General features: G+C 37.0%; 2 protein-coding genes and 2 long non-coding RNA genes across 13 annotated transcripts; 2 read left to right on the plus strand and 2 right to left on the minus strand.

Moving 5' to 3' along the window:
• Nucleotides 1–74,357: 74,357 nt before the first annotated feature.
• Nucleotides 74,358–121,148, minus strand: GASK1B (golgi associated kinase 1B). Of its 2 annotated transcripts, none has more exons than XM_078445651.2 (5): nt 121,035–121,148; nt 118,631–119,769; nt 102,229–102,443; nt 77,996–78,222; nt 74,358–75,135 (listed from the first exon to the last, which is right to left on the minus strand). In XM_078445651.2, exons 2-5 carry the CDS (start codon nt 119,526–119,528, stop codon nt 74,928–74,930), a joined length of 1,548 nt encoding a protein of 515 aa, XP_078301777.2. In that variant the 5' UTR covers nt 119,529–119,769; nt 121,035–121,148; the 3' UTR covers nt 74,358–74,927. The 2 variants fall into 2 exon arrangements, with proteins under 2 accessions (XP_078301777.2, XP_060509884.3); XM_060653901.3 differs by lacking the exon at nt 121,035–121,148 and adding an exon at nt 120,504–120,725.
• A 39-nt stretch (nt 121,149–121,187) lies between these two features.
• LOC132691980 (uncharacterized) lies at nt 121,188–147,965 on the plus strand. Its single transcript, XR_009616117.2, has 3 exons — nt 121,188–121,271; nt 140,601–140,704; nt 147,001–147,965. It is a non-coding gene; the product is annotated as an uncharacterized LOC132691980 (long non-coding RNA).
• LOC132691981 (uncharacterized) lies at nt 136,934–149,106 on the minus strand. The gene is made up of 3 exons (XR_009616118.2): nt 148,847–149,106; nt 147,989–148,098; nt 136,934–137,121 (listed from the first exon to the last, which is right to left on the minus strand). It is a non-coding gene; the product is annotated as an uncharacterized LOC132691981 (long non-coding RNA).
• An 88-nt stretch (nt 149,107–149,194) lies between these two features.
• Nucleotides 149,195–213,257, plus strand: TMEM144 (transmembrane protein 144). 9 transcript variants are annotated; one of them, XR_013555112.2, is made up of 16 exons: nt 149,201–149,293; nt 160,596–160,729; nt 164,102–164,273; nt 166,641–166,763; nt 168,957–169,056; nt 170,989–171,069; nt 177,430–177,511; nt 179,455–179,531; nt 181,991–182,109; nt 184,666–184,785; nt 185,902–185,999; nt 189,319–189,372; nt 195,316–195,521; nt 212,050–212,126; nt 212,500–212,641; nt 212,973–213,257. XR_013555112.2 is itself a non-coding variant. In XM_078445653.2 (14 exons), exons 4-14 carry the CDS (start codon nt 164,165–164,167, stop codon nt 195,397–195,399), a joined length of 1,047 nt encoding a protein of 348 aa, XP_078301779.1. In that variant the 5' UTR covers nt 149,197–149,293; nt 159,763–159,913; nt 160,596–160,729; nt 164,102–164,164; the 3' UTR covers nt 195,400–195,578. The 9 variants fall into 9 exon arrangements, 7 of the variants coding, with proteins under 7 accessions (XP_078301784.1, XP_078301781.1, XP_078301779.1 ...); XM_078445653.2 differs by lacking the exons at nt 212,050–212,126; nt 212,500–212,641; nt 212,973–213,257 and adding an exon at nt 159,763–159,913 and having other exon boundaries at nt 149,197–149,293; nt 195,316–195,578; XR_013555113.2 differs by lacking the exons at nt 212,050–212,126; nt 212,500–212,641; nt 212,973–213,257 and adding an exon at nt 203,761–203,834.
• The last annotated feature ends 75,101 nt before the right edge of the window (nt 213,258–288,358 follow it).

Here is a 288,358-nt window from a genome sequence, read left to right on the forward strand (position 1 = left end):
AACCTTAGTATAAAAACTTTTCTCATATGCAGTCAGTAAAGAAACTGTGGAAAAACACTTAAAAACTAAAGAAAAAAATGGGGTGCCTGGGCGGCTCAGACGGTTGAGTGGCTGACTCTTTTTTGATTTCAGCTCAGGTCATGATCCCGAGGTTGTGGGATGGAGCCCCACATCAGGCTCTGCTCTGAGCATGGAGCCTGCTTAAGATTTTCTCTCCCTCTGCCCCGGTCCACTGCTTGTGCACTCTCTCTCTTTCTCTTAAATAAATAAACAAATAATTAATTAATTAAATTAATATAATCCTCTCATCTAGTAGCATTTACCTACTATTAACATGTTAGACTTTTACTTCTAATAATTTTTCTTTTTATGTGTGTTGTGTATTTACCCCTAAAAATGTATGTTTTGTGATTGTACATAAAGATAAATATTAGGGGCGCCTGGGTGGCTCAGTCGGTTGAGCATCCGACTTCGGCTCAGGTCATGATCTCACCATCTGTGGGTTTGAGCCCCGCATCAGGCTCTGTGCTGACAGCTCAGAGCCTGGACACTGCATCAGATTCTGTGTCTCCCTCTCTCTCTTTGCCCCTCCCCCCACCCCTTCCTGCTCGTGCTCTGTCTCTCTCTCTCTGTCAAAAACAAATAAACATTAAAATAAATATGCAAACGCAAGTATGCTGCTGCTTTTATTTTACTTAGTGCTACACTCTAATTTTCCATGCTGTTAAATTTTCTTCAAAAATACTAATTTTATGTAACTATATAATCTCCCATATTATCAATATGCTACAATTTATTTAACTTTTTTCCCTATTATTGAACATTAAGTTTGTGTCCAAGGAGAGGGTTGAATGTCTTTGTCATAAACAATATTTCAATGATCCTATACTGGCATATGAAGATTTGTACTCACCTCTAGGTATTTCCGTTGATATAAGAAGTACTTTTCTAGGTCTCAGTGTTTGCCATTGCACACTTATCCACATTTCTTCACAAACAGATTGCACCAATTTACAATCCCATTAGCAGTTCATCATAATGCCCTTTGCATCACACCCTTACTATCACTGAAATTGCCTTTTAAAGAACTTCTACAATATTATATAGGATCATGATACCATTTCAAAGTTATGTTAGATTTTACTATGATTCTAAGCCAGGTATATTTTCTTTCTTTGAATTATATCCCCATGTTCTTTCCATATTTTTGTATTGTGTTACTAAATACTTTTTAATTATTATTTATTTGTAGGAACACAGTTTTTAAAAACTTGTATTTTTAAGCACTGTGTTCACTTTCTAAAATCAAGCGAGTCTGCTTCAACTTCAGACTTCAACTAAGTGTCAGTAACTCTCCTATATTTCTAAATAAGCAAAAGATTAGACGTAGGAAAGAATACATCAAAAGAACATTTCTTGCTTTCTTCTTTCACAGTGACCTCTAGGCATATTTTTTGTATTTGCATCTTTAACTTGAGTAGAATACATACATTTTGTATGAGGTCAGGAGTCATCATTTTTCTCTGACATCCCCTTCATCTTTTCGAGACCTCATTGTGCATAATAGACGTGTCCACTTACACAAGCACAATGAAATTTGATAAATTGTAGAAAAGCATTCTTCTGTGGGGAAAGGGTGCCACACATGTCTTCGGAATGTAAGGAATTTAACCCTAAGCAGACAGAGTCACATTTTATATAAATAGTGCTCTGTGGCAGTAACTTGCATCAACTTAAACTATTATGTTCGCTTCAGAGGAATAATAAAAAAAATTGCTAGATTTTTCATAAACTTTCATCAGAAAGAAGGAGGATGTTCATGAAGTAAGAATTGGTATTGAAACTGCAAGTGCAACATTGTGTGAGGAATTCATGTCCAGAATCTGCCCTCTTGACAACAAGACAGCTTTTTGACCTTTGACTTTTAACAACTTGTGGTTAAGTTAAAACACTATCTGCAAATCCCCCGGTTAACATCTGCATTGCATTGCAACTATGCTAAAAAATAGGAAAGATACTGAAATGTGAAAATCATTTGATCAAAATTATTTTAATTTTGTTAAATGGCATGAGGTACTTATAAGAGACACTATTTTAAAAAATTCACCAGCCAATCAGAGACAGATTGCATGGATAAAAGCATACGTAAAAATAATGAAGGCCTAAACAATATATTTTTTAAAGTAGGTCTGATGCCTATATGCAAATATTTCCCTGAGAATAGGCACAAGGGCGGATGCCTTATGCATAAAAAAGATCATACAATAGGTCATAAATCTAGACTTCATAAATCTAAAAATATAGAACTAATACAAAAAGCATCCCCTGACCATAATATAGTGAATTCAGTAATTAATACAAAATAAGAAACAAAAGTCCTTCCATTTAGAAATCATTTTATTTGTTTAAATTTTAAAAATTAAAATCTTGTTTATAAATGTTGAGGACAAAGAACTGTAAACCAAAAATTCAAAATATCCAGAAAGTAATGATGATGGAAGATACTATATTTTTCATATATAAATCATAAAAAAGAAGAAGAAATGAACAAATATAGAAATAAAGGCAAAAATGAATGAGTTAAAATTTTTAAAAAATGATGGGAAAAAAGCAGATTAGAACTAATCAAAAATTAGTTTATGTATTAAAATAAGACAAAAAAAGTAACAAAAATCAAAAATAGATCAAAATCTTAGCTATTAGAATCTAGGGGGAAAAAAGCAGCAAAAATCTTATGTGCACAGAAAGATCACAAGAACATAATAACATAGAAATAGAATAATTTTATTATATTAAAAAACTTTCCTACCTCTAAACATAACAAATTTAAATCTCAGATGAAATAAGTATTTTCTGGGAATATATAACTTACCAAAGTTTACCATGGACTCTACATAAATCCTTAAAAAAAAAATCAAACTAAAAGTTACACATAAAAGAGATATTCCCCGAAATAATAAACACTAGGCCTTGACAGTTTCACAGAGCATTGTTCTAAACTTTAAAACAAATAAAAAATTCTAAATTACATTAAAAAATAAGATATCAAATTGCTCTAATAAAGTGTGAGTTATATTGATATTAAAACATTTTTAAAAAGATTGCAAACAAACAAATAAGCAAAAAAGATATACTGACCAATCTTCAATATTTAAGAAAATCTTAGATAAAATAGTAGCAAGCCCATCTAGCAACGTATTAAAATAACAGTGCATCAAGAACAAGTGTAATTTGGGGCGCCTGGGTGGCTCAGTCGGTTGAGCCTGCGACTTCCGCTCAGGTCATGATCTCACAGTTCATGAGTTCGAGCCCGCATTGGGCTCTGTGATGGCAGCTCAGAGCCTGGAGCCTGTTTCAGATTCTGTGTCTCCCTCTCTCTCTGACCCTCCCCCATTCATGTTCTGTCTGTCTCTGTCTCAAAAATAAATAAACGTTAAAAAAAAATTTTTTAAAACAACAAGTGAGATTTATTGCAGGCATAAAAAAAATGGGTGAATGTTAGAAAATCTTTTATTATATTTAATTCTCTTTTTTGGTCTAAGGTTAAAAAAAATGATTATTTTCCTGGTCACTGAAATGGCATTTGTTTAATTTTCTACTGATTTTTTATTTACAAAACAAAACAAAACAAAAAACTTCAGAAAATAAAAATCAGTCAAATTTTCACTAACACCTGGGTGTACACATATGCACACATACACGTATCAAGCCCTGAAACCAGCACACCAAATGGGGAAAGAACACTGGAGTCAGGAACAAGATGAAAATGCTCACCGTTAGAATGACTAATGAACAAGCTGCTAGAGGTATTAGCCATTGCAATTATGGCAGAAAATTTATTTTTTATTAGAAGTTTAAAAATGAAATGAAGTTAAATCAACACTCTTTGCAGATGATTTAATTGTACAGGTGGAAAATCCAAGGTAAGTTATAAAGGAAACAAAAACAATATAGCTACAAAGCATAAAGCCATGAGGTATTAAAGAAACATGGTTGTATTTTTTGATGAAAGAATAGAGAAGGAAGATCTTTCTAACCATGACGTAAAGTGAAGTCATTAAAGTGAGATTGATAAAATCATAAGTGAGATTTTTTAAATGCCACTATAAGAGAAATGAATCACAAAGACACCATAAGCAAAAAGAAAGACACTTTTCCTACCTAAAAATAAAAAGAACCTTTTTGTAGGCAATGTGTTATCTCCCAGATATGTGAATACCTAGAAATCAAGAAGGAGGAAGCCAATAGCTCAGTAGAAAAATAAGCGAAGACATGAACAATTTATTGAAAATTTAGTAAAAATATCCCCTGAGAAATAAAAATTATGCAACCTCATTCATTACAACTGAAATCTTCATTAAAGTATGATAACATTTTTTTACCTATCATATAGGTCAATATCCAAAATGTTTGACAAAACACTCTGTTGGGAGGTTATATGGAAAAAAGCATTTTCATTCATTCTTGGTAGGAGTACAAAATACCACAACCCCCGTGGAGAACAACTTGACAAAATTTAACAAAATTTAAAATACATGTATCTTTTATCCAGCAGTTTTTCTTACATGAAGATTTGGAGGAAGAGGGGGGGAAAGACCTTAGAAGATTCTATATCCTTGTATGGAAAACTTCCAGGATATATAGTTAAGTTTTAAAAAAATACTCAAGGGACTACCGCGTGGCTCAGTCGGTTTAGCATCCGACTCTTGATTTCAGTTCAGGTCATATTATGGTGGTGGGATCAAGCCCTGCATTGGGCTCTGTGCTGAGCATTGAGCCTGCTTGGGATTCTCTCTCCCTCTCTCTCTGCCCCTCACACACTCTCTCTCACTCTCTCTCAAAATAAATGAATACACATTTTAAAAAATTCAAGGTACACAACAGTGTCATATCTTTTGTTTGGAAAGTAATAACATATATTTACATGTGCCTATATTTCCACGGAGAAACATTGGAAGGTTACACAATGACATAATAAAACATAGTTCCCTAAGGGAGTTCAGTCAATACAGGGTGACCAAAGGCAGGGGTGGTAACTAAATGTCTAAATACATATCTTTGTATATATCACTTGGATTTTGAACTTTATGAAAGGACTGAAAACTCAAAATAAATATTTTTAATTAAAAAGGTATACAATATCTTCCCAAAGTACAGAATATTGTATAATAGAAAGGCTGCATTGCAAGTACTCAATGAGTATTTGTTGAGAGAATGAATACATAAGAATAACACTTGTCTCCTATACGAACAAATGGAAGGAAGGAAAGAGCAGAAGAACGTAAGGAGATAGAGACAAAGAAGGAGGGAGGGATAAATTCCACTTGACTTTCACGCTTTCCATTTTTATTTGAAGTTAATTTAAGTACAACATTTCCTATCGTATCAGTGAACATTTAATGTAAGTTTCTTTAAGTAATGCTGTTTCAAACCAAAATCATACATCCTCTTATGAATACATACTGGGTGATTATTGAGATACCGTGCAAATATACATATGCACTATGCATGCAAATATATTAAGTGTTTCATTTAAAAGAAAATTTGAGGTGGGTAGCACTATTACTTAACTTTGCCTTTTCAATCATAATAAAACCTGATTTAAATTTTTAAAATTAGTTACCAAGAACTGTATTTCCATTCCACTTCGCAACACGTTTGAAATGTATTTTAGCCTCATTTTTCCTATGATGCTTTAAGAGGTATTTGAAATGTGCTACAATCCATAGATTGGCACTGTGTATGTGTGTATGTAGAAATAAGAACGATTGTATTTTTCTTACTAATACTAAAAAGTTTTACCCACAATAGAGAAAGTAAATTTCAGGCTAAGTATAATGCATTTTGAGTAAAATACTCAAATAATTAAAAAAACTACACATTTTTGAGAAGATGGGGAATTCCATGGGTACATCATCCCAACCGTGTAGCTTTGTACAGGGTTGTCTTCAATAAATTGTTCCTGGCTGACCTTTAATCACATATATTCAATTAACTACTAAATGCATGTGGACATGTATGGGGAAGGCTGTAGGTGCAGAGGGGGTGGACATTTATTCTACAGATGGCACATGTTGTCCAAGGAGCACAGCAGTAAGTATGGCAAGCGGTTAACATTCAAACCACAAAACATGTGAGTGGAAGGAGTGGAAGAGTCCTTGATATGTTGCCCAGCAGAATTTTATCACTGTAGGGACAAGTTGGCTACGTGACTCCCATTTTCCCCTTCCCACAGATGTCTTTATCATGACCGTCCTGAAGCTGAGCAGTCATTGTATATTGAGCACATGTAAGGCAAATATCTTTTTATATTCATAAATCTCTGGATCAGGGGATGCCAGACCTGGACTTCATGGAGTGATCCCAGCACTATCCCTTGAGGTGGAGACTGCTGTGTAAAACTAGAGGCCTGGTCTTGATGCTGTGACGAGATCTGGCTTTTGGATTGTTTCCCTTACAGAAGTGCTATATATTTAATATTGATCTTTGTTCATCTTTTCCTGGATGCACAAATGATGTGGACTATGAGCCAGATTATCATTATTTACTTAAAAAGCAAATAATAACATTGTGGTCCCTCTTACCCTGATTCTTGCCTCAGGAGGGATACGAGGAAAGTCACATAAAATGTTCTACCCACACAAACCTCAACGTCTGTGTCTCCAAAAGAATGGAGAACAATGGATTTTCTTTGTTTATATCCAGCGAAGAGACAGCTGTCTGCCCCCCACCCCTCTTAAGAGGAGAAGAAGGAAAAACAAAAACAAAAAAGACACTTTTGCTCCTTTGGGAAAGGATGGAGAAGATCCCGGATTCTGACCCTAATCTTTGGGAATGTAAATACATCTTTCCAAGGGCCAGATAAAACACTGGATGTCTCCTGCTTTTGTGACCTAGAAATATCGCCAACCTCTGAACTTCATAGACTTGGGAATGTAAATACCTAGGAAGAGAGTTCTCCAGTTGCTCATGCATCTTGAAGCTTAACCCAGGGACCTAGTCTAAATGGGCACAGAAATAATTCTCATGATATGTGAAGAGTAAGATGCTTCCAGGAAAAGTGAAAGCAAACATTTCCTAACTTTGTGTTCTATTTCTCTCTCTCTCTCAAAAGGCTAGGGCTTTTTACAGGAACACTGAGAAATCCAGAGACGTTTATTTACCCACAAGAGGGAGAAAGTGTATTTGTTGTAGTATGTGGATTAATAAGCTCAACATTGGTGACCAGTATTCTAAGTGATCATAATCACTAGGATAGTTCATTAGTATTTTCATTACCATTTCTTGCTCTCTTTCAGTCTGTGGTAAAATTGTGCTTTGCTGTCCCTTGAAGTTAGACATAATCATGCGACTTGTATTGGTCAATAATATAGGAGTGAAAGTAATGTGTCATTTGCAGGTAGAAAGCTTGAAAAACCAGCACACTATGATCTTTCCCCTAAAGGGTAGACACTCTGACACCTGGAATTCCTGAGTGAGGATGAGGTGGCATATAGCCCAAAGCTAATCCTCGAAATACATATGGAATGAGCAGAAAACTAAACCTTTGGTTTTAAATTATTCAGACACTGTGGTTGCTTGTTATACAGCATACATGGAACTCTCCTTTCTGACATAAATACATATAAAGTAATTGAAAAAGTGCTATTGATCTAAAGTTCTAAAAGTTGATACACTTTGAGCTCTTTTCTCCTCTGAAACATGTCCGTCCCTTCCTCAAGTGACATGAAAGGCTCAAGAAATTAATTTTCCAGAGATTGCATCTCTGGTGTCAACGACAACCCATAGAGTCTGATCCATTTCTCATCAAAGGACATTTAATACTCAATTTAAGATTTGAATTCTGAGAGTGCCCTATGTCAACCAATTTCTATTCATATGTATAAATTCATTCAACCAATTTCTATTCCTATGTACATATAGAAATTGAACTCTTTGTAAGAAAGTTGCTTGGTTTAAGGAAATCAACCTTAGTTCATATACATGTGAAATTTGGCAACAAACATTATCTTTAGCTTCCTTAGATACAAATAGGAACTTATTTCAATGTATCAGACAGTAAATTTGAGGAGTCCTCAGAGTATTTCCTTGACTTTTTAATATTCTACAAACATGGTAAGAAGAGTCAGAAAATGTCCTTTAAAAAAGTTGTTTTCTTGTTTCCGATTCTGTGTCTCCCTCTCTCTCTGCCCCTCCCCCGTTCATGCTCTGTCTCTCTCTGTCCCAAAAATAAATAAAAAACGTTGAAAAAAAAAAATTGAAAAAAAAAAAAAAAAAAAGGGGCGCCTGGGTGGCGCAGTCGGTTAAGCCTCCGACTTCAGCCAGGTCACGATCTCACGGTCCGTGAGTTCGAGCCCCGCGTCAGGCTCTGGGCTGATGGCTCGGAGCCTGGAGCCTGTTTCCGATTCTGTGTCTCCCTCTCTCTCTGCCCCTCCCCCGTTCATGCTCTGTCTCTCTCTGTCCCAAAAATAAATAAAAAACGTTGAAAAAAAAATTAAAAAAAAAAAAGTTGTTTTCTAAATTTTATTGAGTCAAGACTATTTGTTTCCTATAGTTAACCCTTCTTCATTGAGTTTCTATTGCTGAGTTTTATTTACTCTCTTGTGATGTCCCATCGGTAATGAATCAAAAGAACCCTTTTAAATGCAGATCATATACCTACATTTCAAACATTGGACAGCTGATATCCATGGACTATTATGGCAATTCAAGCAATGCTCTGCATTAATAAATTGTGTTCATGACACTCTAACTGGAAGCCAGGACATAATTTACTAATAAATTAACTTCTCATTTTATAATCTCAGATTTTAAAATTGGTGTTTTTTCATTTAGAGAGACAGTTGTACTTCTGAAAATAAAAGATGATCGCCCATTATATATCTGAAATTCAGTGGGGACAAGCAAATAAATTACTGTCTTTAAAATTATTATTTATTGAAGGGTTTAAGATTAAACCTAAACACAAAGTAGGCAATTATTTATGCAATTCAACACAAAGATACTTCAATAGAAATGCCCAACTATTGAATTTGAGCCAGTAGTATTTGGGAAGACTCCATTTATAATTATCCCTATCTACCTTTGCTCTGTCTGGTTTTTTTTTTTTTTGTTTTTTTTTTTGTTTTTTTTTATGAGAGAAACAAGATCCTCTTCTTGATGGCATCAAATGAGTAAACAAGTTTTGTTACTTTTATCTCCATCCATGGAAAAAGTGGTCTTATTTGAGATCTTGTTTGGTGCAAGCTCTGATTAAATTAAGCTTTTTTTTTTCAAAATCATTATTTTTCCAAAATTATTTACTTTCTGAATATGTATGTAAACCCTAAAAGAATGACTTATTAAGAATTAATAAAACACACAAAGAATAAATTTGTTTCTACCTAAAATGACTTTTAATAAAGATCTCGACGTTTCCAAAGATACTCAAATCAACGGTTTGGGTCTGTTTTTGTTTTCTTGAAGCTGGTTTTTCTTATTAATGCATAGATAAATAAAAAATGAGGAAAATAAGACAAAAAACTAACTAAACCTGGTTGAAGACATATCTATTATCACAGATGCAAACTTGAGGATAAGTTTTACTTTCTCTGTATACTACCACAACTGTTTTAAACATTTATTTTAACGCATCAAGACCAATTTACCTTCACAGATATCCTTAGAGGTAAGTTACGATTTAAGAATGTTAACATATTACACTTTTTAGTGTTTACTTCCACTTTTATCTAATCACTAAATAATCCTGGATTAATGATGAACACTGAATGCCCTGGGTTAATTGAATAATTAAGTGACATTATTGAACTCTTTTGTTTCTGTCTAGATAAGTGCTCTCTTCACTCAGTGTTCTAAGACATTTTTATTCAGGTCTGATTAGACCGGCTTCAGGGCGACATATAGGCTAATCTGTTCATAAACAAGGTGCTATGAGTTGATGTTTTAAAAATAATAATGTATTAAATCACATAAATATTCTTTCATACACAAAAACAATTCATTGTGGGATAAACAAAGACACTCTAGATGTTAATATGAACCTCATCTTAAATTTTAACATAATCTAGCCCAGACCAAAAATATGAAAGAGGGAATTTGGTGTTTGCTGCCTAAAGACCATGAGTCTTTTATTCCAGGGACAACAAGAGAAGGAAAACAGAGATTCTAGCACCTTGCTGTTTCAGAAAAGGATGTAAAATCCCAGTTTCAGCATAAGGTTGAGAATGACAGAGGAAATGGATGTCATCCATGCTACAAAGCTGTTACAGGGTTGTCAAATTAAAAACAATAACAATAATAATAAGCCTTTAGATTCTAAAGAGTTAGAATGCAGTCAGCCAGATATGTAATTTAAAATAATTTAGTTAATGTCTTGGGACCTCTGTTACATTATCAGAGATTACACACCCAAACAATATAATATAAAGTCTCTAAGTAGGTGTTTGGACCAAATGATAAGTTTCTTCTTCATATTAGATCTTTGATTTTATACTGCCCAAGGAAGCAGAGGAGTTTGGATTTTTTTCTCCCCCTTTAATATCTCAGTTGTCTTTTTTTTTTTTTTTTTAAATCTCAGAAGAGTGAGTAAGAACAGACATAGAGTTGAGTCCCAGCTTTCCCAGTCCTGACTCCCACACTTTCTCTTGGGAAAGAGTTCCCTCCCTCATTGTGAGTGTTCAATGAATCAACTCCTCCAAGGGCCTTGGGATTCAAGTGGAAGTTTTACACTGATGCTCTGAGGTTTTGGCTCTGAGGAAGAAAGGAATTTTAAGAGTTTTGACATATTATGTATTATTTTGTCCCTGTTCTCTCATAAGTTTAAAAAAAAACTGTTGAGAGAAAATGTTTCCCAACTATCCTGGCACCAAAGGCAGCACAGAGACCTCATAAGGGATTTTAAAAGAATACCAATCCCTTTGCCCCATCCCTGACATGGTCTCGGGATACTTGCAGTAAAGAGCATTGGGAAGGGGGAGAACTTTAACGTAACCCAACACTTTTGCATTCCAGGCATCTGAGACTTGGAATGAGACCTCATTTCCTCACAACATTGCAAAACTGTACCTCCCAACCTTCTAAGGGACTTGGGATATTTTAAGTTATTTCTGTTGGCATCATATAGCACAGAATAGAAGGTCTATAATAAGAAAATAGAGTAATTCTGTCCTCTCTTCACCTCCTTTCCTCACTACTGCTCGACCAACAACAAATAAGGCTGGAGATATTTCAGAAAAGGAATGTGACAAGGCCTGTTTCATTTTAAAACAGTAGCTGTTGAAGATATTTCCTCTGACTTAAGCATCATGACGCCATGTTGCATTCCTTCCAAAGAAGAGGCTAATATTGTTTGTTTGCTCTTTGAACCTAGTAAGTTACATCTCTAAAGAGAATGTTTTGAAATCATGGATATGGAAATGTCTGGAATTGTGCCTGGCATTTAGAAGCCAGTTAATAAATGTGCATTTTATAAAAAATAACTGACACTATTGCATTTATATGTAAAACCAAATAGTCTTATTTAATAAATTTTATATACTTTAAAAACGTTGTGCTTCTCAAACCTGGATGTACATCAGAATTATCTGGAGACTTAAAAAATAGTATCATGTTTTGCTTAAAGCAAATGGCCTCTGCTCTCATCTTCAGGAAGAGTCAATTCCACTATCCACATGGGTCAGAGAACCATCTGTTGAGAATTCATATCATATGAATTTTACATCGACAAAAGAATATTAAAGTATGACATATTTGGCTGCTAATCTATATGGTAAAAGTATATAATACTTTTCTAAGAGTCATCTTCAAATCCTATAGGATATTAAACTTTTTAAAAATAAATGCTTGCCTATCACACTATTGCATCTTAAGTATAATTACAATAAATTAGATGTTGCTATTTCTAATAATTTTTCCAGGAACAAAATGTTTATGTAAGGGCCTCAGAAGGATCCAAGACTATTATAAACATGAATGCCTGAGTAATTCGCTCATATAATTGTGAAATCTAACCCTTGAGGATGAAGTAACATGAAGTATGAATTAAAGCATTATTCAATGAGGGATGAAAATATAGCTTACCTTGAGTTATATTTCGTTAATAGTTGACTGTTTATCAACGTTTACCATTTCACCAAGATAAATAACTATATAGATGGGGGACAAAGAACATACAATAAAATAGTTGGGGTACTGCACTTCTATGTCTCAGGATAGCACTGGTGACAAAGACTCCATGTGTTCCGTCAAAGCCCATCAGATGTCAGAGAGTGCTCTATGTGCTGACCGGTTTTAAGACAATAGGCAGTTATCTCTGATGTGATGGACGCATGGCAGGCAGGCCAACATGCCCTTCCTAACCCTCCATATGTGCTGACTGACTTCTGACGTTCCAGAATGCTCCAGGCACACGGGTGGTTCAGTTGGTTGGGCTTCCGACTTCGACTCAGGTCATGATCTCGAGGTTCATGAGTTCGAGCCCTGTGTTGGGCTCTGTGCTGACAGCTCAGCTTCTGGAGCCTGCTTCAGATTCTGTGTCTCCTTCTCTCGATGCCCCTCCCCTGCTCTTGCTCTATCTCTGTCTCTAAAAAATGAAGAAAAGTTAAAAAAAATTTCAAAATGCTTTATCCCTCAGATCAGAAGTTGTAAGGAGGTCTGCCTTCAGTGTTTTAAAATACTCTATTTCAAAATACAGATGTCCCGCCAGAATTGCTGAATCAGAATATTGGGGATTGGAAAAAATACGTGTGAAACTTTGATTTCTCATAAGAAACTTTGATCTCTCCCTATCCTATCCACACTTCTACTGGAGCTCTCACCTAAAGCTATTGGCAAACATTTGAATTTTAGTATGAATTCTCTGAATGCAGGTTTTGAAGAGGTAAAGAAAAGAAGAGTCCATCAGGATAACTGTGGAAAGGCCAAGGTAAAAATTTCAGAAAAATGTGGGCTTAATCTCACGTCTTACATCTAAGCAGAAACTTAGGATAATATTTTACAGGACTTAATATGAACGAGACTTCTGCTTCTTTCTTTTTCTTTTCCTTTCTTTTTTTTAAAAAAAACAATAAAACAGTAAATTTCTGTAGTAGTTTGAAAAGCTTTCAAAAATTTGCAAACTAGAGGAAAATTCGGCAGAAAAATTTAAATGGACAACAATTAATAACTAAATAATGTTTTATGGTGCTTATGGACATTTTCAAAGCAAATTTCCCATACTGAGCATCATTTAAGTAGCATAACAACCTTATTGTTCTGTAGAATTAAGTGTAAGTAGAGAGTGATTAATAGTATTTTAGAGATGAAGAAACTCAAGAAGTTTAGGTGGCTGTACCAAATCCCTGTTGCCAGGGCCTGAGAACCTGTGCTTGAATCTGTTTATCGAATGTTAACAGTCCCTCTACAAATCACGAAAATGTGATTTAAACTCCCTAGAAAATAAAAAAAATAATAAATGGGGCTTGAACATTTAAGATATGATTCCTGTCTTGGAATCTAATAATTAAAACATATGGGCAATGTCTTTCTCAAAGGAAAAATATTCCTCTTGTGTCCCTCATCCCCTAGAGAATCCTCTTGCTAACTGTTCCTTAGCTAGGTTCCAAACCTTTCTTAGTGGCCTGGAGAACGTTAGGATGCTCTTCTAAAATTCTTTGGCATTGCAGGAAGCTGGGGATTATGTCAGACCCTCTCTCTCTACTGCTTCTATGTCATTATGGCATAGGGAATATCTGTTTGACTAACATTACCTAGTATTTCATATAAAACGTGAGATACTAGTGACCTCCCATCTTCCAAATTTATCTTGGGAGTTCCACTCTCTGCAATCTACATCTGGCAGAGGTAAGATGAAGGTCAACATCTAATGTTGTTGTTGTGCAATAGCTTCTATCTCTCCCTCTTTTATTTTTATTAGTCCAGCAGAATATCTATTGACTGTGTTGATCTTTACAAAGAACTTTTAGTTTCATTGATTTTCCTCTAATGGTTTTCTCTTTTCTCTTACATTGATTTCCACTCTGATTTTATTATTTCCATCTTCCTCTTATTGGCACTGGGTTTGCTGCTCTTGTTTTCCTAGCTTCTTAAGGTGGAAGCTGAGATTATTGGTTTTAAATCTTTCTTCCTTTCCACCATAAGTGCTTAAAGTTACAAATTGTCCTCTAATCACAGACTTCTTTCTGTTGTCGATTTCCAATTTAATTCTGTTGTGGTTGGAGAATATATTTGACATGATTTCAATCCATTTGAAGTTATTGAAACTCATTTTATGTCCTAGCGTAGGGTTTATCTTGGACAATGGGTCATGTGCATTGAAGAGTATGTGCATTCTGCTGTTGTTGGGTGAGAAGTTCTCAATATTTCAGGTCAAGTTGGTGATAGTGTTACTCAAGTCCTCTGCAATCTTACTGCTTTTTTATTTTTTTCTAAAAGAAAGTTACTGCGAGAAGAGTATTGAAATAAACTATAATTATTGAGTTGTCTATTTCTGTTATAATTATGTAAGAAATTGCTTAATTTATTTAGGGACTCTGTTTAAGTGCATTTATTCACATTCAGTTGCTAAACCTTTTTAGTGTATTGGCCACTTTATTAATTAGAAAAGTCTATTTCTGCCTCTGGTAATATTTCTTGTCTTAAACTCTACTTTGATGTTAATATAACTACTTCAGGTTATTGAGAATTACTGTCTGAATGGCATATCTTTTTCTTTTCCTTTTTTTACTTCAACTATATTTCTTTGGATATAAATAAAATATTTCTCTCATAGAAAGCATAGGATTGGATCTTTTGTATTCAATTTGGCAAACACTGTCTTAGATTGGAGTTTATTTACATTAACATAATTATTGTTAGGGTTGGATTTACATTTTGCTGGGTTTTTTTTCCCATTTCTCATATCTTTGTCATTCTTTTACTGCCTTCCTTTGGAATAACATTTTTAGTTTACCGTATTACTTTCTCTGTCGATTTTTAGTTTTACATATAACATATAGTGCATATACACACACATATACACAAATATGATATTTAATTCTTCACTGATTTTATTTTTCCTCACCAATACTTGGCATGTGTCATTCCACACTGCCTTTTGGTCTCCATTGTTCCCAATAAGAAATCAGTTATTGGGGCACCTGGGTGGCTCAGTCGGTTGAGGGTCCAACTTCGGCTTAGGTCATGATCTTGCAGTCCGTGAGTTCGGGCCCCACGTTGGGCTCTGTGCTGACAGCTCAGAGCCTGCAGCCTGCTTCACATTCTGGGTCTCCCTCTTTCTCTGCCCCTCCCCTACTCATGCTCTGTCTGTCTCTCTCTCTCTCTCTCTCTCTCTCTGTCAAAAATAAACATTAAAAAAAATTTAAAAAGAAATCAGTTATTAATCATATTGTTGTAAATCATTTTTGTTTTGCTGCTTTCGAGATTTTCTTTTATGCCTTTGGCGTTCACAGTTTGACAATATGGATAGGTGTTGTTGTTTTTGTATTTATCTTTCTTAGAATTCAGCGAGTTTCTGGGATCCGGGGCATCATAGTTTTCATCAAATTTGGCAAATTTTTAGCCATTATTTCTTAAATATTTTTTTCTATTCCTTTCCCTCTCTCTCCTAGTTGAAGATAGGAGATAGATGGAATTCATGGTGCTTCTCACATTCATGGGGATTCTTTCTTCTACCACCTCAAAGCTATTATGGATCCCCCCATTGCAGTCATTGTAACTTGCAACTTTAGAATTTATTTCCTTTTGTGTAGTTTACATTTCTTTACTAACATTCTTTATTTACCAACTCATGGGCATCCTGATTTACTTTTATTCTTGGAACAGTGTTTCCTTTACTTCTGTGAATATATTTATAATGGCTGTATTTAAACCTCTGCTGCATCTGGCAGATGACCCCATACAGAGTCAATCTTTATTGACAGCTTCTGCTTCTGTAACTGAGTACGAGTCACACTTTATTATTTCTTTGTTTGTCTTTTTTTGTTTGTTTTTTTGGAAAGTGTTCATTTTTTTTTTTTTTTTCTGAGGCCTATTGGACTTTTTTAAAAGGTCCTTGTCTGGATTTAAACTGTAGAATCTGTCTGCTCCAGAATCACTGATGCCTCTGCTCAGGTTTTTCATTCTCATATTGATATTTTAGCCTGGCTTCCTAGTTATCACCTCCTGTATTTGTCTAAAGGGTTAACTAATGCTTTAGACAGAGGTTTTGCTAAAATACCTTGACCATGTAGTTTCCACCCCTTGCCAATGTTTTCAAGTCTCCCTAGGCTTTTTTCTTCATACTCTTCTTGTTTTTCCCCCCTGGGCCTTGTTAGACTTCTCATGCACATGCATAGGTTCCCAGTCAGCCAGTAGGCACATGGAAAGCTTATCTCAGCACTTTTATGGCTCTCTCATTTCCCCATGAAATGTCTGGCTAGAGGATTTTCCTGCCTATTCCCAATTGACTCCATCACCATTGTTAATCAGCCAAGTGGGGGGGTTTGACCCCTACCCTGAATTGAGTTAGTCTGTCCCCTTTGGCAACAAAGCCACATGTTTTTTCACCCAGCCACAACCTGTGAATCTAGCTCTTGTCTCCAAGCAGGGACTAGGGATGTGAGCAATCCCCGGGAAATGGCCAGAGATTCCTGCCATCCTAGCCCAAAGCTCTCACAGGTTTTTGGGAATTAAAAATTCTCAAATTGTGATCTGCTTTTGGTTAATTTTCAGTGCACTTCATGATTGTTTTTGACAACTTTGTCCAGTTTTATACACTTTTTGTGGACATGAGTTACTAAGCTATTCACACAACTATTATTTCATTGTTATGCCAATCTGCAAAAGGCAGAAATCATAGAGACAAAACATAGGTCAGTGGTTTCCAGGCACTTAGGATGGAAAGAAGTTCTAACGACTGAGGTACAAGAACCTGTTAAGATGATGGACATATTTGATATCTTCGTTTTCGTTTTGGTTTTAGGACTATATGTATTTCTCAAAACTCATAAAATTGTGCACTAGAAAAGGGTAAATTTTGCTATTGGCAACTGATAAGAAACCTGGCTTTACAAAAACAATAATACAGTTAGCTAACCTCAGTTTCTTATCCCATCATTGCCAATAAGTATGATAATTGCATTAGTTTCCCATTGTTGTTGGAACAAATTACCAGGAGCTTGGTGGCTTATCACAACACAAATGTGTTATCAGACAGCTCTGGAGTTCAGAAGTCCAACATGGACTTCACTGGGCTAAATTGAGCTGTCAGGAAGGGTATGTCCTTCCTGAGGCTCAAGGGGAGAAAATGGGAGAATATGTTTACTTGCCCTTCACAGCTTCTGAAAGCTGCCTGCCTTCCTCTATCTTCAAAGTATACACCAGATCTTTAAATCTCTCTCTGACTCTGACCTTCTGCCTCCCTCTTCCACATTTAAAGAATGCTTATGATTACATTGGGCTCACCTAGATATTCCAGGATAATCTCTCCATTTGAAGAGCTGAGAAATATCCTTCGTTCCATCTGAAGCCATTTCTCTTGTCACATAATATAATATGCAATATAACATATCTACAGATTCTGGAGATTAGGAACTGAACAACTTTGGGATGCTTACCACAATAATAGTACGTACTTCATGGGTTTGTTGTAAAGATTAAGTGAGCTATAAATATAAAACACTTAATACCAGGAAAGAACAAATAGTACATTAGCTCTATCACTATTAATCATTATTACTATGTAACTTCTCATATAGGGTTCAGGCATGGAGAAAAAAAGGGAGTGTGGGAAGAGGCGGGAAAAACATAAATCAACACAATCTTGCCGACTCGCAATGGAACTGAATGTGGAAATGCCAATTCAATAACTTTCACTCAAACAGTTATCATTCAGCCTTGTATCCCTCTGGCTTTCTGTGCTAATGTCAAGCCTACACATAACCAAATCACAGAAGAAGTTACCCAACTAATTTTGTGGGGTATAGAAAATCTAAAATCCTATCTAATTTCCAGATCCTCAGGCCATCACCAAGGTAAATAAAGTGACTGTGTATCGTGAAAAATGGGCTCATTCTAAGAATTCCCATAAAACTCAACTACTCTTTGTGAATCCATCCATAGACATACACAGCCTTCGGGCACTGTAAAGCTCTTTGTTATACCACAGCAGGATACGTCATTCTCAAGCTTGTGGTTACAAGTAAACTGGAACAAGAGCAAGCCAGTTGTATTTTTTAAATTTCTAAGACGTTGGTTAGAATAGAAGTCATTATTCTCAGTCTAGGATATGCAAACCAGCTAAGCAAAAGAGAACATTAATGACCGAGCCTTAGAACCTTCATTTATTCATTTTTTATTATTGCCAACCCATACAATAGAAATGCTTTATTCTTTCAGATGGAAAAAAAAAACCATATTTCCCACGTATGTACTTGATACCCTATCATTTTATTTAGATATATTTTTATTTAGTAATTATACAGAGCCACTCCAAAATAACTAAAGTACTTTAAGGTTCATTTGGCTCAGCAAAATCAAACATTAAAAGTGTATTTGGCATAAGGAAATAACTCCTGAAAGACATGCAAGTTCACACTGGAATAACAAACTTTGAACAAACATGCATAACAGAACTAAAACATTGTTCAGAGGAAAACCTGTAGTTTCAAATATCAAATTAATTCATAAAATAATAAAATTAATAAAATAATAAAATGAATGACTAAAACATTTATCTTGAGAAGTTATAAAACAAATAAACCTATGAAAAGTAAATAGAAGGGATTAAATATACAACCAGACTTTAATACATTAAAAATCATTAAATTAATAGAATAAAAATGAATCTAAGAATTGTTTTCTTTAAAATACAAAAAATATATAAACCATTAATAATCACATCAAGGACAAATGAGTAAAAGCACAACTACAAAATATAGAAATTTTTTGTGGAAATAATTATGAATAGAAAAGAAACAAAAAGAATGATAAGAGAATGTTTTGCTCATCATCCTGTGCAATGACAGTGAGAACTTATATGAAATAAATTATTTTCTGGGAACACATAAATTAAAATTAAATCCCCAAACAGTATACAATATTAACAAACAAGTTATTCTGGAGGATGTCACTATAAAGCTATTTCCAAAAATTAGAGGTTTAGTTTCACAGGGATTTCCACTGAACTTGTAAGGAAAAAATAACTACAATGCAATTTATACTGCTCAAAAACACAAAGAAAAGAATGGAAAGAACTCAAATACTCTTTAGAAAGTTATTCTAATATGGAGCTAGAACCCAAAAACAATAGCGTAAAAGCAAAGCAAAGTAAAAATCATCCTTATTGAATGATTATGAATGTAAAAACAAAAACAAAAAAAAAATAGCAAACAGAATCCAAGAGCACATTAAAATAATACAGTTTAAGAAGTTTATTTATTCCAAAAATGAAAAGATTGTTAAATCTTAGTTATGGTTAGATAAATAGATCTATTTCTATAAATTTACATATTAATTAAGGTACCAATGAAGAAAAATCATACAGTAATTTCCATACATAATGAAAAGTCATACAACTAAAAGCTAACATAATTATTAGTATTCTCAGTAATAGAAGGCATTTCACTTAGTTAATGCTTAATTGGGAAACATTAAGAACAGTTTAATTAAAATCAAGAATAAAAAAAAATTTCTTCTTTGGCACCATGATAATTAACATTGTTCTGAATATATTTGTGCAATTGGATCACAGAAAAAAATATAAAAATTGAAAATAAGGAAAGTTATATTATCATTATATTTAGATTACATGTTTGTTTTCTGGGGAAAAGAATAAGCTGAAAAAAAATTACAAGCAGTAAGAAGATTTATTGAAGTTGAGTGGAAAATTAAATATGTAGAAACCAATGATCTTCACATCAACAAATAACTGCCAGTTGGAAGACATAATCCACTTAAAATAACACAAGAATAACTAAAATATCTAGAAATAAATTTGAGAAGCGCACACAATGTACAGGAAGAGCAATTTAAATCCTACCAGAGGATGCAAAAAGAGGCTTGAAAAATTGTATGGCACAACTTACTGTTGAACAGGAAGGCTTCACATAATAAGATGGTAGTTCTCTTCAATTAACTTACAATTTTTTAATTACAATAAAAAACACAAGGTTGATTTATTTTTGGCACTAAACACACTGACCTTAAATTTCATAATAAAATTGAATAAGAATATAATGCAAAAGGCATAATCCATGAAGAAATATTTGATAGGCTGAACTCCATTAAAATTAAAAACTTCTGCCCTGTGAATGAAATGTCAAAAGAATGATGAGCCACAAACAGGAGAAAATGTTTGCAAAAGATACATCTGATAAAGGACTGTTATCTAAAATATACAACAAAGAACACAGCAATAAGAAAACAAATAGCCCATTAAAAATTGAGCCAGGCGCCCCTAGGTGGCTCAGTCGGTTGAAGTCAGGTCATGATCCCACGCTTCGTGATTTTGAACCCCACATCAGGCTTTGTGCCTACAGTGAGAAACCTGCTTGGAGTTCTCTCTCTCTTCCTCTCCCATTGCCCCTTTCTCTCTCTCTCTCTCTCTCTCTCTCTCTCAAAATAAACTTTTAATGATGTTTATTTAAAAACAATTGAGCCAAAGACCTTAATAGACACCTCACCAAAAAAGATATGCTGATAGCAAATAGGGATATGAAAAGATGTCCCATATCCTTTGGAAATGCAAATGAAAACAATGAGATGCCACTACACACCTGTTACAGTGTGCAAAAGCTAGAATACGAACAAAACAAATTCTGGCAAGGATGTGGAGCAACAGGAATTTTCATTTATTGCTGGTGGGAATGCAAAATACACTGCCAGTTTGGAAGGTACTTTGGCAGCTTTTGGTGTGTGTGTGTGTGTGTGCGTGTGTGTGTGTGTGTGTTTTAGAAAACTAAACATAATTTTTTCTATAAGACCTAACAATCATGCTCCTTGGTATTTACCCAAAGGATTTGAAAACTTAGATCCACAAACACATACACATGGATGTTTATAGCAGCTTTATTCATCATGGCCAAAACTTAGAAGCAACCAAGTTGCCCTTAATTGATGAAAGAATAATTAAACTGTGGTACATTGGATAATGGAATATTATTCAGTGCCAAAAAGGAATGAGCTATCAAACTATGAAAAGATATGGAGGAACACTTACATACATACTCCTAAGTGAAAAAAGCCAATCTGAAAAGGCAATATACTGTGTGGTTTCAATTATATTATTCTAGAAAGGCAAATCTGTGGAGATAACAAAAAAGGTCAGTGGTGGCCAGGGATTGGGGCAAAAGGGATAGATGAATAAGTGGAGCAGAGATTTTAGGGCAGTAAAAATAATCTGTATGATATTACAACGATGAATACATTTTACTATACATTCGTTCAAATCCAGAGTGTAAAAGAAAAAGAGCGATTCATAATGTAAACTATGAATTCTGGGTTATAATGATGAATCAATTATATCAATTATAATGATGTATCAATGAACCTATCAATGTAGGTTCAATAATTATAACAAATGCAGCACTCTGGCAAGGGATGTTGATAATGAGGAAGGCTATGCATGTGTACGGGTAAGAAGTATATGGCAAATCTCTGTGTCTTCCCCCCTCAGCTTTACTATAAATCTAAAACTATTCTAAAAAAATAAAATCTAAAAAGAAATCAATAAGAGGGTTTTTCTCAACCTAGGCAGTGGAGAGCTGAAAAGAAGTCTTCTCCCTCTAAAACAAGAAAAAGCCAGATCAACTGCAAAATCGTCAATTTTCTTGAACCTTTCAAAAAGCTGATGTCACAGAGCAACACCAAGTAACCTGCCAATCCAATAAGGGGCAAGCATCCATCAGAGAGAGCATAAGTGTGGACTGTCTCATCTATGATAGAACATAAGATGAAGACAGGATCATAAGACACGATGGTAAAAAGGGATCATCTGAAATTTTAATACATTCCTCAAGACTGAGGATGGGACAGCCTAATAGTACACACCTGCTAACAGACACAAAAGGAATTTGCATTTACTCACAAACTATTTTTACAAAACTTCCAGTGGGTAGTAAGTGAAAGACTGGGGACAGCAGCAGCGTAAAAGACTGAAGAGAACTTCTCCTGCCGGTAAAGACATAGAGGAGGAGGTTCACTGCCACTGCTGCAAAGGCAAAAATCACATTTCCCAGCCTGCTCCCCTATCTCCTAAGAAGCAAATGCCTTAGGTAGAAAAACTGACATGTGTCAAACCTGGGGAATAAGTAAAGATCCATTGAGGAATTCTTACAGCAGGCTCAGCAGTAGACTTGTCTTCGCAGACGAAAGGATCAGTGAACTTGAAGATACATCTGTAGAAATCACCAACACTTAAACACAAGGGGGAAAAAAAAAGAATGAACCAAACAGAACAGAGCATCAAAGAGCTGTGCGACAATATCAGATCATCTAAATATTTGTAACTGGAGTCCCAGAAGGAGAACAGAAAGAACACAAGACAGAAGAAATATTTGAAAAGATAATGGCCATACAGGTTCCCAAAATAATGAAAGACATCAAAACTGAAACTCAAGAGGTTAAGAGAACGGAAAGCAGTAGTTAAAAAAAGTACACATAGATATATCGCATTCAAACTGCTAAAAAATATAAAAAAGAAAGCTTGAAATCAGCCAAAGGGGGGAAAAAAAAAAGCCTATCACATACAGAGGAGCAAAGACAAAAATTGCAGCAGCCATTTCATCAGAAACCACACAAGCAAGAAGATAACGAGTAGTGTCATTAAATTTTGGAAGCAAATATGAAAATCTGTCATCCCATATCTATATCTAGAGAAAACATTTCTTAATGAAAGTTACATTCTTTTTCAGACACGCAAATGATTGCCTGAAGAATCCACTGAAGAATAGCTTCAGGGCACCTGGGTGGCTCAGTTGGTTGAGTGTTCAACTCTTGATTTAGGCTCAGGTCATGATCCCGGGGTCATGGGTTGGAGCCCCAGGTTGGTCTCCGTGCTGAGCGTGGAGTCTGCTTGAGATTTTCTCTCTCTCTGTCTCTGTCTCTCTCTCCCTATGCCCTCTCCCCTGCTTGCACATGCTTGCTCTTTCTTAAAAGAAAAGAAAAAAAAAAGAAAAAAGAAAAAGAATAGTTTCATTAGCATTAAATGTTTATGTCAGGACTGAAGAATGTCCCAAATCATTAATCTAAGCTTCTACCTTAAGAAACTAGAAAAAGAAAAGCAAATTAAAGCAAGCAGAAGGGAGAAAATAATAAAGAGCAGAACAAAAATCAATTACATTGAAAATAGACCAAAAAAAATAAAATCAGTGAAGCCAGAAACAAGAAAAGCTTGTTCTCTTAAAAAAGGAAATAATACAGCTGATAAACCTCTGGCAAGACTGATGAAGAAAAAGACAATGACACATAAAAACAATATGCAGATTTTGCTGATATTAAAGTGAAAAGGGAAATTGTGTAACTGGATTGTGAGATACAACATAGACATAACACAAAAATTGCGATATGAAAAGCAGTCAAATTGGGAAATAGAAAAAAGGGACCCTCAAAACCTGACATAGCTACATAGATCAAGAAGGTTGCATGTGGAACCACAAAGTAGTGAGCAAAGGAGTGATTATTTAAGAAATGGTGGAAAGAGAGCCAGATATTTATGGAGAAAAATAAATCTACACAAATGAAATTTTGATGTGTTAAGTATGAAAATGGGAAATGTAGTCCTCTAAAGTTAATGGTAAAAAGGATATCAGAAAGCACCAATCAGAAGGTGAAATATTGATAAGTACATCAAAATTAAGGATCTTTGCTTTTCAAAGTTTCGAGAGAACATCGGGGTGAAAACTGCAAAGAAAACAACCAAGACAATGTCATCTAGAATAGAAGAGTCTCTTACAAGATTGGAAAACACTTAATGCTCCAGTTATAACAAAGGGAAATCTATAAGAATAAGAAGTGAAGCTTCATAGATTGAAAAACACGCGAAGATATTTCAAATCTCCCTAATCATCGGAAAAATGCAAAGTTAGATAATTATTTATCACTTTATATCCAACCGATTAAAATATCTAGAAAGTTATATGCTACCGAATGCTGATGAAAGATGTGAAAACATAGGAAGCCCGTATGTCTTAGGTGGAAGCATGACCTGGCAAAGTACCCAACAAACATGAGTATGACCTAGCAATGCTATGATGCCCAGCAATGTTGGATATAGAAACATTCATGTATAGATCCCTATGGGGGTATGTATACATATGTTTGCTACAGCATTATTTGTGAACATGAAAGATGGAAGCACCCTACGTGTCCATGGCTGGCAAATTAATTTAAAAAAAAAATAACAGGCATATTAAAAAATATCATGCAACAGTTCAGAAGTAGTGACCATGAAGTATCAATAACACAATGCCATTAATGTAATTTTTAAATACAAAATACACACACACTAGCCAGTAGTTTGTAGCTTACAAAAATATATTCATATCTGAGAAAATACCACACCTTAGAGCAACGGCTGTGGTACAGGAGAAGTGAACAAATGCATTTGGTGATCAAGGGCAAAGGCAAGGGTAAAATGGAGCGACAGAGGAGACTTACAGAGTCCAACAGGATAGTAGGAGTGAGCTAAGCAATAGAGCTTCTGAGTCTGAGCCCTACAACACACACTCATACACACACACACCACACACACACTTACACAGGCACAGACACACAAAAAGGAAAACAGAAAGCCGGAAAAAACTCTGCTATGGGAGCTGCTCAAAAATATTAGAAAAAAACTCTGCTATGGGAGCTGCTCAAAAATATTATGTTTCATTCATCCAATGGAATATTTTGAAGCTGTTAAAAATAATGGAGTGCTGATAGGAAACCATCTCAAACATTAATATTAAGGTAAAATAACAGAGCCCTGGCCTGTATGAAGAACATGGTACTATTTGCATCATAAAAATTATACATATGAGTAAATGCTTGCGTATGTACAGATTAACTCTGGAAGGACACAGAAGAAAATGGTAGCCGTGAGTGCTCCCAGGAAAGATAACTAGAGAGTTGACACATGGCAGTGGGAAGAGACATTTACATTTTACAGCATATCATTTGTTTTCAATTGTGTACTCTTATTTGCATGACCACTTCAAACATTATTTGTTTGAAATGCATTGTTACAGAAAATGTAGGGGGGGAAGAGTTTTCCTTTCTTCCTTTCTAGGTTCTTTGGCTGTTCTTTTTTTTTTTAATGTTTATTTATTTTTGAGAGGGAGAGAGAGACAGAGTGTGAGCAGGGGAGGGACAGAGAGAGAGGGAGACACAGAATCCGAAGCAGGCTCCAGGCTCTGAGCTGTCAGCACACAGCCCCACACGAGGTTCGAACTCATAGACTGTGAGATCATGACCTGAGCCGAAGTCAGAGGCCCAACTGACTGAGCCACCCAGGAGCCCCTCTTTGGCTATTCTAATAATTAAATTGATATAAAACAGATGAACAGGAGAAAAATGCTTTAATTTTGCATGAATGGAAGCCCCATTAAAATATGAGACCCAAAGGGACTCAGGAACTGAGGCTTATATAAAATCCTAGGCCTGAGCTGTGGAAAGGGGTGGGGGGTCTGGAGATACAGCATTTGCTGTAGCTGGAGATACAAAGGAAAGGGAGGCTGCTTAGAAAGGTGAGAGGAGATGTTTGAAAAACAAAGCCTGGGGGCCCCTAGGTGACTGGGTAGTGGAGCATCTAACTCCTGATTTTGGTTAAGGTCATGATCCCAGGGCTCAAACCCCGTGTCCGGCTCCATGCTGAGCTCGGACGCTACTTGAGACTATCTGCCTCTCTCTCTCTCTCTCTCTATGTCTCTGTCTCTCTCTCTCTCTCCCTTTGCCCCTCTGCCCTGCTTGAGCGCACTCTCTCTCTGAAATATAAATAAATAAATAAATAAATAATTTAGAAAAGAAAAAAGAAAAACAAAGCCTGCCCTGTTACAGAGACAAGTTTCTTAGCTAAAAACGTATGTCCGATAACAACTGTCTTCCTGGTGCAGGCTGCCTTTCCAATGTAAATTTAGGCAGGTCAGGGGGAGGTAAAGAGCTCTTCCTGAATCTGCTGGGTTTTGATTACCTTTAGCTCAAAATAATCCTCATGCCAAAGTGTCATATTTTAGAGTCTCCTCTCCTTCTGCTCTCCTTCAAAAACTTACACACCAGTAAAATAATTGTCTACTTTGAAATTAACAATGAGATGATCATAGGCTAACTTACTGGCAAGAACTAAAAATTTAAATATTTGTGAGATTAAAAAAATGTTTTAATAGTTATTTATTTTTGAGAGAGAGAGAGGGAGGGAGACAAAGCATGAGCTGTGGAAGGGGCAGAGAGAGACGGAGATACAGAATCTGAAGCAGGCTCCAGGCTTTGAACTGTCAGCACAGAGCCCCACACAGGGCTTGAAGTCAGGAACCTGCAAGATCAAGATCTAAGCCGAATTGGACGCTTAACCTACTGAACCACCCAGGCACCCCTAAATATTTGTGCGATTTTGATTAAGGTAACAAATGGGAATACAGAAACAGGACTGCTGTGAGCTCGGAAAGTCTAAAGGGCCCAAGCTTTATTTAAAATGTATTTTATATCCAAACACAGCAGTTTTAATCCATACCTGCAACTCTCTGCTTTTGTAGTATTTACTATATCACATTTTTTACAGGTAAAGCTATACTTCTGATAAGTCAGAATATCATTTAGAATTCTGAATAATTAGTAGGATGGTAATAATCCCTTTAGGACATGCACCAGCATTTTCTATTTTAAACTGCCTAGGGTCTCTAGATCCTAAGGGCCTTAAAGAATTATCCATGACTAAGCTGAATGTATTGATCTGCAAATGTGCTGCAAAGCTTTCCTATGAAAGTATCTTACCAGCGTGAGGACTAATTCCAATTCCTGTCTCTTCTGGAGTACTTTCACTCAGATATTCAGCACAATTTCAAAGCCATTCACTTAAATTGTCCTTGACATGCTTACTCATCATGCTCTCGGGTACACTCTCAGAAGTCCATCAACCTGCACTCAAAAAGCTCTGATTCCTTAAAGTAGGGACAATATCTTTTCTAAGTCTCTCCATATACCTCTCATAACTGATAGGGGCCAATTCTATCTTTCAACCACCCTACGAAACTTCATCAGTACAGTCATTATTTCTAGAGCAGAAGACTACCTTGACTCAGGAATTGGGCATTGACTTATTTTGATCACAGCATGATCTTGTCAAAAACAATGATTTTGGCCACTGTGTTTATTCCTGCACAGGAATAGGAGAGAATAAGAAAAAACTTGAGAACAATTCTACTGCAGATTTATACTTCAGATTCTGGCTACCAGAGGATTAAAATTATTAGAAAGATTAAATATTCAGCTAAAAGAAATTAAGTTTAATTGATCTAAAAATGTTAGTAAAGATATTCCAACATTTCCTTACTTAATGATTCAGAAAGCAATTGCCAACGTGGATAATAACTAGTAATATGATTTGTATGGAATTTACAAAATTTAGGGAGGTATTCATTACCATTAACTTTGGTAATGTTTTCAAAAGGAAATACTGTCAAGGAAATACTCCCATATATTTACGTAGATAAATTGGAAACACGATGTTATTCTCAACTTTTGCACTTAATGAAAACAATAAAAATTAAAACACAGAGAAACAGAAAGGAATCAGTATTGGTTTTTCTTCAACATAGAAGGGAGATAACGTGAGTTGTTGCATTGTTTGACTTTTACCTGTAATTTATTTCAGGTATCAGCAGACTTTTTCTGTAAAAGGCCAGGTAGTAAGTACTTTAGGCTTTGTAGGACTCTGTCACAAGTACCCAACTCTGCCATTGTAGTGAAGCAGCTATAAACGGCAAGTAAATCGGCATTGTTGCGTTCCAGTAAAATTTTATTTATGAAAACAGAAGGCACGCTAGATTTGAGCAAGTTTATGATTGTTTGCTTCCATCTAGCCTATTTGTTAAAGATAAATGATTTATAAAGGTATGGTAAGGAGCAAATAATAATCCAAGGCCCCACATCTCATTAACTGTGTGCCTTTTGTGACTGAGCTGCCATGAATCCATAAATGTACTCATCTGATACAATTTGACATCATTTTAATCCACACATTAAACTTCCCCTCCCCTCAGATACACATTGGTTATCATTGGTAGCATTTATGGATTAATTTATTTCTTTTATTTCACAGTTTATTTTGTTTTGACCTATTGTGGATATTTCACAAAGAAATCTATATTGTCTTAGCAAATATTTCATAGAGTTCTAGTTCTGTTATCAGCATACTATAATGTGAGGAGTAAATATATGATAAAAGAGTTGAAGGAAATTTGAGGGAAGGGTAGAACTTTCAACATGATTAAAGGGATATGTGTTAAATAAATCACTGAATTGAATCTGACTCAATAAAATTCAATAAATTAAATTCCTAGCTGCTCTCTGTTTGTGTGAATAAATGAATGAGTATTCAAAGATGCCATGCATGTTGAAATTAAAAGAATTAATCATATCCGTAGGCAATGTAACACATTTTTTTTTGTTTTCCTCTCTTACAACTTCTCTGTTTCAGTTTTTTAGGGAAAAATAGTCATTAAATGTCATGAGTGGAAGAGAACCTTAAATCTATCCCTATTTTATTTTTCATTGCCCAAGAAAAATAACCAGTCACAAAAAAAGTCAAACAAATGAACAAAAGATCACTGTCCGCATTCCGTATTTTGAATTTTCTTCTTAATGCCTTTTAATTCTGTTCTCTCTTTTAAGCTTACGGGCAATACATGGAAACTGTCTAAGTAATAGGATTGTGAGTGACATGTAACAGACACGAATGCATGCTAGTTTTATTCTTCTCCTCCTATTTCTTCACCCTATACTTTCAGTCCCTATAACAAATCTCTGTGTTATAATTATGCAGTTACACAAATTTTCTCTATGCCCAGCGTGGCTAATGAACATATCTAGATGGTTAAGAGATACATTGAGAGAATTATAGAAAATTCATATATACATTAATATTTTGTGAGAAAAGATATTTTAAATATAGTAATAATTATATGGCCCACTTACATTGTATTAAGTCTGTATTCCAGACTGCTGCATAATAACTGATTGACAGTAGAAAGTTCAGTCGTATTTACACAATATTTCTAAATACTTTTCCCATTATTAACATGCTTTATTCTTTAAAATTCTCTGAAGCAGTCAAAGTAGGTACTAATATATTCATTTTGCAGAGCTTCCTGGGTAATTTAGTTGGTTGAGCGTCCACCTTTGGCTCAGGTCATGATCTCGTGGTTTGTGGGTTCGAACCCTGCATCAGGGTCTATACTCACAGTGCATAGCCTGCTTGGGATTATCTCTCTTTCTCCCTCTCTCTCTCTCTCTCTCTATCTCTCTCTCTCTCTCTCTCCCCCCCCCCCACCTTTCTCAAGAGTTATTTATTTATTTATTTACTTACTTAATTAATTAATTAATTTGCAGATACAAAGGTGGGCTCCCAGGGGCTAAATGATGCATACAAAATGAGAAAATCAGTTAATGATAGAACCTAAATTAGAGCCCAAATGTCCTTCCTTTCTTATTGGATGTATAGTCTATGAAACTCTGCTGCAATTAATAGTCTTGAGATGTGCGCACCATAATGTACAATGTAAATGTAGATCTAAACACAGAAAATTGAGGTATCTTTCAAGGGATGGGGGAAGAGGCTCAATTCAGAAAAGCTGGATTGGGGCACAAGTTTAAACACCAGGAACAGAAATGGTAGAAACATAGCCAAAGGAGAACTTTTAAAGGCAATTTATCAAATAACATTTTTAAGGAAAGAAGAAATAGGGTATGGTCTTTAAAAATAATGGCTGACAAGAATGAGACGGGTGCCAGGCAGTAGGTTGGGGACAAGAAGAGATCTGTTTCCTCTGCTTCTATGTACCCTGGAGTGAGTTGAGACAGCATTATGACTTCTCCACAGAGGCCTTCAGTGAGGCTGTCTTACCTATTCTTTCTGAAAAATATTATGCTTCTGTTTTCCAGTGACAGAAAAGTCAAACTTTATTTTCAGCTCATACTGCCTCTTGGACAAAGGAGCAATGACACTGATATGTACATGCTATGCAGGCTGTACTTGTTTAGTCTCAAGAAAAGGCAGGAAAGTTTGCCTTTGTGCAGAAATTTATTACTAACAATTAGAAGGGAGCTGGGATAGTGCCAAAAGAGAGTGTGTTGTTTATTAATGTCATTATCAGCCTTCCATGAAAAGGGTTTCCATTTTAAATAGTCTTATCTAGCATACACCCCAGTGCTTCTCAACCAAGGTATCACCCTAGTGTAAGGTCATTCCTCACCAACATGATAGTCCCATTTGATTGATTAATTTATGGACTTAGCAACTTTTTTAAAAGATCAGTCAACAAATAGTTTTGAGCAAACCTTTGGTCCAATTCTTCATCACTGTTTTAAATCTTTCGTATATATATTATCTCATTTAATTCTCATGACAACCTTAGAGTTACTAAGATTATGTTCATTTCACAGATGAGAAAACCAAAGCTTGATAGGGATTAAGAACCTTCAAGGTTTTCCAGCTATTAAGGAGAAGAGCAAGGATTCAAACCCAAGTCTGTTGACTCCAAAGCCCAAGGGTTTGGTCCTCATTCTACTGATGGCATTTATTTAGAAAGTCAAGATTTAGACATAGAGAAAGGAAACTAATCATGCAAACGAGTACAGTAGTCAAATAAATAGCACACACAGGAAGCAGTATACAATTTCTGAGTAAGAAAACATGATTGTGGTTTCATTTTATTTATTTTAATGTTTTTAAATTTTATTATTTACTTATTTAAATTTAAATTCAAGTTAGTTAATATATAGTGTAATAGTGATTTCAGGAATAGAATTTAGTGATTCATCACTTACACATAACACCCATTGTTCATCCCAACAAGTGCCGTCCTTAATGCCCATTGCCAATGCCCATTGCCCATTTAGCCTATCCCCCAACCCAACATCTCACCAGCAACCCTCAGTTTGTTCTCTGTATTTAAGAGGAAAAGATGACTGTGTGATTTTAAAAATGAAGAGAGTGGCGCCTGGGTGGTTCAGTCAGTTAAGCGTCTGACCCTTGATATTGGCTCAGGTCTTTATCTCAGGGTCATGAGTTCAAGCCCACATTGGACTCCACTCTGGGCATGAAGCCTACTTACAAAATAATAATAATAATTAAAATAATAATAATAATAATAATAATAATAATAAATAAAAAGGAGGACAAGGGGTTAAGACAAAATTTATATAAGTTAAATCTAGAAAGTTAAGAAATACACAAGTAGGTGGAGAGAGTTGGGGCATTAACCAGAGGGAAATGTGGGAAGAAATGAGGTGGCATAAAGACACTAAATGAAACCTACCTAAGAGGTAGGAAATGCCCAAATGCTCATTTTCAAGAACACACAATGGGCATGTCTGGTGGAAATAAAGTAATGAAACTGTGCAAACACAATACCAAAATTTATATGAACAAATATAATCACAGTTCCCGTACCACAGAAAAGATGCTGTGCCTTACTACGTAGGAAGCATCTGTTTCTCCTATTAGAGTCCAGAAAATAGCAAGTCCTTCTTAGGCAAGAACAAAAAAGAGAATTGACAGGTACAGCCTAGTGTGGAAGTTTCATATTGTATAAGAATTAAAACAAATATTATAATCATAATGAACTGTGTTGTGGCCTCACACCTTATGTCATCAACTGAGCTCAAGTCAAGCTGTAAGACGGGAGTTAAAAATGGCAAAGAGGTCATGCAGACAGAAGATCAGGACGAGAGTCAGAATTCCATAGTGGGCACAGGGCTCCTGGGACCTCTGCATTCTTAGCAACTTTACTCCTAGTGTTGACCAACGGGAGCATAGCAGGACTGTCACAGCAATGTGCCTGTCTTCATTAATACACCTAAAAGAGGGATTATCATTACCATTCCTACCGCAGTATCCTTCTTCCCTCTGACACATCTTGTGCTGGGATTCTTCTTATATATTCATGGCCTATTTAGGCCCTAACAAAGGACAGGTACTGTACTTGTGGAGGAGAGAGGGGAGAGCAGAGTCAGAGCATGGAGAATTCTTAGAAAAGCTGCTATCTCTCCCAGCTCTAGAGAGGATAAAATAGAGACTTGTTTCTCTTTCAAATGAGATTTTCCATTTTCTATGCATGACTGTTTACTAGAAACAAGAGAAAACATTTCCTCTCCATGTACAACAGGAAAATATATGTAGAGAAAAATAACATCCATTCTCCATGGAAAGAATTTTAACAACAATAGAAGTTTGACTTCTTTCCAAAAAACCATGCGTGTGTGCGTTTTTCCCATGAACAGGTGTGGGATTGGACATTGAATTGTGCTCACTTCCAAGAATATTCTCAGATCTCACTCAGATCTTACAAGGAGAATATGAAAAAGAATTCAATAGTCAGATCTCTTTACAGACACCAAATTGCATTATTACAAAATGTCTTTGGTAGAACATTGTCTTTATCAAGACTGCATTCTAACAGTTCATGCAACTATGTGGAATAAAAACAAGACCATGATGCTTCAGCCTTGCTTTCCAGTGTAACCATGAAGAAGCCTATCAGCATCACCACTTATTCACTGAAGGCCCACCTGGATAGGCTCAAAGGAAACAAGATGGCTTTGCATGAAAACAATAAAATGAAACTATACAGCAAACCATTCTCTTATACCCAGTCTATATAGCACCCATGTTTTTCTTATGTGGTTTTATGTTGTCACATCATGCCCTGGATCTCTCCAAGTGGATGGAATACTAATACCTCAAACTCATCAGGTTCACAACCATTCATCTTTTCTCCCACTTAAACTCTAGGCCCTCTCTGTTTCCCAATTCAGACAATGCTGGCACTATCTTCCAAGGCTATAGAACTCAGTACAATCTCTGCCTTCTTCATATTGTTCATTCTCCAAATTCAGAGGATGGTCATCCTCACCACTTTCTACCCCTTCAGCCATGACCCTAATTCAGACTTTCAACATCTCTTACCTGGAAAATCTCAGTAGTCTCCTAACTTAGCCTCCTCAACCTCTACTGTCTCCCCACTTTACTATCTCTTTCATGCAATGGCCACAATTGGATTGCTTCGTCTTAGATTTGATCATTTTAATTCTTTGTTTGGAACCTCTCATTGATTCCTTATTTAGTTGCAAAATTGGCTTTGGCTTGTGCCAAACAAGGGGGAAAGAAAGCAGGAAAGAAGCAAGGACAGAAGACATAGGAAGGAATAAAAATATTCCAAAATCTATACAAATAATTTTACTTCAAAATTGGCTTTGTAGTTTATTTGTTTATGCTTAATGGACTTATTATATAAACAATTCTATTTAGGTAAATGAGAAAATGTATACAAATCTGCTTTTTTCCCAAAAACTATCAAATAAAGAATAAATTAGATGCTAATGTAATTAGCTGTATACAAGAGGAAAATGTAGATTAGATTGAAATGTTAAATTTCCTAAATCTGTTAACTGCACTGTGCTTATAAGAAAATATTCTTGTTTCTAGGAAATACAGACTGTAACATTAACAGCTAAAGGATCTGAATGTGCAGCCTACTCTCAAATAGTTCAGAAAAATAAATAAATAATAATTGTGTGTATGTGTGAGAGAAGGACAAGACAGAGAGAGAGAGAATGGTAAAGCCAATTTTGCAAGATGTTAAAATTGCTCAGTCAAGGTGAATAAGTCATTTTTCCCCTGACATAACATCTATCATTTTTTTGCTGCTGAGGACCAAGTAGGAGACTTTTCCCCAGTCCAATATTTATTTCTAATCTCTAATGGACTTGGAACCCTGATAGTTTGCTAATAATTCTGTAGCAGAAAAGATTGGCAGGGTTTATTTGAAGTTCTTCATCTTTGACCATGGGTTTGTGGCATATGTTTAGCAAATAGCTATTTTTGTACATTTTTCCTTTGGTAGCTGTGTTGCAGATAGTTAATTGTTACTGTAATCTATTTTGAGGTTTATTGCCTGGTGTCTCAAGTTTGTTCTTGTGAAATGAGCATTTCTGGGCTTAAATGTCCTTGTCTGCAGAATAAGAACAGTTGAGTAATCACTACATTACATTTCTAAGGTCCTCTCTCTTCAAAAAAAATCTCTTTTGTGTTTTACTTCCTCCATGTTTTTCTTTAATGCAGAAGAAATTTAATTATCTCACCCATAGTATCTCTATATCACTAGGGAGGAAAAACCAATGCATTTGTGCTCATGATTGAGGTGAAGTAAGGTTTGTTGTCATGCTTGGTCCTTTCTACGCAATTCTAATTTCTTAATTGAGCCTAGAATCGAAAGAAGCTGATGATAACTAGGACTCTAAAAATACTAACTCATGCCTAAGATCACTTGCATTCTTACAAGTAAAAGAAAATTGTTGAAATAATTGATTTGTGGCCAGTCAAATGCTTTCGACTTCTGTTATTTCTCAGCACTGGCTTGTACAGTCACTGTTCCACAGCTTTGCTGCGGTGCTAATTTGGCATTTGCTAAAAATATTCAAAATCATGAAGCAATGATGTGCAGGACAAATGGCTTTGTAGTTGTCTACAATCTTTCCAATGGTAATCAATGTTTATTTGTTTTGGAAATCATCAGCAGCTAAATACTGTAAAAGGCAAATGGATTTCCTCTTCCTTTTTTCCCAAGGAGAATCTGAAAAGAAATGAATACAAATGCCACTGAGAAGCTGTGTGTGAAGTGGGGTTGTGACCTGTAACAGACAGTGGGTCCAGATGGACTTCTCAGGGTCTGAGAGATTAGGTGACGAAGGCTTACAGATCACATCTCCAGTAGCTGCAGACCTGCTGGAAAAATGCATAGATAAGCGTCTGAGTCCTCTTTTCAACAATAACCCTTACAGACATCCTTTGCCATAATAGGGGGTCTGCCTTAGGAAAAAAATTAATGTGTAAAAATTTAATAAGGAGAGTCAGAAGGAGGACCTGCTGTTTATCTTCTGGGCCCAAGTCTGCACCCCTTAAGAGCAAAGTGATCTAGGCCACCTGCAAGGATACCATCAAGAAGAAACGGATCGAGCAAATTCAGAGGCGTAGGTCAAGGACCACTGGTAGAGAAGCTGTGGGGACAGGGCCCTGCTCCCTGCAGAGCAAGCCTTCGTGGGTCTCTTTCCAGTCTACCTGCCTGGAGCATCTGGCAGCCCCAACCTGCCCACAGAGGTTGCAGGCTGACCTGACTGCCAGGGGGACTGAGAGGATGCCAGACTGAGGAAGGCAGTCCTTCACCCCAGTTGCCAAACCATCCCTCCTCTCCCTGGACTTTCCTCCTTCTGAAATCCCTGATGGTTTTGGTCTTTCCAAACCGCTTCTATTTATTTATTTTTTAAGTTTTTAAATGCTTATTTATGTATTTTGAGAGAGAGAGAGAGAGAGAGAGAGAGACACGGAGAGAGAGCATGCATAGGGGAGGGGCAGAGAGAATGGGAGAGAGAAAATCCTAGGCTCCCCACTGTCAGCACAGAGCCTCATGCAGGGGCTGGATCTCATGAACCCTGAGATCATGACCTGAGCTGAAATCAAGAGTCAGATGCTTAATCAACTAAGCCACCCAGGTGCCCAGCAAATGGCTTTTAACCTCCTGAATGTTCTTGGGCTGAAGCAGAGCAAGTCCCCCCTCCCACCCCCCAGGCATCCCAGCAGAGGGGGGGCGGGGGGAGAGGAGCTATATTTTTTAAGTATAAAATTATATTGATGCTAAATAAAATCAATATCTTATATGGGGCTAAAGTTGAACGGGATCTACATTAATGGTGGAAATCATTTTTTTTAAGTCAGTTAAAATTCACAAATTAAAAAAAAAGCTTTAATTCACTCACCAATAAACATACATTAAGCACTTACTTTCTTTATGTCAGGTTCTGTGGTCCACAAGACCAGGTTCTCTATTCTCAAGAAACTTATAGGTAAAAAACTTAAGAAAAATTTTGCCCTTCAAATATAAATCTTTAAAAGATAAAAATATATTAATCTGTAGTGGTTTAAATTTTTTATTGAGTGTTTTTATTGTGAAAGACAGATGAGTATAAACGATGAAATGCCAAGTATATAATTAAAAAATTACACATAAATGTTATTATGCTTCATGCTTAGAGACCCTTTGAGAATGGTCTCAGGAAATATATTAATGTTGCTTTCTTCTAAACCATTTTTTAATATTTTCTTTTTCTAATGTTTATTTTATTTATTTTTGAGAGAGAGAGAGAGAAGGAGAGCAGGGAAGGGACAGAGGAGAGGGCAACAGAGGATCCAAGGTGGGCTCCATGATGACAGCAGAGAACCCAATGCAGGGCTCAAACTCACAAACCCTGAAATCATGACCTGTGCCAAAGTCGGACACTTAACCAACTAAGCCACCCAGGAGCCCCTAGTATTTTCATATTTATTTTAATTAACCTTGCCACTCTACAAAGAGCTTGCATGTTAAAAACCAAAGGTATATTTCCAGGGATCTTCAGGATCAATATGCTAGAATGTTGATGTTCGGCAGAAAATATTTTTATTTGCTGCTATGAAATCCAGCCACCTTCAAGCGTTTAGGATTCAGACATGTAGCTCATGTTGACAACATTGTTAATCTTCCTACACAGACATTCAGGAGAACTTACCAAAGCAGGATAGGGAAAAGTTAGCGTCATTAAAAAAATAACTTCTACTCAAACAATATTGTCATTGTCTAGATGCCAAGGTCCTCTTGGAACTGTAAATGTTTTCATGATATCAAGCCCGACTGTTTATAAGCCAATAAGTAGTTCTTGCTTTCTTAAATGTTCTTGATGTGTTTCTTCCCAAGAAATGTTGTCTTTGAAGGAAAGATAAAATTATTTTAAAAGTACTGCTTAATGAAATAGTTTTGGTATAACTGATGTTTAAATAAAGTATAAAATTATATTGATATTTTAATGTGTTGATACTTTCATATAAAAACCAATGTTATATACTAGGCTTAAGTACAACAGGCTCTACCTTAAAGGTGGAAGTCATTCTTATTGTCTTTATACAGTCAATTAAAGCTCACCAATTAAAAAACAGCTTTAGGGAGTCTACCCTCATTAATTAAAATAATAAGTCAATAACCAACCATAAATTAACAACCCAATTAAATAGGCGTTTCTGAATAGGTATTTCTCCAAAGGAGATACACAATGATCAATAAACACATGAAAAGATGTCCACCTCATTAGCCAGAAGGGAAATACAAATCAAAACTGGGATAATCCATTCCACAGCCTTTACTAGGATGACTATAATCCAACATACAGACTACAGGAAGGATTGGCAAGGACGTGGAGAAATTGGTACTCTCACATATCTTTGGGGGATGTAAAATGGTGCAACAACTTTGGAAAACAGTCTAGGAGTTTCTTAGAGTTACCATGGGACCAGCAGTTCAACTCCTAGGATATACCCACAAGAAATGAAAACATGTCGACACAAAAACTTACACAGGAATTTTCTGGTTTTTTTTTTCTTTTCACTACTATATCAAATTTATTATTCCAATGGCACTAATACTGCTGGGGGTGCTCATAGTGACATCGCACAAAATTTTATGACTTTGAGCTTTTGTTGAAAGAAAAAGGGCTACCTGCTTGTTCCTTCCTCCATTCTGGGGCAAAATCCACTGCAGGCCATTTACCCAAATAAACCTCTTAATGCGTTAATTTTTTGTTATAGTGATAGAATTCTTCATAAGAACCAAAAGTGGCAATAACTCAAATGTCTAACAATTGATAAATGGATACATATGTGAAGTACAACCATATGATGGAATATAATTCAGCAATAAAAATGAGTGAAGTTTCTATACATGCTACAATATGGATAACTTTGAAAACGGTATGCTAAATGAAAGAAGCCTGTCAAAAAGATTATATATTGTGTATGAAAGTTCCAGAATAGGCATATCTTTACAAATAGAAATCAGTAACAGCCTAACTGTGCAGCTTGGAGTAGGGTAAAATAGTGAGTGATTGCTAATGGGCATTTTGGAGAAATGAAAAAGCTCTAAAGATCATTATAGTGGGGTGCCTGGGTGGCTCAGTCGGTAAAGCGTCGACTTCAGCTCAGGTCATGATCTCGCCGTTCATGGGTTCGGGCTCGCCTCAGGCTCAGTGCTGACAGCTCAGAGCCTGGAGCCTGTTTCAGATTCTGTCTGCCTCTCTCTCTGACCCTTCCCTGCTCGCGCTCTGTCTGTCTCTGAAAAATGAATAAACCTTAAAACATTTTCAAGATCATTATAGTGATGGCTACACAATTGTGAATATACTACAAGCCATTGCATTGCACACTTTATATAGGTGAACTTTGTGGTTTGTGAATTGTATGTCAATGAACCTATCAAAAATATCTTAATTGTAGAAAACACTCAAAAATTATAATTTCATTTTTCCCAGTACATACGTTATCTCAAAAAATAGGTGGGACAGAGTTACTAAATATAAATGACGTTGGAGCTGCTTGAAAATGTCTGAGATTCATTTACAACCAACATACTCATTGAAAAGAAGCTTTTTCTGTTGAAAATCCAAAAATGAAGTAATTTTATCCTTAAATAACAAATATTTCCTAAGTTGAGATTGTATACGATTAATTTTCATCTGTATTTTTTCTCAGAATAATTAAATAGTTATTAATTTAACTAAGCCAGATTTGGCATACATTTGGTATAGTATGACTATAGTTCTATAGGAATAGTTTTTTTTAATGTTTATTTGAGTATGAAATTGTTAGTGTACTTATTCTCTAATGTCAGTATTAAAGTGTTGCAATTAGCATACTATTACAAAAAATATTAGAATACATTCAGATTCCTGGGTAAAATTCCAAATATATACATATATACATATATATATGTATATGTATAATGATATCTCCTAAATTCAAAATATATATATATATACATATATATATATATATATATGTGTGTGTGTTCGTGTGTGTAATGATATACCCTAAAATATTTTAATAAAAATAGATAGTGTAAATTAGAGAAGTTAATGTTTTTTTAGTAGTTGACTGAAATGCTTTGGTTAGACCTTATAAATAAGAATGATTGCTGACTTAGCTTCATCAAAATTTTGCTATAGAGAAAATGGAAAGAAAATTAATTTCATTTCAAAAATTATTTAAGGGGCGCCTGGGTGGCTCAGTCGGTTAAGCGTCCGACTTCGGCTCAGGTCATGATCTCACTGTCCGTAAGTTCGAGCCCTGCGTCAGGCTCTGTGCTGACAGCTCAGAGCCTGGAGCCTGTTTCAGATTCGGTGTCTCCCTCTCTCTCTGCCCCTCCCCATGTTCTCTCTCTGTCTCAAAAATAAATAAACGTTAAAATTTTTTTTAATTATTTAAGAGATAGGGGAATATCTAAGCCAAATGTGATGTTGAAAGCATGTTCGTCTATATGCAACTCTGCACTGAATAAAATGTCAGATTGAGAATGGTCCTTCCTAGACAGGACACAACATCCACACACTACCACCACATAACTGATTTTTTTTTTTTTGCGGGTTGGGGGGGCTAAAATATTTTAATCTGCAAGAGACAAGATATTTTCATTTGTAAGGGTAGAGATAATTTTACATTCAATAGTAGTACTTCACAGCAAATGAAATACAGTATGTAATTAACTAAGCAGCATCTATAAGCTATTGGTCCCCCTTCAGAAGTTCCTGAAAGTCTTGAGTTTTCATGATGGCCCTGGATCCCTGCATATAACTTTATTTTACCCTATAGTCACTCAACACCTTCTGTTTTCCCGCATTTGTCCCTATTTCGTACTTTCATGATTTTTTAAAAACTAGAGGAAAATTAATAAGGAAAAATATTCACAATTACTTGGAGAACTGTATAGCTTTGAGTTTTGAGTGTGTAGGAAACAATTGGTTTACAACATCTGATGGATTTCATTTTCATTGCCATTTTAGAGTAACTGTATTTCTCCCCAAGAGGGAGAGATTCAACAAGTAAGTATTTAAAAAGAAGAAAAAGGAGGAGGAAGAGGAAGAGAAAAAGGAGAAAGAAGTTTTTGTTCTGTTCTTGTCTTTGTCTATTCTTGTTGTAGTTGGTTTTCCTTTTATTTTTATTTTTTTATAAATATAATGGCTAATATTTATTGAATGTTTTTTGAAAGATGAAGCAGAGGAATTTGCAAGAAGCACGTGTAGTAGTCAAAACAAAAATTAGAAGCACAGATAGCTAAACTAAAGAAACCTAAAACTAACAAAACTAAATTGTGCAATTACGGGAAAAAGTTTTGAAATTTTCACGAAGGGACTGATTTCATCAAAGTTTGCTTCATTCAACAAGCACAGATTATTCACAAACATTTAAGTCATGGATAGGTCCTGCGATGATACAGAAGGTCCAAAATGGAAAAAAAAATTGTATAGGGTCTTAACCCACATAATGGCCAAAATTGTCTAGAACTGTGGCTACAGCTCAAGATAGAGTGGCAACAAGTAAGTCCATAGAAAAGCAATTATATTAACAATAAAGAAATGATAAATCACAATATTCTAAAGCATCTGCCCACAAACACTGAAACATTCATGAATTTTTTTCTATACAAAATAATACTTCCTTGCTTCTTTAAGTGTAGTCTGTATCTATAAAATAGTTGAGTCTGGGGGCGCCTGGGTGGCGCAGTCGGTTAAGCGTCCGACTTCAGCCAGGTCACGATCTCGCGGTCCGTGAGTTCGAGCCCCGCGTCAGGCTCTGGGCTGATGGCTCGGAGCCTGGAGCCTGTTTCCGATTCTGTGTCTCCCTCTCTCTCTGACCCTCCCCCGTTCATGCTCTGTCTCTCTCTGTCCAAAAAAAAAAAAAAAAAAAAAAAAAAAAAAAAAAAAAAAAAAAAATAGTTGAGTCTGTTCCTTTCCTTCAACATGTTTAATATGACCCTCTGTGGTTGAATAAGACCAACATAGACTGTTGCTATGGTATTTATGTATCCAGTGCACATTCCCCACAAAATAGTTTATGATACTGAATGTATATGAAGGCATTTTTATTTACATGTTTGGCTATATACACAAGGAATCTAAGGTATTATTACAGGGCACTGAGGAAATGCTATTCGACTCTAGTCACTCTTAACTTGTAAAAAAAAAAAATAATCACTACCGCTCTTGAGAGTACCCTCCTCTTTCATTTAGTGGAAAGAAAATTGTTGGGCTATTTCATTTCACCGACACAGTCCTTCCTAGATGGGAGAATTGCTACAATTATTTTGTTTCATCTTTTGATTCCTCCAGTCTGTATCCCCTTTCTATATTGCAAAGAAAAAAAGGCAGAACATAAAGAATGGATTATTTGAGTTGACACATTGTGCAATTCTCTTTATTCCCCTTCCTACTCCTAATTCCCCTGTATAAATTAAGAGAACTAATTTTTTATATTTCCTCATAAGAATCCCAGTTACGCTACCTATGAGCAGATAGGATCTAGTTTATTTCACTGTTTCTTGCCTTAACCCAGAGTGAATAAAAACCAAAAACTTGAATTAGGAAATAGCTTACCTTTCCCCCGTCCTCATTTTATAGTGCAAAACATAATCAGGAAACTCTTTATCCCTAATTATTTTTATAATTTAAAAATACAGTGAGTTCAGTCCTTTTATTACTTCGTACATTTAAAATGCTAGGTTTCTTAATATAAAAGCTGATCAATCATGTAAAACATTTTAACAAGAGTTTATAGAAAGCAGGTACATTTTTTTAATCTGTTTTGTGACAAATTTCTTCATCCAAAAGGTATTTATTGGGTTGATTTTTTTAATGTTTATTTATTTTTGAGAGAGAGAGAGCACAAACGGAGGAGGGCTAGAGAAGAGAGGGAGAACAGAATCTGAAGCAGGCTCCAGGCTCTGAGCTGTCAGCACAGAGCCCGACGCTAGGCTGGAACTCAGGAACCACAAGATCATGACCTGAGCCAAAGTCAGAAGCTCAACCAATTGAGCCACCCAAGTGTCCCTATTGGTTGATTTTTTAAATCCAGGGACTATTACACTATCCATTATTTTCACTCACAAAGAAATCCAGTGATAGCAAGAAGTAGACTTCCACAACAGTAGGGCTGCATTTTTAGAATAAAAGTAAAAGGAGAAGTAAAATGAAAAAACTCATGAAAAAGAAAAAAAAGGATGAAAAACAAAATTGAGGGTGTGAAGAACAGTTCTAAGTATGAAAAATTGAGTAGAAAATCATAAAGGTCTGATACAGGAAATCACTTAATTCAGATTATTCATTAAATATTTAATAATTGCAAGTATTTACTTATTACATTTTTTAGAGCTTTTCTTGTATAAGTGCATTTAATCCTCACGGCTCATACTGAGTGATGTTATGTACATATTGGGAAGCCCATTTCCACAATCAAAATAATGTATACATCCATCACCCCCAAACTAGTCCTTTCTTTTTCCCTTTGCCCCAGTCAAGTAAACATTGACCTGTTTTATGTTACTGTAGACTAGTATAGATTATATTACTTAGATTAGCATTAGTTACTATAAATATAACTAGACTTACATGTAAATGGAATCATAAAATATATTCTCCTTTTCTGCCTGGCTCGTTTCCCTCAGAATAGTTATTTTGAAATTCATCTATCTTGATGCATATATAAATAATTGTTCACTACCTTTTATTGCTTAGTAATGCTCTAGTGTATGGATACAGCACCACTTGTTTATTCACATGCTGATACATATTTGGATTATTTCTAGTTTGTGGTTCTTACCAATCCAGCTGCTATGAACATTTGTATATAAGAGTTTTGGTGATTCTCTTGGGTAAAAGCCTAGGAATGACATGGCTAGATCATGTGACAATTGCATGTTTAACTTTTGAAGATATGGCCAAATGGTTTTCCGAGTGGTTGTATCATTTTACATTCCTGCCATGAAGAAGTGAGGGTTCCAGTTCCTCTATATCCTTTCCCACATCTGGCATGGATTTTTAAATCTTAATTTCAATCATTTTTACACTGTCTACAGTGGCATTGCATTATGGTTCTCATTGGCATTTGCCTAATAACTAATGAATAAACATCTTTTTGTATGCTTATCTGTCATCCACAAATCTTTTGTGAGATTTCACAAAAGAAATCTCTTCAGATCTCTTCAGATCTTTTGCTGATTTTTTATGGGTTGATTCTTTTTTAAAATTATTTCATTTTGAGAGTTCTTTATACTTTCCAGTCACGAGTCCTTGATTTTTCTTCTAGTATATGGCTTGTCTTTCCATTTTCATAAGAGTGTCTTTTGAAGAGAAGATTTTTAAAATTTTGATGAAATCCAATTTATCAATTTAGTCTTCTATGGATTATGCATTTGGAAATGTATATAAGATATCTTTGCTTAACACAAGGTCACAAAGGTTTTCCCCTATGTTTACATCTAGAATTATTACCATTTTAGGTTTGACATTTAGGTCTATAATACATTTTGGGTTAATTTTGTATACTCTGAGATAGTATAGATCAAAGTATTTTAATTTTATTATTTTTGCACATTCAGTTGTTCCAGCACAAGTTGTTGGAAAGACTATCCCTTTTCCATGAAACTACTCTTTCATCTTTGTTAAAAATCCATTTCCAAGTATGTGTGGGCCTGTTTCTGAATGCTTTTTTCTTTTCATTGATCTATCTGTCTATCTTCATAGCAGTACCACACTATATGATTACTGTAGTTTTATTGATGGTCTTGAAACCAGTTAGTACTAGTCCTTTAAACTGTTCTTTTTCCAAGTTGTTTTGTCTATTCTAAATTTTTTATACTTCTGAAAGAATTTTAGAACCAGTTTGTCAATTTTTACAAAACACCTGCTGGGATTTTGAATGGAATTTGTCCTTTGGCTGGAAATATGATTTACCTTGGTAAATATTCCATATGCAATTGAAAAAAGAGTATAGTATTTTGTCATTGGGTATTCTATAAATTTCAAATAGGTCAAGGTGGTTAATAGTGTTAAGTCTATAATATGCGTATTGATTTTCTTCCTACTTCTATCATTTACTGAGAGAAGAGTATTGATGTTTCTATCACTGAGAATATTTCCATTTTTCCTTGCAATTATACCTGTTTAGTTTCATGTATTTTGAAGTTCTGTTACTCGAGACATACATGTTTTTGATGAACTGATTCCTATCTGTGGAATAAGGTTTTCATCAAGTTTGGAAAAATTGTGGCCATTGTTTCTTCAAATATTTTTTTTTTTTCTGCCCTTCCACTTCTCTTCATCAGGAACTTGAATTACAAGTACATGAGACTGCTTGAAATTTCCCTACAACTCACTGATGCTTTACAATTTAAAAATTCTTTTCTCTCTGCTTTTCATTTTGTATAGTTTCTCTTATTATATCTTCAAGTTCACTAATGTTTTCCTCTGCAATGTTTAATCTATTCTTAATTCCATACATTTTTCATGTCATACATTGTAGCTTTCACCTCTAAAATTTTGAATTAAATATTTTTCTATCCCTACTGAACACATTGAACATATGGAATACAGTTACAATGGTTTCAACATCCTTTTTTGCTCATTCTAATACTGTGGCAGGTCTGGGTCAATTTTGATTTTCTGAATATTCTTTTCATTATGCATTAGGTTTTCCTACTTCTTTGCATTACTAGTAATCTTGTTTAATAACAAACATGATGAATTTTGCCTTGTTTGTTGTTTTATTCTGAGATGCAATTAAGGTACTTGGAAATAATTTAAGCTTTTTGGATCTTACCTTTCTTTTTTTTAGGCAGAAGAAGAGAGGTGCTCATTCTAATAATTTCCTAGTACTCGGGCAAGACCTTTCTTGAATTATGACTTTTTCCATTCTGGCTAGTAGAAATGGGAATCATTCCCAGGCCTGTGTGAGTGCCAGAAACTGTTCACTTAATCCTTTTGGTTGGTTGTTTTCTCAGTGTTGGATAGTTTCTTCTTCACATGCATGCACTGATTAGTGCTTTGTTGAATATTCATGGGGACTATCTTAACATCTCAAAGGATCTAATTCTGTGCAGCTCTCTCATCTCCAATGCTCTGTCCTAAGAATCTAGCCTCCTTGTTGTCTCCAGATTTCAACTCTCTCATATCCAACTTCTCAACTCAAGGAGTCCATTTGGTTCTGCCTGGGGGGCCCACCTTGTGCTACAACCTGGGGGCTTACTGTCCTCTAGGGATCACTATGTTGTGATGCCTGATATCCCCTGTTTTAACAACAGTTTTTATATACTGGTTTTATTTGTGTGTGTGTGTGTGTGTGTGTGTGTGTGTGTGTTTTGTTTCATAAACAAGAGGAAATTTTTGGTACCTGATACTTTTCCTTGTGCAGAAGGGGAACTTTTCCTCTTGTTAAAAAAAAAAGGAACAAAGGCAAAAACAGTAGATAAAGAGAGATCATGGAAGAATTCCTCTTCCTAGCTTGTGTGATTATGTATAGTAGTTGATGGGTTAGCTTTCCATTGCTGCTGTTACAAATTAGCACAAACTTCGTGACTTAAAACAATAAAAATTTATTACTTATAGTTTTTTAGGTCAAAAGCCTGACACAGGTTTCAGTGGTCTAAAATCAAGGAGTCAGCGGGGCTGAATTTCTTTCTGGGGGCTTTAAGAAACAATCCATTTCCCTACATTTTCTAGCTTCTAAAGACCACCCGTATTTCCCTGCTATGGCTTTCTTGTCCCATCTTCAAAACCAGGAACTTTGCATCCATCTGATTATTCTTCTGTAGTCATATCTTCCTCTGACTACCTCATGTGATTATATTATGTCCATTTAGATAATCCACTATACCGTCAGCCGCCTAGATTCTTAACTTAATCACCCCTGCAGAGTTACTTTTGCCACATAAGGTAAAACATTCACAGGATCCAAAGATTAGCATATGGATATCTTTAGGGGATGATTATTCTGCCTGTCACAGCTGGCATTTGGTGTCTTAAATTTTACTTTTTAATTTATTTTTAAGCAATGAGCATGGCAATCACAGAAATCTTTTGGAAAACATTCAATCAAATACAAAGTTTTAAGAAAAGAAATGTGCAAGTTTTTCTTGGAGTTGATGAAAAACCTAATAAAAATATTAATGCAGTTGGCGAAAAAATTAATTGGTCAGAGTTCTTCTTTACACAACTCACTTGCAAGCCCTCCTTTCTTCGTCTATGATACTGGTTCTCTATACCAAGATTAAAATAGTTAAGTCTAACATGCAATGAATTCTATCTGTTTCGGAGTTCAATTATGTTTCTTAGCATTTATTGCCAATAGTCTTTTCTAATTATTCTATATATATGGGGTTTTATATACTAAATGTAAAATTTTTATATATTATAGATATATGATTCAAGATTATATAGTCAATATAGTTTCTAAAACCAATTTCATAAATGATATTAATGACATAACAATAGGCAACATTTATTAAGCATTTGCTCTAAGCCAAGCACTTGATTTAACACAAATAACTCCTTTGGCATATAAAGTAGCTACCATCAAGGGTGCCTGGATGGCTTCGTCAGTAGAGCATGTGACCCTTGATCTTGGGGTTGTAAGTTTGAGTCCCACTTTGGGTGTAGAGATAATAAAATAAAATAAAATAAAATAAAATAAAATAAGTAGCTACTATCATTAACCTCATTTTATGAGTGAACAAATGAAGCAGAGGAAGGGTAATTTGATCAATGTCTTAGAGAGAGTATGAGTAGAAGTCAGTCAAAGCTAGGGCAGTCTCACTCCAGGGTCTGCACTCTTGGTCCTGTTTTCACTCCATTTCAAGTTCCTGGGAGGCAGGAACTCTGCCTTAATATTTTGTTTGAGGCGAGGTGAATTTGGAAGAGGGGACAGGGAACATAACATATACCTACCATTACATACTGGTAAATAGAAAAATGGTGTCATATTACTGCTACAAAAGCTAGTCAGCCATACTGGGAAGCCTCTTTATAGCTCATTGAGATTTGTTGTTATTTGCCTTCATGCACACACATATATGTATACCTGAATACTTGAATCTTGAATACTAGGCATGATTTTTAAATCTTGAAAGAGTTAAAGTCTGAAATCATTTTTACTAAAAGAAAGCAGGAGAGTCTTGCAGATTCACAAATTGTTGACATTGTGGGTCGTGGTGGGAACAACTTCTAAACACAGGAGGAAACAAAGGACCCCCCTCTCGAGGCATCAGTGAGAACATTTCGTTCAAGGTTACAATCCTCAGGTTTCTCACAACTCTTCCTCCGGGGCTTATTTCTATTACTTGGATGTATTTTAGGTCCATCATCCAACACAAAATGACTTGGAAGAAGTTGCCTACCTATACGAGTTTCTTAGAGCTGCCGTAACAAATTGTCATAAACTGGGCAGATTAAAACAAGAGAAATTGATTCTCTCACAGTTCTGGAGGCCAGAAGTTCTCAATCAAGGTATCGGCAGGGTTGGCTTCTTTTCAGGGATCTGAAGGAGAATCTGTTCCTCGCCTGTGTCCTACCATCTGATCACAGCCATCAGTCCGTGGTGGTCCTCAGCTTGCAGGTGCATCACTCCAAACTCTGCTTCTATCTTCACATGGCCTTTTCCATCTTCTGCATCTGTGTCCAAATCTCCCTCTTCTTGCAAGGACATCAGTCACATTGGATGAATGATCTCACCCTAACCTAATGAAACCTGCAAAGACTGCATTTCAAAATAGGGTCAAATTCACAGCTACTGGGAGTGAGGATTCCAACATATCTTTGGAGGGGGCAGAGACACACAATCATAACACTACCCTACCTATTGAAGAATTTAAAAGTTAAGTTAGGAACCACTTAAGCCAAGATTCCACTGAGGCCTGATTATCTGAACACTTTATAGAATTTAGCGGTTTGGTTTCACTCTGAAGACTATCACTTTAGGCATCAAAGCCCTGATAGAAATCAAGGAAAATGTTCAAGGCAGACACTGACCATTAAAATATAAATTTGTAATCCTTCTTTCCTCAATCTCATTTACGTATTATTTATCAATCATGTAAAACCTATATTCTTTTCCCGTCTGTGTTATCTGGTTACTGCCAGGTTCCCTGCATCTTATTTAACAGTCACTTAATTAGCAGCTATTTAATGGCTTCCTATGTGCTTAACACCATACTAAGAACTGAGGTACTGAAAATGCTCTAAAGGTGACACTAGAAGATCGAGCAATCCAGTCTTCCCATTGTGCTCAGAGAAGGAAACTAAGCCCCCACAAAGGTCAGTTGTTTCTTAAGCTAACCTTTTAGTGAGTAGCAGAGTCAGATATCCCTCAATTGTGTCGAACCGTCTGTTTTTTTGCTCAGTTGATCACTACACTGTAATGTCAGTATAACTCACAAAAATATATGTGGGGTAGTGGCATTTCAATTTTTCCTCTCCATTCCTGATTATGGCCAATGTGGAGGAGAGGGCTCCCAAGTTATCTCTGGGAAAGGAATCCTCCCCTCCACATTTCACTCCGAGGACCTAGAAGTACACTATAATATGCCAATATGGCAAACGTGTGTTATTGCCATTCTGTACTCTAATAAACAAACATCTGGGAAAAACCAAAGCGTCTTTCACATTCTATGCAGCTGCTTGCCTCTCTCAAAGTCTGTTTTCTGCACGCCAGGCTTCTAGTTCTCAGCATTTCAATTTTCCCAAGAAAGCACTGAAGGGTTTGCTTGGGCTGTTGTTAATGTCTAGTTCTGCATATAAAGAAGATAGTTACACATGGAACAGTCACATTCTTAATCAAACAATGATTTATGCCCTTCAAACTAGACAATAAAAATTCAGATTGACTTTTTGTAAGTTACACCTTCTTCACTGCAATTCCCTCATCCTTTCTCCAATTTTCATTTTCTGTACAATCAGGAATCTCGAGCACTATTGTGGCTTTATAGTTGCAGGAATGAATTTTAAAAGGGAGCATGATTAATTTTGTCTTGATCCCTTTTTTAAAATCAAAGAGGAAACGTTTCACAGTATGCGAGTATCTTTTTCAGCGCTAAATATGTTCATTTATTAATCTAGGTGTCCAGAGTCAAAGAAAAGGGAAGGATTGAGAACTATGCCAGAGGAGGGAAAATTTAGTCAAAAATAAAGGGGAAGAAATCCAGTTAAACGTATTTTAACTTAGTTCCTAAGCCAAATATTCATTAAGGATATTGTTAAACATAATTTTTATAATTATTATTTTTATTACACCAAAATAATTTTATTATATCAAAATAATTATTTGATAGACCAATAATTTGAACAATATGATCATATTGTCAATAATTATTCTACATAAAGTAGTTTGGAGCCCATAACTCACATCTTTAACAGAGAAATATGGTCGAGTTCTTTCTGGAAAAAGCCAGATTATTTTATTTTCAATCTACATAAATTCAACTAATTTCAATCTACAAAAATAACTCTGCAGAGACATAATGTGGCATAACATTCAAATCAAGACCTCTGAAGTTAGATTTCCTGGATTCAAGGCCAGAGATGACAAAGTACTAGCCATATGACCTTGGGCAAATGAATTGACCTTTCTAAGCCTTCCTCAATTTTCCTGTGTATAAAACAAAGATTATAAATAATGCTTGCCTCAAAGGTATGTTTGTGTAAATGTAATGCCACTACAAGTAGTGCAACTATAACTGATTATTTTTCTTTTTTCCCATTTTCCGAAAAAAATTAAATTCAGTTATACTGTTTAAAACAGAATATGATTTTATGAAAGTCATTAGAGCAAATGGATTACAGTGGAAAACTTTAAGTTACTGTTAATGTTTCTTTCTGTATGGAATCTTCCAATTTCTACCAATAAGCCTCTTCCCCTCAAAACAAATACTTCTTACCCCAAAATGAGGCTTTACTACAGTCTAAACCCCACAGGGCCTATGCAGGGACTCACTGCTTGGCACAGATTCAACCAACACTTCACAGTTAAAAGTTCTGTTTTAAAACATCCCAAGAATTAAAAACCCATGTTTTGCAAAAATTTAAGAAAAACAGAGCTGACTTATTTGTATAAGATATGGATTGGTTTTATATCAAATGCTGAATTTGCATTAAACATTTCCTTTAATATATGGTCCAAACTTGATCTTACTAAAATTAACTGCTATGGATTGACTATTATGTTAAGGAAGTGGGGAACATAGATATTCGTTTAATTTCAGGAATGGCTTTTTTGATATCAAGATTATTCATGTCAAGTTCAGTATCTGGAAATCTAAAAGAATACATGATTTTAGGTGGAGGAAAGGGAATAAAGTCTAGTCACTTATTCCTTAACAATAAGAAATGGAGAAGTGATTTAAGGAAGTTTACAAAAATATCTTTAGTAAGAAAACAAACGAAGCAACAAAACACTATATTCACACAAGAGAAACTTCTCTGGAAACAACTAGTAGACTTATGAATAACTCACTTTAAAAGTATTCAAAAGCCATTCCTAATGACCATATTAAAGCTGGTTATTTGATTTCTTATCTTATATGAATTTTGGAGCAATATTTTATAAAAAGGACAGAAAAGTTATGCATAAAGATAGGCAAGAGGTTTTTCATAACATTTCTTAATAAGGTTACAAAAGATGAGAATTTGGCCATGACCCATAAAATTTAATCTGAGTTCATTTCCATTTTTTTTTTTTCCTGGTAGTGTGTCTAAGAAAATGGCTCATTGCCTCCCCTGGAATTTAAAAGTGTAAAATATCAGCACATTGTTGGACTTAGCTTCTCTGGAGATGCATGAGTAGAGAAGATAATCCAGGAGAATACTAACAAACACAGTGTCACCCCTAACAACAATTTGTACAGGAGAAATTAGGTAAAAATAAGTGTCAAAGATATCATGAAGTGACAAATAAGTCATACATAAAACCTAACAATTTGCCAGGATTCTTTTCCCTTGCCCCAAGCTTCTTACAGTTTGTGAAAGACCCAAGAAGTAGCCGTAGATGCCTCTTAAAGATGATAAGTGGAGTTCTAAGCACTGGCTGTGCACACGTCTTTTTTTTTTTTTCCACCTACAGACAGGGGCCACCTCCTTATTTCTATCCCTGAAACACGTTATTCTCAATAGTACACACACCAGTACAAAGTATGAGTAACCCTGAAGGCACATGTGCTTGAGAGGTACATTAAAACGAAGAAGTTGGCTAAATGAAGTGCTATTTACTTCCTACAGAGATTTGTGAATACCAACCTAAGCAAGAAAGCACTATTGAAATATCATTGTTGAGGCTATCACTCTGAAATTTTTACAAGATCAAATGCAGACACCTCTGAGTAGGGAAGGTGAGATAGATTTTGTGCCCATCCAACAAGCAAAGGTATAATTTATAAGCATTTTTCTTCTCCGAAAATAGCATATTCTCCATTGTTTTTTAACTGCAAAATATTCCCATTCTGATGAAATCATTTTTTAAAGAATTTTTTTTATTAAAAAAGAAGAATTTTTTCTCACGGTGTGCCTGGGTGGCTCAGTCCGTAGAGCATGTGACCCTTGATCTCAGGGTCGTAAGTTCAAGCCCCATATTGGGTGTAGAGATGACTGAAATAAAATAAATATTTTTTAAAAAAGAGAGAATTTTTTATTTTCAATATGCTAAAAAAAAAAAACAAAAACAAAAAAACAAACAAACAAAAAAAAAAACCTGTGTTCTGTTCTTGGCAAATAACCTTGGTCAACTGCAGAAGCAGATGCTTGCCCACACTGTTATCCAGAAATAATAACAAAAACAAGGTCAGAGCTATCTGAAAAAATCCAGTAAATGAGAGACGAAGAAAATTACAGGAAAGGAGGGATAGACAAGAATGGCAGCTACCAGTAATTCCATGACTGAATTACACTGAATTCAGTAGTGCACGTTCATGACAGAAGGAAAGCAGACAGCCTCATAGCATTCATTATGCTTCATTCTTACTATGAGCTCGTCACCTGTAATTATAAAATAATAGCTAACAGCTTTGTAATTAGGTTCAAGTGATCACAATTCCAACTTTGCAAAAGTCATTTTCCCTACTCTTTGTTGAAATAAAATAATTAAAAAAAAAATTTTTTTTATGTTTATTTTTGATAGAGAGAGAGAGAGAGAGACAGAACGTGAGCAGGGGAGGAACAGAAAGGAAGGAGACACGGAATCTGAAGCAGGCTCCAGGCTCTGGGCTATCAGTACAGAGCCCGGTCGGCCCACGAACTGCGAGATCATGACCTGAGCCGAAGTTGGACGCTCTACCAACTGAGCCACCCAGGTGCCCCTGAAATAAGATAATTTTTAAAAATATTATTAAATATCAACTCCAATCTGCAAAACAGACTACGTACCCTGAGGAACAGTCAACAACAGAAATTCATGAATTGCTGGAATTAAATGGGATCCCTGTGCTGTTAGGACAGATATCTTTGAAAGGAACTATGAAATTTTTTCATAGCTTCACAATGGAAATGCCACACAAATGATGCTCATTTGCAAGTTTGTTTAGACATTTCTTCTATGTACCTGGGTTTAGGGAATGAGTTAATCCTCAGCAAAGGAAAAAAACATAATCTCAAGGTTATTTGAGAATCAAAGCTAAATTCTACCAAGTGATTAATTTGCTCTAATTAAAAGTAATTCTGCGGAAATATTTGGAAATCCAATGGTCTGTAAAAATGGTAAATAAATGCTCCCTGACCAACTGTTGCATAGGATTTCACTGTGATTTTGGCACTTACTAATGCTCTCTTATGCTTGTCTGATATTGCTTATGTCTGCTTGGTTATGAGTTTCCAGGTTAATTTCCAGGTTTCAGACACAGTCTCTGTGTTTAGAGATGGAGTAGAGAAAAGCATACATTAGGATCAAGTGAACATGTCGATTAGCTAGGAAAGAAGCACAATTTTTATCTTCTGATAGTAAGTTCAGGCAGGCAAATATCTTGACCCAGATTTGAGTTCCAGGAAGTGCTTATTACCATTGGTCCCTAAGCGAAACGTTCCAGTTTTTACAGCTGTCCTTGTTCCTTTACCTCTCCTCCAGGGAAATGGGGGCTGGAGAGTGCTAGAAGCACCTGGGCCCAGGGGCAGAAGTGGGAGGTGGTTATTGAAGCAATACCCATTCAGAGAAGCTTTTTTCCCCTCCATTATATGGCTGAGAAATGATGGGAAATATTCCTAAAATACTAAAGAAAATAAAATCTTTAATAAGGAAGCATTTCATAAAGAAAAATATTGACCCAAATTTAACTAATATTTGGTTCATACGATTATTTAACTCAGGTAATATCTACCCTCTGATTACTTTTACTCGGGAGCCACTTGATATTTTATGTCTGTTTCTTTTTCTCAGAGATACCACAAGGTACTCCTAAATTTTTTAAAGGTGGTGACTTCACTGTATTCATGTATTTAATCTCTTCCCTGTTTATCCAGCACAGCAACATAAACAAATGCCTGTTACTGTAATCAGATATCAGCACCATATTTCACTGATATTTTCTTACCTCTTATGATATGGAAAGTCATCGAGTGTACATAGTTTATTCCAATAGGTTCCATGCCCAAGACTTATTTTCTTTTAACTCCCCTCTCCACCCATTTGCTCCAGATCTATTTTGGGGGGGGGGGGTTGTTTTGCTTTTTGTCTTTTGTTGGCTTTTTGTCAATCCTACAGAGAAGATGCAGGCCTGGAAGGTCATCAACAAATACATGGCATTGGATCGATTGAAAGTCATCAGGAAAGGCAGAACAAGTAAAGTCAAAGAAGGTATTTCAGGAAGAAAAAGGTACATAAAACATAAACCAAAGTGGTGCTTCAGGGATGCTTGATCATCCACTAAACATAGAACAAGAATCTCTGATATAAAGCACAATAACCTAAAATTTACTGTACAATTTGGTCTTTATGTTCTGAGAGTCAGAACCTGTCAAATGTGTGTTATTTACAGACACTAGTTAGTGAGAAGGAGCAGCCTGACTCTCTGCTGGGACATTCATGAAAATATCCCCACCGACACTGGCGTAGCTTTCTCATTAAAGTCCCAGGAGCTTCTGTTTTTAAGACCAAAAATAAAAAAGGTTGCTTTTCAATTTTTACTCTTCTCTCTCCCAAATAAGGATATTCTTCCAGAGAACAGACTGGATGATCAGCATGTTAAGCTTTGTGACAAAAAATAACTTTAGAATCAAACATCAGGATAGGAAAATTATTTGTTTATATTTGAGTTGTTAATTGTAACTGCTCATAATATTAAAAGCCTATACCATAATGATAAGTATCTGAAAATGTGTAACTTATCTAATAGATCATTCCATAGAGTATGCTAAGAGAGACGAGTTTAAGGCACGCTTGACTTAATATCCTATTGGTTTGGTCACGTTGTGTGCAAATAAGTCTTTGGGGGTTAATTATTCTTTCTTGTCATATAGAGATCTTTCTCTAGGGTTGGGTTGATAGAGAAGAGTAAAAACATCATAGAGTATTGAAAATTCCAAAGAATAACATAAGAAAACTAGATTTTCCAGGGACTGTGAATTTCAAATTAATTTCTTACTACCTTAAACTATATTTCAGTTATACACTCACCATCTCCAATTTCTCTCCCTACATTTTTAATTTTTTTTTTATTTTTATTTTTTTACTCCCTACATTTTTTAAAACCACTCCACTTGGACTTTCACCACCACTATTCCAATGAAACTGTTTTTAAGGGCACTAATGAACTGTCAATTCTCAGTCTTCAGACTCAGTTTCTCATTCCTTTCTCTTTGCTATGTTTTGTTTTTATTTTTCTTGGTTCCAGGACACTAAAATAGCTTGGTTTTCCATCTATCTTGCTGGTCACTCCCTTTCAGGCTTCTCCATGCCTGATAAACACCACAATCTTAAAATTTACAAACGTGAACCTCTCTCCAACCCAATACCCATCCAACCTACAGTCTTCCTCATCTTGGTCGTCACTGATTCTTCTATATGTCTCATACCCACATGCAGGCTGCTAGCTCCACCATCAAAATGCATTCAGCATCTGACCACCTCCCTCCACTGCCACTGCTTTCACCATGGACCAAACCATCATCATGACCCACCTGGATCACAACAACCTCCTAACTGGCCTCTCTGCTTCTACTCTCACCCATGTAGTACATTCTTCACACATCAACTGAGCCTATCAAAAGGAAAGTTAGATGGTGTCACCCCTTAAATCCTTCAATCTGAATAAAAGCCAAAGTACTTACAATGGCATACAAGTCCTTACATGGCTCAACCCTTTGTTACTTCTCTGATACTATCCCTTGCAAGTCTTCCCATGGCTCCCTTTGCTCCAGTCATGCTAGCCCTCTTGTTCTTTCCAGAACACATGAGGCAGTTGTTACCTCAGTACCTTTGAATGAATGTTCCCTCAGTTTGAAATGCTTTTCCTGCAAATATATGTGTGCCTCAGTCCCTCCCTGCTTTCACAATGTCACCTCTTATGAAGGTCTTCTAATCACCCAGTTTAAAATTACAACCCTCACCTTGGCTCTCCTGATCTCCTTTAACTTGCTCTATTTTTTTTTCCATCCCATTTACAATCTTTCAACATTCTGCACCATTAATTCTTTTATCATCTGCCTTCTTCCTCCAGAATGTAAGCTCTAGGAGGGCAGGGATTTGTAAATTCTTATTTATAAATTAGACTCTCAAAAAATACTCAATTAATAAATGATTAATTTGCAACAATAACACACTGTTTTCTCATGAAAGATTAAGAGATAGTCCCCTATAATGGTCCTGATCTCTTTATATGTATTTCTTCTTTCATCCTCCCCAACTGTCTCCTTTTCTCCTTCCCAGTGAGTGCTGACAAGCCCTGCATCGGCAGTTTGCAAACTGCTGTTCTAAAAATCTAGCGTCAGACCCACCCCACCCAACAAAGCAGTCACCAGTCTCTACTCAAACATCCTCAGAAGCAGAAATTTATGAATAGCTTTGATTGTGAAAAAATGTCTTAAATTGGAATGAAATCGGGCTCCCTATAACTTCCAACCACAGGTTCTGTTTTTGTTTTTCAGGAAATCCCTGATTAATTATTTTTCCTCTTCCACATGAAATCTCTTCAGGCATTTAAATAGAAAAATATTTTCCTTTTGCTTCCAAAGTTTCTCCTTCTTTTGCAAAATAGCATCCATTCTTCCTATTACTTGAATGGTTCAAAATTTTAAGCCATAAAATTTATTCTAGAGCAATTTATGGCACTTACTCTACAGCAGGCACTGTATTAGTGGGCGTATCAAATGCAGTATCTCGTTCAATGCTCACAGCACCTCAGTCAGGTACTACTATTCTCACTTTACAGATGGAGAACCTGGGCTTCAGCGGAGCTTGGCAATTTGTCCAAGGACACAGAGCAAGAAAGTGGCCCAGCTGGAATTCAATGTCAGGCTTTGTCTAGCCCCGGTACTGGACTCTTATCTGCTGCACTTGATGTCTCTTACAAAATTACTACACAATTAAAACATCCAAGTTCCAAACATTTCCCAAGGGAACATTGTTCCGTAATCTTCCCAGTCAGACCTCAGCTTTTGGAATCTCTGGTTTACTGCTCACGCTCCTGTGCGCACCATACTGAAGCACTCTGGGTACTGTGCCCTTCATCTGTAAAACACGATAACGTGAAAGTTAGCTGAGTTAATATATGGGGAGGAAACCCGCAGTTAAGAGCACTAGCTCTGGAGTCCAGCACTCTGGGTTTAAATTCAACTCTGTTCCTTATGTGTTCTGATCTTGGGTGACCTGCCAATTTCTCTTAGGCTTCTCACCTGCAAGTCAGAGATAACGATAACACCTTCCTCACAGGTTGTTAGGAAACCTAAAAGAGAAAATCCTCACAAAGTATTTGTCACATAGAAAGTGCTAGATAAACTTAAGCCATTATTCATATTACATAAAAACATCTGGCAACTACAAATACTAATTATTAATATGTGTAAATAGAGCAAGTGTGCTTGGCACATGACAAAACAGAAATAAGTAACCTAAAGAAACCCAAAAATTGCAAAATTAAAGTTATACCAAGGGTAATGATCTTGACAATAACATAATATGACTAAAATTGACTTGTTTAAAAGCAGTCTATCAAATTGAAGTATAAATTTAGTGTGATGTTACTTACAGAGATACATCTAAAGTCAGATAATACAGAAACAAAAAATAAGAATATATTGGATATAAAAATAACATATTTATGTTACAAATACAAGGGCATAGAAAAATACATAAAATAAAGTCTATGTGAGATTAAAGAAAAATTCAACAGTAATATTAAAGAGGAAAATTCTAACTAAATGCTGTCAGCCTATAGTGGGAATCAAAACAAAAATTTTTAAAGTCATTGGGTATTTTTTTTAATTTTAAAGATGACATTAACAGAATCTACAAAATCTTCTATGATTCGGAGAATATATCCATTGCAATGAGTCATGCAATATTTACCAAATGTATTAAGATACAAAGAACATCTCAAATAAAAAATAAATAAATATAAAGGCTATATTTGATTATCATAATTCAATAAAACCAGAAAGTTATTTTTTTTCACACAACAGAGTTGATTCCTTACCACTTTAATAAAAGAAAAGGGAAATTAAAATTTAAGACTGTTTACAGTTCTGGGACACCTGGGTGGCTCGGTCAGTTAAGCATCTGACTCTTAATTTTGGTTCAGGTCATGATCTCACAGTTCATGACATTGAGACCCATATGGGGCTCTATGCTGACAGTGCAGGGCCTGCTTCGGATTCTCTCTCTCTCTCTCTCTCTCTCTCTCTCTCTCTCTCTCCCTCGCTCTCGCTCTGGCTCTTAAAAATACATAAATAAGCATTTTAAAAAAAAGACTGAAGTTAACACCAAGTGAAAGTTTGGGGCTGTGGTTGAGGACCTTTGATAGGTGTGTGTTGAAACAAGCAGAAGGTCCCAAGATCAAACTAATATATAAAGAAACAGAATAGTTTTAGTCCTTGAGGTATATATGTTGTCCATGTGCTCAGGAGGAAAAAGAAATATATAGGTAGATTGATTTTTTTTCCCTCTTTTTGCTTGTATATAGTGAGTAGCAAAACCACACAGGAGAAAACTTACTCAGATTAATCTCCAAAACATTCTCTTAAACTTGATTTGCCTTCTCTAATTTTTAAGGTTCCTCAGGAATTGTTGGTAAATCCTCTTCTCTTCTGTCTCTGTCCCCTTTACTTCGATGACCACTCTTTTTAAATACTTTGTATTTCATTTCACCAATCTGCAGTTTCCGACCCAGTACTTAAGCTGAATTTATAAGCATTGTTTTTTCAGTTCTTGCCATTTTTCTCTTTTTCCTATCCTAGCCTTTCAGAACTCCTAACAGATATGTGCTGGTCCATTTCATGCTATCTTCCATAAAGAAGTCATCTTTAAGCTCTTTGATTGTCATCACCTAGTATCTATAATCTGGGCTATTTCCTCAGCTCTATCTTCCATAGCTTAGGTTTCTGCAGAGCAAGAAGCTACTATCTAATTTCCATTGCATTTGTAATTTCACTTGTTATAATTGTCTTTTCGAGAATTCCATCTCCTCCTCTTTTTTCTGTCCTGGTGTCTCATTCTTCTTCTGTATTTGTTTTAATATTTTTAATTATTTTCCACATTACTGATTTATAGTCAGCTTTAGGTTATTTATTGTTTCAAGTGATTAGAGCAATAATTCTCCCGTGTACTATGCCTATAAATTTTGTTTCATGATAAATGGGTTCTTTATATTTTAATTTTTAATTCAGTACTCCTGGAAAGGGGCTTGGTTTTTGCTGGAGTCTTGTTGTTGACCAGTTGTGGGAATGATCCTCTGAGGAAGTTTTGCCTCACTTCTATTTACACAAAAGGTATCATAAAGACCACCTTTTAGGTTAATTTCTCAGCTGGATGATTCTGGCCTTCTCAGATACTCCAAAGTTAGACTCCAACCAAAATGGGACATAACTTTAGGCTTCTGATTGCTTGGAGTAGCCTTTTTCCCAGACACTAGACAAGTATCAGTTTCCTCATCAAATCCTGGGCCATGGGGCAGATATTTATGTCCACCTTTCACTGAAGTTTCAGCCTTCCATGGTTCAGACTTTGTGAAAGAGTATTTTTCACAAAGAGTTCTGAACCTTTGCCTTGCACAGTCCATATAGAAGAACTAAAACTCCAGTCCTGTGCTATTTCACAAGGAGTATGGAACCCCTCTAACTCCAGTATCAGGGCCACCACAGCATCAGTTCTATGTTTATTTACTTAAGTTTCATTCTTCTTTATTATTTATTATTATACTATTGCTTGGCTATTTTCTTTCTTTCTATGTTCTCAGTGTTAAATCTGTGATATCGTTCTATTTTATCAAGCATTTCAAACATGGTGGGAGAGTTTCTGCGTCTATTTGCTATACCAAAAGGTGGAACTTAAACTCCCTGGGTGATTTCTTCTACCTGAATGGATTTTAAATTCCCTCTATATTCCATTAATTCCCAAAGTATATTGCTAAATTTGTCATTCTGAATTAGTGGTGCTTTGACCCCCAAAGGACATTTGGCAATGTCTTGAGATATTTTGACTGCCATAACAAGAAGTCAGTGCTATTGGCATCTAGTGGGTAGAGGCCAGAGACGCTGCTGAATGTTCTGTAATTCCCAGGACCTTATCTCAGCCCAAATATCAGCAGTGCCAATGTAGAGAGACCCTTGCTGAGCCCATCCGTCCCATTTGTTCTTGACACCTCCACTCGCATGTACATTGACATGTATCCAACCAAGTATTCTTTTTCTTTTTATCCACAAATTTGTTTCTCACTGATCTTTTCCATTTCAGTTAAGGGCACCATAATGAACCCAATTATTTAAGTTAGAAATCCGGCGGCCATTCTTGAAACCTTTGTTGCCAATCTTGTTGACTATGCCCTCTAAGATGTACCTGACATCACCAGATTTTCATCTCCACTCGCCTCATCATAGTCTACGATCTCTCACTAGAGCTGCTAAATGGTCTTCTAATCTGTATCCCTTCCAAACTTGCCCATCTCTAGTTCTTTTCCACACAGGGTAATCTCATTGCACTCCTAGCAAAATTCAAAATCTTTAGCAGGGCCCTCAAGTCAGGGGTTCATGATCTGGGCCCTGCTGATCTCATTAACCACCTTTGTACTAGTCCCTGATTCATCACACTTTAGAGAACTTAGCTTTCTCTTTTTTCCTGGAGGATGACGCTTTTTTCACCTCCACAATTCTGCGCACTGTTCCTTCTACCTGGAATGCTTTTCCTCCAATTCTCAGGGTAAATGCTGCTCAATCTACAGATCTGTTTAAATACCTCTCCTCCAGAAGGCCTTAACTTGTGCCCCAAACTGTAACACATCTTCTCTATTATTTCTCACAACATTTATTCAACTTTCAATGTTACTGTTCATATTTTCCCCTAAATGTAAGTCTCATATAATCAAGAACCATGTCTGTTGAGTTCACTCTTTTTTATTGGGCCTGGAATAAGTATGGCAGGCATTCAGAAAATGTTTGTTGAAGGAATTAATGTATACCAGAAATTTAACAGGAATCATTACTTGGCTAACACCAGCTGTAGAGGTTCTGTGAGACTTGAATGTATAAGGACTTCAAGTTTTAGGTGTATGCCTGAATACAGACTACGTATGGACAGGGTATGTACAGCCGCTAAATCGTTAATGCATTATATAATATAGATACATATATGCATACAATATACATATATATATTATAAATGTCTGTATATATTATACGCATACATATATACATATGTGCATCTATGTATATAAGATGTATATATCTTACGGGTATATATGTCTATTAAATATATGCATGCACATATATAATATAGTATGCATAATATATAATAATATTTCTAATATAGTGCCTTAAATTCATATTAATATGTATTCTATAATGTAAATATGTCTTATATATTATAATTTGGTTCTAATCTTCAAAACCAATCCTGGAATTAATAAAACTTTTACATGGCTTTGACATCAGAGGCGTTTCTTTCCCATATCTTCGTAAATCTTTTACACTTTGATTGTCCTCGTCCCTAAGTGCCTTGCTCACTTTTTTCCTGTTTCATAAAGTCCTATATCCAATGCCAACATCTTCAAAATAATCATTTTATTTCCTAGTCTCTTTCTTTTCTATTTTCCAAAATTCAGGTTTTCATTGTCATTTGTATTTTTATAGCTTTAGGTATTTTGCTACTCCTACCTGGAAACTAGGTGCTCCAAATCCTTTTTAGAATGACATAGAGAAATACATTAATAAAAATAAGTCAATTACCATATAAATGAATGTCTTGATAGATAAAATATAGAGCTTTGTTTTCCAACAATAGCATTTTATAATGGGTTTATTAACTAGTTCTTTGGGAATGGCTTCTCTCTCTCATTTCCACATTATGGAAGTGAAATAGATTTGAGAGACTCTTTTGGCTTTATAAGAAAGAATATGGTATTCTAGGGGTGCCTGGGTGGCTCAGTTGGTTAGGTGTCCGACTTCAGCCCAGGTCATGATCTCACGGTTTGTGGGTTTGAGCCCCGTGTCGGGCTCTATGCTGACAGCTCAGAGCCTGGAGCCTGCTTCCGGTTCTGTGTCTCCCTCTCTCTCTGTTCCTCCCCCACTCTCACTTTGTCTCACTCTGTCTCTCAAAAATAAATAAACGTAATAAAAATGTTTTTTAAAAAAGAAAGAATATGGTTTTCTTAAAAAGCACCTCATAACCGCCCCACCCCCCCAAGAAACTGGACTGAAGCCATGAATTTCATATTGTTTTGTGTGTCACAATCTCAGATACCCTATTGACTATAAACTTTGAAGCTGCTTCACGCTCACGATGAGACAGCTGCATGGAGAGTCCCAATGTTCTTGAAAAACCATGCATGCCTATTTATAAAAGGACATGTTTATATTTTACCTCTCAATCTTCCACAATCCTCAATATAAAGTTCCAAAGCTTTATTTAAGCCAACCAAATAGATATTTAATTGTTGACCATATATGTTGAGGACTTATACCATTTTTAAGAGTGCTGTCACTCATACAACTGGAAACAAGAATGCAAAACAATGTTTCAATTGCAGTAGTGGTATAAGAGTTTATCAAGTATCACTGTTTGGTCATGGAAATAAGCTTTTTTATATGACTCTAAGTGAAAGTAAGAATTCTTTCCCAGCACAGAGCTGATTTTATAGGAGTTTAAATGTGTTCTTTATTTTTTTTTTCAATCTCTTGCTTTAAACACACTAACTAATCAGTTGACCAAAGCTCTAATGGCTATTATATCTACTTGCAAACTAGCAAATTCAATTTTCAACATAACAACACAAAGTAAAATGAAGTGGAATGCTGTGATTTTAAGGGGGCTTTGCCCTCCTTTGTTCTGTGAACTTTACTGGCTTTCACACCACAGCAGTCTCACAGCTCTTTGTTCAAACCCAACATCGAATGTAAAGAATGGCTTTACATTGTGATTTTCTTACCAGAGGAATCCAAATGCATCAAGAAAAATGCTCATCAAGGCTTGGAACAGAAAGAGGTATTTATTTTACATGTGTCCTAGTTCCGTGTAACTCAACATCATGACAAATGAATTGAGATGGCAATTGAGAGTTGAAATTCTCTTTGTCTCCTATGAATCATAAAGCCTCAACACATGGCCCAACATAACACTTCTAAATATTAGTTACTGATAGTGGGAAACATGAAGGATCACTATCTCACATACATAAGTAGGACCAGACATGTCTGAAATATTGCAAACTTGAGTGGCTTCTGCTTATCTCTATCAGATGTCTATTAGTCCATTTTTCCACTTAAACACCTGGCCATAGTTTCTGCAGTTCATCTCAATATGTATAAGAAAGACAAATTCTATCAGGGAGGTCAGTCACTGTGACAGAGGGGAGAGAGCACTGGATGGAATTGGGAAGGCAGTGTGGCCTAATCATAACAAGCATACGTGGTAAAGTCACGTAGATTTGGACATGAATTTCAGTTTGGTCCTCTTTGTTCCTGGACAAATTATTAACTCCATTCTTCTATTTCCTCATTTGTCAGATAGAGTCATGAGGACTAAATTGGATGGATAATATTTTTAAGTGCATCAAACCATGCCAATTTCATAGTAGGAACCTGTTATGGGTGGCTGTTGTTATTAAATTAGAAGAAATACCCTATTTCTTTCATGCCACAACTCTCTGGAACTCACATGTAATCATTTTCAAAATATAAATGAAAAATTTGTACCAAATAAGCCTAAATAACAACCAGATCTCCAACTGCGTCTATACAATCCAATATTTGCCTCTTGCTTTATCTCATGCTCTTTCAGTTGATTTAAATGGCATCTATACTTATATAAGAAATTTTAAAGTGTTAAAAGATAAGAAAAGCAAGAGTTTTGTAAAGTATTCAGTGAGAACAAAGCTAATTTAGCTGCCATTTGTCTAAGCAGCAGAAACAAAGCTATGAATTTTTAGAGAACAAAAACATAGAGGGGAAAAGTAGATAGGAGTGAGGAAACCATGAGAACAGAGAGAATTCCAAATTCTGCATCTCTGTGTCCTAGAGAAAGAGGGGGGAAATCAGCATTATTGAAAAAGAGAAAGAGTTACTGGATATTTTGCAAAAACGATATGGCTGTATATTGCAGAAAATTATTCCAATGGCCAGAAATTACATTGAAGAGGCTTCTAGAAAAGATAAGATAGAAGTGGCAATTCTGCCATGAACTTAAAAACAAAATGTAAAGACAGAAAAGAATACTGCTCACAATAGAGCAATGATCTGAAATGCTGAAGGCTCTTGAAAAGGATTATGTTGCAACAAAGGAAAGCAGGCTTAAGGAGGACAGCTTCTTGAACTATGCTGTCTGGTTCCCATTACTCTTACTCTTCAAAAAATGTCATCCATTTCTGTCAGAGGAGAACATTTGGCCAAATACGCTATTTAAATATTGATCGTAGAACATTTCCTTGATTTGAAAGTAGACTACCAAGATTGGCAAAAATCCAAACTCTCTTTCTGTAGTCTTTGTCATGATTGATACAGGTAGTTTTTCCTACCAAGACAAAATGGAAGAAGAGCAGAATGCAAACTGTGCAATACACACAATTCCTGATGATAAAATACATTGGCTGGAGGTATTGTGAATGATATTGGAGATATTACTCGAAAGATTCTGATTATGTACACAAATATATCTGAGCAATCATGCTTCTGTTTTTAACAGGAACATTCAAAAGCAGAAAGGAAAGGTTAAGGGAACCCTGTAAAATTAGTTCTTATGTATGCAAAACTTTGGCTGATGCCTTTGATTTCTGTTATACCACGTATACACAAATATCAACCATGCAGTTTAATTTTCAAAGATTTGAAGAAAGAGGGCTGCTAAAGATGCCGGTGCTCACTTATTTTTCTCTCCTGTATCTTAAGACCTAAAGCAGTGTTTGGCACCTACCTGGCACTCAACAAATATTTGTTACATGAATGAATAAATAAAGCCCTAGAGAAGTCAAATTAGCAAATAAACTCTGTAATCATCACCAACTGAGAGCTAATTAGGCCAGAACATCCTGAGATATAAATTTGATCTCATAGTTTGGGGCACCCCAACCTGAGTTCCGAGCCTCAATCCTGATAATAGTAAGTAGTTTGATTTATAATCAACTGAGAAGAGAAATCAGCTTGTTCATTATGAAAAAAGAAAAAGAAACAATCTAGCTCTTTATCTAGATGTATCGGTTCATGTATTTGGCCACATGTTCGTGTGTGTGTGTGTGTGTGTGTGTGTGTGTGTGTGTTGCTTCATCCATCCTTCTGAATGTTTCTGAATAATACAAACTCAAGTGACCTTCTCTAGTTTAGATAGGCCTCTTTAGATAATACTGGGGTGGTGACTATATTTGAAGAAAATACATCTAAAGCCCTAAGCAGCCTGTTTCATGTAGTGTTTCCAGAATATCTTTTCAAGTTGTCTCCAACAGCAATGACATTTTTTCTCAGAATTGTTAGTTAATTCACTTTGAATCTTAAAATATGCAATGGTCCACAATTATGTGTGAAAAATACTTCAAAATTAGACCCATCCTACCTCATCCCTTGATTATCTTATGCCTAAGTAATTTCTAAAACTTCCTAAATTATTTCTCCATGTCTTCCCAACCTTGTCCTCCCAACACACATGCCAATCAACTCTAAGAAACACTTTTATGACATGGCTTCCTTGCCTAAGAACTTATAATGGCCTCTCAGTAAAACATGGCAGGAGAAAAATGGGATAACGTTATTCTTAGGACCACTGAAATTAATACAGAAAACTAAAATATGGGAAAGAATAATATATCTTGTAGAAAGCTGTAAAACAACTACCACCAAACCAGAAAGCACTGTGTAGATTTCTTTGAAAATAAGCAATAGGGTTCTCAAAGACCTAATTAAAAGAAAATGGGATTATACCAGCAATGACATTGCCAATTTAGACTAAAAGGGACAAGAGAAAGCAGGACAGATGAGAGAAGGCTATCAGGCTGGCTGACTGCAGATCATGAGACTTCTCAACCTCCATTACTGCATGACCAACAAGATGAGACTATAAAGCTGTTGGGCTGTAAATGTGTCCTATTCTCAGAAAGAAAAGGGAAGAATGGTGCTGAAGGTGATTCAGAGATCACTGCTATTTTCACCACAGGCCCAGGGGGCAGAGCTGGTTTCTGCTGGTTTCAGCTGCCTCAGGGGAAGGCTGCCCTCCCAGAGAGTCAGGAGGGCAGGTCCCTTGCAGAGAGCCCTGGGGTGATGGCAAACTAAAGGAGCAAGACCAAGCCATGGACCTGTGAGAGTGATGTTGCCACCCCTATGGCCCTGGGAGGTGGGACATCAAGCCAAAGAGGATTGTTCTTGATGCTTAAAGGCCAGTGAAATTTGCCTTTGCTTTTTAATTTTTTTCATGTTTATTTATTTATTTTGAAAGAGAGACAGAGAACAAGCAGGGAGAGGGGCAGAGAGAGAGAGAGGGAGAGAGAGAACCCCAAGCAGGCTCTGTGCTATCAGCTCAGAGCCCAATGCAAGGCTTGATTTCATGAACAGCGAGGTCATGACCTGAGCTGAAATCAAGAGACAGATGCTTAACCAATTGAGCCATCCAGGTGTCCCTAAATTTGCCTTTCTACCTTTGGACTTACTTGGGACATGTCACCCCTTTCTTCTTTTCTATTTGTCTCTTCTGTAATGGGAATGTTTCTCCCATGCCTGTCCCACCTCTGTATTATGGAAGCATAATAACTTGTCTGGTTTCACACTCTGTATTATGGAAGCATAATAAACTTGTTTGGTTTCACACGTTCACAACTGGAGAAGAATTTTGCTTTAGGACAAATCATAGCTCAAGTCTCCCCTCTATGTGATTTAGATGATATTGAGATGAGACTTTCGACTTTAGATTTTAGAGTTGATGCTGGAAAAAGTTAAGACACTTTGGGCTCTTTGGTATAGAATTAATGTATTTTGTGTATGAGAAGGACATGAATTTGGAAGGGCTAGTCCTATGGACTGAAATGTGTCATCCTGAAATTCATACATTGAAGCCCTCGGTGTGATGGTATTTGGAAATGGGGACTTTTGAAGGTTCAGATGAGGTCATGAAGGTGGAACACTCATTGTGGGTTTAGTACTCATACAAGCAGAGACACCCAAGAATTTGCATTCTCTCTACCACCATACACCAAGGAAAGGCCATGTGAAGACACTATAAAAAGGTGGCCATCTACAACGTAAGCAGAGAGCCCTTTCCAGACACTGGCCCTGCTGGCATCTGGATCTTGAACTTCCACCATCCAGTATTGTGAAAAATATATTCCTGTTATTAAAGCCACCTAGTCTGTGGTGTTTTGTTAAGGCAACCCAAGATAACTAAGACAGAGACCAAAACCCTAACCTAGATATGCTGCCTGGCAGATAAGGTAAGGGAGAAGAATGGGGGGACCAAGCAACTCCTGCTGAAGACAGAAAATACAAACCCCACCACACAAGAAAATATACAGAGACCTGTGTTCTACAGCAACACCAGCCAACACACTTTTCTACAAAGTTGGAAACGTTCTACATCTGTGCTGATAATATGGTATCCATAAAGCACACATGGTTCCTGAACATCTGACATGTTGTTAGGATGACTGAGGGAATAAACTTTTTAGTTTAATTTAATTTTAATTTTAATAGTTTCAAAATCTATTCCCTACAGCCTCAAAGAATATTTTTAAAAGTTCTTTGAAAAACGAGTTCAAATAAAAAACATGAAAAATGAAAAGTCAATAAAGAGTTAATAAAGCAGCAAAAGATCAAAGCTGAGCTCTCCAAAAAGAAATTTGAAGATAATAAAATCATTAGGAGAAATTAAGACTAATGGGAAGCAGGAAGAAGTAGAGCAGATGGGGCTGAAATAAAGTCAGAGATAGAAAGGAAACACTTGAGAAAATAGTACATTTTGTTCAAAAAAATACAGAGGTAAGCAAAAAAGGAAAATACAGTTGATTCAGAGGCAGAGTCCATACACACATAATAAATCTCTTTACCTGAACACAGAACAAATAGAATAGAACCAAAAAATATTCAAATATATATTGCAAAAATCTTCCTAAAGTAAAAGAATATATAAATATGTTGATTCTGTGTTATGTTCCAGAAAAATGTGATGAAGAACGACTAACTTTAAGACACATTCTGAGAATTTATTAAAATTAAAGTTAAAAAAAAAAAAAAGAATTCAACATACATCAAAACCAGAAAAGCAAATCACCTGCTAGTTAGAGGAAAACACACACACACACACACACACACACACACACACACAGTCTGGCCTCTGAAATCTTATCTGCAATGTTTAATGCCAAGCGATAGTGTTATAATGTCTATAGACTTCCAAGGGTATTTTGTTTTGAAAAAAATAAAAAAATAAGTGTGGAATCCAAATTTTAAATTGCCAGGCTGTTGTTTACCTACATAAACAAAACAGAATGCTATACACAAATAAGCAAGGCTCACTGAATATGGAACTCAGGGGTAAGTCTGTAAAAATCATTTGATGACAAAGCCAGTCAGCAAAGAGATGAATGAAGAAAACAAACAAAAACCTCAAGAATGAAGAAGCTGTAATTGATGGTGGGCAGGAAATCCATTCAAAAATAGAATTAATTCAGCTGTGACAAAGTGAAAACCAGAAAGTAAATATTAAGAAGATTAACATGTAAGCATGATAAATATTTTAGAAGTTTTTTTGCGAAGGAAAGAAGTTGGTGGGGGGGGGGGGGAGTCAGCGAAATTAAGAGCATGAACATCTTTATCTGTCATAGGAAGAACTCATGATAAATTTCTGAAATTGATGTTAGAAAAAGACCTAATTACTTTAGAAACTAATTACAGATTTGCCATGCATTGCAATGATCACAAAAGCTATCCACCTAGATTAAGTTGAAGCAAAAAGGTGAATTAAGAAAGAACTTCAAGGAAACCAACAATTGGAAGGGACCTCCAGAGCAACTAACACAAAGGATTAAAAAGGCACCGGACCTCCCCATCTCATCTACCAGCCCCTCTGAGGGTTTCACTTGATCTGTCCTTTTCCTCTACAATTAATTTTCTCCACTCACATAGAGGAAAGTCTAAGATCTCCAGAACATGACCCATAATTGCTTTAGTCCTGGGTCTTGGTTTCTTTTTATCTTTTGCCATTCTAAAATTCTGAGGCAAGTTTTCTGATTGACCTACTTAGGTCAGGTGTTCAATTTTGAACCAATCGTGACAGAAAACAGTTGAATAGAGGGAGTGTGACTGGCCCAGCATTAAGTCACATGTACATCATTGAACTTATCAACTATGGCCTAAAAGCCCAAGCAGAGGTGAAGTTGGAGGGGGCAGGAAACAGGAGTGTCCCCAAAGAAGAGGGTTATTTGATAGACAATAATAGATTTAGGATATGTTTGCCTCCAATATAATCAGAACCACCACTGGAAGTTTTCACCATCCTCTGTAGTTACCAACGTTACTTATCAGACAGTTCAAATTTCCCTGCTCTCCAGACTGTTTTTGTCCAGTTAGCTGTGACAATGTGTAAAGCCCTTCAGAACTTTCTTTCACTCTGGTACAGAAGTGGAAACATCCAGGCTGCCTCATCAGGTTGGGTCTCTAGGTGTTTATGCAAAGCAAAGTTTCCTGCCAAGTTGTGGTGGACATAGGCTGTGAGAAATCCACACTTACTGCTTTAAGCCACTGAGATTTGATGGCATTTTGTTACTACAGCATTACTTAGTCTACCCTGTTGATATTCCATTCTTCTACTTCCCACTGTGATTCTTCACCGTCCATTGGCTACTGACTGTATCACAGTGGAACAATTCCACTCCAATGCACTTTGCTACTCTTCTTCCCATCCTGCTAATAAGGAAACACCCTCCATTTCCTTTGACACTCTGTCAGAGGAGGCTCCCACACAGCTGTCTGGGTCCTGATGAGAGTATGGCTTCTTTATATTCCAGGCATCTTCTCCAAGACTATAGATATGGGCCTCTGGAACAGAGGAAGGTAGAGCAGATTTTCAAACACTTCTGCCTCAACTACCATCCATTCCAAAAATTAAACCCCGATACTTAATTGTATTCTCCTAGATTTATTCTTCACCTAAAATTTTTATTTCAGAGCCCAATATGTCCCTTCCTCCTATTATACGGCTTCTTTTATTGATCTCTTTCTCCAAACCATAGGACCTCTCCTCTTAGGTTTCTGAGTGATGCCATGCAATGTGGCAATACAGTCTAATACAAGGAATTCGACAGAGAAAACCTTCATTAGCTGAATGCAAAAGGACAAAAAAATTAAAAGGTTTACCATTTGTGGAAGACTTTCTGTCAACGAATGTACTAAATCACGAAGAACAAATGGTTCTCAACCGCGGAATGGCGTTGCCTCCTCAGGGGACATTTTGCCATATCAGGAGATATTTTTGGCTGTCACCACTTGGAGGGCGTTACTGCCCAGGCTAATGTGAAGATTTAATTAGCAATTTATGTCTTTAATTAGGAATTTGCTACACCAGCCACTGCCATGTCACTCGTCTTTAAACCCAACATGCTATCTCCACTTGCAACCAATAATAAATAAGACAAAGGAAATGATACAATATGAGCAGCAAATAGTATTCTCACAATAGTCACCAAAACTCACGTCCTATATTGTAACTGGCACTTATTACCTGATTAAGAGTGGAAAACTGACACTTACGAGAGGCTATACATTATTCCATCATTCTCTTAAGAAAGGCCCGAATCTTGCAAGCTTAATGATAATGTATTTCACAAAGTTGGAGAGGATATCTAAATCAAAGTTTTTGTTTTATACAAAGTTACTATGAGGAAAAAAAATAAATGCTGACCTCAATTTTAACACCCCTGAGGGCCTGAAACAAGGATACAGAACAAGATCTCTTGTTCTAAACAGAAGTTGAGCCAATAAAATAGGGTACTTTATGAGCCAAATAATGCCTGGTGTCCTGGAGCTAAAGAAAATGTTGGCACATCTTGCAAAATCACAGCTGTTTCGGTCTCATTTAGTGACTGGTCCCACTCTTTGCAGCCCAGTTTGCCTTTTGAAATATAGCCCAGCTAGCTATTCTGCAGCATGTGATTAAAGCCACTGACAAGGGAGGTTTTATTTTTTAGCTCTTTGTCTCAAAAGCTTTAGAAATCTTGACAAGTACTGCTAAGAAATACAGATTACTTTTTTTAGAAAGGAGATGCATAGAGATTTCTTAATGTGCACATAATTGTGCATTTTTTTATCAGTAAACTAAATGCACTTTGGAATCACAATGGTAAAAAGGTAACTTTCTAAGATGGAAAAAAAAAATGGTTGAACTAAGTTAACCATATGCAATGTTGTTGTAAGAAAAGACTTCTGTGACTTCATTCACTTACCATGTGCATTTTTAGGTTGCAAAACAATCTGCCAGCAACCCCTCTGAGTCAGACCTTGAACTAGATAATCGGCTGATAATCTTTAAAAAATTAAAAGATTAAAGGAAAATAAGCTCAAAACGCTAATCACATGGTACCCTTCAGTTCTTAAAGTATATAACAATGTTTTGAAAGATTATTAAAATAACATTTTCAAAAATTTAAAATCATGACTATCAAGCAAACAGAATAGGACTCTGTAGTCAAAAGTTTATACAGGCAAAATTTTCAAAAGAATGAAACTGCAATCCTTATGCAAATATAAAATGAACATATGTCAAAGATTTTATTTAAACAATTAAATTAATGAGAAAACCAGTAAGATGGTAAAACCATTTCAAAGAGTATTTCAAAAGCCAAGTATCTACAGGCAATGTTAGGATAAGATTGTTGGACTAGATATAAAACTGGTCAATGTCCAACAGGGTAATAAACTGCAAAACCGTTAGGGTTGTCTTTTCCACCAGGCAGAAATTATTTGCATCTCTATGGGATAAAAATCTACAAGTTGACCTCTGCCCTACAACATTGTTAAATAGACAATTCAATACAAAAGCAAGCCCAGCATTGCACTGAAAGAACACTCAAAAATCTCTTCTGGCTATTTCAAAGTGTCAGATAACTTTTCTAAGAAGTCAAATTGTCTTTCATGAATAAAAGTTCTTAATTCTTGATGATACTAGTTTTTAGAGGAGGGTCTTTATCATCTTTATTTGACCCATGTGCAATTTCCATATCTTATTTTCAGACTAGTGCTCTAAATGTGCCCTACCTTGTTCTGCGCTGAGATAAACATTAGAATGTCATAAGACACTGTAGATAAATCTATATCCAGGTTATTTTAGTCATTAGATATAATGTAATGTATACATTGTTAAAAAGCAAAGGTGACTAAAATAAACCTGTGTTCCTGGACCTTTAATATTAAGCATGTCAGAATAAACAGGCTATTATACAGGCTCAGAGATCATAAATATTTTGAACATAAGTCTAAGACATTTTATATTTCAATAAATTCCCTGGGTACCTAATAAACTTAATAAATAAGAATGTTCTTTGGAAAACCTTAACTTTAATTCTAAGACTCACCCCCAGAAAAGAGAAACAAAAACTAACCTCTCACAGTTTGTGACATCTGTTAACTAATTTGCATACCACCTAAAACAATGTTGTATATGCACCAAGAGAAAGCATGATATCACTAGTAACAATACCAAATATATGCATACATAAACACAATCCAATAAAACTCTTAATGGTTCAATTGTTTCTTTCACCATGGGCAACGGTAGCAAACAGTCTTCTATACTTAACTTCTGAAGAAGAGTAATCTATCAAAAGAAAACCCATTTACAAAATAAAAAGCACACATCTTTAATTTCTAATATTTTTATTATAGATTTTTCAGATATGCATTTATTTGCATATTATCAGCTTAAAGAAAATAAATCACACAACAATCAGCTTTTGCATGTCTGCCAAGGTAAATTGTTTTATTTTAAATTTATCAAGTTATAAATAAACCACATAATATGCTTACGTGAACCAAACCACAGCATAATCTGAGTGCATTTGAAAGGCTCAGGGTACTCTCATTGTTTCAGTAAGAGAAAAGAGCATTACTTAAAATTAAAAGCCTGGCGCTGCAGCTATCCATTATTCAAAAATAATGCAGCATGAATTATTCACTGATTATAGCACAAAATCATTGTTAAAAAGCAAAGGTGACTAAAATAAACATGTGTTCCCGGACCTTTCATTTAATATTAAGCATGTCAGAATAACTGGAGGGAAATAAGGAAAGCTGGATCCACGTAAGAGTGAACCCGGCTGCCCAAAAGCAGTGTAGCTTGAGACACAAAATTAAAGCTCATTTCTGAGGATATGGGAATTCTCACCATTAATTTCACAAATTTAGATAAAGATGATATATTCCATAAAAAGCATATGAAAATGCAAACATGCCAGCTTGATAAGGCAAGGTATAAGGCAACCTCACAAAGAGTTATTTCAAGTCAATGGCTCAATATAAAACCTGGGTCGCCAAACTTTTGTTAGGCCAATTTTTTTTAGTAATATACTGATTAATGAGGGAAAGGGGGACTTAAAAAGCCCAAATACAACAGGTAAAAGAGGAGACTCAGGAGAGTCAGAGTTTGCTGAGTGTGTAGAATCAGAGGGAGGAACTCAGAGCTGTAGAGGGATAATGGAAGAAAAGAATGGTCTGAAGACCACTTCTCCAAAGGTCAGCCCAGCAAATAAGGATGCTAGAAAACAGTACATGAATGTGAGCCTAGAAAAGTTATAATTAGATAATCAAATGACCCCTCTCTCCTTGGCCTTACCAAGGTAACTACCTCTTGTAGTTACCATGTTGTTTTGACATTTTGCCTCGACACATTTGTATAAATTAGAATATATAGTTATATTTAAAAAAACAGTCTTCATTTTAATGCCTTTAGTAGTTCTAATTTATGGTGATATTAAGTTGCCCTTGATTAGGACACAGAAAATGCAATGGTATCTTGCCAAAACACAAAGACCCAACACATGAAAACTATATGTCCACGTCCCTAATGGGGGGGATTAAAATTAAATGAAGGTAGAGGGAGTTTGGGGAGAATTATTTGAGCCTGAATAGTATCCAAATTCACTGTTAGTTCTAGTCATCGAGGAGAATTGAAAAGAGTCAGGTTTTAATTTATTTTGTTCATATTTCTCATATTAGAATAAGCCAAACAATATATTTAAATACATTCGATATCTGGTTCTGTTGTCAATATCTGAGCAAGATCAATTAAATCAGTCTAAGTATAATTAGAACAAATCTGAAGAAATCCACTATTATTTATAAAATATACAAAAACTATAGTGTATCCACTGTAAAAATGACAAAATTTTTCAAAAGAGCATCCATTAAAAAAGGCATTCTAAAATAATATTTTCAAATAGGTAACTTGTACCTTAAAATTATTTAATTTCTAAGCCACTAGACATAAACTGGACTCAAACTGAGAAAGCAAAACTACCTAATATATAAACCGTCAGATTTGGATGATTTCTATATTGAAAACAAAATAAATTTACTTAAAAAATGGAAAATGTGATTCTTGCTGCTCAGAATCAGAGATGGCTGATCATTTATAGATAAAATAAAATAAAATATATACTGGTGCTTTTGCAAATAACCCACCATTTCTATGTAGAATTATCGCATACCCTGATGTTTTTTGCAGATGGCAGCCTCAGGTTTCCAATGTAGAATCGCCTCTGGGTCATATTGAGGCTGCCCTGTTTTAACAATCAGCAACCAAAGAATATCAAGAGCCATTCCTATCAGTACTCAGTCAGACCAGTTAATATGGCATAAAATATGCCTTGTTAAAGGAGTCCGCACCTCTGGTTTACGCTGTTCCGTTAAATGGCATGACAAAGCTAACTGGAATAATAATTGCGGCCACCTGTAACCAGATGTTGAGACTCCTATGATGTGATGTTAGAGAAAAATATAAACAAATATTTTTTGAACAGTATGTTTTTTAAAAGGTTTTAAGCCTGCTTATAGAGCTCAGATCCATCATATACACTTGGTCAAATTCATTTCTTTTATGTATTCCTCCACGCTGCCTCATTCCTAAAAGGACTTGAGGTTTGTGTACCTGATTTCAAAACAAAACAAAACAAAACAAAATGCATAAATATATCTAGTATTCTAGCCAGAAGATCCTTTCATTATTCATTCATAGGTAATACTTTGGCCCCATGTGCGTTGATGTAGGTGAGAAGGATTTTGGCTCTCTGTTCTATTACATCAATAAGCTTTTCAATTCCTTGTCTACCTCCTTGACTTTCCCAATAAACTTTATCAAGAAACAGGGACTGAAGGAGTTTCTGCCGCAAGTGCTGGCTCTTCAAAACAGAAACTGCAGATTCGGGAAACCTGAGAAGATAAAATGATATTTCATTCTTAGTAATTGCTTAGAAATATTATGCCTTACCCAATTGCTTTGCCCTTCATTAATCTGGCATAAATCACACTATCAAATGGTACCTGGAGAATGAAAACATTTTTGTCACTGTCAAACTGACATACTTCTCTTAATAATAATATACTAGAAGAATATGTTTCAAGGGAACTGAATTTTCTATGCTGAATTTTCCATTGAGAACTTGACATACTAATGTCTTACTTAAGGTCATTATCTGTAGGCAAAGAGAGGCACAGAATTAAAGAGTTCTGTTAGCTGGGCAAAAATACTTTCCTCCATCTTAAGCTCCATTTCACCCATGGAAACCTCTTCAATCTGTCAAGTAGAATAGTATCCTCATAAGTGTCAATGTGGGGTTTTATGCAAGAAAATGTGAGAAGCAAAATGCTGACAAATGCACGCCTGAATTTAATGTGAAATAATCCAAAATGTAGGTAGTAAAAAAAGAAAGAAATCATTACATAATGCCCAATTAAATGAAGAATTGCTTCTGATTCAGATTATACTTCAGGAATTCTGAGAATCTGGGAGCATGTCACTAAACTGGAATATTAAATTGTTTTCAAATAAATTTAGCAAAACTCAAGTTTTGGAGCCAAGGCATACCACAATGAACCATCCCTGGAAAACCTGAGGCCAATCCGGAAAGGTCCTTGCTGAACTATGTTAAGAGGGGCAATATGTCCTGCTGTTCTTTTAGAAAGTAAAAACAGAGGGTCTAGCACATACATTATTGGAAGAACTTTGTCAAGTTTCTGGTTCAAAATCTTAAGGAATGTTTGAATCCCCCATTGGCCCCATCCAGCTTTCATTCAAATACTGATGAACGCACAATAAAATCATGGGGTTTAACAGTAATTTTCAAGTAAACTTAGTTGCTCCTTAAAAACGAAAACAAGAATATACGCTTGTTTGAGATGTACAAATAGCCCAAAGTTTCAGGCCTCTGAAACACCTTTTCCAAATTTCAATGGAGTGAGCTAGGGGTGGCATTCAAGGGGCATGAGTGCTGCAGAAAGACCAAAGGCCACAATGCTGGATGTGCTTAATGAATCTGAGTAAGAATGGAATTAAATAATGCTGATAAGATGCTCTTAGCTCCCTAGAGACATGTACGATATAATTTAGTGGCCACAGTATTAATTAAGTAAGCATTTTCCTCTATGAAATATTAATAATCCATGATATATAAGTTCTATGACCCTTCAACTAATTTAGCTGTGTCAGAGTGTATGAGATGAAACTGTTAAAATCATGGATCTCGTTAGTGACTAATCCTTTTCATAAAGGAAAATCAAAAAAATTACCTGTCTGTGCATTATATTGATTAATAGGAATAGTCTATGCATAAATCTGGGCTAGCAAAGTCCTCATTTTTGCTTTGCAAAGTGTGATTTACCTATTCAAAGAAAATTTCACTTTAAACTCATTACTCCTCATATTGCATTTAATGTTAAATCTTCTTTGAAAGCATAAATAAAACAATATTCACATTAATATGAATGTATAGAATGGATGGACCATATTCTCCAGCACTCCTAATTCCTAAAGAAAATTTAGAGATTTAAGAAGATTCCATGACATCAACTCAGTAAGTGATGCATTTTGTAAATTTTTCTGCATATAAAATTTCCTTAGTTTAACACTTTAAAGAAAGAATCTGCTATATATTCACCTAAAATCCACAAAGAGATGTGAAAACGAGTATTAACAGGGTAATACATGGCAAAAACTCATGAAATTGGGGCTCATGAAACTCTCATAGGAACAGTATTACCTTTAGTCTTGAAAGTACATAAAATACACATTAGCTGATTCGGAGTGCTAGGAAGAACTAAAGAAATAGGCCTCAGTGTTATTAACAAGAATAAAAATAACAGCATGAACCACACAAGTTACTGAAAGAAAATTATTGGACTTGGATTTGAAAAACTGGAGTTCTACCCTCAGTTTTAGACTCATCCATGTGCTCTCTAGAAGTCACTTAGCTTCACACAGCTGGCTCAGTCTTCCACCAATGCACCCCCTTATTTTCAAGTCTCAAACATACCCCAGTGTCCCAGACACTCTGATTTCTGACTAAGGTAGGAAGACCAAGAAGAGTGGCTATGAGCTGGGGCCTGAAATTCAGCCTCAGTGGCTGCAGCCAAGGTTGAATAGCCCAGACTCTATAGGAGGGTTCCCGTTAGTTTCCTTTATTTCCAAAGAGATAAACTTAAGATACTTTTCCCCATAGTCTATGTCTACTGGAAAGATTTCTAAATGTTCCAAAACCTTTCTACCTGAATTAAATGGCCACTATCCTTTAATACTGTGTCCTAGTCAGCAGATTAGCTCTAATTTCCTACTGCATCCATAAGTCTCTTGAGTTTATTGTGCCTTTGGACATCCCGCCGTGTCAATATCTGCATGCCTGTTAGTTTCCCTGCCCCATGGCCTGATAATGGAGCTTCTGCCACATGCTCATCCATGCTCTGTCAATTCCTATTACAGAGGTCCCTGCATGCTTCCACCCTTACCCACATGGATTTCCACTGAGGGCCAAGCAACACGATAGATGTGAAATGTAGCAAGAGTTTTCTAGGTTGCATGGGTTGGTGATAGTGACGCCATGACTGTGATCTTGTTCGTTTTGGCTTAGGTCTGTTTCCCATTACGGGACCTCCATTCCCAGATTCCAGATGTACAATGCCATTCAAGGGTTAAATCAGGATTAAATAGGTTAAATAGGATTTAAGTTTTCTCAAAACCGTACTACTTATGTAACAGAAATGTGATGTCCTGCAGATGTTACTATAGCATAAAACTTACTCTTTGATGCCTTCTAACAATTTGAAGTTTAAGTTATCTTCGCTTCTGTCAAAGAAACCCTTGTTGTCTATAAAGACCAAATGCCTTGGGTCATGCTTTCGCTGGATAACGTGTGCTAGAGCCACAGAATCTTGGTTGTCACACTTTGGCCTCAGTCCATTCTGTACACAGGCATCTTCCTTTCGAGGTCTGAATCCACAGCAATTTATATCTAAGCGATTATAAATCTGAAAATGGAAAACGAAAACAATATCCAAGATGCTGAGCAAAAACAAAACTTGGAAGAGCTAGATTTCCAAAGAATTAGTGTTTTCTAAATAGCTGCCTTGCCAGAATCTAATAAGGTCAGGCTCACTTAATTAAAGGCAACTGTCAGAATAAGTCCAGGGTTCATATCCTTCTGACTCAGCCATGGTTAAAAGCATTTCCAGCTTCTAACAGTTCCAAAGTCAGATCATCCAAGTTAGACATCTCCACCCTTAGTATTAAAAATTCCCACTGACATCATATGTAGACACATGGCCAGAAGAATCTCTGACTGTATTCATGACAAAAGATGGAAACCACTGCACTTTCACATAGCTAAAGGCTGTATCTTGTTTTCTTCCTTGGGTTGGGTTATAGAAAACCTGAATTATCTCAGTGGCTCTAAAAGTTTACTGCATCCCCTAGTTTCTCTGGACTTTAGTATTATACTATCTAACCTGAAATAACATAGAACAAATCTTTGGAAAAGATGTGACATTCAATAATGATAACAGAAAAACACTACCTGCGTGGACACCACAATTAGATTCTAAATAAGTGAGCAGAATGAACAAAGCTATTGGGCCCAGTGGGGTTTATTACAGGGATAGGGATTCTACCCTACAGAAGAGGTAAATAGATTAATTAGAAAGGGAAAATTGTGTTATTTTCATTTCTTTGGGGCAGGAAAGAAATAATATTTATTAATCAGGGTAAATTAAAGCCTCAGCTTAGGGGCACCTGGGTGGCTCAGTTAAGCGTCTGACTCTTGATCTTGGCTCAGGTCTTGATCTCACAGGTCGTGAGTTTGAGCCCCACACTGGGCTCTGCACTGGGAGTGAAGTCTACTTCTGAGTAGAGGCTCAAAAAGCCTCAGTTTAGGAATTAGATAAATTTCAAGTCAAATCTCTGTTCTCACACTTAGCTATGCAATCTTGTGTAGATTCCTTTACGTCACTGACTCTCAACTTAATTACCTGTATGATGGGAATGATACTATTGTACTATACCTTTTACAGTCAGTAAGAAGATTAATTAAAATATGTATACACCCTCCAGCCCTGACGCAGGCACCCAGAAGATATTCAAAAAAAACCTGAAAACAGTTATAATTGTTGACACACACACACACACACACACACACACACACACACACACTATATGACATGATTTACCTCAAAACAAGCTTCGAAGACAAAAGGCAATTTCTCCACGCTAATGAAGAAAAACTGAGCCTCAGAGAGGTTAAATAATCTGCTCTTGGTAGAATATACGTAAGTAGCAAAGATTGACACACAACTATATTTGTCTCCAAAATTCCATGATTTACCCCCTAACACATCATGGTGAACAGTTTAAGGCTAGTCGAAGAAAGTACATATGCTCATGATTCAAAAAACAGCTGGACTGAACGCTGTCACTTTTATTCCTTTGGCAGTCATTCCCATCCTTTCTCTTCCCTTGTGTTTTTGCAGATCCTGTGGGGCTAGCCACTCGAGGAGGCCAATTGCTCAGGAAGGAATGCTGAGAGAGTAGTGCTAAAATTTAGCCTACTTTGAAATGGTCCCCACTCATTCACTCATTCATCCAACAAATGTTTATTGAACATCTTCTACCACCTGTCAGTGGGCTGGGCACCAAGGAAAAGAGTTGCCCATGGTCAGTACCTCCCCACCACCACTACTCCCAAAGGGAAATGAAGTGGTCATTTAATTTTGTCTCACTACCACAGCAAACTTTAAGAACTGGACGAATGACCTTCCTCTGTTTTCCGCACATAAGTGAACTTTGTACCAAATAGCAATATTTTGAGAAACAAGGATTATAAAAGAGGTCAGCCTAAGCCAATTTTCTATGACATTTGCATAAAACCAGTCACATGGGGCAGGGGTGGTCAGTGAGCCAAGAGGCATGTGGATAGCTCAGGGGGGTATACTGCTGATCCACAAGCAACCTACAGATAAAGGGAAGCCTCTGTCAGGATTGGCTCCAGGCAGCTGATCCATGGGGCTATAAGTCTCAGCAATGATTTCTCCAAAAGGTCACAGAGGCCGACTACAGAGAACAGTAAGTTCCCACTTCTGGTTAAAGTGTATTTGCCTGACATGAGGACAGGGGTTCCCCAAAGGTGAGCAAGAGTGCCCCAAGCAAATCACTATAGGTTAGATGAAAAAAAGCATAGATCAGAAACTATTAGAAAAATTTATTGTGCCCTTTCTCTTCACACAGTCTGATTAATTTTGTGTAGTAACTTGACTGCCTTTGAATATAAGAGAAACCAAGTGACATAAAGAGATTGTATCTGATTGGCAATTATTTAAGCTAAGATCAGGGAATCAGGGGGGACATGAAAAATAGGCTTTCTAGAAGCTGCTTCTCATCCAATCTCCCCTTTTTTTGCTACATTAACTATTAATTCTCCAAAACTCTCTATACCATTGTCCCCTCATCATCATATGTTTATATGCGGTCATAATGGCATACACGGGGAAAAACATAATACATGGAAAAAAATAAATCCTATTTACTTTTGACTACAACATCAAGGTCTGTTATGTTGGATAAATGGTTTAGAACTTAAGTTATAAGGACCAATCTATCAAACTCTTCACAAATGGTGTCCTGAACCCTGAGCTCTCTTCGTTTTTGATTTCACACCAGTGAAGAAAAGACTAAGACCTATAGCTACATTTCTGTCATTTCTACAACAAAGCCATGAGTATCAAATATATTAGTGTTAAATGATAAGCACTTTAGAGTTTAGACCCCAACTTTCGGTACTTCTATAAATATTATACTTTTCTATTTTTAAACTACAAGGAAGCATTAAAAGTTAGAGGTGGAAAAGACCAAGTTAGGTCATTTTTTTATTGCCTTCCCAGCATGAGATTGTTTCCTACAGTGTATTTTTAAAGTGCTTTATCTGATCTAATTTTGAATCACTCAACAGTCTGTGATGATTTCACCGCTTCCCCGACAGACTGTTGTGCCATTCAAGTCTAACAGACCTTATTATTAAAAACGGGTGTGTGTGTTCAACTCAACTCCTCTTCCATAAGATGTTTACCCCTCCTTTTATTCAGATTTACACTTGAAGTTGGTGGGTACAGTAACACGTGTTGAGTGTGTATATGTGTGTATGTGTTTGTGTGTACACCTACAGATACAGACCCAGTCTGTAAGGCCTAAATAATCTGGGTTTTACTTTGTCTTTCTTATCCTCTAACTATAGTAAATTATGTCTTTGTATTATTGCCCTTGTCTAGCAAGGGCTTACGTAGCTCTTAAATCTTGTTCCCTAGCTCTTCTCAGAATTTTGCTTATAGTCTTCCTTTTGAATTCACATTCAATATACCCAAAATAATTTGACCACAAAACCATCATCCACTCCCTTAAATTCAGTGCCATGTGCCTGGCATTTAATTTAGTTATATATTGAATATATATCTGCTTACTGCCAAGAGAGTGTACCTATTTTTAAAGCCTAATAAAGCATATCCTAGATAGCTACGAATCCATAATATGGTGCTAATATACTTTTTAGTGCACACATTAAAACAATCATTTCACTTAACTATCGCATAATTAAGCACTGTAGTTCACATGAACATGTCTGCATCCTTAGATAATTATCTTACAAAGAAGGCTCACTGGGGGTAAATTGTATCAGGTAAGCGACTATGAGTATTGATCATCATCTCTGCAACTTGTTCAAATTCACAACCTCTCACCCTTTAAACAAGGAAAATCTTTTACAAAATTGAACCTCTGAATCGGAAGATTACTGCCAACCATCATTTTCCATAAAATTACTCTGTCCTCTTTTAGGAAAATATATCTTTTCAATGTTTACCTAACTAAAATTATACTCAGAAAAATCCAGGTGTTCCAGCCAAATTTTTTTTTTTGGTTGGTCGTGGCAATATTTTTAGATATACTGCCTTCTCCTAAAGTTTCTTTTTTTAATTCCATTTTCCTTTTGGTGGTGTTACTTTTGCCTGCATGAAAACATCTCCTGAGTGACTCAGTTATGTTTACAGAGCCTAAACAAGGATGCCTGCACTGCACTGACTAGCTCTCCAGAGCCCCTTAGGAATCTACAGAAATCCAATGACTTTCCACCCTTTGCACACCACCCATTCTAGCTGTGCCTTCAAAATGTGGGTCTATCAAAGCAACTGAGGTACTTTCTTCACATTTTCTTTTTCCTCAAAATAATGGGATTAAATGACTAATTTCAGGCAATGCCTGAACAAAAGCAAGAAAAAAATATTCTAAAAGTGCTCCTCATATTAATGAAAAACATAACAGCAGTCATTTACTGAGTATTTACTCTGTGCCAGGAACTGTGTGCGGAATGCTTTACACGTGTTGCTTCATTTAATCCTCAGAGCAACCTGAAGATATGGGTGCTACCCACAGTCTCATCTGATAAGCAAAGACAGAGAGGCACAAGGAGGCTCGTTGACTGACCCAAGGTCCCTGTGCTCATAAATGACAGAACTCAGGATTCTAACCCAGATGTCTATGATCTCAAAGTCCATGCTCTTTCCCATCCTGGTTGTATCTCTCAGGTGTAGCCAAGGTGGCAGGCACTGCAAAAAAGCCAAGTGCCTTTGTATAGAATAGTAAATGTTACTGCATTCAGCAAATGCTGGTTATAAGCTTTCAGCAGAAGTACGAAGAACTGCAGTGTAGGAGTTTAGGTAAAAATGCATGAAGGAGAAGATATTACAGTTGTGTTTTGAGAGACAGGAAGTCTTAGCTAAAAAAAAAATAAGCAAAGGCGTGAAAGTAGGAAATCAAAAGACACCTTTAGAAAAACTGAGAGTACATTAGACCAGCGCTTCTCAGACTGTAGTGAAAGACCAAGCGGTTTTGATTTTTCTTTCCCTCAGCCCCACAATTCATGTGGGTTGTCGTTTGTTAAATAATAATAATAGGGGCACCTGGGTGGCTCAGTTGGTTAAGCACATCTGATTCTGGGTTTGGGCTCAGGTCGTGATCTCATGGTTGGTGGGATTGAGCTCTGAGCCCCACATCAGGACCTCGCTGACAGCATGAAGCCGGCCTGGGATTCTCTCTCTCTCCTTCTCTCTCTCTGCCCCTCCCCTGCTTGCACTTGTGCTCTCACTCTCTCTCAAAATAAATAAATAAACTTAAAAATAATAATTTATTACTAGAGAAAATTTTAGTTTTCTAAACTAAATGGGGCAGAGAGAGATGGAGAAACAGAGAGAGAGAGGAGAGAGAGAGAGAGAGAGAGAGTGAGAGAGAATCCCAAGCAGGCTCCATGCTCATGGCACAGGGCTCGATGGGCCTCAATCCCACACAAGATCATGTCCCGAGCTAAAGCCAAGAGTCAGATGCTTAACCGACTGTGCCACCCAGGCACCCTCAGAGAAATAAAATTTTTAAAAGTACAAAATACCAGCCAAATAGTTTGTGAGAATAAACAGATGAAATTACTTTACCAAACTGCTACTAAAGTTTCTAAGTGTTGACTTGCAATTTTTGTACTTGTCACAGACTAGTCAATCAGCAGGGTCCTTGAATCACACTTTGAGTGGCACGGTGCAAGACTACATTGTCGCTAAGGTGAAGGTGAAGGCAGGTAGCAGAGGAAAAGCTGAGGGAGAGGACTGTACCTATAAGGAAAGCCAAAAAAATCTGACGTGTCTTCACGTTTCACTATCATTTTCTCATGTAGAGCTGGAAGAAAGGTAAAAGGCAAGGGAACAGGGCATCGAGGGAAATGTTAAAACAACAAAAACTAAAGGGAACCCAGGCAAGCTGAAGAGAATAAAATGAAGATGTTCTTCCTAATCTAGATGAGAAATTCCTCTGATCCAGCTATTTTCCTCACTCAACTTTTTTAGTTAAATTACATAACCCTGTAAATTTTTTCCACCTCAGTTTTCGCATACCTCTTAAAGGGTCTCAGTGAGCATACGTGTGTATGTATGTGTGTTTCTGATTGGGAAGTCAATATCACCATCTCTTTTCAAGCTGTTTGCTTTTTTAACCACTTAAAAACAGAACCTTTATAAAGAAAACTGCATTTTTAGAGAAAGAGTTTAAGTAATACAATAAGACATGGAATAGATGGAATTTCACAATTTACCATAGTAACTCATCCAAGGCCTGGCACCTAGTAGGCACTGGATAAATGTCTGTTATGAAAAGAACTATTGAAAGTTGGCATTCACTTTGTTTTTATTTTTGTTTTTGATGTTTATTTATCTGTTTTGAGAGAGAGAGAGAAAGAGAGTGTGTGCATATATGGGCGAGGGAAGGGCAGAGAGAGAAGGAGAGATAGACTCACAAGCAGTCTCCACACTGTCAGTATGGAGCCCAATGTGGGGCCAAGAACCATGAGTCATGACCTGAGCTGAGATCAAGAGTCAAACACTTAACCGACTGAGCCACCCAGGTGCTCCTGAAATGCAAAAAGACAGTGAGAATTGCTACCATTAACAGCCCCACCCTAGGTACAGAGAAACACAAAAACATATAGACTTACTTATAAGCTATTAACTCACATTGGAAAATCCTTCTACATGAATTTGTCTTGATGTGAACTAGGGTATGATTGCCATGCTATCAGTGAAAAACTGGATGGATCCCTGTAGTCTAATGAATGTGTGAAGGTAGACCAGATCATAAAGAGGAACTTCAAACAAATCCTACAGTCCCCGTGGTAGGATAATACAGTCTTGTTAATACAGACTTAGTGTCTTACCTTGGGAACTACACACAAGCAAAATCAAAAGTGGTCTCACCAACCTACACCGGTATCACTTGGGAACTCTCACCTCATAAAATAATAGATTTCATTTGTGTTCTGTGCTGCCATGGCAACAGGTGCCTGTTAAATTACTACGCATGTAAACGTGACTAGCAGAACATTTGATGAACAATGAGAAAAGTAAAATGAGTTTGCAATACATACATCTAACAGTGGTCACAGGCTCTCTTTTGCCTCAGCCTCTAAATAGCAGTCATTGCTCTATACTACCTAATCTTAGAATTCCATAAAGATATCTATCAATATGAACCAAGTGAATGCAGAATCTCTAGTTTCTTCCATGTTACTGAATCATAAGCAAAGAAATAACAGTATTTACACACAAAAGCATTTTTTAAGGCTGCAATATATTTGGATCTATTTCTATGGATGCAATGTTTAGAATCCATATACTGTACCCCAGAAAAAGTACCTGAAGTCAAACATCATTCTGCCACATTAAGACTCTGGAGAGAGTCATCAAACAAGTGAAAATCTCCTTTTAGACAAAGAAAATTCCCTTTCTGTAATCTGCACAAGCAGGGCTGCAAGGAAGCAGCCTCTGCCAACGACACACCCACTTTCCTGTAAAGATTTATAAAGAACATTCAGACTAAGGAAAACAATAATTTTTATGTTTCATAAAGTTCTGATTTATGGAATGAGTTTATATTAAACAAATAAATGTAAACCAAAAACAAAGTAACCTTGGTATAAGTAAAATGTTTAAAAAGTGCTTTCTTTTGAGGAAATGAAACACCATTTTTAACAATTTAACATTAAATAGAGTTGTAAACAAGCTTAAGATTACGAACATTTACATCTGAGGAAACACTGTTACTGAAAACTTTTTGCTTGACTTGACTGTACTAGCTTTTAGTATTTTTACGGAATTTCTATCAATTTTAGTTTCCCCAATAATGTGGTATTTTATTATAAGGAGATTGGCAAAAACAAGATCATCTAAATGACTACGCGAAAACACAATTCTGATTACAGTGACAAAGATTCTTTGCTTGATGTAACTTTAGTTAGGCTCCTGAAACTTTCTCCCTGGCCTTCCATATCAAATCTAGTTTTAGCAAAACCCTGTAAATCAGTTTAACCAGAACCCCCCCACCACTGATACCTGATCACTCTCAATATCTCATCTTCCTCATCTTCCACTGACCCCAGGGCGATGTCTGATCACCCTGGTCTGTCTTCAGCAAGCATATGGTTAGGCCATTTAAACTAGAACTCCTCTTACCCCTGGTGTTTCCTCTTCATAATTTGCCATCCACTGACCCCTATCCTGCTCCTTGGCTACACATTCACACTTGACTATGCTGTATTCAGATTGGAGCCTTATCTGTCTCCCCCACTAGAAAATCCCATTGCAATGGTTCCTATCCCTACAAGGATCATCTTGAATCGTCTTCCTTACTATCTTTAACAAGTGTCACTGACTCTTTCTTTAACCATGATTAACACAAGCTAATATAGCATATCCCAAAGCTATTTAAACGCATATCTTTCGATGGAAATTGGTTCTTTTTATAAAAAGCTAATTAATTCTGACAGATGGATTATTCTCTGGTTATTGAAAAATAAGTACTGCTTGAATGTGGAGTGGTGGTTGCCAAGGGCTGGAAAGTGGGAAGATGAAAGGATGTTGGTCAAAGGGTACAAACTTTTAGCTGCAAGAGGGATAAGTTCTGAGGCTCAGACTATAGATAATAATACTATATTACATACTTGAAATTTGCTAAGTAGATTTTGAGCATTCTCTCTCATACACACACAAAAGGTAACTATGTGAAGTGATAAATGTTTAAGTTACCTTGATTGTGGTAAATATTTCACGATATAGGCAAACATCAAATCATTACATTGTACACTTTACAATTGTACAAACACAATTGTGTTTGTCAAGTATACTTCAATAGAGTTGGGAAAATAGTAAATAAATAAATTCTGCTTTCCTAAATTAAACTTTTTTCAAAGACTATTGCTACATGTACACACAGAAGTTCCTATTTGAAGATAGATTTGCTTTTATGCTCCTTGAGTTAGCAAATAGCTATAAAATAAAGCCCTTTATGCAACTTGGATACAAAATCCAAGTTTATATCATAAAGTCTTTATCAAAATAACCTAAAAGGATACATATCAGTTTTTCCCCACATTACAAGTAAGAAAAAAGCTGAGATCCTAAGTAACTTGTCCAAGGAGATACAACTAGTGTATGATGTGAATTTCTACCAATTTCTGCCTGACTCATCATACTGCCACCCGAGGTAGAAAAGACAAGTTTCTTGTTTTCATGGAGATTACAATCTGGATGCTTCTAAGTATGATTCACTGTGTATCCTCCACATCGATCAATATCACATCTTGCACCATGCACATACTCAATAACTGTTGAAAAAATGAAGGAATGATTGCCGGCTTCACTCAGCTCACCTATTAAAACCTATCTAATGCAGATAGCTAACTACCAAAAGACCTCTCCTTAGACAAGACCTTCATGTTTTCCTCTATCTATTTTCTTGTAAAAAGCTCAGAATCATAAAATCAAAATCACAGAATCTTAGAATCACAGAGCTGTAATACTTGTGAAGTTATAAGCTACTATACAAAGGGAAGTTTATTTCAGAAAAATGACCCTAGGCCACGCTTCTCAAAGTTTCTTTAAGAACCTTTGACACATACAGTCATTGAAGACACCAAAAGGGATTAATTTATGTGGGCTACTTACTATATAGAATTTAAACCTAAAAAACATTAACTACCTATGTATTAATTCATTTAAAAATAACACTGGGGGGGCACTTGTGATGAGCACTGTGATGAATCACTAAATTCTGCTCTTAAAACCAACATTACACTATATGTTAACTAACTAGAATTTAAATAAAAGCTTTAAAAATAACAAATAAATAATTTTTGAAAAAAATTAAAATTAAAAATAACACTGATACATCCACCAAATGTTAAACTGTTTGAAAGAAATCGCTACACTTTCCAACAAAATTAATAAGAGAAATGGAATTGTTTTATCAAGTTAAAATGATGTTTAATGAAAAAAGCAGCTAGTTCAGCTCACAATTCAAACAATTGCATAAGCAGTTTTCCTCAAGACAAACATTGCACTGTGGGAGGCATTACAAGTGCCTTAGGCATTCTTCCCATGTTACCACACAGAATTTTTAAAAGATGCATATTTACAGTAGAGATTTAAGAAAATCAATAGTTTCGTTGCTTCATCAAGGAAATTCTTAAGTGAATCAGGCATTTTTTTCCTGTATTTTTTCATGTGAGCACAGTGGCAATGAAGAGTAGGACAGCTGTTGGTACAATTTGGTGCCAGCTTTGATTCATGCTGAGGCACCAACAGATTCACCCACTACTGAGAATATCCACATAATGAAAAAAGCAAAAAACAGTCTCAACATTATTATGGAAATAGTGTTGACCTCACGGACCCCCTGAAATAGCCACAAGAAAGCCATTGCCCTAAACAATCCCATCTGGTACTAATTTTTTCAAGTTCCATTTATCTCTTAGTTATTTATGTCCATAAACAAACACTTGAATATGGTTGCCAAGGGCATGGAACTAACAGCATCTTTATGCACCAGCTCTCACTTAACCCTCTCTGAATCTACTTCATTGGGCAAAATTATTTTTTTTTTTGATATTTACTTATTTATTTTGAGAGACGAGAGAGAGAGAGAGACAGAGAGGGAGAGAGAATCTCAAGCAGGCTCTGCACTGACAGTCCAGAGCCCAATGTGGGGCTTGAACTCATGGACCGTGAGATCATGACCTGAGCTGAAATCACTTAACCAACTAAACCACCCAGGCACCCGTGGGCAAAATTGTTTTCAAAATAAATCTTTTAAAAATAATTACATCAAAAAACATTGAGCCAGGGGCGCCTGGGTGGCTCAGTCAGTTGAGCGTCCGACTTCGGCCCGGGTCATGATCTCGCGGTCTGTGGGTTCAAGCCCTGCATCGGGCTCTGTGCTGACAGCTCGAAGCCCGGAGCCTGTTTCGGATTCTGTGTCTCCCTCTCTCTCAGACCCTCCCCTGTTCATGCTCTGTCTCTCTCTGTCTCAAAAATAAATGAACATTAAAATCAGCTGAAGAGCTTTCAATATTAAAAAAAAAAAAAAAAAAAAAAAAAAAACATTGAGCCAGATGAACATCTGCCTGTCCTCTCAAGTGTTCCTATGAAAATACAATTTATATTGAGTTTTCCATGCTTTTCTTATTTGCTTCCTGGTGGCTTTATGCAGGTCCGATGTTTAGACCTCCTATTTTCCTGGAACACAGCAGTTAAGGTTGGTTTCAAATTGTCTGTGGTTCAATGGCATAGGATTAGTGGGGAAGCCAATCCCAAAGCTAGCTCAAATGATGCATTAAACAATCTTTGAATATTGAAAGGTTGTTATGGAATCACACAGGCTGCCTCAAATCATTGATCTCTCCAGCCCAGCTATGTATACAAGATTTAGGATTGAGACATAGTAATTATGCACTAATCAATTTCAGCCCAGTCTATAAATTCCATGGCAAGGGTTGAAATAAGTAAAAATGGCATATCATTAAATAACATATACTGTGCTTTTGATTAATAATTAAATTAGAATTGACCCCGGAATGCTCAGTTGGTTGTCACTTAGCAATATGAAGCTTATGAATATAACTTACCTGACCAGACATTTTCCCCTTTGATTCAGACTGATAAAAGAGCAGACTCTGTGAGCCAATTTCCTAGTCCACGTTTTATGCAAATTAGGCTTTAAGTATAATCAATGCCAGAAATCTCTGAGAATAAATGCTAGACAGTAGGCGGAAAGAATATATAAAATTCTAAAAGCTTTTAAGTTGGAAGCAGACATCTGAGGAACCCGTATGATCCTTAACAGGAGGGATATGCTTTGAAACACAGAGCAGTCTTAACACAGGAAGTGGACCAGGATCCAGAGAAATGCATTCTTGTTGTAAAGGCCAGGTAGCTAATAAGCCATGCTTCTGTGATAAACCAGGGTCAGTATGGCTAGACAACTGTTTCTCTTCAAAGTTGTCTCCATGAAGAATCAAAAAAATAGCTTAAATGCTGTGAAGTAAGAGAACACAGTTTCTAAAAGTCAGGCCTTCACTAGAACAATGATGTCAAAGCCCAAAACAGAGATTCACAGGCCGGTGCCTTTGTGTTTACTTTCTCAATCCTGTCATATTGCTGTAGAAAGTTTTTAGCAGCAGACGTACATTCCACTTGAAGGTCAGAAAAAGTGAAACTATTTGCCTTTTGAAGTACAGGCCAATACAATTCTACTTTTGGTTTCATAATCTCTCCAAGGTTTTGAGGCCTAACTGCTAAGGGGACAGGTACAAGCTAGCAGGTCAGTTTCTTCAGTGAGGGGGACAGATTTCACAGACTTCCAAAGACTTATATCAGACTGTCTTTGGAAGACAGGATTCTGAAGGAGCGAGCATGTGTAAATGGGATGTATTCCATGAATAGTCAAAGGGGAATTGACTGTGTGGATTAACCAAGAGGACATCTGGAGAGGAATTACACTGAGAAACAAGAGTACAATAGTTCCCAGGCATAGAAATGACATTGTGTCAGATTCAAAGCCAAGTCTCAAAATCTCAAATGATGACTGAGCCTCACAGATTGATTAGGAATTGTCTAGACAGAACACAGAAATTCCTCAATTCAAGTTTGTTGAATTGAATTGAATCTCAAAAGCAGTACCCTGTATGCTTATAATTCCTGGGTTTTGTTTATAAAGTAAAATAAAAAGTACTATGCTATGCAAACAGGAAACAGAACAAATGGTTATAAAGCAAACTATTTAAATAAAACACCTCCGAAGCCAAGAAAGCCTTTCACATGATGTTGAAGTGGCCAAAAGCAACAAATAAATGCCTTAAGGTATTTGTTACGTTAAGAGGCTGTTTCAACCTAGGGAATATTTCTTGGCTTCTGACCTTTAGATCGATGTTCTCAGGAATAGAATCTTTCTAATATCCACCTCCCACACCACCCCTTTTATTGGCATCATAAAACCACAGAGAACCCTGCTTCTCTCGAATTTTTAACAGCATAGGAGTAATATGTGGTCAACTGCATTTAAAGTATCTAAGTTTTAAAAACACACAAATATCCACTTACTATGCATATAAAATTATTTTTCAATTGGCTGAAAACATGCACACTCATCTCATGACTGTGATCATCTGTTTGGAGAGAGTATAGGAAGGGGACTTGAAGACATGGCCAAAGGGGACTTGAAGTATTTTTAATGTGTTTATATTTTTAAAGTAAATTATAAAAGCAAATATGCAAAAAAAAAAAAAAAGTTGACAGGATAATCCTAGAAGGTGGAAACATTGTGTTTGTTACGTTAGTCTTTGTTCTTTGAGGTGTTTTTGTTTTGTTTTGTTTTGTTTTGTTTTGTTTTCATTGTCTCAACAAAGGGAATGGAGACATTGAGGAACAGAATCTCAGAATATAATCCCAACTAGTTTCCCAGGTTCTGTAGCCTGAGAACCTTTCAGTTAACAGACATGTAAGGAGGTTTTCCTGAAGTTCCCCCATCTGTGCAAAAAATGACAAGCCTTTTACCCCAACTTGACCTGAGCAGCAGGTCCATGGAAACAACCTCATAGGATCACATGGTTTCCTACAGCATCAAATGCTATATAGTGAGCAGCTCTTTATTGCAGAAAATTCACAGAAAAACCTACATGAGCCCTACTACTAAAGACTTGCAGTATTTGGAGATTCAAGGAATCATAGCTATGTATACATATATACATTCAAATTCTTATAAACAGGGTGATTCTAGATGATATCTGAGCTGATCTGTTGAGTACTTGCTATCTGCCAGTGCCTTAGTCCATGTACACTGCCTTAACAAAATACCACAGTCTGGGTAGTTCATAAACATTCATTTCTCACAGTTCTGGAGGCTGGAAGTGTGACAACAGGGTGCCAACATCATCTCTTTTGGGTAAAGGTCCTCTTCCCAATTGCAAACTGCTAACATCTCACCCTGTATTCACCTGGTAGAAGAGACTTGGGAGTTCTGTCAGGCCTCTTTTACAACAGTACTAACCACTCATAGGGCTCTGCCCTCATGACCTCGTCACCTCCCAAAGGCCCTACCTCCTAATATCATCACCATGGGGGCTGAGATTCAACATATGAATTTTGGTGAGACACAAACATTCAGACCATAGGGAGGCAGGTACCATGATAAGCATTTCATGTGATAAGCATTTCATTTCACATCAGTCTCCAACTAAAGTCGCCTTTCTCCATTTAAGTAATAAAGAAAGCAAAGCTCAGAGATTATGAACTTGCCCAAGATTACAGAGCTAACTATTGAAGAAGCTGGGATTTGAAGCCAACATTATATCAGTACTATTGTTTTACATCATTACTATTCTATGTTGCTGCCCTGTGAATTTAATGTACTCAAAACTTGTGGAAATTTTTTAGAATGATATTGGACATTCAGAGGAAAGAGGAAGCTTAATACAACTGAGTTAGTTCCAGAAGACTTTGCAAAGAAGGGATTTGATTGGAGTGTGACGAACAGGCTGCATATTAGCTGAGAGAGCAGAAGCAGTGGCACAGTGGTGAGTAAAGCATGGTGGAGGGTTGGGGAGGGGTCCAATAGACAGTAAATTAACCAAACTATAACACAGACACATGCACACATAACCCTGCAGTTAACCCTTCAGCCTACGGTGCAGAAGTACATATAAGAGATGGAAGATAAGAATGGAAAGGAAGTTAGGAGGTCAAAGCATGGTGCTTCTTTTTTATTATTATTATTCTTTTTAAGTTTATTTATCGATTTTGAGAGAGAAAGAGAAAGAGAGAGGCAGAAAGAGAGAGAGGGAGAGAGAATCTCAATCAAGCTCTGCACTGTCAGCACAGACCACAATGTGAGGCTCGAAACCGCAAATCATGAATCATGACCTGAGCCGAAACTAAGAGTCAGACGCTCAACCAAGAGAGACACCCAGGTGCCCCAGGTCATAGTGTTTCTTAAAAGCGGTGTTAATATTTTTCTAGATAAATGGTACCACTAGACAACCAGGTATTATGTCAGCCATACCAACTATAACTAGGTAAGAGATGAGGGGAAATTACTCCTTAGAGAAGTACTCCAACTAATAAAGGAAGAAGAGATGAGGAATTAAAATATCTCTGTCTCTCAATGCCTACTGAATTGATGGATCAACATTGAGCATCAGTAGCTGCTACCATTGCAAAAAAGAAAGACCAAAAGACATTATCTCTCCCAGCAGAAGAATACATCACTATCTATGAAGAAGTCTTGAGAAAATAAGTGAAATCTAAATGTGATCAAGTCTACAAACTCCATACCAGTGTATATGGGATACACATGACAGGAGGACAAATAAGGACACCAGAGAAGTGTAATTAGCAAACTCCAGAATCTAGAACTTGTAGAAAACAAGACATATGCTTTCTTCAATAAGTAGGCTAATAGGGGGGAAAAAATAAGAGGTGGGGGGTGGAATCCATAGATTAAAAGACATATCAACTGATCACAAAGTCTAGGCTTTCTTTGAATCCTGATTCAAAGAAACAACCTGAAATAATAAATACATAAGCAAGCAAGCAAACAAATAAATAAATAAATAATTTATAAGACAAAAACTTGAACATTGACTGGATATGTGACTGGCATTATTGTTAATTTTTCTTTTGAGTGTGTTTTATTTTCTAGTGATACAGACTGAAATATTTACAGATGAAAGAATATGATGTCTGGGATTTGCTCCAAATTAATGTGGGCTTGGGAAGTAGCGTGGGATACAGCTAAAACAAGCCTGGTTATGAGTTCATTAATTGTTGAATTTGGATGACAGGTACCTGGGGGTTCATTTATTTTTGTATATGTTTAAATTTCTCCAGTAAGGCACGAAGGCATTTAAAATTTATTTTCCAATCCAATGGAAGTCTTCTGAGTTTTATTTATTTATTTATTCATTCATTCATTCATTCATTCATTCTTGTGAGAAGCAATTAGTACAATTAAAAGGAAAGTAGGAAAAAATAAACTCAGCAATAATTTGCACAGCAAATCGCAGTTGGGGAAGATAGAGACAAGGAGATCAGCTAGAAGTCCCTTACAACATCTGGACCCATATTGATAAGAATCTGATTAGAAAGTATTAATAGAGATAAAAAGAAAACCATAATTGGAGTGATTTTGAGGAACGGACACTTGAATTTCATTTTAATAGGCATACTTAGCTTTATACAATTAAAATTCTCTAGAAACCATAATGTTTCAGTTCTTAGCATGCCTACACCTTCAAAGTTTAGAGTTGGTCATTTTTAATGCCTAGAACAAGACACTCCCATGTCTTTTACCTTAGCAAGATATTCTCTGTAATCAAGTGAACAACTGTGATTCTCATCATAAAAAGAAATTGTGAAGATTTTTCAACAAAGAATAAAAAGCAGTAACATATATTTTCCAAACCTTTGGGCCTTGGCCATCTTTGCTCCTTAGGTCCCTGCCAACTCAGCATGTCAACCAGTATTGCCAAAGCTAATCCCAGACTTTCTTCACTACTTGAAGACAAGACAGTATCTGACTTACATCATCTCTTTGTTTGCTAGCAAATGAACAAAAAACTATATTAATTGCTTGCTTGGACTTACCAATAAATACAAGGCTACCAGTCACCAATGTCCTAGTTCATCAGGAAACATGATCACCAATGTCACTGATCAATGTTTTTCTAATAGTTGATAGATCTGAGCACTCCCATGTGTCTCCAATATCACCGATCACACTATTTTCATCACCAGTGTCTCCTTAACAATGACTTTGGTCACTTGTCTCCAGTCACCAACATCTCTAACCAATAATGTGCCTGATAACCAATGTCACTGATCATGGGATCCTCTTCTATCAAATTTTCTTGACTGTCCATGTCATTGGCAGTATGCTACTTCTGCAAAACAATAGAACTGATCAAACTCTTAGAAATCCCAGTGTCCAAGACCCTGGATTGGTATGTCTCTTGTTGTCAGAGCACCTATCTATGAGTGATCTCTGAAAGTCAGAGGTGAGATCTTTGATCACTGAGTAGTAGGGATAAAAGGTGGGGGATGCTTGGAAGACCCTCATAATCTATCATGGAGGCTACAATGGGAATCTTTCTTTGCCTAGCATTTGGATACTCCTACAGAACAAAATATTCTTTTAGTGAGAACTTATATTTCTCTTGTTTAGGTGATAGTTGGTTGGAAGTTTTACTTTTACTATTATCACATCATTAAGTGAAAAAAAAGTGATGCATAGAAAAAAGAGTGGAAGGCAACATGTCAGAGATTAACACCTATTAATCTAATGTGTTATATTCAGGAACTAAATCATTAGAAGCCAGGTAAAAGGTAGGAGAGTTGACTAACAAAAGACACCTCTAGGGGGAAAAGACCTACCAGGTCATATTGTTGTTGTTTGCTGAATTTGTGAACATAAGTTTACTACTCACAGCCACCTGGGAGAAACTTACCTACTGGCACAGGAGGTTTCCATAAGCATAATTTTTCCCACTCAACTTTTTCATACTTTTAGCCCTTTGTTAGAATCCCTCCCTCTCTCTGGAACTCTCTTCCTATCTCCTATACTCACCTGATACTGCAAGATTTTGTTTCTAGATTAAATGTCACGTTTTTCATCCACATTCTCTACCAATCTATAAGAACCAATAGCATCTTACTTATTTCTAAAGAATTTAACATTCAATTATGATGCCTGATACATTTTATTATGGTTTTCTATTAATGCTATTAGACTGTGTAACTCTTGAGGTCGGGGACACTGTCTCACCCATCTTATCACCAGCACTAAACCTGCCAAGTGTCTAGAACAGAATAGGGACCAAAAAAAGTCTGCGAGTGCAAGTGCAAAGAAATGTGTATAACTTATTTGGTTGAAGGTAGAAGCAAACATCTCCCCAAACACATCTCTGCTAGTCCTCCTCTGTCTAAACACTCCTTAATTTCTCATCAAGTAAATAGCTATTCTTAGAAAATACAAGTACAGAAAGAACTTCATTAAATAGTAAAAATACTTAATATTTTCTATTCATTTGATTTTTTATTTTCTAAACTTCTAATTCTCTTCACAAACCTTATTTCTCTATTGCAATTACACTTTTATTTCTTTCACTTCTGACATCTTTAATTTGACACTTTTGATTTAATATTTTAATATAACTAGGTAGTTTTCTTTGACCAAAAATATAACGCCCTGAGTGTGACATTTTCAGATACTCTGCTATTAACTGGAAGGTTACAGAGTTGGATAAGACAGGGACTTGCCCTTGAGAAATTCACAGCTTATTAAAAAAGACAGACTAGTCAAAAATAATTAAAACTTAATAGGATAAGATCTATAATATAAGTATGGAAGTCCATAAGAGTAGCAAAAATTAATGATTTGGGAATTACTTAAAATTTAATGAACAAAAATAATGATAAAATATTTTAATTCTTATATTGGTATCGACCTCTACTATTATTTCTGGATGATCACTTTCTTAATATGTAATACTCACTGAACCTATCATGTATAGGCATTATTCTAAATCCTTCATGTGTGTAAAAGTATTGAATTCTCTCAATGGCCCTCTATATAAACAATATAATTATTCCTGAGGAAACTGAGGCAGAGAGAGATTAAGTAACTTTTCAATGTTAAAAAATTAGTATTGGTAATCAGGGTGGAAATGTAGAAGGCTGGCTCCAGAATCTCAGTTCCTAACCATTATACAGACTATCTCTGAGCTCAAAAAGCAAGTTTTCTATCTCCTAAATCTTTTCCTGTTATTTTATATGAACTTTTGATAGAAATTTCCCAATCTTAGAAATTCAAATGCTCTTTAGAATACTGCCCTTTTTCATCCTCACAGAGGTAAATTTTTGTCTATGTAGTTCATACCCCCATGGCTTCAAGAATAAAAGGTTACTTGTGCCTCCGTCACATTTTACAGGCCCAGTAAAATGGCATGGCCTTTATGAATGTAGATTTGTTAATTGGGTAAAACAATAAGAATGTTGTGTACAGAAAATTAACAACTGGGTTCTGTACTCTCTTGCCTCGCTGTAGCATCCTAGAACAAGTGATTTTCATTTGCTTCAGGCAGAACTTTCCTAAGATTGTTAACAAAATCCATCCAATGCACTCCCAACACATTCCCAGCCACCATTTAAATGAGGCATATATTTGACTTTAAGGTAAACACTGCAGTGTAATTGATGAGAAGGATTGTTGTAGTAAAGATAATTATTATAGTACTCATGAAAAATGGCCTATGTATGTCCATTTATTCATTTATTTGTTCAGCAAACATTTTCCTTTTTTTATTTTTAGCAAACATTTTCAACCAACAACTCTCTGTAAACACCGTATAATGCTAAATACAGGAAGTAAAAAGATAAATTAAGATATAATATTATCAGGAGTACCTAGGTGGCTCAGTCGGTTAAGTGTTGGACTTTGGCTTAGGTCATGATCTCGCAGTTCATGGATTCAAGCCCTGTGTTTGGCTCTATGCTGACAGCTCAGAGTTCAGAGCCTGGAGCCTGCTTCGGATTCTGTGTCTTCCTCCCTATCTACCCTTCCCCTGCTGACACTCTGTCTCTCTCTTTCTCTCTCTCTCAAAAATAAACATAAAAAGATATTTTTAAAGATATAATATTATATAAAAATGTAAAATTTCTCTGGAGTAATATCTACTATGAGCAAAGTCAAATGAAAAACAACAAAGTAAAAAAATTATCTGAGACATACAAGTTTGATAAAGGTTAATTTTCGTGATATAAAAACGTCTTTACAAATCAATAAGGAAAAGGTATGGAATGCAATGAAAAGGGCAATGATTTAAACAACTTACAAAAAAATGAACTATAAATAATTAATATTTAAAAATAGGATATTCTTAATCTCACTTGTAATGAAAGAAATAAAAATGTAAACAAGATCTCGTTACCCTCCATTAAATCACTAAAAACATTAATCAGTTTTCCACTTCCCAAGGTTGGCAACACAGAGGGAAATAGACACTCTCACACCTTATTGGTAAAATAATAAAATGCTACAGCACCTATAGGAAATTAGCCTTTTGTCTGTTGCACTGTGGGAAGTAACTAAATGTTGGATGAATAAAAAAAAAAAAACGTAAGTCTATTCTCACAGATGACATCCTCATATGCATAATTTGATATACTCTTTTAGATACTAACCAAATTAACTCTGAACAATCGAATTAACTTCTGACTTTCAGATTCAGTACTTTAGCCGAGCCAAAATTGGAAAGTCCAATCTTGTGTCATGACTTGAACAGGTTCCAGTAAAGTTTTGCAGAGATCACAGCCTCATGGATTATCAAGAATGTGAAAGACACCCTTACCACCTCCCCCAGGCAGAAGGAAAAAGAAGATATACTACAAATAGAACTGACCTGCCAATAGAATCAGTTTCTGCAGAGGTAGCAGCAGCCTGATGCCCAATATCTCAAGCCAAATGTGATCTTGCCTCATGCAGTTTGAGTGTACTGGAGGGAATCATCCAGGTAGTAACTGGCAAAGCCTGAACTAAGATAGGAGCACAAGCCATACCTAAAAGAAGATGGATTGGGTAGATACCAAGGATTTGGTCACTGTATGCACGTGAGGATAAGTATCACGAGGCATATAAATGACTCCCAAATTCTTGGCTTGGGAAATTGGAAGATGATGGTGCCATTATCCTATAAAATGAATGGAAGAAAGCATTGCTTAGAAGTTCGTCTCTTAAGCCAGAACTCATGAGTTCGACTCCAAATTCTATTGGATACCAGAGATGTGACTCTAGCCAAATTACTTACTTTCTCTTTGTCTTAATTTTCTCATTTCTAAAATATGAATAATAATAATAATAATAATAATAATAATATCTACTTCATAGAATTGTTATGAGGATTAAATAAGTTAATATCTCAGTGCTTAGTATAGAATGCTTAGAACAGTACCAAGCACATAGAAAGTGTTATATAATAGTTAGATTATTAATAGTTTAAGAACTTAAAATACTTATCTTTGTTGAAAACTTATACTAGTGAGGTGCCTAGATTCATCCTAAAGACCACAGACAACGGACATGATGATAGAAGCTGCTGACACACTCAGGAGACCATGGCTCAGTTGGAATTTATTCTCACTCAGTCAAGGTAATGAAGAGAGTGTGACAATGTGAACACACCTTTTGTGAAAAAAAAGCTCTCTTCCTCCGTGATCTATGATATCTCTTACAGGCGGGGAGTATCACTACTTCCCTAAATGACTCTGTTTCAGACAAATGGTACATTTAGGATGCCCTAAGCATCCTATGAACATTACCAACCCCATATTCTTCCTCACATTTGTGTCTATCCTCTTTATCATTTACAGCCTGCAATCTTAGTCAGACTCTTCCCTCTTTACTATTTTATGGCAAAATGCTCTCCCTTGCTAACCTTATACCAGTAAGAAATTTTATATTATTTCATCCAGCCATTCTTATAGGTATCTATCTTTATTTCATACACTATTCTTTCCTAAGTGATTTAAAAAACAAAACAAAACAAAACAAAACAGGGATAGGGATGGAGGAATAAACCATCTTTACTAGTTTGCTACCCTGTGTCAATTTCTACAGTATAATGCACGGTAGGAATTGCATAAATACATTATTATTGGTTGAACCCTAGTTGTTGTTTCCCTCAGTAGAAAGGAGAATGACAAAAACAGAAGGTAGGTTGAGATTTAGTTGAAGATTCCAGAATTAAAACAAATGTCACTAGAGACAACTTCTAAAGGGTTTGCCCTTTATTCGGTGTAAGTTAGCTCTTAATGTGACTCAGTTACAAACCTCAAAGTCATTTCTTTCTCATAGACTTTACTTCCAAGCTCATGAATTTCCTCTCCATCCTGCCCCTAGTCATCACCCTCAGGAACTTCAACATCTATATTGACCACTCCCCAAACACCTGGCCTCATGGTAAATATCTTTACCTACTTAGCCCTAGAAATCTTCACTCATTCTTCATTTTATTCCTAATACATTTCATCACATCAACTCCCTTCATTAACCTAAGGATAACCTGGTAGTTGTCACACAGTAATGGTTAAAAAATATGGAATGTAGCCGAACCTGCTGACCCCTCTCTCTGAGAACTTACTAGCTATGTAATACCAAACAAGTTTTAGGTAACTGTTGAGAAACAATTCTCCATTGCAATCTTATGCAATCTGACATCAGATTTTGCTCTGCACTGTCTCTTCAAAGATGTTAGTATAGCAGATAGCCTTGGAAGATATAAAGAGTATCTCCCTCTGATGTGGAAAGCAGATTTGATTTGTCTGCTGACCAAGATAATGTCTCCTTCCAGGGAAAGGTTGGACAGGTTTGCTAGCAGCCTCTATAAGATTGGGGTTTCCTAAGCTTAGGGTTTCTCTGTAATGACCCAAACCCACTCTATGCAGCATTCACCAGGGCCACCCTGTATCAACCCAATGGGACTTGAGGGGCAAAGGAACATGAAGCTCATGCCACTTTCTCCACCATGAGTAATGAAGTCATTTGTCTGTCTCTGACCCAGGAATCTTTTGTCACCTGCTAGCATCTATGAACAGGTGGCTGGCTAATTTGTTAGCTTTCAAGAAAGGTAAGATCTCAGATTTTCCACAGTTCTTGATAATAACCTCTTTATGCTTCAGTTTCCTTTTACTCAGCTATAAAATGGAGAAAAGATGCCTATCTCACAGAGTCAGTATGTTAATTAAATGGAATAACGATATATATACAATACTTAAAACCAGTCTGAGCCTCATAGCTGGACTCAATAACAGTTTTTGGTGACTCTTGACTGCCTCCTTGCCAAATGGCCTGCTCTCTAGGTCAGTTCTCACTGATGGCTTTGCAGAACTGACAACATATATCATCCTCCTCTTGAAAGTTCCTATGCCTTAGACTGTGACTCTGCACTAAACTGGTTTCCTTCTTACAATTTTAACCCATTCTAGTTCCTACACACACACACACACACACACACACACACACACACACACAGAATTAACAACAGGAGAGGGGCACCTGCTTTGCTCAGTCCGTTAAGCATCTGACTTTGACTCAGGTCACGATCTCATGGTTCATAGGTTCGAGCCCTACAGTGGGCTCTGTGCTGACAGCTTGGAGCCCAGCACCTGCTTTGGATTCTGTGTCTCCCTCTCTCTCTGGCCCTCCCCCACTTGCATCCTGTCTGTCTCTCAAAAATAAAGAAAAATTTAAAAAAAAATTTAAGTAAAAAAAATTAAAAACAAAAGGGGAATGTTTTGAAAATGTCCTAAGACAGACCTAAATTTCCACAAAATACTACTTAACAATGCAACAACAGCAGTCAATCAGTTTTTCTAAAATGGAGAAAGGGAAAAGCAGTAATCAGAATGAAGGGATCAAGAGTAATGAGATCCTTATCAAAAGGAGATAAGTTATAGGAAACCTGTAGGATTCTGAGTCATTCAGTTAAGTAGATGGCCAATATTTATTATTCTACAATATCCAATCTTAATTAAATATTTGCAAAAAACTACTGGAAAGAACACAAGAGAAATGGTGGCCATAAGCTACATGGCCAAGTGACCAGTGAAACACAATGTGGAATGATGGAACTTCAGTGTGGAAAGAAGACAAATTTTTACCATCAACAGATCCCAGGGAAACCCAGCTCCAGCCTCCAGGTTTTAGTAGTTGTAAGAACTTGGATGAGTTCCTTAGCCTCATCAAACATCAGTTTATCCACCTCACAAATACGAGAAGACCATTCCCCTTGAAGAGTTTTTCATGGGTTTCCTCAACAAATCGGTTCTATGATTATTGCAGAACTGAAGAACTGAAAAATTACTCCTTCGGAAACTAATAAAAGAGCTGAGGGACATTTCTGAATATTTCCCAAAAGAACACAAAATTTTGTAATGTGGTATTATACTTGCCAAATATAGCATTGTAGAACTTAAACTCTGGCTTCACAAAAACTCAAGGTACAGAAAATTCCTTAGTGTCAGACTTCTATAACTCAGTGTCAGTCTTAGATAACCACTAATGTGATTTGATAAACTTACCTGTAACAAAAAATCAAAGAGTGCCAGCTTAGACCACTCATGATGATGTATTTCAGTACAACCCCATTCAGGTTTGGGTACTCGGCCATTCTGCCAGCACTTCTGTTTCAATGACTGTTGGTAAGTTCCCCAGGTGAGCTTAACAGAAGAGTGAGTTTCATTACTTGTTGGAGATAAAGATGAGTCCCAGAGAATGACAGGACATGGGCGGCCATCTACAGAATCCAAAAAACAAACATACTTTAGCATGATATTAACTCAGTATGTGCCTTCAGGCAGTCACTCATAGCTTCAATCTCTCACCTACCAAATGCAGGAGTTTGAGTAGATGATATTTCATGGTCCTTGCTGGACAATGAAAGGAAAGCTTTTTGAAACAAGACGCTTTAAAGATGTGGCCCAGCAATAAGCCACTAATCACCAATAACAACGTCCTCTGGTTAATGTGGTTTTACTCCACATCTAAAAGCCAGCTACCACGAAAAAGGAAAGAAGCCAGGCATTTATAATTGTCTATTCAATGTCTGATTGGAGCTGCTATTTGTAATAAGAACTGTCTGATTTTCTGAGGCCACAGAAAAAGAATTTTTAGAAGTCGCAAATTTAAAAGTGAAATTGTTTGGTTCACATCAGTCACTATATTCTCCAAAGACACAAAAAAGGAGCAAGATGGAAATTTTTTTCTTTTCTGATGGAAACAGCACTCTTCATAATGGACGTTTATTCACACATAACCTCACAAAGTGCTTTTAAGCAAATGTCATTTCTTCAACTGCATCTGTATAGATGATGTTTTCAAAAAAATCTGTCACCCTAATTGCTTTTGTCTCACTCTTGATAGTTTAGAAATTCCACTGCTAAACTATATAAAGAATGATGAGCCTGAGTGAAGTCATCATAAATGTAAAAGACCATGAAGGGTCCATTAAATGACATTTCAAGCTTAAAACCAATAACATCGCTTTCAAGCCCCCATTTCTGCCAAGTAAAGTCACTGAGAGATGATGTTAAGTGATTTTGCTTATCACTTAAAAATCAGAATGATGCTCTTGGGAAAAAAAATAAATAAGTCACAAAGTGCTAGAAAAGCCCACTTAACTCATTCTTAACAGGCCTGGACAAGAGAGGCCTCTCAAATTATGACTGGAATGTCTAAGACACATCACAGGAATTTTTAAAAGCCCTTTCACATAACCTGAGAGATACTCAATCTATAACTGTATTCCTTTTTGTTAAAGGCATTTGTTTTACCATCTAGCTTGTTTGCCTTCTTGTAGAGTTCCTATGTCTGTGTGGTCTTTACTACAGGAAACCATCATCTTCTACAACCTCTCTTGAATTTGCTATTACAGTGACCTCAGTAATGTTAGTGGCATTCACTTAATCATTCTGATAACCTGCATTCCAGTTTAGCTCAAAAAAAAACTCTTCCTCCATTTAGCCTGGCAATTTAGTTTAGACCTGGGTATGTAAGAAGTCCTTTAGATTTTGGAAATTATGTAACAGTCATTGACACACAATTTAAAAAAAAATAAATAAACAACATAGATCCAAACTAAGGAACTTCATCTGTAACATCAATCTCCCCTTTTTATTTCCTTTGACTTTCCTAAATGATTTGGGGGCTGCTGGGACCCAACTGTCTTCTTAGATAGAAGATAAATATAATTTTAAATGAGTGTACCCCAAATACTGCATCAATGTAAAAAATCATAGTAATAAAATTCACATAAAAGCAGTCCATCGTGCAGTGGGAGACATGTAGAGACCAGTGTAATCAAATATGAGTGGAAGACACAACACAGCTTTCAAAGACACACGTACTTTAGATTTCTAAATATAAACACCAAGAAGTTCTAGCCATCAGTGTCTTTAGATAAAAGTTATACACAGATAGCACTTTAGATTCTGAGGGCTAGGAAGTACTCAAAGGGAGTTGAAACCTAATACTGAAGCTCAACAACACAAATCAATACAGGAGACAGGCCAGCAGGTTCCTCAACAAGTCACAGGAGGCCCTCAGAGAAACACGGAAATGATCTACATAAACAATTGGAACAGTTAACCTTCTGGGCTGTTTTCCTTTCCCTTAGAAACATTTGTTTCTTATTTTTAAAGCAATTAAAAGCAAATCTACTCATTTCAGGAAATGTGGGAAAACATCAAAATGTAAGGCTAAGAAAACAAAAATCATCTATAATCTTCTGTCCCAGTAATTGGTTATATTATTTATATACTGACCTCTGGTATTTTCCCCATCCCTTTCTTTTCACCTAAAAAACTGGAAATTGTTTTTAGAAATTTAAGAAGTATAGCTTATGATCAGAGCCTAGACTCTGGAATCCAAAAGATCTTTTGAATTCTGGTCACATTACTTCTTAGCTTTGTAACATTAGACAAGTTAAGCAACCTCTCTAAGCCTTGCTTTTATCCTCTGAAAAAAAGGGGGGTTGGGGGGTGGCGATAACACACCTTCTAAAACTGGCTTTTAGGATGCATTTAGAGTCCTCAACCTGATGCCTAACATATATGCACATCCCAGAAAGCTTTTGCTGTAACTATTATTATTATTACACATGTTATTACACATATACATTATGCAATTGCACAGTTCATCAGTCTTCGGCTGCCTTTGTTTTTTGAGTATCTACTGTATGCCAAGCATTGTTCCAGAAACTCCAAATAAGAAAATTAATAAATAAATGCCCATTTCTATTTATTTTCTTAGGGTTTACATTTCCACCAGGAGAAAGAGGCAAACAGGCAAAGAAAATAAACATTTGGGACTGTCTTGTATATAGAGTGTGTCACAATTGTTTTACTAAATATTTTACCACAAGAGTTTCTCTTATAATTAAATATTTTTAAGTAGCATCACTTTAACTGCCATACAATAATCTAGCCCAGTGGTCAACAAACTGTCAAAGGTAGATAGTAAAGTATTTTAGGCTTTGACAGCCATCCAGTCTCCATCACAACTATTCCCCCAGCAAGTGTTCAACTCTGCTATAGCACAAAAGCACTCAAAAACAATATATCAGCAGATGGATGTGACTGTGTTCCAATAAAACTTTATTATTGACATTGATATTTGCGTTTCATAGAATTTTCAAGTGTCATAGAAATGTTATTATTCTTTTGATTTTTTTCAACCATTTAAAACTGGAGAAAGCATTTGTAGCTCACAGGGCATTCAAAACAGGCGAGGGGCCAGCTTTGGCCCACAGACTGCAGTGAATCAGCCCCTGATCTAGTCTATGAGCGTACTGTATTTCATTTACCATTTCTCTACTTTAGCACATCGAATTGTGTGAATGATACATTTTCTAAACTATTATTTTAAAAGCTGTTCTCGATCTTCCAAAGGGAGCTTTAAGCTGATAGGAATAATTCATTTTCAATTAGTATTCCGGGTTTTTCTCCACATCCATTCACGTCCCCTCAGCAAAATATTTTGAGTACTGACTATAACATAAAAACATTCCATCCTGCTCTGCTGGAAATCCATGCACCTCAGGCAAGGGGGATTTCTAGAAAGCAAGAAGAAAGTAGGATGAGTAGTACCTCTCAGGCTGAGCGTGGGTGGGGTGGGTCCCATCCACACACTGGTCTTCTTGCTGAGTCTCTGTGCATATGGCCCTTGAGATAACAGTAGTCAGTACGGCTCCAGATCTCAGGGCTATAAGTACTACTGTGAAAAGAATTCCACTTTTTATAAAATATGGCTGTTAAAAGAATTAAATGAACTTTGATAGATCCGAAGGAATGACAGAAAAATAGCCTCTGAAAACAGGAAACTGGTTAAAGCAACTTACCCTGAAGTGTTTCAGAGATGAGGGACATTCATCTCTTCACATTCAGGTTTGTCAAAATGATGCAGTACTGTACTCTCTAGAGAAATCTTAACAGTGAAGAGATAAAATTTTAACTGTCAGAGTGGTGAGAAAGCAGGTTTTCAAAGATATGTGGGTGTTCATGTGAATTAAAGGTTATACAGCTGCCTTAAAAATGAGACTTGCCAGAAAACTTATTTTTTCCCCAAAATCTGAATATCTCCTCTACTGCTGGTGTTCTCCCAAGTCATTCTTTATTCGAAAGACAAAGAAGACATTCTTCTGAAAAGATGAACATGAAAATTCACTAAGAATGTGCTATATACAATCTCCTTTGCCTGGATTTATGAAATGCCCTCCACTTGGAACATTGACTGCCTAGTTTTGTTGAACTAAAGGTGAATGCTAAGCACGCTGGGTCAAGTTGTGAGTGTCTGTCTGCATTTCTCCCCGGGCAAAAATTAGTAAAGATGTCCCGAGTTCTGAAATCAAAAACCCTTTCTACCATATGGGCCAAGTTCCAAGACTTGGAGCCAACTCCAAGGCTCCCCGCGAACAAGACAAAAAGGGAAGTAGCAATTCAGGTTCAGAGTCCATCATTAAAAATGACTACAAAACCTATCAAAGAAAACAAAGGCCTATCAAAACTTGAGACTCATCTTTGTTATAGGAAATGAATTCTGCCCGATTCCACCACAACTATCCACAACGCATTGAAGACAAACCTCAATGCCTTGGATCTCCAATTGCTAAAAGCAACTGTTGGTGCTGGTGTAATGCCAATGATGATGTAGCAGGTGTAACAACTAGTTGTTAATGATCCCTTAAGTACTGGCTGCTCTAATTTTTTTTCAGTGACTATCCCAGTAGGGTTTTGGCAATTAAAAATATTAGCCTGAAGGGAAAAAGCAGGTAAGATCTCTTGGCTTAGAGTTGGTCAATGTGAACAAGTCAGTGAATGTGAGGGAGGATAAACCAGGAACACAAGATTCTGGGACAGCCTTGAGCAAGGAGGAAATTTGGAGGATTCGATGAGTCCTTCTGCTCAGGGTTTCAAATGTTGTTAATTTACTTATTCAAAACACAAATTTTTACAATGGTCCCTCAATTGTCCTCAAATAGACCTATTAGTTCACGGGTTTCAGACAGAAAGGATTCAGCGAGGCAGAGCAAACACGGAGGACTCGCAAGGTCCCCAGGTCAGGCAAGGCCCAGGCCTCAGACAGTTTAGAGTTTAGTGGAGAAAGACAAGTGTGCACACAAATGACAACCAAACAAAAATATCTGCCAGTTGAATGAGTGTTTGAAGGGAACGAGTGAAGGACTAACATAAAGACTGAGCTTTCAGTGCAAAGTTAAGAAATGAAGAAAGGCTGTACCCTAGAATGGCTGTGTGCTGAAATGTCACAATTAATAGGGGAAGAGATTTAGCTGAAAAGGAGCTGAGAATACGAGGTGTGGTAGAAAAAGAAATCACAAATGTTGATTCTATCCCTGACTTATCACTGGTCTCCACAGGACGTGAGCCAGGTCCTTCGGTCAGCTTGACTGAGGCACCGAGTTCCCCAAGGTCTGAGAAGAGTACCTTCCAAATCTATCTCAGGGGTGGGTGAGAGTCTAATGATATACTGAAAAATACAGCACGGTCAAATATTTAAAAGAACCAAACTTAGGTTAGGTTTTTATGATTTAAAAAAAAAGAGAGGCAGAAGAAAGGCAGAATTCTTCTGCCTCTCTCTTTTTTTTTTTTTAAATCATAAAACCTATGCATAGGTACATACATAGGTATAAAACCTATGTATAGGTTCTCTATAGCCAACCAAATCCTGATTACGGGGACTTGTACCAGAAACAGATTTCTGGGTGATTTGTAACACTTTTATTCAAACAACCAAAAAAGTATTTATTTACTTATATAACTGTTTTTCACTTTATAAGTTGTTTTCTCTAGGTTGGACTGAGTTAAAATAATCTCCATATTTCCTCAAGAGTTAGCTAAGTGTGAAGCTGAGGAAGCAGGAAAGGAGAATGTCTTGTGACTTCCTCCATCACAAACTGCTTAAATAATCTAAATCATCAGCTCTGCTTTAAAAACAAAGTGTCCTTCTCTGTTCTGAACAGACTAATGGACAGGAACTTCTGCTTTCTAGGTCTGCTCTGGACTGCCACTGTATAAATGAAAACTCCCAGAAAATTCCTATCTCGATATTCCATTTAGAAAACAGAAATCAAATGTGACTTCCAAGGGGGGTGGGGGTGATGATGGAGCCAGGCTCCACCAACAATCATATTTTGTGAACAAAGTCCTGGTCACATTAGGGTGACCCAGTCCTGGGCAATTTATTAATGTAGATAATAAGGTAGTGTTTATTAATGTAGATAAAAGAGCCATGAATTCCTGCCCAGGGTGACCTTCCTACAATGCAAAACTCATCATATCACTCCTCTTCTGCAAACCCTTCAATGATTCCCCATTATCTGCAAGATAAAGTCCATGTCCTTACATGACATAAAACCCAGCCACTCTCCACAGACCACAGCTTTATCTTACTTCATCCCCACCTACAACCGTCCCAAACCCTAGTCTCCTTATTAACTCTGCAGTTTCCTAAGCACCTCTGCCTTCACAAGTTTTCCACATCTCTATTCTCTCTACCCTTCCAACACCCACCCCATCTCTCACTCCACCCACAGCGACTTAAGATCCAGTTCTGACATTAGCTCTCTGGAAAGTTTTTACAATGCTCCACCCACCACCCTATGCACACATTCTGGGCTAAATTTTCCCTCTCTATGCCTGCAAGTTCTCCTAAAAATATCTCCACTGCAGTCTTATTATACCCATTTTATATGATACATCTGCTTAGCTGTTGCTACCTTCCAAGTCGAGAGCTCTGTGAGAACAGGGAGTATTTCTTAATCACTTTTGGACCTCCATCTCTTGACATGATGTCTGCATGAAAGCAAGCATTCAAAAAATGTTAGTGAATGAACGAATGAATTTTTCAGAATCCCTCAAGTTTTATCTATAGCTCTGAAGATCCAAGGAATAGTCAATTGTCTCAGAATCGAGGTTTGGTTGGCGCGATACCCTTGCAGTAAACAGTGATTTCATTGTCCTCACTCTAAATGAGTTAAGAAAGATTAGAGAGAAACTTGAGAAACGGAGGTGAGGATATGCAGAGATTTCCATGACCAGGTTCTATTCAGCTTGTGCTCAATAGTCACTCCATGTTTCCATAATCCTGTGAGTCACTGGAATAATAAAAATGGGGTGGTGGAAAGACCCACCAGCCTCTCTCCTCCTGACCCCAGATCACTGTCATAAGAAGGGGAATAGTTAAGGCATCATGGCTACATTCAGGAGTCAGACTGCGGGACAGTGGGAAAAAGCAGGTTACAATCCCAATATGTGATTAACTGGGAAAGCCCCAGGCTACCACCCTGGAGACTAACACATGATATGAAGGGCTTATGGGAGATAGTATAGTACAGTGATGAAGAACAAGGTTATGGGGTTCTTCCAACCCCACTACACATGACCTGTGGACCTCTGGAGGACATGTGTTATATTCGGAGCCTCATTTTCTCCACAGAAAGTCTGTCTAGTAATATCTGATGCATGGGGCCATTGCGAAATTCAGTGACATAATAAATGTAAAGTGTTCAGTGTTCCCCGCACGGTAGATATTGTTACAATCCACTATCAACTCCAAGCGCTTTCTTTAAATGACCATGTTAGGTGCCTGTTTACTTAGTTCAAGTAAACATTAATCCAGATAAACAAATTAAGAAAATCTAAGCAAACCATCACAAAGGGCTAAATCAGCTTTAAACCTGGATGAAAATAAAAGGTAACATGTACTGAGCCTTATGATGTGTTAGGCACTTTTAGAAATATTTTTTTACATATCAACTCACTTCATTTGCACAACTTCATGAGCTAAGCACTGTCATCATCATTATTTTTACTCTCATCATCCTTATTATACTAATGAAGAAACAAGGCTCACAGCGATTAAGTTAATTTATCCCAGGCTTGATTCACAACTGGTATAGAATCAGGATTCAAACTAGAAGTCTAGATTGCTAGTTATTATGAACTGAATTGTGTTCCTCCAAACTTATATGTTGAAGCTCTCAGTACCTCAAAATGTGATTGTATCTGGAGATAAGGCCTTTACAGAGGTACTTAAACAGTGCCTGGGTGGCTCAGTCAGTTAAGCATCCAACTTTAGCTCAGGTCATGATCTTGTGGTTCATGAGTTTGAGCCCCCCATTGGGCTCTCTGCTGTCAGCGCAGAGCCTGCTTCAGATTCTGTCTCCCTCTTTCTCTGCCCCTTGCCCTCACCCTCTCTCTCTCAAAAGTAAATAAAACATTTTAAAAATATTTTTAAAAAGAGGTAGTTAAGTTAAAGTGAGGCCATATGGTAGACCCTCATCCAAAATGACTGGTATTGTTATAAGAAAATATTGGAGGGGCACCTGGGTGGCTCAGTCAGTTGGGCGGCCGACTTCGGCTCAGGTCAAGATCTTGCGGTCCGTGAGTTCGAGCCCCGCGTCGGGCTCTGTGCTGACAGCTCGGAGCCTGAAGCCTGTTTCAGATTCTATGTCTCCCTCTCTCTGACCCTCCCCCATTCATGCTCTGTCTCTCTCTGTCTCAAAAATAAATAAACGTTAAAAAAAAATTTTTAAGAAAATATTAGAATTCAAAGAGACACCAGCGATGGGCACACACAAAGGAAAAGCCATGTGAGAGGAACAAGATAAGGTGGCCATCTGCAAGCCAAGGAGAGAAGTCTCAGAAGAAAGCAAACCTATGGACACCTTGATCTTAGATTACCAGCCTCCAGAACTGTGAGAAAATAAATGTATGTTGTTTAAGCCACCCCGCCTGTGGTATTTTGTGACGGCAGCCCTAGAAAACTAATATGACAATCCACACCCTTAACTACAAAGCTATTTGAATTAGAGAGCTCACAGCTTCTTCCCCATGTTTAGAACAGTGCTTCACACATAGACAGTAAATGCTATCAATTACGACTGAATATGACTGCAATATTTGTGCATTCACTGAAATCAGAATGAGGCTGTCTAGTCCTTCTGCACCCGTGTGGTCCATAGACCAATCTAAAGATGGAAACAGATTTAGTACTAATGGAAAGATCATAACCTTGAGCTCAGGCAGCTTCTGAGCGGATCCCGAAGGTTCTGAGTGGATCCTGAAATCAGTGGCAAAAGATTCGGGCCCCCGAATTCTCACACAGGCCACTGGTGTCAGCCCCACAAAGATTCTTGACTTTTGTGTTCACTGATGTGGCCCCCAATGACTAGAAGAGCAGCTGGCACAGAGTAGGTGCTCAATAATGTATTTCTTAAAAGGAGAAAAGACGAATGTGAGCAGATTGCATGGAACTGAGGCACGTGCATGTTTTATGCTGTGGTAACTAGTCATGTCCTTTCTATCGCAGCCATGTGTGGGATCAAGGGACAAGGTGCAGAGGCCTGGCAGACAAGGTTACCAGGTCCCCTCGCTTGTCTATGAAGGTATGTAGTGAGCAAACAAGAGGACATTGGAACAGAGTGCTGCTTGGAGGGGATGCCAGCAAACTTGTGTTCGCCAGGGAATTAAAGTATTAAGCTGACCAGCTCAATTTGATTGCTAAAGATAAAACCTTAGGGCTTTTCTGATAAAGAACACAATCTTTTCCATCCAGATTTTTAACAACAAAACGTGATTCCTACACTCCCAAATAAATATTTTAAGAAAGTTGGTACATACATCCAAGATTTTTAGGATTTAGAGTCCATGTGTTTCCAGGTTGTAGGGACAGCTATATTATGCTCATTACTCCCTACACAATGCTTCTGTCCTCACCTGAGACCCTAAAACCACATGAAATGTGCAGGTGCTGTCCCCCCGCTCTGGCAACTGCCCCATCACTCAGCACGTACAGTGCTGTCCACACGGACTCAAAAAGAGAGTGGGAAATACACACTGGATTTCTCCTACTTTATAATAAAATGAGGCAATGCAAGTTGGGAAACAGTGAGCAACTAGGGATCTACAATGAATTCATATGGAAGTTGGTGGGGTGCCTACAGTTTGTCATCTAAGCAGCCTTGACATACAGAATTCCTGGAACCAGGCTACCTTAATTCGGTATGACAGCTCTGTGGCAATAACACAGCATTCTAAAAATAAAGCATACATAATGCATCTTCCATGCTGGGCATGAAAAATAGTATAATGCTTAAATGCTACCAAAATGGTGTCCCTTGGGATTCATTCACATTACTGTGCAGACCGCTAGGGAAGTTTGGGCAAAGCTGCTAAATCGAAGATCACAGAGGGGTGCTGGATCTTCTTATGCTCTTGACTTTTATATGAATGTAGTCTGCTTTTCTAATCTTAGATAAACATTTTAGAATATTTTGTTTAAAAAAATTAAATGTATCGGCACCGTATAGTATCTGGTGACCTTTGAAATGATTTAAGACTTTTGCAATAGTTTGGCAGAAAATACACTACTACGTTCAGTCACGTTTGCATCTATATGATCATTTATGGTAAAACAAGAAAATCTGGTAAGCATTGGTTTGCATTAAAAAACAAAACAAAACAAAAAGCTTGCAGCAATGTTCAGAGTGATATGTCCTACTTTTCTTGCATAAAAGTATCATCAATGTTAAATTGTTGAATTGAAGAAAGAAATTAAGTAGACATGTTGGTGTAGTGGCAAATTAGAAATCACCATGCTAAAATTTGCCCATTTTTGCCACTATCCTATAATTATACCAAGTTATATCTGAGAGGCAATATGGGTTAAGAGAATCAACTTGAGGAGGCTTTAGTATCAGACAGTATGGTTACAAATTCTAGTTCCATTGCTCATTAGCTATGTGTCCTTGGACAAGTTTCAGAAATCTTGCCGAATTTCAGGATTCCCGTATTTAAAGTATCAGTAGTATCTGCTTTATATAATGGTTAAGTGATACAATAGACATAAGACGCCAAATGCAGTACAGGAATGGTGTGATGCATAACACTAGACTCATTATAAATTCACAATTGAAGAAGGTGTTATTATTTCAGAAAATGATTTTTTAAAAACAGCCCTTTGATGTTATATTCCGATTCAACTGTGCATTTCCCACATAGATAGGCCCAGGATAGGCATCTGCTCCAGTGATAATTGCTAGATTTTGTAGCATGGTACACCACTGGCACTCCCTACCTAATTACAACCTTGCCTTTCCTCAAGTACACCCGTCCTCTTTTCTGGGTTATCTTTGGAGTAGCATCTGTCAAAAGCTGGTTGGCATACAGTACAAGGTCAGCGAGTCCACTAATTTCACATACATATTTTTTGTATTCAAGGAGAATCACATAGAAGTCATCAAATTATACAATCAAGGACCTGTCCCAAGCTAGCCTGAGCTAATGGCTCTGTGCTGAAAGGATCACCCACAACAGTTTTAGTAATTAAGAAACAAACAAAACCTGAAGACAAGCTTTATAACGGAGACCTTTCACTTTGGACTGAATCAACGGAAAGGTCAATCTGAGAGGCTGGGGGCAGGTAGATCATTTAATCATAGCATTTGATTCTCTTTTACATCTCTTCTTGCATCTCACGTATGCTTTTTACATACAGGCAATTTACATGACTTCGAGCAAAGTTCGTAATTACTCTGGGCCTCCACCACCGTGTCTACAAAACGTTTTTCATGGAGTACTCGCCTTGTAAAATTTTTATGAGGATTTAATGAGATAACTCATGAACAGTACCTAAAACGGTGCCTAGTATATCCTAACCTCAACATTACTTTTGCTGTGGTTAGGGTAGGTGACTCCTTGAGAGAAAAAGAGGCTCTCGTAGCCTGTACTGGTGCATCACTGTGTAAGCCATCTATTTCACTATATTAAACAACCAGATACACTAATATGTTGTGGTGATGGAGGGAGAAGACCTCCTTAAGGGCCCTTAATGGATTTGTTGAAGGAAGCAGATTGATGAAAGTAGGAAAGACAAGGAAGTTCTTTCTGGATATCCAACTCATTGTGTGACCGAGAGCAATCTTCTTCTATCTTTTTTTTTTTAATTTTTTTTTTTTAGTGTTTATTTTTGAGAGAGAGAGAGAGAGAGACAGAGTGTGAACAGGGGAGGGGCAGAGAGAGAGGGAGACCAGAATCCGAAGCAGGCTCCAGGCTTCGAGCTGTCAGCACAGAGCCTGACATGGGGCTCAAACTCACAAACCGTGAGATCATGACCTGAGCCGAAGTCAGACGTTCAACTGACTGAGCCACCCAGGCGTCCCTATCTTTTATCAACTTAAAGTGAAGGTTAAAAAACTTCTACTGCACAGGTTTTTTGGAAAGATTTACTTAGATAAGCCAAATATCTATATTTGATTCACAATACATACTAGCTATGTTCTTGGTACTGTGGTATGTTCTTGGTTTTTATTCCCATAAGGTCAGGAATTCCCTGGGCCTGCACTGATGGGTTATTAACAAGGCATAAAGAATCAGAAAGCTATAGTATGCTCACACCCAAGTGTGGGTAAATAAGATTAGGTAAATAGGTATAGAGAGGGCAGGGCAAAGGCCCCAATATGAAGGTATATGAGGTAAACAAGATTAGGTATTCAGGGCGGAAACGCCCCCCAGCTTAGTACAATGGCAGAAAGCTGCTTTCACAGGAAGGAAGAACCAAATTAGGTAAACAGGTAAATAGGGCTATAGACCGGCTGTGGGGCAAGGTTGCCCAGAACAGAGATAATTAGCAAAAGAAAGGTGCCTTGTTGACCCTGAGGTTGTATGCTCTGTCTTTCTTGTCCCCTAGACCAGTTTAGGTTAACAGACATAGTGCCTAAGTCTGCTGTAAACAACCTTCCCCTGGAACCAGGATTTTGTTTCATATTAACGCAAACCCCTAACCCCACATATCTTCAAAACCCCCTTTCCTTCACGTCCATGAGTTACTGTTCACAGTTTCATTGTCTCTTTGTGCACGTGCATCACCATGTTTGTAAGCCTTCTGATCCTAATAAAAATGGAACAAGGACCCTCAATCGGGGCTCTTGTCTTTTCCCGGACATTAGCCATCTCTCGAATTTTAATCCTGTGTCCCGCTTTCTTGCTAGACAAGAAAGAACTCTAGACCCAGAGTTTACAACGGTACTGAGCATGAATTTATTTTCACAAACATTAATCAAAAGTCAGAACAGAAACAACGCTTAGGACAGGATTACTTACAGGATTTTCTGACTACTCACTCTCCCAGATATTAAAATATCTATTTTAGACCAAGCCAGATCATCAGAGAAATACATACCTAAACTAAATCCAACACTTCCTCCTACAGAAAACACATTATCGAATAACTATAGTGTGAGGCCAGCAGACTATATTGATGGTCCTCATAAGAACAAGCTCTATCAACCTTATTATTTGCATAATACAGAGACTGCCAAGGACATTTCCCACTACCTCTAGGATGAGCTCTTTGTAAGATCCTCCAGGAGAAATCTAGGCCTAAAATTGTTAGTACTAAAACAAATGTTTAGGGCTAAAAATGTTAGTACTTGTCCTCAGTATGGGAAGATGGAAGCAAATACAGGTTTACTGTTAGGAGTCAGTGGAACAGGCTCAGACTATATCCCTGCATTCATTCAAAAATATTTAGTGAACACCTACTATGGGCCAGACTCCCCACTAGAATCTAGAAATGATAAAACAAAGACAGGAAATATCTCTGCCTTCACACATCTACAGACCTAGTGGGAAAAAAAGATGATTGAATGAACAACCAAAATGCAAAGAGATGATACAGAATGAAGCAGAAATAGGTCGTGGGTAACTAGATAAAATCTATCACCTCCTTATGTAGACAGGGAGGCTGAAACAAATCTAAGCTTGGACCGAAAGAAGAATAAGAGGCTCCCAGAGGAAAGTACACACTTCTGCGGAAATCAAGAAAGGGAAGACATGTCAGGAAAAGCCTAGAAATTGGTGGATGGAGAGAGAGATACCAAGAAGCTAAGACTGTCCACATACATCTCCTACCATGAGCAGAACTGAACTATTTATGTACTTTATATCAATGTAATAGCCTACATAAGTAGAATTATATTGTGTAGAGTGTTCATAACTATATTTAAATCATCTCATAGACTCCCGAGGAAATTGGCTTGATTTTACATCTTTAAATAACTACATAGGAGAAGTGAAAAAACAAAGAAAGATATAGTATTGTTTGAGATATAATCTTAGGTATTTAACTCATCACATGGAGGGTCATATCAATACAACCTCATTGGTTTCTTTCCATCACTACTTACTTCTGAAACAAGAGAAGAATGCTAGGATATATTGGGATTATAAACCTCTCCTTCAAATCGAATGCAACTGCACTCTTTATTCCCAAAAATGCTGGATATTCAGAGCACAGAATGAAATATATTCAAGGAATCCTGGTTTTGAAAAAGTTTAACTGAGCAATCAAGAAACCAGGGTTTTAGACCTGTTCAGGTCACATAAAGAAATGATATCTATGTGAGGACTGGAGGGTATGTGAGTGACTCAGTGAGCTTGGTACCTCATGTGTATAGCGTAGTAACAAAAATAGACAATATTTATTGAAGGTTTACTGTGTGACAAGCACTCATTCCACGTATTTTTCATGGATTCACTAACAATAACCTCATGAGGCAGGTATTATTGTCACTTTACAGTTGAGGAAACTGAGCCATACAGAGATACTGTAACATTTCTGGGTCCCATGGTTGGTAACAGCTCCAAGTTCCTACCCACTATCTTATTCTTTGGACTTTCATCCAAGAGCATCCCAGGGGAGTGCCATATTGGGGTACTATGCCTCAGGATCTATTCAAGAATTCACCTTCTCTACACAGGGGCTTTTATGACAGGATAGTGAATGACAGTATAGGATAATAAGCGTCACTCTATGCTATGTGTTGCTTTGCCCAAGACAGACTTGGTATATACCCATTATCTCAATGCCCACTAATATCTTCTTTTACTCCAGGGTGTTCCACTTTGGAAAATAAGTAACACAGTCACCTAAGCCCAGTGGTTTAGAGCTTAGGTTGTGCAGTTTGCCGGGTCTATGTTTGAAACTCAACTTAGCCATTTACTAGCTGTGGAAGTTGAGGCCGATTATTTTGGCTAAATAAGTCTCAATTTTCATATCCACTAAATGTAAATAATAGTGGTATCTACCTTACAGCACTGTTGTGAGAAACATACAGTCAAGGCATGTATGAATTGTATGAATCAATTATTATAGTGCATGGCCAACAGCGAGCACCCAATAAAAATTAGCTTTTACCAAACTTTTGTTAAATGTTTGAGTTGTATCAGCACAATCATGATGGACTATTTTGTGAACTGGAGACATCGAAACATACCTGTGAATCTGAAGCACTTAGACATGAACCAGGATAAGTAAGGAATTCCAAGTACTTCCAAGTGTATCACTGGTACTTCAAGAAGTACTGGTTTTAAGACTAAATTATAATCCTAAAGTCATTGGAAATGCAGTTTAGTTCTTGGCCACTCCCAAGAATCTTAATCCACTCCAGTCCAGGCTCCATAAACTGCTAAATTTTATGACACAAAGCAAGAAAATACTCTTTGAGTTTATGATCCCTTTGTGCTCCTTTTTAGCCTGTTGGGCCAACCTAGATTCATACTGGCAATTTCTGGCATTATTCTGCTTGCAAACACGAGCCGCTGACCCACCCTACTTGGTATTCAAAGCCTGGAACAGCCTCAGGATTCAGAGAATATCCTTTATATGGCATAAGCATGGCCACAGATCAGCCCCTTTGCCTGAAACTAAAGTGACTAGCTACATATCCCCAGAACCTGCCAAATCGTCCGTCACCTGAGAGAGTCTTAGAAATCGGGCTCAATAAATTGCAGTCACAGGCTTGAAGAAACCGTAGGGCTAGTTAGCATATATACTGAACAAATTACCTATTTTTGCTTCATTTTCTCTGTAAAATAAGGAGGTTAAATCCACTGTAAAAGAATCCAAGGGTCGAAGCTAACATGGTCTGGCTCTGGGCCTTTTAAGAAGATTCCATCTGCTGAAGAAAGATAACCCATTTCCCCTTTCCTTTTAAAAACTCCTAACGAATGAAATTCTACTTACTTCCATAGTAACCTCTCTAATAATATGCCTGACTGTCAGCAAGTTCTTTGCCTCCACCCCGCTTCCTCTTCTCATCATGCAAATTGCCACTGGCTTTAATTAGATTTAATAAGCCACTGGGAAGTGCAGGGAGGGAAATGGAGAGCAAAGATTACACAGTGTGGGCTTACTCTTGCATGTTGAGTACAGCATTTCCCTGGAACTCTCATATCCTCCCAAAGCTGGGAAAGTAAAGAATGCCAAACGTATGGAAAGACATGCTGCTGCTGTCCAAATGTGAAACGTGGGTGGAGAAAATCATTTCGAAAAGGAGAGTGAGGGAAAAGAGAAAAATCAACCCGAATCCCCAACAGCTGCAAATAACGAAGCATGTGAAGCTGTTACCTTGGATGAACTCTGATTTCCTGCTCACAGACGGCAGGGTCCTGTTGAGCCCAAGGATCCTGTCCAGGTGGAAGGCGAACACCTCACTCATGTCCAAGGGCTGCTTGAGCAGTCCACAGGGGCTGGGGCCGCAGCCAGGCACAGAGCCAGCGGCGCTCCCCTCCAGCACCAGCAAGCGGGCTCCGCTCTTAGAGGAAACTGGGTGAAGACCGGCCACTGCACCATCCGCCAACAGGCGCATTCTGAGGATGTCTTCTTTGCTCAGCCACGAGGGGGCGCTCTCGCTGTAGATCCTGATGTTGCTCTCCCTGGTCTCCGGCCGCTGAAACTCTGAGCCACCAACCTGCACCCCTGAACCCCGTATCAACCTCCAGGGTCGTTCCCCAACCTTGCCCAGGTTTCCTCCCTGCACTTCAGCATCAGCTGCCCTTGCAGCTTCCTGTGGCTGAAGGGATGGCACAACCAAAGCCTCCTGCCCCAGGGCCGGAGATGCCACTGCATACTTCTTTCTGCGCTTGGGTTTCACTGTGCCACGGATATTGGCAGGCTTGCTGCGCTTGGAGCGTAGGGTAATGTACACCACGTTGAGCTGCAGCGTGGTCCCATTGCCCTGGGACTCTGGAGGGGCCAGGGTACCATCCAAGGGTATCTCAGGGAAGGGCGCCTCGACGGTGTCACGACCCCGGTGCGGCCCCTTTTCTGCTGCCCTTCCTTGCTGGAGAGAGGCACGTCCCACCTGGCTCACCAGAAAGCCCAAGTAGATGGCGCAGGCAGTGCCCAGCAGGAGGTTCCTCCGGGTCCTTGGGCGCCGGCTGCTCCAGAGTTTACGCACCCGCGGGACGCACAGGGAGCAGATGAACCAGTTTATGAGTTGCCCTGGCTTGTCTGGACAGGTCATTTCTCTGCTGCATCCACATGTTGAGCAGACTTTAAAGTCTGCAGTTGGTTCCTGCTGACATGATGCATGGTTTCCTGAATTCAGCTGTCGCCTCTGCTTAGGTATATAAGTGGTCTCCAGTGGGTAGAGTAAAGGTGGAAGTGTAAAGGGTTGGTGATGAAGTTGGGAATGTTTCCGACGCTCGCCACGACAAACCGTTTAAACTCCTATCAGCTTCCCCGAGGAGAAGTGTGGCTTGTGTCTGAGAATGAATGGAAACAGAGTTAACTGAGTCACAATCTCAGACGAGTTCAGTTCCTCTTCAAGAGTAAAGGAAAAAAAAAAGTAACCCTTTCCTTTCATAAATATCACCACCATGAAATGTTTTTTTTTTAAGAGAGTTTAACAAATAGACACAAGATAGATGTATAGATTTGATACTCAGTTTAGAGTAATGAAAACAAAGCCCTAAAATCCAAGAATATTTTATAACTTGTAGCTGGAGTCATTTAATTTGATTCTGAAAGAAATGTATTGACATTTGACCAACCCAGGCTTTTCCTTTTTGACATTTAGAAATAATTTAAGACAAGTGATAGGTAGTTTTTAAAAACAATCTATTGCCATCCCGTGTTTACTTTTTAAAGTCCTGCATTACAAATTGGGCAGAAGCATCAAGTATTAACATTCAGTTTCAGAAACATATTATCTTAATCTGATGGTACAGTTTTTTCTTCAGAGTATGTTTCAACATCCTGCATTAGGAATTATTGTAATATGAAACCATAAACATCCATATATCTTAACAGAAGTTACATTGATTCAGTCACACACACATGCACACACACACACACACACACACAAACACAAAACACAAATCCGACTGCTTTTCATTCCTTTTCTTCCCACAAAAGTCAGCTGAAAGAAAATAAAGGGATCTTTAGCTCTATTTTTTCACATTATGAAAAAGAAGAACTCACAAGCAACCTTACTTACACAGCTGGCCCCATGCTTGGCTCCAGGAAGAATGTAATCCCTGACTGTAATGCAAAGAACTTTTAAAGGCTGAAGCATGTAAGTAGAACATATTTCATGGTCAAGAGTGTTCCACATTTCAAATATTTCAGCTCAGCTTTAAAAGCTCCCTTGAAAACTACTGATTGCAAAGCAAAACAGTTACTTGTGAACTGGCTGCTGCTATCCCAGTTTTCAGATGCCTAAGTTTTTTTTTTTTTTAAATAGTTTAAAAAATAAACTTTGATTTTAAATTCTGGAACAACAAAAGCCGTACAGAAGCAGTTTTCATTCAAATAATTTTCCACTTATACTTAACCTCTGGGAGCCCTCTAGTGTCCTGTTTGGAAACAGACTCAGAAATGTCAGTCTCCTAAGTTAAAAAGGGATTGGGAGTGTTTGCTTGGCAGCAGCCGGATAAATACTTTATAAAATGAGGAATCCCGTTGCCCTGCTGTCCCTCCCACGTAGCTGGGGATTTAGAGCACCCAGGTTCCCGGAACTACGACTCACCTTACCATCTTGACTGTTTACAGAGTCACATGTGTCTGCCAACTCTTCTGAGAAGAAGGGGCCTACAGGTTTATAAAAAGGTAAGAAAGGGTTAACTTCCACGAGGAAAAAAATAGAACGGTGAGATAAGAGTACGTACAGATAGGCAAAGACATTTATAGTGTGGTCTTGCACAGTGCAACAGCTCACAAAAAGAAGTCATGGATTCTCTCTGATTGGAGGTTGTTTTAAAAACAGGTTAGTAATTGGCTTGGGGAGATTGCATGTCCTGGCACAAAGGTAGGGTTGATGACCTCTGGGTGTCATTTAAGCTCCTTTTTTTTTTTTTTTTTTTTTTTTTTTTTTTTTTTTTTTTTGCTTCTATGGCAAATAGAGTCAGAAGGCAGGAAGGTTACAGGGAACAATTTCCCCACTGGAAAAGAAGTTTGGGATCCTAGGGTGGGGAGGGGGTGAGAGATTAGCGTATGATATATAAATCCTAAAACTACTACATTTTACAATGCAATAAAAAATAAAAGATCAGGGAATTAAAATATAGAGAAAAGGAAAGAACAATCTTCTAAGTGATAAAATGCCAAAAAATTCTAATACAACTGTTACTTTAGCACTCGAACTCAGACCTCTCTGTTTTTTTAAAAGTTCTGCCACATAGAGAAAGGAGAGGAACAATTCCACTATTGACAATGGCCTAGAAGTACCTGTGGATTTTGGCTAACCTTCATGAGAATTCAAGCATTTTTCCAAAAGCATTTTTCTTTGTGTTCCAAAACTCTTAAAGCTCACTTCTATGAGCACAAGATTATTTTCTCGGTGCTAAATGTTAAGTTCTTGAAAGGAAGCCATAACAGCGTTGCTTTATTATAACCATATTATTATTTTCACACATCGAGAAGAACAACTGACCTCTCAAAATTAAAAGTGCACCTCAAATTAAAAGCAGACGCCAGGTTGTAACAAACAGAAGCCTCTGCTGGCTGTTTCTAAAGCAATTTAATTTTTAGTGAAGAACGTTTCAGAGTTAGATGAGAAGTGCATGAGTTAGTAAATTTGCTTGGCTGCCACTCTCCCCAAAAAAGGTCTTTTTACTAGAAGAAGACCAGTGCATTGCTTCCCCTTACAGCCACAAGAGAGATTAGTAGAGGCTAAAGTGTAGGATATTTAAAGAATGGGCTCCAGAGAGTAAAAGCCTGGCTTCTAGCCCTTCTTCTCTTCCTAGCTGTGGTCCCTTGTGACAGGTAGCCTTACCTCTCTAGCCTCATTTTCCGTCTTTAAGAGAAGACTAATGACAGCACGTACCCCATTGGTTTCTTGTAATGGTTAAAGGAGATAGCAGTGATGGAATGACAATTTGAAATGCTAGTTAGTGTTCTTTATTCCTCTAGCACTTGTTTGAACTTCTCAGAGGCCCTTCTCCTAGCCCAGGCAGCTTAACAAGAATCACCATTGCACCAAGGAGGCAGGGGGTCGGGGGAGGTATCATGGTAGATTTAGGAACACACTCATTGAATTATTGGTATAGTCAACATGTGGATATAACCAACACAGTGGACACGAATATCCGTCAGATGTAATCAGAAAACAGTTTTCATCATTCTCCCCATTGCCTATTCAAACTTGCTCTGTGGCTTACTAGTGCTTTCCCACTCCCTTGGGTAAAAAACCCAGATATGACTTTTCTAGTCATACTTGGATTTTTTAAAATGTCTCCACTCATTTTAGTCACACACACACACACACACACACACACACACACACACACATAATCTGCACCTAACCTGATCAAAATGTTTGATCCAAACAGGGTCAAAAGTTTCAAATTTTGTTTAACTTTTCCTTTTCCAGAAATCACCTGTCCCTCAAAAAGCATAGCCAAAACCTACTGAAAAGGGGGAGGGAAAATTCATCCTGGATTGCTTTTTTTTTTCCTGTTAAGACCTTCAATTCCTCACCCACATGCCCACTCACCCCACTCCGAGTCTCTCTGGCTATTCCCGAGTTGAAGGGTAGTGGGAACAGAAAAGTAGTCACAGTAGAAATGTGTTGCTACTCCATTACATTGTCGTGAATTGATTTATAATCAATTCTGGACTTTAGTGCAGGTATATAAAGCTGATCATCTGGTGGGCATTTGCAGTTGCTTCAAAAACACCCCTATTACTGTCTCTCCCGCTGGCTGTTGATGTCTCCTCAGTCCCTTGGGATCTGGTAGCCCTCTGTTCTGTTGAGGTCATCTCTTTTCAGGCTGTTTCTCAGCATTCAAAATGGCCAACACGGTGGCTTTCTCATTTGGGCCTGTATATATCGCCCACAAGTGGCCCGATACACACAACCACAATCTTTGGCCTCAGCAACCCCTGGCTTCCCAAGGCAGCAACCTATTTCCCTTGGCGTGGTGGAGCCTCATTCTAGAAGGGGGAAGCAGTGGCAATCTATTGCTCATGGTCACTGTTGACACTGAACAGAAAGGTATATTCTACCATCGGGTGTTATGTGGCTCAAGAGAGAAGTTTAATTTTGTTTTGGAAAAATAAACCTCAATTCCTTGAATGAATACTGGCATGAAAATTTGTTGCCACGATATAACAGTCACATATGCCTATAACATGTGCGTGTACATATAACACTCAAAATACTTATTACTGGTATTAATATTATGTGATCAGAGAGACTGATCAAATCCTCATATGTAAAGTACTTTCTCTCTATTAAAAAAAAAAATCCATGAGGAAAACAAAGTGCAAAGACAATTTTTTTATTTTTTTATTTTATTTCATTATTTCTTAATGTTTATTTTTGAGAGAGAGAGACAGAGTGCAAGCAGGGGAGGGGCAGAGAGAGAGGGAGACACAGAATCGGAAGCAGGCTCCAGGCTCTGACCTGTCAGCGTAGAGCCTGACGCAGGGCTCGAACTCACAAACTGTGAGATCGTGACCTGAGCCGAAATCGGTCGCTTAACCAACTGAGCCACCCAGGCACCCCAAAAGACAATTATAAGGCAAATTAAAATTACCTGGGAAACTCTGGGGTGCCTGGGTAGCTCAGTTGGTTCAGTGTGCAACTTCGGCTCAGGTTATGATCTCACAGTTCATGAGTTCAAGCCCCGCAGTTGTCAGCGCAGAGCCTGCTTCAGATCCTCTGTCTCCCTCTCTCTCTCTGCCCCTCCCCACCCTCTCAAAAATAAGCATTAAAAAATTTTTTTTAATTCCCTGGGAAACTTTTTATACCTTTCTGGAGGTAAGAGAAGGTAGTGAGGAAAAGCAACATGAGCAGGAACTGGAGCCTGTGGTAGCATTTGATTTCTTGACCTGTATGGTATTTGTGAAAGGATGTTTATCTTGGGACAATCTATTGGCTATCCATTTATGATTTATGAAAGAGGTGGTAGGTAGACAAATAGTCTTTTTATATTTTTTATATCTTGCATATGCTCTGCCTCTGTCTAGAAAAGGAGAAGTAATAATTTTTACATATTTTTATTTACAATGAAGAGTCTATGATACTTTCAGCATTTAAAATTAAATTTAAAAAAGTTAAAGAAAAATATCATTGAGAACTTTTAGAATATATAGACACCTAGGCCCCATCCACCTCCCCAGAGATTCTAATTTAATTGGTCTGAGGTAGAGCCCAGCAATCCATAGTTTGAAAAACTTCCAATGTGCGGTTTTGTAATTCACTCTTCTAAAAGTTAAATGGCTGGGTTCAGAAGCAAATTAACACCTTTATGCAGTTAAGTGATAAGTCTTAGGTTTCATCAGCAGTAGAATAATCTTTAAATCCTTCAAGGCTTCCAGTTGTAAGAACCAAACGCAATAAAGGCTGGTTCTCCTTGAAGCTGGGAAAATTCCAGGACCAGATTGGGCAGTGCGTAGGGCTCCAGATTTCTCACTCACATTTCTCATTTCCCCACTCCTGTCACGTGTACCTTTTGCTGCTACTGTGGGCTCAGGCTCATGTACCTCCTCAGAGCCATTCAGAAAGTGAAAAGGAATATATGAGGACTCCAGTCACTGAAAACCTAAGTATTAAAGTTTTTCCTTGTTGGCCCGTGCTTGTTACATAGATTACACACCTACTACAAATGGACATTTCGTTCCTGGATCTGTGCTGACCAGATCCTTCCACTGGGTTCCTAACCCTTGCTCACAACTTTCCTGACTCTCTAGGACCTAGCCTTCTAGAACTATAATCCTGGCTTTAGCCTAGGTTCTTGGGTACCCACTCTGTCTTGCTTGTCATACAGAATTTGCTAATACTTTTGCTATCCATTCTCCCATCCAAGTACTAACCAGGCCCAACCCTCCTTAGCTTCCGAGATCAGACGAGATCGGGCGCGTTCAGGGTGGTATGGCCGTAGACTTTTGCTATCCATTCTAACACCAGGCCTGGGCATCCCTGAGCTGGCCTGTCCTGACCCTGAAAAACCCTTAGGCTTATAGTCTTTGAAATGTTGTCATAAAGGTGTTTGATTGCTACCAAGAAGTTTGTAGTTCCTTAAATTGTGCTCTATATTATATCTGCCTTTAAAACTATATGCAAAAGAAGTTACAGTTATTGTGTTATATTTGATTTAAAAACATGTGCACTTTCATCTGATGTTAGATTATTTAGTCACTCCTAAGGACATCTTTCCTGTCGACCCACATCCACTTGATGTAGGTAGAAGAAACACTCGAAAAGAAAACTGCCTGTCTTCTCAGAGCCTGCCTTACAAATCTGTGAAGTGACGCTGAGTGCCATAACTTGACCTCTCGCATGTGACCAGGAGGGCACCACATAGGCACATTTCCAAGCGATGAAGGGCCTGACATTTCATTGCATTGGGTATTCTCCCCTCTATCTACTGTTATACCTGGCAAAGAGGAACATGAGCCTCCTTGCCTTTTCCTGCTGTGGAAATCTACCATAATCATCCCTTTTGCCTCATTTCCCTGGGAGGATTTGTTCTATTTACATAAACTTGTGTCTGTGTCAGGATGCCCCTGCCACATGACCAGAAACCAAGCAATGTTTATATGGACAGAGCATAATACAAGGAACAAATAAAATGTATGACAGCCAACCTGACATAAATTTGAAAGAGCATATTTATATGGTTCTTATTTCCCTTCTGGATAATTAGATGATTTACACATGTTATAATAGCCAGCATTTTTTTTCTATAGTTCTAAACCCCAAGAATGCAGAGTCATCATGGAGTCAGAGAAGAATTAGGTAAATCAGAAACTCCCTGAGGTCCCTCTAAAAGCCCCTGGACAGTCTAGACAATTAAGCTCCTCTTTTTCAGCCATGGGTGCTGAAGGCCTCTATTCCCTACCTCCCACCTCCACTCCCAGGCCACAGACAGAAATGAGGACAGACACGCCAGCCCTAGGTAATTTGTGGCTTGGGATAGGAAAACCAAAACCATTTGAGCCTATGTCGAGGAGTGAAGATTGGATAAAACCATCTGAATCCTTGGGCTTCTTGCAGAAAATTATGCAGAGCTACAAATTATCTATTTTCTCCTCACCTAAGGCAGAGTTTGTATAAAAGAAAGAAGCTGCAAAGTACATTCAGTGGAAGAAAGTCCCCCTGGCTAGACTAGATTAAATTTGGCATTCTAGAAATGCAACGGGATTATAAACAAACACCTTAAAAATACAGGAGAAGAAGCTAGACAGAAATTTGGGGTCCTTTTTTCATTTGCATCTAGCCGTTCTGAGACTCAGCTGTGTCCCCCCACTGCGATTCAGACATGTGTTGCATATCTGAGAAGTCGTTGGGGTGTGAAAACTGCACACACACGTTTCATGAACTGATAGAGAAGCCGGGTTAGAAAAGACAGAAAGTGTTAATATCACATTCTCTGCCCAGCCACCCATTCCCACCTTCCCAGTCCTGTAGATTCAAGCCCCAGGAAATAACCACAGACAAACACAGATGGATATATTTTCACCTCTTGTTCTGTGATATGTCGAGGCATCATCAGCCCGCTGTGGTTTCCAGGCAAGGAAATGTGAAGCAGATCAGGGATGACCCCATTTTCCTGACCGCTTCAAGGTGTTGGCAATTTTGGGGAGCCCTGGCAGGCGGCACCCCTGGCACGGACCCTCATGCTTCACGTGGAAGGCAGCAGCAGCAACAGCAGGCTCAGCAGTGAGTCAATCACCCTAACTAGCTGCACAGACAGAAAACATCCATGAGAAGCTGGAATGTGGTAACTGCAAATGACTGGGTGATAAGCATTTGAGTGACAAACCCTGGCATTCTGTGACACAGTTGCATGCTTGTTTGAGAGGTGCTGGAGGTCTTGTTTTATGCAGGAGAGGGTAAGAGTCCGTGCAGTCCTCCCACTAAAGAGTGCTTGGTACCCGTAGGCTGCTGAGACTCAGGGAAATGCACAACAACTTACCATTTATTAAAGACCCACTAAAGGCCAGTGATATCCCAATAAGTGTTGACTGAATTAGTGAGTGAATGAAATAATGAATAAATGAATGAAAATGTTAAGATGATAAAACACAATCTCCAGACTATCGTCTCTCAGAGTGTGGCCCTGGACCATCAGCATCAACTACACCTGGGAATTTATTAGACATGTGAATCCTTGAGCCACCCAAAACCTACTGGACTAGAAACTCTGGAGGAGAGGGTCTGCAATCTGTATTGTAACAAGCCCTCCAGATAATCTGACATATGCTAAAGTTTGAGAACCATGGCTCTAGTTGAGGAACCCCAAAAAGAACAGGGCAGGCCAGCAAGAAGATAGGAAAATGCCAAAAAAGGAAGAATAGAAAAGAGCAAAAAGTTGTCGTAAGTGTCAAAACAGCATTTGTAATTTATGTAAAGTTATGCTTTATTTTTTTCCTCTTTATGAGAGTTAATTTCCTCTTTGGCACTTCATTCCTTGGTTTGGAAAAGACAGACTGTGCTAATATCATATGTTCTGCCCAGTCAGGCACCCTCACCTACCCAGCCGGACTGATTCTAGCCCTTTCTCAAAGCAAGGTCATAGCATGTAGATACTGGGAAAAGAAGAAATTTGAGAGTGACAAAAATTCACAAACCATAGAATGAAAACCAGGAACACTCCTGGGTGTGGAGGGACTGTCTAAGGAAAATTACAGGAAGAAATCAAATCCTCTGCAGGCCATCGCCAGATCTGTACCCATAAAGACACTTTTTATAGGAAAATCACACTGTTTTCCAAAGGCGGTCCTAGGGTTCCCATGGCCACATAATGTGTAGCATAGACAAAAATTATAAGCCAAAAAGCTTTGGTGAGAAGCCTGGAATGGGTTTCTGAAACATAAAAAAATGAGCAGATACAAAGTAGTGTGACACACAGAAGAAAACTAAATATTTGTATAAGAATGAACATGTCATTTCCCTAAATATAACACACCCCAATTCTTTTTCCACAGGAAATTACCAATGCTTTGGTTTAAGAAGGCACATTATTTTGCAGTTTTTTGGGCAATAAAGCAAACTTGATTGAAGTAATCATCAGCTCAAAGGCAGCACTCCTTTTTTTTTTTTTATCTCTGTACTAATTCCTCATAATATAGAAACAGCCAGAAATACAGTTTATGACAATAGATCTACATTTAATTCCACTGAGTTGAGGAATTTGTAAACAAAATATTCTTAGCTAGGTGCTTTTGGTAAGGGCTATTAACTGAATGTTTGTGCCCCCTCAAAATTCATATGTTGAGACTCTAATTACCAGTATGATATAAATGGAGATGGGAACTCCAGGAAGTAACTAGGTCACGAAGGTAGAGCCCTCATGATGGAATTTTTGCCCTCCTAAGAAGAGACAAAGGAGAGCTTGCTTCCTTTCTCTGGTCTCTGCCATGTGACGACCCAGAAAGAAGGTAGCCATCTGTAAACCATGTACTTGCTCTTTTTTTTCTTGGAAGGATGATGCTAATGACTAAGCACTCTCTAAAGAGACCAGGGAAAGAAAACATTGATGGGATAAAGCACTGATGAATACATAATTGCAGGTTCAAGAAATAGTGGTCAGTCTTACCAAGTTACCAATGCAGCATGGTATCCAGGATTTGCTCACTATCTCCCTCTGTACTTAACAAAAGACTTCAAAATTAAGCAGGAGTATATTCTGCTAAAATTAGTCATGCTACTTTGGGTTCCAAAAAGATACTCGGTGGTCTAGCAAGTCGGGCAGCATGTAGGACCCGACCTTCCAGACTGGATTGCTTTTAAAAATTTTCAGTTCTGTCAGTTCTCCACCTTCTCGCCCATGTACCACCCTTAGAATCTGCCCACATCTAATAGACACATCTTCTACGTTCAGATTTCAAGTCTTCCCATTGTTTTCTAGATCATGCCTATACCCAGCATCAAATATGGCAATTCTAATCTGGCCAAATTTGTCATCTGCCAAGTAATGGTACTAGACTGGCTTGATTAGTTTCATAGATTATTCATTTTCATTTAATGAATAATTTACCTACCAATCCATCATAAATTTCAAACTGAACCAAAGCTTATTTTCACCTATTCTCTTATTGGATCCTGGAAAAGGCATTTTTCTTTTCCTTAAGTAAGAAAAAAAATCCTTTAAAATTGGTTGAATTTCTGCTAGCAAGTAGGTAACTTTCCCTCTCAAATACATAATTTTTTTAAATAAATGTTTAATAGATGGGTTTGGAATTTCTGTGGCTAAGGCTTTCAAATGTCTAAGAAGCTTGGTGAATCTAAGTATATCACTAAACATTTGTATTACTTTTCTAAATTTTCCATGGAAAGCATAATTTGAGATTAAAATATATAACTTCTGCCTCAGCAGTATGTAAGGCTAGATACTCAAAGGCCTTCTTACTTTAAGCCTAGACCCATAATAAATAAGGAAAAACATATATAATCCACTGTTTACAAGTTTTCTAAAAAGGAAGGATTCTCAAATTTAAAACTTCCACAAATTATTATCAGTTTATATGAGGTGAATACAAAAAATCACTAAGCATGCAAAGAAGGAAAAAAAACAAATTTTAGAATTGTCAGAATCCACATATAAATTTATTATATATATATATATATATATATATATAAATATATATAAAATGTTTAAAGGAAGACAAAGTGAGCATGCAATAAAAAGGGATTAAAAATAATGAGGACATATTTTTAAAAAGTTTTTTTTAATATTATTCATGGGTGGGGTGCCTGGGTGACTCAATCAGTTAAGGATCTGACTCTTGATTTTGGCTCAGATCATGCTTTCAGTCGTGAGACTGAGACCAAAGTCAGGCTCCATGATGGGCATAGAGCCTGCTTAAGATTCTTCCTCTCTCTCTCTCTCCCTCTCTCTCTGTCTGTCTTTCTCTCTGTCTCTCCCCTACTCACATGCATGCTCTCTCTCTCAAAAATAAAAATAAAGGGGCGCCTGGGTGGCGCAGTCGGTTAAGCGTCCGACTTCAGCCAGGTCACGATCTCGCGGTCCGTGAGTTCGAGCCCCGCGTCAGGCTCTGGGCTGACAGCTCGGAGCCTGGAGCCTCTTACCGATTCTGTGTCTCCTTCTCTCTCTGCCCCTCCCCCGTTCATGCTCTGTCTCTCTCTGTCCCAAAAAATAAATAAAAAAACGTTGAAAAATAAAAATAAAAATAAAATACCACTCAGGTGATAAAACAAATTGTTGAAATTAAAATTTAATGGATAAAATTTTTGGCCCTGGACCCAATAATGTAGCTTATGTTGAACTAAATCTTATACCAAAAATAACTTTAAAAGTTGGGAAAACATAAAAAATTCTTTGAAAGCATTGGAGAACTAGCTCAAGTAACATTGAGCAGCAAGAATCCTTGAGAAAAGAAAGCACACAAGGTGCACTCCTCAGAATTGTTCTGAGGGCACTTTCCCAGTGTTGGCAAGAGTGAAAAGAGCTCAAGAAGAAAGCAGCATGCTGCTAGGTCTGAGGAGTCAGAGAGTGAGTTTGGGGATGCCCAAGGAGATGGGATTTGAGGAGCAAAATATTGGAGAGAAAGGAACTTCGGAGGGAGTGCCCAAAAATCTGCATTCAAATTTCCCTCAAATGGCTGGTCAGCTTCTGAACTGTGAAAGTGCAAAGCAATCCTGAATAAATTAGCAAACAGCAGACAGAAAGCTCAAGAACTGAGGTAGATTTCAGCAACCAGACAGCACCAGGGTGTTAAAAGATTGTTATTCAAGATGGAAGAGACTTGAAGCACTGAGACCTAGGCATTCCCTAGGGCTAATGACCACCCCTATGAATAAAAGCAAAATGGAAATAAGCATAACAAAGCTGAAAAACAAGTCTTTTTTTATTTTTTTTTTTTTATTTTTTATTTTTTTTTATTTTTTAATATATGAAATTTACTGTCAAATTGGTTTCCATACAACACCCAGTGCTCATCCCAAAAGGTGCCCTCCTCAATACCCATCACCCACCCTGCCCTCCCTCCCACCCCCCATCAACCCTCAGTTTGTTCTCAGTTTTTAACAGTCTCTAATGCTTTGGCTCTCTCCCACTCTAACCTCTTTTTTTTTTTTTTTTTTTTTTTCCTTCCCCTCCCCCATGGGTTTCTGTTATGTTTCTCAGGATCCACATAAGAGTGAAACCATATGGTATCTGTCTTTCTCTGTATGGCTTATTTCACTTAGCATCACACTCTCCAGTTCCATCCATGTTGCTACAAAAACAAGTCTTGACTGGATCAAGGTCATTCACTGTAACTCTTTGACTAAAAATCTTAATGCTTTTTGGAAGAATATTCTATAAAGCCTCTACAGTTTATAATTCATAATCTGAAAAGCAACTGAAAATTATACGCATGCTAAAAATAAAAGAAAATGACCAATATGAAGAGAAAAGACAAGAAATAAAGAGATATAGGTGCCATCCACAGGGCCACCACAGAGTCACCACTGCTGGCCCTGATCACCTGGAGAAGCCCAGTCCAATGCTATTTGGCCACTTTTTGCACCTGGGAGCACATCTCACTTCACACTGGACTTCCTCTAGCCCAGGCTACTGCTTGACCATTCTTCTTCCCATACACCTGTGCAAGTCAATGGCTTCCTGCACCAAATGTCTCCAACAGTAGGCTGCCAGTGGTCATCTCCCCCAAAGGCAACTGAAAATTTCTTGTCAGAAGAAATTTAGCTGGAATCCCCATAGTTCCATAAAATAAGACTTGACAACTTTGTCCTTCCCTCTGACTTGCGTAAACTTTGTTTGGATCATACGTTAGAAGGCCAGGAAAAATGGCTGCCCATCACATTTTTAGTTGCTGAGAAGTACTCCAGCTTTAACCAGGAGGTGACCTGTACTTACAAAATTCAGACTTTTTAGGAAGTCATTTGTTCACTGTAAAAAGAGATTAAAGAAATCATGACAGAAGGCAATAAATTTCATCAAGAATAGTAATCTTTATAGTATCCACATGACTGTTCAAAGTATAAACACATTTATTCTAAGAACTAGGTAGTAGATAAGAGCCTTTTGTAAAGTGTTGCTTATTTGTAAGATGGCATATATGAAATAGTCCTAATGAACAGTGAGGGTTAGCTAGATTTACTTAAAACAGGGAACTTTGTGCCTGTGAAAGTTATACACTTGGGCCCGTGAAATAAATACACTTCTTTCAAGTGTATTATGGTGCTCGCTTGCATTTTTTTTTATTCTTTAAACATTAAAGTACGCCATACTATAAAGTACTATAATCTTGTTACTGAAACAAGAAAAAAAAATTCATAACGATTCCCACTTCTGTATAAAATAAGATGTTCTACTACCACTGTTCTTCTAACTGCCCAATGTATTAACGATCCCCTGATGTGCTTTGGGGCAAGCCCATGAATTGGCAGACTTTCTGCTGAAATTAATTTAAGAGAGTCTGATTACATGGTAAACAAATAGGCTGAGGAAAACCTCAGGTGATAATGTCATTATTATTTTTTTTTTGCTATGGTTTTAGCTTGATAATTAAGGTATATTTTTGTTTAGAACCAAATGACGTTAGTTTTTATGTTTCTGAAACTGGAAATCTTTTTCAGTCAATATTTTAAAGAAATAGAAAACCATAATTATTTTCACTCTGGAGAGCTAGTTAATGAATGCAAAGAGGTTAGAGAAATTTAGAGCTACTCATCATTTAATGGTATTTAATGTTTATTTTCAGTGTGTTTAATATGGGTAATTTCTGCAGGTCCTCTAAAAGAGGAACAATGCTTATTGATTAAACGTGGGAAATGATAGTCATTACACCAAATTCTACTTAAGACCTGTGACTGTATTACACATTATATGGTGGAGTTCATTTCTCATGCAATGTCTTATTTTTCTGAACTATAAAATAGAGACAATGGTTTTAAAAAGAGTGACAGGGGGATGCCTGGGTGGCTCAGTTGGTTAAGCATCCTACTCTTTGATTTTGGTCACGTGACAATTTCACGGTTTGTGAGTTACAGCCCAAGCCCACATTGAGCTCTGCGCTGATAGTGGGATCCTCTCTCTCCCTCTGTCTCTGCCCCTCCCTTGCTTGTGCATGTATGTGTGCATGTGCTCTCTCTCGCTCTCTCTCTTTCTCAAAAATAAACTTTTAGGGGTGCCTGGGTGGCTCAGTCGGTTAAGCGTCCGACTTCGGCTCAGGTCATGATCTCACCGTTTGTGGGTTCAAGCCCCGCGTCGGGCTCTGTGCTCACAGCTCAGAGCCTGGAGCCTGTTTCAGATTCTGTGTGTCTCTGTCTCTGCCCCTCTGTTCACACTCTGTCTCTGTCTCAAAAATAAATAAACATTAAAAAATTCTTTTTTAAATAAATAAATAAATAAACTTTTAAAAAAAAGAGAGAAAGAGATAAAGAATCCACTGGTGATTCAGACTTTAAAATACTAAGATTAGAAAGTTAAAAAAGCAAAAGATGAACAAAAAAGATGAAGAATGAGAAAATTTCAACAGAAAATTGGAACCATTAAAAAGAATCAAATGAACATTCTTAATCTGAAAAAAAAATATCTACAATGAAAAGTATTTATTTGGGTTTAAAAGGCAGATTGGACAAGGTAAAAATGCAAGGTGTGTAAAATCAGAAACAGGTCCCTAAGAAATATAAAAACTGTCAGAGAAGAAGTTGGAAAAAAATAAGAACTGAGTGTTTAAGAGATACATTGGACACAATTAAAAGATCTAATACATAACTGGATGCCCAGAAGAAAAGAGAAAGACAATGTGGCAGAAACAATATTGAAAGAGATAATGACAGAGAATTTTCAAACTGGCAAAAGACATCAGTTCAAAGTTCCAAAAAACTCACTGAACTCAAGGAAAGATATGTCAAAGAAAACCAATAACCACCTCTTGGTCAGCTTACTAAAAAACAAAATAGAGGGTTGCCTGGGTGGCTCAGTCATTTGAGCGTCTAACTTCGGCTCAGGTCATGATGTCGCAGGCTGTGAGTTCGAGCCCCGCATCGGGCTCTGTGCTGACAGCTCAGAGCCTGGAGCCTGCTTCGGATTCTGTGTCTCCCTCTCTCTCTCTGCTTTGTCTCTCTCTCTCTCTCTCTCTCTCTCTCTCTCTCTGTCAAAAATAAATAAACATTAAAAAAATTTTAAAAACAAAATAGAGTTGAGAATTTGTAAACTGAAAGGTGGGTCAGAAAACGATATATAAACTGAAACACAGACAGTTACTAGGTTAGAAAATACATAAAGGAGTATAAGAGACTTCTTAGACATGGTTATGAGAAAGATTTAAGACAAGAATAATTTGAGGTATAGAAAGAAAGGAGAGAATCTGACAAAAGCAATATTTGAAGAAAAAAAAAATGGCCATGAGAGTTCAGATTCAAGAAATGCTACAAACTCCAGCAAGGATTGTTTCAAACAAACATTTTTATATAAAGGAAACAATACCAAGTTTGGATAACTGAAACATACTTGTATTTTACAGTGGAATCTTAGAACCAGAGGAGGCCTGAGAGATAAGCTGATATGACACACTGATCTTAGAGAGGAAGCAGATCGAGACCTGCACAAGCAAATGACCTAAGGAAAGGCACAGATAAGGCACAGCCAGAATCGGAATTCTTGAATTCAAATTAGACAATATTTTCACTATACAAGACCTTCTCTCTCATTTAACTTTATATGTTCAGCAGCACTATCCAAAGATATAGATCATTCTATCATTTTTAAATTATGTTTTCTTAATTAAACTCTTTTTAAATCTTTCTTGCTGACTTCCATATTACCAAACAGATTGATAGTGTAAAAAAGTAACTCTAGGTCAATCACTTACTCAGGTTGCTTAATGTTAGAAGTAGAGCAGAACAGAAATTCAGATTATTGAACTTTCTATTGCAGAGTACTTTTCATCTCCAGCTTGGTGGTGGTGGTGTTTGGTTTTTGGTTTTTTGTTTTGTTTTCTTTTTTTTTAACATTTATTTACAATTGAGAGACAGAAAGACACCGAGCATGAGCAGGGACAGGGCAGAGAGAGGGGGAGACACAGAATCCGAAGCAGGCTCCAGGCTCTGAGCTGTCAGCACAGAGCCCAACACGGGGCTCAAACTCACAAACTAAAAGATCATGATCTGAGCTGAAGTCAGATGCTTCACCGAAGGAGCCACCCAGGCGCCCCAAGTGGTGGTGGGTTTTTTTTTTTTTGTTGTTTGTTTGTTTGTTTGTTTTTTAATTTTTTTAACGTTTTATTTATTTTTGAGACAGAGACAGAGCATGGACAGGGGAGGGGCAAAGAGAGAGGGAGACACGGAATCCGAAACAGGCTCCAGGCTCCGAGCTGTCAGCACAGAGCCCGATGCGGGGCTCGAACCCACGGACTGCGAGATCATGACCTGAGCCGAAGTCGGCTGCCCAACCGACTGACCCACCCAGGCGCCCCGGTGGTGGTGTTTTTTAATAGCACTTACACACTGCATGTAAGACCATGAAACTCCTGTTCTTTTACCTTCACCTTAGCAATTATTATCTTGTGACTCAATTTCTGTTTCTTTAGTGCTTTTTTTCCCAGATATATTGGGGTATAATTGACAAATAAAATTGTATGTGCTTAAAGTGTACAATGTGATCATTAGATATATGTATACATTGTGAAATAATTTACACATGCAGGCATTTGCACATGTGTGCACATGCACACACACACACACACACACACACACACACGCACACACACACAGCTTCTGTCCATAGGAGCTGGTCTAACTCAGCTGGATTTCACCTTTTTTCTGCACTCTTCCAGTCTGGGGATGTGCCGTGCTAAACAGCCAGGAAGCCTAGTTCTTAGTGTTCAAGGAAGAGATGAGAGCAGGGAGTAGTTCATTGGGGTCAAATATAAGGTCCAGGTACTTGATGGGGCTTACCAGGGCTTAATAGAAGCCAGAAAAATATAGAAATAGTTCAATGGTGCCGTCAGCCCACCTCCACCCTGCCCACAGCCCAGAAACACTACCAGATTTTAGAGAGTGACCTTTAAGTTAGGACAATCTGCCAATGTGTAGCTGGGCCTGCTACTTTGACCCCAGACCCAAAGGGGCAGTGTAAGTGAAGTGCACTAGAGCTGAAGCCTCTTTAGGTTCATGCTACATCTATGTCATGAAGCTTGGGTTAAGAGAGACCCATTTTGCCAGTAGCCAGAAATCCTGGAGAGTTAGACAATCAGGCACTATGCTGACAGAAAAGTTGGATTCTGTACCTCACAATACAGGAAATAGGATTTTGCTGCACTCCTTTCTCCAAGATTAAGTTAGTTTTTACCTACTCTTTCTCCCTTTATTTATTCTTTCTCTGTACATCCAATAATTCCCTCTGCTTATTTCCATTATTTCACCCATCCCCTGGTATTGTCATTTGACATTAGTGGATACTCTTCTCGGTTTCAGGCAACAGAAAACCCAGAGACCCTAGTCAAGCTTCCACAAAAAGAATTTTATTGGCTAGTTTCCCTCAAATATCCAGAGGTAGAGTAGGCTTTAGCTCAGTTCAGCCATGTCTGGCTAAGTTTCTTTGTGGTCTTTTTGGCTGTATCCTTGGCTGACTTTCCTCCTGATCACAAGGTGGCTTCTTGAAGAAACAGCAGACTGCATGATCCCTCTTTCGCATCTAGGTAAAAAAGATTAGAAGCATCTCGCAACCATCAAACAAGATTTCTGAGCTTTGTCCAAAAGACATTCACTATAGATAAGAGTGTCATAGAGGTTTATACCCTGGTTACATGCTTATTGCTAAAACAATAGCTGCTGTAAATGATTTTGAATTGCCCCTGGAGCTGGGTGTGATATCCATCCAACACAAATCCTTAATCTCCTGGCTGCAACACAGTGGGAAACAGAATGGTGTTAGATAGACAAACGAAACATCCATTATACCTATGGTGGACTTTTATTCTATCGTCTCTATAAAGCCATGGCAACCTGGAAGGTAGAGACATCTCTGTGTCTTCAGGCCCTACCTCATAGCTGCCATAGAATCAGTATTCAATAGTCACCTGAATGAACAAATAAAATAACTGATTCTCCTCAGAAATCTATTTGTCATCAGCCATCCTGTAATTCTTAAAGCATATTGTATTTGTAATAATATTTGCACAACACCTTATTGTTCAATCCCACCCTTCGTGGTTATAATTTTTACCTATTGCTTCCTGGGTGTTTCACTTTGTTTCAACACATTACTGATTATTTTTAGAGCTGCTATTAACACAGACTTCAATTGCTGTCCTGTTTTCCCCTTGAGCAGTGAAGCAGTTGCCATGGAAACAGAATCCAATATCTCTCTCTAGAGCCTCACATCAATGCAATTTGATGTGGGGGACTAACATACTACCTCCTACCTGTATTTTATAAGTCTGAAGATATATTACCTCAAAAGACACAAGTCATTACTGGGTTAAGGCATACTCGATGAAGTATGGGTTTGACAGCTTGTCCAAAAGATGTATCAGAGCCCTCATCTGGAAATAATACCCTAATCAGAGTTGGAGAAAGGTTTTCATGCTTGAATCACCTAAAAATTCTAAGTCTCCAGGTAAATTTTATTTAAAGACGGGAGGAAGGATCATTTTAATTGGCACCACTCATTCAGCACAAAGTCACAGACACATAACCTTTCTCAAAGAGCCATGTATAGTGATTACATGGGCTCTCCCCCAACCCCCGGCTTCAACCTGATCCTACACAAAAAGTGAGGTTTGAAATCGAATCCAGGTTGACTGGTAGGAGAAGAGAGGAGTAATTTCCCAAGTATCTCAGCTGAGCCAGCTCCCATCAGCCAAGGGCAATCTCTCAAAAAGTTGTAGATCTAAGCCTTAGCTTCAGTGCTCTCAGCAGCTGGGGGAAGGATACATTAGCTGAGTGGCAGACTACATAGGGAACCAACAGCTTGACTGCATATGAGTAGAAATGGTTCATCACCAGGTCCTAAACTCTCAGATAAAACAAATTTTTGTAGCGTAAAACCAAGCTTTGACTTTGTTGGCACTCCATAATCTTTTATTTTGTGGCCGGATATGTTATGATGGAATTTTCTATCCTGCAGCGAGATATTTACACAGTCCATCTCTGTAGGTATATATCTGAGGGTAATCTGAGTTACCATCCCAAGGACATGGAATGGAAGAAACCAGGATGAGGTAGATGCAGGTGAGAACAAGGCAAGCAAGAGAAACATTAAAATATTAGGTTCAACTGTATCAACAGGAACCTAAAGCATAGAGACCTAAGCAAAGTGAGTAGTGAGTACACAAGGTACAGCTATTTAATCGTAAGGGATATTGAATCTTAGCAACAAAGAGATAACAGTGAGCACATGGATGAGAAACACAGCAAAAAAGGTACATGTGCAGACTGCAACAGCATTAAAGACTGAAATCAGCACCAGAAAAAGAGAGGAGCCAGGGGATGAGGCTAGGCTATAAGACAATAGTCAGGATCCCACCCTGATTTTGTTGTAGGATTCCAAAAGATTCTGTTACAGGATCTTTTTCTTAGTGCAATATTTTTCAGTTGGAGAAGCAAAAGACTTGTTTTTTGGATTTGCTTTGTTTTTGACTATCTGCTTGTTTGGTTTACAACCCTGGCCCTATCAAGATGACATTTTAAAGATGAAACTCGGTATAATCTACTTTTGTGCTATGCCTTCTCTTCTCTGAAAAAGAGGAAGTTTATCCATGAGCTAAATCAAGCCTAATTCTCCAAGTTCCCTGTTTTCCAGTTTTGCTCTTTGCTGTGTTAACCCTTGCCCTCATCCTAGTCTCATCCCAGCTGCTCCCAAGGAACATTCAGTTCTCATCATTTTTCTAGGAGAGAAGGAGGTCAATATTATTAGTGGAGTGTATTCTGCATACCACCAGGTTTGGAAATATTTTTTGTCAAGACATGCATAGGCTTTCTCACGCTGAATACCTACCTCCACAACAAAGCCAGCCCACACTTGGCCCAGTTCTACCCAGGACTCAGGAGCATTCAAGCTTGCCAGGTTCTCTGCAAGGTATTAGTTGGGGCTGCTTTTTTGGCTCCTTCATACTAGGCCCATTTCCAAGTGGCTGGGTATAGATCTTGTTCTTACTTGATTTGCTTTGGAAAAATTTCTGACCTTCTCCTATTCTGACTCTTTCTTGGCTGCCCTGTACCTACTTAAACCCAACCCTCCACACCTGCTCCCACTTCATTCACTATGTCCGTTCTTACTGTCATACTCATTCTTATTTTCACAATCCTACTATATTTTCCTCTCTTAGTCCATTATAGAATGGCTAGACGGGCCATTGAGCGAGAATTGAGTGAGGGAATGTCATAGAAAAAGAGTCAGAGGACAGCTTAGAGTGGGGCCAAGACCTTGTAGGCCATTGTGAAGACTTTGTCTTTTACCCCTAAGGAAATGGGGAGCCATTGGAAGGTTTTTCAGCTAAGGAGTTAACATTGTGTAAAAATGATGGAAAAGGATCACTCTGGTTGTTATTTTAGGAACAGACTAAAATAACAGGGAGTTGGGGGGTGGGTAGGAGGGGCCAAAAGAGTGAAAGCCAGAAAAACTATCTGCTGACCATCATCAAAACAATTTAGATTGAGATGATGGAGGCTTGACCCAAGATGGCCACAGTAGAGGTGATAAGATGAAGTCAGATCCAGATATATACGTATATATTCAAGGTAAAAGGATTTCTTGACAGAGTGGACATAGGGTATGAAAAAAAGGATAAAAGCAAGGTTAATTCTATGGGTTTCTATCCGAAATTATTTAAACGTCTATATACTACGTCAGGAAATCATGATTGTGCCAGGCATTATCCTATGCCTTTTGCCAATCATAACTCATTTGATCCTCATAACCCTATGAGACAGATGTTATTAGTATTCCCATTTTATAGATGAGGAACTTGATACACAGGTTGCTTAAATGACTTGTGTAAAGTCCTTGTGACTGTTGTTGCCATTAACTGAGATGGATCAATGTAGGAGTGGAACAGGTTTAGAACCCTACTTTTCTACTTTTTAAGGCCTAGAGACCATTAACTGTCCAGGCTCAGTCCACCTTTGCTTTCAGCTGCTATTAATCCATGGTATCTGTTTTTCACCTACGAGGATTATACCAGGTACTCTAGGTTGGCACCAGGATTCCCACATCTGGGTCTTCTACTGGAAATAGGGTTGGCTGGTAACATTTACCAGTCCTTCAGGGGGAGGGGGTAAGTAACATTTTCTGAGTATTTGCTGATTTCTGTGATGTAAATATTCTCACCATAGCCAATTTCAAACAATATGATTTTATTGAATGTGGAATTTGGAAGAGATGCACACAATTTGCCCTCAGCTATAACATACCACTAATTGGAGTCTTGACAATAATTTTAAAGCACAAATAACTATCTAGCAATCATAATTCGGGGCTCTCAAATGAGAGGGAGAATTTGTGATTGGAGATATAGCCAAACTAGTTGAGAAAAATAATTTATACTTGAACTAGGAGTTGAAGTTGAGATGATAAAGCAAGAATAGAATAAATCCAAGAATGGGGAATAATGAAGGGGATATATAACTATAGGAGAGGTCAATGGTTGAAATAGCTGATTCCCAATTGATGGCACAAAGGTCTAGAGCAGGGATGACTAGGATGTAAACCTAAAGAGACTTCAAAGACAGTTCAGCCAATCAGAAGTCTCAGGAATAGGTAGAGGAATCAGAACTTCAAAAGCAGGCAGTAGCAAGAGATACTCAAACAGTGTCAGCCAAATGAATGCTCTACAAACCATGTGTTTCTGAATCTCTGAAAGGCATTTAAAAAAATATTTCTGATGCAGCCTGGAGCCTGCTTCAGATTCTGTGTGTCCTTCTCTCTCTCTCTCTCTCTCTCTCTCTCTCTCTGAAAAATAAACATTAATTTTTTTAAATAAATAAAAAAATACTTCTGATGCAATGTGTCTGGGTTGGGTAAGGACCAAGCTCCATAAGTGATTTATGTGTAACAGTACGTTTGAGAACCTGGTAAATAATAAAGGCAGAAAGAGTCAGGTTATCAAGGCATCCCAAGAGCAAATAAAAGACATCTGATTTGATATTGGCGTTTAGGACAAGCTTTGCAGCAATGCTTGCAAGGAATAGGACAAAGATAATACAAAGCCAATTAATGGGACACACAAGTAAGAACGGATGCGAAGACCTGAACACCGAGGGACACATGAGGCATCCTTAGCTGAAGTACACAAAAGCTCCTGTACACATCACCAAGAAGTTTTTAGCTTCTTAGCAGTGAGTGCCAAGAGAAAATTTTATTCAGAGAAACGACACTACCATTTTACCTGCACAATAGAGTGGAGGAAGGAATGCAAAAAACAAGACTGAAAGTAAGAAGACTAATGAGGCAGCAAATCAAGCATATGATGATAAAGGCATGAAGAACAGTGGTGACGATACGGATGGAACAGTGAGGTTGGTTGTAGAAATATTTTAGTGAGAACTCACATAGGATATTTGGGTATGGAGAATGAGGAATAGGCAGAAACGGAAGAGGATTCCCACATATCCAAAAGGGTGATTCAGCAAACACTTCCATTCTGGAAGACAAGCACCTAAGGAAAAGAGAGATGAAAAAATGTATATGCATCAAGACTCTTGATTGCAAATGAAAGAAAATAACTCATTTGGCTTAGGGCAAAAAATGACTTTTCTTGCTGCATGGAATCTAAGAAAGGATTAAACCAACAATAGGGTAGTGAACTGCGAGAGCTATGGTGCTGTCTTCCTAGAATATATTTTGATATCCATTCTAATAAGACTTTTATGTTTTGATTACAGCTATGTCTGACCTACCCACGCACATAGAAATAGCATAGGAACTGGGTCTGGCCAATCATAGCACCCATGCTTTTGGCCAGAGTGATTAGCTCAGAGGTAGTCCTAAGACCTGAGCTAAGCCAATCAATCAAGGGACCTCAGGAGACTTTTCATTAAAACTAACAGAGATTTTCTCCCTAGAGCTTTTGTCTTTGGGGTCACAGTTTAGGATAGATGAAAGAATGGAACAGCTTACAACTGTCTTCCTCAGCAGCCTAGAAAAAGCCTAATTGCGGGGGTTCAACTGAGACCAAGTCAAAAGCTGAGGCAAGCAGAGATGCAAGATGGATAAAAAGAGATCTGGCAGTTCTGAAGTGTCAGTTCCAGAAATAAATAGAGGCCTGGTTAATGCAGTTATTTCACTGATCATATTAGCTACTGTAAGCTCCTTCCCAACCATATAAGAAAATAAATTCCTTTTTTCTCCCCTAAGCTAGTTAGCAATGGGACTCTGTAATACAAAGTATACTATTCTCCGTTAATACCTCCGAAAGGCCAGAGATACAACTGGGCCTCAGGGAAACTAGATCCAGGGACTGAAATATCACTAGTCCTCCCCCCTTTCATCAGTGCCTCTCTCTGGATATTGGTTTCATTCTCTGCCACTACAGACTACTTTCTTTTACAGAGTTGGAAATGTGGCCACAACAGCTCCCTAGTTTCACTTTTCATAGGTTCCATCCCTATTTTTGAACTTGGTTCTATCTCTATTTTTAAACTAGGTTTTTATCTCTATTTTTGAACTTGGACGCACAGAGAGTAAATGGCAGTTTTACTCTCTGCCTTTTACTCTCTGTGCGTCCAAGTTCAAAAATTCTAAGAAAGGATTCTAATTGACCCACCTAGTGTCATATAATAATAGATCAGTTCATTGTAACTAGGGTTTTTAAAGACTATGATTGGCTTAGTTTAGGCCAGGTTGACATCCCTAAACCAACCAAATGAGGCCAGCGGGGCAGACTCACGTAAGAAAATAGCAACGCTCAAGGAAGCTCAGGGAGGAGACAGAGGAGTAATTTTGAAAAGAATTGCAGTACTAGTTCTAGAAGAAGCAGAAACATAGCTGTCAGTGTCCCTTCCTGGAAAGATGATGTTTTAGACATTGTTGAATTTGAGGCCCAATGCAGGGCCAAAAGAAAGCCAAGGAAATGTGGCCAGTTAAAATTATCAGTCAAGTCTACAGAGGACAATTGATGGATATAATTGATTCTGATGAAACAGATCACCTCAGACTATATACTGCAAATGCAAACTGTAAACTATATATAATTTTACCCCAAGATGACTCAAAACTCCAGTTTTCAAAACAATCATGTGGTTATGTGCTATAGTAGAGTGACATTGTGAGGTAAGAGAAGAGAAAGTGTTGGGAATCACAAAGGCAGGACCTTAGGAACAAAATATCCTAATTTCTGTCTCCCTCGTATTGGGCACGAGACAAGGTCATGGACTGGAAGAATCTCAGGACTCCAAGATTTTTGGTCTGAACAACTGGAATAAGGTTGCCACTGGCTAAGAAAGGGAAGATTACAAGAAGGGCAGAGTGGGGGTAAGTTTGAGTTTTCTCTCAGGCCTTTAAGTGGAGTTGTCAGGTAAGCTATTCAAAATATGGGACTGGATTTCAGAAGAGCAATCTGGGCCCTCCAACATTAAGAGGTCAGGGATGAAATGAGAAACCACCCAAGCAGACCGATGAAGGAGACTTCGGAAGATAGGAGACAAACCAGGAGAATGTGGTGTTCTGGAAGCCATATCAATGAAAAATAGCAAAAAGAAAGGAAAAATCAACCATGACAGATCCTGCTGAAGGGTCACGTAAATAATGACAGAGACATAATTGTTGGATTTAGCAATGTGGCTGCCACCAATGATGCTGACAGTCTCCATTAAGTGATAGAAGCAAAAGACAAAAGTTACACTTTGACCATGAATGCCAGCAGAAAATACCAAAATTAAATTGGATGTAGTTCTGGAAACTAAAGTTACACTTTGACCATGAATGCCAGCAGAAAATACCAAAGTTAAATTGGATGTAGTTCTGGAAACTAGAAGATGCATAAGACATCTCAGGACTCTTGACACTTCATGTTCATGATGATCCATAAGCCACACCCTTCCCCTATAGCCAGTGACACCATTAGAGAGAGAAATCGGGGAACTGAGAGGCTATTTGATAAACTGGGCACTATATGTGTGGCTTTTATTTTGCTAAGAGAGACCAAGTATTAGATAAAGCTTCTGCTTAAATGAATAGATTGGACTCGGCTTTTAATTAATTTTTTATTCCTTCTCATGAGCAGTGGAGAGAAAAATCAAACCTACTAAAGATAAAACTAAAGGAACTACATTTATATTCATATTGGATTTTTTGCCTGTGCTAAGTGTTTCACCTTCATGGGTCCTTTTTAGTATGGTTTTTCCAGTTTTATTGAAGTATAATTAACAAATAAAAATGGTGTGTATTTAAGGTGTACAATGTGATGATTTGACGTACATATACATTGTGAAATGATTACCACAATCAAGCTAATTAGCATATTCATCACCTTACATCCAGTTACCTTTCTGTGAGTGTGTGTGGTGAAAAGGCTTAAGGTCTCTCTCAGCAAATTTGAAATATATAAAACAATATTTTAACTAGTCACCAACTATACATGACATTTCCAGAAGTTATTCATCTTATAACTGAAAGTTTGTACCCTTTGGCCAACATTTCCCCATTTTCCTTGCCACCCTCTCACCCTGGCCCTGACAACCGTCATTCTATACTGTGCTTCTCTGAGTTTGAGTTTTTTAGATTCCACATACAAGTGAGATCATGCAGGGTTTTTTTTTTCCCTTTCTGGGACTGGTTTATTTCACTTAGCATAACATCCTCTAGACTTATCCATGTTGTCTCAAATGGCAGGATTTCCTTCTTTTTTTACGGTTGAATTCTCTTCCATCACTATATATATATATATATATATATATATATATATATATATACACACACACATATATGTATATATATGTATATATATACATATATATACATATATGTGTGTGTGTATATATATATATACACACACACGCACACACACACACACATAATATTCCATTATATATCACATTTCTTTATCCATTCATCTGTTGACAGACACTTAGGTTGTTTCGTTGTTTCCCTGTGTTGGCTATGCTGCAGTGAACATAGGAATGCATATCTCTTTGAGATACTGATTTAATTTAATTTGGATATATACCCAGAAATGGGGTTTCTGGATCCATTATAAATTTTCATTAATACACTTTGCACATCAGATGCATAGCTAATGGTTTACAATTTTTTTCAAATATATCTAATATTTTCCTTGTGATTATTTAGCAACCGTAAAGCTATCTCTTACTAGTGGTTCTGGTCCATGAAATTGAATTACATCCAATTTTCATCCTAAAGGGAGAAATCAATATGATAAGCTTGAAAATGAGACATCTACCCGAAAAATACAAGGATAGTGGTAACATAGTAAAAATAGGAGGACTCATAAGTCAGAAACCAAAAAAGTCAAGATGTAGCTGATTATATCAGTGAAGGAAGCAAGCTTAGAGAATTTTTGAGTATGCGTGTCAAGACACATAGATGTATTAGTTCTTTACCTGTGTCAGATACTGACTTGCATGTGCATTTCAGGTCTATTTAGTCCGAAAAAGGCACAAATCTCATGATATTTTGAAAATTATATTGAGAACTAATAACTCCAAGTACTGAAATCACAGACATTTTGGCTTACAACTGCCACTGTCACTTACTACAGCTGAGTGATTCTGAGCAAGTTACTCTTTGAACTTGGGTGTCCTCATCCATAAAATGGAGATAAGACTAGCATGTGCCTCCTCAAGGTGTTCTAAGTCTGGAACAAGATAATGAAGACAAGGGTCTTATGTGCCGTGCCTGCCCAAAGTAAATGTTCAATAATTATTATTTGTGTTGTTTTTATACTCCATCCGGAAGGCTTTCTTTTAGAGCCCCATCAGCACCTTTCTTTCCTGACTTAGTTCTCTACCTTACTTAGAGCTCTTGCTAGATTTCATCAATGATATGCTCATCAGCACCCCCCTGATCTTTCTCCTTTGTCATTCCACCATAAGTATTATGCTGACTTTCACCTTGTGGAACACTGTTAAAGAAATATCACATGGTCAGACCAACCAGCAAGGTATGAGAGGCCATATATGTTCATTGGAGGGCATGTTAAAGATTATTTATGCAAAAGGATTTCCTTTTAGCTAAGATTTGAGTCAAGAGATTTTAAATTTCTGAAGAGTAAAATTAAGCAAAAACTTTGAATGTAGCACTATAATAACTTTTGGTCTTCTAAAGATGTTGCCTTCAAATTACCTAGAAAAACCATTCCTTTGTTTTTAGAAAATCAACAGGTGATCCCTTTAGCTATATAAATGTAAGGCAAGTTCTTTGTTCTTGACAAAATTGTGGCACTCTGTAGCTGAAGTCAAGTGTTGTAGTTTGATCCATCATGCAAGGTAGGATCAGATTTAGATCTGTAAGAATATGGACTTCATTTCTATTATTATTATTATTATTATTATCATTATTACTGGTTGACTTATTTCTCTGTTTTTTTGTTTTCTTTTTGCTTGTTATGTTTTTGAGGATTATTTGCAAGAGATGAGGCACAGAAGAGAGAAGCAGCTTTCCTGAAAGACTTAGCATGAACAGAATGCTCTAAGACCCAGAAGATATCATAGTGAGAAGAGGCATCCCCTGAGGTCCATATAGAACCATTCAATGCTCTGCTCCCTTGGTGAGCAACAGCTATGAGAACATGGCTAGGGTGCCACGTACTCATCAGTCACAGCAAGAGGAGGTCTTTCTCAGGCGACTTGGATGGTAGTGATTGTTAGCCTGGGGAAGCTAACACAGGAAAGGAAGAATACGAAGATGTCACACTGGGAGTGTGAGCACTTGGGAGGCTCCCTTTGGAGATTGCCAGACATAATTGCAAGACTCTTGGATGCTGAGGTCTTGTCAACATACTGTGGGAGGCATTGTAATTTGGTCATTAAAAATAAACGAGGCTTAATCTTACATACAAAGACTGATGAGGATTTCTCCCAACATCCTTACACTACATTTTTTTTATTAGATACAATCTCTTCAAGTGTCTTGAACAAGATTACCCGGGAAGAGACAGCGACTTAGGCCCCAATATTTTAAACTATAGGAAGTTGTAATAATAGCAACGAAGAACGCAAAACAAAGCAAAAATCTTCTCTACCATTCGTCAGTCCAGAATCAGAACTGTAGATAAAGCCAAGTGAAAATTTATCAGAAAACAACACTTCTCCCAAATATATGCTGCAGCCATAAAGTGTCATAAGAGCGCAAATATTGGAGCATCTACTGATTTCTTACTGAGAAATCTTTTTCTCTAAAATCATAGACTATCAGAAACACTTTTGTTTGAAATGATTCAGTAGTAATAAAACATCCCACTCTTGTCTGGAAGAGTTCAGCTGTGACACAGCGAAGCAGCCTTGATTTACAGGCCACGTGCAGAGCTTCAGATAGCAGGTCTCTGCAAATAACACTTGACATCTATTTTAACTTTCTTTCCAAGAAACGTCCACTTTAGAGGCACCTGGATGGCTCAGTTGGTTAAGTGTCCAACTCTTGATCTCAGCTCAGGTCTTGATCTCAGGGTTGTGAGTTCAAGCCCCAACTTGGGCTCCTCACTGGGCATGAAGCCTACTTAAAAAGGAAAAGAAAAAAAAAAGGTACATTTCACAGTCCAGAACTGATATTGGTCCCTTTACATACTGCCCATCAAAACACTGTTGCATTTACACTGCACCCAAACTCCAATCTTTGGTAAAATCCTTAACTCTTTTCCTTCCTTTGCTGAAACATCCCACAATTCCTTTGTTGCGCTGTCTCCCACATCTCAGTGAGTCTGTACATCTGGCTTATTTAGTGTAAGGTTTGTCCCACGTGGTCTCAGGCTGATTGGGCTAGGAAAAGAACATGTCCCACATTTTAGAGTCTCCTTTAAGCACATTGATCTGTCTGTATTTTATCCTATTTCGTAAGCAGAAGTAAAGAAAATAACCTAATTGCAAAACAAAGTATGTTTATAGATAAAAGTTTCCATATTATAAACATAGAAAGGTCTTGAGACCAAAGAGGAAAAAATCAGACTTTAAAATGAAAAACAAAAAAAAAGAGTTGGTTTCCTTTCACTTTACTAAAATGTGGTCTGTGCCTCTTAGAGTACAACAATGGTCAAAAAGAGGGGTTTTTCTTCTTACTAATATAATGAAACAAGTAATATGACAACGACCACCATATCACTTGAGTGACACTGAAAACTTTGAAATATGAACCTCAAAAACCTCTTCCCAGTCCTCATTCTTGGCCTATGACCTTGTTTTCTATCTCATTGAGAAGCAGAAAAAAACAAAAAGCCAGAAAAGAATGTGGTCAAATTCCCACTTCTCACCCTTTTGCAATTGCACCGATACACTGCTCCTATCAATGACTTCTCTGCACCTAACAAGGGCTATTCCCTCTGCTTCTGTGCTAGATCCCATGTGCTTGTGCCCATGCAAGGGCATTATTTCAGTAATTGTCTTCCCGTTTTCCCTGGCAATCAGCATCTAAGTCAGCCCCCAGTGATCCTCAGCTCCTGGTATCCATGCCATTTACGTAGTCTCCTCTCTCACTGGATCAGGGACGAACTGCGTGACCCATAGAATACTGCAGAAGCAATGGTGTGTGATCTCAGAAGCTAGCTCATAAAGGACAATGACACTTCCACCTTTTCTAATTTCTCATACTAGGGAAAAATGCACCATGTCACGAGAACATTCAAGCAGTCCCACGGTGAAGCCCATGTATAGAGGAACTGAGGTCTTCAACCATTAGCTGGACCCAACTTGACAGGCATGTGAGTAAAGCAACTTGAATGTAGACCTTCTAGGCCCAACTACATCATCAGATGACTGAAACCTCATCCAACATCTGACAGCAACTTTATGAGACATTCAGTGAGAGTCTACCCGAAGATACTCCTGAATTCGTGACTCACAGAAGCTGTGAGAGATAAGTGTTATGTAAGCTACTACATTTGGGATAATCTGTTATGCAACAATGGATAACTAATACATCCACTGTGATCAAAATACTTCAGCGGTTCCCAATTTTCCCCAAAGAAAGCCAGTCCTCTCGATGACTTCCATCCTGTTCACCACTATTACCTCTCTAACTTCATCTCCTACCACTCTCCCTTCTCTCCACCTTAGTCCCAGCCATAGTGACCTCTTTGCCATTCCTCAAATATGCCTCGGGGCCTGTGCTCACCAGTCCCTCACCCTTCCCCCACCTCATTCATGCCTTTACTCAAATGTCTCTCTCTGAGTGAGGCCTTTCCTGACTACCCTTCTAAAAATGCAGCTTCCCTACGCACACCCACACCCAACTACATTCTGCATTTCCTTCCTCCTTTGTTTTTCTTTTTTCCCCTTCCATATATTACTATTTAATATACTATATATATCACTTATTATCTGGCTCTCCTTACTAAGGTGAAAGCTTACTTGATGCAGAGATTTTTGTCTACTTCCAATCTCTAGAGCAGTGCCTGATTTATTATAATACATACTTCATAAAGATTTATCCAATGAGCATATGAATGGTAAAGATATAAGAAAATTCAATTAATAGTAACATTAAAAATGCTTCAAACACAGACCTTTTGTGACCCATTCCAAGTTTATAAAGCTGCTTCTAAAATGTGCTGGTAGTACCTTTCTTTCCTGAATGATTGTTTTACAAAAATAGCAGTTAAGGGGCGCCTGGGTGGCTCAGTCAGTTAAGCGTCGGACTTCGGCTCAGGTCGTGATCTCGAGGTCCATGAGTTCGAGCCCCGTGACGAGCTCTGTGCTGACAGCTCAGAGCCTGGAGCCTGTTTCGGATTCTGTGTCTCCCTCTCTCTCTCTGACCCTCCCCCGTTCATGCTCTGTCTCTCTCTGTCTCAAAAATAAATAAACGTTAAAAAAAATTCAAAAATAGCAGTTAAATGGCAAACTATCCTAACCAATTGTTTGCCTTTTTCTTTGTGAAACTCAGACCAAAATTGAAATTAAATTATAGTAGTTATATGAGTCCTTAGGATCTGTACCTTTTATTTTGTTTTATCTTGATTTTTTCCTAAGTTCCCTGTTCTTTTTTTCAAGTTTATTTATTTGTTTTGAGAGAGAGAGAGAGAGTGCACACATACAAGTGGAGGAGAGGCAGAGAGAGAAGGAGAGAGAGGATCCCGAGCAGGCTTTGCACTGTCAGCACTGAGCCTGATGGGGGCTGGATCCCATGAACCCAACCATAAGACCATGACCTGAGCCAAAACCAAGAGTCAGAGGCTTAACCCACTGACCCACCCAGGCAAGCCACAAGTTCCCTGTTTTTTATCCTTTATTCTTAACTATTTCATTTTATGTTCTCATTCGACACTGCTTTAAAGACATTATAAAATTAATATAAATAAAAAACAAGCAAATAGTGTTTGTGTTTTCTTAAACTCAGGAGATTAAAACTATCACTGGTTTAGCATACTTACAGAATTGTGAACTTTTTAAGGAACAAAGCTTTAATTTTTGTGAACCTTTCTAAAAAGTCAACATAAGGTAATAGTTTTATTATTCAACACGATAAACTTTATTATAAAATATTTAACATGAAAAATATGCTCTGGATCAAGATAGGAATATCTATCTCAATATAAGTCAACAACATTCAGTACCATAGTGTATTTTACCTAATATTACCTAATAATTTCAAATTATTCTTAGAAACTTTTGTTTCATTCTGTAGTAAAACTCTTCTTGAAAATTATTCGTGTTAAATTGATTCCATCTTTTCCAAAGAACCAGGAAGAGCTCTTTTAAACACTAAAGCATATGATTACAGGGGCGCCTGGGTGACTCAGTTAAGCATCCGACTTCAGCTCGGGTCACCACCTTGCAGATCATGGTTTCAAGTCCCACGTCAGGCTCCGTGCTGACAGCTCAGAGCCTGGAGCCTGCTTTGGATTCTGTGTCTCCCTCTCTCTCTGCCCCTCCCCTGCTCACTCTCTGTCTCTCTCTCTCTCTCTCAAAAATAAATAAACATTAAAAATATTTTTAAAGTACATTATTACATTATCTGATGAATCAGCAGGTTTTTTTCTGCCTTCACACCATTTGTAATTTCTCATTATAGAGATCCTCAAAATGTACCTTATAGGAGCCTCTAGGATCACTTAGCAACTAGGGGAAGCAGAGAAAATAACAGATTTTTTAAAGCTCTTACATCCATACATACCCCAAAGGGTCGTAAAATGATAAACGTGAGTTCTGAGATTACACACGGGAAACAGTGGTTTTGATTCTTTAGGGAAGAATAAAATAGTACTTGACAGAAGTCTCACTTTAGAAGTATTTCTCATATTTAGTGAATGGTTGTAAAAGATAAACAGCGCGTGCGCGTGTGTGTATACACATATATATCACTGTATTTTAAATTTAATGTAGTTGGTATGCTTCACCTGACTGAGGAAAAGAGTGTGGCTGCTATAAAATAATCACAAACTCAAAATAATAATATTTTTGTAGATTTTATTTTTTGGAACAGTTTCAGATTACAGAAAAAATGAGCAGATAAGACAGAGTATCCAAATACGGCCCATCTCTCCCCTCTCACATTTCCCCTATTATGAACGGGTTCATTAGTGTGCATCTTTGCATATTAATGATGCGTTGCCTCATTACAATTGATGAGCCAATATTGATACATTACTATGAACTAAAGCCCAGAGCTTATATTAGGGTTTACTCTTTAGATTGCATAGTTCTGTGGATTCTGACAAATGTCGAATGTCATATACCCACCACGAGAGTGTCATAAAGAATAGTTTTGTTGCCCTTACAATCCCTGTGCTTCACATATTCGTCCATCCCCTCCTCTCCTTGAATTCTTTGAAACACAGGCCTTTTTACTGTCTCCCTGGTCTTGCTTTTCCCAGAATGTCATAGAGTTGGAATCATACGGTATGCAGCTTTTTCCCATTAGCTTTTTTCACTTAGCAGTACACATTTAAAATTCATCCATGTCTTTTTGTAATTTAATAGTTCATTTCTCTTTATTTCTAAATAATATTCCACCGTACGATGTACTATGGTCTGTCTATCCATTCACCTATTAAGAGACATCGTGGGCACTTCTAGTGTTCAGCAGTTATGAATAAAGCTGCCATAAACATTTGTGTAGACCCAAGTTTTAATTCATTTGGATAAATACCTAGAAGCATGATAGCTAGATAATATGGTAAGGCTATGTTTAGTTTTAAAAGAAACTGCTAAACTGTCTTCGAAAGGAACTATATACCATTTCCATTTCTAACCAACAAAGAATGAGGGTTCTGATTGCTCCACAGCCTTACTGTCTGTTTATATTGTCAGATTTTTGGATTTTAGCTATTTTAGTAGGTGTACATGGTTTTAAACTTCAATTTAATTCGCAATTGCGGTTTCAATTTTCAATTGACTAATGATATATTACTTTGAGCATCTTTTCATACGATTATTTGCCATTTTTATATCTTCTTTCGTGAGATCTGTTCAGACCATTAGTCCACTTTTCAGCTTCGTTGTTGACTTTTAAGAGTTTTAAATATTTTTAGATAGAAGTTATTATCAGATATGCGTTTTGCAAGTATGTTCTCCTGTATGAAGGTTGTCTTTTCATTTTTTAATAATGTCTTGGAGAGCATACATTTTTTTTTCCATTTTAATAAGTCCAATTCATCAGTTGTGTATTTCACTGATTGTGCTTTTAGGGTTGTTTATGAAAGCTCATCACCAAACCAGAGTTCACCTAGATTTTGTACTATGTCATCTTCTCCAAGCTTTTAAGTTTTGTGCTTTACATTTCGGTGTATGGTACATATTCAGTTGTGAGAAGTGTAAGGTCTGCCTCTAGCATTGTTTTGCACATGGATGTCCAATTCTTTCAGCACCATTTGTTGAAAAACTGATACTTTCTCCACTGAATTGCCTTTGCTCCTTTGCCAAAGAACAGATGATTATATATGTTTGAATCTGTTTCTGGGCTATCTCTTCTATTCCACTGATCTATGTGTCTATTTTTTCACCAATACCACATGGTCTTCATCGCAGTACTGGATAATAAGCCTTGAAGTTGGGTAGTGTCATTTCTCCAACTTGGTTCTTCTTCAGTATTGTGTTGGTGAGTCTGGGTGTTTTGACTTTCTATATAAACTTTAGAATCAGTCTGTCAACATTCACAAAATAACTTGCTAGGATTTTGATTGGGATTGCATTGAATCAAGCCCAACTTGGGAAGAAGTGACATCTTAACATTACTAAGTCTTCTACTCGTGAAAATGATATCTCTCCATTTATTTAGTCTTTCTGTGATTTCATTCACCAGAATTTTGTAGTTATCCCCATATAGATCTTGTACATATTTTGTTAGATTTATACCAAATTATTTTGGTGAGTGCTAATGTAAATGGAATTGTTTTAAATTATAAATTTTATTGTTCATTGTTGGTATACAGGAAAACAATTGAATTTTCTATATTAATCTTGTATCATGCATCATTTCTATAATTGCTTATTAGTTTCAGTTCTTTTTGGCAATTGTTAGGAATTTTCTATATGTACAAACATATCATTTCTGAACAAAGACAGTTTTATTTCTCCTCCCCAATCTGTTGCCTTTTATTTCTTTTTCTTGTCTTATTATATTAGTTAGGACTTTTAGTATAATGTTAAAAAGCAGTGGTGAGAAGGGTCACCCGTCTCTTGCTCCTGACGTTAGTGGGAAAGTTCTAGTTTCTTGCCATTAAATATGTTTGCTGTGGTTTTCTTGTAGATATATCAAGTTGAGGAAGTTCCCTCTCTATTCCTAGTTTGCCGAGTATTTTTTTATTATGAATGGTATTAGATTTTGTCAAATGCTTTTGCTGTACCTATTGATAGGATCATGTGACTTTTCTTGTTAAGCTATTGATATGATAAATTACAGAAACTGATTTTTGATTGTTCAATCAGTTTTACATAGCTGGGATAAATCCCATTTGATCATGGCATACAATACTTTTTTATACGTTGTTGGCTTATATTTGCTAATATTTTGTTGAAGATTTTTGCATCCATGTTCATGAGAGATATTGGTCGGTTATTTTCTTTTCTTGTAACTTCCTTATCTGGTTTTAGTATTAAGATAATGATGGTCTCAGAATAAGTTAGGAGGTGTTTCTGTTGCTGTTTTCTGGAAGATATTGTAGATAATTGGTATAAGTTCTTCTTTAAATGTTTGATTCACTGGTGCACTTTTCTAGGACTGATGCTTTCTGTTTACAAAGCTACTAATTATTGATACAATTTCTTTAATAGATACAGGCTTATTCAGATTATCTATTTCTCTTTGAGTGAGTTTTGGCAGATTGTGTCTTTCAAGCAATTGGTCTGTTTCATCTAGGTTATCAAATATGTGGGTATAAAGTTGTTCTTAATATTCCTTATCTTTTAGCATCCAGAATATCAGTAGTGATGGCATCTTTTTCATTTCTAGTAATAGTAATTTGTGTCTTCTTTTTCCTTTTTTTAATTAGCCTGGCTAGAGATTTCTTAATTTTATTTCTCTTTTCACATAACCAGCTTTTTGTCTCATAGATTCTCTTTATTGATTTCTGTTTTTCAATTTTATTGATTTACACTCTAGCCTTTTTTTTTTCTTTTCCTTACTTTGGATTTAATTTGTTTTTCTGTTTCTGGTTTCCTACTGTATACACTTAGATTATTAATTTCAAAGCTTTCTTCTTTAATATATGAATTCTATCCCTCTAAGCACTGATTTCACTGCATGTCATACATTTCATACATAATATTTTCACTTTCATTTAGTTTGAAGTATATTTTATTTTGAGAGCTCTTCTTTGATTCATGACTTATTTATATGTGTTTTTTATATTCCAATATTTTGGGATTTTCCAGCTCTCTTTCCATTATTTATTCCTAGTATAACTTCAGTGTGGTCTGAGAGCATACTTTCTGTGATATTTATTCTTTTAAATTCGTTAAGATATATTAAATAGTCCAGAATGTAGTCTCTCTTAGTCCATGCTCTATGTGAGCTTCAGGAGAATGTGTAGTCTATTGTGGTTGGATGAAATATTATATAACTGTCAATTAGATACAGAAGATGATACTGCTATTCAGTTCAACTATATCTTTACTGATTTTTTTTTTTTTTTTTTTTTTTTTTTTTTTTTTTTTTTTTTTGCCTGCTTGGTCTGTCAATTACTATGGAGGGATTTTGAAGACTCCAACTAGAGCAGTGAATTTGTGTCAATTTCTTCTTGCAATTTTAACTGTTTTTGCCTCACATATTCTAATACTCTGCTGTGATGTGCATACATAAGAATGTCATGTCTTCCTGGAGAGTTAATCCCTTTATCATTATGTCATGCCTCTTTTTGTCCCTGATAATTTCCTTGTTCTGAAGTCTTCTTTATCTGAAATTAAAATACCTATTCCAGCTTCATTTTGATTAGTGTTAGCATGGTATAGCTTTCTCCACCCCATATAATCTGTGTCTTTATAATTAAAATGGGTTTCCAGTAAACATCATGTAGTTGGGTTCTGTTTTTATTTGCTCTATCTTTTAATTGTTGTATTCAGACTATTCACATTTAAGGTGGAATAATACCTACCCTACACTATTTTCTATTTGTTGACCTGTTCTTTGTTTCCTTTGTCTTCTCCCCCTCCCCCCTTTTTTTTCTACTTTCTCTGGTTTCATTTAAGCATTTTATATGATTCCACTTTCTCTTCTCTCTTGGCATATCAACTATACTTCTTTTTACCAGTTTTTTAGGAATTGCCTTAGATCTTGCAGTATACATTTACTACCTATCTAAATTCACTTTCAAATAACACCTTACCTCTTCACAGATAGTGGAAGTACTTTATGATAGACTATTCCTAATTCTTCCCTCCTGTCACTTCTGAAATCGCTGTCATTCGTTTCACTTGTGCTATAATCTATATGACCATATAAGCTATAACTATAATCTGTAACCACCTAACACACTGTTGCTCTTATTGTTTTGTAGTTATCTATTAGATCAATTAAGAATGAAAAATAAAAGGTCTTATTTTGTCTTCATTTCTTTCCTAATGTCCTTCCTTTCTTTATCTGAATCCAAGTTTCTGAACTATATTCTTTTCCTTCTCTTTTTTCTTTGCCTGATTTTTTTTTTTTTTTTTTTTGCAATTTGAATGTGACATGCCTACATGCAGATATTTTCTGTTTTTATCCTAGTTGGTGTTTGAGTTTCTTGGATCTGTGACTTGGTATCATATATCATTAATTTTGGAAAATTCTCAGCCAATATTACTTCAAATACTTCTATTCCTTTCTCTTTTTACTATGGGTACTCTCATTACCCATATTTGACACATTTTTGTAATTTTCCCGTAGTTTTTGGATATTCTGTTATGTTTTATTTTAATGCTATGTTCTCTTTACATTTAAGTTTACAAACTTTCTGCTGATATATCTTTAAGCTCATTGACGTTCTCAGCTGTAAAAAAGCATTCTTTGGTTCAGTTGCAGTGTGTCTGTTTTCTAGCATTTTCTTTTGATTCGTAGTTTTCATCTCTCATATTACACATCTTTTCTTGTATATTAACTTTTTCCAGTAGAGCTCTTAGTATACTAATAATAGGTATTTTAAATCTGAAGTCTGAAAATTCCAAAATGTCTACTGTATCTGAGTCTCGTTCTCAGGTTTGATTTATCTCTTTAGTCTGTGTTTTTTTCTTGCCTTTTACTATTTCTTGTAATTTTTTTATAAGCTAGATATGATGTATCAAATAATAGACACTGTTCTAAACAGGCCTTTAGTGTGAGGTTTTCTTTTTACATAACCAGGTGTTAGGCTGTGTTTAATATTTGCTACAGCTGTAGTTGTCATGGGTTTCAATTTCCCCTAATGTCCTTCCTCTGTCTCTTCTTTTGCCTTCATGTTTTCTTAGAAACTCCCGTTTTTTTTTCTTTTTTTTTTAATGTTTATTATTTTTAAGAGAGAGAGAGACAGAGTGTGAGTGGGGGAGGGGCAGAAAGAGAGGGAGACACAGAATCCAAAGCAGGTTCCAGGCTCTGAGCTGTCAGCGCAGAGCCCAACGCAGGGCTCGAACTCAGGAACCACGAGATCATGACCTGAGCAGAAGTCCAATGCTTAACCGAGCCACCCAGGCGCCCCAGAAACTCCTTCTTAAACAGTGTCTGTGTCTTCCAGCTCTCTCACTTGTAATCCACTGTTACTGAACCGGAACAATTTTAACATGGTGATAAGATATTGGGGAGTGGAAGCACTCTAATCTTATGTACTCCTTAATTTTAGTGAGCAGGAATCCCTGGACCCTTTTTTCTTTCTCCCCCAATGAGACACAGGAAGACTAAAAAGGGCTTAAATCGCCCAATTGCTCCTCTTCCAAGTCAGGTAAAGTTCTGATAAAGAAGCTTACCTAGAAGGCTAGTTTTTATTTCAGAGAGCAGAGGCTCTGGGCGTGTTTCATAACGCCCTTGCCTTCTTGATCCCTTGCCAGAATCAAGAGGGAATTTTTCTCTGATCCTCATGGAGAGAACCTGGCAGGACTCCTGAAGGTAAACTCATTACAGTGTGCGTGCTCCCCTGACCCTGGGTCCTCACCACTACTGTTGAAGAGCCCTTACCCATTACTGGCTCTAGTGGCTCATAAGGTGCAATTCTCTGCATTCACCTACCTCTACCGTTTTTTCAGGGAGGTGATTTACCTTGTGATCTCAATGATCTGGTAGATCTAAGAAGAGTTCTTGATTTTCAGTGTGCTTAGCCTTCTTCTTGTCCTGATGACAGAAGTGATAATGCCCAAGATCTTTAAATGCCATGGCAGAAACCGGAAGTCCTAATAGTATTTTTTATGCATTTTATCTTTGACCGCATGAAAGGATGAGGTACACAGATCTCGTTGTGTCAGTAATAATATATAAAAGGAAACAGGTTTAGAGAGAGTAAGTGACTTTTCCAGAGGTAAATGGCTAGTAGATGAAGCTAACCTGGACTTCCTAGTGCTCCTCAACACAGACCTTTATGTTTAGACATTAGTGCATAGGAAACAACCTCAAAGGAAAATTTGAGTTTAGAGGATCATCCATGTTTGGGTTGGATCTGTGGCATGATGTGAAAAGCATTGGCCCTGGGAACATCCTCTAACAAATGTCCTCAGGCCTGACTCAGCCCCCAACTCACTTTAAGATTTTAGGGAATTCGGGGGTGCCTGGGTGGCTCAGTTGGTTGGGCAGCCGACTACAGCTCAGGTCATGATCTCGGGGTCTGTGAGTTCAAGCCCCGCATAGGGCTCTGTCCTGAGAGCTCAGAGCCTGGAGCCTGCTTCTGATTCTGTCTCTCTCTCTCTCTCTGCCCCGTCCCTGCTTGCTCTCTGTCTCTCTCAAAAATAATAAACAATGAAAAAAATTTAAAAAAAGATTTTAGGGAATTCACAACAATGTGAGTCTCAGTTTCTCAATGCAAATCCGAAGCAAGGATAAAGCACATGATCATTGAGGTCTCTTGCAATCATGAAGTGAAACAATTCTAGGTTGGCTTTCGGCCCTATATTTTGTGGGGGAGAGCGTTTGTGAGGAAAGGGGAACTCATTTCCTCAAAAATTTTCTGAACCGCTAAATTAATCCTTTCCCTTGGGTAAGAAGCCTTAGCTTTCTTAATTCTTTCAGTGACATGATGCTTTTCCTTCCCATGTGCTTCTTACACTATCACTTACAAAAGTGAATAATGTTAAAGCAGAATTTCCTTCCAGGATAAGGCCTCCTTGGGCAGGCCTTATGCTTTCTCCCACTTGTAACTCTGCAATCATTACCAACCACTGAATTGTCTCAGTTAAATGTCACTTCCTCAGAGAGGACTTCCTTGATCTCTTCGACTGGGACAGAACCCAGCACTTCCCCTTTCCCTTTTCTGAACTTATTTGTTCATATCTATGTCACTTGCTATTCTGGAATCTACATGAAGGAAAGAGTCTCCCTAGGCCACTGCTGCACTCCCAGGGCTCTTGAGTCTAGAACAGTGCTGTCCGACAGAACTTTCTGCAATGATAGAAATGTTCTATAATCTGCACATGTGGCTACTGAACACTTAAGAAGTGTCCAAGTGAACTACTGAATTTTTAATTTAAATTAGAATAGCCATATGCAATTAATGGCTACATATCAGATGGTGGAGGACTAGAGAAGTCTTTCTCAAAATCTAAATCGAGATGTCAGGAATCTGTATTTTAACTCATTCTCCAGGTAATTGTTACCAGCAATAAAAATTAGACAACTATTGATCTAGAATATGATTCTCGAGGCTGGCTTCACAACAGGATCACCTGGAGGAGAAAATCATCCTTAATCCACATCCCCAGAGATTCTATTTCAGCTGGTCAGCCATGGGGTCCAGGTATTAGTATTTTAAAAACTAAATAAAACAGAAAACCCCCTCAGTGATTTTAACACACAATCAAGTTTAAGAGATACAGAACATACATTCTCACAAGGTACTCAGTACCTGTTAGATAAATATACAGATAAATGGTCTGGGTGCATTTACAAAGGATTACTGATTATACTGATTACAAGTGATATCTTGTGATGTCACGAGATGTTAGTGACCTTAGTGGTTGAGATGAATTTCTTGATAGTGAAAGCAAATTCAGTTTTCACATAGCCTTTTACGATTGTGTGAAATTCCTTGGCCTTTTGTTTTATCCATGAACAGTACAAGATACTACCAAGCCCCGTGACATTTAAAGGGTGACACACAAAGAGCTCCCTGAGCAATCACCTCCTAAAATACACAAAAGTCTTTCTAGTTTGCTGGTTGATTGACAGATGGTCTGAGGACGCCTTCTCGCAGCCACGTGAGTCACAAGACCTTGCACTCCGGTGTTGGAGGAAGGTGTTTCCTAACCTGCTGCCCTCGGCTGCCTCCGGGTCTCTTTTATTAGAGCGCTTCCTCCTCCACTCGTCGGTCTGTCTGTAATTGTCCCCACAGGAAGTAGTGGCTGGCCGGGCAGTCAGGTCGAGCCGAGGCAACAGACTTCTGAGTCATAGGTGCTAGAACCCTCCCTTCTCCCGCCCAGCCACAGGTAACTGTCCCAGCAGGAAGTAAAGGCTGGCCGCGCTGGCAGCAGAGAGAGCAGGCGGGCGCAGCCGCGCGGTGGAGGCTTCAGCGGGGGCTGTGCTGGAGGGAGTTTCAGCGCCAGCCCTGAGCGCAGTGAGTACACGCAATCAAAGGAAACCCAGTAGCTTTGCAGTGGAGTGTCTCGTGGTTTTTCAGAATGCGCTGATGATTCAAAAGAAAAGATCAGATCTCTGAATATGTCCTTTCCGGCGCTGCGAATGTTAGCCATGATGCCGGCGGAGCTTGCCAGGGGAGTTGAGGAAATTAACATGAAACTAAAACTGAACTCTTGGTTGAAGAATTATTGATCAGAACGTGCCAAATACTAACAATAGAAGTTTAAGTTGACAAGCGAAATGAACAGAAAAAAAAGTATTCACTAATAAATGAAACAAAGGTACTAAAAATACAAATGAATGAATGTAGTTTAATAAAATATCAGAGGACACCTGAAAAATAAACATTTAAAAACTACTTTTGTTTAAAAGTGGCTTGAGACTTGTTAACTCAACATGTCCGCATTAAAAAGAATTGGGAATAATGTGCTAAACGTGATGTGGTTTTACCTTTTCACATAAATTTCATTGATTTAGATAAAGATAGTGCATATTGCCAATCCTCTTTGAAATTAGATCACTTGCTTTCTGAAACATACCAGAGCTGTATGCAATAAATTTCATTTATCAGCAGGTAATAACTTTAAGTAAATTAACATTGATAATGTTCGTTCAGCACTCAAAATGCAGTTCATGCACTCTGATTAGCTCCTCAAATTATTTCAACTGGAGTGAAACCTAAGAGGTTTAGGGCTGTCTATAGGCTTTCATAAAGGCATCTTTTCACTGAAATAATTTTCCACTTTTGAAAGTTAGGCATTTTCTTATCAGTGTGCTTGTAAAGGTTTTGTTTTGTTTTTGTTTCAATTTAAATGGGGGTAAAAAAACTAATTTCTTGGATAACACCAAACCATGTGTCTTCTCAGCCCCCTGATATCCAGTTCCTCTGACCTATTACTGTGCTGACATCTTAGCAGCAATCCACCTGCTTGACTCTTGAACAATAGCCCGTGTAAGCCATTGCAGGGCCAAAACTTTCTTTGCGCTTCACAGTAAGACTATTATTTTTATTGAAGTAGTGTTACTATGTCCGTGTTTCTGTATGTCTCAACATCTCTTCCTCAACTACATCCCCATGGGAGAGATTGTCTTACCAGCATTTGTTTGGGTTTGTTTTAAGAAAGCACATACAATTTCAAATAGATGTTTTTCTTACTAAGATTCATTGAGCAGTTTTGAAGCTATCCCTGTTTTCAGTGAAATTATCCATAATGATGCCAAAGAATATATATATATTGTTGGTAGGGTTTTTTTTTAATATTCTCTGCAAGAACACATAAGGAACAATAGATGGAAAAATGAAACACCTTTAAAGTAAATATTATCACTATAAAATAAAATATCAAGGAAGGTCGATTTCAGATATACTTTATTCCATACATATCCACAAGAAGTCATCACAGCATTAAGTTTGGAGGAAAAGAAAGGCTGGATTATCTTAAATTCTATTCCAAAGGGCTTAAAGAGGTGAGGTGAACCAAAATGTCAAGGTGCAAAATGTGATTTCAAAATGGTATTGTGGAAAGACTGATTACCTCCTGTGATAAAATGACTTTTTTGTGTTATTTTTTTCTCACATAACCTCGACAACTAAAAGGGTGAATTACGTTCAATAGCCTTTTCCAAATGTTATGAAAAATATCTGATTCTTGGGTATTTGTGGCTTTGGTCCTTTTCATCATAGGGAACCAGAACTTTTTTTTTTTTTTTTTTTTAACGTTTATTTATTTTTGAGACAGAGAGAGACAGAGCGTGAACGGGGGAGGGGCAGAGAGAGAGGGAGACACAGAATCGGAAGCAGGCTCCAGGCTCTGAGCCATCAGCCCAGAGCCCGACGCGGGGCTCGAACTCACGGACCATGAGATCATGACCTGAGCCGAAGTCGGACGCTTAACCGACTGAGCCACCCAGGTGCCCCAAGGGAACCAGAACTTTTTAATAAGCTTAGCAGTGCAGTCCAATAGAACTTTCTGCAATGGTGGAAATGTTCTATAATCTGCCTTGCCCAGAATGGTAACTACTGGCTATCTGTGGCTATCAAGCACTTGATATTTAGTTAGCTTGGCTAAGGAACTGAATGTTCTTTGCTTCCTTTTAATGAAAATTTAGCTATCTATATGTGGCTAGTGGCCACCAGTTTTCACAGGTAGCCGAATAGCTGCCTCACATAGTTCTGCTGACCAGGTGAAGCTATTTTGCATCATACCACTGTTGATCTTATACTGTAGGAGATTCCTGAAGGGATTCTTCAAGGATGGAAATCTTGAAGAGACTTAAGAAATTCTTGAAGAGATCTTTAAAGGATTCTTCTATCTGTTCATTTTTTTTAAGTCAGAAAGATACAAAGTTTCATGAATCACTTAAACAAATACAGACAATGAGGGCACTACTGATAAGTGTCTTTGCCTCTAGGTGATCCTGAGTGTGTAGCAGCAATAGAACCTAAATGTGTCCTCAGGCTCCGATTTGCTTTTGAGGCACTGAGAGTTCTGAAAGTCTTCACATGTGCTCTTTCATTTGATTGTCACACAACTAACTGAAGTAAACTGAGCCCTGGCCCACAAATCTTTTCATTTTACTAGTCAGCCTACACAAGAGAAATTTTTTTATAATATAATAAGAGTAGTCTCCAGATTTTGGAAGAAATAAGGTTTTCGAGCTCTGAAAACAAAGTTTTTCTTTTGGGTTTTTTTTTTTTATTTTCTTTTTAACATTTATTTATTTTTGAGACAGAGAGAGACAGAGCATGAACGGGGGAGGGTCAGAGAGAGGGAGACACAGAATCGGAAACAGGCTCCAGGCTCTGAGCTATTAGCACAGAGCCCGACGCGGGGCTCGAGCTCGCGGACCGCGAGATCATGACCTGAGCCGAAGTCGGCCGCTCAACCGACTGAGCCACCCAGGCGCCCCTCGGTTTTGTTTTTGAGAGAAAGAGAGAGAGAGAACGTAAACAGGGAAGGGGCAGAGGGAGAGAGAGAGAATCTTAAGCAGGCTCCATGCCCATCTCAGAGGCCGACTTAGGGCTCGATCTCACAACCGTGAGATCATCACTGATCTGAAATCAGGATTCAGACGCTTAACCTACTGAGAGCCGCTCAGGCGCCCCCAAAGTTTTTTTTTTTTAATTGTAGATTAGTGATCAAAAAGTATCTGTTGGTAAAATAAACAAAACAACAGATGAATGAACATGGAGTGTAAACAGAATACATAATTTCATAACGTCCTAACTTTTTATTTGGAGGAAGGAATCTTAGCATGCTTTGGAAAAGCTCAATAAATATCACATATAAGTCACAATTTGCTCACAGATTCACAACTTCTTAGTTGTCTTATTTTTATTTTATTTCAGAAGCTCTTGAAAAGTACATCAAGTCTAAAGTGAACCGGCTCACTCTTGGGTAGTACTGGAACCATGAGCAATAATGGAACAGACTTAACCACTGGTTTCATCTCCTCTTCTGTGGCTGTCCTTTTGTTTGGCTCAAACTTTGTACCACTTAAAAAATATGATACTGGTGATGGTAATTATTTTTCCTTAATACGCTAACTTTATATTCTTTTCAAACGTGAAGTTCCCTTTTTCAGTCTTTTGTTTTAATGATGGCTACCAATTTTCTTGTACCTGGTGCCAAATGAATAGAGCTTAAGATACATCATTTGATAATGCTCATGCCGGTTGATCTGAGATTTAGTCAGTATAGGATAATCTTAAGATTGTGTGTCACGGTAAAGCTAGGAGAGAGACCATCAGGAAGGCTTTTTAGCCATATCTCTTATGTTTACAAAAAAAGGAAGTTAGTGCTACTAACATACACTTGTTTCGAAAACACGAATTTCAAACAAGCTTCGTATGATAGAGAACAGTTTGAGCACGAAATGAATTTTGTGCTTAGGTATGATTTCGACTCTGCTACAACACTAGGTGAACACAGAAAACTGCACCCAGAGAAATAAAGATGCACGGTAAGGCGCAAGACACACTTGCCCACGCACTCCTCAACATCCCTCAGCTCCATCGGCACCACACCCATTCACGTCTGGTGTTAGGACCCCCCCATCCACCAACTTCACAAAAGCTCACAAGCTGCCACACTTGCAATGCCCACTTCTATAAGCAAACCTCAAGTCTTTTTCAAGTTAAAGTGCCACGTTTATTGTAATACTTGTGAATTTCTTCACCACTTAGCCAGTGTAAAACTGTACTACCATTTTTATTAGGTTCTTGTCTTTGCTTTTCATATCCGTTGATGAAACTTGAGTTTTGTACCCTTTTCCCCATAAAAACTCTGTAGTGTTTATTATATGACCTTGCATAGTTCAGTGTTTCTAGACATGGCACACTACAGTCGACTTGACAGTAATGTGAACTTCAGGGAAGGAGAAGCAAGAGGGTTTTTTTTTTCCTTTTTTAAAAATCTACTTGCCTTTATTATTTGTTTAATATTTGGTTACTTATTTTTGAGAATGAGAGAGCACAAGTGGGGGAGGGGCAGAGAGCGAGAGGGAGACAGAATCCGAAGCAGGCTCTAGGCTCCAAGCTGTCAGCACAGAGCCCTCCGTGGGGCTCAAACCTACCATCCGAACCATGAGGTCATGACCTGAGCCAAAGTCGGTGGCTTAACTGACAGAGCCACCCAGATGTCCCATATTTGCCAGATGCCCCATATTGTAGCCAGGAGAAAGAACTGGAGATGTTACACTGAACGCCTGGTGGGAAGCAGTTGTGTTATCCCCTCAGTTCCTTAGACCTTGTTACTTAATTAAACAATAGAATTACAAATCTTTTTTCTTCCAGAGCCTTTCTTCTCTTTTTCTTTGGAGTTAGGATGGAAATGGAAACTACTAAAAGAAGAACAAAATATATTTGAAGGGGTAGAGGAACTGGCTTTTAGGTGTCTCTCAACAACTGTGTGATCCTGGGCAAGTCTCATCAGTTCTTTTGTTCTCAGTTTCTCATTTGTGAAATGAAGAACTTGTCAAATGAAGTTCCCTCTCATCTCTGCAATCTTCCTTTTTTGTCTTAGAGGTTAACAGCCATTTTTTTTTTCTTTCCCCCAACATGAAATTGAATGGAAATAGGCAAAAATCTTCCCCAGTTAGAGTCAGAGGAGCTACACTGAGTTATAACTGCCCTAGTCTTTCTTCCAGTGTAGACTTTTTCTTTAACCTTTTAATCCCTAAACGCTTGATGGTACAGAGGCGTCAGGTAGAGATATGCCTCATATCTCCATGTCATCTTCGGATAACTGGCAGCAAATGGCAACCCAGAGCCCAGAAAGAGAATTCCCTGACCCAGAACGCTTATTCTCAGGTTTGTAATGTCTGGCTTATCACAGGCATTCAACGCTAACTGTAAGAGGTCTATGTGTGGCCATACATGGCTTTATTTTTATCCCAAGGGTGGCACAAATGATCCCTGAAGGTTTAAATTACTGTTATGCTATTCTGTAATTCTTAATGCTGTGTTTTGGTGAGAGGTGGCAATAAGTGCAGCATCTGAATAAACGTATATAGACTTGGTCTTGCCGATACTCTTTGGTAGAAAATTCTTGATGTATCTAACAGGTCAAACAAACAAACAAAAGAATCTTGGGCAGGAATGCACTGTATTTGGTAAGCTTCGGAGTCAACAGCCTAGGTTTAAGTTCAAGGTCTACAAACCATTAGCTGTTTAGCCAAGTTGCTTCATCTCACATTCATCTTCTCCATCTTCAAACTAGGGTTAATTATGATGCTTAGCAGTTGTAAAAGTTCAATGTGCGAAGTACCCACGTACAGGCATTCGATAAGTTGCAGCTATTCCTATAATAATATCTCTTTGATATTTCCAACCATTAAATTTATTCGAATCAGTTTGAACAACAGAAACCAATTTCTCTTATTTCCAGGAATGTTTCTCCAGTGGGTACTTTGTGCTGCCATATGGATGATTGCCCTGGCGGTCAATCTGATACTACATTGCCCTAAATTTTGGCCTTTTGCAATGGTTGGGGGCTGCATTTGGGCAACAGGTAATGTATGATATAATTTATTCTTTAATCATTTAATACCGATCAAAATGACTCTGATTCATAGTAAAAGAAAATAGCATCAACAGCAATTCTGAGCAATCCTTAGTCATAGATACTAGAAATTAATTTTGTTTCTTTCATTCAGATGCTGCATAAATGTTTTGGGTGCATTTCTTTTTTCCTCTTAATGATTTCTTTCTTAGTTCTTGGTAGACAATTATAGCAAACATATTTCAGTTGTTCCCTATCTATTCAAGCATAACTCATATATTAGTTTAAGTGCTCCAGCCTTTTTTTCTCTATGTTTATCAGAAAATATTTTTTTTTTTTTTAATTTTTTTTTTTTTTATTTTTGGGACAGAGAGAGACAGAGCATGAACGGGGGAGGGGCAGAGAGAGAGGGAGACACAGAATCGGAAAGAGGCTCCAGGCTCCGAGCTGTCAGCCCAGAGCCTGACGCGGGGCTCGAACTCACGGACCGTGAGATCGTGACCTGGCTGAAGTCGGACGCTTAACCGACTGCGCCACCCAGGCGCCCCGAAAATATTTTTTAATAGTAGCCTCTACTAATATATATTTTTAAGATTTGTCCTTAAATGTAGGCAAACAGGCACACATTATCATTTCAAAAGTACTGGCAAAAAAATAAAAGCAAAAATATTCCTTCTGTTGCTTTATCAATTCCTGAAACTATATAAGAATGTGTACCTTTGCTTGGACAGTCAGGATGGTTTTCTTCCATTAATATAAATACATCCCAGGAGATTTCTATTCCATCTGGCAAAACGAATTCAAAGTATCAAGGCTCTTCAGGGGTTAATTTGATTAAAAGCAAATAAATTCTAAAATGTTAACAATGTATTGGGTACCCACTTATTTTGAGTCTCTTCAGAATTAAATGATTTAGTGAAGTTCATGAGTTGGAGGACAAAAGAGTTCACTTTTAAATTTCCATTCACATGATCATGTTTATTATGTTTAATAGGGAGAGGGCAAGAGAGAAAGCATCCATCTATCCTCCAGATCTTTATCACAACTATAGTATTTATAATCACCCAGCAGTTTCCTTTGGGATTCAGTGGAGAGGGCTATAATTTGAGAAATGTTGCAGATGTGGATGAAATAGGTCATAGTAACTGAATGGATATGGGGAGTTGAGGAAAGGGAGCAACGAGTGATGATGTAGGGATTTTATTATGGGTGATGAGGAGGGTGGTGGTACCATTGACATGAGTGCTGAAAATACAGAGAGGTATGTGTCCAAAAAGAAAAAGGACAGTTCAGCTTAGGACCTTTTGAGTCTGATGTTCCTGACATTCCCACAGTGGAGGACTTCTGGTTGGAGGCCTCTCATAGTGGTGGGAGCATAGCACTAAAACTCTGGAGCAAGTCCAGGCTAGAACAGTACCACTGGGACTATGTGTCTCTAACTGACAGCTGAAATCCTGAAATTAGGTCAAGTACCCAAAGAAGAATATAGCAAGAAGAAGAGTGTGTTCAGGGGAAAATACTTAAGGGGCATCTAAATCCAGAAAATATGCCGAGAGAGAGCAAACAGTGAAAGAGCTAAAGAGAGAGAGGAGGGAATCAGGAAATGAAGGCATCTTGGAAGCTATGAGAGGAAACCTTTTAAAAGGCGATTGCAGGACTGAAGCCAGACTGCTGAAAGGTTAAGAATTGTAAAAAAAAAAAAAAAAAAAATCATGCATTTGGCCTTGAGTGACCTTCCAGAGCACAAAGCAATGAATGCAGGATTCCAAAAGACAAGTCAGTGAGCATGGAAGAGCAAAGTCTGGGGCCATATTGGGCCAGAAACTTCTACCAGTGGTGGCCCTGGTTCAAGTCTAAGACTAATGTTACTGTTGACACTAATTTTATCATTGATAGCTTCTGCAAAAAGTTACAGAATAGAGACCTATGTTAAGGATAAAAAGCATTGATGCTACTAGGCAAAGAGCTAATTTAATATTTTTCTTTGTAAGATTTTGTCTTATGTTTATTTCTTTTAGCAATCATAACCATGAGTTCAATGCCAAAAATGTAGTTATTTTATTTAAAAAGTAAGGAATTGTACTTTACTAAATTTGTCAAAATCTCATAAGCTTCAGTTGAAGTTAAAAACTACTTCAATTTGTAAATGTATTTTTTTTCTATTAGAAATAACATATTTTTTTCTGTATGTTACATCTACAGGGAATATTGCTGTTGTCCCAATTATCAAAACCATTGGTTTAGGCCTTGGAATATTAATCTGGGGATCTTTTAATGCCTTAACTGGCTGGGCAAGCTCAAGGTAACAGAAAACAATTTCTGTAAGATTCTCTACACTCATGTAAGACAAGTCGTAGGGATTGGGCTAGCTGAGAGGAATAATGGTTCTTAACCTCACAGAGATTATAGCTGGTAAGCCATACACATAAAATATGCTACTTATAATTATTCTTTGCTCTAAGTTCTAATATCTGGTCTAGATATTGGTTAAGATATAGTAAAGAATTATCTCCTTAGAACAAAAAAAGGAAGAGAGGAAGGGAACTGGTGTTTATTTTCCCTTTTTGTTGTGTGACAATTTGCTGGACACGTTATATGCATCATTCTCCTCTCATTTTTACAAAGATGAGGTAAGCACTACCTTATTAGAGAGCTACCAAAGAGGTTGACTAACCTGCTGAATATCACAGAATGAATAAGATATGCTTCAAATCCAGACCTTCTAGTCTTAAAGCACATCTTCTTTCTAGAGCCTGGGTCAGGGTCACCAAACCAGCCATTTTTATAAATAAAGTTTTCTTGTAACACAAACAAACCCATCCATTTACGTTTTGTCTATGACTGCTTTTACACTATAGTGGTAGAGTTGAGTAGACGGTCTGGCTCCCAAGAGACAATCTGGCTCCCAAAGCCTAAAGTGTTTACTCTCTGGCCCTTTAGCAAAAAGTATGCCAACCTCAGCTCCAGAGGGGTCCAACAGGGTCACCAGAAGCCATATGTGTCCATTTATATTCAAAGTTAAATTAATTAAAATTTGATAAAATTAAACATTCAGTTTCACAGCCACACTACCCATATACCAAGAGCTCAATAGCCATATATGGCTAGAAATTACCCTGGTATATACAGTGCAACAGAAGTGACCCATCATCATAGAAAGTTCTATTTATGTTGCCCTTGTTAAGCATTAAAATGAACACTTAAGTGGAGTTTGGGAAGACAAGTAGAAGGGAAGATGTCAGGGTGCCTGGGTGACTCAGTCGGTTAAGCATCCGACTCTTGGTTTCAGCTCAGGTTATAATCTCACGGTTTGTGAGTTCGAGCCCCACATCGGGCTGTGTGCTGACAGTGCAGAGCCTGCTTGGAATTCTCTCTCTCTCTCTCTCTCTCTCTCTCCAAAAATAAATAAATAAACTTAAAAAAAAAGAAGAAGAAGCAGGGAGGATGTCATCCTTACCTTACTTTTTGTTCTCCTCTTCCCTCTCAAAGCATTATAACAACCTCAGTAATAACAAAACAAACTGACCTCCAACCTTACAAGTGCTATTTTCTTTTGCTTTTTGTTATTGCCTCTTTCACTTTTGCCCTGAATGGTTCACAGTGATTGTTGGTAATCATCGCTATAAAGTCAAGCCATGAAAAAACAAAACAAAACAAAACAATTAAGGTGATGCCAAAAAGGAGTGATCTTTAACCAAGCAGTTATTTAAAAGTCTGTTTCATAAAAACTGAGAACAAATTGAGGGTTGATGGGGGGTAGGAGGGAGGGGAGGGTGGGTGATGGGTATTGAGGAGGGCACTTTTTGGGATGAGCACTGGGTGTTGTATGGAAAACAATCTGACAATAAATTTCGTATATTGAAAAAAAAAAGGCTGTTTCAATAAACCCTATACAAAATTGCAGCCAATGAATTGGCATTCAATTACTCAATCATTTATTTTGTCTTCCTTCTTCCTTAGTCTTAATAAGAAAAGAACATCCAATTTTACATATACTAACTCATTGAATCTTCATATGAAGGACGGTATATGTATAATAATTATACCGACCATATGGGTACCCCATTTTAACATGGGGAATTGAGCACAGTAAACATAGTTAACTTATTCAAGTCACAGTTAGTAAGAGAGGGATTTAGGATTTGAATCCAGGAATCTGACCCTGAGTCCATGCTCTTAAACACTATGATGAACACATTTTCAAAAAAATGTGATGTAACTTTCTCAATTCTAGGTTTGGCTGGTTTGGAATGGATGCAGAAGAAGTGTCAAAACCAGTGCTAAATTACATTGGAGCTGGATTATCGGTAGTAAGGTACACAGTCATTTCTAACTTAACCGTTCTTCCAGACATCTAGAATATCTTTCAGAGATCTCAGTGTGTTTACATTTTTTTAAGCCTGCATTTCATAAAAGTGACATGATTTGTCCTCAGATTCTTTATCTATATTCACAGATTTTGAGGACAAAAAGGGTCAGGTCTGGGGTCACAGGCCCTGTTTTAGTTCTCAAAAGCTCTGAGACTTCAGGAAAATCAGCTGCTTTGTGACTTTTTAGAAAAATCTGTGACTTTTTATCTGTGACTTTTTAGAAAAATCACAGTACATAGCTCATGAATTAGAATCAAATGGCACATTATTTTGCAAACTAAAAAATACTATATAGGTGTGCCTGGGTGGCTCAGTCAGTTAAGTGTCCGACTTCAGCTCAGGTCATGATCTCACAGTTCGTGAGTTCGAGCCCTGCGTCGGGCTCTGTGCTGACAGCTCAGAGCCTGGAGCCTCCTTCAAATTCTGTGTCTCCCTCTCTCTCTGCCCCTCCCCCGCTCACACTCGGTTGCTCTCTCTCTCTCAAAAATAAATAAACATTAGAATTTTTTTAAATACTATATTAATAAATGTTATGATGCCCCTGGAATAGCCATTGATTCTCTCTTCTTAGCATTACTTGCTTATTCTTTGCCACCGAGTTTCCACATTCCTGCCACCTAATCTCTTCTTCTTACCCCAGTTAGATAACTACTGTCTCATGTATGAAAACACATACTCATATAAATATGTATTTTTGGATGTATCTGTATCTAGTGGTATGCACTATATGAATGAGGATGAAAATGACTTTAAATCTCTATATGGCAGTGGTCAATCAATAAAACTCCAACAGGAATTAGGTCACCTTAAATTCAGTCCCCTTTCCTTTCTCGACTCCATTTATATACCCTGTCAGTGCTTCACATAATGGATGGCACTGCCTGGAAAGATTTTAGTACTTTTTTATTCTTCAGGGACAGAACACTATATTTCTCTTCCTCCTGCAATGATGGCTTTTCCCCAGCCACATTCAGGAACAATCTCTTTGTCATTGAAATGTTGCCTAAGAGAGTGGTTCCAGGCCAATTGGAGAAGAAATAACATAGATTATTCTAAAATAGCAGATTCCTGACATTTTTGGCTAGAGGTGATTTTATGTATTTTGTACAATTCATACAGCATACTAGCTTTGAACATTTCTCTCAAAAACAATTTCTTTACACCCCCAAATTGTAATGCAGCAGGCCTTAGGTTTGACTTAATGGTAATTTCAGGCCAATTTACTCAGTCCATCAGGCATTGTTTCTCTCCATGTTTCTTCTTTCTTTAGAAAGTGCACATTCTCTAAAATTGCAAATTATTCATGTTCTACCACTTCTACACGTATGACCTTGGGCGAATCTCTTAATTTCTCCAAGCCTTGGTTTCTTCATCTGGTGTTAAAGTGGGGATAATAATTGTGCCAGCTTTGTCAGATATTTTGAAGAGGAAATGAATAGAAATATGTTACGTGCTTTGTATATTGCTAGACACATGGCTAATCCTCTATAAATTGGGTAATTTTTATTATAATAATCATACTTTTATTAATAACTAGTTCATGTTCAATCACTGTTTTCCCCGTGGGCATGTGTTGTTCAACTCTGTGGTAAACTAGTCAGTGCACCTGGGGGATCACGCGGCTTGGTTTGAAGCTTGGTCTGTGGTACAGAAATGTAATGCTCTCTTCCTGCAGTGCATTCCAGCTCCCTTCTATGTTTCTTTACCAAGCAGCCCTTCTGGAAACTTTCATTTCATCATTTTAACTCAGTTAAATCTCAAAGGGCATCCACTGAAAAATCTTGGAGTTTCATGGCCAGTATAAGGAAATTTGGAATGCAGTCACATTTGTTTGGGATATTGCTTTTCTTTTTAAAACTGAAGCCATTGCTCCTATTGTCTATACAGTCCAGTTTTTAAAGGATTGGTTAGATTATTTCTAACCTTACATTTTTCCTATATGTAAGGTAAGTATCAGTCAGGTTCTACAACCAAAACCACTCTGTGTATTTTAAACAGCAGAGGATTTCACATAGGGAATTTTTTTACAAAATTGTGATAAGGCCCAGTGAAGCAGAAGGAGAAGGGGCTCTTCCCAAAGCCCTGGGGCTCACTCTCCAATCAATACGGTTACCTCTGCCCTGAGTTGCCACTGCTCCTGAAACCACCAGAGCCACCATCAAAACAAAATGGCTTCCCCCAACCTTTAAGCCTATCTGTATGCCTCCCCTTGGCAAACCTAACTGCTAATACAGTTTGGGAAGATACAGTTTTCAGCCTTCTAGTATCCATGGTTCAGGAGAGAATATACAAGGGTGGGTGATGGGAGTAGAGCTAAAACTAAGAAACTTTAATGAAGATCCAGAAGTCAGAGTTCATAAAAAAGCAGATTTCCTTTCCAATTAAAAATGCTTTGGATTATCCTTGAGTCTGTTCCCTGTTTTTTTCTCACTTAACTTGCTTATCCTGGAGAGTCGTGTTGTGAGGAAATCCAATTTTTGTTTCTGGCCATTACTTTTCTTCAGAGCCACAGTCCTTATATCTAACTATGGACCAAGCTATACATTTCTATCTCTACATAGATGCCCCCCAGGCACCCCTCACACCCAATCTGAAGTGAGATAAGGCACGGAAGAGGACCCTGGTGGGTCAGGCACATGGTCAGCATTCCACAAACACTAGACTTTTAGTTCTTTTCTCTCTGCCTTCAGTATTTCGCAGTCCGAATTGCTTTTCTTTTTCTACCCTTCCTGCAGACTCTTTCCTCTTCCTGTGTTTCCCCTCTTGTAGAATGTATTAGCCACAGTTATTCAAATTCAAAACCTTAGTCATCTTGAGTTTTTTTTCCTTTCATACCCCATCCTGTATCTAATCCTGCTGCAAAATTTTTTCTTAATGTTTCACAGGCTTTTCCTCTCCTTTCCACCAATTCCCTATGATATATCCACCTATATATGATTATAAAAATCTCTCACATCTACTTTCCCTAATTCCAGTTTTTCCTATTGCCGGATTAACTTGCTCGTATCTGCTATCAAATCAGTCATCATTCTTCTGGTTAAGAACCTTGGAAGACTCCCCATTGGATTCAGAATAAATCTGTCTCCTTAATCTGGCATGTCCTCCACAGTTACAGATTCAACCCTTCTTAGATCAGCCTTGTCCCTGTATTGTCAAGTCATTGAGTCAGGATTATTTAGCACAACATGCTGCAGACATTTCCCTCAGCCCTAAGACCCTTTCCTCAGCCTCTGTGGCCACCCTTACACATCAATGGAGATTTTCCACCTTATGTGTTGTTTTCTTGATTTCTTCCTAATTCGAATGAGTCATTCCTAAACTTCCACTGCATTTTGTATTTCTTCTATTACGGAAATTCTCAGGGTCTGTTTTATATTATTCAAACAGTTCCTTTATCCTTGAACTTCGAGATCCTGAAGGGCAAAGTCTGTTATTTTCTGTTATACCATCTCTCCCACCATCACCATTAGACTTTGCCACAGTGCTTGACACTTAATAGCTGCTCAATAAAGGTTTGTTGAATTCAGTTGTGAGTGTAAAAACAAATACACCAGTTTTACTAATAGTAAGATGTATAGGGTCACAAATCTAGGGGAACTGGAAAGGTTGAAAATTTAGAGAAGCACCCCTAGGTGAAACATATTGATTTTTTTCCCATGCTTTTGACAATATTCATAGACTTTATCGTGAAACTTTGTGTCTGGCACACTGTACCAAGTTCTGTAAGTCTGTAGCCCAAAAGACCTTGTGATCTATTTGGTTTTATGTTCACATACATAAATTAAATGTCATTACCTTGTCTTAATTTAGTGCCCTGTACCCCCTCTTGATCTAATCGAGATGACTTACCTATTTTATGACAAACACTACTCACACAAGCTAAGAACACTGATTGCTTGGTCTTGATTTTTTTTTTCTCATGCTCAAAACTCCCTCTTCCGTCCCATAGACTCTTTATTTACTAACCTGTTTTGAGATTTTACCATGTTCCAAAAAGTACACTGAAAATTTTATGAATTCTTTTCTATAAAGAATTAAGTGGGTACACCCCCATTTCCTTAGATGAAAAAGTGGGTACATCCCCATTTCCTTAGATAAAAAAAGCTGAGGGTCAGAGAGACTAATGGAATTGTTGCCGAGTCATACAGTTGTTTGAAGAAACACTCAAAGACTTTCACTGGTACCCTTCGAGTATTTCTACCATCCTGTATTGTTATTACGAAGACACACTGGTCGATACAAAGTAGAGGGTTTTTACTGTAACTTTGTGAGGAAAATGCAGTTGAAATGTCTAATGATAGCTTTGCAAATTAACATGTATGTAAGCACATGTTTAACTAAGAAATACACATTTAATTAGGTTTTATGCATTCGTTTTTACGGAGTGTTAAGTACTTTGAGAACTTTGAAGGATATCACATCTTCCATTGAATTAGAAAACCTGTAGAGAAAAAAGTCTACAAGGACTTGTGGTAAATGGTCTGGATTACGTGATGACTATCCTTAGTGTTGTGGGGATTCAGAGAAGAGGAAGATTCTGTGAGGACTGAGGTGGGAGGGAGGAGGGTTCTTCTCAAGTTCAGCACTTCAGTTCTTTAGTTTGGATAAGAAAAGGGGAGTTCGTGGTGTGTCTAGCTAAGGAAGAAACACAAGCAGGAGCAGGTGGTTGGAGAGGGTGAAAGAGAAGTTGAAACAGGGACCAGTCAGGGATGAAAGTCCATGTGGAGAACTATGTCAAGTAGGTTGTAAGGAACATAATGCAGAGAGTAATAAAATTCAAAAAGGAAAGTTAAATTTGCAATCGAAAAGAATATGGAACCATTCAAGATTTTAAAGCATGTGAGAGACTGAACTAAGGAAACTAAGAAATGTTCATTTGTATTTAAAAAATAACACATTATATGCACTATTGTGCACTTAGCTACCTACACTATTTCAGCATCATATGTACTTTGAAAGCTTATCTTGTCTTAACTTTTGAACAATGCAAGCATGTTTTTAAATTTTTTTTTTTTTTTCAACGTTTTTTTATTTTTATTTGTGGGACAGAGAGAGACAGAGCATAAACGGGGGAGGGACAGAGAGAGAGGGAGACACAGAATCGGAAACAGGCTCCAGGCTCTGAGCCATCAGCCCAGAGCCCGACGCGGGGCTCGAACTCACGGACCGTGAGATCGTGACCTGGCTGAAGTCGGACGCTTAACCAACTGCGCCACCCAGGCGCCCCGCAAGCATGTTTTTAAAAGGAATGCCAAGGGGCATCTGGGTGGCTCAGTCGGTTAAACGTCGGACTTCAGCTCAAGTCATTATCTCACGGTCCATGAGTTCAAGCCCCACATCAGGCACTGTGCTGACAGCTCAGAGCCTGGAGCCTGCTTCGAATTCTGTGTCTCCCTCTCTGTCTGCCCCTCCCCTACTTGCACTCTGTCTCTCACTCAAAAGTAAATAAATAAATAAATAAATAAATAAATAAAAACATAAAAAAAATTTTTAAAGGAATGCCAAAAGTATACCAAAGGTGTCAATTTTCTGAAGTTCATTCAGTATTTTAACACATTTTAACGTATTTGCATGGTTCAAAAGTCAATGTTAAGTGAAACATTTGTTGCAAAGATACTGGACGTGAATAGACAATGCATTATGAGAGAATGCTAAACGGGAAAAAATCATCAGGCTTATGTGTGTGTGTTTTATTTGTTAAAATATACTCTGGAGATCTTTCCATATCAGAGCACAGAGGTCAGCCTCATTTCTTTTTTTGTAGCCATGTAGCATCCCATTGTGTAACCATGTGGCCTCACCTGAGTGTGGGTGTACCGTGTTCTAGGGCCCCAGAGTCTCCTCAGTGGGGATTGTATAGTTCTGCACTCACATCAGTGGTTATCTGTCTTCTATTGTTTGTCCACCTGAGGATGCTCTTAAACTTTTAGGGTTTTGTTGGCATCATAGGTGCAAAATAGTCATTCAAGGTGGTTTTCATTCAAGGTAATTTTTTACCATGTGATTCCAGAGTTAAGTAAGAATTAAAAGAAAGATGCAGCTATTGGCTGAAACAATAAAATCAAGAGAAAAATCTGATTTGAGGGGAAATCTTATAAGTTAAGCCTCTAACTTGTTGCAATTAAGGACAATGAGAGATGTCAAACAGAATGGCGGTTCTAGAGAAATGGCAGGGCCACTGAAGAGGCAGTTTGGAAGTAATCATATCATCAGGACTAGATTTAAGCTGTTTTCTCATAAAATGCAGGCAGTTTGATATGAACCAGGCTTATGATAACCATCACTAAAATTTACTTTTGTTACAGTGCTTTCATATTTTTGTTCATCAAAAGCGAAATACCAAGTAGTGCGAGTTCTGTGGACACCACACCGTTAATGACAGAGCATGTGAGTAGAATGTGAAAAACCATATGATTTGAAACATAAAATTAAGGTAAAAGGGAAGTGCATAGATTTGAAACACAGATGGGAAAGTAGTTCTTTTTTTCCTTCATCCGGGCTGTCTAAAATATGTTTTCATATTTATTAAAATATGTATTCATATTTATATGTATTTATTACATATTTATTATAGTTAGGTCTAGGTAGTGATCCATCAAGATTGCCATAGGAAAGCTTTTCACCAATCACAGAGACCTACTTCTATCTATTATTGGTAGATCCCAACTGGGAGATGTATAAACAAGCCCATATTTTGGAATGGCTTAAGGATTTCTGTAATAAGAAGACCCTAAAGGCTGAAGAAGAATGTGAAAGTTACTTTAGTAAGAGAGAGGAAGGAGGTCTGAAAGTAAGGCCCTGAGAGAGTAGTGGGAAATAGATCAAAGGCAGCCAGTGAAAGGATAAATCAAGTCATAGGGAAGTTGGAGTAGGACTTGACTTTCTTCCTTTTTCTCTTTTTGCCACATCCTTTTCCACTCAAAGATAAAGACAAGAAAGATGTAACAAATCACTGGTTGAGTTTGAAGAACCTAAATGAGTCTGGAGTAGCAAATCTAGATTAAATAGGGACAACATTTATAAGAGATCTGACAGAAGACAGGTTCCAGTGACCACATACACAGAAATGACTTCAGGGCGAACCCCCATTGCCATGAGCCCAGACTCTAGTCCTTTCTATTTCAAGTAGCCCTCCTAGCTGCCATGGCTCCATTGCTATCCAGATGCCCTCTGAAACTGGAATCCCACGCCCCCACTGACGTACTGCCTCCCTGAGGGTGCTCCCTGTACTCCTTACTTCAAAATTAACATTTTCTTCTCTCTTCCCTCTTCCCCTATCAAAACCCTCATCAAATAAGGTGACTGAACCCTTAGTTAGGTTGAAAAAGTTAACTAATAATTAGCTGAAGTATAAGGGAAAGACATTTGCTAACCCATAGACATCTCTATTCTGGAAAATGTCACAGAGAGAAGGGACAAATTGGGACTGAGTGAAGGAGCATTCCCATGTTCCTTGCCTACCCTATGGATTCGGATACCTCCTGAATCTTCAAACCACTCTTCAAGCCAAGAGAGAGAACGAGAAAAGAAATGCCACCTGGTACAAGATAAATTGTAGGCTAACTGCCTTAGATTTTCCTAAGCAAGATGGAGGGATATGAGCAAACCAAGTGTAAAGATACATAAGCAGCATGATTGGGTATTACACAACCATACATTATGAACTCCTCATCACAAAAGAAAGCAGTATTGCCAAAGGAAAACTTGACTTAACACATGATAAAGAATTCAAATCTTACTTCTTATCTCTTACAAGAGCAGTAAGAGTATTACATCAAGTAAACTTTAGCCAAAAGGCAAAGATGATCCTATTCAATATTATAAATATTATAAATTTGCCTATAATTTTTATTGACTCAGAATATTAACCTAATCATGAAACATGGCTGGACATGTTTTATTAATTCAGTTAAAAAAAAAAACAAAAACAAAAACTAAGAAAACTGCCTATCAATCTTAGGTATTCCGTAGAAGAGTCTGAGTTTTCCTTGGTTCTAATTTTTTTAACAGATTACCAAAATATGCAAAAGAAACACAAGCATTGTCAACTTCTGTTACTTTTGATAGGTGTATCAAAGTAGCCATGTATTAAACTGAAAAAATTTAAACAGAGAAGTTGCCAACTGCCAAACCATTCTGAATGAAAGAGGAACAGAATCAGAAACATTTGAGTCTGGAGATATCCACAGAATCAGAATGCATAATGTCAATTGTTCATATTTTAAAGTATGTTTGGGAAAGAAGAGAAAAACACTGAAAATCTTTTTGTCACCAATGTGATTATCAAGGAATGCTGTTTTTGTTTTGGTTCATGCCAATATTTTCAATAGGTGATCAACAAAATTCAAGATCCCTGTCGTGACTATTCCTGGGTGGATAAACTCTCTACACTGCAACAGCGCATAGTGTAAGAAGAGGTTCCGTTATTCTCTTTCATATTTGGGTAAAGCAAGGATTACTGGAGTGAAGTGATACTCATCTGAGTTCAAGAAGAAAATGGTAACATAAGCTCTGATTCCTGTAGTTTGATGGTGGAGAGACCTTCTTGTCCTCTGCTGAGTTTTTAGGTACAGAGGTCCTTGATCTCAGTGTTTCATGGAATTCTTAAGCTACTGCAGTATCTCTGGCCAATAAGAAGCTGACTAAAGCAATCTCATTTTGCAACAATTTTGTGCCTAAAGTAAAAGAGGTAATATAGGCCACAGCACAGAGTGACCGATATGCTCTCAGCAATCACAGTCGAATTAGGCAATACACTTCTCTAATACTGCGCTGCCCAGGAGGCCTGCCGTCGCTGGAAGTCCCTACACTCATGTGTTAGACGATTTTATAATCTCACGATATTCATTTTCAAATATAGTAGTATACTCTGGGTCCATGTAGTTCTACCCCCCATAATCATAAAGACTGAGAGAGTTTGGCTTACCATCAGCCCCTGTGTTTTAGAGTTTCTTGTGGGACGTTTTTGGATTCACAGAGCAATGTGAAAATGTGTAAGCATATAGCTTGCGATTTAGTCAATGACTGTTTTGGACCTTCTGTGGTGACACACATAAGCACTTTAAGAATATAAAGCATTTCCTCTGTTAGTATGTACACTATTCTCACAGTGGGAAAGAGGCAGTGCCTGGTGCATAACAAATGCTCGATGAATGTTTAAATCAGTTGAGTGAATGAAAGAATGAGCTCACAAATACGCTTTGGAAGATGAACATGTTGCTGTTTTTGCTTCAAAGTAAAACCGGTCTCTCAAAAAAAACCACATTTTTTCACAAAGTTTCTCCCTTCTTAAGGGATTGTTAAGAAAACCATTTTTAATGTATATTTATTTTTTAATTCTCAAGTTAGTTAACATACAGTGTAGTCTTGGCTTAAGGAGTTGAATCCAGTGATTCATCACATACATATGACACCCAGTGCTCCTTCCAATAAGTGCCCTCCTTAATGCCCGTCACCATTTAGCCCCCACCCCCATCAACCCTCAGTTTGTCCTCTATATTTAAGAGTCTCTCATGGTTTGCCTCTCTCTCTGTTTTTCCTTCCCTTCCCCTATGATCATCTGCTAAGTTTCCCAAATTCTACATATGAGTGAAATCATGTGATACCTGTCTTTCTCTGACCATTTTTGATTGTCTCATGATTGGCTAGACCTGATCTATTAGTCCAGTCTGTGCCTGGGATATTCCTTTCAGGACTGTGTGCTCCAGGCTTCACCAGGACACAGGGATTTCCAGTGTGGATAGAGCTGATGGGCCCTGTGAGCTCCTATTAAAATAAACTTTAAGAATATGTTTTTTTTTTATTTTTTTTTTAATTTTTTTTAAATTTTTTTTTTCAACGGTTTTTATTTATTTTTGGGACAGAGAGAGACAGAGCATGAACGGGGGAGGGGCAGAGAGAGAGGGAGACACAGAATCGGAATCAGGCTCCAGGCTCTGAGCCATCAGCCCAGAGCCTGACGCGGGGCTCGAACTCACGGACCGCGAGATCGTGACCTGGCTGAAGTCGGACACTTAACCGACTGCGCCACCCAGGCGCCCCAAGAATATATTTTTAAGCTTGGAAAGAAATGGGTTTGGTTTTTGTTTGTTTGTCTTTGTTGTTTGTTTGGTTTTGGGGTTGTTTTTTTTTTTTTTTTGCCTAAAACTTTCCTGTTTCATGCCATTATCCTTTGTATTAACTTAAAGGGATTGTTCCAAAATATTAATCATCTCTCCTTAAGATTATTGGGAATACTTGCTTCATGTGAATAAGGCACAAGTCTGAGGAGTCAACATGAACCCCGTGCTAAGATGAAATATTCTCTTTTTACAAAAAGTAATGTTTTATTGCAAATATCCAAATTATTTTATTAAATCACCATTTCTTGACCATGCCGTAGTTGACTAAGGCATAGTTGACATAGGCAAGTCTGTGGATTTCCATCATTGTTTTGAACAACCATGCATTTAGTATTTTGTCTATCCTAGCCCTGTGCTGGGTGTTATTGGTTAAAAAAGAAGCAGAGGGCATAGCATCAGTTCACAAATCGTTCATATTTAGAGAGCCAAGTTTATTATGATGGCAATCGTCCTATCTATGTAATGACAATTTACAATGATAATCCATTATAACTTCTGTAAATTGTGTACGTCCACTATTAAACAGTGGGGGACCAAAGCTTCAGTCTGTACCCTGATGCTGCTCTGACCCTGCAGGGTATTTCTTTGACTTTTGACAGTCATGGAGCTTGAGATAGATGAGTGATTTCTGCTTAACTGCTTGTGATTTATACTCTGAAGCATGCTTTCGTTATGATTCCATTTGTGTGTTTGTCAGAAATACTGCTGTGGGTCAAGATTAGCAGTGATGTATTTGTTTTTTAAGGGGCTGCAGTCTTGCAGTGATATCTGGAATACTCTACGGGTCTACGTTTGTGCCAATCATTTATATAAAGGACCACAGCAAAAGAAATGATAGCATATACACAGGGGCAAGCCAGTATGGTAAGAGTAAAACATTATTTTACTTTATAAATAAACTCCACACCTGTCTTTCTACTTAAGAATATAAAAAGAATGTGATTACGTAGTAAATCCTGGCACATAGATTTGATATTTTTCATTGTAAATGGTCACTAAAGATTAAAAGTAATAAAGGACTGTTTGAGTATTTTCACATGATCATCAAATATAAATATAATCAACTTTAGTCAGGATTTATATCAGCTACTTGGATGTTAACACATGGTTCCTGGCTTTATAGTAAGATTTAGAGATTATTTTCCAGTTAGTTAATCTCTGGGAAAATATGTACTCTTCTCTTAAAAAAAAAAAAAAAAAAACTGAAGTGCGGTACATATCACTTTAAAATGAACTAAAGCTCAAAGTATAGCCTCGTTAGAGGATATTGTTTTTAAAGCTTAAAGTAGTGCATTGAAAAGCCCAACATAGGCTCCCAAGTTATCTCAGTTTCTAGTGATAGAATTAGTCTCTCTGGTATAAACTTAACACTATATGAAATAGCCTTGTACAGACTCATCAGGAGATGAAAGGGTGTCTACTGCAGCAGTCCTATCATTATGTTACAGCATAGTTTCCATCAATGAAATTATAAAAGAATGAGATTGTGGGTAATCAAGTTCTAAATTAGATGGTACTGAAAATGAATGTGATCTATGTTCAGATAAGGGAAAATTTGAAGGGCAAAAGTCATGAGGGAAAGACTGATAAAAAAAAAAGCTGGTATTTGAACAACGTTAATTGAATGGATAGAGTGAAGAAGGAAGACCGTTGTTTCTTCCTTCCTTTTTATATTCAGCCCCATGAACACCACTCAAATCTTTTACTAACTTCTGTCTTTTTTATAAGACTTTATGCAATACTTTTGGTGTTTTTATTCTTTTCATTTGTAAAGGAAAAAAAAACAATAAAAATAGAGTAACATAGGATAAATTAAAAGAGGAGAAAAAAGAGTGAAAAAATAAAATGGAACCAGGAATGAGTCTAAACTCTGTGACACATCTGTACACTGGCTAGAAATGAACCATAAATTTTGCTCTAAGGTTTCTTATAGACACAAGGGAAATCAGATCAGTCCCACAAATCAGTGAATGCAAGATAAAAAGAACTAATTACCCAGGAGTACAGTTGTTCTTGGTCCTGGGACATAATAAACAATGTACTCAACAATCTCTTTATGTAAAAGTACAATCAATTCTTAGGGATCTATCCTATGACAATTTTAATGTAGTCTGGTAGGAATACACCTTATTCCAATTTATTCAAAAATAATCCTATGGAGGTATAATTTTTTATTTCATTTATTTAACAAACACGTAAGTAGTACATGAACTGTGCTAGACGCTGTTCCAAGCACATTACAATAATAACTCAGTTGACCCTCATAGCAACCTTTGGGTTAGATGCCATTATTATCCTTGTTTTACAGTTAAGAAAACTAAGAGAGAGATTAGGTAATTTGTCTGAGTCTCAAAGTTAGCAAGTAGTGGATTGAAGATCCCACCCAGGTGGTCTGTGCTTTTAAAAACTGCGTTATGTTGCCTCTTGTGGTGGTCCATAGATGTGTTGATCCAGAAGTAGGGTCTAAGATTTTAGAAGAATAGACAAACTCTTTGATGTTCAAGCTTTTCTCCTTAAACATGGCCACTCATCTTTGTCAAAATTTTAGTTGAGAGGAACATCCAATGTGGCCTTCCCAGCCAATAAGTTATAGTACACCCGTCTGTATGACTAGAGTACAACCTAATCAAACAATCAGTGGAACTGCAGTTTCTCAGATATTGGGCCACCATAATGTAATGAGATTTATAATAGATAATTGAATAAAACTCTCTTTGGGATAACTTCCTGAATATCCTTCCATATAACGTCATCTGCAACAGAGATGCTGGTCTCCAAATTGGTCACCATATAAAATTAGCACTCCCGTAATTTTTTCACACACACCCCCCAAATACAGTCTACCTGGAGATTTGCTATAGCCATTGATAAAATTAAGTCTGAATACTATTCTTTTTTTAATGTTTATTTATTTTTAAAGAGACAGAAAGAGAGCATGTGTGTGAGCAGGGGAGGGGCAGAGAGACAGGGAGAGAGAGAATCCCAAGCAGGCTCTGCACTCTCAACACAGAGCCCAACGCAGGGCTCAGTCTCATGTACCATGAGGTCATAATGGGAGCCAAAATCAAGAGTCAGATGCTTAACAGACTGAGCCACCTAGGCACCCCAGTCTGAATACAATTCTTAAAAAGAAGATCTTATTCACATAATGTTTATAGTTTCTTATTTATCTTTCCAAGATAATCATAAAAAAGTCTTTTAGACTTGATTATAATAACTAATTTACCACTTTATATTTCTAAGTTTTAAATATGTTAATTTAATTCCATATAAACAGCATGTAGAAAACTAGGATAATAAAATATAATTAATGACTGTTTACTTTTAAGGTTAATTTTGGTGGATTTGTTTTATTATTAGAACCTTAAATATATTTGAAATGAATGACACATTTGAGAGTTTTATAATATGTATTTTCAGATTTAGACTATGTTTTTGCACACTTCAGTGGCATCTTTCTTACAAGTACAGTCTACTTTTTCGCCTACTGTATAGCCATGAAAAATAACCCTAAGCTATATCCTGAAGCAGTCTTGCCAGGTAAGAATATTTACAATAAAAAAATCTTACTCTGTGAGAGTACACTCACTTAGTTTGATTAATTGTCGTCTGGAAACCAAGCCATCCTGTGTGTGTGTGTCTGTGTATATGTTCATTCCCTAATCGCTTTGACCCAACTCACAACTAAATATGAAGGATTTAAAAGCCATGAAACTGGATATGAAATACTAGTCATCACAGAACCTGAAACTTGAGCAGTGAATCTAAGATCCACTGGTTTCCTACACCAGAATATCTTGTAAATTGACCATCAGACTTTATTATTTCTTCTTCATTACCTCAGGATGTTTATTAAAAGTCAGAGTCCTATGACTATTTTTTTAAAGTGTCAACAAATAGAAATTTGTAGTCACTTAGGTCAACAAACATTTTCTCTGAAAAATAAGAAGAAGCCGTTTTAGAGTTTGAAAAAAGCATATGTTGAATCGCATGCTTTGGGCTTAATCCATTTGGCATTGTTGGTAAAAAATACATACACTTTCTCACTTATTTTAGAGTTTGCCATAATGCAATTTGGGACATAAGTCCACAAGCAAAATTTTTTTAAGAACAAAATAAAACATATGTCAGAGATTCATTTTGAATACCTGATTCAGTAAAGTCAATGTGTGCTGCTATACCATTATAAAAAATGATAAGATATGTACTGAACACTTAGCTACACTATCCTGAAATTTATATCTGGTATTTTCTTTCAAATTCTAGGAGGCTTTTTTTTTCCCCCTTAGCTCTAAGCATCTTTATGTTTATAGTTTAGCATAAATGGTGTTCACAGAGCATGCTCAGATCCAGTATCGTCCCTTGGTCCTTCTCCACTACCCAATCTTTACCTCAACCACAACATTAGGTATTTTATTTAATGTCAAGAAAGTGAAAAAATTGATAATTATACCCACAGCCATCAAAAGCAAAAAAAAAAAAAATGACTCGGTTTCCAAAATTATCATAAAACACAGCTCAAAAATCCATGTTGGCCGACAATGTCAATGGGAATGCGTTGATATGAGCAACTTAATATTCCTGCTGTATCTAGAGCATGGATTTTTCAGGAGAGGAACGTGGCTTGTAAGTGTGCACTGTTTGTGTGTGTTTCAGGTTTCCTGTCAGGAGCTCTTTGGGCAATAGCTACCTGCTGTTGGTTCATAGCTAACCACTCTCTCAGTGCTGTGGTCAGTTTTCCAATAATCACTGCTGTAAGTAGCTAACTCGTCTTTCCCCGGTTTTGTTTTTTAAAGGTAAATCTGATTTTTCTGAAGCAACCCTAGTGAATCACTGAGGACTGTCATGGAGTTTGATTTTTTTTAAGAGTACGATGTGTATAATAGTTTCATGTGGATTTACCAGCAGCCTCTGGTCTCATGTCCTTGACCACTAAGGGAACATTGCTAACCTCATTTTAGCAGGTTTATTAATCGTTGATATCCTTGCAGTTTTTGTCTGGTCATTTTACCTAATGTTATTTTGGATACATTGTAATTTGCTGTTTATAACAATATTTATCTCTAGATGACAGTTTATAAATTAAAAATGCTCTTGTGTATATTCTGGCACTTGAAGCTCATGAAAACCTTGTGAGACAGAAAGTACTTCAGACTCCTCATGTGGAACTTCATCTGGTACTTTTTAAAGAAGGCTTTCAGGAAGTGCTAAAGCAAACTACTGTCTCTGGATGAGTTATATGATTAAACATCAAGTTTTGCGCTGTGCTTACGAAAGGGAGTTAATGGGGTAGCTAATTCTTTTTAACATATTATTTCCTCAGAAGAGACCATTTATTTTCTGGCACTAAATTCTTAATAGAATGTATCACATGGGGCCTTTTACAGAGGACACTGAGTAACAATAAATAATATTCCTCAAACAAATTTACAGTAGACAGAGATTTGGTTTTTCTATCACTCTTTCTTGTATTAAATTATGGTAAAGACTTAGGACAAAACATTAAAGCCTAATTCAGTGGAAATAAATTGCTGAGGTAGGTGAGGTATGGGCAGATTGTCGGTGGGAGTAATCACTGTGGCTTTTGGAGACTTGCCTGTCTGAAGGACTGTTCTCGAATCACCGAGATATAAGCAAAGTCTTCTCACCCACCACGTGGAGCTTCCTCTGGTGCCTGGGGTTTGTTACCTGGGGAAAACAGGTGTTCCTGGGAGTTGAGGGAATTGAGCAACATTACTACTAGGTTCTTGTTTGGTTTCACTTTCATTATTCTAGTCAAAAACAACCTTTTCCACATGCAGACAAGATTCAGTCTTTTCCTCAAGGATCTCATATTTTTCTTTATTTCATTTCTTGGGAGAACTAGATTTTTTTAACGTTAACTTTTTTTAGTGGAAAATTTCAAACATACCCATTACCCAGCTTCAACAATAATAAATATGATCAATTTTATTTTATCAAAAGAGCACTTTTTTTTTTTAAATTCCGGGAGCACTGTTCTTCCCAGGTACATATATTTCCACTGTTATGTACTCACTGGTAACTAGACTGTGAGTTTCTTGAAAGCAGCATCTATATTATTTATTAGCAAATGATAATTAAAAAGGAAAGAGGGAAGGAAGGAAGGGGGGAAGGAGGAAGGGAGGGAGGAAGGGAGGGAGGGAGGAAAGGAGGAAAGGAGGGAGGGAGGAAGGAAAAGAGAGAGGGAGGTGGGAGGGAAGAAAACAGAAGAAAAAAAACCCATGTAGCAGGAGCAAGCTTGTTCCCTCTGCTCTAAGTTTTCTCTGATAAATCTAAAAGCTGAATCAGTTTATTCAGAAGCTCGGCTTCTGAAGATAGCTCAAGCTCACCTCATTTTCAAAGGCTGATTTACAAATGTGCAATTTATATTCATTTTATGGAAGGAAAATATGCAATCCCAATTGCCAAAAAATCAGCTATATTTCTTATCCAAAACTCCTTCCTACCTGGCTCTCCTCTGCCTGAATCAAAGAGGATGTCCACACTTTGAACTGTGTTTGCATTATGTTTAGCAAAGCACCATTCCTATAACCACATCACTCCCTACAATAACCCTTAGACCACGTCTAAACTAATATTTAGGAAATCATCACCCAAAAAGCCTCAAAGGGCAATGATACCTTTTGGCATTGTCTTCTATTATGTTCTCTGAATGGATATAAATTTTCAGATTAGAGAGGATAAAATTCTTGAGTGATTGGCATGATAACATTAATATTATATCCCCCATTCTATTGTTTCCTCTTATCCTGTCCCAAGTCAGTGTGGAATTGCCTGAAGGACGCAGATGCTTCTTGTTTGATTTGGATTTTGAGGCTTAGGACCTTACGTCACTGATAAAAGACAGTTCCTTTGACCTAGTTCTCTGGCTCTTTTGATGTTGAAACTTCCAGATGCTGATAAACAGAGTAATGTATTTTTATTGCCTCGCTTACATACCAGGAGTAGAGTCCAACTTTGCTGACCCAGCCGTGTAGATGGTTGGAGTAGTGGAAGGGGAAAAACATGTTGGAATTGTTTATGTGAAACTCTTCCAGAGTTTGTGCAGAGCTTGAAAAGGAATCCTAAAAATGCTGATACAATACACCTTCTCCACAAAGACCAAATTCCATTTTTTTTTCCTTCTCAGCTATAAAAAGTTAATAAACTTTAATAGCTAAAAGTTTCAAACTGCAGTATCATCCTTCCTACCTTCTTCTCATTTCCTTTTCCTATATTATTTTATTCCTGTCTGAATAAACCTATTGCTTATTTATCTTTACATGGCTTTTGTATCTTTCCATAATACTGTCATTAGCATTCGTTGGGATTTAACGTTAGACATAGTTCATCACCGTGCAATAGTATCAGTTTAAGAATTTTTTTTTAAATATTTTTAACGTTTATTTATTTTTGAGAGAAAGAGAGCGTGGGGTGGAGAGGGACAGAGAGAAAGGGAGACACAGAATCGGAAGCAGGCTCCAGGCTCTGAGCTGTCAGCACAGAGCCCAATGCAGGGCTTGAACTCACGAACCGTGAGACCATGACCTGAGCTGAAGTCAGATGCTCAACCGACTGAGCCACCCAGGCGCCACAAAAATGTTTTAAAGTACATTATTGGCTGGGTCTCAGAGAACATACTACAGTTTCTTCAATTATGAGATTGCCTCATTCCCAAAAAAGTGATCAGTGGTTCCTACACTTACTTCTATTAATCCTATTTCTATTGTCCTAAGTTCGTTAGAAAAACATAAACTATTTGTTTATTAAAATATTATAAGTAGATAACATTAAAGAAAAGTATTACATGGCACAAAATATTACAGCATCATGAATACAATAAATATGAAAATCATAAAGAAACAAAAAAATCTTTACTTTTTACCTAATGCTACCTTGGTTAATGTTGAATTAGAGCTGAGATTATGAATAGTTTAAGCTGACAATATTGTTGTATTGTTTTCATGGCAAAAAGTTACTCAAAGCATAAGGTCATCTCTCCAATTTACTGTATGCAGAGTACACGTCACAGAAAAATAACTAATCTAATTAGAACTTTTCTTTTTATTTAAGGGTCCAGGATTTATAGCTGCAATGTGGGGTGTCTTCAAGTTTAAGGAAATACAGGTATGTACAAGAAAAGGGCAGATTTAGAAAACAGAGGTAGGTCCAGGTAAGAAAGGTATTTAATACTATGTTTAATACTATGTTTCTGTTATTTTTCTGAAAACTGTATGTGACTCCTAAGCCCAGGGCAGAAAACACATGAAAGGATTTAACAAGTGAAGATGTTCAAAATGTTATCATCCCTAACAAGGAAAGAAAATACTAAAGCTGTGATAATTATTATGAAACATATTTCTTTCCACCCCAGCCCCCAGTCCAAAAATGCTTTAGTTGACTTTATTTTCCTTTAAGAGATTTTGGTTAAATAACCAATAAAATATGATGAGAAGGAAATTTTACTTAATGTAAAATCTGGCAGATAAACAAGATGAAAGATTTTTTTTATCCTAAGATTAAAATATCCCTGAGGCAAATGGACCTTGGGAATAGATTTTTCTGTTGGTTCTCATGTCTCTCAAAGGCTCCATAGCAAACCAGCAACTTTATAAGAAAATGGTGGGGTAGCAAGGGACTATTACCACTTCTCTTTCAAGTGTAAATGATGGCGATTTAAAATTGCATTTATTAAATACTTCTGGGATGTGTGTGTGTGTGTGTGTGTGTGTGTGTGTGTCTTTGTTGTTGTTGTTTTAAAAATTGTTGTAGGAGCACCTGGTTGACTTAGTCAGTGGAGCATGTGACTCTTGATTTTGTACTCATGAGTTCAAGCCCCATGTTGGGTGTAGAGATTGCTTAAAAATAAAATCTTAAAAAAATACTTTTTAATTGTTTTCAGAATTTTTCCCATTTACCTTAATTTGAGGAACATATGTGAATAGTATTTTTGTAATAGCTTTTACTAAAAAATATTTATACAAATTAGAGACACTCTGTCAAGGCATCAGAGATGTAATATTTTCTATCTTAATCTGCAGCTATAACAAATAATTTCTGGTTCTAAGACAATCTGATGTTACTAATATCTGGGAACCAAAAGGCGACCCATATACCTGGATGATCCTTAAAATGATTGATTATTCAATATTAGATATAAAATATCATTTCCTGTATTTTAAATGAAATGTTTTGATTTAGAAACCATAATTTGACAGTACAAGATTCTCAAATTTAAAAAATAATAAATTTGTTTGGAATATATGCACCAATATCTTTTTTTTTTTTATGCATAAGACAACTTAAAACATTTATAGAGCCATAAATTACTTTCATACACATTTCTCATTTATTTTAGTTAGGGTTGCTTTCCACAAAAAGTAGTTCTATGTCCAAAACATGTCGTAATCTCTTTGCAAGTATTTCCTCTGCCCCAATCAGGGTAATGATTTCTATTTATTTATTTATTTTTTTAAATTTTTTTTAACATTTTTATTCATTTTTGAGAGATAGAGAGAGACAGAGCATGAGCGGGGAAGGGGAAGAGAGAGGGAGACACAGAATCTGAAGACAGACTCCAGGCTCTGAGCTGTCAGCACAGAGCCAGAAGCGGGGCTCAAACTCACGAATTATGAGGTCATGACCTGAGCCAAAGTCGGACACTCAACCGACTGAGCCACCCAGGTGCCCCATGATTTCTATTTAAAAATTGGGTGTTTATTATCTAGTATAACATACTGAAGCCTTAGAAAATCACAAGTGAGCATAGTTTATTTGCAGTTATAGTTAAAAAGAAGCACAAACCAAAAATAAATTTAAAATAAAGGATTTGAAAATTACCTTAGTTACTACTGCAGTAATAATGTAACTGAATCAAAAATCTTCTTTTCTAGTTACAAGAACCTCTTGGGAGAGAGAAACCCTAACCACTGAGCCTACTGTTAATTCCTTAGTCCTCTAAAAAGAACTAAAAGACATTCAAAGAAAGCTTTTTTTGTTGCTTATGGACACCTTTAAAACGACAGCTCAGACCAAATTTTTAATGAAAAGCCATGGCCAAGTAGGGCTTAACTGTGGAGTGCAAGGATAGTTTATAATGTGCAAATTAATCACTGTAATATAATGTTAGATAAACAGAGAAAAGCTATGTGATAATATTTTTTCAAAAGGCATGTGCTAGAATTAAAAATCAGTTTTTAATTAAGAAAAAGAACTCTTCAAAATGTTCAAATAGGAGAAAGCTGTCTGTCAAAAAACAATAGCAAACAAATAGCTAAGGTGAAACAAAAGTTCTCTCTCAATTACACCTCAATAAAGCTGAAAACAAAAGGTCTTCTCTTTAAATTGGAAGTCAAAAGATTTCTCCATTATTGTTGTTATTCAATATTTTCTGGAGATCCTAGCCAGTGTGATAAAATAAAATTAAGAAAGAGCCAACATAGATGTAGGAAAGAAAATGAGAAAATTGTCATTTGCATGTAACATTATCTTCGTTAAAAATTCAAGACAGTCAGCTGAAAATCTTGAGATCCAATAAGATTATTTGGTAACGTGCTGAAATATAGGATAAATATAAAATCAATAGCTTTCTAATACCAATAACTGATTAAAAAGTGGAAAATGAATATTATTGAAAGCTATAGAAATTATTAAAAGATAAGAAAATAATCAGCAAGAAACATGCTAGATTTATAAAACCACTCAATTTCCCACAAAAACTTCCTACAAAACATAATATCAGAACAAATGGGGAAGTTCACCGTATTCCTGAGGGAGCAGCTCACTGCTGTCAGTAGACAGTTATTTCCAATTCACATTCAGTGTGATTTCTACAAAATTCCAACGCAATTGTCTCTGGAATTTTGAGAGTGAGTTTGGCCAAGTATGTATGTAAAAATAAAGAGAGAGAGGGCAGGGGCGCCTGGGTGGCTCAGTCGGTTAAGCGTCCGACTTCAGCTCAGGTCATGATCTCGCGGTCCGTGAGTTCCAGCCCCGCGTCGGGCTCTGGGCTGGTGGCTCAGAGCCTGGAGCCTGCTTCTGATTCTGTGTCTCCCTCTCTCTCTGCCCCTCCCCTGTTCATGCTCTGTCTCTCTCTGTCTCAAAAATAAATAAACGTTAAAAAAAAATTTAAAAAAAAAAAGAGAGAGAGGGCCAAGATGAAAGCAGAGAGTGACTTTTATTGACCTTCTGGGAATTAAAAAAAATAAAAAGCAGAAGAAGAACTTACAAATCTGTCTACAAACAAAATTTAAGAAGTATCCAGTGAGGCTTATCATTCAATGCAGGTGCCTAACTGCCTCTTAATGGGTGGCTTAAAGGCAAGTTTTAAATACTTTACATGCCACCAAGTTTAAGAAAGAGCTGTCAACTGAACACTGACACCAAAATCCTATCAGAATTTTTAAATATTATTCTTCTTAGAAACAAGATAAAACCCTAGAGGAAAACAAAAGCAACACATGTATCTCTATGACTTTTAGGCCCTACCAATTATGTCTTGAAGCAGTACTCAAAGACACATATTGGAAAGTCTACAACCTGCAGGAGTAAGAACTTAATCTGAGATCCAAGTACTTTTTGTGCTAAAGGGTTTAATGATTTCATTTAATCTTAATGCCATAGGGCACCAGTTGGATATTTTCCACTTCCAGTGTTCTTTTATATCTGCTATCTGTTCCTCTTTGGGAAGTTTGTTTTGTTTGAAATTTGTTTGAATTTTATATTTAGCTATTTTAAGCTAGATATAAATTATTATTTTTAGAAACACACATTAGCCACAATGTCTACAGAAATACAGGAGATTATCGCTACAACAATTTATAGGTCAGTAGCTAATCTCAGATAAAGGATGAGATGATTTGTGACCTTAGTAACTGCTTCAGAAATCCAAGTTAAAAACTTTTGCTTTGGGGAGAATGTTAGCATGATCTTTTAAGTGCTAATATTCACCTTTGATGAAGGGAAACAATTGCTGTTGCCCAAATATAATTGGTCTTTTTCTCTAGGAGACTGGGAAGTTTGAACAGATTCTTCACCTTAAAGGGGAAAATATTTTACTCTCTGAGAACATTATTCTTCTGTCTACATAGACAATAAAGGAGAGAGCTTAGCAAATAATCAGAGAGCTTAGTCCCATAATCAGTTTATAAAATGGTGATAAGTGAGGGCCCCGTATGTTGTTTTTTCTTACTTAAGTAATTGTATCAACCGTTTAATTCACAAATGACATTTGGAAATCACCTGAGTGTATTGATTCTTTGAACAAATAGGTATTGAGTGCTTGCTCTCCACCAGTACAGGTATCTAGGTAAAGGTTGCAGTCTTCAACACTGACAAGATATCAGGGAACCTTAAAGTCTTAGCAGGAGTGTGAGTGTGTGTGTGTGTGTGTGTGTGTGTGTGTGTGTGTGTGTGTTAATAAGCTCTTCTGTACTTAGCAAGGCTTTGTGGTGCTGTTTTCATTTGTGGAACTTGTATTAGAGGGACTTTGGGTAATATTCCTACTCACAGTGAATCAGAAAATTCAGCTGTCCCCAACTCAACTTACAAAGACTTCTCTCATCATCAAATACAGGTCAATTAATCCATTCTCTCCCAATTCTTTATTAGGTTGAAGAAAGAGACTATACGCTTTTTGGAATTTTGGCTATGTATTAATTGGCATTAATCCTAATAAGAGCTAATAATGATATTATAGTATTTGACTGTCAGGAGATCTCAGTGCACTTTTAGACATAAAGTCTAAACATAGACAGAAAATCTAAAGTTAGGGAGGTGCTGGTCCTGTTTTACTTCATGATGTTCAAACCTTACCTTAGAGCACCAGGGTTTATATTTAATGTGGGATATAGACAGCCTGGCCAGTATTCAGATGGGAATAGCCTGGGAGCTTGAAACTATTTCATATGAAAAATGGTCAAAGGAGCTAAAATACTGATCGGGAAAAAAAATTGCTTCAGGAATATAAGACAGTTATTTTTTAATGTTTCAGGGTTTATCTTGTGGGAGAGAGATTAGAATCGATCTATCTGTAACCCTGGAGATAGATAGAACTTATGGTAAATAAAATATTTCTACTTAACACAGAAAGATATTTGTTAATCAGAGATGGACTGGCCACATTGGGAAGTGGTTCTCAGTGTTCCGCATCTTTAAGATCAGTGGACCTACCCATAGCTGGGCAAGGCAAACTTAGTCTCTCTGTTTCTTTCTCATCCTTCAGATCGAGCTCTATCTCTCCATCTGTACCTCGTCATCTGTCCCCAAGCAGACTTTAGTTGCCTCCTTAATGATCTCCTTGCATCCATTCTGGACCCCTGCAATCTGTTCACCATCCACAAATAAGTGTGGGCTTTATAAAATGTGAATCCCATCTTTTCACCATGTCCAGCTGCCTATGTCTTTGCCTTCCCATTACTTGGAAAAATAAAACCTCAAACTGTACATGACCTATGAGCCCCATGTATGTTTGGGCCATAGCCCTCCAACCTGGTTTTTATCCACTTAACTCATTGCATGGGTCACACTGACTTTCTTTCCCTGGCAAGTATCATACTTTCTCATACAACAGAGCTTTGCACATAAAATTCCTTCTACCTGGAGTCCCTACCTGTTTCCCTGCCCAATTAATTGATACTTACAGTTAGAAGCTTAATTCTCCACCATCCAAACCAGCCTCATTGAGATTCCTTTGTAACACACCTCAGAAACAATCATGCTTGTTTACTTATTAACATTCCTCTCACTTTGTAACATTCTTTTCTGTGATTAACTTCTGCCTGCCATATTATATAATTATCTGCATAAGGGCACATTTTGCTCACCATTTTAACTCCGGCACATGTTGATGCAAAGTGGATGTCCACATGTATTTACTGAGTGGGTGAATTAGCAAGGCTCTTGTGGGTTTTCAAGAGAATCTGAATGATTGCTTGGAGGAATAGCAAAAAGCATGCAGGTGGCTGGAGCAGAGAGTTAGCAAGGTCCCTAGCAATCTTAAGAGTCTGTGCTTTCTGCATGTTTGATTCAAATTTTCTTAATTACAGTTACATTTTTTTTTTTATTATTCAGGGTCTACAAAACTACCTATTGATGATATTTGCATTTTGCATCATCTTGACTGGAGCATTATGCACGGCTTACTCTAAAATCTAACAGTCATAAGACCAGCAGATGGCAGCAGTGGGTAAGAGAACACCACTACGGGACTCCACAAATATGCCAAGGACAGAGTTCATTTTCATACAGCAAATGGATCTCCACTTGTCTTGGACTGGGTAAATGATTTTTTTTCCCCACAAATGTGAAAATAAAGAAAACTAAGTTTCAGTCAAGTGTAAAAATGAAAAAATCTGCTAATGAACTATTTATGAAGGGAAGACTTTCCTGGGTGACTACAATGTCTGCATTCTCACAGCACTACAGCTGAGTGCTCCTTTTACCACAATATGGACTCAATGGGCAAGGCAACTTATGCTTGTTGCATAAGCTACAAAACAGTATGGAGTTCATATACACAAAGAATTTTGTATATGTCCAAGTTTCCAACATGTTACCCTCATTAATGAAGAGAGGAAGAAAAATGTTGGGGAGAGAAATAGAAGACCCACCTTATAATGGAATTCCAAAGATATTTAGATCCTTTGCTAGAAAGGTAAATGTCACGGTTGGTCACTGAATGTTAAAAAGGCCATTTCATTATTTTTAGCCCAACCTTATTTTTACTTCAAATTAATATTGCCCAACTCTACATCACCCACTGGTCTTAGCTCAAAATGCTCTTGATTATCTCCAGATAAAATCCTCTTCAGAGAAGAAAAATTTCCCACCGTTGGGATTATATGTATAATACATATACAAACAAATACTAGTGCACATACATAAATGCACACACATATGTATGTATGTAGGGGGAATTCTAGAGTTGCTGTAGTGAGGGTCTAGCTTATCAGAATGAGAATTTAGAGGGACCAAAATCTTCTTTGTATGTATAATTTATTATTTTTTTCTGAAATAAACTTCTGTAAAATTCTCTTTAAACTGGAGACTTTCTTCCTGTTTTAACTGGTGGTTTCCATTAGGTTAAAGAAAATAATGGACATGTTATTTATACATATGTGTGTGTGTGTGTGTGTGTGTGTGTGTGTGTATTCAGAAGAGACAGAATAGCATTCTACTTAAGTGTATGCACTCTAGAGCTAACCCAAATGGGTTTAAATCTCACTTGTTCTTCATCTTAATTGTATGACTTTGAACAAGTTCCTGAGCTTCCTATATCAGATTCCTCATCTGTAAAATGGAAAATAGTGATAATGATGATTATTGCAAGGTTCAAGTTAATTAAAATCTGTACCATGTGTTCATGAGTGTCTGGCACTTGGCAAACGTTATATAATTCTTAGTTATTATTATTATGTGCTGTTTGAGAAAGCAAATGTGTCTGTAGATTGGAGAATATTTTGTAAGAGCTATTGCCCTCACCGCCAGCCCATCCAAACAACTACTTATTCCTTTTTATGAGTGCACTTTTAAAAATGATACTGGAGTCTCGATTTCATTATTGAATTATTTAATTGTCACACCTTACCAAAACTCATTTTAACTTTAACCTGAAATACCATTAATTATGTTGATAACTTTAAATATAAATTAACATAATTATTCTTTAGCTGAGATTGCCAATTTATATGCAAAGTTTTAAATGTGAAATTAAACAATTGCAGAAGAAAAAAAATGTTTTAATCTTATTACAACTATATAGTTTCTGCTACCATACAATGCCTTTAGTGTTAGAGTAGTGTGGGGAAAAATAAGCTTTTCAAAATAATTACCATACAAAAACTCATTGTATACAGGTTAGTCTAAATAGGCAACTACTGGGGAACCTGGGTGGCTCAGTTCGTTAAGCATTCAACTCTTGATTTAGGCTCAGATTATGATCTCATGGTGGTGAGATCAGCCCCTGCTGTGGGGCTCCGTGCTGAGTGTAGAGTCTGCTTGGGATTCTCTCTGTCCCTTTTTCTCTGCCCCTCCTATGCTTGCACCCAAAATAATAAATAAACATTTAAAAATAAATAAACATTAAATTACTTAATAAACATTTAAAAATAATAAAACAAACATTAAAATAAATAAATAATAAACATTAAATAATAAATAAAGAATGAAAATAATAATAAACATTAAATAATAAATATATAACCATTAAAAATAATAATAAATAAACAGGCAATTGCCAATTCTACACTTTCTTTGCTCAACTTAGGAAGTTAATGTCTCTCTCCAAGTTTTGCAGCTTTATTTTTTCTTATCTAGTATGGTCAGATTGTTGTGTTTTAACTCTTTATTGCTTGGCTGTCTCTGTGTAGAGAGAAGGTACCACCTGAAGTAGGGAAGTAGGAGACCAGTGAGGCTGGCATCCAGATTATTAAAATTTTTTCTTAGCAGAATAAAAACTCCTAATTCCTAAAAATTCCTAATGAGTTTTATGGAGTTAATAGTACAGTATTTATCCTGAGCTACCAAATCTACATTTGTTCCTGTTGTGCTCATTTATTTGCACTTAGAGTTGCTAACCGCTAAACCTATATGTATCGATATTGGTAGAACTGAAAAACACATTGAGTTAAAAAGGCAAGTTCTAGAACCATGTGCACAGCATGATACCATTTAGGTACATTTTCAAAAATCAAAGTAATATATATATTTTTCTATGCATGCCTATATATGCAAAAAGTCAGAAAAAATACACAAAACTCATAATAATGTTTGCTTCTAGTGAGGGTAAACGAGATCAAAATGGCAACTCTGGGGTTAGTGTCAGCTTGAGCATTATCTGTAATTCTCTAATTTTTATGGCAATGAATTCATACATTGGTTCTTTAATATGTGTTAAAGAATCAACAGCAAAAGAGCTCAGAGCATGTGTCTAAATGTTAAAGTAATTAAGTCTAGATAAAGAGAATATGGATGAATGTTATGTTCCTCTTTATTTTTTTTAATATTTTTAAATTTCAAAGAAAGCATGCACACACACATGCACACAAATAAAGAAGACAGATCAAGACAAAGTTGGAAAATTACCCAACTTAGCATCACACTCTCCAGTTCCATCCATGTTGCTACAAAAGGCCATATTTCATTTTTTCTCATTGCCACGTAGTATTCCATTGTGTATATAAACCACAATTTCTTTATCCATTCATCAGTTGATGGACATTTAGGCTCTTTCCATAATTTGGCTATTGTTGAGAGTGCCGCTATAAACATTGGGGTACAGGTGCCCCTATGCATCAGTACTCCTGTATCCCTTGGATAAAGCACTGGGTGTTGTATGGAAACCAATTTGACAGTAAATTTCATATATTAAAAAATTAAAAAAATAAATAAATAAATAAATAAAAAAAAAAACTTGGAATAAAAAAAAAAAAATACTTTAAAAAAAAAAAAAAAAAAAAGAAAATTACCCAACTTAAAAATCCCACCTTCTAAAGGTCCAGAAACTCACTTTTCCAGAATTCCTTGCAGTAGGATGTGACATTCCTGATTATGTAGCCTCCAAGGTCAGTTTTATGGTCCTGCTGGAGATTATGTGAGCTACCTAAAACACTTGCTTCAGAAATTTACCCTCATTAAAAAAAATAACCTCACAAATATAGCCTATTTTAATCAACTTTAACGAGATATAGTTTGCATCCAATAAAATGCTTAAGTGGAAGTGTTATGAGCAAATATATACACTCATGTAATCAGCACTACAACCTAGATATAGAGCATTGCCAGCAACCCATAAAGTTCCCTTATGCCCCTTTGTAGTTAATCCCCATACCCCGGCTACCAATTTATTTTCTGTCATTCTGAATTACTTTTACCTGTTCTAAAATTTCATATAAATGGGATTATATAGTATGTACACTTTTGTGTCTGATTCCTTTTATCTTACAGCCATTTTTAATCTACTTTTATGATCTAAAACAATTATAATTCATTCTCAATTATTTTCCCTAGTGGAAAAAAGCATACATGTGTATTCAAAATAACAACTAAAACAAAAATGATTAACATTTGGAATTGTTATATTTAAGTATGTGATGTGTCTTGTTCCAGAAATTCAGTTTTAAATTAATAGTATAGTTAAGAAAAATTCTCAATTACTCTTTGAATACATCTTCAGTGTATAATGTTTATTTTTGAGGGGATGTAAAATATTAAGCTGCTTAAACTAGATCACCTACCTTTTCTACATGTTGAAAAAAAGCGTATCTTGGATTTCCTACAACTAGTAAATGGATTATAATCTCCAGGGCTGGAAAGTGTGAATTTGCATTTTTACAAATACTCCTGGTGATTCTTATCATACTTGTGCTCCAAAATTTTTGAATTTGTGACTTATACTTTACTCTTTAAAAGATTTCAAAGAACTAGGTTATTAAAAGGTAAAACAAAATTCTGTCTTTCCTTCCTAAAAAGAGAGAGAAAATTTAAAGATAAGTATCCATTTAATTTTGTGCAGACTTTTAGGAGAAAAAAATAAAATGCATAAAACCAATCTGTTTAAATGGAATTATTTGGCAAAAAAAAAAAAAAAGAAAAAAAACAATGGCAATAATAAATGAGCATTATATTATTTTTCTTTTTTGGGTCAAACCACTTACCTTCCACATAAATTATCTCTGAGGTTGGTGGCCTAGTCTGTTTTCACTCAGATTCTGCAGGTTAATAATATCTTTCTCCAGTAACAAAATCTCTAACATAATTCATGTTGACAAAATCCCATGAAAACAAACACACACACTCAAAAATCCCAATTTCAAAATGGAGAATTTCCAACAAGACCTAATGAAATAAATCACTGAAATGAAGAGGAGAGGTGGATGAGAATAGTTTCTAGGATAGAAACAGTAGGCTGTAAACTAGAGCCTAACTTAAAGCATTCATATGATCTTCTGAAGAACCTTCTAAGACACTGACTATATTTTTTCTCTTACCAACAGGGTCTTATAAGCACTGTTTCTAATTCATTTATACCTCACATTAATAAAAGTCTATAAATCTTTCATACACACCATAAGGTTTTGATTTATAAAACTCTACTCAAGTAATTCTTTCCAACAGAGAAGACTATATTGTCTCCCTTTCCTCCAAAAATATTTGAGAATTATATTGGCTTTATATGCATGTGATGGTTAAAATTACTGTGAACTCCTTGAGAGCAGTTGTTTTATCTTTATACCTCAAGGACTTAGCACAATGCATGGCACACAAGAAAAAAAATAACTTTTTTGCATTGTACCCTGAAGAATATCTTTAATTCACAGTCCAAAATTTATTAGCCAATGATTCTTCTAAAACACATTCTTAGTAAATTTACTGAATCATACCTTAAATATTTAGTGAGTGGTTTCCTTGCAGCTGAGGCACAGGCTAGGCATTGAAACACATCAATAAAGCAGCCATGGAACTTAATCAGAAAATCCTAAGAAATCAGGTAAAAATCTTTGAGGGCTGTGAAGGAAAATTTGGGGGTACTTTGAGGGAATACAGTAAGGGGAACCGATCGTGAAAAATAATCCTTAAAATGAGCCCTTAACCAAATTAATTGCTCATAGTGAAACCAAGAGAATTATAAGAAAGCTTTTTTATTTTGATATTTTTTTAAAAGAGCACAGATTAGGGGCACCTGGGTGGCTCAGTCAGTTAAGCATCCGTCCTGGCTCAGGTCATGATCTTGCTGTTCACAAGTTCAAGCCTCACATCTGGCTCTGTGCTGACAGCTCAAAGCCTGGAGGCTGCTTCAGATTCTGTGTCTCCCTCTCCCTGTCCCACCCCTGCTCGTACTCTGTCTATCGCTCTCTCAAAAATAAATAAAAACATTAAATTTTAAAAAAAATAAAAAAAATAAAGAGCACAGATTGTATCTTGCATCTTTGCTGAACTCAGCTCTTAGCTCTAATAGGTTTCTAATGGATTTCTTAGGATTTGCTATGTGGACAGTCAGGATGTCAGCAAATAAAGAGTTTTGCTTCTTATTTTTCAATCCAGGTGCCATTCATCTCTTTTCATTGTTTTGTGGGCCTGGCTATGACCTCTGCCGTATTTTGAAAAGAAGTGGTAAAATGGGACACCCTGATCTCACTCCCAATCTTAGGGGAAAAGCATTCAATCTTTCACCATTAAATATAATATAAGCTGTATGTTTTTTCCCAGATGCTGTTTATCAGGTTGTGGAAATTACCTTCTGTTTGAAATTTCTTGAGAGTTTTTTATCAAGAAATGATGCTATATTTTGTGGGGGGAAAAATTGCATCTTTTGAGATGATCATGCTTTTTGTTTTTGTTCTGTTAATATGGTGAATTACACTGATTGATTTTCAAATATTAAACTAATTTTGCATTCCTGTGGTAGACACTACTAGGTCATGATCTGTTTATTAGCCTTTCTATATATTGCTGGATTTATCTTTGTGTTCATGAGGGATATTGGTCTGTAATATCAGGGTAGTAGCTTTAAAACATTTACTAAGAATTGACACTATTCTTCCTTAAATGTTTGGTAGAATTCAAAAGTAAAGCTATCTAGGCCTTGCTTTCTTTAACACATATAGGGTGATTCAGGTCATCTATTTCTTCTTGAGTGAATTTTCTTAATTTATGTCTTCCAAGGAATTTACTCATTTCGTGAACATGGAGACGTTATTGGCACAATATTGTTTATAATATTTTTTAATGTTTACTTATTTTGAGAGAGAGAGAGAGAGAGAGCATGAGGAGGGGAGGAGCAGAGAGAGTGGTATAGAAAGAATCCCAAGCAGCCTCCACGCTGTCAGCACAGAGCCCCATGTAGGGTTCAATCTCACAAACCACGAGATCATGACCTGAGGTGAAATCAAGAGTTGGATGCTTACCTGACTGAGCCACCCAGGTGCCGCTGTAATATTACTTTATTCTCCTTTTCATATCTGTAGGATCAGTAGTGATGTCCCTTTCTCATTCCTAATATTGGTAATTTTTTTCTTCTTTTCTATTTATGAACATTCTAGCTAAAAGTTCATGTTTTATTAATCTGTTCAACAAATTAGCTCTAGATTTAGTTGAGTTTTCTCTATTATGTTTTTCTTTCCTATTTCATTGATTTGTGTTCTTCTCTATTATTTATTCTATTTCTTATAAGTTTTTAACTTGCTTTGATTCTCCATCCCCTCCCTCTTTTTCTAAATCTCCAGCTATATATACATACATTCTACCTGCCTTGATCTTCCCAAATTCTTATTACTATATACTCAACTCAGGAAGGCTTCTGGGCTCTATTTGTGTTTCCCTTACTGCACTGCAGCCTATAAACTCTACCTAGGCAGTAAAAGTGAAAAATAATAGGGCTCAACTTGTTTCTCCTTCTAACAGGGATCATAGTCCTGTCCTGCCTATGGTCCAGTGTTTCATATATTTTACCCATTTTGCAGTTTCTTTAATGTAGAAGGATTCGCCTGGTTCTTATTACTCCATCTTTGCAAGAAGCATAAATCCTCTGATTAACATTTTGTTACATTTTAATTTCAATTTCTCTTTTGTCACATTTTCATGAACAGCAACACCAAAGAATAATTAAACATTATCCTTGCGTGAATATAGTTCCTCAAGAAATATGTCTAAGTCCTAATTTCCAGTACCTGTGAATATGACCTTATTTGGAAATAGGGTCTTTACAGATATAATTAAATTAAGGATCTCTGTATCATCTTGGATGGACTCTAAATCCAATGACCAGTATCCTTATAAGAGAAAGGAAAGAGATATTTGTCACAGAGACACAGAGAAGAGGGCCACATGAAGATGAAGGCAGAGATTGGAGTGATGGAACTACAAGCCAAGGAATGCCAAGGATTTCAGGAAGCCACTAGAAGCTGGGAGACAGGCATAGAAAGGAGTTCTCCCTCAGACCCTCTTGCCAGACTTTTTAGCCACTATAACAGTGAGAGAATAAATTTCTGTTGTTTTAAGCTACCAAGTTTGTGGTAATTTGTTGTCCCATCCCTAGGAAACTAATCCAATGAGCATACAAGACATTGCACAAAATAAGATGCACAAATGCAACCCAAAACCTTTAGTCCTAGCAGTACTACTGCTCAGATAAAGATATTGGCTGAGTTACAAAGCAAACATAGAATAAGTAGAACAATTACATGTTGTGAAGATCTCAAAAAGTGGCTTTTTTTGCCTCAAAAAGTTGAGCATTTCATCTTTAGATAGTACAGGATGGGGCATACTCTCTTCCTCCATGAAGTAGAATATGTCAAGTAATATTCATTTGGTTTTTTTTTTTTATTTTTAAGAAAGAAATAAATCATATGACCTGGAATGTTGTATAAAGCCTTTTAGGCACACATCTCTGTGTAGAAAAAGCTGTGACAGGAATTAGATAAGAAAAAGAGTAGGATTTTTTATTAACTTTCTTGATATTTACAGTAAGATTCTTCTAGCACACCAAGGATATCAGAGTTAACTCAATTGTTTTTTTAGCTACTGGGCTCCTTATGTGGAAGTCATCTCACTTTTCTCCTGTTGAAGACAAACTCTCTGGACGACAGTTAAACTCCTATCTTTTAAGCATCCTGAGGAAAGTGAAAAATAAAATTGAACAGAGAATTTCCATATGTGTGCTGTGACTTACTTATCACTTGTTTACACTGAAGCTTTATATATATATATATTATATATATATATAATATATATAATATATATATATAATATATATGTGTATATGTATATATGTGTATACATATATACATATACATATATACATATGTATACATATATACATATATACATATGCATACATATATACATATATATACATATATACACACACATATATGTATAGGAACCTATACATATATGAACCTACATATATATGAACCTATATATATATGTATGTATATGAACCATATGTATACATATATGTGTATATATATATGAACCTATATATATAAATGTATATATATATATATATATATATGAAGAAAATTATTATAAGTAATTGGCTCACATCATTATGGAGGTTGAGAAGTCTTGAGATCTGCAGTTGGCAGTCTGCAGCCCTGGGAGAGCTCATGATATAGTTGTAATCCGAGTCACAAACCTGAGAAGGAGAGCTTGATGGTGTAAATTCCTAAATTCCTGTCTGAGTTTGAAGGCCTGAGAACCAGGAGAACCAATGCTCTAAGTTCTGCTCTGAGTCCAGGTCCCCCAAAGGTAGGAGAAAACCCACATTTCAGCTCAAAAACGGTCAGGCTGACTGTGAGTGAATCCCCTCTTACTCAGCCTTTAATGAATTGGATGAGGCCTCTGACATTGCAGATGGCAATCTGTTGGACTCAGTCTACCAATTCAATTGTTAATCTCTTCCCAAAACACTCACATACACGCACCAGGAATAATGTTTAACCAAATATCAGGACACCTTGTGACCCATTCAAGTGACACATAAAATCAACCATCACATGTATGGTAGGCCATTTTGTGGTAATTAGCTCTTCAACCATAAAAAGAATTTGAGTTTAAACCCTTAAATACACTCCTTGGTATTATTTGTGGAAATTGTTGTAGAATGTGTCTGAGACTATAGTAAAACCTTGTTTATTATAGACACACAAAAGAACATGCAATTCTTAGGAAGTTTTCCTCTGGGTCGTACCTAGTCTGACATTAGAATTTCACTCACTTCTATTGAAATCAAAGTAAGCTCTAGTCAAACTAAGTAAAAGCATGGGTCGGGGGCAGTGTAGCGATAAGGAGCCTAATAAAAATATGGTTCCAACTCTTAAAAACGTTATGCATGGGGCATCTGGGTGGCTCAGTCAGTTGAGCAATGGACTTTGGGTCAGGTCATGATCTCGGGGTTGTGAGTTCAAGCTCCACATCAAGCTGCTGCTGTCAGCCTCTCAGTGCAGAGCCCACTTCAGATCCTCTGTCCCCTTCTCTCTGCCCTTCCCCATTTGTACTCTCCCATAAATAAATAAATAAATAAATCATTATATACACTCTGAGGAAGGAAACTCAATGTATTCTTTCCACATATATAATGTATCTCTAAATTGAAACCCAACATATACCTCTTAAAAATCAAAGCAGTAGGGGTCATTGGGTGACTCAGTTGGTTGAGTATCTGACTTTGGCTCAGGTCCTGATCTCACGGTTCATGGGTTCAAGTCCCACATCAGGCTCTGTGCTGACAGCTCAGAGCCTGGAGCCTGCTTCAGATTCTATGTCTCCCTCTCTCTCCCTCTGCCCCTTCCCCACTCACACTCTGTCATTCTCTCTCTCTCTCCATCTCCCTTTCTCTCTCTCTCTCTCAAAAATGAATAAACACAAAAAGAATTCTTTTAATAGAAGAAGTAAAGTAAGTTGTCATTTACTTGACTGGGCACAGCATTATGAGGTTGGTGGTCAATTCATTCATGATAAATTTTAAAAATACATAAAATGTTTTATTATGTGATAAACTTCCATAAATTTTGAGGGGAAAACATGTTAAGACTATGATTTAGTAAGACAGAGAAGTTTTGAGGGAACTTTGAGGATTACACTTATTTGAAGCAATTTATGAAATTTGCAAGTTGATAGAACATGGATAAGAGGAGTTGAAGAGACAATAATAAGAGCCCAACTAATAGAAAACATTTAATTGAATACAACCCTTACTTTTTTGAGGCACAATTTATATGCAATAAATGCACATGCTGATAAATTTTTACAAAGTTGTACATTTGACCTGCCATCACACAAATCAAGTTTTAAAGCCTTGCTTCTATCACCCATATCACTATTAAATTGTTAATTTTTTCTTCTGGTTTAAATGTATTCCATATTTTTTAAATTTTTTTTATTATTTATGTTTAAGAGAGAAAGAGAGAGACAGCACAAGTAGAGAGGAGGGGCAGAGAGAGAGATAAGGAGACACAGAATCCAAAGCAGGCTCCGGGCTCTGAGCTGTCAGCACAGAGCCCAACAACCAGGCTCAAACCCATGAACTGGGAGATCATGATCTGAGCTGAAGTCAGACGCTTAACCAACTGAGCCACCCAGGTGTCCCATTCCATATATTTTTTTAAATGCTGCTGTCTCTATCTCTCTAAAAATTGTAAATAATGCTCCTCTTTCTAGTTTATCATCTGCCCCTCTCCTCAAAGGAGCCTTTATTTCAGCTTAAGTGTGCTATGTGTCATTTCTTTGATACAATGCATGTCTTCACATTTCACTTCACAATCTCACTTTCTTTAAACCCTCTTGTCTTTCCTCAAAGCTATAAGCATCAGGGGTGTCTGGGTGGCTCAGTTGGTAAGTGTCCGTCTCTTGCTTTCAGGTCAGGTCATGATCTCACAGTTTGTGAGAATGAGCCCCATGTAGGGCTCCACACTAAGAGCAGTGGATTCTCTCCCTCTCCCTCTCTCTCTGCCCTACCCCGCTGGCTCGCTCTCTCTCTCTCTCCCTCCCAAAAATAAATAAATAAACTTAAAAAACTACAAGCATCTTAATCTCAAGATACATTTTTATCTTTGTAGTTTTCCTTCACTGATTTAAGTAGCCGACACAATATTTTTATAAAATAGGTGCACAATGAATGTTTATTGAATGAATTGAAATAAGCTAAATCCCAAAGGCCTTGTTTGGTGCTAAAATTATCTTCTATCACATATTTAGGTTTTATATTGAGAGAAGTTTATTTGAGAAAATTTAAGATGTTAAAATTCAAGACCATTTATAATTTCACTGTGTTGCTGCTGTCTTTTAATAATAGCTCATATCCAATTAATACAGTAGATACAATTTACAAAGTTTAACAGGAAATCATTTTAAATGTTCTAATTATTGGAAAGAACAAAAGTAAAACACAGTTTCTGTCATATCTTCCTTTGTAAAAAAACATGCCTTGCTATTAAAATAAGAAGAGGAGCCAGATAAAATGATTTATACATTTTGGTGGGTTTTTTTAAGCTCAAGGAACATATTAGTAAAAAAATCTGTTGGCTTCCACATGAAATTATCCAAGAAGATGTTAAAGTAAACAGCCAGGAAAATGCAGGCTTTAATTTTCTTGAAATAGAAAAATTAATATTCTAAGTAAGCTTGGAATTAAAAACCTTATATTTCTTAGAGCTGTAATGAATTATACATCTTTTGTTTTGTTTTGTTTTGTTTTGTTTTGCTTAAGGATCAGTACTCTAAGATGTCTCTAATATTACATACAGTAACCACTAAAAAAGCATTAAGTTTAGTTGCTGGGATAAGATTCTATATCCTTATATTCTTTGACAATCATGTATGTTTCTATGTTCCTAATAGTGTTCTTTTAGTGTGCATGATAAAATAAGGCATTAAATAATTCATAGGCTACTTTCCTAAAATGAAGTAGCCTAAGAAATCCAGGAAAATGTTCTTTCCTATACATAAATTGTAACACATGTGAATACTTATATCCCAAGTTTATGAGTGGTGTCAGCCAATCAACTTACTGCTTATAGTGCCTGCATTAAAGTCGAAAACTTTAGAACTGAAACCTCTCCTAAGAGGAATCATTCAATTTTAATAATTAGGAGAAATGTTGTAGCCAAGTGAGTTGGTTAAAATGAAGTATTTACTCAAAGTGAAATGTCTGGTTGTCTCACCTTTAGTTATTAATGTATATTAAACAGTCATTCATGTAATCCATCTGTACAAATACATTTTCCATTTTGACCACCAGAGGCCAGTGCAGGTTTAATTGTGATAGTCTTTATGTTTAAAAAAAAATGTAGATTTTTTTTTTTTAAGTTTGGGCTTCCTTTCTTTCTCCCCCTTCCCTGCATCTCTCCTCTGAAATGATTGTACTTTGCCATATATGGATTTTTTAAATTTGAAGTAAGAAAAAACTTTTCTTATACCTCATACACACAAGTCGAATTTTCAGCGTGATGTCTGCTTTTCAGTCTTGGTTCTTTATTACATTTGACTTTATTAGTTAGACTTCATCATTTAATTTCCTAGAAGTGGAACACATCACAAAATAAATCCATTTCTAGAGTTATTTAACCAGAAGAGTGTGTTGCCTGAGAATATCCAGGGCATAGAAAATTTCTCAAAGCCAGTGCTACTGGCACTGGTAAATGTGGCTGAATAAATACTAAGCTAGAAGCCACATTATTCTCTGACCAGATGACAGAGACATCATTACTAAATCATTAGGCTGAATGGCTTCAGTTTTCTCTAAGATGCTCTAATAATTCTTCAGCTTCATTAGACATTTTAGGTCACAGAGACCTGGGACTATCTGCCCTGCTATTTTTGAAGACCTTTTTGCAACCCAGAGGCGGAAATGTTTTCCCAATAGGCTATTAAGTAATCATTTGCTGTAATTGGATAGATTCTGGATATGGATTCTTATGGGTTCTTACCATCACTGGGTGGACTGGCTAAAGAAATGTGTGTCCTCAGTTCCTATTTCCTGGGTTCAGAATGATGTTTTACTAAGGAAAACGTCTGATGTAAAGTGGGGTACCAAATGATCCTGTTTGTTTCAGCACTGAAATTCTTAGTGGAAAATTACCAAGAAGCAAATTCCATGGAGATAGGAAAGTTGGACATGTCTAAAATACTCAGATCATAAGCCGAGATATTTTCCAGAACCTTCTTCATTTCTCTTCATTTACACAACAAAGTCATTTAGAATCCTGTCTCTTCACTTGCATCATCTTAATTGTGATGCTTTTTATTGAGGACCTCAGGTCTGAAATTCAAAATCACATATATGTATTGTCTTGGTAATAAAACCATCAACTTTAATATGGGAATGTGACATATTCTTCAATAAGTGGTAAGAAAATATATGAAAATCTAAATCTCACAATATATTCCAATAGATTTTTGTGCATTTTATTTGGGAGGTGCAGGAGCAATTGGAAGGCAATATGGAATTGAACACTTCCATATAGGAGGGATTTTCTGCAGAAACCAGGCTCTCTCTACATGCTACACTATTTTATGTAAATGTGGATCTCTTCTGTGGCTGTTGAAAAATTCAAAATGCCTAATTATTTCTTAACTTCAGTGCTTTGTGGGATTGATTTCTCCTCCTGAAAAGATGTTTCAAGATCATAAATCAAAGGAAGAAAACATAATTTCCCTCAGCTTTTGTGTGGTTTTACTGGGTTCTGCAGCCCCAGCTGTTTGACCTACTATTCATTCAGGCAAACTTTTCAGAAAAGTCTCTCAGAAATCCAAAGGGCCAAAATGGCCCCATTCCTATGAAGTTTAGTTGTGTGTGTGTGTGTGTGTGTGTGTGTGTGTGTGTGTGTGTGTAAGAGAAAAAGAGAGAGAAAAGAAGGGAAAGCGAGAAACTCATCAACATAAATTGTTATTCATATTGGTTGAAGTTTAAACTACACTAAAAGAAAATTCTTTAGGGGTGCCTGGGTGGCTCAGTTGGTTGTGCGTCCAACTCTTGATTTCAGCTCAGGTCATGACCTCACCATTAATGGGTTCGAGCCCATTGTCGGACTCTGCACTGGCAGCAGGGAGCCTACTTGGGATTCTCTCTCTCTCTCTCTCTCTCTCTCTCTCTCTCAATCTCTCTCTCCCCCCTTCTCTCTCTCTGTCTCAGAATAAATAAACTTTAGAAACAAAAATAATTAATTAAAAAATAAAACTCTTTATAGAACGAGAATTTGTTGTTTTTTTAACATTATGATGCCCATGTACATTCTCACTGAAATGGACAAAGATGTAGTTTAAATTGGCTTACCAATAAAACAAGTTTCTTTTAAAAAAATTTAAAAACAAAAGTATAAAACTGAAAATTAAATTGCACCTGATTGATTCTCTCATTCTCTCCCTATCTCTCAATTTTTATCTTTCATACACACACACACACGGTCTTAGACATCATCTCTTATATTTGTTACTAAGAAATTTAATTAAATGCTGCTATTAATGTTTATACATATATATTTTGTGCTTTTTTGTGTATGTTTATTCCTACTAGAATTATTGTATCATAAGATATCTATCTTATTTTAAATCTTGATACATATTCCCATAATGCTCAGCAAAAGTTGTAACTATATTTTAACCCTGCTAACAGATTCTTTACACACTGCCCAAATGATTTTTATCACTTTCTTAATTATTTCCCAGTGTGATTAGATTAAAATGGCATCCAAACATCCAAGTGTGTCTAAGTGTGCATTAGTTTGTGAGCAGAATTAATCAACTCTTCCTACATATACCAGCTCTTCGTATTGCCTTTTTGTGACCTTTCTTTTATTTTCATGTTTTATATTTAAAATGTAAATTCATATGGAGCTAATTATAGAGCAAGGGGTAAAGATTTACCTATAGTGTTTTTCCAAAAACCTCATGGGTTATTTCAACCCCATTTGTTGAATAATTCTGCTTTCCTTCAATGTTCTGAAATGTTTTTAATGTATGTCAAATTCCTATAGGTACTTGAGTAAATCTCTGGAACAAGAAGTCATTTTTTTGTGCTAGGACCAAAGACTTATACTTTCTATGTCTTAATAATACATCTTAAAATTGTTCAGCATATTCACTCTTATTCTTTGTCCCTTTTGTGTTATTTCTAGTTATTCTTTATATATATATATATATATACATATATGTATATACATACATATATGTATACGTATACATATATGTGTATACACATATGTATATATGTGTATACACATATATGTGTATACATATATATAAAGATAACCTTAGAATAAGTCTATCATGTTCCAGGCAAACAAACAAACAACAGCGACAATACATTTGTTGATATTTTGATTGGATAGCATATAAGTTTGTAAATTAATTCAGGGACAATTAACATCTTTCAAATATTTTAGTATTTTAGTTGTGCTACTGTATCATTTTATATCTGATTGTCACCGGTTTTAAATACCAGTTCTTGGGGGAAAAAACAGTTCTTGGTTTTATTTATCAGTTCTACTATTTATCTAACTTTTATTTCTGTTTTAATAATTTTAATCCTCCTTATTTTAAATCTGAGTTAAGTGTTTAATTTAATATTTTATTCTCTTTTAGTAAGTAAAAATTCTTAACATCTATTAATTTTTCTATGAATACAGTTTTAGACAAGCCACCTAAATTTCGATATCTAGAGTTTTTATTTTCATTTTCTAGATATATTCTGCACCACCAGTTTCAATATTCCATTTTACACAAGAATAACTGAGATGGCACTTTAAAATTTCCAGATGGTTAAAGTTTTAAATTTTAATTTCTATAATTTTTATTTTTCATAAAATTAATGTAATCTATATTCTTTCTACTTACGAAATTTTATCGAATTAGGTTTTTCCAATGTTTTTATTTATTTATTTTGAGAGAGAAAGAGCAAGAGGGATAGAGAGCAGGCAGGGGAGGCACAGAGAGAGAGGGAGAGAGAGAATCCCATGCAGGCTCTGCACTGTCAGCACAGAGCCTGACATGGGGCTTGAACCCAGAAACCGTGAGATCATGACCTAATCTGAAACCATGAGTCAGATGCTTAACTGAGCCACCCAGCCACCCCTTATTGAATTAGTTTTTATTCACTAAGATAGGATCAATTTCTATAACTGCATGATGGAAGCTTGAAAATAAGATGTCATGACCATTCTCAGGTGTTTAAATGCTGCATGTACAAATTAAATCAACTTTATTACCTTTTTCACATCCTTTAAACCAAGTATTTATTTTTAAAATTTAATCTGTGAGTTAATGTTTCCTGAAAAGATTGTTTTTTCTATTCATTTCCTTTTCTTGTAGGTTTGCTTCTTGAATTCTGTGATGTTATACTATTTAGTTCAGAAGAATGAATTCCAGTTAGATCTTCTTTGCAAAAGGTAAAATTTGTCTTTATAAAGTTCCGTCTTTTGAATGCATTTTTGACTTATCTTTAGGTGACTGCTGGTGAGCAGCATATAGCTGACTTTTTGTTTGTGATCCAGTGTGAGGCCTTTCATCTAACCAATGAGTTTATTCTATTTATAGTTATCCCTATAAACACTATGTTTGGTTTCAATTCTTCCATCTTATTTTGTTACCTTTTCATTTTTTATAACTTCTCTTTTTCTATCTTTTTCCATATAATTTGTATTTTCTGACCTTCTGTCTTCATAAAGTGTATGGGCCCCTCTTTGCTTTTATAGCATGGTGTAGTGTTTCTACAAGTATGAACCACAGACTAATAGAGTCACCTTGATTCTTGTCACACAGGCAGATCCCAGGCCTCCTGAATCCAGGACCTGAGACATGGAAAAGGGATGCTTTTCACAAGCTTGCCAGGGATCTTTTGAATTCCACCAAATCTTATTTTGCAAAGTTTCAAACATATTGAAAATTTGTGCAACAAACCCAGGTTTGAAAATTTGAAAGAATAGTAATAGAAACCCCTGTTACACCCCCACCTAACTCTAATGATTGTTAACATTTTGTTCCCTTTACTTGCTCTCACTCACTCTTTCACTCTCTCTCATTGTCTCTCTTTCTGTATCTCTCTTGCCCTCCTGCCCTAGAGTTTCTGAAGATAAATTCCACCAATCTTGAAACAAATCCTGTCACATTATTGTTAACGACTTCAGCTTTTATTGCTTTAGACTAGAATATTGTGCTTTATGATCACAATATTATTAACACAGCCACAAAATTTAACATTGATCCAAAACTATTAGCTAATATGATATCTGTAGCTGACTGTTACACTAAAGGCCACTATGTACCTCTGAGACATCAACAAAGGAATCTGCCGCAAGCAGAGACTGGATGAGCACATGCCTATTGGGGCCATCCTCCAGGAGGGCTGCTGGTACCACCGAGGAAGCTGATCCGGCCCCCTTGAAAATGAAGAGCCTAAGAAGAGAGGATTCCAGCCATCGAGTCGTTCCCTCTAGCTGCATGAGTGAGTGCTAACAATATCAATGGAAGAACCTCCCAACCCACAGAACCTGAGAAACAATAAATTATTTTTTAAGCCACTGAATTTGGATTTGTTGTACAACAATAGCTATCTGACATTTAGTCTGTATTTAAATTGTCCCAGTTGTCAAAATAATGTCCCTCTATAGTTTCTTACCACTTTTTTGATTCACATCCATTCAAGACTTATACATTGAATTTGGTTATCAAGTTTCTTTATTGCCTTTTTATTTATACCTGCCCCCTGTCCTACCTGTTTTTATCGTTAATGACATTGAGTTTTTAATTAAAGAATCCAGGCCTGTTGTCTTATAAATTAGTCTGTAATTTTGATTTTTCTGATTACTTACTTGTGAATAGCTTCCGTTTAGATATTTTCATCAGAATACAATAGGTAATGTTGTTAACATCACATTGTATCATATCCAGAGAGATGCTAAGTTTGATAATTTGGTTAAGATGTCTCCTATCATGTTCATACATTATTAAAAAATACTTTGAGAGTTTGTTGATATCCTGTTCATCCATTGGCTATAGAACCCAGTGATGATCTCTGCCTGAATAAATTATATCAGTGATTGCAAAAAAGTGATTTTGTAATTCTGTCATTAATTGTGTATTTTTTACCTGGTATTCTTCTGTGAAAATAAACTTTCACTGTTCCCTCCTTTCTTTCCTTTCCTATGGACTTGGAAACTTGTTTTTTATGTTCAATATATCAATATCTATTGTAAACACCATTGTTTTTAAAACTTCAATTCCTCAAAGTTGGCCAGTGGGAAGGACCCCTCAGTGCCTCCTTCATCAGTCTTTGTGCACTTTTTTGCTTTCTGGTGCATTAAGTCACATTGTACCTTCTCCTATGCAGACCATTAGCAATACTTCCTTCAAAGAAATTAGTTCCTTTTACGGGGAAATGATGTTTAGAAACCAAGAATTGTCCCATTCTCTTGCATACTGAAGAAATCATTTTACTTATGTGAATTTTTCATTTGTCATTTACTTCCCACACTTCTTTTCTGCTGTTTTGTTATATCTAAAGAAAGGTCATGTGTTAGGCCTTTTTGAATATCATGTTTTTTTAATGAAGCTGTTATATTTGGTTATGCAATTTGCTCAAGAATATTGTGCAGGAGGGGCTGGAGCTAGTAAATTATAGCTTTAATTCCAGCAATCACTTTGAGAATTTTTTAAGCCTGCTGTGTTCCTGTGCCAGTAGGTTATCTCCTTGCAATTTCTGTTGTTTCCTCTTCAGAGGAAGAAGATGCTTCCAGCAACAGATGGACATGGCTCAAAGAGAAAGCATTTAGTTCATAAGTCTTCATCTGTTTATTGATCTCTGTTCTTCCAACTTTGTTTAGCAGCCTGTTTGTCTGGATTAAGAGTCTATATCAGACAAAATAAAGATGACACCTCTAACTTTTCCTTGCTCTTCTGTAGCAAAGAAGAGGCCCACACACAGGCATTACCAGCTTTCCCTGTGGCTGCCTTCACTCCATTTCTCAGTCTTTCTAATAAAGGATTTTAGTAGAAGCAACGGGATAATTTCTGCATGGCTTCACCTAAGCACAGCTCAAGTATTAGTTAAGTCTCTTTTCATTTCAAGGGACAAAAACCCAACACAAACCAGCATGAGATAAATAGAAAATTATTCATTTATGTAAATAGGAAGTGAATAAGTGTAATGGTATTCGGGCATGACTCAATTTAGAATTGGTGGGTGCTCTGTCTCTCTCCCTTCTGCCATCTCGTTCCTTTCTACCTCTGTTCCCCTAAGTTTTCCATGATTGGCTCTCAGCCCTACATATCCTTGCTTGCTTTTACTCTCCTTATTCTCATATAGGCTATCTCCACATGGTAGTGAGACTTCACAAGCAGCTCTAGCCACCTACTGTTTTCGCTCCAACATCTCTTTAGAAAAGCACCTTCTACGTCAGCTAGAAGAGAACTTCAGCCACATGCTAACCCTTGGAGCAATCACTAACCTGGGGTAATGGACTACCATGAATGTGTGGACTGTAGACTCCCACGTGAGGAGGGAGGAATTTGCAAGTGGCACCCCAATAGAAAATGAATGAAGAGAAAGAAAGATCACATCCATCACAAAGGAGGGAAGGGGCACATCAAGCAAAAATAGCATGTACCCACTACAGCTCAGCTCTTACCATGGCAGTACCTCTGGCCCAGACAGGACATCTTGGGATTGTCATAGCGATTTCAGATGTTACAGCATCCACTAATCCAACACATCACAGTGGCTTACTCAACAGGGTCCCTGACTTGCTTTGAGGTCTGGTGTTCTACATCCTCCTCGTTCCAGAATCAAGGCTGAAGGAGCAGCTTCTTTCTGGAACATTCTGTTCTCATGGCAGAGAGAAAGGTGAGAAATGTAAATGGAGTGAAGCTCTTTCATAAAAGAAGTTTTAAGAGCCCTTAGTGCATCCACCTTCTCTTTTTTTCCCTAGGCCAAGAAGATCAGTAACGTTCCAAGCAGGGGCTGCTTCTTAAGCATTGGCCCTCAAATAAAGAGGACATGGGTCACAGCTACAGCCACCCTAAAAGGGATATTTAACATGAACAGAGATAAATCTTCGTTGTAAGTAGCTGTGATTTGGGGTGAATTTGTTTCCACAGAGTAACCTAGTAGGATATGTCTGTATCTCATGTGAAAACCCTAATCAGATTCATTATTCATGCTTCATTAATTTTATTCATTGTTTGGCTTTATGTTTTAACCTAAGCATCTCACACAGGACATAGTACAGATGATGTGTCTAGTAGTTATTGACTGTTTTTGTGTGGTTAGTTGTGTTTAAATTTTTTTAAATGTTTATTTCTGAGACAGAGAGAGACAGAGCATGAGTGGGGGAGGGGCAGAGAGAGAGGGAGACACAGAATCAGAAGCAAGCTCCAGGCTCTGAGCGGTCAGCACAGAGCCCAACGCAGGGCTCGAATTCACAAACCATGAGATCATGACCTGAGCCGAAGTCAGTCGCTCAACCGACTGAGCCACCCAGGTGCCCTGATTAGTTGTGTTTATAGCGCTATTAGACTCACTATCAATAATCTACACTAAATAGTTTTGATATACTCTTGTATTTTTTTCTGAAAGAAGAAATACATGCACCCTGTAGACAACTTGAAAATATAGAATATAAAGAAGAAATCACACACCGTCCCATAAAACTTGGGTCATCACTGTTGATATTTTAATTATGTTTCAGTGCTTCCCAAGGATATTTTAGTTATTTGATCATATTATGCAGTATTAAATATCATTTTCTCATTTATTTATACATGAGCATTCCCTACATTGTAAAATAAGCTATAAAAACATTTTGATTAATATACAACATTCTAATATGTGAAAGCCATAACTGACCTAACCCTCTCCCGATTGGTTGTTCTCAATTATTACTATAATTAATGCTGTTATGAGCACCTTTGTACTGAATCTTGTGAGCATCTCTATTTTCTTATGTTAAAGTCTTAGAAGATGAAGTACAGGGACAAATTTAATAAACAATTCTAAGACTTTTAATATGTATTGCTAAATTATTTTAAAGATAAGTTTTACCAGAACATATCCACAAGCATTTGCCTCACTACACACTTACCAGCATTTTACCTGACCACTCTTTTAATCTTTCCAGTCGTATAATCAAAACTAAACTCATTGTTGCAATTTCCTTTCCTAATAAGCTTGAACATTTTCTTATATTTGTTAGCCGTTTTCTCTTCAGATGCCTTCTTTTGCCATAATCTTAATGTAATTGGTCCATAGGGAGTTGTATTCAAAGTTCCAACCAACTTGCAAATTAGCTTACGGAATACATCTCATTTGTAAGTAAGAAGCTATTTATTTTAGCTTTATGTTAGAATGGAACAAGAAAGATAACACACAATCAAACATTCTGTCAGCACTATCCGACAGAACTTTTTGCAATTGGAAATGTTCCGTATCTGCCCTATCCAGCATGGCAGCCACTAGCCACACATGACTATTAAGCCCTTAAAATGTGGTTAGCATGACTAAGGAACTGAATTTGTTAATTTTGGTATATTTCGATTAATATAATTTTAATTTTAATAGCCTCGTGTGGCTAATGATGTCATATTTGACATCACAGTCCTAAATTATTTACCCATCTCAGGGAATGGGTCAGCCTCGGCTTCATACTTAGCCTACTAAGTCCAAAAGGAAGAGGGGAAAAAACAAGATTGAGGGGCAAACTGCACAGTATGAGGTAAGCTCAGTATATATAGTTACATACTCATGCATTTCCCTGGGTTTTTCAATTAAAATGACCTTTTTACCCAACGTAGTCATCTTATGGTGCTTGCCTTGGACCAGTCTTTCACATCTTAATACGTAATCCTCACACTAAGTCTATAATATAGCTACTATCAATCTTTCTCCATGTTACAGACTAAATAACTGAAGCACAAACTGAAGCACAAGCTCTAGAAACATAGAGCTAATTAAGTGCCAGAGCCAGAGTTCAAGCTCAGCTAGTCTGACTCAAGAATCTATGCTTTTAATCCGTCCACTGTCTTATATTGTCTGTTGGTAGAGAATCACCAGGGGTACATAGTATGTATTGTACTTAATGAAATCAAGTATGCTATTGCCTGAAAAGCCTCTAATGAGGGGTAAACCTTTTATTTCACAACTTAGAGTTAACACGCTTACGATCAAATCCCTGACTAAAAGCAAGAACTGTTTGGGGATGAAAAAACTCACTACAAGAAAGGCAGTAAGCCCATATGTGAACCAAACTGGCTGTCAAATCATTTCCTAAAGTATTTGTCTTCACAGGAGACAAATCTAAAAGACTTCACAGCTTGGGCAAAAAATGGCCTTGTTTTGCTGCGACTAGGTGAGCCAAGTAGAAGCAGTGTTTTGTATTATTTGTCCTGCTCAGGAATTTTGCTCTGCATGATTTATGAAAGTTGTATTTGTTAATCATTTAAAAGCTTTGCTCTCAGGGAATTATTTTATTAAGGTTATGTCCTTTCTCATGTGAAATGTGTGTTTAGTGATTAGAATAATGTATCAACTGACTCTTTATCTGCAGCTTTCCAAAGCACAAAATTAATCTACCTTAAATTGGCTCAACATGAAGCCAACCACAAAGGGAATCAACGTTTTCAAATGGAGACCACACTTCTTTGAGTGGAGCAATTATTTGAAGAGATGTCTACTTTTCTTTAATACATAATTCCAAAAGTGGTACTGCCAACGTTTTAAAAATTTAAAAGATTTGCAAAAAGAAGAAAAAATTATAGTGTCAGAGGAAATTAATATCACTGATTTGCAAGCAGCTTGTTTCACTGTGATCAGATATTCCTTCAGTGGCAGGAGTGCCCATGCCATACGCCTGTGCAAACAACTGTACCAGGCAGAACTTGAAAATAGCCCATGCTGTGATGATGCCCCAGCTTCTAGTTGATGGAATGACTAGTTGATGAGGGACAGCTAATGAGAATGCAAATGATCTTCCGACCAGATTTAGAACATTGCTCTGAAGATTTGCTAAACTCCACGGTTCTCGAAGACGTGGACAAGTTACAGTGGAGACAAGTTACAGTGGAGGTTGTGCTTGAACTCTGGAAACAGAACTTTGTATTGGAATTTTATGTTAGAATTTGCATTAGAATTAATAACTAACAGGAAGAACATACAGCTTGACATCAGAGAGACAGATGTTAAAATCCCAATCCTGCTATCTACCAGTAGGGTGGTTCTAGATAATTCAGCTAACTGCTCCAAGCCCTGGTTTCTTTATCTGTTATGAAGACACTCTACTTGTCAGACTGCTGAAGAGCACAGAAGTGGGAACAGCAAAGTTCCAGACATTTGTCACACAAAGAGGTAGTGAAATGAACACTTAAGCCTGGAAGACAAGGTGGTATCAGCAGTCACTAGAACAAAGATGAATTTGGAAAAAGTCCAAATCCCAAATTGGTTTAGTAGGTTGCAAGGGACAAAGCAAAAAGCATAAACAGCTAGGATGATGCGGTAATGTCAGATGCACGTCAAAGTCACAATAGAAGAAAGATAGTGTACCTGTCAGAACTCACAACAATTTTGTACTGATTGCCTTGTGCCAGATTCCACATCCAGGACTTTTTAGAGGGTCTGAGAAACATTTCTGACAACATAAAACTCAGTTTTCATAATACAAAATAAAAATTTTAAGTATCAGCCCTGCCTAGCCCATGGTTATTTGGAGAAAAGGGAAATAATGCAAATGAAAGCATTATTATGTAAACTACCATGCTGTAAGATTAAGAACTTGTTATTATGGTTCTCATTGCTCTAATCAAGTATACTTAAGAGAAAGGCTTCACTGACATCATTATCTTAGAAAATATAAATGTAAGTAGTCATCAAATTAATAGTTATTCTTTTTTTTTTTTTTTTAAATTTTTTTTTTTCAACGTTTTTTATTTATTTTTGGGACAGAGAGAGACAGAGCATGAACGGGGGAGGGGCAGAGAGAGAGGGAGACACAGAATCGGAAACAGGCTCCAGGCTCCGAGCCATCAGCCCAGAGCCCGACGCGGGGCTCGAACTCACGGACCGCGAGATCGTGACCTGGCTGAAGTCGGACGCTTAACCGACTGCGCCACCCAGGCGCCCCAAATTAATAGTTATTCTAAGAGTATCTCTGCTGCATAAGTGAAACGGGATTAAGACGTGAAATCATGCACTTATGTGTATGTTGTTTAGGATATTTACGTATTCTATTTTCTCAGATGGACATTTACTTCTATTTGTTTATTTTTATAGTATATACCAACCAAGCCTTCCTTATATGAGATCAAAGGTCAACAATAATGTATGACAAAGTTGAATATAGACTAATAATTTATAGTGACTTTTAGCTGCTTATTGTTTCTAGATACCTCAGTACTGTTTCTGGAAAGGTGTAAATGTAGTGACCGGTAAGAGTAGGCTCTAACACGTTGTAGACCTAAGTTAAACTCCAACACTGCCCCCTGTCTTCTGGGTAAATTTTGGCATATTATACCTTTTAAGATTCAGTTTCTTCTTCATTTGTAAAATGGAGAAAATAATCCCTATAGAAGCTCAAAGAATGAATGAAATAAAAGAAAGAGATCATCACCCAATCAATGCTCACTGGCATCCCCACTTTGTAGGTGTCCAGAAATGACATTGGTCTCAGTGATTCTACAACAGTTAGATTCTGGATTTCAGTCCTGAAAGTACAAAAACTCAAAGTCATAGGGACCCTAGAGAGACTGGCCTCAGCAATTCTGTTAACCTATCAAAAGACAGAAGAGACAAGTATACATTGTTGTACGTTAGTACTCTATTTTTAATGAGAGCTCTCTGCCCTGTGTACCTCCCTGTGGCATCCTGTCCCTAGAAGTGAGCTACATGGAAAGCCAGCTGAATAGAAATGTTCTTGCAGAATGAGGAATCAGAATGAGGAAAGTGGGTTATTCAATTTGGGCATATATATAACCAGTTTATCTTTCCCCACCATATGTCCACAAAAGGGACCAAACATACCTCCCCCCCAAAATGGCACTTTGGTAAATTGATTATTTTGAGCCTAAGGCAATTGAAGAAAAGCAGATGCAAAAAGGGTCTCCAATCTCCCCTTTCTACCTAAAAGTGGGGCATAAATTTCCTGTGAGAAATATTCCCTTTCCCAGAAGAGAATATTCTTATCAGTTTTTATCACTGGAGATGGAGAGCTGACACCAAGAGGAACAACATCAGTGTGAACAAACCTCCAAAATAACCCTTACCTTCCATTAGTTTCCCTCTTATATTTGCCAGTCACTTTCCTACAGTTTACCGCCCTAGCACACATACCTTTTACCTGTAGCATCTCCAAAAGCTATTGTTCTTTGTTAAAATGGTATGTAAGCTCTCAGGCCCATCCATTTTGTTGAGTCTTCGTTTCTTACATGTGAAAGCTCTGTGTACATGTACAAATATTGATATCAAATAAAATGTGTATGCTTTTCTCCTACTAATCTGTCTTTTGTCAGTTTAATTATCAGGCTCAGACGCAGAACCTAAGAGGGTCTAGGAAAAGTCCTTCCTCCTCGACAGCTATATTTGCCATGTCATAATATCCCAGTGTGGAGGTCTCCTGATTCATACATAGCTGGGAATTCTCAGTATTTGCCTCCATTTTTTGTTTTTTTCTCTAAGTGTCCATTAATAATCAGCTTCCCTTTTGATTGGCACAGTAAATGAAGAAAGGGATATTAACCTTCAGTTATTTTATAATTGAATCTTCTGGGCCTAGAATTCTTCTTTCCTTTTAGGATAATTTTTCTGATTTTGTAGATAAGTCCTCAAAAGGCAGTCATATTTCTCTCCCTTCATAGTTTTTTTGTACATTCCTTAGTTCAGGGTCAAGCATTGACTCAAATATCTACATCATATTACCTGGTATCTAGTAAGTATTTGATAAGTGCTAGTTGTTTTTTTTTTTTTCCTCCTCATGTGCTTATCTTCATTTATAACCACACTCTATGTCCAAGAAATAAAGTCAGATTTTGTCTGCAATCTTATTTGTCTATCATCTCATTATATTCTCTTGAATGCTGTTAGTTAAAACCAAAACTACCTGAAGTGCTTCACAGCTGCTACTCAGTCAGCCTATCAGACAAACCTCCTCAGGGCTGCAAGCATAGTAAAATGCAGGTCTCTCCTACTATTTGAATGTAGAATGTTCCTATGCAAACTTCCATAAACCAAAATGCATAAGGTGAAGAAGAAATTACCATTAATGTGTATGAAAAATTTTTGAGCATTCTTAGACCAAAAAAATAAACTTTCTTTGGCTTTTCTGATACCTTAGGACACGTCTTGCCAAGAAATACACAAAATAAAACTGAGACACAGCACAGATGCCCGCAGACACATTTCAAAGCTCTGGTGGCTTGATGATGAGATGCTGAGTGTAGATCCCGAGGAAGGAGCTTGGTGGGGCTGTTCTTGCTGCCCCAAGTGTGTGCTGCCTCTATACAGCTTGCTGAACTTAATTTTCCCTTTTTGTCATTCCTCTGTATAAGTGAAAATCCTCTTCAGATTTCTTTTAGTTAGCAAAAGCAGGTTAGTAATATAAGCCCTTTGTAAAAAGGAAGTGGTGAAACATGACATTCCAAACGGGCAGGAATAAACTGGTGCAGCCACTCTGGAAAACAGTATGGAGGTTCCTCAAAAAATTAAAAATAGAGCTACCCTACGACCCAGCAAATGCACTATTAGGTTTTTACCCAAGGATACAAAAATGCTGATTCCAAGAAGCACATGCACCCCAATGTTTATAGCAGCGCTATCAACAATAGTCAAATTATGGAAAGAGCCCAAATGTCTATCCATTGACAAATGGATAAAGAAGACGTGGTATATATATACAGTGGAATACTACTTTCAGAAAATAATGAAATCTTGTCATTTGTAACAATGTGGATGGAACTAGAATGTATTATGCTAAGTGAAATAAGTCAGGCAGAGAAAGACAAATATGATTTCACTCATATGTGGAATTTAAGAAACAAAACAAATGGACATGGGGGAAGGGAAGCAAAAATAATGTAAAAACAGGGAGGAAGACAAACCATAAGAGACTCTAAAGTAGAGAGAACAAACTGAGGGTTGCTGGAGGAGTGTTGGGTGGGGGGCTGGACTAAATGGGTAATGGGCATTAAGAAGGGCACTTGTTGGGATGGGCACTGGCTGTTGTATGTAAGTGATGAATCACTAAATTCTAGCACTGAAACCGATACTGCACTATATGTTAACTAAGTTGGATTTAATTTTTTTTTTTTTAAAGCAGGGATACCTGTAGTTTCACTGATGATAGGATTAGGAATGTGGAGAAGAGTATTTTCAAAGGAGTTTTGTTTTAGAGGAAAAGCAGGAAAGAAATCAAGAGCACCCATACTTATAGCATTTGTTTAATAGTTTGTTTCTTCTCCTTCATCACTTATATTAAAAAGAGAAACGGAAAATGGAGCGTGAAAAAGATGAGGCACAAAGAGAAAGGCATTTTTAAACTTTCAAAGTCACAGGTGAAAAATACTTACTATTTTCCTCTGGAAACATTCTCCCTCATGGTGACTAATAATGGTCTCCATCACAATTTCCACCCACTTGTACAGCTTCTCTACCACCTTGGCCACCTGCTCCTACACACAAACCATGCCTTTCAACTTTTTCAGTCTTCTAAGTGAGAACGTTTTCTTTTTTTAGCCTGTGATGTATTAATTAACTAAGTAGAAATCCAATGGCTGGTATAGAGGTAAGAAACTCCTTGAACAGAGGACACCTGACTTATCAACAGAAGAATAAGCCTCAAAAAAAGAAGCAAGACCTTTAAGAGTAGCTGGGAGAACTCACGACTGAGTAGGGCTTCAGCCTCCCATGCAAATACTTAAGGTGCAAATGGCTCAGGCAGTTGCCAGACGACATCAGGCCAGGGTGCAGAGGACAGATGAATTCTGTCCAAATCTGCACGGTTTGAATCAACAACACTAGTGATGGGTGACAAAATAGGTGACTTTAGTGGACCCAAACAAATAGGAATCAGCAGAGAGGAAACTATCTCCCACCTACAGAAGTATGAAGTCCTTCCTCATGCAGTCACTAGAGATACTCATTACGAAGCATGACTAGACATCGCTCTCCCTATGAGGGCAACACCTTTGAGGCTGCTTGTAAGCAAGGGTAATTTCTAAACACCTCATTTAACATTTCACGATTCTCTGGAAAAATAAAAAGAGGTCAAATTTTCATTTGGTTATTTATAAATCTAAAACCCTGGAGTGTAAACTCTGAAATGCTTATCTCCCCTCTGGAGACATTTATTTAGATTTCTTTGGGCACGAACCCAAACTCCTTTCTTTTTCTTTCCAAATAGAATTTGTTTTACATTAGAGAAATTGGGCTTCTTTTGGTCTCTCCAGAGGCTGTACTTCTCATATGTAAGCTCCTAGATTCCTAATTTGAGGTTCCCTTCCTGTAATAACAAACACCTCTTTGCACACACAGGTCTGTTCATGAGGTCCTCCTCGTGTTGCTACAGAAAGGGAAAGAACTGATGCAAAGGGAAGTGGGTAGTTACTGTTCTAAGTGATAATAATCTAGCTTGATCCAGAAATGCACAACATAGATAAATATAGAAATTAAAAGCATATCATGTTAATCCAGTTGAAGAGACAGCCAGATAATATAGACCTAGACATAAATGTATAAAATGGTAATATATCCTTATTCATGCTATGTGAACATGTGCAAGTTTCGGTAACTGAACTTGCCATGACTATTCAAAGGTAGCATATGATATAGAAAACAGTACCCAGGCACCTGGGTGGCTCAGTAGGTTAAGCAGCTAACTGCAGCTCAGATCATGATCTCACAGTTCATGAGTTCCAGCCTCACATTGGGCTCTGTGCTGACAGCTCAGAGCCTGGACCCTGCTTCAGGTTCTGTCTCCCTTTCTCTCTGCCCCTCCTGCACTCATGCTCTGTCTCTGTCTCTGTCTCTCTCTCAAAAAATGCACACACTCTCTCAAAAAATAAACATTGAAAAAATTTTTTTGAAAAAGAAACATTAACCTGAATATCATCTTATTAGCGACAGTTTAAATAAGTCCATTTTAATTCTAATATGTATTTTATGAATTGATTAGATTTAGCATTACTTATAGTCTATTTTATTTAAATATAAAATATACTTAAGTTGCTTTTGTTTCATTATGTTTATTTTTACTGTTACTTACTACTTATAACAGGTGATGTGGTTTTCCATTTATGATAGGGCTATATTTTTTTTCCCCAATGTATAATTGAATTAAATTTTTTAACATATTTATTTATTTTTGAGAGAAAGAGTATAAGTGGGGGAGGGGAAGAGAAAGGGGTTAGAGTATCTAAAGTGGGCCCCACACTGACAGCAGAGAACCAGACATGGGGCTTGAACTCATAAACCACGAGATCACGACCTGAGCCAAAGTGAGACGCTCATCCAACTGAGCCACTCAGGTGCCCTGAATTAAATTTTTAAATGATTTGAATTTAGCAGAACTCAATTCAGTCTTCAAGGATAATTTCAAGTGGAAATATTTTTCCTGAAGAAAACTTTCCCCAGACACTACAGAGGAATTCATTGCTGTCTCAGTAATATTTGATTCATCCACTAATCTAATACTTACCTCACAGTACAGACTAGTTACATGCAAAGGTGATAGCCTTCTAGACATTTGGAAGCCTTTCAGGATAGGGGCCATCTTACTTATGTTTTTTTTTTTTTTAAATCACCAGAATATAACAGATATTTAATAAACTTTTGTTGATTTTTGGAAAGTGTAAAAGAGGAGCGCCTGGGTGGCTCAGTCGTTTGAGCAATCGAGTTTGAGTCCTACCCCCCCCTTCTACATCCAGCTCACTGCTTCAGATCCTCTGTACCCCCACTCTCTCTGCCCCTCCCCTACTCATGTTCTGTCTTTCAAAATAATAATCATAATAAAATAAACATTGAAAAGTGTAAATGAAGATTTTTTTTAGCATTTGTATTTTTACCTTTGGCAAACATACTCTAAGACACTATTGAACACATAGGGAAACACATTAATCTTTGCAAATAAGAAAAGTACAAATTAATTTATAGGCAAGAAGTCAATACCATTTGTCCACTCTGTAGCAACTTAGGCAATTTCAGGAACACTCTAACCACCTCCTCTAGATTCTATACTCTTTTTTTTCTTACCTCCACCACATACTTCATGATTATAGCCCCGTGTGTCATCTTTTTTTCTCTCTTTCTCTGAGTCTTGACGGTTGATAATAGAGAACATCTTTCCTCTGAAGTTCAGAGCCACCAATTGTTGAATCCTGATTCAGACCACTGCACTGGCCTGAAAAAATTAATATAGTTCTCATTAGGGGTGACTTAGACATTGATGAGGCTATTACCCAATACTCCTTGTAGAATATGTTCCTGTACTTCTCTGTATTTTTCAGGAGATATGGCCTACTAATCTATAATTCATTATGATATGTAGTGCTCATGGCAGCAAAACATATGATTCTTTTAGTATGGTGTGAAAGATTATTTTCCTTTTAACTTTGTATGCTTATAACCAACCCAAGTAAGTTAGTTTTTGCAAAACATCTCTGATGATAAATACTAAACCGTTCACAGAAGTAGCTCTAATGGTTGCAGAATGTTGGAAAAGACATCATTATGTAGAATGACGTCTGATAGCTGTAAAAAATTGTTCTCAGTAGTTTGAAAAAAAGCAAGTTGTAAGTCAACATTTAGACGGGCTTCAGAGCTATCAGTCCACAGTGTAGGAGCACTTCCCAAAAAATGGAATACATTATAGATAATTAGTTGTGCACCATTATATTCATAATGAATATAAATAAGGCTAAAAGGAAGTCTACATGTTAAACTTTAATGCCAAAAAAATTTCCTTTAAAATCCTGCTGAAGGTTTGGATATGAGAATAATGTATGTCATTCCTTTTCATTATTCTAAGATCAAATTTATGAAAAATCCTTTGCATTGCTTCAGTAACAGCTTGACATTTTAAAATGTTTTGTCAATAATGGTATGTATAACTGCTACATTTTCATTTTAAACATTTTCACCAATTGTTTTATTTCCATCAATTTTGATTTATTCAGTATGATCTGAGTTACTGAGATTAAAAGAGGTATTTGAAAGAAGAAAACATATGTGATTTATTTTAGTTTCCATCAGATTTTCAAAAACAGTAGTTGACAGCTACCAGAATGTTCTGTTCAGCTCAGTTTTTTCTTTTATTAAGCTTTTTATTTTAATTCCAGTATAGTTAACATATGATGTTATAGTAGTTTCAGGTGTACACTATAGTGATTCAATAATTTTATACATTACTCAGTGCTCGTCATGATAAATGATAAATGTACTCCTCATCCCCTTCACCTATTTCACCCTTTCCCCCATCCACCTCCCCTCTGATAGCCACTAGTTTGTTCTCTATAGCTAAGAGTGTGTTTTTTGATTTCTTTCTTTTTTCCCCTTTGTTCCTTTGCTTTGTTTCTTAAATTCCACATATGAGTGAAATCACTTGGTATTTGTTTTTCTGACTTACTTATTTCATTCAGCATTATACTCTCTGCATCCATGTTGTTGCAAATGGCAAGATCTCGTTTTTATGGCATAGCAATATTCCATTATATATATAGTCTATTGGTTTTGAATATATATATATATTGAATATATATATATAGACTAATAGACTATCCATATATATATGGATATATAGACTAATAGACTATCCATATATATATGGATATATATAAATCCCACATCTCCTTTATCCATTCATCTATTAACAGACACTTGAGCTGCTTCCATAATTTGGCTATTATAATAATGCTGCTATAAACATATGGGTGCATATATCCTTTCGAATTAGTCTTTTTGTACTCTTTGGGTTTACCCAGTAGAGCAATTACTGGATTATAGGATAGTTCCATTTTTATCTTTTGAGGAACCCCCATACTGCTTTCCAGAGTGGCTGCACCAGTTTGCATTCCCACAATAGTGCACCAGGGTTCCTTTATCTCCACATCCTCACCAACACTTGTTCTTTTTTACTTTCGCCATTCTGACAGATGTGAGTGATATCTCATTGTGGCTTTGATTTACATTTCCTTGATGATGAATGATGTTGAGCATCTTTTAATGTATCTGCCATCCATCTGTATGTCTTCTTTGGAAAAATGTGTACCCATGTCGTCTATCCATTTATTAACTGGATTATTTGTTTTTTGGGTATTGAGTTTGATAAGTTCTTTATAGATTTTGGATCATAACCCTCTATCAGATATGTCATATGCAAATATCTTTTCCCACTCAGTAGGTTGTTTTTTACTTTGGTTGACTGTTTGCTGTGCAGAAGATTTTTATTTTGATGTAGTCCCAGCAGTTTATTTTTGCTTTTATTTTTCTTACCTCAGTAGATATATCTAGAAAAATGTTGCCACAGCTGATGTCAGAGAAATAACTGTCTCTGCTCTCTTCTAGAATTTCTACGGTTTCATGTCTCACATTTAGGTCCTTAATCCATTTTCAGTTTATGTTTGTGTGTGGTGTAAGAAAGTGGTCCAGTTTCACTCTTTTGCATTTAGCTGTCCAGTTTTCCCAACGCCATATGTTGAAGAGAATGTCTTTTCCCCACTGCATATCCTGTTCTATTGTTCTCTATATTCTTGTGCTAGTACCATATTGTTTTGACTACTACACCTTTTAGTATAACTTGAAATCTGGGATTGTAATACCTCCAGCTTTGTTTTTCTTTTTCAAGTTTGTTTGGGCTATTCAGGGTCTTTTGTGGTTCCATACAAATTTTATGATTATTGTTCTAGTTCTGTGAAGAATGGTGTTGGTATCAGTTTAGTTTTTTTAAAGGTGGGCACATTGTCTTCAGAGATTTTATGTGTTGAATTGCAATTACTCTAATTAAAACTTGTTAATTAACCTATACATTGTTTCATTTGCAACCAATCAAGAAAGCAAGAAAGTGAAGCTTAAACTCTCCTCCCCACAATGCTTCTTAAGTTCCATAAAGTTTAAAAGATTGAAGTAGCATAAAAAATTATAATAAAGAATAATAGAATAAAGCAAAATTCCAAAATGCAGAAAAAAACTGAAATTATTGACAAGCAAAATTAGTAAGAATGCCATTGAGATTAACTAATGTCATTGAAATTGATTAAAAGAGAAGCGAACAGAGAAGAACAATGATAGAGAAGAAAATGTTAACTTACATGATGAAATGTTACACCATAAATCAACAGGTTTCAGAGAAGGCAGTAACACCTTGATTTTGAAGTTAGGGGTTACTTAACACTTTACCAAAAAGAAATTAAGAGTTGGTGAGTTCCGTAACAAAGCTGCCCCTTCACTTTATCTACAATGTGAGGAAACTGGACTATACTGTAAATCCCTCCTGAAAAAACATACCATTTATTGATAGACTTTTTTTTTTCATGTATATCCACAGCATGTGAAGATGTTCAGGACATGCCAGCCCAAAATATGCCACTTTGATATATTGATTACTTTGAGCTGAAGGCTCAATTTCTCTGCACCCCAGAGAGTGCAGAGAGATTTCTCTGAACTCCTTCTAACTGCCTAAAGACAGACCCTCCCTAGGAATTCCATTGTCATAAACCCCTCCCTGGGAATTTCACCAACACACTCTTAGCTATAGAGAACAAACTAGTGGCTATCAGAGGGGAGGTGGATGGGGGAAAGGGTGAAATAGGTGAAGGGGATGAGGAGTACATTTATCATTTATCATGACGAGCACTGAGTAAAGTATAAAATTATTGAATCACTATAGCGTACATCTGAAACTACTATAACACTGTATGTTAACTATACTGGAATTAAAATAAAAAGCTTAATAAAAAAATAAACTGAGCTGATCATATTTCATACATCTATTCCATGAAGGGCCCTACATCTTTCCTAAAATTCATTTACTCTCCCTCAGTGGTCTACAATCTCCCCTCCCCCATCACCATTAAGATATAGGTAAGCTCCGAAATCTCACTGATTTTTGCTAATTCACTTTTGTTTTCCTTTGATATCCCAAGCATGTAATATTAAAAATTAATACATTTCTATACATATTCTCCTGTTAATCTACCTGTTGTCAGTTTATTTCATAAGACCAACTATCGAACATAGGTTCAGAGTCATCAGACCCAATCTTGAGATCACAAAGATTGAACTCTGGTTTTCATTGTTATAATACAAAGTGAATTTTATTATGAACCTGGAAATTATGTCTGGCATTAAAAATAACTGTTGACATAAAAATTTTTAAAAATGACATTTCAGTCTATTTTATAAACCAAACCAACACATGCACTTCTACTCTGTATTAAAATAACATTAACTACAAGGATAGTGTTTCATTAAATTACTTTCTACCTTGCTTACTAAAAGGCAACATGACTTCTGATTTTGGTAGTTGCCACTCATAATCTATTGGAAGGGTTTTTATTGGGTGAAACTTTAAAAATATCTACGCATAGACAATGTGATATAAATATGTGAGGAAGTATGTTTTAATTTATTTTTAAGCTTATTTATTCATTTGGGGAGAGAGTGTGTGTGCACTAGTGGGAGAGGGGCAGAGAGAGAGAGAAGAGAGAATCCCAAGCAGGCTCTGCATTGTCAGCACAGAGCCTGACGCAGGGCTTGAACTCACAAACCATGAGATCATGACCAGAGCAGAAGTCAGATGCCTAACAACTGAGCCACCCAGGTGCCTCATGTATGTTTTAATTTCAACTCAGGGTAGTTTGTTAGCATTTGAAAAACTGTAATCAGAAGCCCACACTGCAGAGACAGATACTTCAAGTGTTTCAGCTCTCATTTTCTCCAATACTGAAGGATTTATTATTTAACAAAAGAAATATAGGACTTTTTCCCCCATTGGTGAAATGAGTGGTGTTCAAGATGTAAGTCAACTAGAAATAATATACCAGTACCTCAACTCTTGAGAAAGAAGCAAAATATTTAACAAGGCTAACAGCCAATATCTTCAAGAGTCATTCCCTAGGCCTAAGGACTTTTCTGAGTCTTTTGTATACACTTTTCTGAAAGATCTTGTCACTTGATATGACTTGAAGTTTAGCAAAATGAAGCTTCTGGCATATTGTTGCAACTGCCTTATGAACCTTTTATTCATGGTGCTTGACAGAATGCCTAGAATGACTGCAAGCTGGAACTTCAAGCTTGCAGACTCTTTGCCTTTTTGTTAATAAATACCTCTTTGTTAATAAATATTTATACATGTGACAGAATTTGGTTGAGACAACAGGGGTTAACCTCACCTGTAAGCAACGGCTGTAAGCCTCAGTGACCATTGATTTCTGGAGGTTACTGATATCTACCAAAATATTGTCATAATTTTGAATGGCCAAATTGGCTTAAAGCAGTTTGTAATAAGGGATTTCTCTCTAAAATCATTTTTTCAATAGCCCTGTAAACATCATGGTATTTGGAGACAAGTAATAATGTGTCAACAAAGTCTAAAAGGGCTCGGCACTGAATGCTTATTGATGGCACATAAAGTGCAAGAGACCTGGGCATACCAAGTAGAACCTGAAAAGGTAGAGATGTGAAGGAACTACGGTCCAGTGGGGGAAATAAATGCTTAAGTATTTAAGTACAATACAACTTGATGGGTATAAAGACAGAGATATGCATATAGAACTGGGAGTAAGAAGGTTCGTAGAATAAAGGAAAACTTCCTGGATAAAGTAACCTTCTATTTGGGTCTTCAAGAAAAAATAAGATTTACCAGTGAAAAGTCAGCAGTAAAGGTTTATAGCGGCAAAGGCACATAAAAGAAAAATAGCATGTTGTGTAATGGGGACCACAAAGAGTTAAATGTGCCTGGATTATAAAATACTAGGTAGGTAGTTATAAAATGAGCAGGAGAGGCAGCTAAGAGCCATAGAGGTCTGGTCATGTTGCTGTGAGTCACTTTTGAGAAGCTTGGCTCTTAGTCAAAGGTTACCAACTTTTTCAAATGTCAGTACCCCTTTTTCACATGGATGAATTTAGGGCTTCCACATGATCATCACTTCACTTTTATTATTCACATACATTTAAAAATACACAGTATTGGGGCGCCTGGGTGGCTCAGTCGGTTACGCGGCCGACTTCAGCTCAGGTCATGATCTCACGGTCCGTGAGTTCGAGCCCCGCGTCGGGCTCTGTGCTGACAGCTCGGATTCTGTGTCTCCCTCTCTCTCTGACCCTCCCCTGTTCATGCTCTGTCTCTCTCTGTCTCAAAAATAAATAAACATTAAAAAATATTAAAAAAAAATACACAGTATCAGTAAGTTACAAATTCATTAAAATTTAGGAATTTATCATTTATATTAGTAATCATAGCCTATACCTATATGCTTTTGAAAAATTGTCATGTATATGTTATGAAATATGATTTGTTTGGCCTATAATCAAAGACTGCTGCCAGTATAGATTTGCAAACATTAACCAAAATTTCAAAATATTCCTGAGGCCACAAACCAGGTACCACACTACAGCTCATGAAAAGTCAATGAAGGCTTTCAAACCCAAGAGAGAGCTGGCCAGAAGAATGGCCTGGGAGAGCAAGACCCTAGACAAGGAGAGGGGAAGGTGGGTGTGGTGTCTCTTCACTTGAGAGATCCTGCAGGAGGGCAGTGAGAAAGTGAAATGCTCAAGAGTTAACTGATTCGTTGGAAATGGTGAAGGAAAGGGAAGAATCAAAACTCAATACAGGAATGACTTAGGTGAACGAGGGTGACATTGAATTTGTTTTGGGCATGCTGATCTAAGCTGACATGAAGTAAGAAAATGCACAGTAAGCAGTTAGGTAAAGACTCCAAAATCAGAAGCGTCCACAGCACATAGCTTGTGATCACCTAATGTCTATGAGACCACACAGGGAGAGTAGCTATAGAGTAAGAAAGAAGGATAAGAGCATGAATTGTAGAAAAATGCCAAAATCTGAAGGGTTAGAAAAGAAAAAGGAGTGAATTAGATAGAGAAGGAAAAGAGGCATCAAGGAAAACAAGTAAAGTTTGGGACCATGGAGTTCATGGGGAGGAAAGAGTAAAGTAGGAAGGAAGATGATATGTGTTCATTGTGGTTCAGGCAGAATCATGGATCACGGTGGGCTGCTGATATGCAGTGAGAAAATGTGAAATAGAGCCAGAAGCAGCTTTAGAAATCATCTAGTCTACTCTAAACCCTCATTTTGCGGATAGGAAACAGAGGTTCAGAGAAATTTGGTATCTAACTCGTAATGAACTGTTAATGACGGAGCTGGAGTTTGAGCCAAATTCCCTAATGGAAGACCAGTATGCACAAAACTGTTATTGAAGCCTGATAGTTAAAACTACCTGGGACCAGTGTCCAAATTTTCTTAAGATAACAAGAGGGTACAGTCTTTACAAAAACACTGCAGTTTCCAGGGATATATTGGCCTGGGCATCTCATTAGCTTCAACTCATTAGCTTTGCCTAGTTTGCAAATCTATAAAATTTGCATAAGGTATTTTATCCCAATAAAGAGGCACAGCACGTCCCTCCACTCCTCTGTGCTGAGGGCTGGAACTGTGGGATTAGACACTGATACACTTCTGCCTACAGTTTCTCAGCCCCCTTCCAGATCCACCATGGTGATAGCATACTTCGCTGCTGAGGAAGAAAACATTTGTATGCTGGACACCTGCAGCCACTGACCAAGTAGTTGAGGTATGGTGTGGCCTTTTATCTCTACCTCTAAAGAAAGGTATGTGTGGTGGGGGACGGGGGGTGGGTGTGTGTGAATCAATAGATATGTTTGCTCTGTATCGATTGCTTTTATATTTAATAGTAAATTCTTAAGTGGAATAATCCTATGATAAATAGAAATGGTTTAGTAAATGAAGGCCAAGTTGGTTTTTAGTTGTCATGGTAAAACCAGTGGAGTGAATGTATTGCAGCTACTCTAAGTTTCTACTTTTTGTAGCTTTGATAGATATCATGGAAATTAAACATTTTAATTTAAAAAGTTCAAGCGTCCTAAGTTTCATAAAGTAGAAACATTTTAAGGTCTTCCTTCTGGAATGGTGTTTGTGGCCTTTTCAAAAAGGGGAGTATATGAGTTTTGTTTTCAATCTAGAGTCGGATTTAAAGAAATATACTATATGTTGAAGATTTTGCATGAAATAATCCTTTCAGAAAAGAATGTTCTTGTTTTAGTTTTTGTTTGTGTGTGTTTTTTTTTTCAAACAAGGAAGTCAGTTCTTGTCTCACAGATTCCCAAAATTTCTGGAACACAACTTACAAAAACCATCCTGATAATTTTCAGGGAGCAAAAACATTAGAAAGGTAGTTTACAGTATATCATGCTTCCAGTTTCCTCTGGTATAGTGAGAGGAGCAAGGGTAAATGGTTTGCTTTCTGTCACTTTGGCAGTGGTGGTGGTGGTATGGTTTTCAGAGAAGGAGGGCTCTTGCTGACTTTCAGAGCAGCACTTAATGTGAAGTAGTAATAGTAAATGTAAACATTTTGGTGAAGTTCCTCATATTCTATCACATACTCAGATTTCCACATTATTGTATTTTAAGGTAATTATTAGGTAATAAACACATTATAATCAGGACCTATGGAGCCATTGCACATACTCACTACTTCCAGTCTCCCAGGTTTTTTAGGCTTAATAATAAATAGTTCTGATTCAATCAAGAAGGAGAAAGATGTCAAAACATTGTACCAATTTAGATGTGAATTTAGTTAGGTTTCACAAATGTATTAAAGATACATAATTTATTTCCATATGTTGAAATTATTAAAGTCTAAAATTATGTTCAGCTTTTAGAAGAAACTTTGTGCATGGCAAACTCTGAAACCTTGTCCACACAGAGAAAAGGCAATGGCTTTAAAGACTGATTAAAATACACAAATCAAACCAGACATTGCAAACAATACTTTATTTTCACAATGTTACTGCATTCTTGGCATAAAATGAAATGAAGTCCCAGACATAAATGGTCAGCTACATTGACCTGGAGATCAATGTCACTCCTGGACATTTCTCTGTATTAAATGGAAAGCACAAGTTTGATTACTCACCCCGTAAAAGGCACTGTGTCGCTGGTTATGGGGTACAACATCCCCACCCTGTACTTGGGAGACAAGCAACAGTGTGTCCCAGGGGCTAAGTGGTACTGTGAGCCCAGGCTGTGTCTCGCTGCCTCCCAGTGGACCAGGTCAGATCACTTTGCTTCACTTATTCTTTTCATTACCTTAAAAAAATAATAGTAGTACATTACTGCAGCAAGTGCCCCAAATATAACTCTAATTTCCTGAGGAAAGATACAAGTTCTCTTTGAATTGTTCCACTAACAGAATTCTCCTAATCTAGTATTATGAAAGGTAATTTCCTTAGGGACCACTAGGAAGATGCCTTGAAAAGGATTTATTTGAAACTTTAGGGAAAATTTTCTTTCCAAAGACACTTCATTGATAGTTTTAAAAAACAGGACATTCAGTATATTTGAAAATATAGATTTGGCTAAACTGAGGTGATGTCTTAAGTTTGAGACCATCTGTAAAATTTTGTTAAGAATTACGTAATTTATTTCTCTTGAGATACAAAGTCAAATATCTAAGCCAAAGACTATTCAGTTACATTTTTATAAAGCAATGAATGAGAATAAACAATAGCAATTATCATTGTAATTTCTTAAAATGATGAAAATACAATAACTTTTGAGAAAAATTTTAATTTATTTGAAAGAAGTTTAAATATTCCTGGAAAAAGAAACTATTGCCAATCTCAACAGCCTTATCAAGATATTTTTACCTTTTCAGGTAACTGGCCAGTCTAAATTATAACAAAAATCTTGGCAGTAACTCTGACCTCTGCTAAGATATTATATATTGAAAAATAGATGTATTAAGAGGAATAAATACAAGCTGGGGAATCTTTGAGGAGGCTATCGACTTAATTGTACTTGGCCTATAGTTAAGAGGTCAAAAAATGACCAAGTTTATAATTTATTTATAGTAATCACATTTTATAAATATAAAATAGACAAACATTTGTTTGTATAAAAAAGATAAACCTCGACACACACAAATAGCAACCACAATTAACTCCTGCCAATCACTTCTTTACTTTGAAAAGTTTAAAAAATACAGACAAGGTTGGAGAATATTGTAATGCATATTCATCTACCTGATACACAGAATTAGCAAAGATTAATACTGTATTAGACTTTTGATTCAGATATTTTTATATACTTGTATAACAATAGGTTTATCTTGCAGCTGGCCTGGGGCAACGTGGAAGTCTGGCTTGACTTTTGGCCCAAACATGACCAGGTTTTCTAGCTGGTGATTTACATTGTGCTGGTTAAAATCTACATAGAGTATCAAGTCATTTGCAAATAGCGAAAGTTTTACTTCTTCCTTTCTGACTTGGGGGCCTTTTATTTCTTTTTGTTGTCTGATTGCTGAGGCTAGGACTACTATGTTAAATAGTAATGGTGAGAGTCATCTTGTTCCTGACCATTGAGGACAAGCTCTGAGTTTTTTCCCATTGAAGATGATATTAGCTGCAGGTCTTTTGTATATTGCCTTTATGATGGTGAGATGTATTCCATCTATCCCAATGATCTGAAACTCTCCTGGAGGTACGAACTTTCCTCATTTGTTAAAGGCTATATAGAGACGGTTTGCCACTGGTTTAACCAATTACACAGCCTGGCTTTAGCCAGCTTTAGCTGTGCCCAGGGCTATGTACAGGTGTCTCTGTAATCTTATTCCTGGACTCCCCAAGAACTAAGGGGACCCATATGTACTTTGGTGACCCATAATCTGAAGATGAAATGGATTACACTGAGAAAGGCCCCTGAGGGCCGTATACAGAGTTTTCAGACCTCTCTGTGATTGCCTGCACTTTCTTCCTACTGTGGAGCCAAACCTTTTATCTTATCACCTGTGTGTTGCTGCTATACAGAAATGCAATCACTCTTAGTACATTTATTTCACACCCAGGAAAATTTATTAACTCTCTTATTCATTCTAAAATATAGCTATAAATTCTTCTGATTTTCTAACTACACAGTCATATCATAAGTAAATAATGGCAATTTGCATTCTTTCTTTCCAGTCCTTATTTTTGTTATTATTCTTTTTTATTTATTTTATCCAGTAGGAATTCCAATGCAATGCTGAATGAAGTGCTGATGGTAGGTACATGTTGTCTTGTTCCTTCTACTGAAAGGAATGATTTCTGTATGTCACCATTATTTTTCTTTTTTGCAACTACCCTGATCAGATAAAGGAATGTTACTTTATACATAATTTGTTTGAGGTTTTCTGTTTGCTTTTTAATCATGAATAGTTTTTGTATTTTACCAATTCTTTTTTCTTTAGCAAAAACAATAATGTGATCTTACTCCTTTATTCTTTTAGTGTGGTAATTTCATTTCCTAATGTTAAACTAACCTTTTATTTGGGAGATAAACTTAATTTGGTTCTAAGTATAAATATATATTTATATAGACACATACCAATGTCTCATACATTGCTAGATTCACTTCACTAATATGTTTAAACTTTTGTATCTTAATTGATAGGAAAGTCTGACTTGTGACTTTCCGTTTTTATACTGTACTTAGTAGTTACCAAGGGAATGACCAAATATATTTCAGGTGCTCCGTGTCACATCTGATGATTTAATGCTATGCTTTACCTCAGCTATTCTGAGATTCTACTATTCCCATTGAAACTAAGAAGCCTAGTCTATAATGCTACTACCATAAGCACTAACCTGGAGAAAACAAGCACCACTGATCCCAGTGAAGCTGGTGTCCCCTTCTTCAGGGAACTTCCTATTAACTTAGTGAGCACAGTATTCTCCAGGTCTTCCTGAGGATAAATATTAGCATTCCTAATTCTCTGAACCTGTCCACCACCACCACTCCCAGTCTGCCACAGCAGCTCTGCCCTTTTACTTCTTTTAGCGCAGGTCATAGCTTTCCAGGCTTCTGGTGCCAATCTAGAAGGTATTATAACTGCTCATGTCAAGGTTGAAACCTGTGCCAGAGAAGAATGCCCCATATTGACAAACTCTTGCTTGTCTATCAGGGGTCTCCAAGACATGCTTCATATTCTCCTGGTTCCTGCCAATACAAGCTAAACAAGTTCTGCAGTTCATGTGGTCCATATTCTTTGCCTCTCAGGCAGGCCCAACACTTCTCTCTCCAAGCTATGCTGGGATTTGACTCTAGTGGTTTTGGAGGTCAGGACCAGAAATAAGGGCCAATGCTCAGAGCAAGCTCTGTGTTTGCGATCTTTATCCTTACATATGAGGAAATGGGCCACTCCTGCAAAGGGCTCAAGGGAACCTATGGATTCAAAGTTCTCAAGTACAGGTATACCCATCTCAACTCCTGGGGTCCCACGGCTCCCATAGCACAGCCCTGACTTTGACATAGGAGACTTACCTGAGCTGAAAATTCACCCCCCTCTAAAGTCTTCTCCAGCTGGACAATTCAGTCCTATGTCCAAATCATGGTTTATGTGGCCCTCTGGTTGCAGAAGATGAAAGTCTCTTGAAATATTGTCAAAAAAAAGGTTCTTTGAGCATCACACTGAACTTGAAGTTATTAATTAACATATCTAAGCCTCCCATCTCTTCCTGGCAATAAATGATTTGCAGTTAGCAGCAGACCTCCAATTCCACAGTCCTTACAGTATCTAATCCCCCCAACCCTTTCAAATGCTCAAGAAATTACACTACCTAGTGTACCCTCTTTCCTCTGTATCTGATCCCAATTCACCACAGGGGAAAGTCTCTGCATTCTAGAAGCTATCAGCATTCCACTCACCACCAATAACAAGATCCTTTTTGCATCCCATTTGAGACTAAGCAAATCCTATCCTCAAGGTCTGTTTCGAAGGCCCACACCTAGCACCAACTGCTTTAGATGTGTTTCCCTAGAAGCAGACCCTAATAAGGATTCTTGTTCAAGATTTACTGAGTGAATTCTCAGAAGAGGACAAAAGGTAGGCTAGGGCAGGGTGGGAAAGCTAAGAGAAAATGTAGCTTCAGGGGGAGGCTCATTTTAGCCTGAACTCATGGGAAAGCTCCAGAGCACAAATCACCATAGAGCTGGTCACCCCTGCAATAAGAAGACTGGCCTTTTGTACCCTGTTGCCATTCAGGGATTGGCTGAGGACTTCCCCTGGAGGATGATGCATAAATTTTCAGGTAATCTGGATACCATCATCTCGGGCATTTCTTTAGAGAAGGACAGCTATGAGTGCTAGTAGCCAACACTCACAGCTTCCAGGGCATGGGTGTGTTAGTGAGTAAAGAGGACACAGTGCAAGGCACAGCATACACCATGGCCACACTTCAGAATTGGGTTACTAAGACTTGCTACCTCTTCCACACACAATCGCTTCATTCAGAACTGTCCTTTCCCAACCACAGTCTTTCACTTCAGTGAGGAAAAGACTACACATAAGCAGCCACTACAAACACAAAAATCCCTGCAAATCACAAAATCCCTATAGGTCTCAAGATCCTGGCCAAACTTCTCCAACGACATCCAAAAGAAACGGATCTTCTCCACACTTCCTCTCTGTGGACAGAAAGGTACCTTGTGGTCCCTGGGGCCTCTGCTGGCACAGGGATGAAAGTGTCAAGACTCTGCTTGCCAACAGAAGCAGCACCAAGAGCAAATGCAAATCCCATGTAAGTACACTGGACTCAGCATAAATCACTACTGGAATCTAATTGCAAGGAGCCTGGGGAACATAGAGAATTATGTATAAGAATGCCACTTTAAAATTGCACCAGCATTCTTCTCGAAACTAGAACAAGCAATCCTAAAATTCATATGGAACCACAAAAGGCCCCGAATAGCCAAAGTAATTTTGAAGAAGAAGACCAAAGCAGGAGGCATCACAATCCCAGACTTTAGCCTCTACTACAAAGCTGTCATCATCAAGACAGCATGGTATTGGCATAAAAACAGACACATAGACCAATGGAATAGAATAGAAACCCCAGAACTAGACCCACAAACGTATGGCCAACTCATCTTTGACAAAGCAGGAAAGAACATCCAATGGAAAAAAGACAGTCTCTTTAACAAATGGTGCTGGGAGAACTGGACAGCAACATGCAGAAGTTTGAAACTAGACCACTTTCTCACACCATTCACAAGAATAAACTCAAAATGGATAAAGGACCTGAATGTGAGACAGGAAACCATCAAAACCTTAGAAGAGAAAGCAGGAAAAGACCTCTCTGACCTCAGCCGTAGCAATCTCTTACTCGGCACATCCCCAAAGGCAAGGGAATTAAAAGCAAAAGTGAATTACTGGGACCTTATGAAGATAAAAAGCTTCTGCAGAGCAAAGGAAACAACCAACAAAACTAAAAGGCAACCAACGGAATGGGAAAAGATATTTGCAAATGACATATCGGACAAAGGGCTAGTATCCAAAATCTATAAAGAGCTCATCAAACTCCACACCCAAAAAACAAATAACCCAGTGAAGAAATGGGCAGAAAACATGAATAGACACTTCTCTAAAGAAGACATCCGGATGGCCAACAGGCACATGAAAAGATGTTCAACGTTGCTCCTTATCAGGGAAATACAAATCAAAACCACACTCAGATATCACCTCATGCCAGTCAGAGTGGCCAAAATGAAGAAATCAGGAGACTATAGATGCTGGAGAGGATGTGGAGAAACAGGAACCCTCTTGCACTGTTGGTGGGAATGCAAATGGGTGCAGCCGCTCTGGAAAGCAGTGTGGAGGTTCCTCAGAAAATTAAAAATAGACCTACCCTATGACCCAGCAATAGCACTGCTAGGAATTTACCCAAGGGATACAGGAGTACTGATGCATAGGGGCACTTGTACCCCAATGTTTATAGCAGCACTCTCAACAATAGCCAAATTATGGAAAGAGCCTAAATGTCCATCCACTGATGAATGGATAAAGAAATTGTGGTTTATATACACAATGGAATACTACGTGGCAATGAGAAAAAATGAAATATGGCCTTTTGTAGCAACGTGGATGGAACTGGAGAGTGTGATGCTAAGTGAAATAAGCCATACAGAGAAAGACAGATACCATATGGTTTCACTCTTATGTGGATCCTGAGAAACGTAACAGAAACCCATGGGGGAGGGGAAGGAAAAAAAAAAAAAAAAAGGTTAGAGTGGGAGAGAGCCAAAGCATAAGAGACTGTTAAAAACTGAGAACAAACTGAGGGTTGATGGGGGGTGGGAGGGAGGGCAGGGTGGGTGATGGGTATTGAGGAGGGCACCTTTTGGGATGAACACTGGGTGTTGTATGGAAACCAATTTGACAGTAAGTTTCATATATTAAAAAATAAAAAAATAAAAAATAAAAAAAAAAAAAGAATGCCACTTTAGCCTCCTCATCTTGGAAGACACCTTAAAAGGGGAGAGTAATGGGTGGTTAGCCCACCAGCCCACCAAATCCATAACCATCCATACTTATGACTCAGCATCAATCTCAACATAAATAAACTTTTAAAGAAGAGCTTCAGTACCAACAACAGGCTGGCGCCTGTCCCTGGGAAACATGTCTTCTCCCTCTTTACATGGCTTAAAATATCTTAATTTTGCCTTTACTCTCAGGTCATCGTTTCGCTGTATAAAGTCTAGGTTGACAATGATTTTACGTCAGAACACAAACTATCATTTCACTGTTTTGTAGCTCTAATTGCAGCTGCTGAGAAATCAGTTGCCAATTTAATCATTGTTCCTTTATAAGTTGGCTGGCTTTTCTCCCTGATAAACGAAGTTTTTCTTTTCTTGATATTCTGCAGTTTGCTGTGGTTTTTCTGAGTGTAATTTATTTTTCCCTTTCCTGTTGGATCTTGGTGTACTTCTTCAACCTGAGAACTGTCTTCAATTCTAAGAAACTCTGAGCCATTATCTCTTTTAATACCACCTTCTGCCCTGTTCTCTTATTCTTTTTTTTTTTTTTCCTGGAATTTTATCAGCTAACATTGATGGATCTTTTTATTTTATCCTCTACAGATCTTAGCATCGCTTTCACATTTTTTCATCTCTTTATCTCTCTATGCTTAATTTTTCTCCATTTTTTAATCAGTCTTTCCATTAACTATTTCCATTCAATGATTGCACTGTTCACTTAGTTAGCTGTACATTTCAAACCTCAGTTTCTGTAAATTTTACTATTCCTCAATATTCTTTTCTGGCCTGTTTCCAAAGATACCTATTTTATATATTGCCCACCTATTGCCCCTACGGTCTCTCAGATATTTTATGTCTACAGTATTTGTGCAAGCAAACTCTCCCATTTACTGCCTTCTCTGACTCTTCATGACATTTATTTCTGCTCGTTGCTTATCATTTTTAGCTAGATGGGAGGAGAAATTTATTAGCCAATGTTCCCTGGGTTATGGAAGAATCCTACTAGGCAATTTTGAATTTTGAACCCTGTGGGTCTTACATGTATGTTTAGGACCAACTTTGTGTGCATTTTTTTCTCTTGCCTGAGTCAAGCGGGGAGTTCAGCTCCACAGATCCCACTTCTAGTCCCGATTCCTTTGTCAGGCCCTCATGTGACAGCTAACCCACCGACCTGAGTTTCAATTCCCTCTTCATTCATTTACCTGAGAAGTTCCCTTTCTTTGGAGCTCAAGCATATATTTAAGGGTTTTTAGTTTTTGCTGTTTTTATATTTTATTTGTAATTTTTATATATCGAAACTTGAGAAGAATTTCCCATAACTGCTTAGGATGTCATAGCAATCTAAATTATCCTGCCAATGACTTGTTTATCTCCCAATACCTAGGAAGAAAATAAAAGGGCAGCCTTGGCATCCCTCTGGCAACTTGGTGAAGCAGAATTAACAAGCAATATGCTAACTTATTTAACTAGCAAGCAATAACATTCTTTAGTTGATAATAATTTGTTGATTTGTAGGTAGGAGATGGATAGTACCTGGGGAAATAAAAGGATACCTTATTAGCTTATTTTCCCTTACCACACCCTCAGCTGTTACTGGTAAAATCTTATTTGAAATCTTATTTGAGGGGTAGAAATAAAAAGTCTGTTTATGCCAAACACACTTGCAGTTTAAATGCAGATGTTATATACTATCTTATGGTAAAGAAACTAATTTCTTTTTATTATATAACCAAGGTCTTTGATAAACAAAAAGTTAATAAGAATAAGCCCAGTTGCTGGAATTTTCTAATAAATTGAAAATATATTTCTCACAGGAAGAATCCTTTCGGCACCCTGTCACACTTCATCATTTCACTTGTGCCTCTTCCGCCGTCACCAGTCAAGACAAAAGACACCATAAAGCTGCTTCATCTTCACAGAACCTGGTCAACCCTGCCCCAGAATGACAGCTGATCAGGACAAAGCAGGCACCCATAGTGCATAATGACTCAGGGTGCTAATTGCAGGGGCCGCTGGCTTGCCTCATACAACTGCATTGAGATGCTCCTCTGGCAGTGGACAACTTAAAAGTTGTCTGAAGCTGAGACATACAGCCATATCTGCTGAGCATAGACTTCTCTGTGGTATCCAAAACTAACGAGAAGGATCAATGGGAGCTCTCCCGCCACATGACATCAAGTGGGCATTATTGTTTCCCCTTTAAAAAGACGGAAGAGTCAGGGGTGCCTGGGTGGCTCAGTTGGTTGAGCATCAGACTTTGGCTCAGGTCATGATCTCACAGCTCGTGGGTTTGAGCCCTGCATCAGGCTCTGTGCTGACCGCTTGCTCAGAGCCTGGAGCCTGCTTCAAATTCTGTGTCTCCTTCTCTCTCTGCCCCTCCCCCACTCACGCTTTGTCTCACTTGTTTCTCAAAAATAAATAAATGTAAAAAAAATTTTTTTTAAGAGGGAAGAGTCAATAAGTTAAGATTCCCATGGACCCAAGAGTCCCTTCTACCAGCTAATCATCTATGTGTACAGCAAAAAAAAAAAAAAAAAAAAACCAAAAAAAAAACCCCTTTGAATTCTAAAGTATTTTTTTCTCCTTCATTTTCTATTCTGATTTGGTTTTAATGCTGTTGTTTTCATTCTTGGTAGAAGGTAACTCACTAGCTCTCCTTTGGTCTTCTAAAAATGCTAGGATCAAATAAAACAGTAAGGGTACACAAGGAAACTGGAGATTATGCTTCCAAAATTACTTTCTTCAAGCAAACAAAGAGCAGAATCAGACCTATAAATACAGAGAACAAACTGATGGTTGCCAGAGGGGAAGGGCATAGGGGGATGGGCAAAAGGGGTGTAGGGGAGAGTGAGATATAGACTTCCAGTTATGGAATGAATAAGTCATGGAAATAAAAAACACAGCACAGGGAATTTAGCTAATGGTATTGTAATAGTGTTGTATGGTGATAGATGGTAGGTACACTTGTGGTGAGCAAGGTATAACATATGGAGAAGTTGAATCACTATATTTGTACACCTGAAAACTAATGTAATATTGTGTGTCAGCTGTACTCAAACTTTAAACAGTTTTTTAAATCAGTTTCTTTGTTTTGACTTCAATCAATTATAGATTCACTACAGATGCGCTGACATTCCAGAAAAATGTTAGCAAGTATAGTTTAGCTACCTTTATATAATACTAAATTAAGGAAGCCACCATTAACACAAATGCCTTTGCAGTTAAAATAAAACATTTGTTGTCGCTGTTGTTGTTATTGTTGTTGTCAATATCAGCCATTACATAAAGAATTAAGGAGTTCTTTCATATGAAATTGTCCTGATTGAGAGTGGAACACCACAGTTTGCCGCCCCCCCCCCCCCCCACTTCCAGGGGTTAAATTCCTTTCTTACCAGAGAAAAACCTTTTTCACCATGACTCAAAATTATAAAATTATTGATAAATTTGATTACATAAAAATTAAAAGCTTTTTGACTGGAAAACTTGAATCACAACTAATCAATTTTGCTGTTGTAGTACGAAAGTAGCTATACACAACAGGTAAATGAATAAGCATGGCTGTGTTCCAAGAAAATTTTATTTATGAATAGTAAATGTGAATTTATAGATTTTTCTACCATGCCATAATATATTATTTTGATTTTTAAAAACTGTTTTATTTTTTTTAATTTCACTATTAATTTTATTTTTTATTTTTTTAATTTACATTCAGGTTAGTTAGCATATAGTGCAACAATGATTTCACGGGTAGATTCCTTAATGCCCCTTACCCATTTAACCCATTCCCCCTCCCACAACCCCTCCAGTAATCCTCCATTTGTCTCTGTATCTAAGAGTCTTTTATGTTTTGTCCCGCTTGCTGTTTTTATATTATTTTTTGCTTCCCTTCCCTTCTGTTCATCTGTTTTGTATATTAAAGTCTTCATATGAGTGAAGTCATATGATATTTGCCATATAATACCCACATAGTTGTGAATGGCAATGGACATTTGGGCTCTTTCCATACTTTGGCTATTGTTGATAGTGCTGCTATAAACATGGGGGTGCATGTGTCCCTTCGAAAAGCATACCTTGTGTCCCTTGGATGAATACCTCATAGTGAAATTGCTGGGTCATAGGCTAGTTCTTTTTCAATTTTTTGAGGAACCTCCATACTGTTTTCCAGAGTGGCTGCACCAGTTTGCATTCCCACCAGCAGTGCAAAAGAGATCCTCTTTCTCTGCATCCTCACCAACATCTGTTGATGCCTGAGTCATTAACATTAGCCATTCTGACAGGTGTGAGTTGGTATCTCAGTGTGGTTTTGATTTGTATTTCCCTGATGATGAGTGATGTTGAGCATTTTTCATGTGTCAGTTGGTCATCTAGATGTCTTCTTTGGAGAAGTGTCTATTCATGTCTTATGCCCATTTCTTCACTGGATTATTTGGTTTTTGGGTGTTGAGTTTGAGAAGTTCTTTATAGATTTTGGATACTAACACTATCTGTTATGTCAGTTGCAAATATCTTCTCCCATTCCAACGATTGCCTTTTAGTTTTGTTGATTGTTTCTTTTGCTGTATAGAAGCTTTTATTCTGATGAGGCCCCAATAGTTCATTTTTGCTTTTGTTTCCCTTGCCTCCAGAGACGTGTTGAATAAAGAATTGCTGCAGCCAAGGTCAAAGAAGTTGTTGCCTGCTTTCTCCTCAAGGATTTTGATGGCTTCCTGTCTTACATTGAGGTCTTTCATCCATTTTGAGTTTATTTTTGTGTGTGGTGTAAGAAAGTGGCCCAGGTTCATTCTTCTGCATGTTGCCGTCCAGTTTTCCCAGCATCACATGCTGAAGAGACTGTCTTTATTCCATTGGATATTCTTTCCTGCTTTGTCAAAGATTAGTTGGCCATATGTTTGTGGGTCCATTTCTGGGGTTCTCTATTCTGTTCCATTGATCTGAGTGTCTGTTTTTGTGCCAGTACCATACTGTCCAGATGATTACAGCTTTGTAGTATAGCTTGAAGTCCGGGATTGTGATGCCTCCTGCTTTGGTTTTCTTTTTTAAGATTGCTTTGGCTATTCGGGGTCTTTGCTGGTTCCATACAAATTGTAGGATTGTTTGTTCTAGCTCTGTGAAGAATGCTGGTTTACTTTGATAGGGATTGCATTGAATATGTAGATTGCTTTGGGTAGTATTGACGTTTTAACAATATTTGTTCTTCCTATCCAGGAGCATGGAATCTTTTTCCATTTTTTTGTGTCTTCTTCAATTTCTTTCATAAGCGTTCTATAGTTTTCAGTGTATAGATTTTTCACCTCTTTGGTTAGATTTATTCCTAGGTATTTTATGGTTTTTTGTGCAACTGTAAATGGGATCGATTCTTTGATTTCTCTTTCTGTTGCTTCATTGTTGGTGTATAGGAATGCAACCAATTTCTGTACCTTGACTTTATATCCTGCGACTTTGTTGAATCCATGAATCAGTTCTAGCAGATTTTTGGTGGAATCTTTTGGGTTTTCCATATAGAGTATCATGTCATCTGCGAAGAGTGAAAGTTTGACCTCCTCCTGGCCAATTTGGATGCCTTTTATTTCTTTGTGTTGTCTGATTGCAGAGGCTAAGACTTCCAATACTATATTAAATAACAGTGGTGAGAGTGGGCATCCCTGTGTTGTTCCTGACCTTAGGGGGAAAGCTCTCAGTTTTTCCCCATTGAGGATGATATTAGTGTTGGGTCTTTCACATATGGCTTTTATGATCTCGAGGTATGATCCTTCTATCCCTACTTTCCTGAGGCTTTTTATCAAGAAAGGTTGCCATATTTTGTCAAACGCTTTCTCTGCATCTATCGAGAGGATCTTATGGTTCTTGTCCTTTCTTTTACTGATGTGATGAATCACATTGATTGTTTTGCAGATATTGAACCAGCCCTGCATCCCAGGTATAAATCCCACCTGGTCGTGGTGAATAATTTTTTTAATGTATTGTTCTATCTGGCTGGCTAATATCTTTTTGAGGATTTTTGCATCCATGTTTATCAGGGAAATTAGTCTATAGTTCTCCTTTTTAGTGGGGTCTTTGTTTGGTTTTGGAATCAAGGTAATGCTGGCTTCATAGAAAGAGTTTGGAAGTTTTCCTTCTGTTTCTATTTTTTGGAACAGCTTCAAGAGAATAGGTGTTAACTCTTCCTTAAATGTTTGGTAGAATTCTCTGGAAAGTCATCTGGCGCTGGACTCTGGTTTTTTGGCAGATTTTTGATTACTAATTCAATTTCCTTACTGGTTATGGGTCTGTTCAAATTTTCTATTTCTTCCTGTTTCAGTTTTGGTAGTGTATATGTTTCTAGGAATTTGTCCATTTCTTCCAGATTGCCCATTTTATTGCCGTATAATTGCTCATAATACTCTCTTATTATTGCTTTTATTTCTGCTGTGTTGATTGTAATCTCTCCTCTTTCATTCTTCATTTTATTTATTTGGGTCCTTTCCTTTTTCTTCTTGATCACTGGCTAGTGGGTTATCAATTTTGTTAATTCTTTCAAAGAACGAGCTTCTGGTTTCATTGATCTGTTCTACTGTTTTGTTTTTTTTTTTTTTTTTTGGTTTTGATAGCATTAATTTCTGCTCTAATCTTTATTATTTCCTGTCTTCTGCTGGTTTGGGGTTTTATGACTGTTCTTTTTCCAGAGCTTTAAGGTGTAAGGTTATGTCGTGTATCTGAGACATTTGTTCCTTCTTTAGGAAGACCTGGATTGCTATATACTTTCCTGTTATGACCGCCTTTACTGTATCCCAGAGGTTTTGGGCTGTGGTGTCCTCATTTTCATTGGCTTCCATGTACTTTTTAATTTCCTCTTAACTTCTTGGTTAGCCCATTCATTCTTTAGTAGGATGCTCTTTAGTCTCCAAGTGTTTGTTACCTTTCCAAACTTTTTCTTGTGGTTGATTTGAGTTTCATAGCATTGTGGTCTGAAAATATGCATGGTATGATATCAACCTTTTTGTACTTCTTGAGGACTGATTTGTGTTCCAGTATGTGGTCTATTCTGGAGAACATTCCATATGCACTGGAGAAGAATGTACATTCCGCTGCTTTAGGATAAAATGTTCTGAATATATCTGTTAAGTCCATCTGGTCCAGTGTGTCATTCAAAGCCATTGTTTCCTTGTTGATTTTCTGATTACATGATCTGCCCATTGCTGTGAGTGAGGTGTTGAAGTCCCTTACTATTATGGTATTATTATCAATGAGTTTCTTTATTTTTGTGATTAATTGATTTATGTATTTGGGTGCTTACACATTTGGATCATAAATGTTTATAATTGTTAGGTCTTCTTGGTGGATAGACCCCTTAATTATGATATAATGCACTTCTTCATCTCTTGTTAGTCTTTATTTTAAAGTCTATATTGTCTGATATAAGTATGGCTACTCTGGTTTTCTTTTGTTGACCATTAGCATGATAGATGGCTCTCCATCCTCTTATTTTCAATCTAAAGATGTCTTTAGGTCTAAAGTGGGTGTCTTGTAAACAGCATAGATGGATCTTGTTTTCTTATCCATTATGTTAACCTATGTCTTTTGATTGGAGCATTTAGTCCATTGTCGTTTAGAGTGAGTACTCTAATGGAATTTTTTGGAATTTATAGTCATTATGTTGCTCGTAGAGTTAGAGTTTCTGGTGGTATTCTCTGGTCCTTTCTAGTCGTTGTTGCTTGGGTCTTTATTTATTTATTTTCATCTTTTCTTCTTTCAGAGAGCCCCCCCTTAAAATTTCTTGCAGGGCTGGTTTAGTGGTCACAAACTCCTTTAATTTTTGTTTGTCTCGGAAACTTTTTATCTCCCTTTCTATTTTGAATGACAGCCTTGCTGGATAAAGAATTCTTGGCTGCATATTTTTTTCTGATTCAGCACATTGAATATATCCTGCCTCTCCTTTCTGGCCTGCCAAGTTTCTGTGGATAGGTCTGTTGTAAACCTGATCTGTCTTCCCTTGTAGGTTAAGGACTTTTTTTCCCTTGTGGCTTTCATGATTCTCTCCTTGCCTGAATATTTTGTGAATTTTGTGAATTTGACTTGTTGATGATCTGTTTTTGTTGAATCTAAAGGGAGTCCTCTGTGCTTCCTGGATTTTGATGTTATGTCTTACCCCAGGTTAGAAAAGTTTTCTGCTATGATTTGCTCACATTACCCTTTTACCCCTTTTTCTCTCTCTTCCTCTTCTGGGACCCCTATGAATCTGATATTGTTCGTTTTTAATGAGTCACTGAATTCTCTAATTCTTAAATCATGCTCTTTTGCCTTAGTCTGCCTCTTGTTTTCTGCCTTATTAGTCTCCATAAGTTTGTCCTCTATCTTGTTGATTCTCTGCTCTGCCTCATCCATCTTTGCTGCCGTGGCATCCATTTGACATTGCAGCTCAGTTATAGCACTTTTTTCATCATGACTAGCTTTTACTTCTTTTATACACAGAAAGGGATTCTAATCTATTTTCAACTCCAGCTAGTATTCTTATTACCATGATTCTAAATTCTGGTTCAGACATCTTGCTTGTATCTGTGTTGGTTAAGTCCCTGGCTGTCGTTTCTTCGTGCTCTTTCTTTTGGGGTGAATTCCTTCGTTTCATCATTTTAAAGGGAAAAAAGGAATTAATGAAGTAAAAAAAATAAAATTAAAAAAATTAAAATTAAAAAAATTAAAATTAACAACTTAAAAACAACACACACACACACACACACACACACACACACACACAAATCAAATAAATGATGCTAGATCCTAGGTGTGTTTTGGTCTGGGTGTTGAAAGGGGTTTGATAGATTAGAGGAAAAAGGGGTAAGAAAGAAAAAAGAAAATCATTTGAAAATTTGAAAAAAATGAATACACTGAAAAATAATAAAATGAAATGATGGAATAAAAATAGAATTTGAAAAAATTATACAAAAGTAAAAAATGTAGTAAAATATTTTAAAGAAAAAAATTTTTTTAAGAAACAAGTTTCCATTTTTAATTTTTTTTTTAACGTTTTATTTATTTTTGAGACAGGGAGAGACAGAGCATGAACAGGGGAGGGTCAGAGAGAGGGAGACACAGAATCTGAAACAGGCTCCAGGCTCTGAGCTGTCAGCACAGAGCCCGACGCGGGGCTCGAACCCACGGACCGCAAGATCATGACCTGAGCCGAAGTCGGCCGCGTAACCAACTGAGCCACCCAGGCGCCCCTAAAGAAAAATATTTTTAATAAAAATTGAAAATAAAAATAAATTGTTCTCTTTCTGTATTCAAGAAAAAGAAAAGAAACAAAAAAGAGAAAAAAAATAAAATTGCATAGATGTACCAGTGAACAGACTGAAATACAATTGACATTGCTTTCCCTAGAAGTCAAACTATGAAGTGCTTTATCATCCATAAACTAAGCAGGCGGTGAGATTTGTGTTCCTACAGAGAGAGGTTGGCCCAGTTGGGCGGGGCTTAGTGTAATGGCTCCATTTTCCACTAGATGGCGCTGCTTAGCTTACTGGGGAGGATTTCTGTGACGCTTGTAGGTGTATTATGCGCATGTGTGGGAGGGGTGAAAATGGCAGTCACCCAGCTACCCAGTCTCTAGTATTGGAACTCGGTTCTCCCTGATCAGCAACCTTGCACCTGTCCTTTGTCTTCAGCTTCTGTCCACTCCCCGCTTTTACACTGTCTGTGACCAAGCCCCAGGCAGCACCTCCTTCCTGAGTTTTATCTCAGGGCTGTTTTTCCCAACCCCTTACTCTTGAGGGACTGTGGCTTTCACCCATTCTGCCCCTCTGCAGGAGGAGAGTCACCGACCAATTGCCAGGTGCTGGCTGCACCCAGGAACGTTCACGGGACAGTGCTGCTGCTGATGCCCAGAGACTGCAGCTGGGTGCCAGCCCGCCCCAGAAAAAATACACACAATCGTGTAGCAGCACCATTTCAGGGATTATGGAAATTCACAATACACATCTGACACCAGGCTTCATCCCCAATGACCTTGTTCCAGCAACAGCGAATGTGGTTGTTCTCCTAGGTCCACTGGGGCCTTTGCCTGTGGGGGAGTCCTACAGACTCTACCAGGTGTCCTCCCAGCAGGGGAACTGACTCTCCCCATGTGGCCCAAAGACCTCCGGACTTCACTCTGCTCCTGAGGATTCAACCTTCTCACCAGAGCACCAGCAGGTATCGAGCTGTGGAGTTTCAGACTCTGTGCTCCCCCTGTTTATAGAGTCTCAATGGAATTTAAACTCTCTCCTTTCTCCTTTCTACCTTTTTAGTTCAGTCCCTGTGGCTATTTCCACTTTTCCACTTCCTCTCCAGCTGCTTTTGGGGGGGAGGGTGCTTTTCCCATATTCGCCCCCCCATTTCTGTCCTCTCTCCACATAAAAAACAGCTCCCTGCCTTCCTCAGCTTCTCTCTCCCCCAGTTCACCTCTTCACATCATGTACCAGTGAGTTCTGTAGTTCAGGTTGTGCAGATTGTTTTGTTAATCCTCAAATCAGTTTTCTAGGTCTGCAGGATGGTTTACTGTTGATCTGGCTATATTTCATGGACGTGAGACACAAAAAAACTTCCATGCTGTTCTGCCATCTTGGCTTCTCCCACAGTTTCTTTCTATAAAATATTTTTCTGTATCTTAAGATTGAACTTTGAAGTAACTGCTTTCTTTCTTCTGGGTAAAACACACTAGAACTTGAAAGTGGGCCATTTGCAGGTATTTTAGAGTGAATATATGTACTCTTTGAAAAATGCAATTTGAAAATATGTCTCAACCAAGCTATAAATCTGCTGATTGTTTTGGAGATTTTTTACTTGCAAGTGGATTTAACTGTCCTGTGACTCTATAATAAATTTCACCTCCATGAAATGTGTGTATGTGATTGGCCAAGATTTTCTAAATAGATACCAATGAGAAGCTGAATCTCCTACCTTATTATTGATTTAAGCTGGACAGCAAACATCTAGAAAACACTGGACTGGATTTGGCTTCATTTAACATGGATGACTCAGAGGTGGTTTTAGATAGAGTAATAAAAACTTCCACCTGCCAAATTCTAAGTTCTGGGATTAGTGTTGTGGTCTTACTGGTCTCACTGCTCTCACCAAGCTTACCATCCAGCGAGACAGAAAAATATACAAGTAAACAAATGAACACACACACACACACACACACACACACACACACACAGAAGAATGTCAAATAACTTTAAGATCAATAGTCTAAGCTAATGTGATGGTGAAAGGTAGGTGGAAGTAAGGGGCTATCTGAATTGGATAATCAGGGAAAGACTTTCTGAAGAGGTGCTATTGTGCTAAAGCCTATCAGGAAAAGGCCAGCCATGAGAAAATCTAAGGGAAAGAATTCCAAGGAAAGAGAAGCACAGGAGCATAGGCCCTGAAGCAGAATCAAGCTCAGAATAGCGAGCAATAGAAAGAAGACCAATGTGAGTAAATTATGTGAACAAGGGAGAAGGTGGTTACAAATGGAAATTAGGTAGGCGGGCTACAACAAAACCATGCAGGGCCTTACATGTGTCAGTCAGCCCCTTGAACTTGATTTTAAATGTGACAGGAAGTCGTTTGGGGATTTTAAGTAAAATATTTTGATTGTATTTTTATGACTCCAATATAAATTAGAATCAACTGTAATCTTTTGGCTTATGTCTACTTCCTAGCAATTATTACAACTTGTGTTTATCTGTTTGTGTTTGTCATCTTTTTTTTGTTTTATTCTGCCTTCTCTTTGCAAACTCTGAGGGGAGGGAAGACATTACTTTGTTTACCATTGAATATGTAGATGCTAACAGACAATATATGCTGGTTGAATGAATTACTGAATATTAAATGTTTATTACAGGGGCGCCTGGGTGGCTCAGTCAGTTAAGTGTCCAACTTCGGCTCAGGTCATCATCTCACGGCTCATGAGTTCAAGCCCTGCATCGGGCTCTCTGCTGACAGTTTAGAGCCTGGAACCTGCTTCTGATTTTGTCTCCATCTCTCTGCCCCTCCCCCCCCTCAAAATATAAATAAACATCAAAAAATTTTTTAAATATTTATTACAATGCCTTTTAAGTTATAGACTACTGAGATAATCCTCTCCATGTAGTAACTATAAGATTGTTGCACCAGGTGAATCAGTTCCAGGCATTATCCCAACTTTTCTCAGCATGATTGTATCCACTGAGCCAAATATGTTTTTTAATATTTGAAATCAGTGTACTTGTTTCTAATAAAGCATAGAGCTCCCAAAGAATAAAAAATATTCTCAATACAGAAAGAAAACAGCATCAGGAGCTCCATATGTCAAATTTCAATAGCTATTGTTTTATATAGTAGGAGTTCTGTAATGGTTTCTGTTGTAAGCTGCAGTTTGATGGATTGAACGGTCTCAAACTGCATTAGCAAAGGGAAGAACTAAAAGGTTTTTACGGCCGTTTCTTTCAAGTAATTCTGCCCTGGATAGAACCATTACAGACTAAAACTGAGACAATAAACCCACAGTAGTTCTATTCAAGGAGAGAATCTTTCTGCTCTAAAGATATTTAAAAATTGTTCCAATGAATCAAACCTGTGTATGCCTCCCTAGAAAGAGAGCATTATCATAACCATTTCCAGGGCCACTGCCCGGCCTCCCTCCTCCAGGGTCTACCTGCTGACTCCAGCCAGACCTACAATTTACGTGTGTGTGTGTGTGTGTGTGTGTGTGTGTGTGTTTCAGGGTTGGGATGGTGTGCTTTTTCACTCCCTTACTCTATAAGTACTACCAGCTCTTTTTGAATTTGCCAAGGGTGACCACCCAAAAACAAGTAACAGGAAGGTCATAAGAATATGTACATAATAATTTATCTTTTGTGGCTTCAGGGGGGCAGGGAGAATTCTTATCATCAAAACATATCTTATTATTTGAAACTCTCTTAGAATCACAACTTCATATTTATCCACTAGAATCAAGAAAAATTCAGTGGAAGAGGTGATATACTTTCCTATATTCACATAGTCTCCCTGAATGGTAAATAATTACCTGATATCACAACATCAGAGCCTTCCCTGAAAAGAAGTTTAGCTATAGAGGAAGTGGGTATACTGAGTCCCTAAAGGGGCATCTGCCTGTGATAAAGGAAAGTTTGAGGAGAGGGGAGACAGAATCTTCGTTCCTTCATGACTTTCCTGGTATCGTCTCTGCTTAGGAGTTACCCTTCCTAAGGGTGCCTGGGTGGCTCAGTCAGTTGAGCATTGGACTCTAGGTTTCGGCTCAGGTCATGATCTCATGGTTTGTGAGACTGAGCCCTGATTCCGGCTCTGCACTGACAGCATGGAGCCTGCTTGGGATTCTCTCTCTCCCTCTTTCTCTGCCCCTCCCCCAGTCACGTTTTCTCTCTCTCTCTCTCTCTCTCAAAATAAATAAACTTTTAAAAATAAAGAATTTACTCTTCCTAGAAATAGCAACAGCATGATACCTGGGCTGCTCAGGAAAGGAGATAAAGCAATATAGATGCAAAGAAAGAAAGAATAAAACATCATATAGAGATAGATTTGGGTCACAAGATCACTAGACTATTTCATTCCTTTCATATTAAAAGGAAAATTTGAAACAAGGACTTTGAAAAGGAGTCTGTCCTCTGACATCTACTACTTTTCTTCTTGAATTCAACTTGTCTTTTGGAAACTAGTATGAGGTTATTCATTAAATAATTATAAAATGGTTTTCAACTCCTGCTATGGGGCAGATGCTATGCTTGGTGCAGAAGATACATGGATAATTAAAATGAATGCCTGCTCTCAAGTTGTATATTAACTAGTGAGGAGACAGAGTATAAATTAATCATAGTCATATAACCTATTTCCTCAAGGGCAGAAACTTTTTATATTTTTATTTCATTCTCTATCCCCAATGGCTAAAAATGGACAGGCATTCAGTATCTGCTCAATAAATGTGTGTTGGATGTTGACTGAATTTGATCATTGCTATAATGGAGATAATGCTAATAACTGCACCCAGAAGATGGCATTTGGATTGAGACTTGAACCATTAGTAAGAAATTGCCAGATAAGCAGGATGCAAATACAGAAGGGATATTCTTGGCAGAGAAGAGTTTGCCCAAGGGCACAAGAGTATGAGAGAGCATAGTATATGCAGGAATATAGGTAGGTTTGTAGGCATAAAGCATTACATTCAAAAGAAAGAGTGGTGAGAGATGAAATTAGAAAGGTAGGCAAGAGCCACATTGGGAAGGGCACCATTATTCCTAAAAAAGACTTGAAATTGAATCTGCACATGATGGAAAACAGTAAAAAGCTTTGACCAAGAGTAATATGTAATGGTTTATATGTATCACATGTCACAGGCAGGAAAGAGAGATGGGTGAATTAGAAGGTATCAATACTTGCGGTCAGGAGACCAATTAGGAACTACTGCAGTACTTGTGATAGACCATGAGGGCCTGAGCTAGAGCATCAGGGGGTGGGAATGAAGATTAGCAGAGGTAAACAATAAGTGTTTTGAGGTGAGACCAAACGACTTGGAAATTTGATCTAGAAGTTAAGGATAGAAGAGAAATCTAGGTTTTTCTCTCCAATTTTGGCTTGAAGTACTGGGTCGATGCCATTCATAAAGAGACGAAATAGTAGAGGCCCCTACACCAAAGATAAACAAATATGACAGTATATTAAGATCCCATTCTCTACTGATGAGTGGAGTGTGAAATGCATAGTGCTTGGCGTGAACATACCCACTAAGGCCATGGCCACCTGGCCCAACTCTCATGTGTTTTCCTGGTCAATATGAAAGGGCTCCTACACCTGCTTCAGGTTTTTCCTCTAGTTCCAGGTCAACCCTAGATGCCTGCTTCAGTCTGCTTGTCTGAGGTCTTGACATGTTTCTTGGGCAAAGGACTTCATTTCTCTATCTCAGTCACTGTGTGAAAGTCCTGTGTTGATGCAAAATGATACAAACTTTGCTTCTCCTTATGACTTGTTTAGGACAATCGTGGTATACTCAAGAAGTCCAACCACTTGGATATTGGCACGAAGCCATATAAATTTCAAAATTTGAAACATCTCTTCAATATGATCTAGACTCAGTTCCTTTCCAGGTGGGCCTCTCCACATAGGCTTCCATCTGGGCTGCATGAGCTTCTCCTGAGCATGGCAGCTGGATTCCAGGAGTGGGCGTGCAAGAGAAGCAGGCAGCAGCGATATTGCCTTTTATTATCTAGCCTGGAAAGTCATATAGCATCACTTCATTTTTTTATATATGTTTATTTCTGAGAAAAAGAGACACAGATCATGAGCGGAGGAGGGACAGAGAGAGAGGGAGCCACAGAATGTGAAGCAGGCTCCAGGCTCTGAGCTGTCAGTGCAGAGTGCGATGCAGGGCTCAAACCCATGAACTGTGAGATCATGACCTGAGCCCAAGTCGGATGCCCAACCAGCTGAGTCACCCAGGTACCACTCGCATCACTTCTTCTACAAACATGCCCACCCAAATTCAAAGGGGGAAAATAAACCATTCATATTAGTGAAAGAACTATGGGATAAAAGGTACTATTGTATTTTTGCAAAATACAGTGTTTCCCACCCGTAACCACCAATTGTTTATATTTTGCACCATTTGCTTTATCATTATCTCTACCTATTGATTTATTCATGTATCTCCACATAGATATAGGTATAGAATATCTATCTATCTATCTATCTATCTATCTATCTATCTATCTATCTAGAGAGGCATATATATAAGTGTGTATTTCCTAAAACCAAGGGCATTATTTTATACAGCCACAGTACAATTACCAAAATTAGAAAATTTAATATTGATAGATCACTGTTATCTAATCCATAGTCCACATTTAAATTTTATCAATTGTTTCCTCCCTCTCTTTTCAAACCCATAAAGGATATAGATGTGTAATTTTTTTTAATCTCCAAAGGAGATTCTAGTGGGTGGTCTTAGTCTAGAATAATGTAAATATTTGGAGACAGACAGATGCAAGGTCAAATCACAGCTTTGTCATTGGTCACAAGATAACCTTTGGCAAATGACTTTGACTCTCTATGTTTTAATTTCCACATTAATAAAAATGAGAGTATTATTAGCTACATCATAGGATGGAGAAAAAAAGTGCCAAGGTTCTCAGCACATATTAGATTTGTTCTCCTTCACTCCTTATAATTACCAAATACTCACATAGAACATGTTCATACTACTTTGCTCCACTCCACTGAACTGCCTAGGGAAGCAATTCAATAGAAATTCAACCTTGCTTTACCAAGGCAGCATTCACTTATTTGGGGTATCATTTGGAGTTTATTTCATGAATTAGAACCCACAGGAGCCAGTTAGCTTTTGTCTTGTTCCCTGCTCTCAAAGGACACCAGCTTTCTCGCATTCAAAAACAACAGGGGAACTGACAAGGGTGGGAATATGAATGGTGAGAAAGTCAAGCTTGTTCTTGCCCTTTTGTACTTATCAAATAGCATCATCCTACAAACAGGAAGATGGCTTTTCATGGTGTTGTTGGATAAGTTCTAAAAGGAAGCACAGGCTCAACTTCCTCATTGGGTCTTCCATTATAATTCCATTTAAATGTAAGCTAACAGAAGACAATTCTTACTGCTTTTTTTTTCTTACTATTAAATAGACCCCCAGGATTATCTGCTATTAATCTGCTATTCCATCATACCTCATTAGAGATGAATGGGTTTGCTCTGCCAGAGATTTCATTCAAGGTGACTTTATTAATTTTTGCAGCTTTTGTCATTTTCCTTATACCTTGATGAGGACATCACTAAATAACCTTTTTTGTAATACATAAACATTTTAGCTAAGAAGTCCCTAAGCAACTTGGTCCAATTTATCAACAGCTACCAGATTTTTGAATGCCTTTGATCTATTATTTACTGTGATTTATTGGGATTTTTAAAACCTGGTAAATAATTCCTGGCACATTGCTTCAGTCTGGTTCTAGTAAGTATGAGTCCATTCACATGCGTGTGTGTTCAGATTGCACAATACATAGCAACATCTCAGGCTTATCGCCAGGCTTCATTGCTGGGAGATACACAGGGATCCCTGGGATGAACCTGACTTCTGTTTGTGGTCATAAAGGGCAATATAGATAAATGTAGCTGGACTGGTCATAATGTCACTAACAGATCTCCTTAGCAGTTGAGACAAAAACTCAGGCCAATCTTGTCACCTAAATTTGTACAAATTTTAATGAAGCAGGTGTTACTGTCAATGCTGATCCAGTCTAAAAGTCAAAGATCTTTATGCCCTGGCTAATTTCACAAAGTCACAAATTGAGACCAAAAAAGAACTCAAAAGACCTGAACTTTCACACAAAAATTTCACAGGATCAAGACAGAGTGGCAGATGAGGCTTTGATGCCAATTGTTTTTATTCTGTCCTAATGTATCTTGAGGCCATAACCCTGCCTTGGTCCTGAACACAGTACGGTTACGTACAGAAGTCAGTTTCCTCTTTTCCCTTACAAACACTACAGAATAGCCTAAAGCATCCTTGAGGAGACCCTTGTTAAGATCCATGGTTCTATTACCCCCATCCCGAGTCATGTTTCACACTTCAGAGTTTGTATTACATGGCCAATAATTTGCTTTATTCTAAACCGAAGCTATACTACATGCCCGAGGTGAAAAGTTTAACTGTTTGCATCGCTGGTCATGGTTTAGCATTACATTTATAAACCATGTGTTTCTTCTAAGGGAGACTGTAACTCTTTTACAGGTAAAAGCCAGAAGTCACATCATCAATAAAGTTTTCAAACAATTACAACTTTCAGCAGTGATCTGTACTACAGATTTCAAGTCATCTGCAATATTGTGTAATATCATTGGGTAAAGCCAGTTGAGATTAAATATTTTGCCAAGTGATAAGTATAAACTTATTCTAATCACCAGTGAACTAGAAGCTTGATATTTTATTTATTTATTTATTTATTTATTTATTCATTTATTGACATCTATTCCTTTTTTGAGAAACAGTGTGAGCAGGGAAGGACAGAGAAAGAGGGAGACACAGAATTCGAAGCAGGCTCCAGGCTCTGAGCTGTCAGCACAGAGCTTGATGCGTGGCTTGAACTCACGGATTGTGGGATCATGACCTGAGCCGAAGTCGGATGCCTAACTGATTGAGCCACCCAGGTGCCCTGAAGCTTGATATTTTAAATTCCCAAACTTTCAATTCTATCCAGGACATTTTTAACCATTGTGTGACTTTTTATTTATTCTTAGGCACACTGTAATAATGGAACATATAGACTCTCAGAAACAAGTGATTTATTTGAGCCACCTGCTTTTTCTTTGAATAGCTACAATGCTTTTACTAACCTGCAAACCCTAGAATATGTAGAACATATAATAAAGAAGAAAATTAAAATATAATAAAAATAATCTTTTCTTCCTTTATCCGTTTTGAAGGTTTTTCTCCTGCCCTTGCAAAATCAGAGCACAATAGATAATTTGCTAAGCAAAAGCAATGCCAAATCAATCTCCTAAATTGCTTTTTCTACAAAAAAAGTAAAGTCTTTTAAATTTTAAATAAATGACTGTTTAGACTCAAGGGTATTTAGTCACATCTGAGCAATTTTATCCTAAACACAACGTTTTAGAATCTTGACTAAGGCAAGGTACCAGTTGCAGCTGTGAATTAAACTATCCAGAACAGTCTGAGGAAAAACACAAAGATTGCATCAGCGAACCCTAGCTTTCAGAATACTATAAAATTTTAAGGCCAGAAAACTTTTATATTTACAAGAAATGTTTTGAAAGTAAGTGGAAGCTCTAAAATTCAAGAAACATCATTTTGAGTTTCAAATTGCCCTCTGGTGAAAAGGGCACTCTGTTTAGAACTTTGTGCCTTAATATTTGTTAGATGAGCTCATTCCAAGTTCTGGATGGACCAAACAAGCTGTTAGCCGATTGTGTTCTCTCTTTTAGAGAAGCCACAGAATGCCTGCCACATCCACAGACTTCAGCTCATTGCATGTGACCAAAGCATAGCTCACTGGATGTCTTACCCAAAAGAAGTCCATCCGTAGGGTGGCCAGTAGTCTATGAGGTAATCTGATGATAAGTCTGCCAAGGGCTCAACCAAGTCTTGAAAGTTTTTCTTTTGGGACGTGCCTTTGTATTACCTGCAAAAGTCAGAAGCAGCCACTGGTAAGTTTGAAGCATTTTAGATGACTCTCATCTATTAAGTAAAATAAGACATAGCATCTGAGTATCCAGGGAAAGTAGGGGCCTCTGCACTCCACAGTAAGGGAATCCTCACCACAGCAAGTCTTTTTTCCCCGACTTACTATCATTTGTAATAAAAAACTTTGTGGTTTGGTATGCAGACTTGGTATACAGAAAGAGGATATATGTATAAAGTATACACGTTATAAAACAATAATATAATAAACACTGTGAAGCCATCACCCAACCAAGAAATAAAATATTTGTCTGTACTCATGTATTTCCCCTCATTCTCTTTCCCCACCTCCTGTCCAGATCAACTCTAGTCACTATCCTAAACTTTGTGTTTATCATTCCCTTAATTTTTCCCTAATTTCCCAAGGGATTTATTTTTAAGTCAAAAATAGGTATTGGATTTTGTCCAACGGTTTTTCTGCATCTATCAAAATTACTGTATTTTTTCCTCTTTTTGCTAACAATGTGATGAATTATTTTCTATATGTTAAAGCAACACTGCACTCCTTCCCAAAATAACTCTAAATGTGTTGGGTTATTTCCTTGAAGATTTCTGCATCTATGCATATGTGACAAAGTGGACTTGAAGTTTTCTTTTTTGAAATGCCCTGGACAGGGTTTGGTATCAGAGTTAACGCTGGCCTTGTAAAAGGAGTTAGATGTTTTCTTTGTTTCCCTATTCTAGGAAAGATTTTGTTTAAGATATTAATGAGTCTTACCTCAATGCTTGGTATATTTTTTTAGTGAGTCCTTCTGGGCATGCAATTTTCTTTGTAGAGAGGCTTTTGTTGTTCCTGTTTCATTACAGTTTAAATTTCTTTAACAGAAAATAGACTATTCAGGTTTCTTATTTTCTCCTGTTTCAGTCTATATATTTCACGTAAATTTTAAAATTTATTGGCATACAGTTGTACACGATATAATTTTTTAATGTCTCAGGGATCTTGATATTGACGATTTTTATCTCCCTTAGTTTTTTTTTTCTTGATCAGTATTGTTAAATAGATATTTATCAATATTAGTAGTATTGATTTTCTCTGGCATTTGTTTTCAATTTCATTAATCTCTATTTTTTTATAATATATTTCCTTTCTTCTATATTAACTTAAATTTGCTTGTTTTAATCTAATTTATATGGATGCCTATATAATAAAATTTCAGACTTTCTTTTCTGCTAATATATACACTTAAGACAATAAATTTCCCTCTTAGCACTGCATCAGCTGAATCCTATATTTTGATGTCATATTTTTATTATCTCTTATTTTTTAAATATTTTTTTAAATTTTTATTGTGATCTCACCTTTGACACACAGGTAATTTAGAAATGCATTGCTGCTTTTTCCAGCAGGCTGCTGCTGGAAAGCCCGTGACCATGGAAGAACTTTGGGATGAACAGACTGCTCCAGCTCCCAAATTTACTGCTATACAACCCAAAGGTGCAGCCTAGTCTAAATGTCTGCAGATGTCTGGTGTGCCTATTCAGCAGTTCCCTAGTAAAGACTGAACACTCAGCCTGCCACTGAAGACTGGTCTGAGGCTGATGGGTAGGAACAACCACTGAGTGGTCTTGAGCTGTTCTTTTACAAATTCTTTTTTTTTTTTTGTCTTTTTTTTTATATTGAAGTATAGTTGATATGTTACATTAGTTTCAGGTGTACAACATAGTGACTCATCAAGTCTATACATTATGCTATGCTCACCACAAGTGGAGTACCATCTGTCACCATACAATACTATTACAATATCATTGACTAGATCTCTTACACTGGACCTTTTATCCCCAGGATTTATTCATCCATAACTGGAAGCCTGCATTTCCTGCTCCTCTCACCCATTTTGTCCATCTCCTCATCCTCTCTTCCCTCTAGAATCTATGTTTTTCCTCTGATTCTGCTTTTTGTTTGTTTATTCGTTTGTCTTGTTTTTTTAGAGTCCATATATGAGTGAAATCCTATAGTATTTGCCTTTCTCAGTCTGACTTACTTCACTTAGCACGATACCTTCTAGGTCCTTCATGTTGTTGAAAATAGCAAGATTTCATCCTTTTTATGCTGCATAATATTCCATTGTGTGTATATACCACATGTTCCTTATTCATTTGTCTATTCATGAACACTTAGATTGCTTCCATATCTTGGCTATTGTAAATAATGTTGCAATAAATATGCATGCATATATATTTTTGAATTAATGTTTTCATTTTTGTAAATAACTAGTAGTGGAATTATTGGATCATACGGTATTTCTATCTTTCACAAATTCTTAAACAGAAAATGGAAATAAGGGTCATGGGGAAAAAGAAGTTTCTAAGAAAAAAGAAAGAAATGCATTGCTCATTTTCTAATCATTTAGGGATTTCCTCACTGTATTTGTGTTATTCATTTGTAACCTAACTCTACTATGATCAAAGAACATACTTGGAAAAGTTGTGACTTCCTCTACAGTCCAAATATGGGTATATAATTTTAGTAAGTGTTCCATGTGAACTTGAATAGAATATGTATAATATAGATGTTAAGTGCTATGATCTAGCAGTATGTTAGATCACGCATGCACACATACACACACACATAGTAAAATTAATCATGTTCTAAATTTTGTTATCTACTGGTTATTCTGTTTATTGTATGAGTTACTGATACAGTTATTTTAACTCTTCTATGACCCTGGTTTTGTCTACTTTTTTTATTCTGTCAGTTTGTTTTCCATGTTTGGAGACTATTTATACAAAATTAGGAGTGTTATTATTTTTAGTAATAATTTTTGCTACAAAGTCTACTTTGTCTGTTACTAGTATAGTCCTGCAAGCCTTCTCTTTGTCAGTATTTGCACAGAATGACTTTTTATCCTTTTTTATCCTTTTGCTTTTACGTTTCCTGGTAATTCTTGTTAGTTTCATTTTTATACAACCTGACAATCTTACTTCTAGTGTGTTTTCCCTAGAATAAAGAATTTTAATTAGAACATTTATTCCATTTACAGTTAACGTAATACTAAAATACTTGAGATTATATCTACCCTCTTACTCCTCTTTTTGTCTTATCTTGCCTTGGCCTGTTGGCTAAGTCTGGCCAGCTCTAGGCCAACTCTGGCTATACTCATTTGTTTACATATTGTTTTCAGCTGCTTTTGTATTGCAATATCAGAGCTAAACTATAAACTAAGTAATGAGCTGTTTAACTTGTGGTATTCTGATAATCTCTATATACATCTCTAATCTCATCTCTAATACATGAGAAAGTTTTCTGAAAATTCTTTGATACATAAAATCTTATAGAAAGTAGGATATTTTTAGTACCTGTATACAACAAATGTCTCATATTCAGAACTCCTAAAATCAATTAGAAAAGGGAGATTAGGAAACAAACCCCAAAATAAAACGAACAAAAAATTTGAACATATATCTCCTGAATAAGGATATCCAAATGATCAGTTAGCATATAAACATGTACTCAACTTCATTAAACATAGGAAATTACACATTATAACCACAATTCCATAAAGCCCTTCTCCTGGAATGTCTAAACTTTTGGAGGCAGAAAATAACCAAGTATTAGTAAGGCTATGGAGCAACCAGAATTTCTATACACTGCTGGTAGTAATATAAATCACTTTGAGAACTCTTTGGCAGTATTTACTAAAACCGAATGTATGCCTACCTTATGATCTAGCAATTCTACACATACCCAACAAAACTTCATGCACCTATTCACCAAAAGACATGGATAAGAATATTCTTCATAGAGCTATCCATAATTACAATGAGACTAAAAACTACTCAAATGACCATCAATAGCATAATGAACAAATAAGTTGTGCCATTTTTCCGTAGTGGAATACAAACACAATGAGAAGGAGAAAACTACAGCTGAACACAAAAAATGAATCTTAAAAATACAATATTGAGTGAAAGAAGACATATTAGAAAAAAGAGTGTATATTCCATTCATGTAAAGTTCAAAATCAGGAAAACTAATCTATGCTGCAAGAAGTTAGAAACATAATTTCCCTCTGGAGGTGTGTAGTGACTGGAGGGCTTTGGAGGAGGGAGTTTCTGGGTACCAGTAAGTGTAATATTTCTTGATCTTAGTGCTGGTTACAAGCACATTTTATTTCTGAAAATTTATCCACCCATACACTTGTGATTGGTGTGCTTTCTTCTATTATGGTATCCTTCAACGATTTTTTAAAATTTTATGGACATTTACTTTGATTAGGAATACACTTCTACATTTAATAATTAAGAATAATATGATTATTTAGATGGAAAAGTTTAAGTGTACGTTTACTAGGCAAACTAACATATCTGGTATAGTATAGTTATCAATGCAAATGCTTATGCCTAACAAAGCTTCCCCCACCTTTCATATCCTTTCTTTACTATATTATTGTACAGTAAATTTTTGCTTTCGAGTATGAAAACCATACGCTCAAGATGGAAGGGATAAATTTTTTTTTAATGCATCTCCTTTGTGAGAAACCAGAAGTCAGTCAGAATAAATTAAATAAAACTAAAATTAAATTTATGGAGAGGGAAAATCTTAATTCCACTCTGATTATTGAATATATATTTGAATGCCTTCCTTTTGAAAATATATATCATTAAATTAAAACTCCTTATACTGTATAAATTTAGGACCCACAAATGACAAACTGTACTCAAAAATATTTTAAAATTAAAGGGAATTGTGGGAGAGTATATTCCTAAATTCTTAATTCATAGGAAAAAAATAAGTGTTTTCTCTTTGAAATAATTAAGTGATTATTTGATCATCACAAAACTGAAGTGCAAAGAATCTAAATCCTCTTATTTCTTTACACTATGCAAAAGTTCATATCTATGATGAACAGTTGGACAGTAAGCCGTGAAAGCAGTTGTTTAACAAAATTATTAATTGTGACAAAATTCTTAAGACCAGAGAATTAAAATTTTTATATAAAGTTTATTATTATTTACCTTTTAATATTATCTGCTACACAAATTAAGACCTTCTAAAGGAGCACGCTTTATCTTACCCTCTATTCCTTTTTAATGTCTGTTTTGCAGTGGTAAGTGAACATACCATGAATTTTATTCACCACAAAGAATTCTCTTGAGCCCCGTTATACTCAATTCCCTTCCACTACCCTAAACCCAGTAACTACTGGTCTGCTTTCTATCACTACAGTGGTGCCTTTCCCAAAATAATATCAACAAAATCACAGAGTATATAGTCTTCTGTGTCTGACCTTTTCACTTAGCATAATATCTTTGAGATTTGTGCAAGTTGTTAAATGTATCAATAGTTGGTTCCTTTTTATAGCCGAGTAGTATTCCATTATAGGAATTTAACACATTTGTTTATTCAGTCACCAGCAAATAGACATTTGGAAAGTTTCCAACTTGGAGCTATTATAATGAATATTATGAATAAAGTTGCTATGAACATTTGCATATAAATGTTTGCAAAGACAAATATTTTCATGTTTAAGTAAACATCAAAGAGTGAGCTTTTTGGGTCATATGGTAAATGTATCTTACCTTTATAAGGAACTGCCAAAATGTAATGCAAAATGGCTGTACTGTTTTGAATTCCTATGTATAGGAGTAAATTTCTTCACATACTTGCTAAAATTTTTAGAATTGCCAGGCTTTTTAAATTTTACCATTTTAGTGAATGTGTGGAATTATCTCAGTGTGGTTTAAATTTGCATGGCTAATGATATTGAACATCTTTTCATGTGATTATTTGCCATTTGTTTATCTTCTTTGATAAAGTATCTGTTCAAATCTCTTAGCCATTTTTTAAATTGGGTTTGGGGGCTTATTATTACTGAGTTGTAAAAGCTGTTTATATATTCTGAATATAAATCCTTTTTCAAATATATGTTTTGCAAAAAAAATTTCCCAGGCTGTAGTTTGACCTTCAATTTTCTTAACCACATCTTGAAATTTTCCCCTCTGGTATAATGCTCTCTAATTTATTATTTCATTGATGGACTGATTGATCATTCGTTCATTCATTCATTCAGCAAATATGTGTTGAATGCCTATTATGAATCACAGTACAATAAAAAATAAACCTTTCTTCAAGGTAAATTACCTTGGGTTAACACTGTTTCCTGGAAATAGAAAATGCTAACTATGTCACTAGTAACCATTACTTATGGCCAAAATGATGCCTGGGAGGACAAGAGCAAACAAAAAATATCTAATGGAAAGAAATGGCTTTAGGGCTTCCCTGACATTATTTCTCTTATAATGGGTGATCTTTTTCTTGTGGGTCACTAGAAAATACTCTCATGGATTAAATAAAACAAATGTTACGGGACATGGGCCATCTAAGCAAGGGTGGTGGTACCTGCACCCACCAATGCGGTCTCCTTAAACCTGAGTTTCCACTTGAAAAACTGGGCCACTGTGGAAACTCCTACTGATGACACACTGTCTTCCCATCATCTCCTATGTGTGTCTTGCAAAGCTGACTGAGTCTGTGCCATGATGGCTTATCTGGTCCCATAAGCATAACTGGGTAGCTGAATCCAACTGGTAGCTGTTGGTCAAGCAGAGTGAGTGATTTAGGCTCCAACATATTGTGTACAAAAAGGAAAGACCCTCCTTGGTCTCAGTTATCTTACAACCTAGAAGGGAGAGACAAACAACATAGGGATTTAAAAGCATGTCAGGTGGTAATGCTCTGTTGAACATCAAGCAGTGTGTGTGAGATAGAGAAGAACAGTGACAAGAAGTTAACATTTTATAGAGTGTTCAGGGAGGCTCTGACAAAGTGATATTTGAGTATAAAGAAAGGTGGCAGCAATCCATGCAGCTGTGTGCAGGAGAACTTTCTAGGCAAAAGAAACAGTGAGTGCAATGGTCCCTTACAGAAATATGTTGAGCACATTCAAGAGACAGCAAAGAGACTGACGTGAAATAGCAAAGAGATGTAGACATGAGGCCGTAAAGCTGTGAAAGGCAGATCTTACAGGACCTTGGAAGCCATCCGAGATAAATGGGAAGCCTGAGATTGTGATCATTGGCTATGACTGGGATGTTGTATGAAGAGCAGACTGTGAGACCAACGGTGGAAGTGGGGAAGCCCATTAAGCTATTGCAAGAGTCTGAATGGAAGACAAGGGTTGAGGGGGACACAGCTAGAACACTGCACTGCAAGTAGTGAAAAGTGGGCAGACTCAAGATATGTTCAAAAGGCTCGGTTTTGTTTCTGGGTTGACTTTTTAATAGGAGGAAAAAGAAAAAGGAGCCAAGGTTGATTCTGATGTTTGTGATTTAAGCATCTGGGTGGACAAGTTGCCACAAATTGAAATGGGGAAAATTTTAGGGGGGAAACTTGAGTCATTTGGAGGCATGTTTGTTTTTAAGTGCTCATTAGACATCTAACTAGAGATGGTGTGTAGACAGTTACATGTAAAAATTCTGGAAAGTTTGAGAATAGAGGTATAAATTTCAGATTCATCATGGTGTGGGTGATATTTGGAGCCTAGGAAGAAGTCCAAGAATTGGTAACTTGGTAATTGTTTGGTTTAATTGAGCATAAAAATTTTGGTGGATTTACAAATTCTTCAGGTTTTAATTCTTTTTAAAAATGTCATGATTTTTAACAAAGTGGCATGGCACAAAGGGCTCTATTAAAAATATGTGTGGAGTACACAAACAGTATTATTTGCATGTGTGCTAATAAGAAGACAACTCCAAAAATGCAGTTCTCCAAGCTAGACAAAGATCTTGGAAAATACTGTTTCTCAATTTGTTTCAAAGGAAAAAAAACACAGGCTTCATTCTAAAATGCTTACATCCATGGCAGGATACGGTCCACATAAAAATGAACTGTTATTCACCACAAAACATTTTACCCAACTTAATTTTTATTGCCTCCATCACCTGTTGCTATGAAACAGAAAATAAAGTGTGCATAAATGTCACATATGCAGGGTCACCATGACCAATGATTTGATTTACACTCTTTGTGAAAACAATCACAAACAAATCTGCTAATAGTCAAAATATTTAGATTCAAGCAAAAAAAAAAGGTAAAAGTTTCCAAGCTACACAAAGAAAGAGCTTCCAGTGTTTGTCTGAGGGGCAGGGAACTGAGAGCCTAGAAAGAATGGAGTATTAACTTTTCACTCTATTCTCTTTATGCTCATTATGCATATTCCTTTTTAAACAAAATACACTATTTGATAAAATATAAATCAAGTTCAGTTAATTAAATTTAAGCCAAGCATAAGATCTTAATGGTGCTGGAAATACTGAGGTCATTAGCTACTACAGAGCCAAAAAGTCCCAATGACTTCTACAACCATCAACTTTATTGCGTTGGTTCTATCAACCATATAATTTTTTTCTCCCCCCCCCCCACCCCTTCCTATAGTCCCTGCAAAACAACTTTAACTTTATTACTTTAAGTTCAATCAATTTTTCTTTCTTTGTTCCTATTCCATTAGCTCCTACAAGGATAAGCTTCTAACAAGAAAATTTAAGAACTTTAGAAAACATAAACATTTGAAGGACAATGTTTTACCATATGTAGCTCAAAATAAAAATAACACTAAGAAAAAAATTATTTCAAAAATTAAATGAAACACATGTATGAGGAAATTCACACACACACACACACACACACACACACACACACACACAGCTTCTTTCTAGATTACCAGATCATTCTGTTGAGGACCCTTCGCAAAATGCTTTCCACACCTGCTTAGCCTATCACGCAGACCAATGCTTTTCTAACTGATGCATTATAGTCACTGTTTGTGTGTTAATTTCTCTCTCCTCTGCATCTTTTTCCTTTGCCTCTTCTCTAAGTATTCTGTACATACTCTTAATGCACCTCACCCTAGATCATAACTTGCCAGAAGGCTAAGGGATGGTTCAAATCATCCCAATGTATGACAACAGCAACCTGCCAATCAAAGCATGTATCATAGGGCATTAAGTAAGGAAAATATTTCACTATGAGTGTAATATAACAGATAAACCAGCTTGTTTCCACAGTAGATCTGTTCAAACATTGAGTGACGCTGTATTTGTATTTATTTAGGGATCTTGCCATCATTTACTGATATTAATCATCTATAAGCTTAAGACGGGCACCCTTGTTCCTGTTCCCCTTGGCTAGAATGCCAAACCTCTTTGCATTTGATCTCCTTTGTTTCTTCAATTTTTCAAGCTAATTATTTTAAAGTATCCTTGCTGGCATCCCACGTTTTTGTCTGCAGAATCTCTTTGCTCCATTATGTTAAAATTGAATAACATGGGATTTGCAGATTAAGTTGCCACAGCAAACCTGATTGTGACACTAGGACTTAGCTTTGCAGTTCTCTTTTAAGAACTATTCCCCACCCCACTCCTACCCCAGATGTTTGTGTTTAGATGTGCGATGGGGGGAGGAGGACTTTTTTATTTTTGAAGTTTTTAAGATGATTGAGAAAGACTCTCTCTCTCTCTGTCTCTCTCTGAGTCAGAATTGGACTAGGACTTGGCCAGGTTCCCATGCTATGAGGCTCTCACAAGACAAATAAAGTCTTTTAGAGTCTTCCACTAAATGGTCTATATATTCCTTTAAGTTACTCAGAGACTCAAAAAGAGTCAGAGCTACATATTGACTAGATTCTGAATGTCACAATAGAAAACATTTTTAAATTTCTTCTGCTAGATTTGGCCAGTTTTGGTGAGCACCCAGAATAAAAGCACTACCCAGGCCTCTTTGCCCCTATGAAATCACTTGTCGTTCTCCAAAAAGCAAAGGGAAGTTTTTTTTTTCTTTTTCCTTGTGAAACATATCTGGGTAAAGAACTTTAAAACTAGAACTAGATATTTCCTTAACAAGAAATTAAGTCTGGTGACTATACTGGGGCACCTGGGTGGCTCAGTCAGTTAAGCATCTGACTCCAGCTCAGGTCATGATCTCACGGTTCGTGAGTTTGAGCCCCACATCAGGATCCGTGATGACAGGTCAGAGCCTGGAGTCTGCTTCGGATTCTGTGTCTCCTCTTCCTCTGCCCCTCCCCTGATTGCACTCTGTCTCTCTCTCCCTCTCTCTCAAAAATAAATAAACATTAAAAAAATTTAAAAAATAATAACTTTGGTGACTATACTAACATTTACATAAAAGGGAGGGGGAGGTTCCTTTAACAGGTTTTTTATTAAATAACATATATGACTATAATTTACTCATTTATAATTTGAAAAACAATATGTTTACATCAAAGAGAATTCTAATATTCTTTGTTTTAAATCAGCTTTATGAAGGTAAAGTGTGCAGTTCATATGTCTTAGCATCACCACTATAAACACATAAGAATATACCCATCACTCCCAAAAGGTTTCCAGTGTGCCATTGGTAACCCCACCCTCTTGTGTCACTCCAAGGGTTTTTCCTCTATCCTTAAATAGTGATCCACTTTCTGACTTAGTTTGTATTTACTATAATTTTATATAAATTTATATAAATTTATATAAAAAATTTTATATAAATAAATAAAAATTTTATATAAATATAAATACTATAATTTTATATAAATTTTATATAAATTTATATAAATATAAATATAAATATATAAAATTTATATAATTTTATATAAATACAATCATGAAATAGGTTATCTTTTTTGTATGGATTCCTTCATTCGGAATAATGACCTCCCGATTCATCCATTTGTTGCATGTACCAGTTGTTCTTACCTTCTTATTGCTGAGTATTATCCTATTGTACAGATATGCAACATTTATTTATCCAGTCTTCTGTTGATGAACATTTGAGCTGCTTCCAGTTTTCAGCTATGAGAAATAAAGCTGCTATGAATGTCTGTGTTCACATATTTATATGAACATAAGCTTTCATCACTCTAACATAAATACCTAGGAATGGAATGGCTTGATTGTAAGGTAAGTGTATGTTTAACCTCTTAAAAAATTGCCTAACCATTCTCCTATACATTTGTACTATTTTCCATTCCCACAAGGAGTTTATGAAAGTTCCAAATTGTTGCACCCTTGCCAACAGATGATAGGGGCAGTCTTTAATTATAGCAAGTCTAGTGGATGTAGAATTGTATCTCAATGTGGTTTTAATTTACATGATAGTGAGCATCTTTTCTTTGTTTACTTGCCATCCATAAATCTTTGGTGAAGTCTGTTAAATTTTATGACGATATCTCTTGGGTTGTTTTCTTGTTATTGTGTTGGACATTTTTTAATATTCTGAGAAGTACTTTATTAGATATGTGTATTGCAAATATTTTTCCTAGTATATGAATTATTTTCATTCCACTAATGGTATATTTTGGAAAACAGAAGTCTTACTTTTGATTACATCCAATTTATCAATTTGTTCTTTTATGAATGGTACTTCTGTTGTTGTACCTAAGAAATTTTGGTCATTGTCTTTGATGTCATATCCAATAAATCCAAGATCACAAAATTTTCTCCTAGAAATTTTATAGATTTAAGTTTTATATTTAAGTTTATAATTCATGTTGAGTTAATTTTTGTACACCATACCAGTGTGAATCAAATTTCATTTATTTGTATGTAGATATTCAATTGTTCCAATACTATTTGTTCAGAAGACTATTTTTTTTCTACACCAAAATTGCCATGACACTTTTCTTAAAACTCAACTATCCATATTTCTGGACTCTTTATTATGTCCCATAATATATCTGTATTTACACAATTAGTACAGTGTATTGATTACTATAGATTTACAACAAGTCCTGAAGTCATGTACTGTGTGTCTTCTGATTTTATTATTCTTTCCAACATGGTTTGACCTAGTCTAGCCTTTTGCATTTCAATACAAATTTTAGAATTAGCTTGCAAATTCTACAAAAATGCTGGGATTTTTAAAAAAAAAATTTTTTAACATTTATTTATTTTTGAGACAGAGAGAGACAGAGCATGAATGGGGGAGGGGCAGAGAGAGAGGGAGACACAGAATCAGAAGCAGGCTCCAGGCTCTGAGCTGTCAGCACAGAGCCCAACATGGGGCTCAAACCCACGGACCGCGAGATCATGACCTGAGCTGAAGTCGGACGCTTAACCGACTGAGCCACCCAGGCGCCCCTGGGATTTTGAGTGAAATTACTTTGAACCTATTGACCATTGTGGGAGAAAGGGAGCAGTGACATCTTAACAATAGTAAATCTCTGATCCATAAACATAGTATATCTCTCCATTTATTGAGGTCTTCTGTAATTTTTCTCAACAATGTTTTGTATTTCTAATGCCATTGCTGTACCTGGAACCCAACAGTAATTCTGTCATTTTTGTTGAACTGAACTGATATAAACCTATAATGAGAAAAATCAAGCATTATCTTTAACTTTTAATAAAAGCATACAATGTACGATAGCCCTGCTAAAGTCATGCCAATATTAATAAATGTTAACAATAATGTCATTTAAAATTTTATATTACTTCACAATGATTAAATAACATCTGTTTAGACACTCTTAGCAAACTCCCAAATCAACATTCCTTTGATCTTTGGTATACTTGCTAAATGGGTTTATATTTTGAATTCCCTTTTGATCTTATTCTATTTCTCATCTTAACTTCTCTTTCCCTTGAGGACCTGATATAGAGTTTCTTTATACGAATCTTATTGTCAATTTTCCTTTCGTGTAGTCTGACACTAATAGTCACATTCTCACTCGTTCCTTTTCTTCCACCCCCAAATAGTTCCTATATCATGAATAGGTGACTCAATAACTGTTTATTGTCAGACTGTCCTATTCGGCATACCCCAATATTCAAGAACCTTAGAACGGAACCCATTTCTCCCACATATGCATTCAATACCTAAAACAAACATCATAAACTTTTTTCCTTTCCCTCACTCCAAACTTATATGTGTAGCAGGTTTACTCATATTTTAAGTGATTAGAACGTTAATGTTTTGCTTTCCTTAAACAAATTCCATCTCAAAGTGGATCACTGGCTCCTTTCTCTCATTTGGATAGAAATGATACCTCTTTATAAGTTAAAATTTTTTAAACGACTTAGTTAGGGAGACCAATGTAATCTATATAATACATGTAACATTAGAAAAGAAATGAAAAAAAGTAAAACGAGTCATTAAGCAATGGAACTATTTTTTAATAGCAGAGAACAAAGGAAATTGGAAATTTTTACATAAAATTTTTTAACTTTCAGCATGAAAACCTTAAATTGTGAATTCTGAATTGAGAATCAGAAGAAAAAAGACTAAAGGGTGGTTCTATGCATTTCCTGATTTGCTGACATGAAGGATTAGCGTGTATAGACAAACCTGAAGAACAGATCATCTGAAATAGCTATTTTAAAGAAATATTCGGTAGCATATTTTAACCAAGTTTTTATAATAGAAATCAGAAACAAATAGACAAGAAGTTAGTAAGCAAAAATTCAAGGTTTACTTGGAGTCGATTAAGTGGGAAATAAGCCTAGTTTTATAAAAGCTTTTATTTTATCTTACTGCTCTTTGAATTTTAAAGATTTATTCTTAAATTTTATTATTTTCCTTCAAAACTACTTATGGCTATCTCGCTGGAGGGCTATTTTTATGAAATGGAATCATGAGCCAACAAGATGGGCACCATCTTGCCTCAGAAGCATTTACTCCCATCTAGGACTGGAAAATTCTACTGTCATCTAGAGAGGGTGATAACATATTACAGGAAAGTATGAAACATTTCAACAAATCTGTTGAAAGCTATTTGGCAGTGGATCTAGTTAACTCAAAAATGGCATCATTGCCTATAATCCAGAGTGACATCTAATTTATCTGGCAACTAGCAGTTTGCACTCCTTATCATTGTCTATGACATTCTAAAACCACCTCAGTGTCAAAGCTTAGCTATTGGCCCAGCAGTGGTCAAGATAGGTCTTTATCAACTAATCAAATCAGCGAGAATGGGAAGATAATGTAATATTTTATGTAGCCTGTAAAGAATTAGTAAATTGTAGTTTTACGTGTAAAAGAAATTAAAACAGTATTTGTAAGGGTATAGTCCATGATTGTCTTCATCAGAATCATCAGAAGGGACTCTAGAATAAGCATTTTTAACAAGTTTCCCAAGTAATTCTCATGTACGTTATAATTTGAGATAATTTTTCTGATGTTTTTGATTTCAACTTTTAGCAAATATGAAAAATACAAGATACTTCTTATAGTATATACACAGTTCACAATAAACAAGAAGGGAATTAAAGGAGGAAAAATATGCATGGGCTGCTATCAGAAGTTATCAACAAAGCTGAAACTTAAGGACAAAAGAAGAAAATTCTCCCTGTAGATTTTAGAAGCACAATAATAGCAAGCAAAGAGAAGATATAATAAATCTTTTACGAGAAAAGTTTGAAAAGACAGTGGCCAGAATCTTATATAGGACATAGAGTGGGTGATTGTAGTGGTTAATATTGGATAAGCAAGCTAAAATGATATAGGTCATGGGGTGCCTCAGTGGCTCAGTTGGTTAAGCAACCAATTTCAGCTCAGATCATGATCTCACAGTTCGTGAGTTTGAGCCCTGCATTGGGCTCTGCACGCTGACAGCCAAAGGCTGCTTCAGATCCTGTCTCTCTCTCTCTCTCTCTCTACTCCTCCCCCACTTATGTCTCTCTGTCTCTCAAAAATAAATAAACATTTTAAAAAACATATTTAAATGATATAGATCACGTAGAGCCTGGCAAAGGAGTTTAGTCTTGATGTATTATTCATTTTCTTAAATTTTGTGATAACATGGTATAAACCAGCTTAAGAAATGTAATCTAGCAATTGATAATTAATTATATACATCATATATTAATATTCACATATCATATATTGCTATTTATATAATACATATGAATAGGAATGGCAAAAATAGGCTGTTCAGCCAAGGAATAGTGCTTCAGAAATAGTGCACTGTGGGAAGAGGGATATCTAGGCTCTGTGTGTAACAAGTACTTTTAGCATCCTGCTGTAGAGATGGAATAAATGTGAGAGGAAATCTTTTGACACTGTCCACTAATTATTCATTAGACCAGAGAAGACAATCAAGAATGCACTTTTTTTTCCATTTTTATGGAAAGGAACATAAAAACAAAACAAAATCTAAAATGTTAATTTGTGTTATTATCCGTAATAAGTAACTCCAAATCTTTAGTAGCTAAGTCATTTCACAAAGGTTACCTTTCTGTTAAACGAATCAGACTCAGAAAAAGTCTTTGCTGTATAAAGATGGTATTGCATTAAGATAATAAAGTACCGGGGCATCTGGGTGGCTCAGTCAGTTGAGCGTCCGGCTTCGGCTCAAGTCATGATCTCGTGAGTTCAAGCCCCACATCAGGCTCTGTGCTGACAGCTCAGAGCCTGGAGCCTGCTTCCGATTCTGTGTCTCCCTCTCTCTCTGCCCCAACCCACTTTCATTCTGTCTCTGTCTCTCTCAAAAATAAACATTAAAAAAAAAAGATAATAAAGTACCAATTTTCCATTCACTTTCATATTCTGCTCTTTCCTTAACAATGTACATTTTGATTCACCAAATTGGCACATCACACATTAAATAAGATTAAGTCAAACTTTAGTAATCCAGCTGTCAAAAATAAATATATTCTGAAATATTTTCTCTTGTATATTATATGCATGTCTAAAGGAGTTGTTAGCTTCATAAAATTGACTTTGTCACCTATCTTTTCTTTTAAGGATTCTTTACAGCGGCACCTGGGTGGCTCAGTCAGTTAAGCCTCTGACTCGTGATTTTGGCTCAGGTCATGACGGGCTCCACGCTAATAGTGCAGAACTTACTTGGGATTCTCTCTCTCCCTGTCTCTCTGCCTGCCTCTCTCGCTCGCTCTCTCTAACTCTCTCTCTCTCTCTCTAACTCTCTCTCTCTCTCTTTCAAAAATGAATAAATAAACTTTAACAAAATAAAGATTCTTTACAAATTCACTCTATTGTATTGTAGTAATAACACTGGCTATTTTATATTTTTAGGACCTATTGCTGCATATATTTTGGAAACTCCCTAAAGAAAAATTCTTAGCCTAAAGCACTTTAAAAATATTGAGAAATGCCTTGAGAAGTCATTATATGCACTTGAGGCAGAGCTGGCAGGGGGAACAATCAGTTGAAAAGAAAATCTATGCAAGCCAAATGGATGAGACTGTTTTCAGTAATGTATATGTGAATAAACTCCACTTATCGCGGAGTTTATGCTCCACTCAGTATTTCTTCACTCAGTATGCCTGCAGCAGGTGATGTTGATTCTTCCCCCTTTCCCCCGCCCACCTGAGTGCACGTGAAACTGAGGTACAAAGTACCTGGCAAGCTAACTTCCCATGTCAAGGGTCTGTTTCTCTTCTATGCTTCAGGTGGTTTTCAACCCTTTAAGACCAGCAGGTACTGAAGGGTGAAGAATTAAGACCACAGGGCCATCTTGAAACAACAGGGGATGAGAGCTGGTGGATAAATGCCCCAACCTTCCTGCCTTCCAGAGGGACAGGAGTGTTCCGTATAGTTTCTCAAAGTGTTCCGCCCAAAATTAAACCCCAGTGGCAAACAGCAACTGGTAGACTTCTTATTTGCTGTCCTCGGTTTCTCTCTCTTTTCTTGTCCACTAACCTATTCCCTGAGTCCATTTTTTTATGACAGCAAATATTAGAAATGGAAAAATAAACAGGATAGTTGTGAAGACAGGAGGCTATTAGAACAGGTTTGCTCAAACCATCATCTATCTTTCCCTTCTCACTTTTCTATCCCCCAACCTCCACCTTTAAGGCAACTAACTTCCTTACTCTTGAATAAAAATATGAAGCTCTTCTGGAATTGGAGAAGCAGAATGTAGCACAAGCACTGGGTTGCTGAACACAGCACATTTCAAAACCTTGATAATTCAAGCCTCATTTTCCCAAGTTGAGTATATGATGGGAAATGCCTGCCTAGAATGAGTAATTTACAAAAAAACATGCATTTTTTTTGCTCTAATGTCTCATTTTAATTTTTGCAATATCATGTCTGATGTTTTGCAGCGTTCTCCAAAAATATGTATAATATATAATGACAATTATGAGAAATTCTTCAGCACATTTCATCACCTCTAACTTGCATTCCAAAATTACAGATTTTAAAGCTTGTTTTTCAGCACTAAAAGAAGTACCATCACTTAAATAATATTCGGATGCCTTTTTATGTGATCTAAAAATATTTTAAATCATAATAATAGTGAATGGTGAAATAACAGCTTAGCAATCACCGCATTCCTCCAGAAAAAGACCCAATTCCCATAAGCAATAGCTGGGTTCCCAGTATGCTGCAGTAATGATGAACATTTTTATCTATTGGCTGGAAGGGGCACCACCATGTGGCAGTAGTGTAAACACAGTTTGCAAGTCACTTACTAGACCAAACTTGAAATTATTATGGGAGGGGGGAGGGGAGGGGGTGGCGGTGGAGAAAGGAGAGCGAGCACACCCAAGGTGGTGGGTGGGCAGAGAGAGAAAGAGGGAATCTCTCTCTACAGGCTCTACATCCATTGCCAAGAGCCGCTCTACAGCAGGCTCTACATCCATCGCCAAGTCCAGGGCTGTGCTTGATCTCAGGCCCATGAGATCATGACCTGAGCCAAAATCAAGAATCTGGCACTCCACCGACTGAGCCACCCAGGTATCACTCAACATTATTCTTTATTTTATTTTTATTTTTTTGTTATATCGTCTTTTTTTATTTATTTTTTTATTTTTTTAAATTTACATCCAAATTAGTTAGCATATAGTGAAACAATTATTTCAGGAGTAGATTCCTTAATGCCCCTTACCCATTTAGCCCATCCTCCCTCCCACAACCCCTCCAGTAACCCTCAGTTTGTTCTCCATAGTTATGAGTCTCTTCTGTTTTGTCCCCTCCCTATTTTTATATTATTCTTATTTCCCTTCCCTTATGTTCATCTATTGTATTTTTTATATGCCATGGATAACACACATCATTTCACATTTTTCATAAAAAAAGATTCCATTAATATTGTATGTTAGTTGTCTATTTATATCATTCAAATTCCCATAAAATAAGGCAGACATGGTATATTTAGATTAACTTTTCAGAAAAATTCTAACTCACACAATGTGTCCATGTTCAAGACTGGTGGTAAACAAAAACTCAGCTCTCTAATAATAAGGTGATCCAAAATCTTTTATGACTCTTATGGCAAGAAAACATGAATTCTGACCTATTACCTTACCATCTTATCATGTAAGAAACAAAATAAAGTTAGAAGAATAAAAACAACTGGATAATCTGCACATAGGTAGAACTGGAACTCTTACTGCTGGCTCTGCCAAGGATGTCCTTTGTTTCAGATACTGGTGCTTGGTAAAAAAGTAATAAATAAGCAAACACAATTGCCTAATCTGTTCTGGGAGTCCTGGCAATAAGCGTAATGAGATATAAAAATATATGAGTATTCAGCTGTAATCTCAGCTTTTAAAAACATATTTTACTTGTACTAATATATTATCCAATTCAATAAATTGTATCTGTCTATTTTAGGCATAAGCAAAATATTTAACAAGAAATCAAGTTCATTTTCACATTTCTTTGGGCCAGCATAGCCTTTGAAATTTGATAAATAATTTGACAAAGGTGAAAGTAAATGTGGCTTGCTTTGCAGTTATCTATTTTCTGAACCAAAAAAAAAATTATTCAAGGAATGTTTTGACTCTAAAAAAGGTTACATTTCTCTATAATTATAGTCCTTTCTCTTGCTTGGCTGAGCAACTGTGAAAAAGAAACCACTCTGCACGTATGCAGATAAACTAAGTGCATAGACTAATAGGACGGTATGGTAGATATTAATAGAAAAGCTACATATGAAAAACTATTTTCCATTTAGTTAAATATGCTCTAAAACAATAAAATGATTACATACTAGAGAAATAGACTTTGCAGGCATCTTTGGAGTTGTACATTCAAAAAGCATATTTGCTCTTTTTCCATTTAGCTTTTTAAGGGAAATGAATTATCATTAGAAACCCTCGAACTTCAAAACTTCTATTAAGACACCAAGTTCTGCCCATCATGAACCAAGTGCTATATGACCCGCTGAGCCATATAACTGGGTGTGCCTAGCACCAACCATCCCCAAGTGGGGACTGCATGTATTAGAAGGGGCTCTAATGGGAACTGAAGGCACAAGTCAGTGGTATGAATCATGGCTCTGATTCCTATGGCACAATCCCTCTTGCCAAGGCCCTGGGATGCTCTTGAAAGAGCCCCGGCCACATAAGAAGGCAGAAGGCAAAAAATAAAGGAGCAGAAAAATGCACGAATGGAACTATTGGAAATACGATTTATAGCAGGAACAACAACAAACCATTTTATAGAGCATTCTTTCCCAAAGTGTGCTACCTGGAGCACCAGCTCTGTGGTTGCTAGTAGACAGTACACGTGCACTTGCACAGATGAGCTCTGGGGGCAGTTAAGTTTGAGAAACTCTGGGTTCAACAAACTGAAGTTTATTCTGGGGTCCTTGCATCTGCACACATTGTTTTTTCTTACCTCTGAGATTTCCAATCTGTTGCATCAGGTCACCAACTAGTTACCTCAAAAAAAGTAATTAGTACATCTCAGAAAGGTGTCTGTTACCTTTTTCCTACCTAATCATCATGTGGCTGGTGGGGCATCATAGTTTTCCCTCCTTTTTTTACAATGGGCATTAAAATAAGATAGGCATCACTCTGCCAAGGGTAAGTACTCTCCCCATCCCACGCACAGATGCATTTGTATTCCACGACCATCTCTGGTGATGCCCAGCCTGAGGGGCTATATGTTAAGTAGGAGCAATGTGAAGGTCATACGCCAAGATGTGCACTCTAACTGATGAAAGCCATAGTGTCCGAAACAATAGTCACTTCTTATATGCGGCAATTTTAATTTAATTTAAAAATTATTCTTTCTTCTCACCAGCCATATGTCAAGTGTTCACTTGCCACATGTGGCCAGGAGCTACTGCACTGGATCGTCATAGATAGTTCTATTGAACAGCACTGGACTAGTGTTACACCACATGCACACACAGGCACATGGACACCTTCCTTCTGGAGGAAGCCCACTAAATCTCAGAAGCCTGAAGCATCTCATAAGGAAATCCACACCTCTGCAGCATTCCCACCTCTAACAGGCTTCAGTTAAGTGATTCTAGAACCAAGAATGCAGGTAAAAGAAAATATCCACCATCAACATTTCCAGATATTCTTGCCTCCCAAAACAATTATAAACTACAAGGGCACACATGTGCACATGCACATATATGCAAACACACATACACAAAATCCCTTTTTCCAAATATAAAAGAACAGACTGATTTCCAAAGGAATCATGATAATTAGAACTATACTGTGTCCCATGTCTTCATTGTTGCAATCATTTTTTACTCTCCAAAAACTACTTTAGTTTCCTCTGGTTCCAAACTATTTGACATACTTTAAGAAGTGAGATGAGCCTTTGGAGAACTGACCCATAGTAATTCTACCCTGAGATAATAGGGATCAGCTGGACAGTCTCCAAACCACCAAATCTTACTCCTTCATGATTTATATCTTTGTTGATGAACTACATATTTTTGCCAATGAAGCTCGTTCTAAAGGTTCAAGGTTACATGCTTCATGTTGTTTCTATGTCTTTTTACAATCTTCCTGCCTAACATGGTTTATATTTGGTTAATATTCCCTAGGAGAGTCAAGGTTAACAAAAAGTCAAGGATCAGAGATTCCAATGAATCCAGTTCAAGAACAAGCCAGAATCACAAATCAGAGAGAGGATTAGCTAAGGTTTCAAACCAATAATTCCCAAACCTGGCTGCATGCCAGAAATAATTTGGAGCTTTAAAAACACTAATGCCTGGGCCCTATCTTTGGAGATACTGATGATGGTCTGGAGAATTGAGATTATTTAAAATCTCATCCAGTGATTTTAACATGGTACATACAAAGTTCAGAACCACCATCTGAGAAAGTACCTGGGTCCCAACCTCTAAAACAAGAGCTGGCACACTACAGCCCATTAGGCCAAATGCTCAGGGCCCAGAAACCCATTTGTTTACATGTTGTCTATAGCTTCTTTCCCCACCACAGTGGCAGAGTTGAGAAGCTGTCACGAAACCATGTGACTCACAAAGCCTAAAATATTTGCCATCTTGCCATCGTATGTGTGTGCGCGCGCACACACACACACGCACACACACACACACAAATACATTGACTGTATTGACCCCAGCCCTAGAGCAGTGGTTCTCAAAATGTGACCAGTAGCATCGGCATTACCTGGACACTTGTTAAGTATGTAAATTCTTAGGTCTACCCAGACCTACTGACTCAGAAACTCTGGAGGCAGGACCCAGAATTCTGTTTTTTATTTAGCTCTCTAGATGACTCTGATGTTTGCTAGAACTGTGGTTTTGTTCTCAAACTTTAACATGTACCAGAATGATTTGGAGTCCTTGTTAGACACAGATTGTCAGTCTCTATCCACAACTTCTGGTTCAGTGGGTACAGGGAGGGAACAGGATTTTGCATTTCTAATAAATTCCCAGGTGATGCTGATGTGCTGGTCAACAGCATCACACACTTGCAGAACCACTACCCTAGAGATTCTGATTTTGATTGATCTGAGGTGAGACTCATTCATAAAACCCACTTAGATTATTCTAATGAGATTCCAGGTGTGAGACCTGCCTTATTTAGTTTGTGGATGTATCTGTGAGTCTAAAGCAGCAAGGAATACAGAAATACAGAATCAAGGCAGCAAGGTAAGTGAAATCAAAGATATAACTACATAGACACATCCCAGGTACTATATTAAGTGCAGAAAATATAAAGGTCCTTGCCTTCACGGACCATACAGTCTAAAAGAGGAGGTAGAAAAAAAAAACATCATAAAATATGTAATTAAAAATTGTGACAAGTGTTTTGAAAGAACACTTAATAGAAATTTTGAGAACATATAACAAGGAGCCCTGATTTAGTACAAAGGGGCAAAGAATACTTTTCTGAGCAAGTTGACAATTAAGCCGGGAGCCAAAGTACTATGTAGGAGTTAGCTAGGAGAGGTGAGAGGTTCTCCACACAGAGAAAACATCCAAGTGCCTACTGGCAGAAGAGATTTTCATGTATTTGAAGAGTTGAAAGGGAATGAGACTCGAGAGATACATAAGGGACAGGTAATGAAGGGCCCTGTAGACCAGGAGTTTAGGTATAGATTTTTCTCTTGTGTGATTCCACTCAAAACAATGAGTTGGTGCATTTGATTTCACTGGTGTATTCTGGAAGAAAAGCCCATGCTACATGAGTGAAAGCAGAAGGCTCAATTGCAAGAAATTCTGATAAGTAGACTGAAGGCAATTCTATAACTATAGAAGTATATTCGACACTGATTTTATGTTAAATTACTTTCTGTTTTATGTAAGAAGAAAAGTATATGACTTTTCCTTATTTGTTTTCAGGGCTCTCTTCCCTTGATTTCGTATCTTAAAATATAGTGGGGCTCTGATATTTGACTATCTAAAGGTTTTAACCTTTCCGTCCAAATTTCAAATCAAAATAATTAAAATGGTCCACCTGCATAAATTTAATCTCCAAAGATTCAATAGGAACAATTATTCCCACATAGTTGTCAGCAAGTAATCTAGTCAATTTAGGTGCAAATGCTGTCAGATTATTACTGTTTGGGAAAATTATAAAGAGCTCTTTGAAAACTAAGCCAAAAAAGATGCATTTTACATATAGGAATTTTAGACACTTGTCACAAAAGTAAATATTTAAGTACTTTTTAAGGAATATGGTATTTCTTACCTTTTCTCATGTCTTTCATTGTAGGTGCTCTTAAGAATATCTTTCTCTGGGGAAGAAGCCAAGAGGAGGAACAGCATGAAAGTTTTTTGTGTGTCTCGCGTCCATGAAATACAGCCAGACCAACACTAAACCGTCTTACACACCTAGAAAACTGATTGGAGGAATAACACAACAATATGCACAACCTGAACCACAGAATTCAGCAGGTATGCGGCACGGAGAGGTGAACTTGGGGAGTGAGAAGCTGCGGAAGGTAGGGAACTACTTTTGTGGGCAGAGAGAGGATGGAGACTGGAGAATGGGGAAGAATACGGGAAAAACACCCCTCCCCAAAAGCAGCTGGAGAGAAAGTGGAAAATTGGAAACAGCCACAGGGACTAAACTAAAAAGGGAGAAAGGAGGAAGGAGAGGGTTTAAATTCCATTAAGACTGTAAACAAGGGGAGCGCAAAGTCTCCAACTCCGCAGCTCGATACCTGGTGGTACTCTGCTGGGAAGGGCGAATCCCCAGGAACAGAGTGGGGTCCAGGAGGTTCTCGGGCCACACGGGGAAAAGCAGTTCCACTGCTGGAAGGACATTTAGTAGAGACTGTTGAAGCCACCTGGTCCTAGCAGACCCCAGAAAATGGCCACATTCATTGGTGCTAGGGCAAGGTCGTTAAGGGTGAAGCTTGGTGCCAGATGTGTGTTGTGATTTTCCATAATCTCTGAAACACTGCTGCTACATTGTCTCGCAAACATTTTCTGGGATAGGCTGGCACCTGGCCACAGTCTCAGGGCACCGACAACAACAGGGTCCAGTGGGATTCCTGTGTGCAGACGATATTCGGCCATTGCTCATTCAGCCATTGCTCAGTGAGACCCTCCCACAGATGGGCGGAGTGGGTCAAAGCCACAGTCCTTCAGAACTAAGGGGCCAGGGAAAAGAGCCACATCTGAGACAAAACTCGGGAGAGAGGTACTGCCTGGGGCCTGGTCACAAAGAGTGAAAAAGCAGGGAGTAGATGAAAGCTGAAGACAGAGGACAGGTGCACGATTGCTGATCTGGGAGAACAGACTGGGTATCTGGGTGGCGCCATTTTCACTGCTCCGCGCATGCACATAGGCACCTACAAGCACTGCAACACTCCACCTCAGTTGGCTAGCAGCGCCATCTAGTGAAGAGCAGAGATGTTATGCTGAGCACCGCCCAACTGGGCCAACTTCACTTTTAAAGAACACAAGTCTCACCACCAGCTTAATTAATGGACTATAAAGAGCTACATAGACTGACTTCTAGGGGAAAACGAAGCAATTTCAGTCATACTTCAGTCTGTTAGCAGGTTCATCTATTCAATTTTCTTTATTTTTTTTCTTTTTCTCTTTTACAATTCTTTTCTTTTTCTTGAATACAGAAAGAGAAAAAAATCTTTTTTTTCAATTTTTATTAAAAATATCTTTCTTTAATTTTTATTACTATATTTTTTTTACTTTTGTGTAAATTTTGTCAAAGTCTACTTTACTTCCATCATTTTATTTTAGTCTAATTCAGTGTATTCATCCTTTCATATTTTCAAACAATTTCCTTTATTTCTTTTTTCTCTTTTTCATTTCTTTTCTTTTCCTTGAATTCAGAAAGAGAACAACTTGATTTTTATTTTCAATCTCTATGAAAAATATTCTTATTTAATTTTCATTACTATATTTTTTGCTTTTATGTAAATTTTTTCAAATTGTATTTTACTTCCATCATTTTATTTTAGTCTACTATAGTGTATTCCTTTTTCAAATTTTCAAATTATTTCTTTTTTCTTTTTTCTTTTTTTATCTTTTTTCTTTTCCATTTCTTTTATCTTAAATACAGAAAAAGAAAAAATTCATATTTATTTTTCATTTTTATTAAAAATATTTTCCTACAATTTTTTTTATATTCTTTATGTGTATTTTTTCAAATTCCATTTTGTCCCCATCATCTCATTTTACTCTACTTCAGTGTATTCATTTTTTTAAATTCTCAAATGATTTCCTTTTTTTAATCCCCCCCTTTTTTTCTCTCATCTCTTAAACCACTTTCAACACCCAGACCAAAACACATCTAGGATCTAGCATCATCTATTCGATTTGTCGGTGTGTGTGTGAGAGAGTTTTTAATTTTTAATTTCAATATTTTTTAATTTTTATTTTTATTTCAATTTTTCAACCTCATTAATTCCTTTTCTCCCTTCAAAATGACAAAACAAAGGAATTCACCCCAAAAGAAAGAGCACAAAGAAACAACAGCCAGGAATTTAACCTGGCTGTTAAATTCACAGATAAAGCAAGATGTCTGAACCAGAATTTATAATCACAATAATAAGAATACTAGCTGGAGTTGAAAATAGATTACAATCCCTTTCTGCAGACATAAAAAAAAGTTTAAAAAAAAGCCACAATGAAATTAAAAATGCTATAACTGAGCTGCAATCATGGATGGATGCAGCTGTGGAAAGGATGGATGAGGCAGAACAGAGAATCAGCGATATAGAGGACAAATTATAGAGAATAACAAAGCAGAAAAAAAGAGGTAGATGAAGGCAAAAGAGCATGATTTAAGAATTAGAGAAATCAGTGACTCATTGAAAAGGAAAAATATCAGAATCATGGGGTCCCAGAAGAGGAAGAGAGAGAAATAGGGGTAGAAGGGTTATGTGAGCAAATCATAGCAGAAAACTTAACCTGGGGAAAGACACAGACATCAAAATCCAGGAAGCACACAGGACCCCCATTAGATTCAACAAAAACCGACCATCAACAAGGCATATCATAGTCAGATTCACAAAATACTCAGGCAAGGAGAGAATCATGAAAGCAGCAAGGGAAAAATGTCCCTAACATACAAAGGAAGACAGATCAGGTTTGCAACAGACCTATCCACAGACAGTTGGCAGGCAAGAAAGGAGTGGCAGGATATATTCAACGTGATGAATCAGAAAATATATGCAGCCAAGAATTCTTTATCCAGCAAGTCTGTCATCCAAAATAGAAGGAGAGATAAAAAGTTTCCGAGACAAACAAAAATTAAAGGAGTTTGTGACCACTAAACCAGCCCTGCAGAAATTTTAAGAGGGACTCTCTGAGGGGAGAAAAGATGAAAAAAAAAAAAAATATATATATATATATATATACCAAAAGCAACGAAAGAATAGAAGGGACCAGAACACCACCAGAAACTCCAACTCTACAAGCATCATAATGGCAATAAATTGATATCTTTAAGTACTCACTTTAAACGTCAACAGACTCAATGCTCCGATCAAAAGACATAGGGTAACAGAATGGATAAGAAAACAAGATCCATCTATATGCTGTTTACAAGAGACCCACTTTAGACCTAAAGACACCTTCAGATTGAAAATAAGGGAATGGAGAACCATTTATCACGCTAATGGTCAACAAAAGAAAGCCGGAGTAGCCGGACTTATATCAGACAATCTAGACTTTAAAACAAAGACTGTATCAAGAGATGCAGAAGGGCATTATATCATAATGAAGGGGTCTATCCACCAAGAAGACCTAACAATTGTAAACATCTATGCACGAAATGTGGACGAACCCAAATACATAAATCAATGAATCACAAAAATAAAGAAACTCATCGATAGTAATACCATAATAGTAGGAGACTTCAACACCCCACTCACAACAATGGGCAGATTATCTAATCAAAAAATCAACAAGGAAACAATGGCTTTGAATGACACACTGGACCACATGGACTTAACATATATTCAGAACATTTCATCCTAAAGCAGCAGAATATACATTCTTCTCCAGTTCACATGGAACATTCTCCAGAATCAACCATATACTGAGACACAAATCAGCCTTCAAGAAGTATTAAAAGATTGAGATCATACCGTGCATATTTTCAGACCACAATGTTATGAAACTTGAAATCAACCACAAGAAAAAATTTGGAAAGGTAACAAATACTTGGAGACTGAAGAACATCCTACTAAAGAATGAATGGGCTAACCAAGCAGTTAAAGAGGAAATTAAAAAGTATATGGAAGTCAATGAATATGATCACACCACAACCCAAAATCTCTGGGATGCAGCAAAAGCAGTCATAAGCGGAAAGTTTATAGCAATCCAGGCCTTATTAAAGAAGGAAGAAAGATCTCAGATACACAGCCTAACCTTACACCTTAAGGAGCTGGAAAAAGAACAGCAAATAAAACCCAAAACCAGCAGAAGACAGGAAATAATAAAGATTAGAGCAGAAATTAATGCTATCAAAACCAAAAAAAAAAAAAAAAAAAAAAACCAGTAGAACAGATCAATGAAACCAGAAGTTGGTTCTTTCAAAGAATTAACAAAATTGATAAACCACTAGCCAGTTTGATCAAAAAACGAAGGACCCAAATAACTAAAATCAAGAATGAAAGAGGAGAGATCACAACCAACACAACAGAAATAAAAACAATAATAAGAGAATATTATGAGCAATTATATGCCAATAAAATGGGCAATCTGGAAGAAATGGACAAATTCCTAGAAACATATACACTACCAAAACTGAAACAGGAAGATGCAGAATTTGAACAGACCCATAACCAGTAAGGAAATCGAATTTGAAATCAAAAATATTCCAAAAAAACCAGAGTCCAGGGCCAGATGGCTTTCCAGGGGAATTCTACCAAACATTTAAGGAAGAGTTAACACTTATTCTCTTGAAGGTATTCCAAAAAATAGAAATGGAAGGAAAACTTCCAAACTCTTTCTATGAAGCCAGCATTACCTTGATTCCAAAACCGGACAGAGACCACACTAAAAGGGAAAACTATAGACCAACTGCCCTGACGAACAAGGATGCAAAAATCCTCAACAAGATATTAGCCAACCGGCTCCAACAATACATTAAAAAAATTATTCACCATTACCAAGCGGGATTTATACCTGGGATGCAGGGCTGGTTCAATATCCACAAAACAATCAATGTGATTCATCACATCAATAAAAGAAAGGACAAGAACCATAAGATCCTCTCAATAGATGCAGAAAATTCATTTGACAAACCACAGCATCCTTTCTTGATAAAAACCCTCAAGAAAGTAGGGAAAGAAGGATCGCACCTC

The sequence above is a fragment of the Panthera onca genome, chromosome B1, assembly GCF_046562875.1.
Source record: "Panthera onca isolate mPanOnc1 chromosome B1, mPanOnc1 haplotype 2, whole genome shotgun sequence".
Taxonomy (NCBI): Eukaryota; Metazoa; Chordata; class Mammalia; order Carnivora; family Felidae; genus Panthera; species Panthera onca.

Excerpts from the sequence above, each read along its gene's own strand:
- GASK1B (XM_078445651.2), bottom strand. The coding sequence starts at position 119,528 with ATGACCTGTCCAGACAAGCCAGGGCAACTCATAAACTGGTTCATCTGC. Across the intron at positions 102,444-118,630 it reads GAAATCAGAGTTCATCCAAG|ATGGCCGCCCATGTCCTGTC; the intron begins GTAACAGCTTCA and ends TGGATTCTGTAG. Across the intron at positions 78,223-102,228 it reads TCTTTGATTTTTTGTTACAG|ATTTATAATCGCTTAGATAT; the intron begins GTAAGTTTATCA and ends TTCCATTTTCAG.
- TMEM144 (XM_078445655.2), top strand. The coding sequence starts at position 164,165 with ATGAGCAATAATGGAACAGACTTAACCACTGGTTTCATCTCCTCTTCT. Across the intron at positions 164,274-166,640 it reads AAAATATGATACTGGTGATG|GAATGTTTCTCCAGTGGGTA; the intron begins GTAATTATTTTT and ends TCTTATTTCCAG. Across the intron at positions 177,512-179,454 it reads CACCGTTAATGACAGAGCAT|GTGATCAACAAAATTCAAGA; the intron begins GTGAGTAGAATG and ends TATTTTCAATAG.